This window comes from Budorcas taxicolor, chromosome 9 (genome assembly GCF_023091745.1).
Source record: "Budorcas taxicolor isolate Tak-1 chromosome 9, Takin1.1, whole genome shotgun sequence".
NCBI classification, from domain to species: Eukaryota; Metazoa; Chordata; class Mammalia; order Artiodactyla; family Bovidae; genus Budorcas; species Budorcas taxicolor.
Genome location: NC_068918.1, coordinates 6,115,220 through 6,403,577, shown reverse-complemented (window position 1 = coordinate 6,403,577; position 288,358 = coordinate 6,115,220). Strand labels below are relative to the sequence as shown.

Sequence of the window (288,358 nt, the reverse complement as noted above, 5' to 3'; positions counted from 1 at the left end):
TCATTTGGTCTTTTGATGGGCTTTGTCTCCAAATATCAGATAGCCCGCTCCCCTGTTTTCACTAGGAAGGTCTGTCCTGTGTGTGCCCTTCGCCAGTCTGTACTGGTGGTGCTTCGGTGAGCTGCATAGCTGTCACTCCATGCTCTCAGTGCACCCTCCTGCATTGGATCCGTGTGGCCTAATTTACTCTCTCGTTTACTGGAGCGATTTTCAGTTTTTCATGTAGGTGAATTTCCTCCTATTTCTAGCTAGTCTGAGCAATCTATTGTGTATGAGTGGACCCCCAAAACTTATTGAAAGCTCTTTGTGGGCTAGTGCTTGACAAGTGATGGCCTCCCTAGCATAGTGCAACTCAGAACTGCCGCTCATGATAAAATGCTTAGACAAGTAATAAATGGTTGGCAGGTCAGCAACTGTAGGTAGATTGAATTTTGAGAAGCGCTGCATTAGGGAACGACTGTCAGGGAGCCAGTCCTTGGCCTGGAGGCCTTTTCTGTGGGACTGTTCAGTTTTTCTAGGGATGAATTCTCGAGTCTTCTGCAAAAGGAAGGGTTGAAAGAGGATCTGTCTCTCACTGCTCAGAACTCTCTGCTTCTGCCTTGTCCTCCCCCTCAGTTGCTGTTTCCACTTCACATATTTCTGCTATACCTGTCCCTTTGTATATGCTGTCCACCTAGTTGTCTCCCATTACTTTTTCCAGATAAAAATTCTCTTGTCTTCTACCTGTGGGAGACCTGACGGAGGTGAGAGGTGGTATCTGGCCGAGAGGCAGAGGGGTGGAGATCTGGGGATTGGACCATTCTGTTGTGTACGGTTTTCAGCTACTCATTTTCAGGCCGGTCCCTTGACTCCACTCTGCTGTAGCTTCTCCTTTCAAGTCTGAGCTGCTCAGGGGTTTGGGAACCCATCAGCATGCTTCTCAGTGGCATCCGTCCCCTTGTAGTCCCTTTAGATAGTGACTCCCTCTGTCCTGCTCAGCCATATTCCATCTCCTTTCTGTTTTCCAGAAATCTGTTGAAATTGATTTCTGTTTCTCTTCTTTTTACTCTCCATCTTTTTAAGCTGTATTTTTTAACATGTTCTTTAGACTGTCATTACTTTTTGTTCTTGTACAGTTTTGTGAATTTTAACACATGTATAGATTTGTGTAAACCATCTTAGAATACAGAGCAATACCACAATCCCCAGTCTCCTTTCTCCTGTACAGCTTTATAGTCACCCTTTCCTCCACCCATGATCCCAGGCAACCACTGATCTTTTTTCCACCCCCATTGTTTTGTCTCCTGAAATGTCATAAATGTATTCATATGTAACCTTTTGAAGCTGGCTTATTTTATTCAGCATAATGCCTTTGAGATTCACCTAAGGTAATGTATCTAAAAATATCTCTTTCAGTTCCTTTTCTTTCATTTTACTGGAGTGATAAACTTTTGGGGCCTATCCACTATCTTAAACTAGAACCACCTTGAAGTACATTTTGGTGATTTTATTGTGTTTTTAAATTAATGTGAGCTTATCTGTATGTCACAGGCTTTTCTATGAAAGGGTGATGTGGAAGAAGACTGAACTCACCGTGCACCACTTTTACTGTGAAGACTGATACGCCGCTTTCTGCATTTCTTGTCCTTCGTTGACAAGAAACAGAAAAAAAATAGCTTTACAATTACATGTCAAATAACAGTTGAATCAGTGGTCTAAAATAATCTCTGGGGTGTGTTGTCTTCTCTTTTTCACAACAAAGCTTGTAAAAGGGAAATTATATTTTAATACTGTCTTCAGCTAGCCTTTCGCCCCACTGTTGCACTGTGGCCTCTTCACTATCAGTCTGCGTCTGAAAGATTCTGTAGAATAATACAGTTTTTAGAATCAGGCTGACCTGGCTCTTAAATATATAAACTGTATCTTCAGATAATTTAATCTCCTAAATCATTTACTTATCATTTCCTTGCCAGTAAAATGGGAGTTTTAATACCCACTTGACAGATTTTGATTTGAGGAATAAAGCAAGTGATAGATGATAAGCATTTAGCACAAAGTATAGAAAAATGGCACTCAGGGAACAACTTTTTGTCAAATCAGCTGAGCCCATCCCATCCTAGCCTGGGCTTTCTCTTACCATTACTCGATGTGGTGAATGGTATGAGCAACCATCTTAAGAGTTAAGCCAGAAATCTGCTCACCTCCCCAACTTCCCAGTCTGATAAATCACTACATTCTATTGATTTTTGAAGGTGCTTCCTCGTTGTTGACTCTCTCACCCATCTTCTAAGCTACACTCCTTTAGCTCCGTCTCTCTTGCTGCTGACATCAGGTTTTGTTTGGATTTCTTGGATTACTGTAATGTGGTAGTCCCTTAGTCGTGTCTGACTCTGTGACCCCTTGGACTGTAGCCTGCCAGGCTCCTCTGTCCATGAGGATTCTCCCGGCGAGACTACTGGACTGGGTAGCAATTCCCTTCAAGTGCCTGCTAGTGGACTCTTTGTCCTAGTAACTCATATCCAATCCAGCCTTTTCACTACTACCAGAATGATCTTGAAATAGAGTTCTGATTCTAAAGCATTTGCCATGTAAACCTTTAAATGGCTCAAACACCTTCAGAATAAAATCTAAAACTCATCATTAAAAACCTCCTGTCTTCCACTATTGCCTCACATTTCCATTTGTCCTACCAAACCAAACTACTTGCATGCCGTTCCCCAAGAGATCTGTTCATCTTTTCTTCACCTTGCATCTGCTGTGCCTTCTACCTGGATACTTTCTCTGTTGAGCCATATCTCCTTTCCAGCATTTCCTCCTGTGATAATGACTCACATTTACTGAATTGTATCATTTAATCTTCACAGCCACTTGATGATGGGTACTAGTATTTCCATTTTACAGATAAACAGGTATAAATAATGAAATTTGCCTTCATTTTACTATTCAGGGCTCCCCTCATAGCTCAATCGGTGAAGAATCTGCCTGCAATGCAGGAGATCCAAGTACGATTCCTGGGTTGGGAAGATCCCCTGAAGAAGGAAATGGCAACCCACTCCAGTATTCTTGCCTGGAGAATCCCATGGACAGAGGAGCCTGGCAGGCTACAGTCTATGCGGTTGCAGGAGTCAGACACGACTTAGCAACTGAAGAGAGAGAGATTACTATTAAATGACAGATCTAGGTTCTAACTTCCAGGTTCTTAACTTGTAATAATTTTTTTTCTCTTCACTCCCATCCAGGCCTCTGTTTTACAGTTCTTGTAGCAGATTATGCTTGGTGATTATTATACCTGTTACTAATCATGTTTTTGCCCCAAGTGTGGAATGACTTTTAATCTTTTCCCCATTTGTTTTAATTCTACCAGACTTTGCTAATATTCAGCCTTTTAAAAATGTTCCTAATGAACAAAACTTTACTTGAGTTTCCCGTAGCAACCCGGTATCAGTTACCAGAGAGTCATTCTGTCTGCATCATAATTTACTCTTAAGTGTATGTTATCTTTGTAATTAATAAAGGTCGGAGGTTTAAAGTTATCCTGTGAGCACATCACAAAGTGTTACCTCCATAATAACTTATAAGGGGTAGCAAGCAAATTGTTCAACAGGAGTGAACTTATATTGTGGTTTTATGAAAGTATTTTTCATACGTAGGATTTTAGATCCGAGGATAAAATCATTAGCCCAGTCCCTAACTTTGATGATGAAAAGACTGCAGCTTGCAGTTAGAGAAATTATTTAATAATAATACAGTAGTTGAGACAGCCAGATGTTTCCTGTATTTAACATATGCAGAGTACATCATGAGAAACGCTGGACTGGAAGAAACACAAGTTGGAATCAAGATTGCCGGGAGAAATATCAATAACCTCAGATATGCAGATGACACCACCCTTATGGCAGAAAGTGAAGAGGAACTAAAAAGCCTCTTGATGAAAGTGAAAGAGGAGAGTGAAAAAGTTGGCTTAAAGCTCAACATTCAGAAAACGAAGATATGGCATCTGGTCCCATCACTTCATGGGAAATAGATGGGGAAACAGTGGAAACAGTGTCAGACTTTATTTTTGGGGGCTCCAAATTCACTGCAGATGGTGACTGCAGCCATGAAATTAAAAGACGCTTACTCCTTGGAAGAAAAGTTATGACCAACCTAGATAGCATATTCAAAAGCAGAGACATTACTTTGCCAACTCAGGTCCGTCTAGTCCAGGCTATGGTTTTTCCTGTGGTCATGTGTGGACGTGAGAGTTGGACTGTGAAGAAGGCTGAGCGCCGAAGAATTGATGCATTTCAACTGTGGTGTTGGATAAGACTCTTGAGAGTCCCTTGGACCGCAAGGAGATCCAACTAGTCCATTCTGAAGGAGATCAGCCCTGGGATTTTTTAGAAGGAATGATGCTAAAGCTGAAACTCCAGTACTTCAGACACCTCATGCGAAGAGTTGACTCATTGTAAAAGACTCTGATGCTGGGAGAGATTGGGGGCAGGAGGAGAAGGGGACGACTGAGGATGAGATGGCTGGATGGCATCACCGACTCGATGGACGTGAGTCTGAGTGAACTCCGGGAGTTGGTGCTGGACAGGGAGGCCTGGTGTGCTGCGATTCATGGGGTCGCAGAGTCGGACACGACTGAACTACTGAACTGAACTGAACTGAATGTAATAAAATGTGAAATTATATCTTTTATCAAGCTAGTAGTTTTTAATACATTAAACTTCACATGAAGCCATTCTGCTACATTATTTTTGTAAAGCTTTAAGTGGTTTAAGGGTGATTCCAGAGTTAAAATACATCCCAATCACACAAAACTCTATTCTGGCTTTCCTCTGCTTTTTATGTAGAGGAGCTCTAGGCAGGATGAAAGTTTAAGTGTTGTCATTTTTTAAGAAAAAGGAAGATTGAGTTAACTGTGATTTGGTAGCTTTGCCTCAGTAACTGAAATTTTTTCACTTAGTACTTTCACATCTACATCCAGAAAGGTATCTTACAGCAAAAGTAAAATTAACCATTACCCACCTCAGATTTTCCACATATCTAAATAGCATACTGCCAGTTCTCTTATGAAATTCTAGAGTTCTCAGAAGGAAAGATTTTTAATGAAAGAGTCATTTCTAATAATTTTCTGATATTACAAAAGAACCCCAAATGGATGTTTTGGAAAAGAACCTATTTTGAAAATAAATATTCTGCTTCAGAGAATGAACTTAACAAATCAGGTAACAAATTTCAAGTGTGCCTGGGAAAATTAAAGTTTGATAGGCACCCAGGCAAATTTCAGCTGTGTTTTTCTGTCAGGAAAGTCAGTTTACAGAGCCAAGGGGATGATGAGTGAGGGACCCTGGGACTGAAAAATGATTGAAAGGAGTACAAGTATTAAGAAAGATTTTGTGAACTTTTATACTCAGTAAAATGAATTTGCTGTTTTGTACAGTGTACTATTCACTTAACCAGTATTTACTGAGCATTTTCTAACATGCCAATTCTAGGTGCTGGGGATACAACAGTGAAGAAAAAGATTTAAGCAGAGTCATTATCTAATTTAAGTCCTTAAAAGGATCATTGCTGTGTGGAAGATAGACTGAGTGGAAGAGTAGAAGCAGGGAAACCATTTAAAAAGGTTTTTTTTGTTTGTTTTTTCAGTAATGCAAGCAATAGATGCTGACTTGGCCTGGAGTGGTGGTAGCTGTGGAGATACAAGAAGTGGTCAGATTCATATATTTTGAAAGTGCAGCCAGTGGGATATGCTTATGGATTAGTTACAGGATATGACAGAAAAAAGCCCAAGTTTGGGGCTTGATGTAAAATTACAGAGAAAGCTTAGAAATAAGGAGTAGAAAGAATTCAGTTTTGTTAAGTTTGAGATGCCCATTTGACATCTAAGTAGGGATGTCTTGTGTGGAAGGGGAAAGTCAGATTGGAAAGCTGTCTGCACACAAATGGTGTTTCATGGCATTGGATGAAATCACAAGAGGGATGAATGCAGAAAAGTTGTAATCTGAAATTCAGAAATTGAGAGATGAGGATCAAAGAAAGGAAACTAATAGTGGCGGCTTCTGAAATAGAACCACTGAAGGAGGAGTGTGTGAAAGTCTCGTTGGGATCACCTTTCAAACTATACACGTTAATACTGTATTGCTACATGATTTATTTCCAAATTAAAAGCTGAACACATACTGTGAGGGAATGATCTACTGTGTTAAATGTAGCTGATGGAAAAGAGGAAACTTGATACTGATAGTTTAAACATTAGGAGTGGAAGGGAAAAAAGTATAAGGAAATCTGTTTTATGGTGGAGGAGAGAAATGTTATGGTAACAACTCATACAAGACTTGTTTAATTTGGCAATGTGTTTATATGCTCGGAATGATACATTAATAAGGAGAAATTGTAATGACATGAAATAAGGATCTACATCTACTTTAGAATCTATTTTATGTGCCTCTTAGGTTCTTTTTGGACAAAACTGTAAATCTATATCATTAATTCATCTGCTGGGTAGTAGGTTACCACCTTTAAGCAGTCCCAGGGGAATGGTAAGAAATTCACATAATCTCTGTTCTTAATTACTATCCAGTTGGCTAAATGGAGAAAACATAAGAGCATATACAACTTTAACAGTTACAAATTATAGACAATCTATTAAAAAATCGCTATGCCCCAGCTGTTGGCCCCTGGTAATTATGTTCAAGTATTTGATTACAGTGCATAATTCAGAGTGGAGAATAAACCAGGTCCTTTCAGTCCCAATCTAGGCAACAGATGAATTGGTTATTCATAGTTTATAAATATACAAATTAATAAATGATTGGGTATTACAATTGGTGAGGAAAAGAACTGGGAACAAGTAACTTGGGTCTAACCCTAAAGACTAGAAGGAATTTCAGTTATTTACACATTTCACCTAGCTGAACCCATATATCATCAGCTTTCTTTTTGAAATGACAATGGAATAATTATGTTTGTGAAAATGTGGACATATTTATTGCAGTATGGGGTAGCTGTTTTTACATTTATAGCCGCTTGGGGGTGGGCACTTGTCATGTGGGGTTATTTAAGCACGGCTGCCATCTGTACGATAATTGCTGTGCTTAGCAAGTCCAATCACGGAATGTGCCCTGCCAGCCTGAGGCAGCAAGCCCCAAGAGTCTAAATTTGCCCTCTCGTTTCTGGCCCCCCAGTTAAAAATTTCCCCTCTTTTCAGCGTTCTCCCGGACTCAGAGAAACAAGCGAACAGCTTCCACAATTTCGCGAACCTGTGCGAGAGTTTCATGAATGGGGACTTCTGCAGCATCCAAAGGTAGAGGAAGATAAAAGCTGGTATCCCGACGCAGCTGTGTACAGCACATACTCAGCTCAAGGAACAGTAACGGTCTCACGACAGTGGAGAAAAACAAAACTGTATCCGTGTAAGAGGAGTTAACCCTTTTTGTTTCGTATTTTATCCAGCCAAACCAGGTTGCTCAGAGTTTTACGCCTTCTTGTTCAAAATACACAAACTAATTTTCTTTCTTAGCCTGGCCTCACATTAATTTTATCTAAGCTATTTAACAAGAGGACGTAGCTCCTCACTGCTTGCCTCTCCGGTCTCAAAAGTCGTCTGTGTCTCCCCAGCCTCAGCTCCGGCGCCCTCCCGCCGCTCGGCGAAGAGGCCGAGGCGCGGAGACGGCCAGCCGCCCAGAGCGGCCACAGCGGGCCGGCCGCCCTCTCTTCTCTTTTGCTCTCTATGGTTAGGAGCGCCGGCCCCGCCTCCGCCCGGAACTATTTGGGTTCCAGGCGCTTGCGCAAGGCCAGAAGGTAGTTCCGGCTCCAGCGTGGGCGTTCTCGTTGCTGGTGGTCAGTTGCCGCGGTTGGTGGGCAGTAACTGAGCCAAGATGCTGCGGAATCTTCTGGTGAGGAGCTACTCTGCTAGCCCTGGGGATGTAGGGCGGGAGGGTTGGGAGCGGAGGCTGGAGAGTCACGACGGAAAACTCCTGGGAGAGAAGGGAGAGGGCGGCTTCGGAAGTCACCTTGGTTGGTGTCCTTTTCGCTTGACCTTCCTTCCCTTCCGTGCATCCCTCTCGCCCCAAGCTGTGCTGAATAGCTGTAGGGAGAGGAGAAGCCTGGGAGGAGGCCAGAAGGCTGTGCGTTACACACGCCTGGGGCTCTTAGTCGCCACCCCTGGTCCTGAGGGTCCAGGTGGGAAGTTTCTGATACCCGGAAGCCTCGGAAAGATACAACCTCTGATACTGAAAGGTTTGAGTTTCAGTGGTTGTGGGCTTTATGGGTGTCAGAAGGCAGTTTGAAAACAATTACTCAATTTTGGGTGGGGCTTTAGGAGCATTCATGGCCGAAGGGTCGTGTTGCTATCACCAGGCGGTTTTCCGCGGTGTCCTTTACTCCTCCACCGACTCTGAGCATGCGGAATAGTTTCCCCAAATTTTGAGAAAGAAAAGGAAAATGTAACCGTGGTCGTTTTCATCTTCTCAATATATTATTTATTTTAGAAAATGGAGTGCATATTTGTTGTTTTAGTCCAACTGGATATGTAACGCAAGTCTCTCTTGTAAAAGATTTATACCCTATTGATTTTTGAGGAAAAATGTAATGAGGGAAGCATTTTAATTAAATAGGAATCATGCCAGTTTATTTGATACCAACTAATAGGTTTTTAATAATCTGGTACAGTATTAAATAAAAAACTTTGATTCTAGTGTTATTTTGTAACCATTGTTTATAATATCTATGTATCAGTATGTTTTCCTCATATATTGTTACTGGTTCAGTTCAGGTAAAGGTCATGAGTTTTTTCGCTCCAAATCTACATGAATTACCTCTTGAATGTATTTGGTAATTCAGAATGCAATGTAAAATGGAATGGACAGGAAACAAAGGAAAACCTGAGTGCTTGTCTATAGCTTTGTTATTGACGAATCAGATATGTTTTGACTGTCAGTTTGACTTTTCTGTAGTGCTAAAGATTAGAAATGGTTAAGGGTTTCTTTAAGCCCTAAGTCTAACATGGATTTTTAAATTTCAGGCTCTCCGTCAGATTGCTAAGAGGACCATAAGTACTGCTTCACGCAGGCAGTTTGAAAATAAGGTTCCAGAGAAACAAAAGCTGTTTCAGGTATTGAAGTATTTTATAGGTGTTGCTTGTAAAATTAGATTACTGAAAGTTGGAGGTAGGAGGTAAATCTGCTTGTTAGCAATCCTGCTGTGTTAGCAAAAGAATAATAAGAAACTGCCTATTGATAGCTAACTGGGAATTTGCTATGACCAGGAGGCCTTTGAGACAGCAGATGAAATGAGGGGGGAAGGGTAAAGGTCAAGACACTTTCTTTTGGAGGGGTCACCTTGGGTTGGTACTCTTTGGGGTAGTTGCACAGTAGTGGACAAATAGAGGGAGCTCAGAAACGGAACAAATATATGCATAGAAACTTGATACACGTTAAAGGTGTATTTCGTATTAGTGGGAAAAGGATACAGTAAATTGATATTGGAAAAATTGGCTGGCTTTTATGAAGAAAGTAAAGTTACATCCCTTCTATATTTTATATATTAAAAGATTAATTTTAGATGTAAATACTTCTCCCTCAAAAAAAAACTAAAAGATAATATAGGAGAATTTTTTCCAGTTTTACTGAGGTATGTTTGACAAGTAAAAATTGTATGTGTTTAGGTTGTACCTGATTTTTACTTAAGGTGTACATTGTTTACATTTAATATATCTGTGAATGATTATCACACTCAGGTTTAATCTTAGGAGCCATCCTCAGAAAGTCTTTACAAAGCCTAGAAGCTGTAAAGGAGAAAAATTGCACAGTTTGGTGACATGAAAATTTCAAATGTTCTGTGGTTACAAGAGCTCAGTGACAAATTGAGAGAAAAGTTTTAAAATTAACGAAAAGTCAATATCCTTATTATACAGAGAGCTATAAATCAGTAAGAAATGCAAATTAAAATGACAAGTTGCTACTTTTTCCCCTGATTGATTGTCACAATTTTAGAAGATTTAAAATAGGTTATGATAGCCAGGTATGGGATATATGTGTATTCCTATACAGTACATTGATACATGCCAGGTGGTAGTATTGGTACAGAAATTTTACAGGGTGTTTGAAAGTATCATTAGAAACAAATTACATACGCTATGATCCAGGACTCCCATTTTAAAAATCTTTGCTACATAGGGAATTTGCTGACAGTCCAGAGTTAAAACTGCACTTCTAATGCAGAAGGCATGGGTTGGATCCCTGGTTGGGAAACTTAAGATCCCACGTGCTGTGAGGTGTGACCAAAAAAGTAAAAATTACACACACACGCAAAAAGGATCTTTGCTACAGAATAGTAGCATAAATATATAAAAGTAGGAAATAGGCTGTTATTCATTATGGGATTTTAATATTTAAAAAATCCCAACCTAAACACACATTAATAAAAGATTGGATAATTATGACACTTTTTACCCAGTGGAATGCTATATAGCCATTAAAAGGAACAAAGTAGGTTTAAATGGACTAACAGTGGTTTTTAAGATAAGTATTGAGTGAAAAATAGTGTGATAGATCATTATATAGCACAATCTCATTATGTAAGTATGTGCATAATTTAGACGCTTTGACAATATAAGCTTTAAAAAATTAAGGATATGTATTTTGCTGTCAATAGTGGATTTCTCATGAGGAAAGACTTAATGGCACATAGCAGTTTACCTTTTATAAGTAGTTAGGTTATTGATTTTTTGTTTTATTGTGATCTCTGGTTTTTCATAAAGAAAATTTTAAATGGTTAAAAAAAATTCTGTCGTATGCTACAAAAAATAAAACATATTTAGTAGATGTATAGAATATCTACTATATGCCAGGTGCTGGACGGGGGCACTAAAGATATAATTTAGGGTTATAAACCAAAATACTCTCCCCATTTTTTAAGGGAAGGAAGATCCCTATAACCAAATCTAAAGTTTGATGATTACTACATTTTTAAAATTGATGAAGTCAATATATTTCCATAGCTTTACTGTTTATATTTTCCTTGGAAAGAGCATCTTTTTTAGATCTGAAATTAACTTTAAAAGATAAAGAATGTTGATTTTTTGGAGTTTTTATTTTAACAGTAGTTGCAGTAGAGAAAGAATCAGGAAAATTACAGTCCTTTTTAATTTTGGTATTTAAAATATTTCAGTTCCAGGTGTCTAAGAAGCCACTACTTTCATATGAATGGATTAATCTTTTTTATTTAGTTGGAAGCAAATGACACATGTATTAATTATTATTTATCCTAGGAGGATAATGGAATTCCAGTGCATCTGAAGGGTGGGATAGCTGATGCCCTCCTGTATAGAGCCACCATGATTCTTACAGTTGGTGGTAAGTTGGTGGAATGTTGCTCTGTAGCAAAGTCATAGTAGGGATAGCTAACAACGTCATTGCTCTCACTATGCCAGTGTTTTAACACAGGCAGTTTGTCCCCAGAACCTGAGGTCTTAATTGCTTCACATACAATGACTCAAGAAGATGATTGATACACATTGTATAAGAACAGTTTAGCGTCTTTAAAAAAATAAGCCAATGAAGTTTGATGATTATCTTGTGATAGAGGTGGCTTTTGGAACGTGCCTGTGGTGGCTGTGCAGGCCTTTGGAGGAGTCAAAGATAGCTGCTGCTCCCCGTTTCCTGTAACAGGGGTTCTTACATATTTTGACTGGGATGCATAATAGAAACACAGTTTAGATGTAAACCATGTACATACGTATTTATGATGGAAATGAAACCTTGTGCAAGACAGTACTTTTTTCACTACATGTAAAGCACTTTAATATTTTTTCTGTGAATTGGGTGGGTCCATTATTCAGTACTAGCAATCACAAATTGGTATTTGTGATTGGAGTATCACAAATTGGTATTTGTGATTGGAGTATCACAAATTGGAGTTCTAGGAGCAGAGTTAGGAATTTGAATGATTCCTCCCTAGGGGAGAAGGGAACATAATATTAGTATTACTGCGTGCTCGTTCTGTTGATAGGAAAGCTGCATACGTGGGTTTCTGTCACCCTTGTATTAAGTCTGTAATGTGTCCTCCTTTTAAAGATGAAGTTGCGTTAATTTTGTTGCTGTTCAGTCGCTAAGTCATGTCTGACTCCTTGCAACTGCAAGCACCCCAGGCTCCCCTCATGGTGGAAGCAAGAAGACCGAAGCAGTTTGCCATTTCCTCCTCTAGTGGACTACGTTTTGTTAGAACTGCAGCACCCCAGGCTCCCCTCATGGTGGAAGCAAGAAGACCGAAGCAGTTTGCCATTTCCTCCTCTAGTGGACTACGTTTTGTTAGAACTCTTCATTATGACCCATCCATCTTGGGTCATGTGCATGGCTTGGCTCATAGATTCATTCAATTAATGCAAGCCCCTTCGCTGAGACCAGGCTGAGGTCCATGAAGGGGTTGTGTTAATTACCCAAGATGATATCACTTCTTTGTGGAATAGCTGATATTTGAACTCTAATCACAAAGTCCACTTGCTTGTGCCAAGGTGCCTTCTTTGACTTGAGTTGAATGTAGTGAAGGGCCGTTTATGGACAACAACCAGAGAGTGACATTTGGGCTTTATTAAGGTAAAGTCCTAAATTAGAAATTCTTACTTATAGATTTGATTACTTAAAAATTATATGTCACTCTTCCTTGGTTTTATATTGATGATACACTTCAGGGAAGGCTTTGGATATTTGACCTTCTTTGGCTTTTGAATCATTCTTAGCATTTCTCAGGCAATCTTAGGTTATATATTCTTAATCTTATTTTAAATTTTTACATGCCATTAAGTTAGCAAATACATTATTTTACTGTGTCTAACACTTCCTATACAAGTTAACTAATATTGAAATGATATTAAATGTGTTTGTATATATTTTAAATTTTGCCAGCATCTATCAAAATACTTTTGTATGTTCTCATAAAAGTAGTCATAATACCAAGATTTCCTTTACCTTACCTTTCCAACTTTTTAGCTGGAATATTGAGTTTATACATTCAAACCTCAAGGTTTCTTAAGTTCTTATTTTGTCTCTTCTCATTTTTCAGGAACGGCATATGCCATGTATGAACTGGCTGTGGCTTCATTTCCCAAGAAGCAGGATTGACTTCAGTTTATCCTGCCAGCAATGAGTTGGTTCAATTCCATTCAGCTCTCTGTGGACCAGTAATCTGATACATAACTGAGTTCTTTGGGGATCAATATTTATTGACTTGTATTAGCTGCCACCAATAAAGCAGTCTTTACCATGCCTTTTTTTATTTTATCACTTTAGGATACATTATACCAGTAATATCAGCCTTATAAACCTTGGTAAGGAGCAAAAAATGTTTCTTTTGTCATTAGGTCATTAGGTTATATAAAGTACTGTTGTGGTATTATTTTAGTGACTTTATTTTTAGCAGCTTCAGATTACAACAGGGAATGGTCTTCAGCTCTAAAAGAGCTTGACGCATGGAGAGTCTTAGAGTCTTTCCCTCTTCCTCCTCCGTGCTGTACTGTATCCTGGGATGTGCTAGTACCTGAGGTTAGTAGAAGCAGGTTATTTTTGGCTCATGGGGTTCAAGTTTTTTTTTTTCCTCTCAGCTGTGTGTTTATGGTTAAGAATATTAGATGTATTCTGCAGTGTAAAATAGGCTTTAGTAGAGTAGCTGTAAAGTAATCCAGCGTTTGTTCTTCTTTTCACACTCAGTGTGGGCTATCTGTCATGTTAGTTTAATCCATAATGTGAAGTGTGCCTTTCCTTAAAATGCTTCATCTGTCACAGTTAATCTTCTGGGGGAATAGAAGGAGTCAGACTTGGTCATCTCCTCTGCAAGGCGTGCACTTGTGACTCCCAGGAAGGTGAGTCTAGGTGTGTCAGACCTCGGGTTAATCTATGAGCAATGGTTTTCTAAACTTCAGTTTCTGGATAAAGTTGAGAAAGGCAGTATATTTAGAAAAATAGAGTCAAGTCTGAAATAGCCAAACCAAGTCTTCGCCTTTTAACCATTGAGGCTTATTACACAAATCCGTCTCAACAGGTACCTGATAAAAGGCGTTTCAGCCTTGAGTCTCGGAAGTCCGATCTTGGGAGCCGTATACCTAACCTGCGACTGAGTGCAGGAGTCTGCCCAGCCTCTTACAGAATCTCATTACTAACAGCAGACAACACTGCTTTTGAAAGGAGTGTAATGAGTATCATTAGACATTTCTAAATTTGGAGGAAGGTCTGAAGTTGGCATGGAATCTGGTCCAATTCTATGATTCAGAGCGAAAAAGCAGCCACTGATAATATTTTGAAACTAGTTACATTTATCAGCATTGTGGTGGTGGTTTAGTCACTAAGTCGTGTCCGACTCTTGGAATCCCTTAGGCTGTGTAGCCTGCCAGGCTCCTCTGTCCATGGGATTCTCCAGGCAAGAATACTGGAGTCAGTTGCCATTTCCTTCCCCAGAGGATCTTCCCAACCCAGGAGTCGAACCTGGGTATCCTGCATTGCAGGCAGATTCTTTACTGACTGAGCTCTGAGGGAAGCCCCTCATAGCAATCAGCATTGTATAAAGGAAAATTTCATCCATGTGATTTGAAATGCTTTTATAACATGATGTGAAAGATACTTTTGTACAGCAAAAAAAGAAGTCCAGCTTGGTATCCTCGATAGCCTTTCTCTCTTGGAGCTGTGAGGTACTTATCTATTTCTAATGAAACCTAGTGAGGAAACATACATGATTGGATAAAGTAGAAGTTGGTTAAATGCTTAAGATACTTAAAAATATTTTTAAGTGCTGTAATTAAGTTTTTGCCCTTCACTCTAAAATTCTGCACAGTCAGCAGGGGTGGAAATGCTGCTGCTGCTAAGTCACTTCAGTCGTGTCTGACTCTGTGTGACCCCATAGGCGGCAGCCCACCAGGCTCCCCCGTCCCTGGGATTCTCCAGGCAAGAACACTGGAGTGGGTTGCCATTTCCTTCTCCACCATGAAGGTGAAAAGTGAAAGTGAAGTCACTCAGTCGTATCTGATTTCTAGCGACCCCATGGACTGCAACCTACCAGGCTCCTCCGTCCATGGGATTTTCCAGGCAAGAGTACTGGAGTGGGGTGCCATTGCCTTCTCTGAGGGGTGGCAATGGGAAGATGACAAAGGGCAAGATCTCAGAAGAGGGTTTGCTGGGTAGAAGCCTGTGAACTTACCTGCTGCACTTAGCATTTAGTAAGGGAGAGATGACTGTTACTGATAAATTTCAAAGACCGACCAAGTGTCCATAGAACAGAGCTCATAAGAAGTATCAAAAATGTGCCCTTCAAAAACATTTGTCATTCCAATCTCCTTTGTAGCTTTACCACATATTATCCGTTTGAGAATAGTGAAGTGAAAGTCGCTCAATCATGTCTGACTCTGCGACCCCATGGACTGTTGTCCATGGAATTCTCCAGGGCAGAATACTGGCAGAATTTCCCTTCTCAAGGGGACCTTCCCAACCTAGGGATTGTGCACAGGTCTCCCGCATGGTAGGTGGATTCTTTACCAGCTGAGCCACCAGGAAAGCCCTCATTATAGTATCTGCTGCTATACTGTTTGAGAATAGTATCTGCTATTAAACAAGAAGTTCTATGATGATATTATCCCATTAATATAAACGCCAGGGGAGATATGTTTAAGTGAAATTATGTTAGTACTGTGCTCAGGATTGCATTTGCAGTCTAGCTGTTCTAGATGAAATTACATTGAAAAGCTAAAGCTCAGGGCATGCAGTTTACCCAAAGATACAAACAGCAAGACTTCAAGGCTAGGTTTATCTTGAATTGTTGAAGTTCATGGCCTTTCCAGTATATGTCATCATATCGGATGTTTAATTTTATTGGCTGGGACAGCTTCAGTGCACTGCTGGAAGCATTGTAGATAAATATGAGTGCCCTGCAGACTTCATCCCCTGGCCTGTCAGACTTGAGAAAGGGTGATCAGTACAGTCTCCATTTCCATTTTTCAATTTCACATTGATCTCTCTGTATAGCTTGCAGTCTACCTGCCTGTTTAACACTTGTCTCTTCCTCTTTGTACGTGAGATCTGAAGTCCGCATTCGTCACCAGCCACGTGCTCCTCTGCTTGGTGCGTGTATGCTCATTCCTGACTGAGTATCTGGGAAAGTGCCCCAGGTTCTGCCGGAAACTTTGACATTCTTCCCTTTACTCCCAGGATTTCCTGTATCCATCTTTGTCAAGAATTCCATGCCTTTGAATTCAAATTCGAATTAATAATTGTTGATAAGACTGGGAACAAGTGCAGCACTGTAGTCAGTCACAGATCATGAAGTCGGGAGGCCCAGCTTCAAGCTTTGTATTAGATGACCGTGGTAGCTAGCCTTGCTAAACTTGTATCCTCATCTGCATAAATGGAATAATGCCTACTGCACATGGCTATTCTAATGCATGCAACGCAAAAAAAAATGGTTTCTGACATGCCAAGTGTACAATAAACGCTAGGCACTTCTATTGTCCTCTGAGAGAAAGAACTGTATCTTTTCAACTCATCCCTGTCAACTGGGCACAGCGCAGGGTCCATGAGCTGGTCAGGGCTGGTAAGACAGGTCACGCTTTCATCCATGACTTGGATGTCTTCAGGCTCTGCTATCCTCAGTGCATGGCTTTCATTCTTGTAAGATAGCTGCTGCAACTCCTGCTATTGTGTTTGTTTTCGTGCAGGAAGAAGGGAGATTGATGAAAAGACCACATGCTAAACAAGCGAGCTCTATTTAAAGAGCCTCAGAAGCCCCACCAAAGACTTAAGCTTTTATCTCTTTGGCCAGATCTTCTGCCAAATGGTTGTGTCTGCATTCAAGGAGGCTAAGAAATGTATTAGCTGGGCCTATTGCCAAGCAAAATTGGAGTTCTGTTTAGTAACAGGAGACAGGGTATTGAGTTGGCAAGTAACTGTCTCTGCCCTAGTCAGTTTTTTCAAATTTATTTTAATTTGAGGATAATTGCTTTACAATGTTGCGTTGGGTTCTGACCTACGAGAGCAGGAATCACTGATATGTACACATATATCTCCTCCCTCTTGAACCTCTCTCCCACCCTCATCCCACCCCTCTAGGTTCATCACAGGGCATGGGCTTTACCCCAGCCAGTTTGTTTGTCAAAAGAATGAAGTCCACGCTGGAGGAGACAGGAAGGACCTGTGGGCATTTTGGTTCCTGGTTGTAGTTGCCTCCAGTGCCCACAGCTATGCCTGCTCGTAGGCTTGATTGCATTTCATCATCAAATAAGTTTCCCTTTGTGCTTAAGTTAGTTCAGGTGGGTTTCTCAAGCAAGAACCAACCAAAGCAGGATTTCCTGTTTTCCATCTCATACCATCTAGGACCACACCTCGACCTATACGCTTAAATAAGGCAGCCGCTACTGGTTTCTCATAGCAGACAGGAATGTTTCAAAGCAGCAAGAATGCAAATAGGGAGAACACGAGTGATAAAAACAAATTACAATGCTGCTATAGTCCATTTGATTCAGGGTTTACAGAACCCTTTCTGCCATTTGAGGGCTGCTCTTGTGGCTCAGTTGGTAAAGAATCTGCCTGCAATGTGGGAGACCTGGGTTCGATCCCTGGGTTGGGAAGATCCCCTGGAGAACGGAAAGGCTACCCACTCCAGTATTCTGGCTTGGAGAATTCCATGGACTATAGTCCATGGGGTCGCAAAGAGTCGGACACAACTGAGCGGCTTTCACTTTCTGTCGTTTAAGGTAGTTTTACACAAGTTCCCCAAAGCTGCTGACTGATTTCACAGACATCTAGCCTGGGTCTCCCACTGCTTGGGTCCTGTATGCACCCACGAGTAGGGCAGCACCTCATGAGCCACTACCCAGGACCTTGTTTCTACATATACCACAAGTTAACATATATTGGGTACCTACAGGGTGCCAGACTCTCTTGTGGGTGCCTGGGAATCATTGTTGAACAAAATAATGCAGATTCTTATCCTCACTGAGTTTCCATTAGAGTGAGGGGGTGGCAAGGAAGACAGTTAATAAAACATAAAGATAAACTGTACATTATGTTAGTGGGAGAGTCAATTCCTAGGTAGGTTGGTAAGTCCGGGGTCCCTGAGGAGGAGAGACAGGTCTAGGGCTCTCAAAGGTTATAGGGATCTGGAGTCCTCAAGGAGAAGAAAAGGACAAATGTTTTTTTGTTTAAGCCCAGAGCTGATGATTGCATGACAGAACAATTCATCTTGCTCAATGATATGTTTTTCTTAAATTCTGTACCAATGATTATATGACAACAATGTATCTTACTTGAGGACATATTTCTCCTTCTTGGGAATCTTCTGACAAATCCTGTCATCTTAAAATGTATATTAGAGAGTGGGTCTGGTAAAATCTTTTTATTTATTGTTGGTTCTAATCCCATTATCTTAAAATGTAAATTGTGGGAATGAGTCTGGTAAGACCTTTACAGCCTTGAGACATTCTTTTGATTTACTGTAATAACCAATTGAAAGAGTATATAGCTCCCTTCCCAAGACTAGCAAGGGGGCCACTCTCCGCCCCCTTCTGATGTCTGTGTCAGAAGCTTTCTCTGTCACTTTTCATACTTTAATAAAACTCTGCTACACAGAAGCTCTTGTGTGATCAAGCCTGGTCCCTGGTTCTGAAGCTAAATCTTTGGAAATCACGACTCTGATACTGTTCACCATAAGCTACGTTAGCAGGTAACGAATCCTATGGTGGTGCTGGGGGAACCAAATGGCATGGGGCTGGGGTTATTGGTTGTAGTAGTAAATGAGGTATGAGGGCAGGTGTCGGTGGGAAGCAGACTTAGTGCTTATTCACTCAGTGCAGTTCAGCTCAGTCACTCAGTCGTGTCCGACTCTTGGCAACCCCATGAATCGCAGCACACCAGGCCTCCCTGTCCATCACCAAGTCCCGGAGTTCACTCAGACTCACGTCCATCGGGTCCGTGATGCCATCCAGCCATCTCATCCTCAGTCGTCCCCTTCTCCTCCTGCCCCCAATCTCTCCCAGCATCAGAGTCTTTTCCAATGAGTCAACTCTTCTCGTGAGGTGGCCAAAGTACTGGAGCTTCAGCTTTAGCATCATTCCTTCTAAAAAAATCCCAGGGCTGATCTCCTTCAGAATGGACTGGTTGGATCTCCTTGCAGGCCAAGGGACTCTCAAGAGTCTTCTCCAACACCACAGTTCAAAAGCATCAATTCTTCGGCGCTCAGCCTTCTTCACAGTCCAACTCTCACATCCATACATGACCACAGGAAAAACCATAGCCTTGACTAGATGGACCTTAGTCGGCAAAGTAATGTCTCTGCTTTTGAATATGCTATCTAGGTTGGTCATAACTTTTCTTCCAAGGAGTAAGCATCTTTTAATTTCATGGCTGCAATCACCATCTGCAGTGATTTTGGAGCCCCCAAAAATAAAGTCTGACACTGTTTCCACTGTTTCCCCATCTATTTGCCATGAATTGATGTGACCAGATGCCATGATCTTCGTTTTCTGAATGCTGAGCTTTAGGCCAACTTTTTCACTCTCCTCTTTCACTTTCATCAAGAGGCTTTTTAGTTCCTCTTCACTTTCTGCCATAAGGGTGGTGTCATCTGCATATCTGAGGTTATTGATATTTCTTCCGGCAATCTTGATTCCAGCTTGTGTTTCTTCCAGTCCAGCGTTTCTCATGATGTACTCTGCATATAAGTTAAATAAGCAGGGTGACAATATACAGCCTTGACGTACTCCTTTTCCTATTTGGAACCAGTCTGTTGTTCCATGTCCAGTTCTAACTGTTGCTTCCTGACCTGCATACAGATTTCTCAAGAGGCAGGTCAGGTGGTCTGGTATCCCCACCTCTTTCAGAATTTTCCACAGTTTCTTGTGATCCACACAGTCAAAGGCTTTGGCATAGTCAATAAAGCAGAAATAGATGTTTTTCTGGAACTCTCTTGCTTTCTCCAAGATCCAGCGGATGTTGGCAATTTGATCTCTGGTTCCTCTGCCTCTTCTAAAACCAGCTTGAACATTAGGAATTTCATGGTTCATGTATTGCTGAAGGCTGGCTTGGAGAATTTTGAGCATTACTTTACTAGCGTGTGAGATGAGTGCAGTTGTGTGGTAGTTTGAGCATTCTTTGGCATTGCCTTTCTTTGGAATTGGAATGAAAACTGACCTTTTCCAGTCCTGTGGCCACTGCTGAGTTTACCAAATTTGTTGGCATCTTGAGTGCAGCACTTTCACAGAATCATCTTTCAGGATTTGAAATAGCTCAACTGGAATTCCATCACCTCCACTAGCTTTGTTCGTAGCAATGCTTTCCAAGGCCCACTTGACTTCACATTCCAGGATGTCTGGCTCTAGATGAGTGATCGCATCATCGTCATTATCTGGGTCATGAAGATCTTTTTTGTACAGTTCTTCTGTGTATTCTTGCCACCTCTTCTTAATATCTTCTGCTTCTGTTAGGTCCATACCGTTTCTGTCCTTTATCGAGCCCATCTTTGCATGAAATATTCCCTTGGTATCTCTAATTTTGTTGTTTTCCTCTATTTCTTTGCATTGATCGCTGAAGAAGCCTTTCTTATCTCTTCTTGCTATTCTTTGGAACTCTGCATTCAGATGCTTATATCTTTCCTTTTCTCCTTTGCTTTTCTCCTCTCTTCTTTTCACAGCTATTTGTAAGGCCTCCCCAGACAGCCATTTTGCTTTTTTGCATTTCTTTTCCATGGGGATGGTCTTGATCCCTGTCTCCTGTACAATGTCACAAACCTCATTCCATAGTTCATCAGCTTATTCGCTCAGTTGTGTCCAATTCTTTGTGACCCCATAGACTGTAGTCCAACAGGCTCCTCTGTCCATGGAATTCTCCAGAAGAGGAAAATTAAAAATGTTACATAACCTCCTGTTCCTTCTGCATCTAACTCAGCTTGCTCCTTGCAAAGTGTGGATCACGTAGGTCTCAGAAAGTGGGGACTCAATACTAGAGATTGGAGCTTATCTCACTCACCCTTGTCCTGCTCTCTGTAATTGCCCAGTCCCTGCAAACCCAGGAACATGCTTAATCACGCCTGTCTGTGTATAAAAACTCTGTAAACCATTTATTCGGGGCTCAGAGCTTGGAGTGATAACTCCTCTGGGCCCGCCGGTATAATAAACCTGAGTTTTCCAACTCTCTGAGTGTGGTGCTTGGTTTCTTGAGAACTGGTTTCTGCAACATTTCTGGTGGTCCCAGAGAGATTCCAACCATGCCGGCCCCTTGAGCCACTGGATTGGTGGCTCGACTTGGCAGGAGTGAAGGAACCCCGAGATGAACGAGCAGGCGCACCGCCTGACGGTATTACGGGTTCTCTTTTGGACCAGCGTTTGGACTCTCCAGATGGTTGAGCCCCAACTGCACTCATTGGAGGGATGGACCAACTCACCAGGAATGGCCACAGGAACAGGTAAGGCCCCAGGGCCAGTCCCCAGTCAGGTCCTACCCCAAGAAGTGGAGACTGATCACCTCCTTGGAGCTCCCAGGAAGGGAGCATCATATATGGAGAACTGGGGACTCAGGAGAAGGGAGGCATTGTGACTGATAACCTCCTTGGAGTTCCGGGAAGCGAGCAACAATTAAGGAAACCTGGGGACTTGGGAGAAGGGAGGCATTGTGATAGCCACTGAATGTGAGTGTGTGATTGCTGATTGAACAGAGTGAGAGAAATCTTTCTTCTTATAAACTGCAAAATCAATTATTTTTGCATATGCAATTAAAAACAACTAGAAGGCAATGGCACCCCACTCCCATACTCTTGCCTGGAAAATCCCATGGATGGAGGGGCCTGGAAGGCTGCAGTCCATGTGGTCACTGAGGGTCGGACACGACTGAGCTACTTCACTTTCGCTTTTCACTTTCATGCATTGGAGAAGGAAATGGCAACCCACTCCAGTGTTCTTGCCTGGAGAATCCCAGGGACGGTGGAGCCAGGTGGGCTGCCATCTACAGAGTCGCACAGAGTTGGACACTACTGGAGTGACTTAGCAGTAGCAGTAGCAGCTTGTTACAAGCCCTGCCTGGGGAAAAGCTGAAAGTCAACACTTTCCCTGTCCTTGAAATACACAGCCAACTTTGGCTGACCTCAGCCTTGGGTAAATTAGAACTTCAAGCAAAGAAAAAAAAAGGGGGAAGGGGGTTAAAGACATATTTTAAATCTCAAACAGAAAAATATAAGATCTGTGTGTCTTTATGTATGTCTCAGCATGTGTCTTTTGTTTTGTTTTCTGATAATATTGTTGAAGTTGTAAATGAGTTCTAATTTGATTGACCTAAAGAAAAGTAAGCACTTACACACCAAATAATTCTAAATACAAGAAAAATAAGCCTAAATAAATTTCAGATTCACGTGAACTTGGTAATATTCAATATTAAATATCTAGTATTAATATTTGTTTGCTAATCTAAAGGAAGTAGGATGTATGTTTTTAATTAAGAAGATATAAAAAATAAAAATTACATTTTATACAGGGAAAAGAAAGTAGGTCTGACTTACAGGTGGCTGTTACAGACAGTGATTAAAAAGTTTGTGGAAAGCAGACCCTGAAAAAAAATTTGTACATGGTTGAAAGTGAAGTTGCTCAGTCGTGTCTGACTCTGTGATCCCATGGACTGTAGTCTACCAGGCTTCTCTGTCCATGGGATTTTCCAGGCAAGATTACTGGAGTGGGTTGCCACTAAGTTTAAAATAAATTTGATTAAGTTTACCTAACTGAGTTTAAAGTAAGCTGGTACAAAACTTGAATTTGGTCTTTCTCTTTATTAAGAGGACATACTTTCTTCAGATGTTGAACTGCTTTTAATAATAGATTTAAGTTTCTTTACCTCTTAATTGACCAGTTAAATTATATTTACCTTTGAAATCTTTTGTTACCTTGGACTAAGTAAATAACTATTATTTCACGGTGACTTATATGATCCTACCTGACTGTTATAAACCCTTTTGATATTTATCGACAAAACTTCCTAAATAACTTGACTTCTAGCTAACTTTGGGATGCTTCAGAGGGCCCCTGAGACATCCCAAAGAGCTATTAAGCTACCTGGGTTCATTGGACATGTTAAATTACATAGGAAGTACTGTTAAAGTGGTGGGGGGAAAAATCTTTTCAGCTTATACTGTATGGCTGATGTTACTAATATAGATATCCCAAAATTATGTGAAATTCATATAGATCTGCTGCTGCTGCTAAGTCGCTTCAGTCCTGTCCAACTCTGTGCGACCCCACAGACTGCAGCCCACCAGGCTCCCCCGTCCCTGGGATTCTCCAGGCAAGAACACTGGAGTGGGCTGCCATTTCCTTCTCCAATGCATGAAGGTGAAAATTGAAAGTGAAGTAGCTCAGTGTGTCCGACTCTTAGTGACCCCATGGATTGAAGCCTACCATGCTCCTCTGTCCATGGGATTTTCAAGGCAAGAGTACTGGAGTGGGGTGCCATTGCCTTCTCCACATAGATCTGATATGCCCTGATAAAATATGGTCAATTATAATTCCAATTATTATATTAAAGTGTTATGACCAGGTTTATTTGTCAATTGCAATAGAATCAGATTTTAAACATGCCTTCTATGGTTCTACTTTCATGCCTTTAGAAAAATGCTGCTAGTTTTTCAAGATTTATGGAAAAAACTTTCTAAGATTAAGCAGATAAACAAATTTTATTATTAATAGTAAGCTGGTACCAGACTGGAATTTGATCTTCTCTCTGTCTAGAGAACAAAGATTTCTTAAAATGCAGCTTTCAATAAAAGATTATGAATTTCCTTTCCTTTAAGTGATTTATATTTGTTTTAAAAAATCTTTTTGTTATTTTGGTAAAGTAAATAAACATTATTTAAGATTATGGTACATGTAGACAAAGCTCATTCTGCTTCCCCCCCCCCCCAAAAAAAGAACAACCCTCACAGTTAGACTTTTGCTATCCTGCTGTCCTTGAAACATGGCTATAGTCTGCTCTTAAATTAGGAAATTAAAAATAAGTAAACAACAGCTGAAAATCAAAGAGCCAGGGTGATGAGAAATCCAAGTTGGCTGCTTGGCTTTTCCTGGCTCCCTGACAGACATTTTTTATTTGATGGGTTAAAGCCTTACCTGGCTACTGTGTTAATGCCCTCACAATGAGTTCTCCAGAAAGAAAAAAAAAATTATGTTTCACTGAATATTAATACTAGTTTTGTTAATTAAGGTCTATGCTTGCTAAGACTCACTTCCAAGATAGTTCCTTGTTATGTTATATTGCTAAAAGTTTTAATTAAGTTATTAGAAAGGACACTAAGATTGTTTCTAAAGCTTATCTCAGTAACCAATCTTTGGATAAAAGTCAGATGCTCCATGATGTACAACCAGGAGATTAACAGTTGGCTATAATCATTTAACTGAGTCAGATGACCTGGGGTATACCCGGCTGTACCCAATGAAAGTTCTTGACTTAAATTCTTGCTTGTGACCTTACTAATAACTGCTAGCTGTATTATTTTCTGTGTAGCTTGTTTCAGAAGATTATTTCTTACGTTACCAAATGTGTGACTGAACCTGTGATAAAATGCTGATACGTAGTTCCATATGAGATCAATAATTGTAATAATGTAACTCTAGATATGGGAAGAAGCAAGAAAGGAAATATTTTCCTGGACCAAGAGGTTAGTAAGGTAGATATGGTCCAGAGACTTTTGCTACTTACAAGGCCTGGTCTAGTGGCAACACATTGAGTAGCTGTCAACGGAATCTTTGTTAGACTGGGAATGAGCCTTCCCAGCACCGTGGGACACAATGACCATGAATGCCCCCAAAACATGGTCAAAAATGTGGTTATGAAGGGGCCCTGCTGACTGAAAGTTGGCCCTTGTCAGCTGCCTCTACAAAGATTAAATCATGACCACTACAAGATGCTGACCTTCAACGCCCCCTTGAAAGGAGTTCAGGGTGGAGACAAAAAATAAGGTACCCTGTGCTCTGGGAAAACCCAGAAAAACAGGCCTTCAGATAGTCAGATGTTTTCTGGTAAAGATTTTTATGAGTCCAAATTCGTGCGTCTTCTCATACCTAGAGAAACACTAATGTCATGAACCAGTGTCTGGACATGGTTCTCCTGGCTAGCCCCTCAGCAGCTTTCCTACATCCATTAATCTTTGGGCCAAATATCTTTAACTTTCTTGTTGAGTTTGTTTCTCCAAGTAGTAGTATGAGAAGAATATTCCCCCAGCCAACACCCGGACAATGCTAGAACAAGCTGCCTTATCATTCTGTGTGCTCTCATCTCCCTCCGTAAATGCACCCCAAGGTCCTCAGGGTATTCTTCCTTTGAGATCTTACATGGGAGACCAACCCCAGTGATTAAAAAAGCTCAAGGGAGACCACCAACAACTAGCTGACCTGGAGATGTCCCAACACCTCCAGGCCCTGGGAAAGTCTTCTGCCATTTTGCCCAAGAAAACTTAGAAAGGACATCCATTTCTTTGGGCAACTGGACTCACCTCTGTCAGCTGGGAGATGAGGTATGAGTTAAAGATTAGAACAAAAAAAAAACCCACTTCAGCCAGTTTGGACAGGCCCTCACATGGTTGTCCTGGCAACCACTACTGCTGTTAAAGTTATAGGCATCATCCCTCAGATCCACCACACCAGAGTCAAGAAGGCAGCTACTTCCTGTGATGGGACACCTGGGAATCAGTTGGTGAAATCTGGAAAGCAGTTCGGGACCCTCAAAACCTCCTTAAGGTCTGGTTCTTAAGACAACAGCCCTCACCCATGAAGGACACTGAGCCCTGCTCTAGTCACACCGGAAGCTGACTAGTCCATGCACGGCAGAAGCTTGAGGATTCAGCTATCAAAATATCGATGGATTTTCATTGTCAACCCTGGTCTCTATCCCTAAGTGGTATTATTGCTGTGCTTTTCATTACAGGACCAACTAGACTCCCTGGCTGAGGTGGTTTTACAGACTAGGAGAGGGCTAGACCTACTGACAGCTGAAAAGAGAAGACTCTGCCTCTTCTTGAATGAAGAATGCTGTAAGCCAATCAGGAATAGTCAGGGACATGGCCCAACAGTTAAGGGAACAAATCATAAAAAGGAGAGAGAAGCTAGCTAATTCCTGGGGTAACTAGAATAGGAAAAGGAGTACGTCAAGGCTATATATTGTCACCCTGCTTATTTAACTTATATGCAGAGTACATCATGAGAAACGCTGGACTGGAAGAAACACAAGCTGGAATCAAGATTGCCGGAAGAAATATCAATAACCTCAGATATGCAGATGACACCACCCTTATGGCAGAAAGTGAAGAGGAGCTAAAAAGCCTCTTGATGAAAGTGAAAGAGGAGAGTGAAAAAGTTGGCTTAAAGCTCAACATTCAGAAAATGAAGATCATGGCATCTGGTCCCATCACTTCATGGCAAATAGATGGGGAAACAGTGGAAACAGTGTCAGACTTTATTTTTGGGGGCTCCAAATTCACTGCAGATGGTGATTGCAGCCATGAAATTAAAAGACGCTTACTCCTTGGAAGAAAAGCTATGATCAACCTAGATAGCATATTCAAAAGCAGAGACATTACTTTGCTGACTAAGGTCCGTCTAGTCAAGGCTATGGTTTTTCCAGTGGTCATGTATGGATGTGAGAGTTGGACTGTGAAGAAGGCTGAGCGCTGAAGAATTGATGCTTTTGAACTGTGGTGTTGGATAAGACTCTTGAGAGTCACTTGGACTGCAAGGATATCCAACCAGTCCATTCTGAAGATCAGCCCTGGGATTTCTTTGCAAGGAATGATGCTAAAGCTGAAGCTCCAGTACTTTGGCCACCTCATGCAAAGAGTTCACTCATTGGAAAAGACTCTGATGCTGGGAGGGATTGGGGGCAGGAGGAGAAGGGGACGACTGAGGATGAGATGGCTGGATGGCATCACTGACTTGATGGATGTGAGTCTGAGTGAACTCTGGGAGTTGGTGATGGACAGGGAGGCCTGGTGTGCTGTGATTCATGGGGTCGCAAAGAGTCGGACACGACTGAGCAACTGAACTGAACTGGAACAGTATCTGCAGCTGGGCATCGTGGCTTCTCCCTTTAACCGGTCCTCTCTTCATGCTCTTTGTGGTGTTCTTGTTTGGCCCTTATATTCTCAGTGCTACTACCCAGTTCATGATCTCTGGAATTGAATCCATAAAGTTACAAAGCTCAATATAGCCCCCTAATTGATGGGGAGCTCTGAATGTCCTACCAAAACATGAGATGATGCTTTCTATGATGAGTGATAGAAGCATCAAGAGGGGGGTAATGAAAAGGAAAAGTTAAAATTTTACATTACCTCCTGCTCCTTCTGCCTCTGTAACTCAGCTTGCTCCTTGCAAAGTCTGGACCACACAGGCCTCAGAAAGTGGGGACTCACAATACTAGGAAGTGGAGTTTATCTCACTCACCCTTGTCCTGTGCTCTTTGCAATTGCCCAGTCCCTGCAAAACCGCAAACCACCTTAATCATGCCTGTCTGTATATAAAAACACTGTAACCCCTTTGTGCGGCGCTCAGAGCTTGGACTGTTAACTTCTCTGGTCCCGCTGATGTAATAAACCTGAGTTCTCCAACTCTCCTAGAGCGGTGCTTGATTTCTCGAGTACTGGTTTCTGCAACACAGGCAAGAATACTGGAGCAAGTTGGCATTTCCTTCTCCAGCATGTCCTCCCAACCCAGGGATCGAACCCATGTCTCCTGCATTGGCAGGCAGCTTTCTTTACCGTCTGAACCACCAGGAAAGCCCTTTCAATGGAAGAGTTATATTTAAATAAAACAGGAGAGTTGGAGGCAACTTAAGCAGGTATGTGGGGAAAGGGCCTCATAGGAAGAGGGAACAGCTTAGATCCCATGCCCTAAGGTGCCTGGCAAGTTCAAGAGCAGGGGCGGTTATCACTGATGGAGGGAGGACAAGCAAGAGAGGCAGGAAGGGATCACGCCCAGTAGGGCCTTGATGGACGTGGCCTTTCACTCCGAGTGGTGTGGGGAGCCGTTGCAGAGTCTCTCAGAGAAGAGAGGCCGCCATGCTTTAACGAGGATGGAAAAGACCAGAGGGGCCCCCGGGTAGAGGCAGATGGACTCAGGAAGCCTATGCTGCCGTCCAGGTGAGGAAATGCGAGGGTAACAGGCGGGAAGGCCAGGGGTCTCCAAATGGAGGAAATAGGCTGCAAGCGTCAGACAATCTTTTCTCTCTCTCTTAAGCGGCAGGAGGAAACAAACTACTAGTGTTATATTTTTTTTTCCCCTTCTCTATACAAATTTAAAAACAGGTTTCTTTTAAAATTTTGTGTTGCCATGAAGACACCTGGTTCCAGCAGAACTTAACTTTTCTCAAACCTTGAGGTAACTAACCAATGCGTTTTTCTTATGGAAATGTTTGTCTTAAGCTATGTAAATGAACTATGTATGTACCCTAGACTCTGTCTTCAAGTTGGTTCTGCCTAAGACTCAGGCGGCTGCGACTGGCCAGCGCACTAAGCGCAGGCGGCTGCGACTGGATGGCACACTAAGCGCGGCCAAGAGGAGCTACCCTACGTCCGAGGTCAGGGACAGAAGCCGAGGGTACCAGGCTGCGATGGCGCAGGAATGGCCGAGAGGAGCTACCCCTTGTCCGAGGTCAGGGGCGGTGGCTGCCAGGAGCTACCCTGCGTCCGAGGTCAGGGTTGACGTCCGAGAGGAGCTACCCTGCATCCAAGGCCAGGGGTGGCGGCTGAGAGGAGCCACCCAGCGCCCAAGGCCAGGGGTGGTGGCCGGGAGGATCAACCCCACCTCCAAGGAGCGGTGGTGGCCTGGGCACAGGAGGGCCTAGAGGAGCCATCCCATGTTGAAGGTCAGGAAGGGCAGCAGTGAGGAGACATCCCTCATCCAAGGTAAGGAGTAGCGTCTGCACTTTGCTGGAGCAGCCGTGAAGAGATACCCCACACCCAAGGTAAGAGAAACCCAAGTAAGATGGTAGGTGTTGCAAGAGGGCATCAGAGGGGAGACACACTGAAACCATACTCACAGAAAACTAGTCAATCTAATCACACTAGGACCACAGCCTTGTCTAACTCAATGAAACTAAGCCATGCCTGTGGGGGTAACCCAGGACGGGCGGGTCATGGTGGAGAGGTCTGACAGAATGTGGTCCACTGGAGAAGGGAATGGCAAACCACTTCAATATTCTTGCCTTGAGAACACCATGAATAGTATGAAAAGGCAAAATGATAGGATACTGAAAGAGGAACTCCCCAGGTCATTAGGTGCCCAATATGCTACTGGAGATCAGTGGAGAAATAACTCTAGAAAGAATGAAGGGATGGAGCCAAAGCAAAAACAATACTCAGCTGTGGATGTGACTGGTGATAGAAGTAAGGTCCAATGCTGTAAAGAGCAATATTGCATAGGAACCTGGAATGTCAGGTCCATGAATCAAGGCAAATTGGAAGTGGTCAAACAAGAGATGGCAAGAGTGAACGTCGACATTCTAGGAATCAGTGAACTAAAATGGACTGGAATGGGTGAATTTAACTCAGATGACCATTATATCTACTACTGCGGGCAGGAATCCCTCAGAAGAAATGGAGTAGCCATCATGTTCAGCAAAAGAGTCCGAAATGCAGTACTTGGATGCAACCTCAAAAACAATAGAATGATCTCTGTTCGTCTCTGTTGGGACCTGACCTGAGCCATGACAGGCTCGACGGGCCACACTAGGCCTAGGCCTCAGGTTCTTGTAAGCATGAGTCATAATTCTAGGAAGCCCCACCAAGGTCCCCGATGACACCAAGGTCCCCCCCGATGACGCCAAGGTTAAGTCAATCACCACGATGACCCAAGGTTGAGTCAATCACCACACGCCAACTACACTATTGCTGAGACAAAAGACCGCCTGTATATAAGCAGCTGTGATTCAGAGCTCGGGGCTCTCATCGAGACTCCACTGAGCTGGATGAGACTTGAGCCCTAGCTCGAGCTACCAATAAGCCCTTTTATGCTTTTGCTTTGCTGTGGACGTCTTATTCTCTCAGTTTTGGGGACTCGGACACTGGGCATAACAGTCTCCAAGGCAAACCATTTAATATCACAGTTATCCAAGTCTATGCCCCAACCAGTAACGCTGAAGAAGCTGAAATTGAATGGTTCTATGAAGACCTACAAGACCTTTTAGAACTAACACCCCCAAAAGATGTCCTCTTCATTATAGGGGACTGGAATGCAAAAGTAGGAAGTCAAGAAACACCTGGAGTAACAGGCAAATTTGGCCTTGGAATGCGGAATGAAGCAGGGCAGAGACTAACAGTTTTGCCAAGAAAATGCACTGGTCATAGCAAACACCCTCTTCCAACAACACAAGAGAAGACTCTACATATGGACATCACCAGATGGTCAATACCAAAATCAGACTGATTATATCCTCTGCAGCCAAAGATGGAGAAGCTCTATACAGTCAACAAAAACAAGACCAGGAGCTGCCTGTGGCTCAGATCATGAACTCCTTATTACCAAATTCAGACTCAAATTGAAGAAAGTAGGGAAAACCACAAGACCATTCAGGTATGACCTAAATCAAATCCCTTATGATTGTACAGTGGAAGTGAGAAATAGATTTAAGGTTCTAGATCTGATAGATAGAGTGCCTAATGAACTATGGAATGAGGTTCATGACATTGTACAGGAGACAGGGATCATGACCATCCCCATGGAAAAGAAATGCAAAAAAGCAAAATGGCTGTCTCAGGAGGCCTTACAAATAGCTGTGAAAAGAAGAGAAGCAAAACGCAAAGGAGAAAAGGAAAGATATAAGCATCTGAATGCAGAGTTCCAAAGAATGGCAAGAAGAGATAAGAAAGCCTTCTTCAGCGATCAATGCAAAGAAATAGAGGAAAACAATAGAATGGGAAAGACTAGAGATCTCTTCAAGAAAATTAGAGATACCAAGGGAACATTTCATGCAAAGATGGGCTCGATAAAGGACAGAAATGGTATGGACCTAACAGAAGCAGAAGATATTAAGAAGAGGTGGCAAGAATACACAGAAGAACTGTACAGAAAAGATCTTCATGACCCGGATAATCACGATTGTGTGATCACTCATCTAGAGCCAGACATCCTGGGGTGTGAAGTCAAGTGGGCCTTGGAAAGCATCGCTACGAATAAAGCTAGTGGAGGTGATGGAATTCCAGTTGAGCTGTTTCAAATCCTGAAAGACGATGCTGTAAAAGTGCTGCACTCAATATGCTAGCAAATTTGGAAAACTCAGCAGTGGCCACAGGACTGGAAAAGGTCAGTTTTCATTCCAATCCCAAAGAAAGGCAATGCCAAAGAATGCTCAAACTACTGCACAATTGCACTCATCTCACACACTAGTAAAGTAATGCTCAAAATTCTCCAAGCCAGACTTCAGCAATACGTGAACCGTGAACTCCCTGATGTTCAAGCTGGTTTTAGAAAAGGCAGAGGAACCAGAGATCAAATTGCCAACATCTGCTGGATCATGGAAAAAGCAAGAGAGTTCCAGAAAAACATCTATTTCTGCTTTATTGACTATGCCAAAGCCTTTGACTGTGTGGATCACAGTAAACTGGAAAATTCTGAAAGAGTTGGGAATACCAAACCACCTGACCTGCCTTTTGAGAAATCTGTATGCAGGTCAGGAAGCAACAGTTAGAACTGGACATGGAACAACAGACTGGTTCCAAATAGGAAAAGGAGTACATCAAGGCTGTATATTGTCACCCTGCTTATTTAACTTATATGCAGAGTACATCACAAGAAATGCTGGACTGGAAGAAACACAAGCTGGAGTCAAGATTGCTGGGAGAAATATCAATATCCTCAGATAGGCAGATGACACCACCCTTATGGCAGAAAGTGAAGAGGAACTAAAAAGCCTCTTGATGAAAGTGAAAGAGGAGAGTGAAAAAGTTGGCCTAAAGCTCAGCATTCAGAAAACGAAGATCATGGCATTTGGTCCCATCACTTCATGGGAAATAGATGGGGAAACAGTGGAAACAGTGTCAGACTTTATTTTTGGGGGCTCCAAAATCACTGCAGATGGTGATTGCAGCCATGAAATTAAAAGACCCTTACTCCCTGGAAGAAAAGTTATGACCAACCTATATAGCATATTCAAAAGCAGAGACATTACTTTGCAGACTAAGGTCCATCTAGTCAAGGCTATATTTCTTCCAGTAGTCATGTATGGATGTGAGAGTTGGACTGTGAAAAAGGCTGAGTGCCGAAGAATTGATGCTTTTGAACTGTGGTGTTGGAGAAGAGTCTTGAGAGTCCCTTGGCCTGCAAAGAGATCCAACCAGTCCATTCTGAAGGAGATCAGCCCTGGGATTTCTTTGGAAGGAATGATGCTAAAGCTGAAGCTCCAGGACTTTGGCCACCTCATGTGAAGAGTTGACTCATTGGAAAAGACTCTGATGCTGGGAGGGATTGGGGGCAGGAGGAGAAAGGGACAACAGGGGATGAGATGGCTGGATGGCATCACTGACTCGATGGACGTGAGTCTGAGTGAACTCCTGGAGATGGTGATGGACAGGGAGGCCTGGCATGCTGCGATTCATGGGGTTGCAAAGAGTCGGACACGACTGAGCGACTGAACTGAACTGAAGACTCAGAAGGACTTTACAGACTGGTATGTTTTACTCAACAAACCGGTTTGTATGTTTTACTCATGCAAATGTTCTCTTAAGCTATGTTAATGAGACTGTATTTGCTTAGAAACCTGCCTTTCTTCAAGAGTAATGCCCATCATTTTATGACCCAGGACAACTCACCTTGTGTCAAAGTTATCTCAAAATGCATGTTGTAGGTGAGGGGCTTGGTGCCACTCTGCGTTATGAGACATCTCCTTTCTATAATCAACAGCTTGCTAGTAGCTATATCACATCCGGCTGAAGACTAACAAGGGGGGCAATCTTTCTGCCCCCTTCTGATGTCTATGTCAGAAGCTTTCTCTATCTCTTTTATACTTTAATAAAACTTTATTACACAAAAGCTCTGAGCAATCAAGCGTCGTCACTGGCCCCAGGTTGGATTCCTGTCCTCCAGAGGCCAAGAATCCTGGCATCTTTCACGGCTCAGCAACCTTTCAGAATGATGGAGACCGGGAGATGATCATCATGGAGGCAATGGAAAGTGGTCAGATCATGCACAGAGGACGAGCTTTACTCCATCAGCCAATTAAACCTTGCCCTTCTCCATCCACCCTTGCAGACATCCATCCAACCATGACTTATGAAAGTCTGCTTTGTGTGAGGCACTGTTCTGTCTCTGAGAATATAACTGAACTAGACAAGCAAGCTCCTCTATGGAACTTGCATTCTAGACAGCAGACATAGACAGTGAGTAAATTCATGAGCATGGATAATGGTCTACAGTTGGAACTGCTATAAAGGAATCAACAGTGTGATCTCTTAGGAACAGTGCCAGAGTGGAAGCTAGAAAAGGCCTCAGAGGAAGTGGCATTTGAAACAAGACCAAAAAAGAAGGAGCCTGCTGTGCTAAAACTTGGTAGAAAAGCATTGAGGGGAAAGGGGGATTGTTTTGCATGATTGAACTGCAGATAGAAGACCAGTGTTGTTGGAACACAGGGAGGTAGAGAAAGACAACAGCAGTGGTTATCTCTTCCCCTGTGACCAATATAGCATTTGGCCATGTTCCTACACTCAGGATCCAGACTGCTTTTTTATTTGCTTTCATAATATTACACAATACAATCTGAGGACCATAGCATTGATTTAACCAAATGTCTAAACAGGGCCTCCCAAGTGGCTCAGTGGTAAAGAAACCACCTGCAGTGCAGGAGAAACAGGTTCAATCCCTGAGTCAGGTAGATCCCCTGGAGAAACTGGCAATCCACTCCAGTATTCTTACCTGGAGAATCCTACGGACAGAGGAGCTGGTGGGCTACAGTCCATAGTGTCAGAAAGAGTCAGACAGGACTGAAGCGACTTAGTATGCATGCTAAACAGAAACTATTCTATTCCAGATAGTTGTTGTTGTTGTTATTATTAGCAAGAACTAGAAGCTGAGAAAATACAGTTAAGGGGAAATCAAACAGAGCAATTATGTTTGAACCTGATTTCAAATCAAGATCTTATTCTGAACCCCATTTTTTTAAATCCACTATGTACCAAGTTACTTCCTAATGAGCAAAGAAGAAAGAAAAACACTTAGGACAACTTTACTGGTTGGTTCTCTCATAGATTTTTTTTCCTGTGTGGACACTGTTGGTTCACTGGTTATTTTGGTAAATTTGTATCTTAATAATTGTTGATTTTTAATTTTCTTTCTCTTTCCAGTTCCAGTCAAGCTGACCGTGTATCTGCTCTGATTGCCCATCTCTATGAAATGGAGTTTCAGTTTTACAGTTGGTACTTATCATTTTTTAAAAACAGCTTCTTTAAGTTGGAGATATTTTGAAGAACTTACCTCATTAATGAGAAAAATAAATCCAAACACAAGACACTTTCTATATTTTTATTCTAGTATAATATACTAGAGGGGAGAAATGATTGCATGTTTACAATTAAGTTGCTTGGAAACTAGAGAGCTGTCTATTTAAGTGGTTATTTCCAAGCATGCATAAAGTTTGCCTGAGGAAGAGGAACTCACAGTATTAAACTTTGCAGCCTTAGTGCTAGAATATAATAAATGTGTGTATGTATATATATGTATGGCTTTTATTTTTTATTTCTAGTTCTAGAATCACTGGTTTTCAATGATAAATGTGCCATTAATATAAGAAAAGATGGGCTGTTTCCTTAAATTCTAAGATTAGGTCAGAGCTTCATTGACCTCTTTGTAGGAGGCTGTAAACTTCCCTCTGGGGAGTTGCTAAAAATATTCTCTGGTATTATTCTGAAGATTAAAGGCTAATGTCCTTATTTGGCTTTGTTAATCTCTTTCCAGGCCTTTTAGCCCCAATTAATGTGCTAAATGTTTTATTCATGGCCATTACTATGGATATTTTCCCATGGTGCTTTTTCTTAAAAGAGTATCTTCTTTGGGAAATTAGAAAGTGATGAAACATTGTAACTGCTTTGGTCGCAAAAACATACCTTCACCCTTTGGTCATTTTTCCACCTTGATTCTATCTTAATGATCATTGTAATGATTATTTCTTTATATGAATTTTAATTTTTAATTGAGGCATAGTTGACTACAACGTTGTATTAGTTTCAGGTGTACAATGTTATAATTAAGTATTTTTATGTTGTTGTTCAGTCACTAAATCATGTTCAACTCTGCAACCTCAGGGACTGCAGCATGCCAGGCTCTACTATTTCCTGGAGTTTGCTCAAATTCATGTCCATTGAGTCAGTGATGCCATCCAATCATCTCATCCTCTGCCACTCCCTTCTCCTCCTGCCCTCTGTCTTTCCCAGCATCAGGGTCTTTTCAAATGAGTCAGCTCTTCACATCAGGTGGCCAGAGTATTGGAGTTTCAGATTTAGCAACAGTCCTTCCAATGAATATTCACAGTTGATTTCCTTTAGGAATGACTGGTTTGATCTCCTTGCAGTCCAAGGGACTCTCAAGAGTATTCTCTAGCACCACAATTCAAAAGCCTCAATTCTTCAGTACTCAGCCTTCTTTATGGTCCAACTCTTGCATCATTACATGACTACTGGAAAAAAACATGGTTTTGACTGTATGGACTTTTGTCAGCGAAGTGATGTCTCTGCTTTTTAATATGCTGTCTAGGGTTGTCATAGCTTTACTTACAAGGAACAAGCGTCTTTTCACGTCATGGCTGCAGTCACCATCTGCAGTGATTTTGGAGCCCAAGAAAATAAAGTCTGTCATTGCTTCCACTTTTTCCTGCCATGAAGTGATGGAACCAGAGGACCTTGATGGCTTACAGTGAACGTGTCATGTTGGATTCTTGATCTCCAAAGAAGATTTAGTTTTGGGACCAGGGACTAGGCTTGATCACTCAAGAGCTTTTGTGTAGCAGAGTTTTATTAAAGTGAAAAAGGGACAGAGAAAGCTTCTGACACAGACATCAGAAGAGGGATGGAGAGTACCTCCTCACTAGTTTAAGCAAGGGAGTTATATACCTTTTTAATTGACTATGACCAACCTAGATAGTATATTCAAAAGCAGAGACATTACTTTGCCGACTAAGGTCCATCTAGTCAAGGCTATGGTTTTTCCTGTGGTCATGTATGGATGTGAGAGTTGGACTGTGAAGAAGGCTGAGCGCCAAAGAAATGATGCTTTTGAACTGTGGTGTTGGAGAAGACTCTTGAGAGTCCCTTGGCCTGCAAGGAGATCCAACCAGTCCATTCTGAAGGAGATCAGCCCTGGGATTTCTTTGGAAGGAATGATGCTAAAGCTGAAACTCCAGTACTTTGGCCATCTGATGCAAAGAGTTGACTCATTGGAAAAGACTCTGATGCTGGGAGGGATTGGGGGCAGGAGGAGAAGGGGACAACAGAGGATGAGATGGCTGGATGGCATCACTGACTCGATGGACGTGAGTCTGAGTGAACTCTGGGAGATGGTGATGGACAGGGAGGCCTGGTGTGCTGCGATTCATGGGGTCGCAAAGAGTCGGACATGAGTGAGTGACTGAACTGAACTGAACTGAACTGAACTGCAATAAATCAAAAGAATTTCTCAAGGTTGTAAAGATCTTACTAGACCTACTCCCATAATTTACATTTTAAAATGACAGAATAAGAACTAACAATAGAAAGATCTTACCAGACCCACTCCCATAATATACATTCTAAGATAGCAGTATTAGTCAGAAGGTTTTGAAGAAGGAGAAACATGTCCTCAAACAGGATACATTGTTATATAATCCTTACTACAGAGTTTGAACTCAGTTGTTCATTGTTCTGGGCTTAAAGGAAAAAAAAAAACATGTTATGTGACTAAGACTAAGGAATGTAGAGGGAAAAAATGCACTTGTCCTTTTTTCCTCCTTGAGAATTCCAGACCCCTGTTTCCTCCTTGAGAGTCCCAGACCCCTTTCTCCTCCTCCTTGGGGACCCTGGACTACTTATCAACCTGCCTAGGAATTGACTCTCTCACCATGATCTAAGTTTTTTGAATGTTGAGTTGTAAGCCAGTTTTTTTCACTCTCTTCTTCATCCCTCATCAAGACGCTCTTTAGTTCCTCTTCACTTCCTGCCGTTAGAGTGGTATCATCTGCATATCTGAGACTGTTGATATTTCTCCCAGCAATCCTGTTCCAGCTTGTGATTCATCCAGCTGGGCATTTCATGTGATGTACTCTACACATAAGTTAAACAAATGGGTGACAATAAACAGCCTTGATGTACTCCTTTCACAATTTGGAACCACTCCATTGTTTAATGTCCAGTTTTGGATGTTGCCTCTTGACCGGCATACAGGTCTCTCAGGAGGCAGGTAAGGTGGTCTGGTATCCCTGTCTTTTTGAGAATGTTCCACAGTTTTTAGTGATCCAAACAGTCAAAAGCTTTAGTGTAGTCAATGAAGCAGAAATAGATGTTTTTCTGGAACTCCATTGCTTTCTCCATGTTCCAACAGATGCTGACAATTTGGTCTCTTTGAAACCAAGCTTGTACACTGGGAAGTTCTCAGTTCACATACACTGTATAGATGTGAAAGTTGGACTGTGAAGAAAGCTGAGAGCCGAAGAATTGATGCTTTTGAACTGTGGTGTTGGAGAAGACTCTTGAGAGTCCCTTGGACTGCAAGGAGATCCAACCAGTCCATTCTGAAGGAGATCAGTCCTGGTTGTTCATTGGAAGAACTGATGCTAAAGCTGAAACTCCAATACTTTGGCCACCTCATGCAAAGAGTTGACTCATTGGAAAAGACTCTGATGCTGGGAGGGATTGGATAATATTGGATAATATTCAAGAAAACTGGAGATATCAAGGGAACATTTCATGCAAGGGTAGGCATGATAAAGGACAGAAGCAATAAGGACCTAACAGAAGCAGAAGAGATTTAGAAGTGTGGCAAGAATAAACAGAAGAACTATACCAGAAAGTTCTTAATGACCAGGATAACCACAATGGTGTGGTCACTCACCTAGACATCCTGGACATCCTGGAGTATAAAGTCAAGTGGGCCTTTGATCACAGCTAGTGAAGGTGATGGAATTCCAGCTAAGCCGTTTAAAATCCTAAAAGATGCTGCTACTAGAGTGCTGCACTCAATACGTCAGCAAATTTGGAAAACTCACTAGTGGCCACAAGACTGGAAAAGTCAGTTTTCATTCCAATCCCCAAAACTGGCAGTGCCAAAGAATGTTCAAACTGCTGTACAATTGCTCTCCTTTCACATGCTAGCAACATTATGCCCCAAATCCTTCAAACTAAGTTTTCAGTTCAGTTCAGTTCAGTTCAGTCACTCAGTCATGTCAAACTCTTTGCGACCCCATGAATTGCAGCATGCCAGGCCTCCTTGTCCATCACCGACTCCCAGAGATCATTCAGACTCACATCCATCGAGTCGGTGATGCCATCCAGCCATCTCATCCTCTGTCGTCCCCCTCTCGTCCTTCCCCCAATCCCTCCCAGCATCAGAGTCTTTTCCAATGAGTCAACTCTTTGCATCAGATGGCCAAAGTACTGGAGTTTCAGCTTTAGAATCATTTCTTCCAAAGAATACCCAGGACTGATCTCCTTCAGAATGGACTGGTTGGATCTCCTTGCAGGCCAAGGGACTCTCAAGACTCTTCACCAACAACAAAGTTCAAAAGCATCAATTCTTCAGCGCTCAGCTTTCTTCACAGTCCAACACTCACATCCATACATGACTACTGGAAAAAGCATAACCTTGACTAGACGGACCTTAGTCGGCAAAGTAATGTCTCTGCTTTTGAATATGCTGTCTAGGTTGGTCATAGAGTAAGGAGAAATCGTCTTCCAAGGAGTAAGCGTCTTTTAATTTCATGGCTGCAATCACCATCTGCAGTGATTTTGGAGCCCCCCAAAATAAAGTCTGACCCTGTTTCCACTGTTTCCCCATCTATTTCCCACGAAGTGATGGGACCAGATGCCATGATCTTCGTTTTCTGAATGTTGAGCTTTAGGCCAACTTTTTCACTCTCCTCTTTCACTTTCGTCAAGAGGCTCTTTAGACTTCTTCACTTTCTGCCATAAGGGTGGTGTCATCTGCATATGTGAGGTTATTGATATTTCTCCCGGCAATCTTGATTCCAGCTTGTGCTTCTTCCAGCCCAGCATTTCTCATGATGTACACTGCATATAAGTTAAATAAGCAGGGTGACAATACACAGCCTTGACGTACTCATTTTCCTATTTGGAACCAGTCTGTTGTTCCATGTCCAGTTCTTTTTTTTTTTTTTTTTCCATGTCCAGTTCTAACTGTTGCTTCCTGACCTGCATACAGATTTCTCAAGAGCCAGGTCAGGTGGTCTGGTATTCCCATCTCGTTCAGAATTTTCCACAGTTTCTTGTGATCCACACAGTCAAAGGCTTTGGCATAGTCAATAAAGCAGAAATAGATGTTTTTCTGGAACTCTCTTGCTTTTTCCGTGATCCAGCGGATGTCAGCAATTTGATCTCTGGTTCCTGTGCCTTTTCTAAAACCAGAAAGTTCACGGTTCATGTATTGCTGAAGTCTGGCTTGGAGAATTTTGAGCATTACTTTACTAGCATGTGAGATGAGTGCAATTGTGTGGTAGTTTGAGCATTCTTTGGCATTGCCTTTCTTTGGGATTGGAATGAAAACGGACCTTTTCCAGTCCTGTGGCCACTGCTGAGTTTCCCAAATTTGCTGGCATATTGAGTGCAGCACTTTTACAGCATCATCTTTCAGGATTTGAAACAGCTCAACTGGAATTCCATCACCTCCACTAGCTTTGTTCGTAGTGATGCTTTCCAAGGCCCACTTGACTTCACATTCCAGGATGTCTGGCTCTAGATGAGTGATCACACCATCGCGATCGTCTGGGTTGTGAAGATCTTTTTTGTACAGTTCTTCTGTGTATTCTTGCCACCTCTTCTTAACATCTTCTGCTTCTGTTAGGTCCATACCATTTCTGTCCTTTGTTGTGCCCATCTTTGCATGAAATGTTCCCATGGTATCTCTAATTTTCTTGAAGAGATCTCTAGTCTTTCCCATTCTGTTGTTTTCCTCTATTTCTTTGTATTAATTACTGAAGAAGGCTTTCTTATCTCTTCTTGCTATTCTTTGGAATTCTGCATTCAGATGCTTATATCTTTCCTTTTCTCCTTTGCTTTTTGCTTCTCTTCTTTTCACAGCTATTTGTAAGGCCTCCTCAGACAGCCAGTTTGCTTTTTTGCATTTCTTTTCCATGGGGATGGTCTTGATCCCTGTCTCCTGTACAATGTCACAAATTTCCATCCATAGCTCATCAGGCACTCTGTCTATCAGATCTAGGCCCTTAAATCTGTTTCTCACTTCCACTGTATAATCATAAGGGATTTGATTCAGGTCATACCTGAATGGTCTAGTGGTTTTCCCTTCTTTCTTCAATTTGAGTCTGAATTTGGCAATAAGGAGTTCATGATCTGAGCCACAGTCAGTCCCTGGTCTTGTTTTTGCTGACTGTATAGAGCTTCTCCATCTTTGACTGCAAAGAATATAATCAATCTGATTTTGGTGTTGACCATCTGGTGATGTCCATGTGTAGAGTCTTCTCTTGTGTTGTTGGAAGAGGGTGTTTTCTATAACCAGTGTGTTCTCTTGACAAAACTCTATTAGCCTTTGCCCTGGTTCATTCCATATTCCAAGGCCAAATTTGCCCGTTACTCCAGGTGTTTCTTGACTTCCTACTTTGCATTCCAGTCCCCTATAATGAAAAGGACATCTTTTTTGGGTGTTAGTTAAAAGGTCTTGTAGGTCTTCATAGAACCATTCAACTTCAGCTTCTTCAGCATTACTGGTTGGGACATAGGCTTGGATTACTGTGCTATTGAATGGTTTGCCTTGGAAACGAACAGAGATCATTCTGTTGTTTTTGAGATTGCATCCAAGTACTGCATTTCAGACTCTTTTGTTGACCATGATGGCTACTCCATTTCTTCTGAGGGATTCCTGCCTGCAGTAGTAGATGTAATTCACCCATTACAGTTCATTTTAGTTCACTGATTCCTAGAATGCTGACGTTCACTTTTGCCATCTCTTGTTTGACCACTTGCAATGAACAAAGCTAGTGGAGGTGATGGAATTCCAGTTGAGCTGTTAGAAATCCTGAAAGATGATGCTGTGAAAGTGCTGCACCCAATATGCCAGCAAATTTGGAAAACTCAGCAGTGGCCACAGGACTGGAAAAGGTCAGTTTTCATTCCAATCCCAAAGAAAGGCAATGCCAAAGAATGCTCAGACTACCACACAATTGCACTCATCTCACATGCTAGTAAAGTAATGCTCAAAATTCTCCAAGCCAGGCTTCAGCAATACATGAACCGTGAACTTCCTGATGTTCAGGCTGGTTTTAGAAAAGGCAGAGGAACCAGAGATCAAATTGCCAACTTCTGCTGGATCATGGAAAAAGCAAGAGAGTTCCAGAAAAACATCTATTTCTGCTTTAGTGACTATGCCAAAGCCTGTGGATCACAAGAAACTGTGGAAAATTCTGAACGAGATGGGAATACCAGACCACCTGACCTGGCTCTTGAGAAACCTATATGCAGGTCAGGAAGCAACAGTTAGAACTGGACATGGAACAACAGACTGGTTCCAAATAGGAAAAGGAGTACGTCAAGGCTGTATATTGTCACCCTGTTTATTTAACTTCTATGCAGAGCACATCATGAGAAATGCTGGACTAGAAGAAACACAAGCTGGAGTCAAGATTGCCGGGAGAAATATCAATAACCTCAGATATGCAGATGACACCACCCTTATGGCAGAAAGTGAAGAGGAACTAAAAAGCCTCTTGATGAAAGTGAAAGTGGAGAACGAAAAAGTTGGCTTAAAGCTCAGCATTCAGAAAACGAAGATCATGGCATTTGGTCCCATCACTTCATGGGAAATAGATGGGGAAATAGTAGAAAAAGTGTCAGACTTTATTTTTTTGGGCTCCAGAATCACTGCAGATGGTGACTGCAGCCATGAAATTAAAAGACGCTTACTCCTTGGAAGAAAAGTTATGACCAACCTAGATAGAATATTCAAGAGCAGAGACATTACTTTGCCGACTATGGTCCATCTAGTCAAGGCTATGGTTTTTCCTGTGGTCATGTATGGATGTGAGAGTTGGACTGTGAAGAAGGCTGAGCGCTGAAGAATTGATGCTTTTGAACTGTGGTGTTGGAGAAGACTCTTGAGAGTCCCTTGGCCTGCAAGGAGATCCAACCAGTCCATTCTGAAGGAGATCAGCCCTGGGTTTTCTTTGGAAGGAATGATGCTAAAGCTGAAACTCCTCATGCAAAGAGTTGACTCAATGGAAAAGACTTTGATGCTGGGAGGGATTGGGGGCAGGAGGAGAAGGGGATGACAGAGGATGAGATGGCTGGATGGCATCACGGACTCGATGGACGTGAGTCTGAGTGAACTTTGGGAGTTGGTGCTGGACAGGGAGGCCTGGTGTGCTGCGATTCATGGGGTCGCAAAGAGTCGGACACGACTGAGCGACTGAACTGATCTGAATTTGCCTTGATTCATGGACTTAACATTCCAGGTTCCTATGCAATATTGCTCTTTATAGCATTGAACATTGCTTCTATCACAAGTCCCATCCACAACTGTGTATTGTTTTTGCTTTGGCTCCATCCCTTCATTCTTTCTAGAGTTATTTCTCCACTGATCTCCAGTAGCATATTGGGCACCTACCAACCTGAGGAGTTCCTCTTTTGGTATCCTATCATTTTGCCTTTTCATACTGTTCATGGTGTTCTCAAGGCAAGAATATTGAAGTGGTTTGCCATTCCCTTCTCCAGTAGACCACATTCTGTCAGACCTCTCCACCATGACCCACCTGTCTTGGGTGGCCCCACAGGGCATGGCTTAGTTTCATTGAGTTAGACAAGGCTGTGGTCCTAGTGTGATTAGATTGACTAGTTTTCTGTGATTATGGTTTCAGTGTGTCTCCCCTCTGATGCCCTCTTGCAACGCCTATCATCTTACTTGGGTTTCTCTTACCTTGGGCGTGGGGTATCTCTTCACGGCTGCTCCAGCAAAGCGCAGCTGCTGTTCCTTACCTTGACGAGGGGTATCTCCTCACTGTCACCCCTCCTGAACTTGAACGTGGAGTAGCTCCTCTTGGGCCTCCTGCGCCCGCGCAGCCACCGCTCCTTGGACATGGGATTGCTCCTCTCGGTGGCTGCCCCTGGCCTCAGGCCTGGGGTAGCTCCTGTCAGCTGCTCCTGCGCCATTGCAGCCTGGCACTCTCGATTGCCATCCCAGACATCGGACGTAGGGTAGCTCCTCTTGGCCACCACCCCTGACCTCGGACATGGGGTATTTCCTCTCAGCCTCCTCCCCTGACCTTGGACGTGGGGAAGCTCCTCTTGGCCACACTTCTGTGAGGTCCGTCGCAGCCGGCATTTAAGGAGGCCTTTTCCTCTCTTGCTATTCTGTGGAACTCTGCATTCAGTTAGGTATATCTTTCCCTTTCTCCCTTGCCTTTCACTTTTCTTCTTTTCATACCTGTTTGTAATTCCTCCTCAGACAATCACTTTGCCTTCTTGCATTTCTTTTTCTTGGGAATGGTTTTGTTCACTGCCTTTTGTACAGTGTTACAAACTTCCATCCGTAGTTCTTCAGGCACTCTGTCTACCAGATCTAATCCCTTGAATCTCTTTATCACTTTCACTGTATAATCATAAGGGATTTGATTGGGTCATACCTGAATGGCTTAGTGGTTTTCCATACTTTCTTCAACTTAAGCCTGAATTTTGCAATGAGGAGCTCATGATCAGAGCCACTGTCTGCTTCAGGTCTTGTTTTTACTGACTGTACAGAGCTTCTCTGTCTTTGGCTGCAAAGACATAATAAATCTGATTTTGGTATTGACCATCTGGTAATGTCCATATGTAGAGTCATGTCTTGGGTTTTGGGGAAAGGGTGTTTGCTATGACCAGCATGTTCCCTTGAGAAAACTCTGTTAGCCTTTACCCTGCTTCATTTTGTACTCCAAGGTCAAATTTGCCCATTATTACATTTTTATATATTATACTTTTAATACAAGGTTATTCTAAAATATCAGCTACATTCCATGTGCTATATCTTATATCCTTGAAACTTACTTATTTTATACCTAATTGCTTGTACCTTTTAATCCTCTTCACCTATTTTTCTCCTCCAGTAGCCACTATTTTGTTCTCCTGTGTCTCTGAGTCTGTTTCCATACTATTTGTTTTATTTTGTAGATTCTATTAATGTTGTGTGTGGTTCAGTTGCTACGTCATGTCCAACTCTTTGCAACCCCATGGACTATATATAGCCCACCAGGCTCCTCTGTCCGTGAAGTTTTCCAAGCAAGAATACTGGAGTGGGTTGCCATTTCCTTCTCCAGATTCTGTTAATATACATAACTAAAAACATACAATATTTGTCTTTCCCTGTCTGATATATTTCACTAAGCATAATACCCTCTAGTTCTATCCATATTGTTGCAAGTGGCAAAGCTTTATTCTTTCTTAAATGGCTGAGTAATATTCCATTGTGTGTATATATATATTCCATTGTATCTATATAGTTATATAACATTGTAGCTATACATAATATTTATACATATATAACTATATAGATACAATGGAATATATATATACACACAATGGAATATTACTCAGCCATTTAAGAAAGAATAAAGCTTTGCCACTTGCAACAATATGGATTACTTTGCCGACTGAGGTCCGTCTAGTAAAGGCTATGACTTTTCCAGTGGTCATGTATAGATGTGAGAGTTGGACTGTGAAGTAGGCTGAGCGCCAAAGAATTGATGCTTTTGAACTGTGGCGTTGGAGAAGACTCTTGAGAGTCCCTTGTACTGCAGGGAGATCCAACCAGTCCATTCTGAAGGAGATCAGCCCTGGGATTTCTTTGGAAGGAATGATGCTAAAGCTGAAACTCGTCACGCGAAGAGTTGACTCATTGGAAAAGACTTTGATGCTGGGAGGGATTGACGGCAGGAGGAGAAGGGGACGACAGAGGATGAGATGGCTGGATGGCATCACTGACTCGATGGGTGTGAGTCTGAGTGAACTCCAGGAGTTGGTGATGGACAGGGAGGCCTGGCGTGCTGCGATTCATGGGGTCGCAAAGAGTTGGACACGACTGAGTGACTGAACTGAACTGAACTGAACTGAGAGGGTATTATGCTTAGTGAGATATATCAGACAGGGAAAGACAAATATTGTATGTTTTTAGTTATGTATATTAACAAAATCTGGAGAAGGAAATAGCAACCTACTCCAGTATTCTTGCTTGGAAAACTTCATGGACAGAGGAGCCTGGTGGGCTATATATAGTCCATGGGGTTGCAAAGAGTTGGACATGACTTAGCAACTGAACCACACATATATAGTTATAATATATATAATATATATGTGTATATTATATAATATATATACAAATAGCACATCTTTATCCATTTGTTCAATGGTGGATGCAGTTGTTTCCATATTTTAGTTAATGTAAATAATGCTGCTATGAACATAGGGGTACGTGTATCTTTTCCAATTTGTGTTTTCATTTTCTTTGGATAAATACCCAGGAGTGAAATTGCTGGATTGTATGACAGTTTTATTTTTAATTTTTCTTTGCTGTGTTGGCTGGGGCAACTCACATTTCCACCAAGAGTGCATGGAAAATCTCTTTTCTCCACAACCTCATCAACAATTCCTAGTTCTTGTCTTTGTGACGACTGCTATTCTGACAGGTGTGAGATGATATTGTGACTTTGACTTGTGTTTCCCTGATGAGTAGTGATGTTGAGCATCGTTTCACATGCCTGTTGGCCAACGCGTATGTCTTCTTTGGAAAAAATGCCTATTCAGGTCCTCTGTTCATTTTAAAAATTGAATTGCTTTTTTTGATATTGAGTTGTATGAGTTTAGTTTTTAATACATATTTTGAATATTGACCCACTTACCAGACATAATGTTTGCAAATATCTTCTCTCATCACCCTTTTTGTTTTGTTCATGGCTATTTTTTCCCCCTGTTCAAAAGTTTTTAAGTTTGATTAAGTCCCATTTGTTTATTTTTGCTTTTGATTCCCTTCCTGAGGAGACAGACGTGAAAAAATATTGCCAAGACTGATGTCAAACAGTGTATAGTTTATGCTTTTTTTCTAGGGATTTTCTTCTAGCAGATCTTACATTCAAGTTTTTAATTAGTTTTGAGGTTGTTTTTGTACATGGTATAGGAAAGTGGTCAAGTTTAATTCTTTTGCATGTAGGTGTCTAATTTTCCCAACACCATTTATTGAATAGACCATCTTTTCCCCATTGCGTATTCTTGCTTCCTTTATCACATATTAATTGACCATAAAGGGGAGTTTGGGGGAGAATGGATAAATGTATATGTATGGCTGAGTCTCTTCATTGTTCACCTGAAACTATCACAATATTGCTAATTGGCTAGACCCCAATAGAAAATAACAAGTTTGAAGTTAAAGAAATAAATTAATTGACCATATAATCATGGGTTTATTTCTAGGCTCTCTGTTCCACTGATCTATGTGTATGTTTTTGTCCCAGTAACATACAGTTTTATTAGTATAGTTTTGTAATTGTGTTTGAAGCCAGAAAACATGATACCTCCAGCTTTGTTCTTCTTTTATAGGAATATTTTGACTATTCAGGGTCTTATGTATTTCCATACAAATTTTAGAATTATTTCTTATATAATGCCATTGGTATTTTGATAGTGATTACGTTTACTTTGTACATTGCTTTGGGTAGTATGGACAATGTAACAGTATTAATTATTACAGCCCGTGAGCATGGTATTTATCTCCTTTTCTTTGTGCCATCTTCAACTCCTTTCTCGGAAGCCCAAGATCAGGGTGCTGGCCTATTTGCTTCCTCGTGAGAGCTTTGTTCCCGGCTGGCAGATGGCCACCTTGCTGCGTTCTCCTGTGGCCCTTCCACGTGGTGTGGGGAGAGAGAGAGCTCTGGGGTCTCTTCCTCTCATATTGGATTAAGGCCCAGATCTTATGACCCCACTTAACCTTAATTACTGCCATAAAGACCCTGTCTCCATGGACAGTCACCTTGAGGGTTTGGGCTTCAAAGTTTGACAGGACACACCTCAAAGAAAATAAATATTATCTCTGGACTTGTGCTCATAAATTTCTAGAAGGTGCTCTGACTGGTCCAGGATCCCTCAGTAGAAAGGTACCATAATTGGTCCCCTTTGTTTTAGGACTTGCTCCTTGCTAACCAATAGCTTCCTCTATTTAGGGAGCTACATCTCTGAACAATTTCTCACAGATTAAACTTATGATACATATAAAGATAGTAGGTTTAATACTGTTTAATACTGGTGTGTTTGATCAAGTGCAGGTAAGCACTTTAATCAAGGAGGTAAGCATCTTGAAGACATGGTTCTTTTTTTCAAGAGTAACACATGATGGATAATATCTTAATAGATGAGAAAAACTATGTGTTAATTCTAGAAATTCAGAATAAATCTTCTGCTCAAAATTTAGTGCAGGTGAAAGAGAAATTCTGAAAAGTACAGGATCGGAAATTTGTCACATTTTGACATTCAAAGATCCATTGAAACATTTTAAATTTTCTGATGGGGTTCTTCCAAGGCAGGAGGAGGTATGATTGGAGAAATGCAGAAGATTTAGGCAATAGCATTTAAGATGGACCAGTGTCCATATTCAGAGAAGGCAATGGCACCCCACTCCAGTAGTCTTGCCTGGAAAATCCCATGGACAGAGGAGCCTGGTAGGCTGCAGTCCATATGGTCTCTAGGAGTCGGACACAACTGAGCGACTTCACTTTTACTTTTCACTTTCATGCATTGGAGAAGGCAATGGCACCCCACTCCAGTACTCTTGCCTGGAGAATCCCAGGGACGGGGGAGCCTGGTGGGCTACAGTCCGTAGGGTCGCTAGGAGTCGGACACAACTGAGCGACTTCACTTTTACTTTTCACTTTCATGCGTTGGAGAAGGCAATGGCAACCCACTCCAGTACTCTTGCCTGGAGAATCCCAGGGACGGGGGAGCCTGGTGGGCTGCCATCTCTGGGGTTGCACAGAGTCGGACACGACTGAGGCGACTTAGCAGCAGCAGCGGCGGCAGTGTCCATACTAAGAGACAGCATGACTAGTGAGGAGCATGTTATGATAGACTAAGTGAGGTTTAAAATGCTGAGGGGAGTGGACTGTCATCTTGGGTGAGAGAAACAGAGGAGTGAAAGGTGTCAGCAAGGATGTTAACACCAACAAATTCTTTAGGGTTCTTTTAAAATTTTTTATTAGTTTTTAATTGGAGGATAATTGCTTTACAATATTGTGTTGGTTTCTGCCATACGTCAACATGAATCAGCCATAGGTATACATAATGTCCCCTCCCGCTTGAACCTCCCTCCCACCTTCCAGCCCTGCCACAGAGCATTGGGTTTGAGCTCCCTGCATCGTAGAGAAAATTCCTACCAGCTATCTATCTTGTGTATGATAAGTATATGCCAGTGCTACTCTCTCAGTTAACCCACCCTCTCCTTCCCTCACTATTTTCTGTGTCTACATCTCCACTGCTGCCCTGCAAATAGGTTAATTAAGTACCATCGTTCCAGATTCCATGTATAGTATTAAACAAATATATGGGACATTTGTTTTTCTGACTGACTTCATTCTGTATAATAGGCTCTAATTTCATCCACCTCATTAGAACTGACTTAAATGTGTTCCTTTTTTATGGCTGAGTAATATTTCATTGTATATATGTACCACAATTTCTTTATCCATTCATCTGTTGATGGATATCTAGGTTGCTCCTTCCAAGGAGCAAGTGTCTTCTAATTTCATGGCTGCAGTCACCATCTGCAGTGATTTTGGAGCCCAGAAAAATAAAATCAGCCACTCTTTCCACTGTTTCCCCATCTATTTCCCATGAAGTGATGGGACCAGATGCTATGATCTTCGTTTTCTGAATGTTGAGCTTTAAGCCAACTTGTTCACTCTCCTCTTTCACTTTCATCAAGAGGCTCTTTAGTTCTTCTTCACTTTCTGCCATAAGGGTGGTGTCATCTGCATATGTGAGGTTATTGATATTTCTCCTAGCAACATGAAACGAGCCCTCCGCCTTCAGAGGGGAGAACAGAGAGGCCTAGAATGGCCTGCTGGGTGGTGCTCCTTCCACACTGGGCTGCTCACCTCCTCTTTCTGTGCTATTATCCATTGGAGGGACGGACAAACCTGACAGCCGGGTGCTCTTGGGCTTCACTGACATAGGAGACCCTCTCCCACTGCTAGCTGACTCTCTGTGCGCTGTCTTCTCCTTCGGAGACCACAGCGGGTGAGAGGAGACAAGGCCTCCATGCTCCCATGTCCCAGGGCTGCAATGAACATGGGGGCACAACTGTCTTTTTCAATTATGATTTCCTTGGGGTATATGCCCAGTCATGGGATTGTTAGATCATATGGTAGTTTCACTCTTAGTTTTCTAAGGAATCTCCATACTGAAAAATGACTTAAATCTTACAAATTATGTGTTTTGTGAGAAGCAGAATGACTGCCATGAAGAGAGAAGAATTGAAAGAAGAATGGGTAAATGTGTAAAGAGGGTCAGTGCATCATTCTTAGATTTCCACCTTTATTAATCAGAGGGGGAAAGGAAGTTGCCAGAGGAGGTGCTCTAGGACTGGAAGTTATACATTAAAGATGCAGCATTTTCCTTCAGGAAGAGGACCTGCCCTCCAAGGCCCTTGAATGCAAGAATCAGGGAAGGTAGAGCAGGGAGGCACTGCTTGCAGACAGGAGGGCTGATGCTGTGTTATTTACACTGAAGGTCACACCAGCTTGGGAGCCAGTGGAGGTCACATTTATCAGTTCAGTTCAGTTCAGTTCAGTCATTCAGTTGTGTCCGACTCTTTGCGACCTCACGAACCACAGCATGCCAGGCCTCCCTGTCCATCACCAACTCTTGGAGTTTACCCAAACTCAAGTCCATTGAGTCAGTGATGCCATCCAACCATCTCATCCTCTGGCATCCCCTTCTCCTCCTGCTCTCAATCTTTCCCAGCATCAGAGTCTTTTCAAATGAGTCGGCTCTTTGCATCAGTGGCCAAAGTACTGGAGTTTCAGCTTCAACATTGGTCCTTCCAATGAACACCCAGGACTGATTTCCTTCAGAATGGACAGGTTGGATCTCCTTGCAGTCCAAGGGACTCTCAAGAGTCTTCTCCAACACCACAGTTCAAAGCATCAGTTCTTCAGTGCTCAGCTTTCTTCACAGTCCAACTCTCACATCCATACATGACCACTGGAAAAACCATAGTCTTGACTAGATGGACCTTTGTTGGTAAAGTAATGTCTCTGCTTTTGAATATGCTATCTAGGTTGGTCATAATTTTCCTTCCGAGGAGCAAGCGTCTTTTAATTTCATGGCTGCAGACACCATCTGCAGTGATTTTGGAGCTGCCCCACTTTGGACACGACAGGAGTTTTGGCTGTTGATACAGGCGTCAGGATGTCAGTGTTCTCTCGACCCTGTTTCCCTCAGATTGAGACCCCAGGCATGATGAATAGAGCGCTTTCCCGTTCCCTAGCTGGCTCCTCGGGGGCTGCTCTCCACGGCTGCCTGGGAGCAGGAAGGGGCCCTTCCCTGAAGCCTGCGGGAGGTCTGCTTTTCCTGTTTAGATCATTTTTGGGGAGTGTCGCCTTTTCCCAGTGCAGCTTGTGAAAAGCTTAGGACCAAAAGGACAGGATATTTTTATGGCAGGACACGATTTTCCCTGGTGGCTCACATGGTAAAGAATCCGCCTGCAATACAGGAGACCCGGGTTAGAGCTCTGGGTCGGGGAGGTCCCCTGGAGGAGGACATGGCCACCCACTGTAGTCTTCTTGCCTGGAGAATCCCATGGACAGAGGAGCCTGGCGGGTAGCAAAGAGTAGCAGAGTCCGACAAGACTAAGCACGCACGGTTTTCCTGGAAAGGAAAAGCAAGAGAAATAAAGGCTTCACTTAAAAAGCCTCAACTGGAAACAAATGCTCACAAATCAATCCAGATTCAATAGTGATTTGCTGACACGGTGTTTCCATGTCCCTTTCTGGACCCCGGCGGGGAGTTGGGCGGCTCTGCAAGGGGGACAGAGCACCACTAGGGGGCAGTGTTGTATAGAGAAACAAAAAGTTCACATTCCTCCTATTACTACAGAATTAAAAAGCAGCTCAGTAAACCTGATTTTAAAATAGTAGAAGTCATCTCTGAACGCCCCGCCACCCCAACGCCGCGCGCCAGGACTGAGCTCTTCTGCTCATCTGTGCTTGGGTCGGGAGGCTGGCGGATGGCACCCTTGCCCTGGGCACCGGGGCGCAGAGAAAGCGTTTCCTTTCGCAGTGTTACCTGCCACTCCGGGCAGACATGGGCAGGAAGCATAAGTAGAAAAGTTGGTAGAGCTATGAAGAAATAATGAATAAAATACGACCGTGTTAATGGTGGGTCGTTTTCTCCAGTGGTGAGATTTGGGAGGGTTTTGTGTTTTTTTTTTACCTCTTTTTCGGCATTGTCTCTCTCTCTTTTTTTTTTTTACAGTGATTACTTGTCACTTTGAGTTAAAAATTGCTGTTACCATTAAAGAAAAAAAAAGGTCATGAATAGGAACGTGGACATGCTTTTCCCAGACCGTGTGGAGCAGGCGAACGGGTTGCCGGTGATGCTGAAGGGTGAGGACCAGAAGGAGGGCGGGTGCAGGCCGCCTCCACCAGCGGCGGTGAGTGAGGCTTTCACGGACGCACGAAGATGGACATCCTTCAGGCCAGAGTCAGGGAGAGGGGAGCACATGGACAGAGGCGTGTCCCAGCCCACGGAGCTCCTCCGTAGCTCCCAGTTGTGCTTGACTTGAGAGTCTGTCCTTGTGGACGCTAGGAAAGACTTCATTTCTGTTGGACACGCATCTGAAGAGCAGACTCCATCATGACTACAGGTCTTATCTGTCGCTAATATCGACACGTCATCTTGACTGTCTCTTTATCAGGCCCCTCACTGGAAGCTTGATAAACGTTAGGCATTACTGTCTGCTGACAGCGTTACTCAGCAGCGATGTTACATCATGCCGGAAGGCTGACTCCAACCAGCTCTTACTGAAACCAGCAGAGAGCCAAGCACTTCTCAGCCCTGGTGGGCCTGGCAGCTGCTAGGGTAACTACTGCTGGGCCTTCCAGACTGCCATCCACACGGAGAATGCTGTTGTCCGAGCCCCGGCCTGCCCAGGAAAGGAAGGGTGAGCCCAGATTTCTCCTTTTGTTTTGTCCTGATGATGAGGCCTTAACATCTGAGGGAGAACACTCTATTCTCCAGCTCATTTTTGAATGACAGGTCCTATCTTCTTAGGCCAACTTCAACATGCCTTTCTTCTTATTTTTAAGAATTTTAAAAATTGAGGGACAGGAATGACATTCAGGTATTTAAAAAACATTTCTATTTTGAAAACTTTCAGATACAGAGAGAAGCAGAAAAAAAAAGTGTAATCAATACTGATATACGCACCATCTGTATCTGAGAACTGTTTATCTTGCTGCATATACTTTATGTAGATACCTTTCCACTAAACCATTTAAATTTGTAAACTATATGAAATTCCACACTAAAATGCTTCACCATATTATCCTGCATAATATAGTAGCTAATTCATTCCTAATGAATGAAATAGTTTCCTAATATACCAGCCATGGGTTTTTTTTTGTTTTTTGTTTTTTTGCCTCAACTGACCCTCACAGGTTTTTTCATATTGCTTTTTTTCCTAGTCAGGATCTTACCAAAGATCTCATACTATGTCTATTTGTTACATCCCAAAGTTCTTATAAGCTAGGACACTGGTCTGTGTACCCTTTTTATTTTTGTCAACTTGTGAAGCCCCTGGATCAGCTCTCATAAATTATCCCTGTCACCTGCGTACTTGAACTTCACTGTGACTACAGTGCGTGGGGTCAGAGTGGGGAGCACCTTCTGAAGATGGCGTTAGGAATCTTCATGAGGCATTTATAGTTTTCCTTCATTTTCAGTTTTAATATCAAAGTAAATTTTACACTGTCACAAAAAAGTAATACATGTGACATATTTCACAGCTTAATTCCCTATAATATCTCTTTCCATTTCTGTCATGTTTCTGAGATTTTCACCAACTTTTTCTTTTGAGATTGACCGCCAACTGTCCTTTACAGGTGCTTCTTATTTGCAGTTTGACATCTACCAGGCAGAATGATTGAAAATCAGAAAGTCAGGGGATTCCAAGTCTCAGCTGCTGAAACAGTCTGTGCCATGGTGATGGCACGTCAGGATTCTACATTACGTTTTAAAGTTGGTCTGTTAAAGTTATTTTGTGTAATACTGTTTTTATAAGTAGGAATGGTTTTTGCAATGCTTCTAATTTCAAGATACTATACATAGCTTTTTTTTTTTATATACCAGTTAACTAGATTGCAAGGTCAAAAATCAGTGACAAGCTGTCCAAGGTTGGTGAATAAAATCAGTCTCACAACTCTCCTTGAACAGTTTCTCACAAGCTAACAAATGTGCCTATGCATGCTAAGTTGCTTCAGCTGTGGCTAATTCTCTGTTACCCTGTGGACCGTAGTCTGCCAGGCTCCTCTGTCTGTGGGGATTCTCCAAGGCCAGAATACTGGAATGGGTTGCTATGCCTTCCTCCAGGGGCTCTCCCTCACCCAGGGACTGAACCCACGTCTCTCATGTCTCCTGCATGGCAGGTAGGTTCTTTACCCCTAGTGCCACCTGGGAAGCCGACTTTCACAAATGCAGTTTCCGAAAACAGATGTTTATAACATCATGGTTGCAAGTATCAGTCCTAAAAACTAGTAAGACAAAATTTTGAGGATTACAGGATAAGTCTTTCCTCATCTTAGTCACAGCTAGACAGAAATTCAATTTTGTGATGATAAAGAACAAAAGTATAAGACTTTATACAGCTCATGGTAACTGGTATGTATATATGCACAATTCTATGTTATCCAAACAGAGCTGTTTGTAAGCCTTGTGCTTTGCATTCTCAAAAGTGTGCATAAAAATAGCTTCCTAAAATTTCCTTCAACATTTCTTGCTAAAACAAAGCAAAACAAACAAATGCCCAAAGTAACTTTAATATAAATGAAGACAGAATCGACACTACTTGGGTCTTAAATAATTTAGTTCCACACAGTGACTCTCTGTCATCGTTGAATTCCTTCTATTGCCTCCTACCACTATGTGCAAAGTATATCAGCTTCTCTTTCTTCCTGAATGGTTGAACTGCCCAGGGAGTTTAATTTTTTAAAGTTTATTTATTTATTTTAATCGGAGGATAATTACTTTACAATATCATGATGGTTTTTGCCATACATCAGCATGAATTGGCCATAGGTATACACGTGTCCCCCACATCCTGAAGCCCACTCCTACCAACCCAACCGGTCCCTGCAGGTTGTCACGGAGGACTGGCTTGGGCGCCCTGCATCAACCATTTGATTTTTCTCTGTGACGTTGTTCTGAGGAATACTCATTACTTCAGTCTTTCACTCCAACCTCAGATTCCAGGAAATCTTGATTAATACTGACCGAGAGGTGTTCAGAGGAGGAAGATGAGATCTCAGATGCTTATCCTGTCTGCTAGGTGGGCAAAGCAACACGAAACCAGCCCTCCTCCTTCAGAGGGGAGGACAGAGAGGCCTAGAACGGCCCGCTGGCGGCGCTTCTTCCGCCCTGGGCTGCTCACCTCCTCTTTCTCTACTCTTATCCATCGGAGGGACAGACAAACCTGACAGCCAGGTGCTCTTGGGCTTCACTGACATAGGAGACCCTCTCCCACTGCTAGCTGACTCTCTTTGCGTTGTCTTCTCCTTCGGAGACCACAGTGGGTGAGAGGAAATAAGGTCTCCACGTTTCCTAGTTTGAAACTCTGGGGGTGAGTGGCTTTGTCTTAGTGGCATTGATTTTGGCTTTGTCAGAATAACTAGGAGCTGACTAGACATGCTGGTCCCTTTTCAAAAGGTCTGCAATCTCTCACTTGAAATAGTCCATCCTGTGAGAGTGGGTATGTGGCACTCGAGTGGGAACTCCCCACAGGCAGCTGAGGCTGCCGACGTGACTGCGAAAAGGAGGCTGTGTGGAATCAGGCCAGTTAAGGTGGCTTAGTGGGGTAGGTGGCAGAAGGGCCAGCCTTTTAGGTGGTCTTTAGTTATGTCTGGGCTTCCCAGGTGGCGCTAGTGATAAAGAACCTGCCTGCCAGTGCATGAGACATCAGATGCTGCTGCTAAGTCGCTTCAGTCATGTCCGACTCTGTGCGACCCCATAGATGGAAGCCCACCAGGCTCCCCTGTCCCTGGGATTCTGCAGGCAAGAACACTGGAGTGGGTTGCCATTTCCTGCTCCAATGCATGAAAGTGAAAAGTGACAGTGAAGTTGCTCAGTCGTGTCCAACTCTTAGCGACCCCTTGGACTGCAGTCTACCAGGCTCCTCCAGCCATGGGATTTTCCAGGCAAGAACACTGGAGTGGGGTGCCATTTCCTGCTCCAATGCATGAAAGTGAAAAGTGACAGTGAAGTTGCTCAGTCGTGTCCAACTCTTAGCGACCCCTTGGACTGCAGTCTACCAGGCTCCTCCAGCCATGGGATTTTCCAGGCAAGAGTACTGGAGTGGGTTGCCATTGAGACATCAGATACATGGATTCAATCCCTGGGTTGGGAAGGTTCCCTGGAGGAGGGCGTGGCAACCAACTCCAATGTTCTTGCCTGGAGAATCCCATGGACAGAGGAGGCTGGCAGGCTACATTGCATAGGGTTTCAAAGTTGGACTCAACAGGAGCAACTTAGCACACTCCCTCTTCGTTACCCCACCAGAGCTGTGACAGTCTTCCTGTCACCGGGTGGAACCTCTGATCCCTTCCCTTGACCGGGAGCAGTCCTGCGGCTGCCTTGGGGAATACACAGCTGAAGTGATGCCGTGCAAGGGCTCAGGCTAGGGTGGGAAAGGCCGTGCCACTTGTGACAGCTTCTCTTGGGACACTCTCTTGTGGAGCCGCAGCTGCCCAGTTAACTGTCCACCTGAGGTCAGCATGTGTGTGTGTGCACGTGGTGGGGGGTGGTTCCCAGAGAGGACAAGAGAGACGTGTCCAGGGAGCCCCAGCCCAGGTACAGAGGTGGGTGCAGAAGTTCAGGATGACCCCAGACGGGCCACTGCCCAGCTGCAGTCACAGAGGGACTCCAGTCAGTGAGCAAAGGAAATGATTACTATTGTTTCAAGACTTTGAGACGTGATTTGGCCTTTTTACATGGCCATGTAAAAAGTGTTTACACTGTTGAACACATTGAAAGAATGATGCCCCCAATCTCTAGTTCCCTCATGAAAATTCTGGTGAAATGGGCAGTGACTCGCCTCCTGCTGAAGTGGATGGTGCCCTTGCGAGGAAATGTATTTAAAAGTGCTCCAGTCTAGCACGTGTCCATCTCTGCTGTGTATCTGTGTCCAAAAAAGTGGATGAATTCTGTCGCCCCTTACCAGGACAGGCCTCGGGGAGGCTGGGACTGAAATGGGGCAAAGCAACTTTCCCTCCATCTTTCTGAGTTCTTGGCTGAGACTCCATAAGAAAAGACAGATTAACAGAGAAAAACAAGCAGAAGTTTATTAGCACATAACCCTCACGTGTGGCTGGGAGACCTGTGGGGGAAAACGAGTGACTCCTTGTGGTTGTTTAGAATTAAGATTAAACACTATCTTACTGGGCTTCCCTAGTAGCTCGGATGGTAAAGAATCTGCCTGCAATGTAGTAGACCCAAGTTCAGTTCCTGGGTCAGGAAGAGTCCCTCGAGAAGGGAATGCGAACCCACTCCAGTACTCTTGCCTGCAGAATTCCATGGACAGAGGAGCCTGGCAGGCTACAGTCCATAGAGTCACAAAGAGTCAGACATGACTGAGTGACTAACACTTTGTTAAACGCCATCTTACTGGGGAAGGAGGAGGGATGCAGACCTCTTAGAAGAGGGCTAGTGGTTTTCAGGGGAGACGTGAGGGCCTTAGAAGAGTAAGTGGGCGGTGTGATGCTTGGTGACCGAGTTTGTCTGGAGGTGGTAGATCTTCCAGTCCTTTATCTGTGATAAGCGTCAGTCTTCCCGGGCTGAGGAAACTCCCAGAGTGGATTTCTGGCATTGGAGTTCCTTCTGGAGAATCTCTCTTTAGACACATTAGGAGAGTTCAGAGAAAGCCTCTCCCTGCATTTGTGGCTTTTCAAGCACCTCCAGTTCAAAGCAGTCACCATACAGGAGCAGCGTATGTTGGGCTGACAGGTCTTGAGTTCCCAGCGTCATGTTTTGGGGTGACAGACTCTGCCCTTTCAGCACTATGAGGTGGAAGAGGTTGACTTCTGGGCACAGCTTTGCTCCTTGATACAAAGGTGCAGGAGGGCAAGGGTCTCCCTCCAACCCCCCGGGTGCGCTTGTGTGGTGAGGTAATGCCTGGAGCCGCCCCCCGGCAACCACGAGACAACAGGACCCAACTCCTGCCCGGCGGAGGGCACAGGCGGGAAACCACTGGGCCTGTCTTCATTGTGCTGCTGAATTCACCAACCTGGAACTGCAGGCCGCTGAGCTTCTTGTTAGATAATCAGTGTCCTTAATGCTTAAACCTCTGTTTGCAAGAGTTCCTCTTATTTGGAGCCAAAACCATAATTGATGCAGTTGACATTTGTGGCTTCTGAGGAATGAGTAATTTAAAAATTGTTTTCTAAATTTAAAATCCTTTAGCGTATCTCCCAAGAGGTTGCCTGCTTCCAAAAGTCACAAAAGAAAGCTGAAAGGGGAACTAGCACTTAATAAAAGCAGGGCCTATTTTGCTGATCTTTTTCTCCCCTCCCTCAGGACACTGACTCTGCTTTCGCGAGTAGAAGCAAATAAGTCATAAATCTGTTTTTGTTCCTTCAGTTTCTGCAAATTTCCTTGTGTAGAAAATAATTTGAAATCCAAAAGTGAAGTATGGCATGCTAGGTCAGATTGTTACTTTTAGAGTTTTGTAGTGGAAAGCTGTCAGGGGTTGAAATAAATTCCATCCCTGTAGGTTTCAGCATTCTAGGATGGCCAGCTGTTGTAGGCTGACCGGTGTCTCCCCTAATTCATATGTTACCACCCTAACACCTGGCATTGCAGAACGTGACTCTATTTTGGAAACAGAGCCTTCAAGAGGTAATTAAGTTCGAGCGGGATGGTTAGGGTGGGCCCTGATCCAAAACGGCTGGTGTCCTAATAAGAAGAGGCGATTGGGGCCCAGACTCACGAAAAACCACCATGTGGACACACAGAGAGAAAGCAGCCTCTGCAAGCCAGGGAGAGAGGGCTCAGAAGAAACCTAACATGTCGACACTTTGATCGTGGGCTTCCTGCCTCTAGAACCATGAGGAAATAGCTTTCCATTGTTTCAATTGTCTAGGCTGTGGTATTTCGTTATGAAAGCCCCAGCAAATGAATACAACTGATACATGACATGTGATGCATGTTAATTTGAGTTACAGTTTTTTCATCCCTTCATTTCATCACTCATAAATTAAGCGGTGAAAACACTGCAGTTTAAGAGATATTTCTAAGTAGGTTAAAGCACTGTGGTATCCCTACTGCCACTTTTGTTGAAGGGCATACATTTTAAAAAGTTAACAGACCATCAGGTTCATCCCATCTGCCCTGCATTTCAAATAGATGTTTACACATTATGGTTTGAAAGTGGCCTTAAATTATTAGGCTGCTAAGTTTGTCCATAGGTCTCAATCTAACCTCAGAAATAATAAGAGACTTGGGAAAGCAGAAAGTGTGGTGAGAGAGGGATTTTTCAAGGAAGATTTTCATGGAGCCACTTCTCTTATAGTGAGATCTTTGTGAAGGAGAAGAGACAGAATGGAATCTGAATCATTGATTTTAGACTGTGCATTTGAGACAAAGATGTTTGAAATATTGCTAACACTTTCACTTTATTAGTGAATAAAGAAGCCTTCAGTTCAGTTCAGTTCAGTCGCTCAGTCGTGTCCGACTCTTTGCGACCCCATGAATCGCAGCACACCAGGCCTCCCTGTTCATCACCATCTCCCGGAGTTCACTCAGACTCATGTCCATGGAGTCTGTGATGCCATCCAGCCATCTCATCCTCCACCTTCTCCTCCTGCCCCCAATCCCTACCAGCATCAGAGTCTTTTCCAATGAGTCAACTCTTCGCATGAGGTGGCCAAAGTGCTGGAGCTTCAGCTTTAGCATCATTCCTTCCAAAGAAATCCCAGGGCTGATCTCCTTCAGAATGGACTGGTTAGATCTCCTTGCAGTCCAAGGGACTCTCAAGAGTCTTCTCCAACACCACAGTTCAAAAGCATCAATTCTTTGGCGCTCAGCTTTCCTCACAGTCCAACTCTCACATCCATACATGACCACAGGGAAAACCATAGCCTTGACTAGACGGACCTTAGTCGGCAAAGTAATGTCTCTGCTGTTCCCGAAAGATAAATTAGTTTCTTAAAGAAGATGATCTAAGATCTGTTGGACTGACTCCTTTTTAAGGCCATTTGGAGGCAAATTTGTTTCCTTCTTATAATAATTCATGTGATTAGTCTTTGGCCCAATTATAAATTCAGTCCTCAAAACAGTTTGTCTATAAAGAAATTGCGACGACGATGTTTTCTATTTAATTTCCTAAAGAAGGAAAGATAATGGAAATGTTCTTGCTGGTTTTTGTTATTACATTGCGATTAATGGAAACATGCAGTTATTCCTCCCTTCCAACCTCCCTCCTCCCAGGTTCCCAGTCATGTTGATGCTGTGGAAATTACCCAGGATGCTTTCTAATAAAATAAAAATAATAGAGCAGCAATCTTATCTAGGTTTTCTCAGGTCTATCTTGCAAAGTTAGCATCAGGAAAAATCTACCAAAACAGAACACTTGGGAGAACAACAAAATGGCACTCCTTGAGCTGTGGTTCCCAGAAGGAGATATACAGAAGTCTGAACATTTTGTAGTATTTTCTTGCCCAGTTTTCAGTGACATTCTAGCACTGACTCTGCCAAGCACTGTCCTTAGTGCTTTGTAATCTGTGAAGCTCCAGGTAATGCTAGGTGAAAAAGCAAATAGCGCCAATCAATCAGGAGAAAATTTTGACAATTAAATTCTAGAGTCCATGTTTTAAAATGCATTATCTCTGTGAGCCCAGTATTCTGAGGGATAAGGGGAATCTCCTTTTTGATTCAGGGACCACTGGTTATCCTGTAATACCCTTCCTTTTCATTTCTAGCAGCTGGCTCACGACTTCTTGGAATAAAGACTATATTTCTCATCATCCCTTCCCACTAGGCATGGCCATGTGACTACATCCTGACCAGTGGAATAGATCTGGGAGTATTTGGGGGTAACAAGCAGTAACCTGCTTTATGAGACTATGTATATGCTTTACTTACGTCATTCAGTTCAGTTCAATTGCTCAGTCATGTCTGACTCTTTGTGACCCCATGGACTGCAGCACACCAGGCCTCCCTGTCCATCACCAGCTCCCAGAGCTTGCTCAAACTCATGTCCATCGGGTCGGTGATACCATCCAACCATCTCACCCTCTGGCATCCCCTTCTCCTCCCACCTTCAATCTTTCCCAGCATCAGGGTCTTTTCCAAAGAGTCAGTTCTTCGCATCAGGTGGCCAAAGTATTGGAGTTTCAGCTTCAACATCAGTCCTTCCAATGAATATTCAGGACTGATTTCCTTTCGGATGGACTGGTTGGATCTCCTTGCAGCAGTCCAAGGGACTCTCAAGAGTCTTCTCCAGCACCACAATTCAAAAGCATCAGTTGTTTGGTGCTCAGGTTTCTTTATGGTCCAACTCTCACATCCATACCTGACTACTGGAAAAACCATAGCTTTGACGAGACAGACCTTTGTTGGCCAAGTAATGTCTCTGCTTTTTACCTTATGTCATTAGATTCTACTGTTTTTGTTGCCTCTTAACACACAGTGCTAAACGAGTCCTTTGTGTCCCACAGCGATGCAGCATGGCAGTCAACTAGGTTTTTGTGCACTTAACTTTTCATTTAAATGAAAACAATAGGAAGATGAAAGTCAAAGTCAAGCTGTTAAATCCACAAATTGGAGTAAACAGGACAGAAAGTGGTAAAGTAGTAGATATTAGAAATGGAACAATTAATCTTTGTGCTGATCCTTGAGTCAGTGAGGAACTGACAGGTCATGATGCTAAAGCTAAGGACCCTTATTCTTACTGTGGTACAGCCCTGTTTATTTATGAACTTGGTTTTCTGGATGCTCAAGATCATCTACCACTTCCTCGGAAAGAACAAGTCACATTTCAATATATCTCACTGCCATGGAATTTTTTTTCTGGCATGTTGTCTGAATTATCTCCTATTCATTCATTACATTATTCATTTTGGCAGTTTTCAAAAGTGGAGCTGATCCATGAAAACTTTCTGTCTCTCTCTATTTTTGTATTTTTACTTCCTTAGCTAAGGATGTCCTCTTCTGTCATCTGGCTGACTAATTCCTGCACTGTCTTGGTGCCATCATTTCCAGAAATCTGATTTAGACACCCTACTGTGTCCTTCTGGCTTACCTGGTGGTTCAGAGGTAAGGAATCCGCCTGCAATGCAGGAGACTTGGGTTCCATCCCTGGATCAGGGAGATCTCCTGGAGAAGGAAATGGCACCCCACTCCAGTATTCTTGCCTGGAAAATCCCATGGACAGAGGAGCCTGGCAGGTTAGAGTCCGTGGGGTCTCTAAGAGGCAGACAAGACTCAGAGGCTAAACAGTGCTGTCTGTGTGCTCCAGCCTGCTCTGTGAGCCTCCACCAAGGCACTTCTTGCTCAGTGCCATGCTCTCCTCCACTGGACTATAAACTCCCTAAAGTCATCGACTAGGCCTTCTTGTATTCCTAGATCCCAGCAAGCACATAACTTAGAGCAAATATGCACTATATTCTTTTTTTAAACATATTTTTCTCAGATCTGAAATTCAAAAAAAATCTCAACCACCACATCCTGACTAGGATATATGACATTTCTGTCACTCCCCCAAAGTTCTGTTTGTTTCTTTGTAGTCAATCCCCCACCCCTACCTGCCTGGAAATCTCTGTTCTGAGTTCTGTCTCTATAGTTTTACTAGTACTATGCTGTCATACAAATGAAATCATATGTAGCTTGTATTCCTTTGTGTCTGACATTTTACATTGGGTCTAATGAATTTGAGATCCATCCATGTTGCCAACAGTAGTTTATTCGTTTTTGTATCTAAGTCATATCTCTTCTATGCATGGTCTAACTGTCTTTATCCACCAGATGATACTACAGTTGTTTTCAGTTTTTATTGCTGTGGATAATGCACCTATTGACATTCACACACCGGTCTTTATGTAGACATATATTTCCATTTCTTTTGGGTAAGTACATAGGATAAGGACTTCTGGGTCATATGGTAACCGTGTGTTTAACTTTCTAGTAATAAATGCTGACTTTTCCCGAGGCACTTGCACCAATTTACATGTCTACCAGCAGTATATGCAGTGTTCATTTCTCTAGCACTTTGGAAATAAATCTTGTAAGTGTACTTGTACTAGATTTTTGGTTTTAGAGTTGTAAGATTTTACTGAGTTTTGAAAAAAAAATTGTCAAAGTGGATGGATAGATGTGCTGAGGTCTAAATTTTTTGGTTGCCAGGGGAGAAAGATATTGAAGAAAACCAATCCCTCCCCCAATAATTCCTCCACTGTTTTGGTTAGCAATACTTGAAATTCCTTCTTTGCAGTGTCATTTTTCCTCCTCAATTTTTCATTAGAATTCAGCCTTCAGGAAGCTGATCTGACAGGATCACCCCATCAGGGTTTATCAGGATCACTTTCCAAAGGCTTAGCAAGAGTTGAGTGATGAGAGCCATTCCCAGAATGGAGAGTCTGAGTCTGGACAAGAGACCAAAGTGGGGAGTGGGATGACGGCACAAGGGAGACAGAGCATACCACCAAGAGCCAGGCTGCAAGGAGGCCGGGCTGGAAGCCTGTTTCCCTCTCTCGCAGCTGTGGTAGATTCGGAGTCAAGAACTGGTTGTGCCACTTTCTAGTCAGGTGGCTTTCAGCAAATCATGTCATCTCGCTGGTAGCTCGGTTGGTAAAGAATCCGCCTGCAATGCAGGAGACCCCGGTTTGACTCCTGGGTCAGGAAGATCCACTGGAGAAGGGATAGGCTACCCACTCCAGTATCCTTGGGCTTCTCTTGTGGTTCAGCTGGTAGAGAATCTGCCTGCAATGTGGGAGACCTGGGTTTGATCCCTGAGTTGAGAAGACCCCTTGGAGAAGGCAAAGGCTACGCACTCCAGTATTCTGGCCTGGAGAATCCCATGGACTATACAGTCCATGGGGTCGCAAAGAGTTGGACAGGACTGAGTGACTTTCACTTATTTAAACATTAGATTTATTATTATTATTTTTCCATGTGCATGGCATGACTGTTGTTGTGGGCACTGCACTGAGATGTAAGGGTAAGTGTGGTGTCTACTTCATGGGTGTCTTTTATTTGGTCAGTTTTTAACCTGCTTGCCCTCCTTTAATTCTCTTCTGTTGAATCTTCTTTTGACTTTTACCCCTTGCCTACCATATCCATGGTGTTTCATTTCAGATTCATTGACTCTCTTTTCCTGCCCCCACTGAAACATCCTACACATTTAGGAAGCAACCAGCGGCCCTTGCATAAATTTCCTTTGACTTGAGCCCATCTCAGACCCAGAGAACAAAACTGTGAGGTTTGAGATATGACTGGAGTGCGCCCTTCAGTTTCACGGTCCATGATCAAAGAATACTCCAGTTACGCTTCAGTCAACCTGCGGTGGGATTCAGATTGATCTGAAATGCTAGAAGGCAGCGTCTTAATTTCTGAGGGGATACAGGTATCCTTCTGTTGCTTCTAAGGCAAACACAAGCTTTTTTAATTTTTTAAACAAAAGACGCTAAGTCATAGTCATTTATAAAATGCCTACATTTTCCTGGAAGTTTTCCTATATTCCCTTTCTATTTATAACTGCATTCGTTTTGCCTTTTTGTGTGTTCCAGAATAATGTTTATAAAAGCAATGTCGTGTAATCCTTTCAATGCCCTCTATGATAGGAAAGATGAAATGAAGTTTTAATGGAGTAAACGACTCGCTGGGGAAAACACGTGTCTGTGCAGTGATGTCACCAGTGATGGCTCCACGGCCTCATTGTTCTCTGGGGACCTGCTGTTTCCATAGACCGTCTAGTTCACAGGATGCTTTTGCTCCCAAGTAAAGCCAGTTCTCCAAATTATGCTAAGTGTGCGGGCCAAAACTTAGTAGGAGTTAAGGAATTTCTGAAGACAATAGTGCAAAGGAGATTCCTCTGTGCTTGGCAGCTAGTTCTCCAGACTGAGTGGAACAAGTCCGAATTTTGAATATAGTCTTGTTAAATTTGATATCAGTAACCAGGACTATTTGATGCCTTGGATAGGGCTTGGCCTAGCTTACTTATTGGCTACCAAGTGGCCAGTGCTGATGACCACAGATGGCAGATATTTACCACTGGATTGCTGTCTATCAGTGGTCAGCCCCCCATCCCATTATCTATTTTCTCTTTCTTCCATAATAATAGAACCTCAGAGGCGTGAAGTTGCTCAGTTGTGTATGACTATCTGCGATCCCACTGACTATAGTCTACCAGGCTCCTCCCTCCATGGCATTTTCTAGGCAAGAGTACTGGAGTGGGTTGCCATTTCCTTCTCCAGGGTATCTTCCTGACCTGAGGATTGAACCCAGGTCTCTCGCATTGCAGGCAGACACTTTACCCTCTGAGCCACCAGGGAAGCCCCTCAGAGTTTTATTCCTTTTTTTTTTTTGCCAAGCCAGGTGGCATGTGGGATCTTAGTTTCCCCACCAGGGATCAAACCCAAGCCATCTGCGGTGGAGTCTTAACCACTGGACCTTCAAACGTTTCCCAGTAGAACCTCAGAGTTTTAAATGGGTACCTGGATGACCAGAATAAACTACACCATCAAGCCTTGCTTGCAGCTCAATGTGACCGAGGGACTAAGTTCTGGCCAATGAGATATAATCACAATCACCAAAGAGCAGCGCATGGGAAGCTTCCTCAGAAGACTGCACAGACCACCTTGTGACTCCTTCTCCCACTTTTTATTGCCCTTTGTCTTTACCTCCTGGCTAAAATGTGTATTTCATGTCTTGTATGTATATTTTTTGACACAGAGGACTCAGCTGTGGTGTCATAAGATGAGAGGAACCCAGGTATCTGAAACTTCATAGAGCCAAATCCACATCTCAGCCGTGGACTGCCGACCTCTTACTTTCATGAGTGTTTTAATCCCTGTTATTTCTGTTCTCTATTGCCAGCAGCAACCCCGCCCTCCCCCCCATGCAATAGAGGGCCAGCTGTAAAGAGACTCACAGACATAGAAAACAAGTCATTGGTTACAAAGGGTGAAGGGGTTGGGGAAGGGACAAATTAGGAGGTTGCAAGTAACAGTTTCATAAAATAAGGACCTACTGTAGAGCATTGGGAACTATACGCAATATTTTGTAATACCTTATAAAGAAGGAGAGTCTAAATAATACATATATGTCAGTTATACAAAATATGTATGTATTATATATACATCAGTCCAGTTCAGTCACTCAGTCGTGTCCGACTCTTTGCGACCCCATGAATCACAGCACCCCAGGCCTCCCTGTCCATCACCAACTCCTGGAGTTCACCCAAACTCATGTGCATCGAGTCGGTGATGCCATCCAGCCATCTCATCCTCTGTCGTCCCCTTCTCCTCCTGCCCTCAATCCCTCCCAGCATCAGGGTCTTTTCCAATGAGTCAACTCTTCCCATGAAGTGGCCAAAGTACTAGAGTTTCAGCCTCAGCATCAGTCCTTCCAATGAACACCCAGGACTGGTCTCCTTTCTAAAACCAGCTTGAAGTTCATGGTTCACGTATTGCTGAAGTCTGGCTTGGAGAATTTTGAGCATTACTTTACTAGCATGTGAGATGAGTGCAATTGTGTGGTAGTTTGAGCATTCTTTTGCATTGCTTTTCTTTGGGATTGGAATGAAAACGGACCTTTTCCAGTCCTGTGGCCACTGCTGAGTTTTCCAAATTTGCTGGCATATTGAGTGCAGCACTTTCACAGCATCATCTTTCAGGATTTGAAATAGTTCAACTGGAATTCCATCAGCTCCACTAGCTTTGTTCGTAGTGATGCTGTCTAAGGCCCACTTGACTTCACATTCCAGGATGTCTGTCTCTAGGTTAGTGATCACACCATAGTTATTATCTGGGTTGTGAAGATCTTTTTGTACAGTTCTGTGTATTCTTGCCACCTCCTCTTAATATCTTCTGCTTCTGTTAGGTCCATACCATTTCTGTCCTTTATCGAGCCCATCTTTGCATGAAATGTTCCCTTGGTATCTCTAATTTTCTTGAGGAGATCTCTAGTCTTTCCCATTCTGTTGTTTTCCTCCATTCCTTTGCATTGATCGCTGAGGAAGGCTTTCTTATCTCTCCTTGCTATTCTTTGGATCTTTGCATTCAAATGGGAATATCTTTCCTTTTCTCCTTTGCTTTTCGCTTCTCTTCTTTTCACAGCTATTTGTAAGGCCTCCTCAGACAACCATTTTGCTTTTTTGCATTTCTTTTCCATGGGGATGGTCTTGATCCCTGTCTCCTGTACAGTGTCACAAACTTCCGTCCATAGTTCATCAGGCACTCTATCTATCAGATCTAGTCCCTTAAATCTATTTCTCACTTCCACTGCATAATCATAAGGGATTTGATCTAGGGCATACCTGGGTGGTCTAGTGGTTTTCCCTACATTCTTCAATTTAAGTCTGAATTTGGCAATAAGGAGACCAGTATATATAACAACATACGGGGCTTCCCTGATGGCTCAGATGGTAAAGAATCCACCTACAATGCAAGAGATCCAGGTTCCATTCCTGGGTCAGAAAGATCCCCAGGAGAAAGGAATGGCTACCCACTCTGGTATTCTTGCCTGGAGAATTCCATGGACAGAGGAGCCAGGCAGGCTACAGTCCATGGAGTCGCAGAGAGTTGGGTACATGGACGGAGGAGCCTGGAAGGCTGCAGTCCAAGGGGTCGCACAGAGTCAGACATGACTGAGCGACTTCACTTTGACTTTCCACTTTCATGCATTGGAGAAGGAAATGGCAACCCACTCCAGTGTTCTTGCCTGGAGAATCCCAGGGATGGGGGAGCCTGGTGGGCTGCCGTCTATGGGGTCACACAGAGTCAGACACGACTGAAGCGACTTAGCAGCAGCAGAGTGACTCACACACACATAACAACATGTGTATATATATATATATAACTGAATTGCTGTGCTGTGCACTTGAAACTAACATGATATTATAAATCAACCACACATCAATTAAAAAAAATTTTTTTAAGTGGGTGTGGCAATGTTCTCAAGGATTCCCAGAAGAGGATCCTCGCGGGAAGAAAGCGGACGTTGGCTGTCACGGGGCACGAGTCACCGCGCTGGGCCTATCTGTTCACCTGCACTCAGAACACACACGGACTGCTCAGGCGCTGAGCAGCATGTCTGCAGCAAGGAGGGAGCTACCTCCCCTGTCGCTCTGGGAGCAGACTCACGGCCCCAGGCGTCTGATCTCCTTCAGCTGGACCGCTGAGCACTGGGTGGGCCAGGCACATCTCATTGCAGATGTCACTGCCTATTTGTGGCAAGTTTTGTTTTGCTTTAACTTTAAAAGATTGCAGATGCAGATATGTTGTGATAGGCGGTGGGCAGCTTTCCACTGCTCTAGTCCAGCCTGTTCTTGAGACAGTGAGGTGATGAGTCCCAACATGTTTTGCAAAATTAATGACATGCCCAAGAATAGGGTACCCAGAGGAATGGAAAGAAGACCAACCAGGCAGCTGACACCTGGATTCCAGTCCTGTCACCACTGATCCTCTGGGATGAGCATAACCTTGAGCCAGCTGCTTAGCCTCTCTGGTTCCCAGGTTTTGCACGTGTGAAATGAGGGAGTGGGTTGCAGGATTTCTAAGATCCCTTTGCTCGCATCACTCTGTGATAATCCCACCGTCATCTGGGTCCACTGTACAGTTTCATGTGTGTGTGTGTGTGTTAGTCAGTCAGTTGTGTGTGACTCTTTGTGACCCCACGGACTGTAGCTGGCCAGGCTCCTCTGTCCATGGAATTCTCCAGGCGAGAATACTGGAGTGGGTTGCCATTCCCTTCTCTATACAGTTTCATGGGTTTCTCTGCTGCTGCTGCGCTGCTAAGTCACTTCAGTTGTGTCCGACTCTGTGCCACCCCAGAGACGGCAGCCCACTAGGCTCCCCCGCCCCTGGGATTCTCCAGGCAAGACCACTGGAGTGGGCTGCCATTTCCTTTTCCAATGCATCAAAGGAAAAGTGAAAGTGAAGTTGCTCAGTCATGTCCGACTCTGTGCGACCCCGTGGACTGCAGGCTACCAGGCTCCTCCGTCCATGGGATTTTCCAGGCGAGAGTGCTGGAGTGGGTTGCCATCGCCTTCTCCAAACTATTCAGTTAATCTGTTGAGTACATTATTTATCTTTTAAAACTGACGTATAGTGAATTTACAATGTTGTGTTAATTACCGATGGACAGCAAAGTGACTGAGTTGTACAGCTACATACAAAAACTTCTTTTTCATACTCCCTTCCATCATGGTTTAGCACAGGAAATGGCATATAGTTCTCTATGCTCTACAGTAGGACCGTGTTGCTTCTGCGCTCCATGCACACCCGCTCACCGCTGCTGCTGCTCCCAAGCTTCCCATCCATCCCTCTGCCGCCCCTCCCCCTTGGCAACCGCAAGTCTATTCTCTAGGCCCCATATTGTTTCTCTTTCCCAGCTAGTTTCATTTGTGTCGTATTTTAGACCATCCAGTATGAAAACAGGAACAAAAAAAACTGTTACCAATAGTTTCATCGGAAGAAATAAAACGCAGATTCTCACCTTTGGACGTTTACTTTAGCATCGGCATCAGCAAGAACAAGAGATAAATAACATCTTGAATATCCTTCAGCAAATGATGTTGGACGATGTTTTTGTCTGATTTAGCCTTTGGAGCCACTGACAGATTCTCTGCAGCTGTGACGTGGAGAGGGGGCTTGTGGAGACTTGTGAAGCTGGTAGGCTGGGTCTGATTCGATGCCCCACTTTCCATCTCTGGCCCCTCAATGTTTCCTCCATTTGCTGGTTTCATCATGACACTTTTTCTAACTGCTACTTTCAACACTGAACCCAAATTTAAACATCCCCATGGGCCTTGGTGGCTCAGACGGTAAAGAATATGCCTGCAATGCAGGAGACCCAGGTTCGATCCCTGGGGCAGGAAGATCTCCTAGAGAAGGGAAAGACTACCCACTCCAGCATTCTTGCCTGGAGAATCCCACGGACAGAGGAGCCTACCCTCTGTCAAACATGGCTGAGCAGCGAGTACTTCCACTTCCTTGCGAGTGGCTCGTCCTCCTTACCTGCCAGTTCTATATGATGACTCTCTCTCTTCTGCTGCCCTTTGAGCCCCCAGTATTTCCTTAGCACGAAGGGGCTTGGCTTAGACAGGCGTGTGTAAACTCTCCTTGACCATCGGAATTACCCAGGTAGTTTCAAAAACATGCAGATGCCCAGACCCTAGTCTGGATCAGTTAACTGGCGTAAGGGTGGTGCTCAGACATCAGTACAGAGATGGACAGAACTTGGTCGGTCTCTAAGAGTGGTTATTTCGTGCAGGTAGACTTGAGACCTATTGGCTTAGACCCCCCGGGGCCACCTCCAGCCACGTGGTGGCCATGCAGTATGGCAGCAGTGGAAGGAGTATGGCTGAGCCAACCCCTGAGTCCACGCCGTGACCACCCTGTGAAAGCCCATGATCCGTGTGCCAAGATCCTCACCTCAGCTTCCAACACTGAAACAGTATTGGACCCTGCTCGGAAATGCAAAACCAGACACGGCAACTTCATTTTCATAGCTCGTAAGCAAAATAGTAAGAGTCCAAGACTTCATTTCAGAAACATGTTAATGAAAACACATGCATGCAATCCGAAATCCTCAGTGTTTTAATTACATCCCTGTTTCGGACACAAGTCTTCAGCGTTCTAACACCGGAATCTTTTATTTTGGGTGCAATTTGTGGTTTTGCTCCAAAGCTGCTACCAGAAAAGAAAACCCCAGAATTGCAAAAAAAAACAAGCCACTCAATAAATAAAACTATAGTTTCTTTTTTAAAGGCAAAGCTAGGCCATATGTGAGTTTGAAGTGATTATCTTCTCGATTTAAACAAGAAGTGAAAACTTCACTTTCGGCTTGATGAGTCCAATACTCAGGCAGCAGATAGACAGGGGGAGGATGGAGAAATTGTTCCAGCATTTTCCAGATGCTTTCGTGTCACAAGCAGTGTTCTGCGTTTACCCGCCCATGAACAAGCTTGCAGGAGGCCAAGGCCCAACAATGCCGTTCTTTTCCTTTTGAATGACTGCCTGTCTCAGAGTGCAAATGTGACTCCTAGTTTTTCACAGTTTGCAAAATCCCGAAAAAAGAGAGAAGGATACACCTCTATCTTAAAAAAAAAAAAAGGATTCATGTTTGTATCTGAGATACTGTGCTGTGCTGTGTAGAGTTGCTCAGTCATGCCCCACTCTTTATGACCCAATGGACTGTAGCCCACCAGGCTCCTCTGTCCATGGGGATTCTCCAGGCAAGAATACTGAAGTGGGTTGCCATGTCCCCCTCCAGGGGATCTTCCCAACACAGGGATCAAACCCAGGTCTCCCACATTACAGGCTGATTCTTTACCATCTGAACCACCAGGGAAGCTCAAAAATACTGGAATGGGTAGCCTATCCTTTCTCTAGGGGAACTTCCTGACCCAGGAATTGAACCAGGGTCTCCTGCATTTCAGGCAGATTCTTTACCAGCTGAGCTACCAGAGAAATCCTTTTAATCTTATTAATACAACAAAAAGTTACCTGCTGCTGCTGCTAAGTCACTTCAGTCGTGTCCGACTCTGTGCGACCCCATAGACGGCAGCCCACCAGGCTCCCCCGTCCCTGGGATTCTCCAGGCAAGACCACTGGAGTGGGTTGCCATTTCCTTCTCCAATACATGAAAGGGAAAAGTGAAAGTGAAGTCGCTCAGTCGTGTCTGACTCTTAGCGACCCCATGGACTGCAGCCCACCAGGCTCCTCCGTCCATGGGATTTTCCAGGCAAGAGGACTGGGGTGGGGTGCCATTGCCTTCTCTGAGAAAGTTACCAATAAACTTTATTAGGAAAAAACCTACAAGGATTTTGATTATATAGAAGGCACGTCTAAGCCATGTGTCCTGTCCTCCTGAAGCTAGCTTGTCTGCCTCACTTCCCTAGTTTTCCCAGGTATCACCGCTTTTCCAGTCATCTGATTGTGCCTGGAGGAACTGCCTTTCCCGTCCTTACTTCCTCCAGCCAGCCGTCTTCCTCTTTGCCCACCACTGCTGTGAGCACCGTGATGGAGGCCCTCTGCTTCTCCTACCTGGCCTCCAACGTGGACCCTCCTCCCCCAACTGGTCTCCTGGCTTGAGGCTGTCTTCCCAGCTAGTTACCATAAGCTCCATTGCCAGATTAAGCTTTTTTTATAATACATTTTTTCTTTAACAAGCATTGATTTTCATATAATAGAAAAGACCATAATCTTAGATGTCAGAGAACTGAATTTAGATCCTGGGGTTCCAAAATTGACTAGCAAATCACTCGACTCTTCTGGGCCTCAATTTCTCATCTGCAACATAGAGAGAAAACTTGGATTTCGGGAACTAATATGTACAAAATGTTTTGTGCATTGTCTGGAATACACTCTGTAAACAATTACATTTAAAGGATTAAATGCAGAATCACAGCTACTTCCAAGTTCCACTGCTATTCCAAATTGCGTTCACACACTTTGTGCTAAAACAACTCAGCTTTATTTATTGCCCAAGTCGTTTTCTGACCTTGCCTCATTTTTCAGCTTCTCATTTTGAATCTGGTGCTAGGAGGGCTCAGTTCTAGTCCTTTAAAGTCTCCTCCTCCAGAAATTCTTCAGAGACTGTCTTGACACAGTGCTTTCTCCCTTCCATGAACTCCCAATAGTTCTTACTGCTGAGACATTTCTCCGTGGGTCTCTCCTGTGTCTTGCGTGTCTTTTGAGCAGAGGCACCAGGAGGGGGACTGCTTTTGTTCCAGATGAGGAACACCCTTCTAGGGTGTTTGTACACTAGCAGCTTTGGAAGAGCAAAGGGCAAGTTTGTTTACTGTCCAGTATAACAAATATAATGTCTCTTTTCAAGGCAAAAGTCAAACAGGCTTACTGTCCTTGTAAAAGTCTTGGGTTCCCCATGCTCAGATTTGGGTTCTGCAATGCAGTTACTGTGAATGTGAGGTCGCTGGCTCTCTTTGCATCACCCAGTGGGAACCGGAGCTTAGGGAACCTTGTGAAGCACGCTATTCTGGCTACTGCTGTTGCTGTGAGTAATATATTCCTTTGTCTGGTTCCTTGGGTTTTCTGCCAGCATGCATGAAACTGCAGCTGGGTAACTTGTTAGCCTGCAAGTAAGATAAAACTCCAGACCCTTCACATTTCTTGACAACTATTGTCATTGTTATTGTTACTTTTAGTATTAGAAAAAGTATCCTAAATACTTTTTCATAACAATCCACTCTTTCCTCCCCATTTTTCTTGTCTTTGGTTTGTGGAAAGATTGATTTATAGAGAAACTGGTTTGCGCAAAAAAATTTCTTTTCTTGTGGAATATTCTGAATCATGGATTGAGCTGATTGTTTCCTGTGATGTCAATTATCTTGTTTCTCTGTACTATGTATTTCTACCCAAAATATTTTCCATATTGGTCTTTTAGCTTCCAATTACAGAATCTCCAGACCTCTCTTGAAGCATTTGACTCTTGGTTATATTTGTTTCTAGTCTCTGTTACTACATTAAATTTTTTGTTTTATTTATGGACAAGACTTGTTTTGATTTGTCTTAAGGAAAAAATTCTCCCACCCTTCCTAGGGAACATCATGGCTAGAGCAACAGCAATTGCTGAGTGAAAGTTCACAGTAAAATGATTGAAGGATGCGTCTGATCAGACAGGGCTTCCAGAGCGACACAGTGGTAAAGAACCTGCCTGCCAGTGCAGGAGACGCAGGGGACTCAGGTTCGATCCTTGGGTTGGAACGATCCTATGGAGGAGGAAAGGGCAACCCAGTCCAGTATTCTTGCCTAAAATGGACAGAGGGGCCTGGTGGTCTCCAGTCCATGCGGTTGCAGAGTTGCACGGGTCTCAGGGCCTGAGCACACGCTCACTGATCAGACAATAGCCGCCTTTCCCCCTCTCTCCACCAGAGGGCGCATTCCACAGCAGGAGCATCCCAAATCTGAGCTCTTGGCTTTGAATACCTGGTGTCTGCGCACCATACATTTAGCTAAGTGAATTAGTAGGTGTATAAAATGTATTATCAAGTGGAGCCTTCGTCTGGCTACACTTCTTACTACACAGGAGCTCCAACTGAACCTGAAGTTTCTCAGTCGTGTCTGACTCTGTGACCTCCTGGACCGTAGCCTACCAGGCTCCTCTGACCATGGGATTTTCCAGCTAAGAGTACTGGAGTGGGTTGCCATTTCCTTCTCCAGGGGATCTTCCTGACCTAGGGATCCCACATTGCAGGCAGACGACTTTACTGTCTGGGCCACCAGGGAAGCGAGACCAATGAAACCTCTCTTTCGACTGTGATTTTGTTAGGGGTAGCACACTGATTGAAATTGCCCACTCTGGCCAGGCACCATAGTAACCATCTGCATGAGCTGTTTTAGGACAGGAGGTCTTGGTAAGGAACATGGAACTAATAAGCCACCACCAACCGGGAGAGTTCAGGAAAGGTCAAAAAAGTGACACCCCATGTCCAGCTGCTTCCCAGAATCCTCCTCCCTGGCATCCATCTTGGCTGAACAAGGCATGCACCACCAACCAAGAAGGACCGAGTCAGAATGATTGGCTAAAGACAACCCGGAAACTAATCCTGTCACCATAAAACCTGAGACTGCGAGCCACGTGGTGGAGCAGATCTCATGGGTTCCTTTACCCTGCTGCTCTCCACCCGGGTGCCCCTTCCCAGTAAAATCTCTTGCTTTGTCAGCACATGTGTCTCCTCTGACAATTCATTTCCGAGTGTTCTAGAGCCCACTTTCGGGCGCTGGAAGGGGTCCCCCTTCCTGCAACAATCTCATTATCACTGCATGTCACTCTACTGTGCAGTGAGTTTGAAGGCCAAGACCAAATCTTGAGCATTGGGTTCCTATGATTTTTCACACTTTTCCACTAATCTGAAAGTATATGTCAAGCACACAGTCCTCACTGCTGACACACAGTTCAGTGACCTGGCTAGAAGTTCTGGACCTTCTGTTACTTGGACAGTTGCAAGCTAAATAGATTCCCGTCCCTTGAGGTCTAAAGATGACTCAAACAGTGTTGAGTCCTATGGAAATGAAAAAGGAAGTGGGAGAATGTTGCTTTCTGAACGCTTAAGAAAATGTATTGTCTTCCGTCTTTTACACTTTGTTTAAGGAGTTTAGAGCTAACCAAATAATCCACTTCCCGCAGCACTTGACTTTTATTAAAGCTAAAGGGTTCATCCCAAACAGACACTGTATTTGGATACACTGTGTTTTTGGTTTCACAGCTTTCCATGCAACGCAACTTTTTGAGGTCATGTGGCATTGACCTTGTGACACTGAATATAATGAATAAGATGAGTTACTGTTTTCTGCTCCAGAGTTGCTCATCCTCTGACGGAGGTGGCGGGGCAGGGTGGGGGTGGGGGTTCTGTAATGAAAGTGAGAAGGAACACCAAGCCTGTGGGCTCCCCTGAAATAGTCCTTTGTGAGGAAGCAAAGCCTTTCAGGATGGCACGAAGACATGGCTTCCCTCTTCCTTCCTTCAGGAATGCCTTTGGTCTCTGATCCTTCAGCTTTCCTTCTGCCTGGTATGGGTCTGCCCGCTGCTTCATGCTATTGTTTTTCCTTTTGCATAATGTGCACCACATAAGGGAGAGGGATCTGGGTAAGACCCCCAGGCCATTGGGTCTGAGGCCATTACCTGTGGGATCCTTACCCAGATCCAGCGATTGGTGTATCCCTGTAAGTCACTGCAAATTTCCATTGTTATGGCCCCACTGAACACGTATGGTTAGTATAGGTGAACTGTCGGTGTGAAGCCCAGCTTTGTGTTAAAGCCTCAGTCCTGAGAGGAAGCGCTGCCTTTAGGGCTGCTTTAGCAGGCCTTTGTTAGACAGTGAACCTCTCCAGTTACCGGTGCCTCCTGCCTTTGTCTTCCAAAGCACCTGCCTGGGGAAGGACAACGGCTTAATGAAGTGAAAGTTCTCTATGAGATCAACTATTCAGTAACTCACTCAACTTGTGCCCACAGCTTTAGGCACACGGAGACTCAGTTGATATACTGCTGCTTTGCAATTTTAATGTTAAAACATTTTGGAGGCAAAATCTCTTGGGAGGTCCACACAAGGATGTTTCAAGTGCCCCAGGTATTGCCTGATAGAGTTTTGAGGGGGAAGCCTCTGTGTAGTTATCTTGTATCCACTACTGTGAGCTTGCCTCTATAGACACATGCAAGGTGCTGCTTGGTGTGATTCAACTTGCCTGCTGCTGCTGCTAAGTCACTTCAGTCTTGTCCGACTCTGCGACCCCATAGACGGCAGCCCACCAGGCTCGCCCGTCCCTGGGATTCTCCAGGCAAGAACGCTGGAGTGGGTTGCCATTTCCTTCTCCAATGCATGAAAGTGAAAAGTGAAAGTGAAGTCACTCAGTGGCGACCCCATGGACTGCAGCCCACCAGGCTCCTCTGTCCATGGGATTTTCCAGGCAAGAGTACTGGAGTGGGGTGCCATTGCCTTCTCTGCAACTTGCCTAGAGAACCCCAATCTAAGGGAGAGGATTCAGATACCTTTTTTTTAGAATCCATGCAGGTGCCTCCTCTCTTTACACCCTTGGTGATTGTGGTGGCTTATTCACTAAGTCCTATCCAACTTTTGTGACCCCATGGACTGCAGCCTGCCAGGCTCCTCCGTCTATGGGATTTTCCAGGCAAGAATAGTGGAGTGAGTTGCCATTTTCTTCTCCAGGGGTCTTCCTACCCAGAGATAGAACCCGTGTCTCCTTCATTGCAGGCGGATTCGTTACAGACTGATCCACCAGGGAAGCTCTTTCCCAAAGGAATTGCAAGGGCTTTCTTCACCAAGACCCTTAAAAGCTCACTCTGGGGACAGCTTGCACACAGCTTAAGAGCTGGAGCATCCGTGCTGGCTGAGCCCAGGTCTCTCCTTCCCACAAAGGAAGTCATCAAGAACTTGCCAGGGAGACAACTCTAGCCTACGGCCGGGAATGCCTGCTGTGCTGACCTCAAGCAAATCACCGAGGAGGCAGCTTTTGTCCTTTTATAAATTAAGAATGGAGCTGTACTCTGCTCTTCTTCCTGAAATTAGCACCTCCTCTTTTGCCTTCCTCTGACCTGAACCTCTCAGCAGCTTGGGAGGCAAGAATTTCTAAAGACGATTACTTACTTCATGGGCGCACAGAAAATTTATGTCACCTCCACAGACGTTCCTCCGTCCTGTCGCTTCGCTTCTCAGTCAATCCTGGGAGTCTGATCCATGGATGACACATTTTCCCAAAACTCGCCGATACCCGTCAACTTGCAGCCTGTATGTGTCTACGTTCTGGAATTTAGACGTCAGGGACCGCGCTGACCGCTAGACGGCGCTGTCGGACAAGAAATCTGAAGCTCGGGACCCGCCAGGAACCCAGGAGTCGAAGGGAGAAGAGGTGGGAGCAGTGGATGGGAAGAGTCAGGTGAGGAAGATTCCGGGATGCAGCCCGAGGAATAAAACCCAGGGGAAAAAAGAAAAAAAAAAAAAAAGCAAGCACGATAAATCCAACCGGCGCTGCCTCAGTTGATAAATATCATTCAGTTCAGTTCAGTTCAGTTCAGTCGCTCAGTTGCGTCCGGCTCTTTGCGACCCCATGAATCGCATGCCAGGCCTCCCTGTCCATCACCAACTCCCGGAGTTTACTCAAACTCATGTCCATCGAGTCGGTGATGCCATCCAGGCATCTCATCCATAAATACCATTAATTTATTGCAAAAACTAACAGGTTCCTACTTAATACCTACTAAGGCGGGTATTAAGAACTGGACGCACTACTGAAGGGGAAGATGGTTTACAAGTTTTTTGTTTTTTTTTTTTAACATTTGTCGGCTCACCATACTGGGAGCCCAGCAAAAGGGCACCCTGGGGCCAAACAGTGCAGACCGCCCTCGGGGATCAACCCTCCCCTTTCTGCCCAAGAGCGCCTTTGGATACATTTGAATTGCACTCGTGTCCCCAGGAGTTCGTGTGCTTGGATTAGTTTATGGATGCGCGTTTGTGCACTTCCCGACCCGGGTGTCCCCAACCTTCTCCTCAACGGGAGAGAGGACTTTTGCAGCCGGTGGTTTACATTACCTATACTTCTTTGCAGCAACTGTTCTCGAGTGTATTAAACCTAAATTTGGGAACGAGACTGCTTTGAGCCAGCGAGGACTGCCTTGAGGGTCCCCAGCCGCCGACAGGAGCGTGGTCTTGGGCGGACGCCCCTTCCACAGACTCTGCCGCCTCCAGCCTCCAGAAGGGGAAGCCCGCCTCTGCGCTCCGCTCCCCGGCTCGATCCCCGGGCTGCTAGATGCATTTGCAGCTCTGAGTCAAATCAACAGCGGAGAACTCTTTTGCTTAATCCCCAAATATCAACACCTAGGTTAAGTAGCTTCCTAGGTAACCTCGCCATCACAACTTTAAGAACGTACGCAATGAAAAAGAGCGCGCTCGCGTGCACACACACACACACACACACACACACACACACACACACACACACACTCCACCCGGGCGAAATGAAAACTCCAGCCAGCCTGGGCTGACTTGCAAGGCAGCAGTTTTCCTTTTCTAGACAGAGGTGTGGACTTCCCAGGGGCATCCCCGGCGGTTCCAGGCCACCGGCAGCACCGCTGGGTGCCCGGAGCCGTGGGAGCCGGGGTTTGTCTGCTTCCCCGCTCTGTCCCCAAGGCTGCCACCCGCCTAGGAGCGGAGTGAGACAGAGTGAGGGTAAGGGCTGCTTCCCTGGCGATCATCGCGCACTGGGGTGTTCACGTTGGGTTATTCACGCCTGGGGCGCTGGAGGTTTGTGCCAGACACTTGGGCTGTGAGAGTTTGAAGGGGAAAAGGCCTGCGCACTGTGCATGTGTGGGCTCTTTGTGTGAGCTCCCAGCTGGACTTCCAGTGGGCTGTGTGTGTTCGGGGAATGTGCAGAGGTGGCGATTCCCGTTTTCCTCCATCCCCGCGGCCCCCTCCCGTCTCCCCTCGCCCCAGTCTTTTCTCTGGCTTCCTCTAGAGCACCCTGTGCGTGGGGCGGAGTGCCGGGGACCGCTCGCCCTGAGAGTTCTTGCCATTCTGAAGGCAAGTTCGGAGGCTATCGAGCCCGGTTGGGGCAGGGGGGGGGGAAGACAAATTTACAGATGTCAGATCAAACAGGGAGAAGAGGTTATATTGGCCACTCAGCCTCCTCCTCTACTGCGGGCGGTGAATTCAGGGACAGCGCTGCGGCGTTCCCCTCCGCGCTCTCGTCTGCATCCCCGGTAGCTTAAATGAGGCAGACTAACCCCTCGGCTCCAAGAGGCCAAAAGGCGCAGGGCTTGCGCTGAGCACACTGACGTGTGTAACTCGAACGTTTCCCGAAGCGCTTTTCGGATGCCACAGTGTAAGAGTGTCTCACCTCCTCCCGTGCGTCTAATACGGTTTGGCAGCCCTCAGTGCCAGGCGCCCCGCTCGGGGCCAAGAGGTGGCGCAGGGCGGGGAGGGGGCGGCCAAACCTGGAGAAGGCGCTGGCAGAACACGAGCCCCCATGTGGCCGCCAGCTCCCAGCCGTAGGGGTTGGGGGGGAAACTCACTTCCCTCCGTCTCCTTGACCCCGCGGGGTTTGAAAGGCAGAGCTTTTTTTCCGAAGCCTCGACTCGGAATCAAGTTTTGTTCTGGCTCAAGTGAGACATTTCGACGGTGGATGGAACTTGTTCCCGAGCCGGCTTCCAGTTCGGAGGATCCCTAGGTTTCATAGCATTCCTTCGCCCTCTCTTTTGGCTCAAATGAAGCCTCCCAGTTCCGTCCCGGAGCACCGGAGTGGGGAGAGAGAGACAGGACTGGGAAAGCCATCCCACCGCTGAGCCCGGCGCAGGCGGCCATCCGGGTTTCCAATCGCCCGAGATTGAAAAAGACAGAAGGCGCGCCGCGTGCACAGACAGTTAGTTAATGGAAACGCTGTAAATCGGTTTTAAGTGCACCCCAGGACGGATGGGGAGAAAGGTGCGGGTGGCGATGATGGGGGATGGGGCTAACAGTGGGGTGGGGTCCGTCACATTCTTGCAGTTCTATACAGGAGAGTCGCTACTTCCCTCCCCCCTCCTTCTTAATTTAGAAAAACAAATTTATTAAAGAAAATCGCCGGGAGAGGGAAACCCGAGCTCCCCAGCCCGCCCCAAGCGGAGGAGTGAGCGGATTCCCTTGGCAGTGAACCCGGCCGCGGCTGTCGTTCCCCCCGCCCCTCCCCGCTTCCTCTGCTTCGCCCCTGCCCCCTCCCCTTCTCCCCTCCCCGCCGGGGCACTGCTACTACGGCGATCGCCACCTCACGCCGAAGGAATGCTCGAAGTATGCACACGTTCCCAAAAGTAGACCTCCTTCACCGCCGGAGGAGCATACATCACCCCGTGGCAGCCGTCCACCTTCTCAGGCGTTTCGTAACCGAGTAAACTGAGAGCTGGGGACAGCCCTCTATTAAGGAGCCCGCGGCGCGGAGCCTCTTCCCACTCGACCGAGGCGAGCCGACCCAGACGCGTCCGCGCGCCGGCAGCTGCGGTCCCGCGCCGTCGCCGCCTGTCCGGCCGCGCTCGCCGCTCCGCCCGGGCTCCACCGCCTCCGGCTGCCCGGTGGCCCTGCGGCCGCTCCACCTCTCCGCGGCCGCCAGGTGCGCCCGGAGCGCAGCGCCGACCGCCCGGGCGTGCGCGGGGGGTCACACCGAGCGCCGGCCTCCGCGACGCCGGGAAGCCTCCGTCGCCGCCGCTACCTCGGTCACCACCGCCTCAGGTCGGTCTGGCTGCTAGCCTCCCCGCCTCGCCTCGTCCCTTCCAAAGGTATCTGGGGAAACTCGCCTCGAGCCCCTTCCTCGCTCGGCTCTGAGCCATTCAGGAGCCCGAGCGGGGGCCGTTGGAACGTGCGCCTGGGCTGCTCGGAGATTTTTTTTTTGGGGTTCATGTGTAACATGAAGGGGGAAAGAAATGCAGTTTTTTTCTCAAGAGAGGATGCCGGGCGGGTGTGCGTGCGTAAAGCACCCCTTCACTCTTTCAGCTGCGGGAGGCATTTCGTCTATAGATGCTTGGTTGAAATTGACGAGGGGTGCGCGGGGTCCTGGAGCCGCCGGCCTCGCGGCTGCCGGCGCGCAGGGGAGGTGACGCCCGGGGCGGAATTCTTTAGAGGGCCCGCGACCCTTCGTCGAGGCTGCGCTGGTGCGTTTGGCATCTGGAGACAGATTCCCAGGCTGGTGTTCTAGCTCCTTCCTCCGCGTTTCAAAGCATCCCGCCGTTGGGGGTGGGTGGGGGTTAGTTCAGCTCTCGGGGACTTGGCTTTGGCCCGACGTTACCCAGCTTCTCCCCCAGGCTAGACGGGGTGGCCCTCCTCAGGGTCGTGGAACCTTTGCGCGAGTTTCCATCCTCTATCCTAGACAGTGTAGGAGTCGCAGAGGGTTTTAAGGAGCGGGGAGTGTAGCCAGGGAGCAGAAGAGGTGCACCGCGTCAGGCACCCTTAGGGGCCGCAGGTGGTCCTTGCGGGGCTTGCCGGGGACCCCTTTCCCTTTCCCTCAACCCGGATTCTGTGGCCTTCTAAAGCGTGCTGGCGCGCCGGGGAGGGATGGGGCAAGAAAGGAAATGAGCGCTAAACTTGGTGGTCCTTGGGTAACTAATGTCGAGGATTCAGTGGGTTAGGTCGGCGGTAGGTGACGCGCAGGCAATCTGGAGGGACCCCTCGGGGTGGGGGTGGGGGTGCAATTGCCTTTTTAAACTTGGCAATAATTGGGCTCTTCCAGCGGAGTGGGGGGAAGGGACTAGTTGGCCCAAGGAGATGAATCCAAGTTTCCAGCCCCCCGCCCCCGCCCGCCCGACTCGTTTTCATTCATGAGTATGTGAAATGGCCCCGCTGCCACGTAGGGGCGGCCGATTTCAGACTTTATGTGTCTGAGAATGCTCAATGAAGTGTTGCTAAACATTCAGATAAATGTTTGGGCTAAACGGAGAGAGAACTTTTCTTTCTTCTTTTTTTTTAAACATGGGTGTAATGCCTGGCTGGCTGGCTGAACTGACTTCATGTTCAGATACCGCGACGAGATAGGACCCATTGTGCCGCTGAGTTAAGACAGCCGATAAGTGGCGCTCAAGATCCGCAATAGCCCTGCCACAACTCTTACAGCGAGTTCAGCGGTTTAAAAAAAAAAAATCTGCACACAGTTTTTCGGTGGGTCGATTGTCAGCCTTTAACTTTTCGCGAGCACGACTGCCAACTGAGTTGGAAATTATTATAGCGAAGTTAAAGCCAGATGATGGGAACAATGGACCGGTCTCACCTCTTGCCTTTTACTGATGTAGAAGAGGGTTAGACATGTCAAACAGTTAAGTAGGAAGAAAGAAATTGCTAGAGTCCTTGAATCTCCAGAGCAGCGGGAAAATTTTAATCTTGGCTTATAAAAAGGAGCTCCGGGCAATCTGGCAAGCCTGTTCATCAGACATTTAAAGTGCAATTTACGCTCGGGCCCAGGAAAGCTGCCCTGATACATCATGCCAATAATTTGGAAAGACACGGTTGGAGCTTGTCAGTTTCTTTTCTCAAAGAGGGCTCAACCTTTGGCTTCTTTTTGGGTTCCCAAGCATGGCTTCGTTTTTCAAGAGGCCTGGTCTGTTGCCTTACAATAATTTATGTATCTCAGAATCAACTCTCTTTTTATGTTTGCTTCTGGCAGTCTCCCACTTTTGAATTCATCGCTGGTAGCTGTTGTGCCTGAGTTGGACCTTAGAATAGTTCAGATTTCTTTCTACCAACATGGAATAGGCACCTACTTACTATGTGTTACTTGCCACAAAAGGTGAATAAGTTTCCTTGTCTTGAAGGAATTAATAGCCTGTTACAGAATCAGGACAAATCAGAGTAGGATATATTCTCCTCTGGAGCATGTAAACCTGTAATCTTCTGGAATAAATGAACAGTTAAGTGAGAAGAGTAATTATTACTGAGAATTTTATTTAAAAAAATCTTGGGAAAACAGACAAGAGTGCTTTGTCCCTTCGATTGCCTTTCCCTTTCATTATGTATTTCAGAGTTGTTTTTTCCTCATCTTGAGTGAAAGATTTATCAGATGTGAAGACAACACAGCTAGCAGGAGGGTCAAGTTTCTCTTGGGCTGTACATGTTTCTGTATAATCCATTTCAGACCTTCAAGGGCTGCATATTTGTAGGCAGAACAAAATGAAGGAAAAAAGAGAGTAAAAGAGGTTTATTATACTTTTCCAAATTACCCTGAGACCACTAAAGTACAGTTACCTAAAGAGTTCCGCAGCTAGGAAAAAAAAAACAAAAACCTGGCCAAATAAAAACCCCAGCTGGAAGAGACATTTAGTTGACTTAGGGATAAGATGATCTCTGAATCAGCCATCACCCAGGCAGGATGAAGTCATGTGGGGCCTGGTAAGGCCCTTCACCGGGGATGCTAAGCAGGTCCGGCCTCCAGGCAAACAGGACCCTCTTTAAACTTCCACTCGCTCTTAGTGCCCTGATTGAACCGCTGCAGACGAACTTGACTTCTTCCACTGCTCCACAATAGGGCCTATTCTTTGCCCGGCTGGGCCCTGTGGTTATTAAGGCAGAGCGGGTCGGGTCCTGGCCCGGGTCCAGGCTCCAGTTCTAACCTGGTTCCAGGCCCGCCCGGACCCGGTTCTGATGCGGTCACTGTTTCCTCCGGCAGATCCCTTCATGTGGCTGTGAGCCCCGAGGCGGAGCATGCGGACCAGGCTTCCCCCAGCGCTCGCCGCCCTGGGCGCGGCCCTACTCCTGTCTTCCATCGAGGCAGAAGGTAAAAGGCTTTTCCCTCCTTCTCCCCGTGACAAGGTAGAAGTCTAGAAAGGAAAGAAAAAAAGCAAACCTTTCTTGCCACTGTTGCTCCATCTGTTTCCCCTGCACTTGGTGTGTTTTCTCCCGGGGTTTCTCTGCTTCGGAGAAACGCCGCCTTCTCTGAGGTTCGTCCACCTCCCAGCTCTCAGGTCCAGCTCTTTCCCGTCTTCCGCTTCCTCTGTTCCGTACAGTGCTGTGTGCTCTCCTTGCGCTTGTCTCTGCGGTGTGCTGTCCACACCGCCACCGCCGCGGCCGCCTTCGGAGCGAGGACCAGCCGTCCGGGAGGGGGCGACGGCTGCCCCCGGCTCTACGGACCGGACGCCCCGAGGGTGGTACCCAGGAGCCCCGGAGCGCCCGGCGCGCTCGCTCGTGCGCGTGGCTGGGAGAGCCCCTGGCTCGGGGCCGCGGCCTCGGTGACAGCACCAAATAAAAGACTCCAACAGCGCCGGCTCTGCGTCTCTGTGTGTTTTGTGGGGAGTCCGGTCGGCGAGGCGGGCGGTGCGGGCACGTGAGCAGGCAGATCGCCCCGGGAGTGGGTGGTCGGTAGCGATCCGGGACCCGGGGTGTGTTGGCAGTGGCCGGGTTGGTGGGGGTGGGGTGGCTGCTGTCCCTGTTTGGTTCGCTGCGCCCGGGGACGCCTGGCCCAAGCCCAGCCCCAGCCCCTCGCGCACAGGTTGGGTCTGGGCCAAGGTTCTCAACCCAGGGAGCTGGTGGGAGCCTGGCAAACCCGGCATCACCTCCCCCAACCCTCCTTCTCCCACCATCATCCCTGGGCGCTCAGTCTTCTGAGCCTCAGAGATGGGCTCAGGGCCCAAGGGTCTGGAAAAGCTCTATAGGCTCCACCCCTTAGAAAATGAGGGACTTTTGCTAGGTTTTCAACCTTATTTCATTCTTACTGTTGTGTGCATTTGATGCCTTCGTTTGTCAGGATTGGTGGAACAAGCCCTTTCTGGATATTAACCCAGGAGAGGCTCCTGGGTTTCCTCAGTTATCATGGGAGATCTGACACACTAGATTTATTGTTCTGCAAGGTAAATGGGGTACTACCATACAAGACAACTTAAAAATATGCTCTCTCTCTCTCTCTCTCTCTTTTTTTTTTCCCCAGTAAAGAAATGCTCCTGATGGAGTTGAGGGAGAAAAGCAATATTTCTGGGTGGGGCAGTGTGGAAGTTGGGGGTGGGGTTCAGAGGGTGAGGCTTATTTAGAGGTTGTGGTGAAGTAGAAGGGTTTCAAGACAACACTGAGATTTTCCAAAAACTTTCTGTTGTGTTCGATTCTCTGGTTCAAGACCGCAAGTACAAAAAAGTAAGATTAGGAAAAGCAGAGTCTTCAAAATGTACAGCATGTTCGTAAAAGTAAGGGAAACTTGCTGGCTCTGCTTATCTGATGAATACTTCATGAATGTAGAGGCTTTTCAGAGTGGCTTCTGTGAAGTAATATTCAGATGAGAGTGCTTTTAATGTCCCTTTCTATGTCGTTATTAGGAAGGAATTTCACTGGAGGAACTTGTGGAAGCCCCACTCAAGATATTTTTAGATAATTCACTAAAGTGGCCTATTTATTGCTCATTAAGAAAATAGTTATTTGAAAATCAGAAAGAGTTGTGAATTCTTAGGACAAGAATTGGATTGGAAATGATGTAAGTGGAAAAAAATCAGTTCTCAATTGGATAATAGATAGTTAGCAAAGTGCAGTTGAAAAGAACATTTTGCTATCTACATTACTGATTATTTCCGTATTTCTCATAATTTATCTTTTAAGTTTGTATTTATTTCCACATGGTATAGCTCTTTCTTTTGCTTTCTTAAGCTGTTTCTCTTCTTGTCTCTCACCCGCTTAGGTCAGCATTTAATAATGATATTTTAATAAGATTTTTTATTTGAAGGGGACCTCATTCTCCGGTTTGGCACTATCAAATAGAAATATATTGTGAGCCACAAATGCAAGCCACACATGCAACTTAAAATATTCTGATTGTGACATTAAAAAGGGAAAAAAAACCAGGAGAAATTAGTCTTTGCAACATATTTCACTTAACCTAATATATCCACTGTGTTGCCATTTTAACATGTAATCAAATAAAAATTATTAGTGAGATATTTTGCATTTTTTGTATTTAGTCTTTGAAACTGGGTGTGTATTTTACACTTGCAGTGCATTTCATCCAGACTGGCCACATTTCAAGTGCTTGATAGCCACATGCGGCTTGTGGCTCCAGTGTGGGACAGGACTGGTCCAATGTTAATTACCAACTAAGTGGCCCCAGGAGGCTGGGAAGGGCTAACAAAATTTGTAGCCAAGGCGTTTCTGGGGACAATGGGCTGCAAACAGAAGTTCTCTGAATCATTTTTGTTGATACATTTCAAAACTTCAACTGGCAGCCCTGCTTCTTGAGATGTCATTTTGACCTTAATTCTAAAGTAGCCATTGTAACTTTTCTTTCCCTTTTCCAACTTGTACTCTTGTCTTCATACTATTTTCCAGTCAATTTCTACTTAATTTTTTTTTATGTGTGGAAAATTCCATACCTTTAATTAAAAGATTTTGGCATTCACTTTTTGCATTTATCCTTTTTTTAAAAATACAGGGAGTACCACCTTTGTCATGTTATTTTATTCTACTTACTTATACAAGAAACTTTATTTTTCATAATTAGTATTTTCTCCCATAGAAAGAAGAGTGAAATGATTTTTTCTTTTATTTATTTATTTATTTTTGATTTTTTTCTTTTAATACTTTTTAGCTGCAGCATAGACTTTATTAACCTTATAACTTGGCCAGCTCTCTGTAAGATCTAAAATGTGTGAGTTATTTTTGGTTCCTGTATCATACTGTACATTAATTGCCATTTAGGAAATTTAACACTTAACATTTAAAGGTCAATGGCCAGTGTTCCCTGAGAATTAGACACCTTTCTAATTAATCTAAATTTGAGGTGATTGTATGTTTTATGAAAAACAGTTATAATTTTAGTAACTCTGATTTGTAGTTCATAATATATAATGAAATATTGGGTATTTTTAATTCATAACTGAGTAGAGGCTATAAGCTGTAATTATCTTGTGTCTAGGTTAAGAGGCAAGTTAATGCATATTTCTATAATCCTGTGTCTAACTTGCAGCAGAAATTTCAAACTAGATGGGAATGTATAGTTATCTATTCTAGTTTTTCTCATTCTCCAAATGAGAAAATGAGGACCAGAGAGGCTGAACGGCTCAGTTAATGAACGTGATGCCTAGGGGCAAGGCACAGGCAAGACCCAGGTCTAGTCCAGGGCCGTGCTAGCCTGCGCCCATTGCGCTGGTTTCTTGCTTGGCAGTGGGTCAACCCAGTCAGTGTAATGAAAGAATGCATTTTGTAATCTGCACAGAATAATTTATTACTTGTCTGAAACATGAACTTTTCAACTGCTTATTTTTGGTATCTTATAAACACAAATGAAATAAATATCTGTATCATGGCAAAGGTCATTTAATTTATACTAGCTTTGGACAGAAAATAAAAATTAGTGCCTACTGAATATAGTCAAACTACACTTTGCTTGCTTCTCAAAGTTTCTACCATTAAAGTAGTACCCTTCTCAGTATTGCTATCACAAACATTAGACTAAAGGTCTTACTGGTTCATCAAGATGATATTTTAGCAGTTTGTTCTTGGTTTTCCTTATCTTTAATACACTTCATACACTTACCAAATCTTATTAAACTAATCTCCTCCCACCTGGCCATCCATCCTTGTACTGTTGTTAAACTCTTGGACATATCTTCCTTTTGAGTGCGATAATGAATAACCATGTTTTGTAAAAACTATATATCAAGATAGACACTTTGGTTTTAAAAGTGCTTAAACAAGTTGTAAAGTTAATATACCAAACTTCATCTGTATCTGAATTGGAGATGTCTGAAGAGCACATATTTATTGTTGATGAGGCATGAAATAAAGGTTCTTCATAGAGTGAGTAAAATACTTATGTATATTTTAATAGCCAAATTCATATCAATATTGGTTTCTAAAGTTAATCTTTCATGCAAATATTTCGTATCTAATAAGCCAGTATGGTAGAAAACTGTATGCTCTGGAGTCAGACTATGGGGGTCAAAGTTTGGCTGCTTATTTGCTGCTGTGTTAACCCTTCTGAATTTCACTGATTCATCTGTGAATCAGATAATAAGGCCACTCTGCTGGGTGGTCATGAGAGGAGAGAGAGACAATATATAAAGTGACCAACTCTGCCTGTCATAGAAAAGACACTCAGCAAAAGCTAGCTATTATTATCATTGCTAAAGAGTCCCAAATCCTGCCAATTTATGTGAAAAGATATATCAGAATGTAGCTTTGATAGCATAGCCTTTTGATAACAAAGAGCATTATTCATAAATATGAACTTAAACTGTTAGTGTTATGAATATTTAAAACTTTAGTTTCTTCACTATCAGTACTTAGTTTTATGAATATATTAATATACCTGATTTCTACCTTATTCATTTATAATTACACTTCTATTTATCTTCATTCCCATTCATATTCTACACAACTATGACTGTTTGCAATCACAATCCCTATGTAGGTAGTTTTATTAGAACTCTTCTGGCATCTGCATTCACTGTTTATAATGATGCAAAGGCAGTTGTGAATTACTTTTATATAAAATAGAAGACTTTTGAAGTTAATGAAAATATATTTTGCATTGATTCAAGTCAACAGGGGTCCATGCTCACACCTGCTTTATTATGTTTTTTTCATGAAAAAACAAACAAACAAAGTACATAGAATGGCAAGCCTAAAAGATTTTGCAAGTGGTAAAGCCAGCAAGAAGGAAAGTGCAAAGGGCTGTCTGTTGTACACATGCTGGTCAACCGTCCTTTATTACTTCTGATCCCCAAGTACCACATCTGAGTTTCTATGAACACCTTAAAATCCAATTGTTAAAGACTTTTCCCAACAGTCAATTTTTCAGTTTTTCTGGAATCCTGGTCATTTGGAAATCAACAAGTTGGGCTGCTGCTGCCCTTCAGCAGTTTTAACCTAGTGTCTGCTGCTTCAGGTCAATTTCCTTGCAAGGTTGGTGGTACTGTTTTTCCATGTACTGATTTTTCAAAAGCATGCTCAGGCCAGTTGCGTCTGCCTTTGCATTAAATTTGTCCTGAGCCATTGCTACTGAAATAATATTTTATAATGATATTCTTAATACCTGTTGTCCTATTAACATCTGTTGCATGCTTGTTATACTAAGTGATGGCTACCGGGAAACCTCGCAATACGGTTACAGACAGCAGAATGCTGAATAATTAAACTGCATGTAGATTAATAGTCTAATCTCACTGCCTGTGTATGGATAGTAGGAAAATAACATTCATTCCATGGCTAGTGTATACAGTAGAAATAAAAAGTCATCTCCTACAGCTGGAAACAGCAGTTCCTTAAAGCAAATGTTTGCTTAATTTGTATAATTTCCATTAAAATGTGCTATTAATATTACATAAATCCCTAACCCCAGTTAAATTCTATGACTCATGTCTCCAAGCTACTACTACAGTTCAATTGACCTTTAGGAAAACCTGAAAGGAGATTGTAATCTCTCAAAACAGAAAATTCTGACTCACAAGGAATACGTTCACTCTTAAAACGCAGAAGAATATGGCAGAAAGTCATTTTATTGTGTTGACCTGCTTCGAGAGTCATCATTTTGATGCATCGACCATGCACTGACAGTGAGTCAGTACAATGCTGCATGATGAGGCATGAACCCTGCAGGGAGAATATCATTATAAAATACTTCTGGACCGTCTTTGTGTAATGACTACTGTACATGGAGGCTTTCATTCGTTGTGGGAAACTAAAAACCAGCCAACATTTCATTGACACGTGCATGATGCTGAACAGTTTTGTATGTAAACTATTGCTTTCTGTACTTTTCAATTATTCCTGTCATTGACTTCTCCAAGATTTATGCGGTCATGTCTTCAGATTGCTTTACTAGTTTCTTTAAGTTCTGTAAATAAATGTCCATAAATATACATTGATGTTGTCTTTTCATAATTAACCATTGTTTTTGTAAAAGGACCATACTGGCATTTTAACTTAAAATGCCACTTCTAGTATGGAATATACCTGCTGCAAAGGAAAATAAGTGTTGGTTTACACCTTGCAAACATACAGAAAATTGGTGTAAACAGGCAGAATATTAATTTTATAAACACCTGTATATCATTCTTATATATTTATAAATGATTGACATTCCTTATGACTATTTTTGAGTATTGGTCCATTTGAATACAAATATACATTTAAATGTATATTTCCTTGTGAAACGCAACAGTGCTAAATTTCCCAACAGTGTTTCTTCCTTTTTATTAAAATACATTTCTCGTCTCTGCCACAGACTGAGAATTATCAAACAAAAATTAATAACAAGGCAATGATGCAGAGAATGAACCAAAATATCATTGATTCTTTCCATATTATGAAAAAAAGTATTTTGTCAGTGTTCTAACTTAACTTCTGTGGTTGTAAGCAGGTTGTGATTTGGCATGCTTATTCAAAATCCACTCAGCATGTATTGAAATTTCCTTAATTGTTATGTGAATTGTTTGCATATGTGGTTATTATATGTGATTTCATTGTACCTGTATGTACTTGTATCCAAATTTGTTTCTATTATGCTTGATTTTGCTGGCCATTCTTGGATGACCTAGCAACTCAAGAATCCAAAGCGTTTTGTGCTGTCTTCTGTAATATGTATACTCTCTGATGTTTTGTCATACCGTGTCAGCTTTTAATTTTATTCTTGTCCAACAAGATATCTTTTATATTTGTTGGAAACAAATTTATGCAAAGACAATTTTAGTAAGCTTTGCTCAACAAAATTCTTTATTAATTAAATTGACCATTTTGTGACATTGGAAAGTGTAACATACCAACTCTCTCTTTTTGCAGTTGAACCTCCTTCAGACTTGAATTTTAAAATTATAGATGAAAATACTGTTCATATGTCATGGGCAATACCACCTGATCCAATTGTGGGTTTCAAAATAACAGTGGACCCTACAACGGGTAAGTTTTGGGATGTTGGGGTTTTCGGACAGACATCCAAGATGATATAATCTGATCCTTCCCCCACCTTCTGCTTCATTATTAGGAAACCAAGATTTAGAAAACCAGAGGGGTTTACCTAATGTCACAAGATATTTGGTGGACTCAGGTCTCCAGATTTCCAGCTCAGAACCCACTATTATATTTTTATAGTGTTAGCTTTATTAACTTGGTTTGCTGTGTAAAGCTGTTAGACTTTATCCCCTGTTCGGAATATTGCTGGTAATCTTTGATTTTATAAAATAGAGCGATCACTGCTTGACATTCTTCTTGAATCACTTAATCTGTCCAACACTTCAGTGACAAGTGATGAAGTGAGGTGTTTCACTTTGCCCAGTGTCCTGCGTACTTCAGTGCTCAGGACACAGTCTTCTGGGATCGTGGTGAGCTGCCATGATGGAAGACAAGGATTTACTGGGTAAATTCTGTATCCTAAGGCTGAGAGTCAGTATCCTTGATGTTGTTTGAGTAGGGAGAACCAATCTCTCTTGACTAACTTTTATTTCTAACATGGAATGGGAATAAAACCATTTTTATGAGCACTGGCCAAGTGGTAGGGAGGGGTCTTGATCGGCTGATGGAAGAGATAGATAATGTCAACATAACTTATCACCAGAGCTGTGTTTGCATACTTATGGCCTTTAAAAATGCCAATGATTTTAAATGCTGATTTATCAGGGGATTGAGAAACTGTTATCTGTTTTCAATATGATCCAAGAGCTTAAAAAGGGGTCAGGCATTTACTTTTTCTTCCTTGAATCTTCTCTTTCCAAATATATTTACAGTTAACTGTTTCATTGATTCCAAAGCCAAAAAGCAGTTGAGAAAGAGTTCATCTGGTTTCCAGATGTTGGAAATGACTGGGTGTAGAAACGAACACTGGGACCATCCATACCCGCAGAGCCCTGGGGTCTTACTTTCCCATGGTGGGCCCTGGTTGGTTCTGCAATGCTCCACATATTAACCTGGAACATTTCTCAGGGTTCTGTCATGCTTGTTGCTTTTCTTGATTATGTTTTGATGAAAATTAATATGGTTAAGAATTTAAAAGTCATTTAGTCTCTAACAACTACTGTTTCCTGTTGAACTGAGCATTAACATAATCTAAAAGGAAATACATAATTGTCAGCATGTAAGGAAATGCTCAGTACACTGTACTTTGAAATATTTGATAGTTAAGTCAGATCAGAGGACCATGGTTACCCTTTAGAGTATGCCTCACCCCTCACTGGAATATGGAGGATACACCTCTCCTATAAAAGTGAATGCTGTTTCCCAGTAGACATTCATTTTAGCCAATGGGGTTTGTTGTCTTTGAGTTGATTTTTAGCCCTTCATTTTCTTTTGGTACTCTCTGATACATAATTTAAAATTGAATTATTTTCTGCTTTATATCTCACTTATAAAAATTTTGTTATCTACCATTAGTATTCAAACACAATGAAAGATTGTTGTTGATATTCTGATATATCTTTAATCTAGAGGCATACTTGAGTCCTCAAACAAATATGGAATATGATTGTAACAGGTAAAGGCAAAGCCAGTTCATTTATTGAATTTCTAGAATTCAAAGTGTTAGTTTTGGAGGACAGTAAAAACAATAATGCTTGGGTATTCTGAGAAAAATGTGTATTTTGAATTTTCAGGTTTTGAGTATATCTGGGAATTACATTATATTGTATTATGTTATATGTGAAAAAAGTTTTGTTGCATTGATATTTTCCTTTCTATATTTCCAGATGGGCCCACTAAAGAATTTACCCTTTCAGCTAGTACCACTGAAACTTTATTAACAGAGCTTATACCTGAAATAGAGTATGTGGTGACAATCACTTCATATGATGAAGTAGAAGAAAGTGTACCAGTTATAGGCCAATTAACAAGTAAGCGCACATATAAAGTACTTTTATACCTTATATTTTGCAGAAGGTTTCTCCAACTTTCAAATTTAATTTGTTGTTATGCAGAGTTAATTTACATCAGCACTAAATATTCTTGCTCTGATCCTAGTTATTAGTAGATGTGAATAATTTACTCACATTTATAAGCTTGGACTCTGCAAGCAGCAGGAATGTTATGAATGAAAACTATTAAAAAGCATTAGACTTTGCCAAGCTACAGAGTTAATATCTTTTTTTGAAATATATCTAAAGCCTCACTGAAAATAATTCATTTGCAAGGGAATGCTTTTTGGGCTGTATTCTCTGACAAGCTGGGAATACACCATACGCTTGAAAGACAATGGTGAAAGACAATATACTTAGTTTCTTCTTCGGAAGTATTTGTATGGGTTCATTTCCCCTTGTAATAATCAAGTTTTGACTCAGTTCAAACAGGTGGCCCGACAAAGCCAGGGGAGAAGAAACCCAGAAAAACAGAGATACAAAGTAAGCATTTTCCTTAATATTTGTATGTGGTTTTGCAGAAGTAAGTTATACACGTAATATATAAAGGAGATGTTCCAATTGGATCCATAGTTTGATCTCACTCCTATATTAATTTCTATAAGTTTTATCCACAAATATAGGCAGTATAATAGTAATGTATGCCTAAGTGCTTATAACACCTCCGTTCTTACTTTCTAACCATTCTAGGTACTCAATATTCTTTTTACTGGGGGTGTATTAAATTTGTGTGTGTTCAGGTTTCCCTACAGTATTCTGGCAGTAGGTGAAAAACAAAGCTCATCACTGGACTTAAATTGTAGAAACAGATGGTAGCTTAGGGACACGTGGGAGATAGAAGGTTGGACCACAAGGGAGATGCCCTCGTGGTGTCTTTAGCAGTTCCATTTCCATGATAATCGCTGTATATATTCTGGTCATCTCTAGGGTGTTTACGTGGGCTTACTTGGTGTGACTGTAAACATTTCCAGAGTCTCTTTGGATGTCTCTGATGAATTGATGCATTTGTAATCAAATGAAAGCAATTTTATGGTCTGGTTTTGTGGTTTCTAGGCCCTTTTTGTCCTACACTGCTCTGACTTACTGGGATGAAGCCTTAAGTGGTTGGACTTCTAATTTTGCCACCTTATAAGTGGGATTTATGACTCAGGATAACAATAAAAATATTGTGAACACAAAGTTCCCTTTATCTGGAATTTTCCCCTCCAAATCACTGTTTATAATTCTTTCTAATGTCTAATAATCTGAAGTGAAGTTTATAGCATGCAGTTACAATGCAAATATTTTCCCTGAATCATCAATATTTATTCTAAAGCAAAGTATTATTCCAAACATTGACTTTCAGTAGACTTATGTTGGTCCATTAAACAGTATGCAAAAATTATTTAGGCAGGCAACTTGTATTGGCTTGCAAATTTTTCCAGGACCCTTTCCTTCTTTTCTGAGCCAAATACTTCTCTTATTATCCACCAACTGACTGCAGGGACAAAAATACCTTCAGAAAATTTACTCCGTTTTGCCTTACGAATACAGATTTTCATAAAAACCAACCTGTTTCCTACTCACCAACTGACCACAGAAAGAAGAAAAAATATGTTTGATTACAAACACCAGATGTTGTATTTTGGGGGATTTAAAGATACCACATGTGTTTTTACTTTTGAATTAAAATAGTTTCCCTGCCTTTTCTTTAGTGAAAGTAGATTTAGTTGTGAAATTTAAATACATTGATGATTAGGACAAGATATTATGAGTATTTTGCATTGTATTTATGATAGTTGTTACTTCTGTTAAGATTTCATTAACCCTCTGGACTAACCAGCTGCCAACTTTAGACCATTACATTGTAAAGTGCAGGAGAATGTTAAAAGATTTGCTTTTTCCTTCAGCTCTATTGCATTTGCTTAAATGGCACAGCAGTTGTTCTGTAATTTTAAAAAATATTTATTTGACTGCACCAGATCTTAGTTGCGGCATGTGCGATCTAGTCCTGATCAGAGATGGAAGCCAGGCCCCTGCACTGGTAATGCCGAGTCTTAGCCACTGGAGCACCTGGGAAGTTCCTGTTTTGTATTTATTGATCTAAAAGTACCAAGAATGAAAACACTTTGCTTATATTTCTTTTGTATGTCTCCTGGATAGTTTATATAATTTTTACTCGGAAAAACGAGTGAGGATATAGTTACAAAAATAGACAAGTCAATGGCACAAATGCTTGGGTCATAGGCTCTTGGAGAATCAGTCATATATCTTTTCATCTTGTCTTGCACAATGTCTTCTATGACAATTTAAAGACATAGCTGCAGAAATGCATCTTCATGAAGGTGCTGAAAATACTTCTGTGTGTGTGTGTTAAGTTGCATCAGTAGTGTCTGACTCTCTGCGACCCAAGGGACTGTAGCCTGCCAGACCAGCCAAGAATACTGAAGTGGGTTGCCATGCCCTCCTCCAGGGGATCTTCCCAACCCAGGGCTTGAACCCATGTCTCTTATTCTCCTGCCTTGGCAGGCGGGTTCTTTACTACTAGCGCCATCTGGGAACCTGCCCGAAAATGTGTGCCAATAAAATGTTGTGTTCTTTTGTGCATGTCACTTGTGGGGGAAGAATGATAAGAAATGTTCTAAAGAACAAAATGATTTTAGGAGCCAACATTTTTGCAATGTTAGTTTGTATTCCTTAATGCTAGATAGATTTAATAGCGTGTCATTTAAAAATTGTATCACATATATTTCAGAATGTTCTGTCAGTGCCTGGACCGATTTAGTTTTCCTTGTGGATGGCTCATGGAGTGTGGGAAGAAACAATTTCAAGTACATCTTAGACTTCATTGCTGCTCTCGTGTCTGCTTTTGACATTGGGGAAGAGAAGACAAGGGTTGGAGTTGTTCAGTACAGCTCTGACACAAGGACGGAATTTAACTTAAATCAGTACTACCAACAGGAAGAGCTGCTTGCTGCAATTAAAAAAATCCCATACAAAGGTGGCAACACAATGACAGGTATTTATTATTATTATTATTTTTATTTTTTTACAAATTTTGGTATTGTTTAAGATAAATGAAGTGTCTGTTTGGGAAAGGAATGATGGGTTGTACAAATGATCATATGTTAAATAATTTTGAAAGTAATCTTGTAGTTTTTGATTTTAGTAAAATTGTATAGTGCGGAGTGACTGGACGTATCTCTTTTTCATTTCAGGGGAAGCCATTGATTACTTAATTAAAAATACCTTCACGGAATCTGCTGGGGCAAGAGTTGGCTTTCCCAAAGTGGCGATTATTATTACAGATGGCAAGTCCCAGGACGAAGTGGAAATTCCAGCAAGAGAGCTTCGAAATATTGGGGTTGAAGTTTTCTCTTTGGGTAGGTCACATTTGGTGAAGTGTTTTCCTTTGAGAACCACTTTACTACTTCATGCTCAGAAGATGAAGGCTTGATTCCTCAAAAAGGATCCTTCCTCAAGGAAGGAAAGCAAGGTTTGCTGCACCTTATAGAGTAGTGTTACTCCAAATCATTTTGGAGTAAAATTTTGCTTGTCTATTTCTTTCATGTAGCTCCTCCCTTTTTTAAAAAACTTTTTTATTGGTGTAGTTTCAGGTGAATAGTAAAGGGATTCAGCCATACATGTACATGTATCCATTCTCCCCCAAATTTCCCTTCCATCCAGTCTGCCATATAACTGAGCAGAGTTCCATGGACCATACAGGAGGTCCCCATGTCCCCCCTTTTTAAAAAAGGCATTAGAGCTGCATATGTATTAAGTAAGGCGATATTCACATTCCTTGTCAACCCTCTGCTTTTCAAAGAATTCTGAGCCACTGGTTCTCATAAAGGTCCTCCTTGTATTATCATTAAGTGTTTTATATGTGTTTCCTCTATTATGTAACACTTGAAGAATTCAGAGAGCTCCAGCTCATTCAGGACTCTGGAAGAAAAAAGCATTATCTACACAGATGGCAGCAGGGACGAATGATGGCGTGGTTGGCATGAGAGCCTACTCTGTCTTACCAACCACTCATTTGCCTCTGTGGCCACATTATGTGAAATGAGAAAACGTCATTCAACCGTTTTTGTCCTTTCAACAGTTGCACATTCGTTAGGAAACAAAGCAATTCAGTTTATGACTGAATAAGGATTTGAAAATGTCTTCACTTGGGAAAGACTAAGAAAGCAAAGAACTTCCTTGATGTGACCCATTTCCCTTTCCAAAGATCCTGTGTGTATGTGTTAGTGGCCCAGTCGGGTCCTACTCTTTGTGACTCAGTGGGCTGTAGCCCACCAGGCTCCTCTGACCATGGGATTCTGTGAGCAAGAATACTGCAGTGGGTTGTCATTCCCTTCTCCAGGGGACCTTCCCAACCCAGGATCGAGCCTGAGTCTCCTGCATTGCAGGTGGATTCTTTAATGTTTGAGCCACTTTTGAAGGGAAGCCCCTTCAAATATCCTACTCCCATTTTTAAAAACTTTATTTTTTATTGGGGTATTGCTGATTAACAATGTTGTGATAGTTTCAGGTGAATAGTAAAGGGATTCAACCATATACTTACGTGTATCCATTCTCCCCCAAACTCCCCTTCCATCCAGGCTGCCATATAACACTGAGCAGAGTTCCATGGACCATACAGGAGGTCCCCATTGGTTATCCATGTCCCTTCTTTTTTAAAGGCATTAAAGCTGCAGATGCAAAAGAACTCAAACAAATTGCCTCCACACCTTCACTCAATCATGTGTTCAACGTGGCCAACTTCGATGCAATTGTGGATATTCAGAATGAGATCATCTCCCAGGTGTGCTCAGGCGTGGATGAACAGCTCGGTGAACTGGTCAGTGGAGAAGAAGGTGAGTGAATTGTTGGGCGTTCCCATGTGTTCACCTTTTCCATTATTTGAGAACATTTATGGTTTTACAAACAGGGGGACATTTAGCTTAGTACTCTGCAACTTAAACTCATCACAGCGCTGTTTCTATTCAGTGGCAAAGAGTTTTCTGTCACCATAAACTGTGCAGCGTTTTCAAAGCTCTTAAGACTATTTCAAAGAGCAGTCAGTTTGATCCTCCCACTTTTGCAAAATGTTCCCATTTATCAGTAATTGCTTTTAAATACATGGGAGAGAGAAAAAAAACATTTCATAAACATCCTTTGAGGCGTTAAAAAAAATCACTGTTTCCCGATTGTTCTCCTCTCAGTCTGAGAATTGACAACTGCTTAAAGATAAGTTCTAAATAACTCCATCTTCAATCATGTAGAATCTTTCATCTCCAAACCCCAAGCATTTTGGCAGTGTTCATGGGCTGTAATCCAGTTTCAGAGCTCCTTCTTATTACCTCACGGGCTCTGAATCTCTTTCTTTGTTTTATTGCCTAGTGTCTGATTTTTTGCTCGGCACTGTTACAAAATGCACCCCCGTCTGACTTTCCCCTGGTCATCTTCTCTTACTCAGCCTTTTAAAATATTTGAGTTTTCACCCTCACTAGGGTGCATGTTCGAGGTTAGGCCAACTTTGGTTCTGCCCCTGTTTGCACTCTCCCTGGCAGGGGATACGGGCTTCATCCCACGTGTCCACAGTCTTAACTTTGGGGTCTCCTCTCTGTTGCTGGCGATTGCCTGCGACTTCTGTCCCCTAGGCTGCCAGTTGGTGCGTCCATTCCTGTCCTCCCATTATTTCTCATTTCTTTAGGCATTGCTTTTATGGACTATGTCTGATAGCCTTTCAGAGAAGACAGTGAGTAACCTTGTGCATGTTCTATCATCCAGTGTCTCAGGCTGACTTACAGAAACGTAGAACCATATCTTCTGGGAAATAGATCCCATCGACAGATCTAAAACTTCGAAGATTTGGTCTGAAATAGCTTGAGATGCTTTGTTATTAGCTAAGTACATGACTATGTTCTACATCGACTAAGGACAGAACATTTTTAGATGATCAGTATTTGCTTATCAATCTGCATGTTCCACACCGTGGTTTCACCTCTGTTTGGTGGCATTCTGAACATAGCTGAGCTTTTTCTTCTAAACCTTTGATGAAGTAGAAATACAATTATTTAAAATTAAAGAACCTGTCATTTAAGAACGGCCGACTTCTTATCTTTCTTGGCATACTATAAAGTATCTTTAAAATATTATATTATTATGTTTAAAGTTTTATGAAAAGGGAAAAAATTATTTCTAAAGTACTGAGTAAGCCATTGATTTAGCAAATATTTATCAAGTCCTCCTTTGGCACCTGAATAAAGGCCATGACATGTAGGCATGCTTAGTCGTTTCAGTTGTGTCCGACTCTTTGTGACCCCATGGACTGTAGCCCTCCAGGCTCCTCATGTCATGGGATTCTCCAGGCAAGAATACTGGAGTGGGTTGTCCTGCCCTCCTCCAGGGTAAGGGCCCATGAATGTAATACCAAAACCAAAATGGAAAATCTTGGTCCCAGAAATGAATTAGGCATCTGATGTCCTATTATTAATTTTTTCAAGGATTTCTTTGCTCTAAACTTCTCATCTCCTGGATTAAAATTCAGGTACTGAATCTCTGGTTTGGTGGGTACAAGTGGAAGTGGGTGTCTGTGACTGGAAACTTTTTCTGATACATGCACGTGACGTGTGTGTGCTAAGTTGCTACAGTCGTGTCTGACTCTTTGCAACCCTATGGACTGTAGCCCGCCAGGCTGCTCTATCCATGGGATTCTCCAGGCAAGAATACTGGAGGGGGTTGCGATGCCCTCCTCCAGGGGATCTTCCCAACCCAGGGATTGAACCTGCGTCTCTTAAGATCCTGCATTGGCAGGTGGGTTCTTTTACTACTCGTGCCACCTGGGAAGCCCTTTTCCTGATACGATCATGATTAATTTGAATAAGGAAAACTGAGGTGTAACAGTAAAGACCTCATTAATGGGGTTGCATCTCACTGTTTTTAATCACCCTTCTGCTTGTTGTTTCATAGTTGTTGAACCTCCTTCAAATTTGATTGCCACGGAAGTCTCGTCGAAATACGTTAAGCTAAGCTGGAGTCCATCTCCTAGCACAGTGACTGGCTATAAAGTTCTCCTTATACCCATGACCACGGGAAGCCGACAGCATGCTCTGAGTGTGGGGCCTCAGACGACCACACTCAGCGTCCGTGACCTCTCAGCAGACACAGAATACCAGATCAGTGTTTCTGCCATGAAGGGATTGACATCCAGTGAACCTGTTTCAATAATGGAGAAGACTCAACCAATGAAAGTTCAAGTGGGTGAGTTAATAGGGTTTGAAATATGTGGAGGCCCATTTGGTAGTAGACCTTTCTGGTTCAGACTTACTTTTAAACAAAACAGTTGTGATAAGTTTCCTTTAGAGAAGCCTGCTTACTAAGAAAACCAGATGTCTTTGGCTCTCTATGTGCATGGGTTCCATATCCACAGATTCAGCCACCTGTGTTGTCTGACATGGGTCGAACCCGCAGATGCAGAAATCTGTGAATCTGGAGGGCCAACCTCCTTGTGCTGTTTTATAGAGTGGGCTTGAGCATCCACAGAGTTTGGAATGGAAAAGAAGGTTCTGGAACCACTCCCACCCTTAGGATGCAGAGAAACTGCTGTATTTATATTTTTATGATTAATTCATATTTGTTTATAAATTTGTTTATTTCCTATGATTAACTGATGCTTGAACTTTAATGGGCTTTCTTTCTTTTTTACAGAATGCTCACGTGGTGTGGATATAAAAGCTGATATTGTGTTTTTGGTTGATGGTTCCTATAGCATTGGGATTGCAAACTTTGTTAAAGTTAGGGCCTTTTTGGAAGTTCTGGTAAAAAGTTTTGAGATTTCGCCAAATAGGGTACAGATAAGTCTTGTCCAGTACAGCCGGGATCCTCATACTGAATTCACATTGAAAAAATTCACCAAAGTAGAAGATATAATTGAAGCAATAAACACTTTCCCTTACCGAGGAGGGTCTACCAACACTGGGAAAGCAATGACTTATGTCAGAGAGAAAATATTTGTGCCGAGCAAGGGTTCAAGAAGCAATGTCCCAAAGGTCATGATTCTTATCACAGATGGAAAATCTTCAGATGCTTTCAGAGACCCGGCTATAAAACTGAGGAATTCAGATGTTGAAATCTTTGCCGTTGGTGTGAAGGATGCTGTTCGCTCAGAGCTGGAAGCCATTGCCTCTCCTCCTGCCGAGACCCATGTGTTCACAGTGGAAGATTTTGATGCTTTTCAGAGGATATCTTTTGAACTCACACAGTCTATCTGCCTTAGAATTGAGCAAGAATTGGCAGCCATAAAGAAAAAAGGTTAGTAGGCTCTGTAAAGTAAAAGTTATCCCTTCATGAACAAAGCATTTTTGGTTCTAAAATAGAGGATAATCTGCTTTGTCAATTCTATCTGTAGGAAAAGTAACTTTCCTGTATTATTGAAAACTACGGAGTTTAGCTCATTTACCTCTGATACATGGCTTTCTCCTGCTATGGGTCAGATGTTCATTGGTGAAAAAGCTGTTTATCTTAAGAGTCATGCAGGACTGGGAACCAGCTTTGTCACTCCCATTTGTCATGTCCAATTAAATAACTGTGAATTGAGTGTCTGGAGGGCTGAGCTAGTTCCTTTGAATCAAAGGTAACTGGAGTATAGTCCTGGATCTTTGAATTCTTTTTCCTGAACCATTTTTGGGCATCATTCCTCACAAATGAATTCCCTATTCTCTTCTCTTCATTTGCTCAAATTCTGTTTTTCAACATTTGATTAAAAGTCCCATCTCTTACATCAAGCTTCATAACTGTTCTCCTGCTCTAATGCTGATCACTTGTAGTCATTTGGCATTCAAATAGACTACATTTTTGTTCATAACCTTGCACTCTCTTTTCACTCCAGTTTCGTTGTATGTCCCCCAAGGATAGGGAGTTTGCCTTAAACATTGTGTCTTCCTATGATTTGGTTTAATAAATATTCTTTTGTTCAGTTCAGTTCAGTTCAGTTAAGTTAAGTTGCTCAGTCGTGTTCGACTCTTTGCGACCCCATGAATCGCAGCACGCCAGGCCTCCCTGTCCATCACCATCTCCTGGAGTTCACTCAGACTCACGTCCATCAAGTCAGTGATGCCATCCAGCCATCTCATCCTCTGTCATCCCCTTCTCCTCCTGCCCCTAATCCCTCCCAGCATCAGAGTCTTTTCCAATGAGTCAACTCTTCGCATGAGGTGGCCAAAGTACTGGAGTTTCAGCTTTAGCATCATTCCTTCCAAAGAAATCCCAGGGCTGATCTCCTTTAGAATGGACTGGTTGGATCTCCTTGTAGTCCAAGGGATTCCCAAGAGTCTTCTCCAACACCACAGTTCAAAAGCATCAATTCTTCGGCACTCAGCCTTCTTCACAGTCCAACTCTCACATCCATACATGACCACTGGGAAAACCATAGCCTTGACTAGACGGACCTTTGTTGGCAAAGTAACATCTCTGCTTTTGAATATACTATCTACATTGGTCATAACCTTTCTTCCAAGGAGTAAGCGTCTTTTAATTTCATGGCTGCAGGCACCATCTGCAGTGATTTTGGAGCCCCCCAAAATAAAGTCTGACACTGTTTCCACTGTTTCCCCATCTATTTCCCATGAAGTGATGGGACCAGATGCCATGATCTTTGTTTCCTGAATGTTGAGTTTTAAGCCAACTTTTTCACTCTCCTCTTTCACTTTCATCAAGAGGCTTTTTAGTTCCTCTTCACTTTCTGCCATAAGGGTGGTGTCATCTGCATATCTGAGGTTATTGATATTTCTCCCGGCAATCTTGATTCCAGCTTGTGTTTCTTCCAGCCCAGCATTTCTCATGATGCACTCTGCATAGAAGTTAAATAAGCAGGGTGACAATATACAGCCTTGACGTACTCCTTTTCCTATTTGGAACCAGTCTGTTGTTCCATGTCCAGTTCTAACTGTTGCTTCCTGACCTGCATATAGGTTTCTCAAGAGGCAGGTCAGGTGGTCTGGTATTCCCATCTCTTTCAGAATTTTCCACAGTTGATTGTGATCCACACAGTCAAAGGCTTTGGCATAGTCAATAAAGCAGAAAGAGATGTTTTTCTGGAACTCTCTTGCTTTTTCGATGTTCCAGTGGATGTTGGCAATTTGATCTCTGGTTCCTCTGCCTTTTCTAAAACCAGCTTGAACATCTGGAAGTTCACAGTTCATGTTCTTTTGTTAGGAAAACATTTTAAATTACTACTTTGAAATATCTACTTATGGTATGACAGAAATATCCGTCAAACCATTTGCTCGATGGTTCATTTTAGATCTGATACTGTTTAAATATTCAGAGTTGTAGGTATGACCATTCTGTTACTGCTTTGCCTTATGAAGCTGAAAACTCTAATTCAGTTTTTTTTAACTAGTTACTTTTACTTACACAACATAGCTTAGTGTTATGAATGATCAAGACAAATGCTCAAGACTGTGACCATTTGCAGGGCTGTGAGTGAGCGGCTTTCTCTCACTGGTCTCGCGTGGACTGCTCACTCAGTGCATTGGCCTCAGCGACCGCTCTCCCAATAGAACGGAAGCCATTTCAGAGAACGTGTAGCCGTTGGGTCCGTGTGTGCTTTGTAGATTTAAAAAAGATTTTAACTGTGTTCTTCTTTTTCTCTTAACAGCTTATGTGCCTCCAAAGGATATTAATTTCTCTGAGGTGACTTCCAACAGTTTCAAAACCAGCTGGTCCCCTGCTGGAGAAAACGTTTTTTCTTACCACATCACCTACAAAGAAGCTGCTGGGGATGATGAGGTGACGTTGGTGGAGCCAGCCTCGAGCAGCAGTGTGGTCCTCAGCAACCTGAAACCAGAGACCCTGTACCTGGTCAATGTGACTGCAGAGTACGAGGATGGCTTCAGCATCCCCTTAGCTGGAGAGGAGACCACCGCAGAAGGTGTGAGGAGGGTTCCCCACCGTTTCCCCCAAACTAGTGGTTTATCATAGAACAGAGTCACCATGGGAAATGACCATCTGCTTTATAGTTCAGCACTGTGAACCCCCTTGTAAGATTCAGTTCCTTTAAAACACAGCTACTCATAAATCTTTTTCAAAAGGGAAAAAACTTTTGAGTGAAAGATCCTATGTTTATTTTGATGAATTTGAGGTTGAGACATAGAGAACCATTAAACTATGAATTATGAAATTAACTATGAACCTAAGAACTATGGAATTAGCTCTTGAAATACTGCTTATCTAGCATTTTCTGTCCCATGTTTCAAATACTTCTGAGCTACCAAACCTCTGATGACAGATATATATTACCAGTTTTTTATCTTTTTAAAATTGTGGTAAGATATACCTGTAAGTAACATATAGCAACCATTTTACCTCTTTTAAAGTGTGCATTTCAGAGGCAATTAGTACATTCATATTGTTGTGCTAACATCACCACATTCGTCTCCAGAACGTTTTTATCTTGAAAACCTGGAATTCTACCTGTTAAACAACAACTTATCATTCCCACTGCTACTCATAAACAACTCCCTCTTTCTCCCCCGCAGCAGCCATTCTACTCTCTGTCTCTATGAATTTGATGACCCTAGGTTCCCATGTGACTAGAATCATACAGTATCTGTCATTTTGTGACTGGCTTCTTTCGCTTGGTTTAGTGTCCTCAGGGTTCATCTGTGCTCGAAGCGTGTGTCAGAATGTCCTTTCTTCTATGATTGAATGATATTCCAGTGTATGCATAGACCAACTTTTCTTTATCCATTCACCCATCAGTAAGCACTTGGATTGCTTCCATCCTTTAGCTTCTGCAGATAAACTGCTAAAAACCTAGCTGTACAAAGTTTACCAGATGTTTCAAGTGATACTTGTTTAGATGTGTCCACTTTACTGGAAGGAGTGGAATACTTTCTGATACATTTTTCTTCATCTGATACTGACAGTATTCTGAAGAACCTTGTTAGAAGACTAGCACCAGATATTTACTCTTTAAGATAAATACAGTGAATATGATAAGAGGTATCAGTTGTTCTCCATTTTTATTGGGCATAGACAAGGCTGAAACAGCAGCATGAGGAATTTAAGATAGTTACAAACAAAGACGTGTTTGCTGACAGGGAAGGCATGTGCAGGCCTACTTGCTGATAAACGCTAGAGAATCTTTGAGTTTTTCGAATATGATTGATTTTTCTTTTGTGCATGGTTTAGGTATATTCCTTTCTGAAGGTTAGTAGATACACTAAATGGCCTAAGTTGTCTTATGATTTTTGTGATGGTATACCCTAGCAGGCCACACTTAGCTATTTCTGACTTTCTGCTGATTTCTCTCTAATGTCAAATTGCGATTTGATGAGCCTGGCCCTTTTTCTTCAGCACTTTGAGATGGAGATGGAACTTTGTCTCAAAAAGAAATTGAAATCTAAAGGGTTTTTGAGTACAGTCAACTATGTGTGTATACACTCTAATTTTTCCTCAGTCGGCTACTACAATAGAATTTGGTAATGCCTTTCCAGTTCTGTTGTTTGTAGTGAAATCTGAGATTTGAACTTTTTTCTGTATAAGGAAGTGTCTGACTTAATATCTTTATTAAACTAGCAGTTATTAAGCTTCTGCTATGTCAGGTACTATGATAATTGTTTCCAAGGATTATCTCATTTCACCACCTCAATAACCCTACAAATAGTCACGTTTTTGCTGTTGGCTAAGCTGAGACTCAAAATCACATCTTAATTAAATTTCAGAGCCAGTATTCAGATCCATCAGTTTTGTTTGCTTGGACTAATGTAGCCTTTCTCCTTGCCATATTAAATGAATCATGGATATAGGTCTGCCAAATTGCAAATTAATTTGCAATTTGCTTTGTTTTCTTGAGATATGCAATTCCTTTTCCTCGCTGGAGTGGTCTATTGATATGTTGGACATTTAGATAAACTTCTCACTGCGTGAGAGGTCCATGCAGATATAGTGCACTGTGGTTTTACCCTAGTGGATTTAGTTTTTCTTTCCTGACCATGTTGTCCATATGAACAATTCGCTTCTTAGACAAAAAAGGTCATTAAACCACAAAACGAAGTGATGTTCTCATTTGGACTTAATGAAAATTTCATTTAAGACATAATGAAAATTTCATTTCATTTAAATTACATTGCAATTTAACTTCAAGATTTAGATTCAGCTAGTATGGTGCTGCAGCAGTATTCATTAAATACCTACAAATGTCTTTGGTTTAATACATGTGTGGTCTAATTATTCTCAAGTCAAATGATTGTGCAGATAAAAAAGTTAATGGTGTGACTGGTTGGATAAGACAGTTTGTTCAAGTGGGTAAATATGGTAGACCTCAGTGTTAGTATTACTTTCCTGCTTTTTTGAGAAAATCTTTAAGAGTGAAAGTCTTGTTACTTGTACTTGAAGAAACAGATTGTCTTTATTTTTGATTTTATGTCAATATTAATTTGCAATTTTATAGAGTATTTATGAATTTAAAGGTTTACTGATATATGCCTCTATCTGATTAAACAGTTGATAGTACTCAGTTTCTTTCTGGGTATTGTAGTGTGTTTGCCATTTCAGAATGTAGTTAATATCTGGCCAAATATGTTCAGGAACCAGGCTGTTTGTCAAAAAATGCTCATGGATTTGCTTAGAGAAATGCTGTAATTTAGTGATCAAAAACTGGCTTTTTATTCTTCACATATAATACATCAACTTATTATTTTTTAAATTTTAGTGAAAGGAGCACCTCGAAACCTAAAGGTGACGGATGAGACTACGGATAGCTTTAAAATTACCTGGACTCAAGCTCCGGGGAGAGTCTTAAGGTACCGAATTATTTATAGACCTGTTGCTGGTGGAGAAAGCAAAGAAGTTACCACTCCAGCCAATCAGAGGAGGAGAACGCTGGAGAGCCTGACTCCAGACACAAAATATGAAGTATCTGTAATTCCTGAATATTTCTCAGGACCTGGGTCTCCGTTGACTGGAAATGCAGCCACTGAAGAAGGTAGAAGAAATATGCTCACTATCTGGTAACAACTGAAATCTTAGACTGGGAGAAGCTTTGCACAACTATTCAGACACTAGAAGCCATGAAATGCTTTGTCTCAATTACTGGAGTATCTAAGAAGTTAGTCCTGTTAGATTTCGTTTACTCAAATATTTGACTTACTTGTGACCCCATTTTTTGGGCTTTCCTGGTAGCTCTGATGGTAAAGAATCCGCCTGCAACATGGGAGACCTGGATTCGATCCCTGGGTTGGAAAGATCCCCTGGAGGAGGGTATGGCAACCCACTCCAGTGTTCTTGCCTGGAGAATCCCATGGACAGAGGAGCCTGGCAGGCTACAGTCCATGGGGTTGCAAAGAGGCAGACATCACTGAGCAGCTAAGCACAGCACAGACCTCATTCATTGGTATCAGCAGAAACTTGAGTTGTATGATATGGTCTAAATATTCTTTTAGAATAATATTATTAAATATTCTAATATAAATTGAAGAATGACTAGGGATTAAAAATCATATTATGCACCATTGAGATAGATTACCTGTTATTTCTTCAGGAAGATTTAAAAATACTCACCTGTTTTTATTTAAATGGAATGATTAGGCTTTCTGGACAGATTCTGATATTAGTTGCAAGTTATTAATATTTAATGTATCATTTCATGAATACAAATTAAGGCATTCATATTTTTCATTTTATTCCTTGTCTTTGAAGGTTTAAAAACATAATAATAATTCCATGTCAGCAATAATGAGCAGTTATTAAGTACTTGGAGTAGGAAATGGCAACCCACTCCAGTATTCTTGCCTGGGAAATCAGAGGAGCCTGCTGGACTATAGGCCATAGTTCACAAGGGTGGGACTCAACTGAGAGACTAAACCAGCACCACCATTAAGCACCTATTCGCATCAGCGTCTATGCAAAGAGCTTTTCATGTATTAGCTCACTTAATCCCTGCAAAAGACCTAGAATATAGTGTTGCAAAAATGTTGGGGCTAAGGAAACTGAGTGTTGCTAATAAGCAGTGAATGTGAGTTTGTTGCCCTCCTGCAGACACTGATTGCTTCATGACTCCCATCCTGGTGCAGCCTAGCTAATTAGTCTCTCCTGCAAAGACCCTCTCCACCTGCGCTTTTCTTTTCTTCCACTGGAGAAGTCACTACCCTTATTCTTTCCAGTTGGGGATCTAAGGTTCTTTGTACTGGGCACCAAAAAAAAAACAACAAAAAAAAGACCCAGTGATGCTTCATCCTTTTGTTTTTTTGAGTTAAAGCTGGGGGATGTGTGCCTGGTGAGGAGAGTGATAGAGTTGGGAGCCTTGAGACCCTTCAGAGACCACATGGCCCCGTTACCAGGAAAGGCGTGAAAAGCCAGACATCACAGTTGCAAAGCGATGGGCGGCCCCTGAGTGGAACCGAGGCTCATTTTCTCTCATATATATTTTTCTAGAGACAGCACTATTTATCATTTTTATCAATTAAGATAATTCATGGGCATCACATTTAGATGTTTTTAGCTTTCCTCCAATAAAGTCTTTTTATTGACTGTTTCTTAGAGGAATTAAAAATCTTCATTGTGTTACTAATCAGCATATATACATTTTATAGTGCTTTGTTCCAGTTTTAGAGAAAATGTAGGTTTTTTACATGAAAGATTCTAACATGGAAGACTTTAACCTGTGTGACTACTGTACAGAAGAGAAACTGGATGGGTTTTGTTTTGTTTCTACTAACACATAGGGCCCGATTTAGAGACGCTTAAACTCTGTTGACTAGTCAGCAGTTACAATAGTCATAATCTCACCCGGGATGTAAATTTGGTTACATATCTATCTGATAGATAGATAGATAGATAGATAGATAGATAGATAGATATGGGTTTCCCAGGTGGCACTACTGTAAGGAACCTGCGTGGCAGTGCAGGAGGTGTGAGAGACACGGGTTTGATCTCTGGGTGGGGAAGGTCTCCTGGAGGAGAGCATGGCAATTGATTATATATATATATAAAGCAGAGAAATGTTTTTAAGTCATTTTATTAAATAATGAGTTTTGATGTTGTTGTTTCTTTAATGAAGTTAGAGGGAACCCAAGGGATTTACGAGTTTCTGACCCTACGACATCAACTATGAAACTGTCTTGGACGGGGGCACCAGGAAAGGTGAAACAGTATCTCATCACATACACACCGGTGGCAGGAGGTGACACTCAAGAGGTCACTGTGAAGGGAGACACAGCAAGTACCGTCCTGAGAGGATTAAACGAAGGGACGCAATATGCCTTATCTGTGACTGCCTTGTACGCCTCTGGAGCTGGAGATGCCCTTTTTGGAGAAGGGACAACACTTGAAGGTAATTACTGTCATATTTTATAGAAATCTCTGAGCTTGCTTGTGATTGCGCTTAGGAAGCTTAAAATGTTTTCAGAGAATGAAATCTGAGTGTGTGCCATCGTCTCTCTTAAAAGGAATTTATATTAAAAAATAAGTAGTCATAAAACTGCTTCTTATTCAGAGATGTAGGCTACCAAAAAAATGAAATTTGATTGGGAAGCAGTGTACTGGGGAGCTGAGTGCGTAGTAAGGCTGTAGGAATGTGTCTATTGTGCCATGGGTTGGTTAAATGGAGAATAGGAGTGGACAGCTGGAAACATTCATGGAGCAAGAGGGTTTGGTGTGCCTGAGATCATGCGGTTGGTCTGTCACCCAGGAGCAGAAAAGAGCCCTTTTCTGACTAATAGCCTCTTCTCCTGTACCGTGCCTATCAGTATCAGTATCAGTTCAGTCGCTCAGTCATGTCTGACTCTGTGCTACGCCATGGACGGCAGCCCACCAGGCTCCCCCGTCCCTGGGATTCTCCGGGCAAGAGCACTGGAGTGGGCTGCCCTTTCCTTCTCCAATGCATGAAAGTGAAAAGTGAAAGGGAAGCCGCTCCGTCGTGTCCTACTTTCAGCGACCCCACGGACTGCAGCCCACCAGGCTCCTCCGTCCATGGGATTTTCCAGGCAAGAGTACTGGAGGGCGGTAGCCTCCCTGTCCATCACCAATTCCTGGAGTTTACTCAAACTCATGTCCATTGAGTTGGTGATGCCATCCAACCATCTCATTCTCTGTTGTCCCTTTCTCCTCCCACCGTCAATCTTTCCCAGAATCAGGGTCTTTTCCAATGAGTCAGTTCTTCATATCAGGTGGCCAGAGTATTGGAGTTTCAGCTTCAGCATCAGTCCTTCCAATGAATATTCAGGACTGATTTCCTTTAGGATGGACTGATTGGATCTCCTTGCAGTCCAAGGGACCCTCAAGAGTCTTCTCCGACTATACCTACAAGCATTTATAAAAGCTTGAGAAATAAGAGAGTCCAAGTTACTGTTTGTTTTCTGAATGACTTCTAACATTCAGTTCTGTGTTAGAAGTTCAAAGTTAATGCAGTACTTAGTGAGAACCATCAACAAGACTGGATCCGTTTCCTTGGTTCTCTTGAGTTCATTGTCAGAGGGCTTCATATTTCTTAGGCTCTTTTAAACTGTAATGGAAGCTTAGATTTAACTCCACAGCTGGAAAGTAAGTCATGCAAGAGAGAGAAAGCACAAATTTAATGTAACTACAATGAGAATGGATTGTAGTGTTGAAAAGCAGTATCAGTGCATGTTTAAAATGATGATGCATTTCCGTAACTGGGGCCTAAATGGGAGGTCGGGTTTCCTTTTGTTATCACCACCTTTTCTATGCCTTATTTAAAATAATTGTAGGAAGAAAATAAATCTAAAGTATCTTTTGTCGTGTGAGATCACAGTGATATTTGGGAAACATCCATATCAGATTTAGTGGGTCCAAGAGCTTGGAGGATGATAGATGTTGTAATTCACAAGGATGAGATCTTTAAGAGGCAGTTTTGATTAAAACTTTGACTTAGGTAAGAAATAAAAGCTAATTGACAAAAACAATCAAAGTTCTAATCAAAGTTCTGTCTCCAATAGTGATTAAGGGTTTAATCCAATACTCTGTGAAATTTATTATTAGAAGAGGGTTTAAATGAAAGTTTAAATCCCAGTGTGCAAAGTACTGATTATTCAAAGAGTCCTGGTTTGGCTACCATGTGACTTTGAAATAACCTTTTAACCCCTCTGAACCTCAGTTTATCCATCTATAAAGAAGGGATGACAATTTTCCCCCCTTCCTCCCAGACTTACTGTGGAGATCAAATGGTAGAGTGTTAAGTGAAATGCTTTGGGGTCTGGAAAATATTCCACATATATGAAATTCATCAAGGGGAAACAACATTCAGTTTAGCACTGATATCTAAAGATACAGCTTTTGTAAGTATATCAAAGATGTTGACTGGTTACTCTAAAATTTTGAAAATAATAAGAGATGGAAATGGAAATTGCCTTAATTAGGAGGACACAGTCCAAACAATGGAAGCATGTGATCTTTATACCTGGAGCAACATTCAGAATTCCTGAGAAATTTGTCCTTTTTTTTTTGACCTTTAAGTTCTCTTTCTCATGTGCTTTCTATAGGCTTTCAACATAGGTTGCTCCTCTAGGGTTTTTAAAGGATTGGCTTTGAAGCTTTTGTTTTTTTATAGAATAGTTGTAGATTGTTTATATTTGCAAACATTTCTCCCTTATAAGGGATATCTTGGAAATAATAGTTTTACTTGTGCTTATACTTTTTAAACTTCTTATATTCTTTTGCATTTCTTACTTTATAAATACACTTACATTTTGTCGAAACGTTGCCTCTAAAGATTAATGCATTTTAACTAAGAATAATATATTATCAATTTTTAGAAAATAAAATGCACATTTTAACATCACAGCAAACATTCTATTGGGTAATGACTTTTCTAGGCCAAGTGTGTAGCTAAATTCTTTATAATTTTATGGGTTTGCACAGGAGGTATAGAAAATCTACAAATTTGAATGTGTGTGTTAGTGTGCACACCCATATATCTGGTCAGAAATAATCTCCAAGGGAGATGCACAGATAGTAAAATGAATAAAAAAATTACTATTTCCCCTTTCCTAAGATGGAGGAAAGCTAGATGATTTGCAACTTCACTTTAAAAATATAGTTAATTCATAACTAGATTGTAATAGTAGATTTTTTTCCCATTGACACCAAATCTTTTCACTTTAGTGAAGGATTAGAGAATATGCTGCCAGCCTGATTTTGTTAACATGTTTATCTCATTGCATGATGTGTGGTAAACTTATCAAGTATGTGAAAGCATAGTTGTGACTAAATTAAAATAATAGATATTTTTTGCTCATGGTTATTCCATTTCATTTTATTATATTAACTCAGCCAAATCCACATACCATATACAGGAATAGGATATGATGGTAAATGCAGAGAATGGAAAGCCCAGAAACACAGCCAGCCAACTGCTCTTGAGGGTTGCTGTTTTTCTAATTTGTTTTTCTCTTGGGAGAGGAGGTGGTTAGAGCAGACCTTGAAGGGATGTTTCTTCCATCCAGAGGCATGGCTCAGCCAGCCAGGGCATTCTGTGGCTTGAAAATTTTTTAGATGGACTGAAGTGCATTCTATTCAATTAAAAAAGAATTAAAAAAATATTTAGCATGGGCTATAACCATCCCTAACTTGAATCTGTTTCCTAGTGCTTTCTTGAAATGCAGCCAATGATCAGAAAATTCCCCTGTCCCTGGAAGAGAGATTTATTAGCATTGGCGTTGGGGAGGTTCATGGTTGGCCCTAGTACTGTATGAAATAGAATCACAAAGGCCGAGTTTATTACTATTTCAGATCCAAACTTCAGAGGAATCTGAGCACAAGCTATTAGGTTTGATTTACATTGTTTTTTTCTCCTGTTGTTGTTAAAGTAGATTTAATGTAATTACTAAAACACTGCTGTGCATGTAAATGAACTTCAAATCTTGAATTCTTAGTTGTCACTGCTACTGTTTACAGAGGGAAACCTGCTCTTTTAAACTAAGAAATGAATAATTCCCACTTTAATTCAGAGATTTACTGCAAATGAATGCAAATTTCAGCGTTGGAATAATACAGTTCTTTTATTTTTGAATGTGTTGTTGGCTGTGGAAAAGATGATTTTTCAGAATTTCTATTGTTTCAGTTGCCGTAGCAACCCTCTGGTGTCCTAAACATGAAAGGCTTCCTATACATCAAACCAAGCTAACTCAGCTGACATTTGGTTACCACGAGGTTTTTAGCACATCACAGGAATTCTTCTGCAAGATGTTGAGTAACATGGGGTGCCTCCAAGATGGAATAAATAAGGCCTCTGTGTTTTCCTAGATTTACTGCTGTCTCATAATTCGAAAAATCATTCATTCTGTGTATAACAATTCTGATGTTTCCAGGGAACTTTAGTCCAATCACCGAACAGTAATATCTTTCCCACAAATTGATGGCTTATCAGAGAAAAATCTAAACTATATTGGAGAGGTGACAATTATGGCAGAAATCTCATCCAGGCTTTGAGGTTGAAGGGCAATTTGCTTTTTAAGAACTATGTGTTACTTAAAGTAAGTTAACTGATCAATAGTGAACTTTGTCCTTTGGAAAAGTCATTGCTTGTAAATCAAGTGTGTTTCCACATGAACATTATCCAGAGCAGGTCTTCCTTATTCTGCTGTGGAAAGTTGGATGACTTTGAGTTGAGCTCTATCGGAAAAGACAAATTGATTTAGAAGGGGGTTACACTACATTTTCAATTTAATTTCTATTTTTGAAAGTGGTATGTGAAACTCAATGAAAGCCGGCTGGAACAATCTATAAGATGAAAATAGAGTTTCATTTCATAATGATTAATTTTTCAGTTATCACTGGCTAATTTGTGTTATAATTATATTTGAATTGGATGATGGTCTGCTTTTCAGAAAGCAAATGGAAAAGGGCTAAGGAAATGTAGGAAAGTTACTTAAATGAGGCCTCAGTTCTTTGGCCTCGTGTGTGGAAAAAGTAGAATCAACCCCGTGTGGATCTTCAGATCATGAGAAATGCACCTGTCTAATTACTTGCCTCAGCAGCAGCACAGGGATGCCTGCACGCAGGCCCCAGCAATGCTGCCTTTTGATATATGTGACTGTGCTTTGAAATCCGATCAGAAATACTGAGTATCAAAATTTCAAAAACTGATGAATTTTGTTTGTTTAAATTTATGACAGAAAAGCTTTGTTATTTCTTATACTTACCCTAGTACTCTACTGGAGAGAGCAGAGTAGAAGGGAAAACTATTGAGAGGGATTCAGAGGAATAGAGATGAAGGCTTACCATCGTTACAGAAGATGATGGTATGACTTGTTTGAAATGATTGCCAGCAATTCCATTCCCAGAGGTAAAAGTAACATGCAGAGTACAGGCATGTGGTTCAAAATGGCAGAAAACAAGTACAGTGAGATTATATGTATTGAAAACCACATCACTTGTGTGAAAAACGTGAACAAGCCCAAACATCATGAAACATGCATTTGTGAGTCTCGCAGGCAGACAGAGAGGAGGAGCCCAAGATGGGGGAGCCTTTGCTAGAGCAGAAGTGGGTCCATATTTAGGGACAGGTGGACTTCCCTGGTGGCTCAGACGGTAAAGCGTCTGTCTACAATGTGAGAGACCTGGGTTCGATCCCTGGGTTGGGAAGATTCCCTGGAGAAGGAAATCGCAACCCACTCCCGTACTCTTGCCTTGAAAATCCCATGGACGGAGGAGCTTGGTGCAGGCTACTATCCATGGGGTCACAAAGAGTCGGGCACGACTGCGCGACTTCACTTTCACTTTCTGAGACAAGATGGCAAGAAGTCTGCTGGAATTGGTTTCCGCGCATGTCGCTGTTTCTATGGCTTTCTCTTTTGAAGAACAGTAACCTTTGTGGTCTTTCCTGAGCTCAAACAGTATAGAATCCTCCTGCATGCAGGAGACCCAGGTCTGATCCCTGGGTCTGGAAGATCTTCTGGAGATGGGAATGGCAACCCACTCCCGTATTCTGGCCTGGAGTATCCATGGACAGAGGAGCCTGGTGGGCTACAGTCCATGGGGTCACAGAGAGTCAGACACACTGAGTGACTAATACTAACCTTTGCTGGATAGAGGCTCTATATTTCTTCTAGAGCTGGATAGAGGCTCTATATTTCTTCTAGAGCTGGATAGAGGCTCTATATTTCTTCTAGAGCTGGATAGAGGCTCTATATTTCTTCTAGAGCTGGATAGAGGCTCTATATTTCTTCTAGAGCTGGATAGAGGCTCTATATTTCTTCTAGAGCTGGATAGAGGCTCTATATTTCTTCTAGAGCTGGATAGAGGCTCTATATTTCTTCTAGAGCTGGATAGAGGCTCTATATTTCTTCTAGAGCTGGATAGAGGCTCTATATTTCTTCTAGAGCTGGATAGAGGCTCTATATTTCTTCTAGAGCTGGATAGAGGCTCTATATTTCTTCTAGAGCTGGATAGAGGCTCTATATTTCTTCTAGAGCTGGATAGAGGCTCTATATTTCTTCTAGAGCTGGATAGAGGCTCTATATTTCTTTTATACTGGTCTTATATTTCTTTCTTGTTCCTCTCTCTTTCCTCTTCCTTCCCAGGTATATTAGAAATAGACTTTCTCCCAAAACCAGTCCAAGCCAAATAATTTCTTTCAGTAGCTACTGATGTCTGAACTTCTGTAGTTTGAGAAAACCTGCAATTCAATATATTAAACTAAAGCAAATGGCTGGCTGGGTAACACTAGAGTGGAATCTCATTCACAGGAAAATGTGATCAATGCTTGAAGAAGCATTGAAAAGCCATTTCCTTTAGACACAGGATGGAGGGGAAGAGAGAATGGGGAGCATCCCACTCATGCAATGGGATGGAAAGGATGTGATGAGAACTTCTTGGTTCTCTGTGGGTCGGCCTTGGGCTTACACCGCTACTACTGAAAGGGTGACTTGTGTGTGGCCATAGACCTGTGTGATATAGAGAAACCATCACACCATGCTACCCAGTGTCCCCATTTCCTCCAGTTTTGACCAGTTTTGCTTTCACCCCTCGGGGTTTTACTTCACCACACCTGTCTTTCATTTCTGAATGAAAGCAAGGGTGAGGGTTCCCTCCCACACTGACCAAACACAGCTTCCAAATAAATAAATGTCCCCTAAGTGAGAAAAGAGGCCAGAATCGTGGAGGAATCCGTATCACAGAGGAGGCTGAAACGATTTTTAGAAAGCATCAGGGCTCAGGCGCGTCTTCAGACTCCAGTTTAATTGATCTGGGATGGGTGGGTTTTTAGTCCTCCAGATGATTCCTGTATCTGACCAGGTCCAGTCCCGGTTTTACTCCTGAGGGTCCCAGGGCTCCAGGAGGTAGCGGCATGCTCATCCTGTTGCACACCTAGTCCCCAGGCCAGCGTGGCCCCTTGGCAGACTGCCAGTTACATCACAGGGTGCAATTCAACTGCTTTTTTTGGTGACTTAACATTTGGCCAAGCCAAGATTCTATTTTTAAAAACTTCAAGGGTTATAAGTCTGATAAAATATACTTATCACGAGAACATCATAGTCTCAAGATTCTTGGATGTAATGCAACAGCTTGAAAACCCAACCCTCCTACTTTTTGGAGAAAAAAGGTGTTTCAATGTGTTTGACAACAGTGTACACTTAATATTTCAGTTCGGTTCAGTTCAGTCACTCAGTCATGTCCACTCTTTGCGACCCCATGGACTGCAGCATGCCAGGCTTCCCTGTCCATCACCAACTCCCAGAGCTTACTGAAACTCATGTCCATCGAGTCGGTGATGCCATCCAACCATCTCAACTTCTGTCGTCCCGCTTTCCTCCTGCCTTCAATCTTTCCCAGCATCAGGGTCTTTTCAGATGAGTCAGTTCTTTGCATCAGGTGGCCAAAGTATTGGAGTTTCAGCTTCAATACCAGTCCTTCCAATCAACACCCAGGACTGATCTCCTTTAGGATGGACTGGTTGGATCTCCTTATATTTAGGATTATTCTTATCAAACTGACTGATATATAAGAAACCCACTGAAGCAGTTTATATTTTCAATCTTGGCTTCTGGTCTGAGGTGTCTCTTTTCTTTCTTTGGATTTCACATTTCTTTGTCACAAACATGGAATGTGGCAGTGCCAGTACCTACAAGTAATGCCTTTCTGTGCCAGGCAGAATTTATCATTTTTTTGAGGACCTTTTTCTTCTGTAATTGAGAATATAATTAATGTTCACTTAAATTAGTACTGTCATGCCATTAATGGGAACTCAGGAATATTTTTTAGTTAGTATTGTATTTGGATCTTAAGAAGTGTTTTTACAGATTCTTTCCAGGATATTGACCAGTCTTACAGAAGTCTTCATTACAATTTTATTAATATTTTGTTCTAGCTTTCCAGGTCTTGAGGGTGTTAATGTAGTTGATTAAAATCCATGGGAATACATATCTAATGAGCTCTTTTTGTTTGTAGATCAGAAATATCTTTGTGAATGTATTTTTGCTTCAACCACAAATTTCATTCCTATTATTTTCTCACAGTGAAACCATTAGCCTGTGTTTGTGAGACTGATGTCTGTTGCCATGGAAATAAACAATGTCACAAATTCAGAACTATAGAAAGGAGGCAGAAAAATAGGCTGAGGAGCACAATCTTTGGGAAAACTAGAAACTGAAATTATTATTTGTAAATCTCTCTGGCATTAATTTGGAAGATTACCCCTATGTTGTAGCTAACTTTGTCTTATACTTTTGGGGAATGTTCTTAATGTAGCTTTTAAGCTTATTTAAATTCTGAATCCCTTTCAAGTACTGTCAAGTATTATTTCACAAAAGCTGTTGCTAACTGCAGCCTGGGAAATTTAAGAGAAGTATGTATGAAAAAAGGATGTAGTATATATTAAGCAAATGAAACATGCTGCATATTTAAAACTTAGAGATGAGTAGTTGGAATATCAATCATCAAAACAAAATAAAAATCAAAAAAACAACAGGCAAGTCAAACCCAACCAACTCAGCCCAACCCAACCAACTCAGCCCAACCTAACCAAAGAAACAGTTTGTTTAATTCCTGTAAGTAGAAAAGATATAAAGATGTGTGACCTTAGTAGAAATACAATTAAAGAAGACTTTCAATTGAAGATGAGCCTCAGGAACTGAGGGAAAGAAGTCAGTATGTTCTTGAAAATAAATATTCTTGGTTGCGGTGAAATATGTAACTAATTTCCCTCCAGAGATGAGATGTCCTGTCAGCAGTTAAACTTATTTATAATAGAGTTAAAAATTTCCATTTGGTCTTGGGGTCTGGTAGTATGCCCAGCTTCCATTTTATTTTTTCCTCTATAATCTGACATATATGATAGGGTTTTGTCCACCAAGATTTCTTTGTCATTTATTGTCATTCTTTATGTACTTGAAATTTAAATAATTATGAGTATTTTTAAGATACTAATTTTTACTCTGATTCAAGTAGAATAGCAGCCTTCAGCATTCTTGTAGCAGCACTGTATATCATTTTCTTGAATACACAATAATTACTGGTAAAATGTATGCTGGAGAGGCAGATAGTTTTATATTTATGTCATATTGTGGCATAAACCCTAGTAAAGGTAGCCAGTATAAAATGACTTGTATATTTATCTTACATTTAAATTATGGAAAGTTAGGGTTTTATTGGTAGACATCTGTGCCTCCTATTAAGTCGGGGTTTCCATATTTTTTCCACTTGAGTTGTGTTTTTATTTTGAATGAGAGAGCCAAAATTTAGTAGCAGACATTTTTGATCAGTTAGAGCAAGTGGTGTGTTTTATTTTGATGACTAATCATTTTTAGGTTTTCCAGAAGAATTGTTGGGTTTTATTTTCCTTAGGGTTAAGCTATAATTGAAATTTTACATTTCTGGATTTTTAGCTTTTTGAACAAATAGACTGTGAAAAAAAGACTGTTGAAATTAAGATTTGCAAGTGATATAAGATTGTTGAAGTAATTGGAAGTGGTACATTGTAACTGAGCTTATTTGAAGAAGATAAGAGAGGAAAAGATGATGGTGAGGAAATAGAGATCTTTGTGAACAATGGATGAAGGGAACTGAGTAAAATTGGGGGATTTAGATGCTTTTTTTTTTTTCCTCTTTGAAATTTTCTTTAGGCATTTACTTCTTTGTATTTGAATGTCATTCTTGTCCTGAAGGACATTTCAATCTGACTGGACATATGGGGGCAAGGGTGATAGGCAGGAATCAGGCATAATTATTCAGTTTAATCCCATCTTCTATTCCCCTGACAGAATAGGACAGACAGCTCAGAAAGAAGAAATGGGTAAGTCAGACAAACTGAGTCCAACAAGTCAGGGTGTCTCCCAGGATGAAGGAGTATTTACATATCTAATGGACATTAAAAAATTATCCCCCTTTCATTTCTTTTCTAGAGCGCGGTTCCCCTGGAGATTTGGTTACTAAAGATATCACGGACACATCGATTGGGGCTTATTGGACGTCGGCTCCAGGAATGGTTCGCGGTTACAGGGTCTCTTGGCGATCACTTTATGATGATATAGAGGCTGGAGAAAAGAGTCTTCCTGCAGATGTAATTCATACTGTGATAGAAAACCTGCAGCCAGAGACCAAATACAGAGTCTCCGTATTTGCAACTTATGCTAGTGGAGAAGGGGAGCCCTTGAGTGGAGAAGCCATCACTGAATGTAGGTAACATTCTGAGGGGGGTTGGCCGTGTGTTGGTGCTACTTAATAGCTATCAGCTCATGATAACCTCTTGCATTTTTTTTCTTTATGCAACAGATGAGGACTAAAAACTTATGACCTTTAATGAATGTGCTTTAAAATCAAGTTCATTGTGTATCTAAACTTGTATCAAATTTTGAAATATCGAATCCCTGCCAACTACCTACACAGTTTACCCTTGAAAATGTGGGGGTTAATCTGAGTATAATTTATAGGCAACCATTCTTATCTGAGGTTCCTCTGCATCCCAGGATAAAACCAACCTCAGATCATGTAGTCCTGCAGCATTTGATAGTGAAAAAAAAAAAATCCATGTATAAGTGGACCTTCAAAGTTCAAACCTTCGTTGTTCAAGGATGAACTGTGTTTCTGTCTTTCTGTCTGTCTCGCTTCTTCTTTTCTGGTGGAAAGATCAACTAGATAAGAGACTCAACTAGTTAAGAGGCTCAACTAGTAAAGAGACAGGAAGCTATGGAAACAGAATTCAGGAGCATTTATAACTACATGGCCTTGGGCAAGTTCTTGAAACTTCTTTGAGCTTCAGTTTCCTAATATGAAGAATGCAGCGTCAGATTGTGTTGAGCATTAAATAAAATAACAATGGGCAAAGCACCAAGCATAGCGCCTAGCCACTCAGAGAAGACTGATGTATAATGCAGCTGTTGAGACAATGTATGTTGTACAACCAGGACTAATCCTAAATTATTTTTACTATGTTTGGGGAGGCTAATTCAAGTCTACTCAGTTTTCTGATGGCTAAAATTTACCTTAATCTCATTAATATTCTTTCCTGTGAAAAATTTTGAATGACTTCTCATCATTTATTATCAGGTGGCTAGGGAGAAATGTGTCTGTATTTCACAATTGTCTTTCCTAAAAAGCAATTTATTAAAAATGGGCATTTCTAAGAATTTATAGGAAAGTTTATTCTTTTTGTTTGGGAGGATTTAGGAAAAGGGGAAAGAGTGGGGGTATTCTTGCACTTCTTTTTTTAGAAAGAAGTGGAGGAATTGGGTAAAATTTAGGCCACATATTGGGTGATTTTTCTGTCAAAAGAAGAGAGAGGAAAATGCCAAGGGCAATTTCAGTGAAGTCCTGTATCCTGATTTTAAGTTGTCCTTAAATTAAAATCTTTTGGTCTGAGTTCTCATTTGGATATGTCTGAGCTTAAGTTTGTGTCAAAATTAACAGATTCAAAAAAATCAAACTCCTTATAGGAGATTAAAATACATGAAAAGGCATATTTCTCAGATTTTGACATGATTGGTTTCCATGATAGTGAATGAAATCTTGTGTCTGAATATATTGACTGACATAGTTTAAGAACTTGGCAGAAATTCATCTCTATTTCCGGCAGTTATTCATTTGTTGTAAAGAGAAGTCATGTTGTAAATTTAGGCTATGTCATTTACATATGACACATCTAGCTAAATTTATTTGTAGGCGTAAAGATACAATTCACATGGCTGAGAAATTATCAAAAAATACATATTTAGAGGGAAACTTTTTCAAAAATTCTCCTCCATCCTTTCTCCTTCTGAAAAGATTGAATCCTCAGATATTTATTTGGGATTTAAAATCTCCACAAGGGACATGTTTTAGCTCAAAGCAAGTATGTTAGTGGAAATTCTAAATAAAATTTCTAAAAGCTGAGCATCTAAGACATTTTCAGTGTTTCTTGGCTAATTGATTGATTTAAAGCTTAGTAAATGGAAAGGCCGCTTTTGAACCATGAACAGAGTAGGTAGGAATGAAAGGCACATTTTCCAGAGGGTATAAGTCACCTGCTCAAACTGCTCAGCAAATTAGATGAAAGACAAGAACCCTTCTTTGTTCTGCTACCATTTTTTTAAATTTTTATTTGGAGGACAATTGCTTTACAATGTTGTGTTGGTTTCTGCCTTACAGCAACACGAATCAGCCACAAGTGTATATACATTGCCTCCCTCTGGAGCCTCCCTCCCCACCCCCCATCTGCTACCATTTTTAGCTGTATTTTAGTTTGCTCTCTTTGTGGAAAGTAAGGTAGTTTAGAAAATACTTTGAGAAATCTGAGCCACATGTAGTGTCTTTGGCTGGTGGACAAGTCCAAAATGGTGTGTATAACTGGGCCATGCTCTTAGAGTATCTTATAAACTTCCAAGGGGGACATTTTGGAAATACTTTCTGCTTTCACCTGACATTCAGAGACATGGTATGCAGACCGTTGATACAATGACAACCACGAATTGTGGCTAAAAAGCCAGCAGGTGGGAAACTCTACTGGCCCTCCAATTATGGCAGCTAATTTAGCCGAGGTACAGTGAGTTTTGGAGAGCATCCTGTGAAAGGCACTAAAACTTGAAAAGAACTTAGAATGGCAGTGTTACAGCATTTTATAGCATGTGGCAGACCAATGAATGGAGTGACAAATCTTGCCTTTTACGTATGGGAAGCCAACAAGGAAGGATTTCTTTTCCCTCCTTAAAATCCAGAGTTTCCCATTAAAGCTAGGATGAGATATGTCATACCTTATTTAACTTCAATTCCTTTATTTTAAAGAGTTAATTATAAAGCAGGAAAACAGTTGAAATCCTTGAAGCATTTCAAAGTATGAAGTACAGTATTGGAAAGTTATTAACATATTTAAATTTGGGAATATTTTCAAGTTTGTGATCCCACTTTTTGGGGACATAGGCTTCGTTTTAGACCAATACTCATAATATTTAAATGTCCATTTTTCTCAATCCTAAGTGGTATGAAATGGGTTTGAGAATTTTGTATAAGGAAGAAATGTCTTGTTCTATTGAACAAGAGTTGAAGAGATGGAAACAAGAGGTCACTAAACATATTTAGCAGAACTTTTTCTAGAAAAGTGTTAGACACACATGGATTTACTAAACACTTGTGATAGATTGTTCTGTGTACTATTCTTTCTCATATTCTTTCAAAAATCCTATGTAAGGTCTTTACATTTTTTTCTTTTTGGAAAATATGTATTTTTTTGTTTTAATAGTTCACTTACCTAGAGAATAGTAATGGAGAACTGGAGATTAACTACATACATTTTAATATTCCAGAAAGTAATGGAATTGGCTGAGATTTCTCTTACTTTCTTAGCCTAAAATTTAAAAAAATGCAACCAATATACTCTTAGTTGAAATTATATTTGCATCTTTCAGAGACATAATTCATAACCATATATTGATTTTCTTTACCTGTTTTGTCATTCTTACCTTTGTCCTTTATACATAATCTATCTTTTGCTTATATGGCTGCTGTCAAGATTTTCTTTTTATGCTGATTTTAAGTAATTTGGTAATAATATGCCTGGGCGTAGTTTTTTCGTGTTTCTTGTGCTTAGAACTATTGAGATTGCTGGACCTGTGGGTTTATAATTTTACAAAGTTTGAAAATATTTAGGCCATTATTTCTAAAATATTTTATCTATTACTCTTTGCTTTCTTCAGGCATTCTGGTTCCACATGTGTTAGCCTGGTTGCAGTTGTCACATGGCTCACTTCTGTGCTTTTCAGGTTTTCAGTCTTGTTTCTTTTATTATGTTTCAATTTGGGTAGTTTTTTTCTCATGTCATCTAGTTCGCTAGTATTTTTTTTTTTTTTTTTTTTTGCAGTTTCTGATTTGATGTTAATATCACCCTGTGTGTTTCTCATGTCAGGCACTGTACTTTTCACTTCTGGAGGTTTGGTTTGAGTCTTTCTTGTATATTCTATGTGTTTACCTAACATGCTTAATATTTCTTGTACCATCATTAACATATGGAATATGGTACATATAATAGTAATAATAGCTGTTTTGATGTCCCCTTTGAATAGTTCTGTCATATGTGTTATTTCCAGTTCTGTTTCTGCTTGCAGAACTTGATTTCTGGTGAGAGCTCTCTTCCTGGTTTGCAGATGGCCGTGTTCTTCCTATGTCCTCACATAGCCTTTCCTCAGTCTGTGCATGTTAAGGGTAGGGAGGGGAGAGAGAGAGAGAGAGAGGAAATGAGCTCTCTGGTGTCTCCTTGTCCTCTTATAAGGATTCCAGTTCCATCAGATTAGGGCCTTACCTGTAGAATCCCATTTAATCCTAATTACCTCCCTGCATGCTAAGTCACCTCCGTTGTGTCCAACTCTTTGCGACTGTAGCACTCCAGGCTCCTCTGTCCATGGGATTCTCCAGGCAAGAAATAATTGAGTGGGTTGCCATTTCCTCCTCCAATTACTTCCTAAAGGTCCCAATACTATCACATTGGAGATTAAGGCATTAACATATGAATATAGGGAGGCACAATCATTCAGTCCATGATACAGGTTATTATTTTTTTCTTTATTTGCATTTCTGGTAATCTTTATCAGAAGCCAGACTATGAACTTTACCGTTTTGGATGTCAGGTATTTTTATGTTCTTACAAATATCCTTTAAAGGTTTGTTCTGGGATGTAGTAAACTCACCTGGAAACAGTTTAATATTTTTGAAGCTTTCACTAACATTGTGTTAAAGCTAGACCAGAGAAACCTTTAGTTCAGGGCTTTTTTTACTCCACTGCCGAGGCAGTCACTCCTTCTTAGTACTCTATATGATGTTCAGAGAATTTTGAGATTTTCTACTCTGAAGAGGGGGAATATTTCTGCCCCCACATGAACTCTAGGAACTTTTTTCTCTCTATTCCTTCTAGGTGGTTCTTTCTCTGGTTCTGAGTAGTTTCCTTATTCATATACACTGAGTAGTACTGGGTTGAAGACCCAAGTAGGACCTTTTGCAGATTTTTGGAGCTTTTTCTCCATCAAACTATCTCTGGGACTTTCTCTGCAAGTTCTAAGTGCCTTGGACTCCCCGAACTGACAAAAGTACCTCCTCAATTAAGGGAGACCACCAGGCTCCATCTGGGTTCCCCCTTCCTGTACTGGTGCTGGAAACTCTCTCCAAGCAGTAAGTCAGGGCAATGATCAAGCTCCTTCTCATTTGTTTCTCTCAGGAATCATGGTCCTATGCTGCCTGATGTCCAGTGTCTGAAAAATGTTGCTACGTCTGTGTGTGTGTATTTTTTAAAGCTTTCCCAGGTTTTTTTTTTTTTTTTAAGTTTTTTCAGGTGGTCCTTGCCTGTTTGAACATGAAAATTTCTTTTAGAATCAAAAAATATTGTCTGCAGTGTTTCCTTCAGCTTTGTCCCTCTTTTTAGAAGATGCTTATGATTTTTGAATGCTGAGATTACTGAACTGAGTGAAATGATCCTGATTATAAGCTCTAATTATATATAAAAAAAGGACTGTATTGGCTATTTGTGGATGTTAGGTGACTAGTTTCTGATATAGTTATTAATAAGACATAATTTAATAAAGTTTGTTGTATATTAGTTAAACCCTTCTTACATACAGTTTTTTCTAAAACCACCGAGTGTATACTGGTTTATCTCCAGAGCCCGAGATATTTTTATGTGTCAGAGTTTCCTGTTCTGTTGTGTTGATCGTCTTATGTGTTTATGGCAATCGCAAAGGATGGTGTTAACTCTAGTCACTCTAGCTAGCGCTGTACTATTTTTCTGAAAGGACTCAAGGAATATTTCTGATCCTGTATTTATGATTTTTCATATTCTGCACACTGTAATTTCTACAGGAATTCTTTACAGATGGAAATATAATAAAAATTCAAAAAACTCATCTCCGGAAATGGATGTTTTCTTTACTAAAGTCTCTGGAATGCAAATAGGAAATCCTTGCAATATGAACTTCCATTTTTTTAGTTACAAGCCAGATAAAGAGAAAACATGTCACTATAACTTCACTGAGATTAGGTTCACACGCCATCCTGAATTTAAGCGAGATCGCAATGCGAAGTAAAGGAAGGGTGTACGTATTTAAGAAACCACACCTAGTGTCTTTCATACAAATGCGGTGGTGGACATAAGCATTTTCTTTCAGTGTGATATACACTGTAATCTTTTCATCTCACAGTGTCTGAAGACTCGAAAACCTTGAAAGTGGATGAAGAAACAGAAAACACAATGAGAGTTACCTGGAAACCAGCACCTGGGAAAGTTGTCAACTACCGTGTCGTGTATCGCCCCCGCGGGGGTGGGAGGCAGATGGTTGCCAAAGTGTCACCCACAGTCACCTCAACAGTGTTAAAGCGACTTCAGCCCCAGACCACGTATGACATCACAGTTCTCCCAGTTTACAAGACAGGAGAAGGAAAGCTTAGGCAAGGATCAGGAACAACAGGTATGAAATCATAATAATTCTGGGGGGAAAGTGTAATATTTTAATGGGGGATTTTAATATATCTGCTTCATTTGTGAATATCAAAAATGAACTCTGTAATAAATTATGTTATAATAAATAGTTGGATAAGATGCCTAATTAGCATATATGATTTTTACCAATCTAGTTCCTTGTAAAATGATTCTACATATTAATGTTACTCTGATCTGAATTATGAGTGCTATTTACACTCACACTTGGCTCACACTCTAATATTCTTTTATTGGGCATTATAGTTTGTGCTTTCTGACTTAATATAAAGTAAATATTTATTTTGAAGTGTTTTGCTTGTGATGATTGCCATGTGTGCCGCTTAGCTATTTAGAATTCAACTTATTATTGTAGGGGTTAATAAAAAAAACTCCAGAGCCTAGGCTTTTGGATAATATTTTAGTATTTATTATTATCTCTACAGCGTCTCGATTTAAATCACCCAGAAACCTCAAAACATCTGATCCAACCATGTCAAGCTTCCGGGTGACTTGGGAGCCCGCACCTGGTGAGGTCAAGGGTTACAAGGTCACGTTTCACCCCACAGGAGATGACAGAAGACTGGGGGAGTTAGTGGTTGGACCGTATGACAACACAGTTGTTCTAGAGGAACTTAGGTAGGAGTGAACTCTATTTCATTTTTGTTAACAGATTGCATAACCGATGTAAATTGGTAGGCCTTCCACACACGATCACTTAATGTGTCTGTTGCCGGCAGAGTATTTAAAATCAGCCCAAGTTGCTTTCTCACTCTTGTTGAGGCTGAAGTTGAGGTTTGGGTTCAGACATTCAAATTTAGGCTTGAACAAGTGTACTATTTTAATGATGTTAGTTACTAGGAGATCAGGTGCTGCTCCTGCTGCTAAGTTGCTTCAGTCGTGTCCGACTCTGTGCGCCCCCGTAGACGGCAGCCACCAGGCTCCCCCGTCCCTGGGATTCTCCAGGCAAGAATGGTGTTTTTCTCCATACCACCCCGCTTTTAAAAAATTGACATCCACGTCGCACTATTTCACCAAGAGCAGCTTGTCCCCAACCAGCCCCGTGGAAATGTGGGTGTTCCTGTGCTTCAGGAAAGGCCTAGGGGCTGACTCAGAGATGCCTGTGTACATCCCCTCCCAGGAGCGAGGGATGGAGTGGGCCTTTATGCTTGGGGTCAACTGTGAGGCTTGGGGAAGTGGGGGCTGATGGAAGGTCTTGCTGTAGGCTCTGTAGTGGAAAAGAAGGAGGTTTGACTTTGAACAGCAGCCTACATCCTTTATAGTGAAAAAAAACAGTGCTCTGCATTCATTACCGGGTGGAAAGTTGACTTGTTTTGACTATTCATTCAATGACACTGAAATCTGTTTGAATGCACAATAGTTACTTTTATCAGAACAGGGAGGATAAAATTGAATGAGCCTACTATGTGCCAGGGGGCTTCCCTGATGGCTCAAACAGTAAAGTATACACCTGCAATGCAGAAGACCCAGATTCGATCCCTGGGTGGGGAAGATCTTCTGGAGAAGGGGATGGCTACCCACTTGAGTACTCTTGCCTGGAGAGCCCCATGCACAGAGGAGCCTGGTGGGCTGCTGTCCATGGGGTCACAAAGAGTTGGACATGACTGAGCAACTTTCACACGCTATGTGCTGGGCACTGTGCCAGGGCTTTATGTTTCCTTGCAAGTACAGCATTTTAAATTGTTTTCTTAAAGCCCATTACTTAGCAGTAGTAAAAGTGAGAGCTTGATGCTTTCCTGACTTGCTCAGTAGGAAGGTGGGAATTCTACATTTGATGGAAAGGCAAGGTGGAAACTGGTGCCCTGAACCCCCAGTGTTCTCTAGAACGCTAGTTTCTCTAATACCTCACAGTGTGAGCTTAAACTGGAATGTGATGGAAATTATTTTTCTTCTCTTGCAATATTATGTGTTATAACTTCCTCTGAGTGAAAGTTTGTAAATCAAGATGAATATTTATAACAAAGCAAAACAAAAATGCTGCCACTTGAGCCTATTATACATACAGACTGTATATTTTAACTTTTCAGGGCAGGTACCACCTATAAAGTAAATGTTTTTGGAATGTTTGATGGAGGAGAAAGTTCACCACTTGTTGGACAAGAAATGACAACTCTTTCTGACACAACTGTAATGCCAATTTTATCCTCTGGTAAGAAATGGAATTGCATTCTCCTAAGAAGAGTCAGTACCATGCAACTTTTTCAAATGTAAATTGTTAGATTAATTATACCATGAAAATCAACCATTAAATTTTACATTAAAATTTATTTCAGTAATATATACTTAAAAAATTCTATAGATATCCAGCTAAGCACACTTTGCCAATATTTTTTTTAAGGCTTTCTTGTCAGCATTACATTAGTTACATAGTACTGTATTATTTAAAGCTGAGTTTTTCAATGGGTAGATGATGTACGTTTCTCTTTGTAAAGATTCAAATGCAGTTTTATTTTGCTAAAGTAATTGTAGAAAGGATTTATTTGGGCTGAGCAAGTGGTATTTGATTATTGATACGTTAATAGGTAGGCAGCTAAGACTTGGGAAGCAAAATGGTAACACAAACCCCTTAGACTTTCTGCTGCTGCCACAACTACAGCTTTGATGCACATGAAGCTAGATTTGAACATTCTTAGCAGTGAAGGTGGTGGGTAGAGTTTACTTCTAAATATTTATTTTCATCATTTGCTTATAAAGAGTAGGTCTTGGCAGAGCAGGAGGAGACTTGTAAAGGCGTAGGTACTTGGATAGTGTTGGGGAATCCTCACTCAGACGGACCATCCAGTATACCAGTGATGCTTTTGTAGTATAATGAGCATCACTGAGTTTTTCTCAGTTTTTTTTAAAATAATATAAAGATCAGATGCTAACATGGCAAGCAGTTGAAAAATTCATAGCTGGTGACATAAGCTCTTGGAAAAGAAAGCATTTGAAAATATGGATGTGGATAAAATAAAGTCTCAGCTCTTGCTGTTTTACATTGATGTTCTATTTTTTCTCTTATGATGATATTAACTGACTTATATTTTTATTTTGTAGCTTGTGCACTGAGGATTTGGGATAATTCTCTCTTTCCAAAGCACCCTAGCTTTGTATCAGTGTTTGTGCTTGTGGTCTCTGTAGCTCTCAATTTGTATACTTCTTTGCGTCTTTTTTTCTAGATTGTCTTCCTTCTCTCTTGATTTTTTAAATGTGCAGATTTCACCATTTCCATTTACCTGATTCTTATATGTAGTAGATGATTAAGTTATTTAAAACTAAATAATAGCCATCAAAGTTTTAAACAATTTATCTTTTACTTCAGAAGGGTCGAGAGTTCTGTGCCTAATCCTTAATAATATATGTATTACTGCGAGTTTTCATTAATTCAAAAGATATTTTTGGCTCACTGAACCTTTTTCTAGCTTGCACATTTTAAAGTTCATCTCATACTTGTCTGCTAATGACCACTGAAAATTGAGAAAAATGCGGTTTTATTAAAATTATTATTTCCTTATAGTCAGAAGGCTGTACATTCCCTCTTATATATTTCAGTGTTTGGGTTCGTGAGCCTATTCAAATTTATAATGACAGTTTAAGTCTTCATGTTCTATGATTGTGTCAAAGATGAAGGAGAGATTTTCCACTGAAATGATTATTAGAGGGATGGATAGTTCCTGTGATTCTTATTTGAAGCTCTGAGTCATATGGACATGTTTTCAAAGTCTTGAACTCCCAATCACCTCGCTGAGCCACAGAACTGAGATTGTTAGGTGACCCTGGCCCCTGGGGGTGGCAGAAGTGTGCTGGGAGGTAACCTGACAAAGAATGTGCCCCTGACTTTGTGCTGTCTCGTGATTGCCGTGTCAGGGATGGAGTGTCTCACCCGGGCTGAAGCAGACATCGTGCTCCTGGTGGATGGATCGTGGAGCATTGGCCGGGCAAACTTTAGAACTGTCAGGAGCTTCATTTCTCGTATCGTGGAAGTCTTTGAGATTGGCCCCAAAAGAGTACAGATTGGTAGGTCTCACAACATTGACGGCATTTAGATGTCTTCATCAGGTTCGCTTACATATGCTAATGCCAGTGGTGTCCTTTCAGCCCTCGCTCAGTATAGTGGGGACCCCAGAACAGAGTGGCAGTTAAATGCTCACAAAGACAAGAGGAGCTTGCTGCAGGCCGTGGCGAACCTGCCTTACAAGGGAGGCAACACCCTCACAGGTGAGCCAAATGGTCCAGGGCGCTGTCAGCTCTCGCTTTTGTCCGAGCTCATGGCTGAATAATGATGTGACTGATTCTCTTTTAACAATCCCACTAGGGATGGCCTTGAATTTCATTCGCCAGCAGAGCTTCAAGACCCAGGCTGGCATGAGACCTCGAGCTCGAAAAATCGGAGTTCTTATCACTGATGGGAAATCCCAGGATGATGTTGAGGCACCTTCCAAAAAACTCAAGGATGAAGGCGTGGAACTGTTTGCCGTTGGTAAGTACGGATGAAATAGCCACGCCTCCACGAGTGACAAATATTTTTGCCAAGGATAATTTTGTAGTTAAAAATATTTTCTGAAGCATGAAAAATACAGAGACACACTTTCCCTATCACATGATTGATTAAAATAATGTGCCAGGAAGTTCATCTATTTTCTTCTTTTCTCCTTACAATGGGACGAAACTACATGGCTTCTTGGAAGAGACAATAAATCAAGAGGACAACTGTACTATTAATAGGATTCAGGAAAATTCCTATTTGGTTTTCCACAGCATCATTTTTGTTTTTGAATCCACTATTTTATTATTATTATTATTATTTTTTTTTACTTGATACTTTACAGAAAAAAACACTAAACAAACTCTTTTTGGTGGGGAATTGGTGCTAGAAGCATTGAGAAGAAGCCAAACAAAATAACCTTCAGTTTGTATTATTTTTTGTTTCTATTTATGTAATCATTTTATTATTGGGGAAAATCTTATATACATTCTAGTTAACACAGAATGTATAAGGGTACCCTATGAAATATTTGCTTCGTTTCATGAATTTTTTTCTGAGACATGCTTTTAATTTGTGTATATCCATTTTCCCCAAGGTATTAAAAATGCTGATGAAGTTGAATTAAAGATGATTGCAACAGATCCTGATGATATCCACGCATACAACGTGGCAGATTTTGAGTCACTTTCTAGGATCGTGGATGACCTCACCAACAACTTGTGTAACAGTGTCAAAGGTCCAGGTAAGGTTAGCCCAGGTTCTCATCCTCAGAACTGTTGGTATTTTGGTCCAGGTAATTCTTTGTAGAATGGAGGGAGTGGATTACTTTGTGCATTGTGAGATGTTTAGCAGCATCCCTGAACACTGCCCACCAGATACCAGTGGTATCCCCTGAGTTATGACAACTAAAAATACCTTCAGAATGTGCTGAATGTCTGCTGGGGAGAACACTGCCCCCAGTTGAGAATCATTGATTTAGTCCTTGGATTTTCTCTGATGGCATCAAACTGTAAATGACTGCTAGTTTATTTGAGGATACATTTAGTTTAAATGTGCCTGTACCAAACACATGCTTCCTAGGTGTCTCAGTGGTAAAGAATCCTCCTGCCAATAAAGGAGATGCAGTTTTGATCCCTGGGGCGGGAAGATCCCCTGGAGAAGGAAGTGGCAACCCACACTAGTATTCTTGCTGGGATAATCCCTTGAACAGAGGAGCCTGGCAGGCTATGGTCCATGTGGTCGCAAAGACTTGGACATGACTGAGCGACTGCACACGTGTGCACCGCACACACAGACACATACACAAGTAAGATTAGGGAATAAAGAGGTGCTTTCTCTCCTGGTGTGTGTCTATTCTCTGGGAAAGCACCTTCACTCCATATCACTACGAAGTTACTGTTAAATGCCCCAACCAGAGATGATCACATTTGATACTTTGCACGTGTAACCTCTAAATATAAAGACAAATTACAGTGTTAGAGTGTGGAGTTTTAGAAAGGGTATCATCCCTCTTTACCACTGAAGAAATAGATTTAGAGAGATGCAGTTACTTACTCAAAGTCAGATGGGTAAAGATGTTTTGAGAGGTCCTTGAAAAAAGGTAGCTATCGATAAGGAATTAAGATTTAGAAATAAAATTATAGAAGTGAATTTGTAGTGACAAGTGGTATAAAATGATTACTACCTGTGTAAATTGTAGGACAGACCATGGTAAATACTAAATTGAAGGTATTTTGAAAATTAATGATAAAATGATGGTTCTTATTGTATGAGAAAAATTTTTTAAGTAAATATAGATTCTGGTAAAGACTGTCTTTCATTAATTTACTCTGGTTTTGGAAAGTTGGAATGAGTTTAACAAAGTGGTAGAAATGGTTCACGTGCTTTGGATACTAAGGATACATTTATTTGAATGTTCCTTCTTGAATTTCTCTCTTCAAAATTTTGCAGATTTTCTTTTTGGATTTTGAACAATAGACTGACCTTTTCCCAGGAGAAATAGACCAGCCAGGAAGCCAGAATCTGTAGGCGTCTGGCTTTGGATTAGCTGAGAGAGTTGTAGTTTTGTTTAGTTGGAGAGAACTTTGAGTGGGGATGAAAACATCTTTTATCTGTTTTACTTTCTTTTTTTTCACATCAGCTGTGTAATAGTTGCATTCATTTAGTTTCCGAGACAGTAAAATTGCTTGATAATTTTGTAGGCTTGATTATGACCCAAGTGCAATAAAGGTTAGGATACTAAGAATGGAAATGCTTTTTCCCAGCTTTGGCTGACAAAGAAAGTGGGAAGAGTTCATATGAGAAGGATTTGCCATGCTCATGGAGTCTGCATTAGCTCTTCTGTAATTATTATTTGGGATGTCTCTCTAATGGTCATATTGAGCCCAGTATTTCTATTTTCATTTATATTGATTCCAAATATTTTTCTATATTAGTCATTTCACCTACACTTATGAACAGAAAAAAAAAAACCCAAATACAAGCAGTAGGATATTCCTAAATTTTAGAAGACTTGGTTGTTTCTCTCTTAGTAGATCCTGAAAGGGAACTAAAGATGAATAAGAAATCACTTCTGTCCTCACAGAGCATAACTTATAGTTAAGAAGATAAGACATGAATGTAAAGAATCAGCATGATAATGAAGGCAGTGAACTTGGGTGGTACCAATAGTGATAGGGGCAATAGAGTTGTCAGGACCCATGTGGTCATTTACTGATACATGTAGAAGGTGGGAGAGCAGAGAGAGTACCCAAGGACGAGTCCAGAGGTTTTGAATCTAAGTGACCAATAAACTGTGATGCTGTCAGGATGAGGGGAGCAGCTTTTAAAGAATGACAAGAGCTCAGATTTGAATTTCCTGAGGGTGAAGAATCTCAGGCCACCCATTCAGAGAGGACTTAAGGGCACTGGGCTGACTTACTGGAGAAGACTCTTGAGAGTCCCTTGGACTGCAAGGAGATCAAACCAGTCCATCCTAAAGATCAGGCTTGAATATTCATTGGAAGGACTGATGCTGAAGCTGAAGCTCCCATACTTCGGCCACCTGATGCAAAGAGCTGGCTCATTAGAAAAGACCTCTGATGCTGGGAAAGATTGAGGGAAGGAAGAGAAAGGGGCAGCCGAGGATGAGGTGGTTCGACAGCATCACCAACTTAATGGACATGAATTTGAGTGAACTCCAGGAGATAGTGGAGGACAGAGGAGCCTGGCATGCTATAGTCCATGGGGTTACAAAGAGTCAGATATGATTTAGCAACTGAACAAGAACAACAACTGTAACTTCTTAGTATATGAAAGAATGTGTATAAAAGCTTGAAATACGGAGAGGAACACCATTGCAACATAATTTAAATATCATCATCTTGCTATGATAATGAAAAAGTCTTATGTACTTCATATCCACGTGCAGGTGACTTGGAAGCACCTTCCAACCTAGTTCTTTCTGAGCGGACCCATCGGTCTATGAGAGTGAGCTGGACACCTCCTTCTGACAGCGTGGACAGGTACAAGGTGGAATACTACCCAGTGTCAGGAGGGAAACGGCAAGAAGTGAGTAGACAGTCCTTACAACCCACTGCTTCCTGTCCTGAGATTGGGTCCTCCTCCTTAGGGCTCCGGGAGGAATGCCAGGGGGAAGAAGGGGGCAGAACTGGGTCTGTGGTGGTGTTCTCCATTTCTTGCAGGGCAAGCACTTCCATTTGGGCTTAGTTAGAGGGAAGAGCCTTTAGTTTCTTATGTTTTCCAAGAATTGCACATTATCAATACAGTTTTTAATTAGGGATTAAGAGGGTGTTTGCTTTGTTCATGAGTTTATACCAGAATCATCAAGTAGAAAGAAAACATTGAAGACGTTCTAGTTTTATGCACTCATCTCACAAATAAGGAAACAACAGCTGGGAGCATAAACTGTATGGATTATCCAAGATCTCACTGTAATCTGATAGTTTTCAAAAACAAAAGACAATGGCCTCATTAAAGAATATTTCCTAAGCTCATTGAAGTTAACTACTTCACAATTAACGGTAGAAAAGAGGGAACTGATTCTAACAGAAATTGTTATTATTTGTAAATTTTCCTCCCTAGTTTTATGTGAGCCGATTGGAAAGGAGCACGGTCCTGAAAGATCTGAAGCCTGAAACTGAATATGTTGTCAACGTGTATTCTGTAGTGGAAGATGAATACAGTGAGCCTCTGAAGGGCACAGAAAAAACATGTAAGTCAGATTAAAAAAAAAAGTTCATTGTTTAATTTATTAAGGTAAAGAGGTGACAGGCCATGTGGGATTTTTTTTTCATTTTTATTTAAAAAATTATTGAAATCTTGTTGATTTACAGAGTTGTGTTAGTTTCAAAGGTGCAGCAAAGTGATTCAGTTATATGTGTACATGCTTTCTTTCAGATTTTTTAGATTCTTATAGATTATTAAAAGATACTGAGTGTAGTTCTCTGTGCTATACAGTAGGGTCTTGTTGATTGTCTATTTCACATATAGTTGTTCAGTCGCTAAGTCGTGTCTGACTCTTTGTGACCCCATGAACTGCAGCACACCAGGCTTCCCTGTCCATCACCATCTCCCGGAGTTTGCCCAAACTCAAGTCCATTGAATCGGTGATGCCATCCAACCATCTCATCCTCTGTTGCCCTCTTCTCCTCCTGTCCTCCATCTTTTTCAATATCAGGTTTTTTTTTTTTTTTTTTAATATAGTAGTGTGTATATTTTAACTCCAGCCTCCTCATTTATCTCTCCCCACCTCTGCCACTATCCCCCTTGGTAACTGTAAGTTTGTTTTCTATGTCTGTGAGTCTATCTGTGTTTTGTAAATAAGTTCGTTTGTACCGTGTGTGAGCTCTGTAAGCCTTCTGAATCATCCCTTTATTTGATATCTCTTCAACACACATTTACTGAATGTGTACTTTGTGCAGGTTCTCAATAAATACTGTGATTTTCTGCTTTTACTGGCTGCTCCTGCCATCTTGAGACCCACTGGGTATTCATGGCCAGGGTTTACCTTAGAGGGAAGGGTACCTTTCACGACTGTCCTCCTCTTAAGGGAAGGTACCATGTGGGGAGTGGGACTCGGAGTATCCGGAGGAGCAGCTGTGCAGGAATCATCTGGTTCAGTTCTGCATGAGGCCAGGTCTTCCAGCTGGCAGCGAGAGCTCCTCTTTTATTGACTTTTGGACTCTGGCCTTTACCATAGAAGCTCTGATGGCTTTGGCTTTGAGTAGAGCTTTGAGGAAAGATATTCCTCACTCCTATTCCTGGTGGGGTTTCTGAGGCCATATGAAAATACTCTTTCCTTCTCCCATCTTCTTGGCTGACCTCCAGGAAGAAGGGAGGCCTCTTACAAGAAAGAGGAAGGAATGGGCGTAACTCCAAGGCGAAAACTGACTCCACTGACTCCTCAGTCCCTTAGGTCTTCATCTCTCATATTTCCCTTCATATTAGACCATTAGGTGGGAAATAATATATTTCATAATGGGCAGGATTCATCTGACAATTCCTTAAAACTTTAAAGTCCATCTTTGGACAAAAAACTAGAAAGCTGTGTGGATATTAGTGAAGAGGAGACTGTAAGCCCCTTACTGTGCCTCATGGGCTCATCTCTTTGAAGAATCCCCCGAGTTCCACTTACTAATAGACATCACTCTCAGTTATTTTTTTAAAGTAAAAGTGAAATGAAATACTAGGTTGGCTTTTTATGTATGAAATTCTATGATTGAAGAATGAAAATGGTCAACTTACAGACCTTCCAGAAAAAGGGACTGGAACCTCAGGAAGTTAGTCTCTGTTTTGGCTTTCGTATAGACACTAGCATGCCATTTTACACTTAAATGTTTTTTCTCTATGAAATAGTTATCACATGCAGCCCTAGTAGGTGTTGGCGGTTAACAGTGAGATTGGGTTTTTGAGGGGAGAGAGAGGGATTATATTAAATCTCACTGATTACTCATGGCAGCCCATTTTCTATTTACCGTATACTGATATCAGTAACTGTGTTGCACTTTACCACTGAGCCACTGGAAGCAGTTAACAAATGAGGAGAATGTGTCTGCGTTTTCATTTCAACAGTGCCAGTGCCTGTGGTCAGCCTGAACATTTACGATATTGGCTCAACCACCATGCACGTGCAGTGGCAGCCAGTGGGGGGCGCTACCGGCTACACCGTGACCTACGAACCAACCAATGCCACAGTTCCGACCAAGCCCAAGGAGGTGGGAGCCCTTTGTTTCTTTATCGTGGGTCTTCTTGAGCCTTCACTGTTGTCGAGTCCCCGTTAAGGGGCTCATTAGCTCATGTATAGCTTTACACACAAAACAAAAACAGATTAGATTTGTGGCCTGTGACACATCTTAAAAAAAAAAATCAGTATGAAAAGGGAAATGCCGTTCAGAGAAATGAGAAATAAAAGTTGTGTTCAAATCTAGTGGTCACAGCTTGGTGTGATTGGCTGTCCCTCATTAGCAGAAATGTTTCATTTGAATGTGTTGTTTCGCCCTGGCTCGTCCATCTGCAGATGCGCGTGGAGCCGACAGTGACTGACGTGCAGCTGAGTGACCTCTTCCCCAACACCGAGTACGCGGTGACAGTCCAGGCTGTCCTGCACGACCTCACCAGCGAACCCGTCACAGCAAGGGAAGTCACCTGTAAGATGTCGTTAGGTTTCCTTCTTCCCTCATTGCTGTGAACGTGGCTTGTTTGTTCAGCTTTTTCTTTTGCCCAATGATGCTAAGACTGATTTTGATTGTGCGTGCATAAGTTGTAGGGTTATTCCTTACGGCCAAGGTTGTTTCTAGACTTACAGCAGCATCTTAAATCGGTTGTTAAGATTTGCATTTATTTTCCCATATTTAACATATCAGATTTTCAGATGGTATCTTACAACCAGTGGTGTCTTACAGTTGCTCTTGGTGAGGTGTCAGTCAGGGAACAGAACATAAAATAAGGGTGCGTCTTACAGTCCATACTGTTGTTGACCATGAATATGGTGTCTACCGTTAGTGAGAAGGGGATGTTGGAGAAAAATACTAGATGTTCCAAGTTCTTGTTGAAGGAGAAACTATGTCACATCTGAATCAGTCTGTTTATGTTAAGTAAATTAACTCAATCCCCAAACATATTGATCAACTGTGATGTTCCAGTCAAATTATGATTTATTATAGCTGAACAGCAGTAAGAGTTTATTTAAATAGAATGGGAGAAAGTTAAATATAAATGAGAAAGAGTTGTTATTAAAATTTAAATTTATCCTATTTTTAAAAAGCCTTTTTAAGAATCCAGCTATATTTTGTAGAATCAAAGTGCTTTTATCATCATAACCAGTTTGTTTAGTTATTTTGCCGCACACCTTTAAGTTTTCTCCAAGCGACTTCTTGAAAGCTTGTGTGGAAGCTGTAGAGCTTTGCGGTTGAGAGTAAATTCTGGCCCTGATTTATCCAGTGCCTCTGCCCAGTCCTCGAGACCTGAAACTCAGAGACGTGACTCACAGCACCATGAACGTCTTATGGGAACCCGCACCTGGAAAAGTGCGCAAATACATTGTTCGCTACAAAACCCCAGAAGAGGAAGCCAAAGAGGTAGGTTGAGGTTGGAAGCGGTTTAGAAATATTTGTTTTCCTAGTAGTTTAGCAGAAGAATCTAAACAGGTATAGCATGTTTTGAATACTTGTCACTTTATGAGCATAGTGTTGAAAACTTGTCATATATTAACAAAGCACTATTTGAATATTGATAACATATTGGACTGTTTTGCATTTAGTTTAGAAATGTTTTGCTGTGTGATATTAATCCTAAAACATCATCCCTTAGTAGATAAAGGGTTACAGAATCTAGATGGTATTTCGCTCTCCACCTGATGCCTAATATGATGCTCTGCATTCTATGAATGACTAACAAAATGTCATAATGATGTTCCTAAAAATGAAAGGTAGCAAGGGGATTCAGGAAAGAAGAGGGGGAGTTTGTTAAGGAATAGGGAGGTAGGACAGTCGAACGGGACAGAGAGAAAGCATGAATATAGTGTCAGAAGGGTGTCTCTTTGGCTTTGAACGTTTCTGAATTGATGTTGGGATGAAAAGCTATTTCCGTGACAACCTGCTTCAGAGTGGGAGCAAATTGAGGGGCTTCACCAGCAAATGGGTTTAAAATGTATGTTCCCCTGAAGGGACACTAATGTAAGAACCTCAGAGGCAGTTTTGGAAGCTAGAAATAGTTTCTGTAAGCACCCAGTTGCAGACTGTGCTGGTCTTCTGAACTGCATGCAAGCTAATTTAGACCTGTGCACATATTCTTTTCATTCTGGGTTTCAATTTTCAGAAGCAGTACAATGACCAGTGGGTCTTACAAGCTAAGGAGAATTTTTCTGAAAGCCATGAGGCAGTGACTCACAGGGAAATGGGGAGAAAGCGATTAGGTTGTTTGAATTCCTAGGCTGTCATCATTTACCAAACAAAAGGCTCTAGCACATGCATCGTTTCCACTTTGGAAACTATAAATGGTCTTCGGTTCCTAGACTCAGGCAAATTGGAAAACTTTGCTGGTTTTTTTTTGTACTGCAGTTCTTACGCTCTCGTGCTGAGTGACACAGCCAACAACAGAGAGATGTCAAAACTAACTTTGTAACAATAGTCCCACCGCTCTATTGCAGGTAGAGGTGGATAGGTCACGGGCCAGCACGCCGCTTAAAGACCTCTTCTCTCAAACCCTGTACACAGTCAGCGTGTCTGCTGTATACGAAGAGGGGGAGTCGCCCCCAGTGACTGCGCAAGAAACCACCCGTGAGTTGCGCTCGTGCTTTAATGATGATTGGGAAATAGCACTGCATGCGTGTGTCACTGACTAACTGGTTATTTCATCTCTTAAAATTAAAATAATTTTTCTAATGGAAATATAGTTGATTCTTCATGTTGTGTTAGTTTCAGGTGTACAGCAAAGTGATTCAGTTTTATATGTACCCCTGTAATATATACTATAGATATATGTATATTCCTTTCTGGAATCTTCTCCTTTATAGGTATTACAAAATGTTGAGGATAGTTCTCTGTGCATTTCTTAATGTTATTTTTGCCAGAATTTAATACTATTTGGGATCAGGTGGTTTCTCACTTAGTCACTTCCCATCTTCTATCCTTAGGTTTATATTCCTTTTGTGATAATTTCTCTCCTGTTATTCTACCAGCCACTGTCACTAACTCATCTTCCATATACTTAACTGGTGTGTGGTGTGTGTGTGTGTGTGGTGTGTGTGGTATGTGTGTGTGTGTGTGTGTGTGTGTGTAGGGGGGTGGAGAGAAAGCATACTTCCACAGTATTTAACTCAATTATTATTCCCCGTCGGTCTTTTTCTGTCTGTACCACTTCCCTCTGGCTCCCTCCTAATGAAGTCCGAGACATGTATTTTGCTCAACTTTGAACCTCCAGTTTCTAGCTCAGTGCTTAGCACATCATTTTCTGGATAAATGGTGTTTAAGAAATTGAAGTCTAGAGCCAGCAGAGTTCCCAAGAAATATAATATATTGGGAGCCACGTAGGTAATTCAAGATTTTCTAGTAGCCACATTAGAAAAGGTAAGGAGAAAAATGAAATTAACTTTAATAATGTGTTGCATTCAACCCAGTGTATCCAAAATATTGGCATTTCAAAATTTACCAGTATAATAATTATTAGTGAGATATTTCACATTTTTTGATAATAATTTTTTTTTTAATCTGATGTGTCTTAATTTGGGGCTTCCCTAGTGGTTCAGTGGTAAAGAATCTGCCTGCAATGCTGGAGATGCAGGAGACGTGGGTTTGATCCCTGGGTCAGGAAAATCCCCTGGAGGAGGAACTGGCAACCCACTCCAATATTCGTGCCTGGAGAATCCCTTGGATAGAGAAGTCGGGTGGGCTACAGTCCATAGAACTGCAAAGAGAAGGATACGACTGAGCAGCCAAGCATACACGCACACACGTGTCTTAATTTACGCTTTCAGTGCATCTCAACTCAGATGCCGCATTTCAAGTACTCAGTAGCTACATGTGACTGTTGGCTCCCATGGTGGACAGCACAGGTCTAGAGAATTCAAACAACTTGCCCAGCCTCGCCCAGAAAGCTAGTGGTGGGATAAGTGCTTGGTCCAAACTTTTCCAGCATCTCTATCACCAGAGGATCAGAAACTTCTACAGTGCCCCGCTGTCTGTACATGATCAACGCATCTTGTCAAATATCACAGCCTCCTTAGCAACTTCAGTTGCCTTCTTGGAATCAATTCTTACCTGGAAAGGGTAGTGGCTGGAGATAAACATTTGCCCATAGGTGCACACTGGCATAAATATAACAGGAGTAGTAAAGGCAAGGACAGGTCAGGAAGAAAGACCAGTGAAAGCAGCTCATTTAACATACTAAACTAATACTTGTTTTCATCTTTAAGATTTCCTAGGAACCTTTAGACACATCCAAAGTGCATCCTTCATGGTTGGTTTGGTCTGCAGTCATGCTTGTCAAAGTGGGAACAGTCTTTTTATCTCAATGGGCCTTTTCATTGTCATTATTAGAAACAAGTTTTTTGATAGCTCTGGCTTTTGTGTAGTTGGCTTTGGTTACCAGGAGATAGAGGAATAATTGACAACAAAAGCTCAGAACGGGTGGCAGACGTTCCTACTTGCTTGTACTGCAAGCTCGCTGGGGTGCCTGGTCAGTAGAAGAATCCTTAGTTGGGATTTCAGCCATCGTCAGCACTGCAGGGCTATTCCTGTCTCTGAACAGAGTTGATACAGTCAGCTTCACGTTGCGTGTCAGGTTACTAATCTGTAGGAAAAGCTTATCTGTAGGTTACTTAGATCGTAAATAACGATCTTCATGAACCATGAAGGTTCATGCTCTCTCTGATACTACAGGCTAAAGTTTGCTTTCTGTGTTGCTGCGGAAAAGAGTCAAGGGTTTTCCTTAGATTCTCAAAAACTGTGAAGGGCAAAACGATGAAGAACCACTGTGGTAGAATAGTATGACTAAATGGTACCTTTAAAAAAAAACCAACATTTTAATAGACCTAAGTAATCTGTTATATCCATAAAATACCTGCAGTTCTCAGGGCTCTCTCCCATATTTACTTTCAAATAAACTGAATTTGTAAGATACTTGGTTCTAATGTTGTCAGCCAGTTTCCTCATGTCCGTTCAAGGCAGTTTTATTATATTGAGTTTGTAGATCACATCCAAAAATGTAGTCCTGCCTTCTCTCATGACAGACACTGTGCCAGCCCCAACAAACCTACAGATTACTGAAGTAACACCAGAGAGTTTCAGAGGGACTTGGGACCATGGAGCTTCTGATGTGTCTCTCTATAGAATCACCTGGGCACCTTCAGGAAGTGCAGATAAGATGGAGGTAGTGTTAATTTTTTTTTTTTTTTTAATATGTGACCTTTGTTGCCTGAAAAGCATCGTTTCCTACTAGTGACATTTGAGCTCATGGCATGCCTCAAAGCAGGAAGAACATCTGGCTAAATGATGTCAACCAACTGCCGTGGAGCGTGTGATGCACACGGTGACTTAATCTTGTGTCGGCTTGTTTTTATTTTTTTTCCTCTTTCCTCAAGACCATCCTAAATGGAGATGAGAATACGCTGGTGTTTGAAAACCTGAACCCCAACACTCTCTATGAAGTTTCTGTTACCGCCATTTATCCTGATGAGTCAGAAAGCGATGACCTGATTGGCAGTGAGCGTACACGTAGGTGTTTAACCTTCAGTAGGACATTTTTTTAAAAAAAATTAACAGAATAGAGCTTTGGCTGTATTAGTAATATTTTGCCACCTTCTTTTTTTTTTTTTAGTGCGTTTGATACCCTTAACAACACAAGGTAAGAACTTAATTTGCTGATTGTATGAGTGACCAAAGAATGAACAAATGAATGAATGAAAAGTACCACAAAATCCATTGCAAATAGGCCTTCTGCTTTTACAATGAATTGTAAGGTGTTGATTGGGACCTCTTTTAAACAGGTCTCTCTGGAAGAATTTTGCTCCTTGCTACTATCTGTTAAGGAATCCTTTGAGACTCAATGACCATCATTTGTTATGGGGTCAGATTTAGGTCTGAGTCTAGAGGTACACAACTCGGCTCATTTCCTTGGAGACAATGCATATTTGTGGGGGAAGCATTCTTCAGTTTGTTTACTCTGTTTCTCAACAATCTTTTCTCAGCTCCAAAGAGTGGCCCACGAAACCTTCAGGTGTACAATGCAACATCCAACAGCTTGACTGTTAAGTGGGATCCTGCTAGTGGTCGTGTGCAGAAATACAGAATCACCTACCAGCCTTCAACAGGGGAAGGCAATGAACAAACGGTAATCTGTTTGGAAAAAAGATACCTGGTTGCATTCTTTTTCTCCTCAAGCTCTCACTCCCGGTGTTTAGTTAGTCAGACTTACTGTTTTGAGAGTTATGAAATTTACTGTATTAGTTGGAATTATTTGGCTTCATCACTAATGGAGCCTCATAGCATCAGGCTTGTGCCTCAGTGTATTCATGTTTTCTTAAAAACTGTTAGGGCTGGGTTATCCATGAGGATATCTAGATTTTTGAGTTTATTTGTATTTTCATTTCTTACATCTCTGACTTGATCAAGTGTCGAGAGAGTTTGCTAATCTTCCATTATTCTGATTTTTCTGTTTTTTGCATGTCATGATGTATGTCTTAGTTGTGATGTTTCTTGATCTGGGTGCCTGTTCAGCCTAACTTATAATACTATTTATCACATTTGCATTGGTCTGAATTGAGGTTCCTGAGGAAGACAGTAGGACTGTAAACTTGGCCTTCATCTTCTTTATCTTCGCAGCCTTCCCTTATTTAACAGAGCCCTTGTCCATTCACTTTGCTTACTTTGAACCTTCTCCAATTTTGTTTTATAAAAGGTGTGGCCCAAACTGCACACATTACCCTGGGTCAGGAAGCAGTGTGATTTTTATTTTGATAGAGTGATGCTTTCTGATTTATTTCAAATACTTCTTTTGGTGAGGTCTGGCATTTTGTTGACTTTTGTGGGACTGTACTCTTTCCTCACAAAGCCTTAGAGAGAGACGAGTTATTAACTTTTAATCATTCGACTCTGAGCTCCAGCAAATGGTCCATACCTGTTCCCAGTTTAGAGGTGTTAGGAGAGGTAGATGCTGGCAGTGGTTAAAGGTCTCTGAACCCACACAGTAAGTGGATTGTGCTGAACGTGTGCTGCTTGTGAGCTGCTCTGTTGAGGTTTCCGTAGAACCTGACTTAGGGAGTGTGATACATTTGGATTAAAAATGTCTTCGAGTTCATGATAATAAACTAAATACCAAGTGTCATCAAGTGGCTTTTATATAAAATAAGACATTTAATGGACTGATATTTTAATGGCAGAAACAGAACTTTCATTTGAGCTGGGCCAGATTTAGATAAAACTTGTCCTTAGCATTTCTGTTCTTGGTGATACTGACCATCGAACTGCTGCCTTGAGTCTCTTTTCCTATCCCTCAGCTGTTTGTTGCAAGCAGGAGTGTCCTCAGCTTATCGTCTGTAAAGTATTAGCTGACAGTCCCTTAGAGTCTGTTAGTCTTAGCGGTATTTGCCTTTTAATGCTGGCTCATAAAATAATCAAAGTAATGATTTACTGATGCTAGCATTATTTTGGAGAATTGGATGTAAGAAGTAGGCACACTCTTCTGTTTCCTCATGGGGCTAATTCTACTAAGTGGGTGCTTTCAGATTTGTTAAGTATCAAATACGTTGATAGTTTGCTCTCATAATCTCAGATACTGAATTTGTTAAAATTAGCCACTGTGGGCTTCCCTCGTGGCTCAGACAGTAAAGAATCCTCCTGCAGTGCAGGAGACCTGGGTTTGATCTGCAGGTTGGGAAGATCCCCTGGAGGAGGGCATGGGAACCCACTCCAGCATTCTTGCCTGGAGAATCCCCATGGACAGAGGAACCTGGCGGGCTATACAGTCCATCGGGTTGCAAAAGTCGGACACGACTGAGCGACTGAGCAGCAGCAGTGGTTGAGTTAGCCCATGTGGAGGAGGAGTGCAGCGATTCACTGAAGTTTTCTCTGAAACTCACACCACTTGAGTGGATGGGTGCTAAGTGGGGAACATCTGGACCGGCCCTGGCATATGCACTCATGGTGGGCAGCATGCCATTTTCATGTGATTTTAATTAGTCTGGCATAAGTATCTGAATTCGGTAGACTGTTAACAAATCATACAAATTTCCTTTCAACAAGATAACGAGATGGCCTTAAGCAATGACTCTGTAATCAGAGGACGCTGAGAAAGCTTCATACCGCAAGGCTGGAATCCTGGAGTGTGGCCTGGCAGAGGGTCCCGTCACGTAGTTTACACAGCTCATGCTGTTAGAGGGGTAGTTTTTGAGGGGGAAAACCAAAAGCTTTAGATCTTTTGCTGAATCATTTTAATGTGTTTCTAAAGCAAATAAGAAACATCTGTAAAAAAGGTTAAGAATAATACTGAATGGTGTGGCACCTCCACTATTGTGCAGCTCTTTGCTATCTTAAAGTTCCTTTGCAGCTTGCTTATGATTAATGCCTTTTTTGGGGAAGAGATCTGTGAAACATGTTTTGGATGAAATTTCACAGTGCTGGCAGCTAGCATGTTGAAATATCTTCTTAAGGTCACCAGGTTTAAGGCTTAAAATCCTTTTTATGATTGAAGGTGCATCTTTCACATTTAAAATTATACCTAAGATATATTTCCAACTTTCACTGTGGGACATGTTTCCAGATCTTGGCAAAGGTCTCTCTATAACTACCCTGTAGAAAGAGCTTTCTCTAGCAGGTTAGTGAGATGGAGAGACAAGGCTGACACTTACCCTTGTTTCGCTCAAGACCACGATAGGAGGACGGCAGAACAGTGTGCTGCTGCAGAAGCTGAAGCCTGACACTCCTTACACCATCACCGTGTCCTCCCTGTATCCGGACGGCGAAGGTGGTCGCATGACAGGAAGAGGCAAGACCAGTAAGTGAACTCAGAATCCTGTGGCTTTAAAAACAAAAAACTAACTCATTTATTTACTTTGGCTTTTCTGGGCCTTTGACGCTGTGTGGGCTTTTCCCTAGTTGCTGTGAGCAGGGGCTGCTCTCTATTGCTGTGCTCAGGCTCCTCACTGAGGTGGCTGCTCTCGTTGCGAAGCACCAGGCTCTGGGGCTCATGAGCTTCAGTAGTTGCCGCTTCTGGGGTCTAGAGCACAGGCTCAACAGTTGCGATGTGTGTTTTGAATTGCTCCCTGGCATGTAGGATCTTCCTAGAGCAGCGCTTGAACCCGTGTCTCCCCCATTGGCAGGCAGATTGTATGCCACTGGGCCACCAGAGAAACCCAGTTCTGTGGCTTTTTAAATAACCTTGGTGGAAATAGAGTCATATCTTTCTCTGGAAACCCTGGGGTGACATAGAGCTTTGCTGATCTCTTAAAATGCACGTTGATAATGATCTCAATTGTTTTTAGTATCCTTGGAATTCTCTGTCTCTGTTCACGGAAAAAAGACATTTATAATTTTTCTCTCAGTCCAGTCGCTCAGTCGTGTCCGACTCTCTGCGACCCCATGGACTGCAGCACGCCAGGCCTCCCTGTCCATCACCAGCTCCGGGAGTTTACTCAAACTCATGTCCATTGGGTTGGTATTATTCTCTGCCGCTGCTGCTGCTGCTGCTGCTGCTGCTAAGTCGCTTCAGTCGTGTCCGACTCTGTGCGAGCCCATAGACGGCAGCCCACGAGGCTCCCCCATCCCTGGGATTACGCTCTAGGATAAAGCAAATAAAAACTGCCTTGGAGCCAAAATATGTCTGGAGAGATGAGACAGACATTCATTAGATGATCACAGACATTCTTTCATTTATTCCCTACTTCGACAAATATTTATGAGGTGCCTACTACAGGGGACCTGCCGTGTTCTAGGGTTCCTGGGAGACATCAGTGAACCTGTGTTTTATGTGTGCTATGATGTGCTTTCTGTGCATTTCAGAACCTTTGAATACCGTGAGGAACCTCAGAGTGTACGACCCTTCCACCAGCAGTTTGAACGTTCGCTGGGACCATGCCGAGGGCAATCCTCGCCAGTACAAGCTCTTCTATGCACCCACGGCAGGGGGCGCGGAGGAACTGGTAATTATTTCCTGTAGGGAAGAATGTGTGTTTGTTTCAACTGCAGCCAAATGATTGCAAAGTAGGGCTAAAGAGTTAAAAATTTACCTTGGAGCCTAAGAAGTACATATTCATTTAGTAGAACTTGACCAAGGATAGTAGGTTGCTGCCTCGGTGCCTGGGTGATTGGGGAGATTTGGGGACAGAGGATTGGAGCTGAGGGAAGTGATAATTCCAAGGAGTTCTAGGAGAAAGTCTAGGATGAGCGTAAGAAGTCTTCGCAAATAGTTAAAACAGTTCATCTGGGGGCACATCATTCCGTCCCAGTATTACAGAACTTGCTTCTTGATTTGGTCTTGACTTATTATTTTGAGTATTGTATCATTCGAAGCATTATTTCTTTTGCAAGTTTTTCAAATCAGTACTTTACATTTTATTAAAATCTTTAGGTACCAATCCCTGGGAATACCAATTATGCCATTCTTAGGAATCTACAGCCGGAGACCCAATACACCGTTACAGTGGTGCCTGTTTATTCTGAAGGTGACGGAGGACGCACATCAGATACTGGAAGGACACGTAAGTAAGAAGGCAGAAAATGTAGCTCTTTCATGATACACTTTGCTTTTCAATGTAAAGGCCATATAGGCACATTGAAGAATATTTGGAAAATTCATGATAGCATAAAAATATAAAAGTTACTCATCGTTTACCATCCAAATTCCACCAACTGTTATTATTTTAGTGTATGAAACAGAAAAGTTATAATAGCATTCTTCTTCTGAAATGGTAATTTTAGAATTTATACATGTATATATAATCGTCCGTATTCTGTTTCACTGGCAAAAATTCATGAACTTTGCTTTGTGCTTTATAAATTTATGTGGAGCAGTATTTTATAACTGGCTTTCACAGTGTCAATTTTTGAAATCTGTTTGTCACATTACTTAATTGCACATTTCTCTGGTATGCTGATGAAGTGCCTTTTGGCGTTGAAAATCTGAGTGCTTTCATTTGCCATTAACATCTTGAGAAACCAGTTTATAGTGGTTTTACAATTCTTTGTAGTATTGCTTAAAGGCTTTGGGGCATACCTATAAATATTTCTTTGGCTTTAAAAATACACTTGCTGATGGCTGAAAGGGAGCAAGTTCGGATGACTTCTTTTGGAGAAAGATTAGTGGTCTGGAAAGATGATAATATTGGCTAAACTAGAGTTTGGGGTTAATACATGGATTTAATTTGAATGTTTTTCTAAGTCCTGGTTGAAGCAGTTAACTGAGAACTGAGTGTATCTTTTCTCCTTCCTTTTGCCTTTTATTTTAATCACAGAAGACATTCAGTATCGATTTGCTGAATGAGAAGGAATGAATGGGTGAAGATAGCTATTTGGAATTAGACGGCTTCATCCACGTTGCCAGGTTACCCTTAGAAGGCAGAGCTGTAAAATCATCTCTCTCTCCAGCACCTGTGTTGGGAAACTGACGCTTCTTTTCAGTTTCTTGTTCCTTGTCTGTCCTTTTATGGCCATGAGGCTCAGTGGCTTGATCGTGTCCTGTTCTTTGTGACCCCATGGACTGTAGCCCACCAGGCTCCTCTGCGCATGGAGTTTTCCAGGCAAGAATACCGGAGTGTTTTGCCATTCCTTCGCCAGGGGATCTTTTTCCCAACCCAGGGATGGAACCCACGTGATTCTTTGCCACTGAGCTACCTGGGAAGCCCGTTTTATGGCCAACCCAGTACTATTGCTTTTACTTGCTTGTTTTTATTGGCAACAACTTTGCTTCCATATAGACCGAAGACATAGTTGGCTAACTTGGACTACACTTGGATTTGAAACTTTTTAATCTGCTTTTGTGTGTGGATAGTTAGATGTTTAAGGAGGACAATATTTTATCCTATTGGAGAGTGGAAGTTCTGGAGAAGTGATAACAAAAACTCAACATAGATAAACAAACATAAGAAATATGTGTTGGCTTTTCTTTCCTCAGTGGTGAGAGGGCTGGCAAGAAACGTCCAAGTGTACAATCCGACACCAAACAGCCTGGACGTTCGTTGGGACTCGGCACCTGGCCCAGTTCAGCAGTATCGCATTGTGTATTCACCTCAGGATGGTACAAGACCCTCCGAATCTGTAAGTTATGCTGTTGCCTTGGAAGTTGGCAAAAGAATGTTGCAGATTTCACTGCATCTCCAGCTGTAGTAGCTGCTGGCCTCGGATGATAAATCAGTTGGTGTGGCACTGGGTCTTCTGGAAACTTCCTTTCTTGATAAGCTTAGTCTCATGTTTGTGCCCTGGTTGGTTGCCTGTGAGAATGCAAACCATAGACAAGCCTGCATGTAATGCTTAAATGATGGCTTTTCATGAATTAAAGTATTACCTATAGGGTTAGTTGGCAAAAATTAATTTTATTTTAAAAATGAAAATTAGCTATATAAGTTAAAAGCCCCAGTAGTTAATGCAAATCATTGCTAGGCCTTGTTAATATGGGCTTTTGTTATAACATACGCATGTCTTTGTTAAGAAAATACTTTGTTAAATTTGCCTCCATTGGCTCTTAACAGATTGCCCAATCTATCTTCAATTCATAGCACTGTGCTATTTTTTTTAAAGTAGATTAGTAGAGATCAGAAATTACTAATTTGACCTCGAATATGGGCTTCCCAGGTGGTGCAGTTGGTAAAGAATCCACCTGCCAATGCAGGAGACACAGAGACAAGGGTTTGATCCCCGGGTCAGGAAAATCCTCTGGAGTGGGAAAGAGAAACCCACTCCAGTATTCTTTCCTGGAAAATTCCACGGGAAGAGGCTCTAGGTGGGCTGCAGTCCATGGGGTAGCCAAGAGTTGGACATAACTGAGCACGCATGCATTATCAGAATACCTATGGGAAAGTAAACTTATAAACTAGTTTAATTTACAAGTCTTTACAAAATAAACAATGATGATGAACAAAGATTAAACAAATGAGCAATGGCTGTGTTCTGTAAGAATGGCTGTGTGTGTGGAGTATATTCAGACAACTTCGTCCTTACCCATTGCATGGAGTTGCTATTTTAATAGAAAACCTCTGCCCCGCCAGCGTGTGTGTGTGTGTGTGTGTGTGTGTGGTGGTGGTGGGGGGGAGGGTGGGGTGCGGGAAGGGCGGTCCCTTCTCTTTTGTGTAGGTAACATTCAGGACACTTTTGGATAACTGTCTTGAGCCCTGGCTGTTGTATTTGAGAATCTTTTACAATAAACATAAATAGGAGATAATTGAAGTTAGTAAGGGTTCACTATGAACCCTAAGGGCTCCTAACTTTTTTTGGAGAGGAGATTTCTGAGGCTAAATTGCATTGAATGCTATGGCTTGGGCATATCTCACGAGGTAGCACAGAAGTTGGCTTCTGCTGTGTTGGGCTCTGCTTTTATTGTAAACGTTATTATGCTGACTAATGAAGGACTTGGTAAGCATTTGGGTTGTCATCAGACAGAATCTGGCATGTCCTCCCCTCCAGATTGTGGTGCCAGGAAATACCCACACGGTGCACTTGGAGCGGCTGATTCCGGACACTCCCTATTCTGTGAACATCGTCGCGCTCTACTCGGATGCTGAAGGGAATCCCAGCCCTGCCCAGGGCCGCACATGTGAGGAGCAAATCCGTTCTCCACCGGGTTCTCTTGTGACTCGGGGTGGGAGGCCCGGGGCGGGCGCGGGTGGGGAGTGAGGGGTGCTGGGGGCTGCCTAAGTGAAGCCTGGATCGCTCTGAATATAGCATTTTCTATTCTGGTTTCACATGAGAACCATAGATGTGTACTTCATCACAAGGGAGTAAGCAACCTAGAGAGTGGTGAGGTACCTGCCCTGGGGACGTTTCTTTCACACCCCACACCCCACGTTCACTGTGATCACAGACTGGAAACTAATTGTTGCATTTATTTTTTTAGTACCACGAAGCGGACCAAGAAATCTCAGAGTCTTTGGGGAGACCACCAACAGCCTCTCGGTAGCCTGGGATCATGCTGACGGGCCGGTTCAACAATACAGGATCATTTACTCTCCCACTGTTGGTGACCCGATTGATGAATATGTGAGTCTGATTCTCATTCACCTGAGCATTTTATTTTGTAGTCTCTTACCTGTTGAAGGCTGAACATCAGCTTTCCTCTTTAGGAAGTCCTGTGATCACAGTTGCACTCTTGTCTCTCGTGAGACGGTCACATTTTGTGTGACTTTCTCTGATGTGACATGGAGCAGCTGTCTGTGCCTAGCATGGCCTCCCCCACCACAGGCTATCAGTGTCTTTGGGCTCATTTCTTTTCTAAAGACAGGTTGAAAGATTGTCTTATCTAATATAAATGCATATATTTTTATTCTATCATGAATTTTCCAAATATTCAGGTAATGTGACTCTTTAAATCTTAACCTTGCTTTAAATATAATTTCTCCACAATATCTCCCTTCAATTGTTGTTGTTTAGTTGCTAAGTCATGTGTGACTCTTTGCGACCACATGGACTGTAGCCCACGAGGCTCCTCTGTCCTTGGGATTCTCCAGGCAAGAATACTGGAGCGGGTTGCCATTTCCTTCTCCAGAGGATCTTCCTGATCAAGGGATCTAATGCATCTCCTACATTGGCAGGCAGGTTCTTTCTCCCTGAGCCAGCAGGCTAATCAAGCAGTCTTTTCTCTGCACTGAACATTTTTGGGTACACTTTGGTTTTGAGTATAAATACTCTCATACTAGTCTTAAACTTTTTGACTGTCGTATTTTGTCACTCTAGAACTTGATTCAAGTTTCTTCAAGCTTCTTCTTGGTTCTCTGTATGTATATCCATCTATTACAGAGGGACGAACTCACTACTTTCCTTAAAGTTTAATGGTTAATTGATGTGGTAGGTTAATAGAATATAACACAGAATGTTGATTGTAAGGCAGTGAAGTCTGTGCTTTGTAGCCATTTTGTCACATGTATCTTCTTTGACTCAATGGACATGAGTCTGAGCAAACTCCGGGAGATAGTGAAGGACAGGGAAGCCTGGCATGCTGCAGTCCATGGGGTAGCAAAGAGTTGGACATGGCTTAGTGACTGAAAAACAGGAATTGTCTTTGATAGTTCTTCCTTCATGATCCCCATGTTGTAACATTTGTTATCTACTTGAACTTGAAATATTAAACTCGAATTCAAGCCCCTATTTTTATTAATCAGAAAGTCACATAACTGTCTTTAAGTTTCTGCTCAAGATGAGATAAGCAGTATTACCACACTTAGTTTGCTAAAGCAGAGAGGCTCATGCTTTAGTGTTTATTCAGCTTTGCCACTGACAAGCATGCAATTTCCTGTCTTTTTCTGAAGACATTAAAAATGCAATTTCCCCCCACTTCACCATTTGGATTTAGGGGACACCATGCTGTTTTAAGTGATCCCTGTTGTTTGTAGAAGCAGAGCATAGGGTTGGAAGAGAGACTGAGAGCTCTGTCTGGTTCGTTTCCTCTTCATGGGGGCAGTTGAATGCATCTTCCATTTCCTCTTTTTCCCCTAGTTAATATCAGCCAAGCTGACCCTCTTGAGGACAGAAGCTGAGGCTGCTTTTGCTTCCTGGGGCGCTCCCATGGAGGGCGTCACACCTGGCCTGTGGTGGGCACCGGGTGCGTGTGTGTGGAAGGAGCACCATAAAACCGACACAGAGAGATGAGTGAGAAAGCAGAGGGGCACAGCGATGCTTGGTCACATGTGTGCGAGATGCTGCCTTTCATTCTCAAGGCTTCCTTCCTTCCGGGAGGCTGAGCCGCAGGACAGGGACGTGGCTGATGTAGTATTTGAGCTGAGAGGTACCTGACTCTAAAACCATTCCCCTTGCTGTTTGGTGGCAGGGAAGACAGTTTGCCCCACCGTGAACACTATACAACAAGAAGGAACCAGGAAGAAAACATTGCTGTTTATGGGAATACATATTGATCTGAAAATCCTCTAGCTGGTAATAACTTCATAATTTAACTTCCCCTGCAGACCACTGTCCCAGGCAGAAGAAACAACGTAATTCTCCAGCCCCTGCAGCCTGATACCCCATATAAAATTACTGTTATTCCTGTTTATGAAGATGGAGACGGTGCCCATTTGACTGGAAATGGAAGAACTGGTAAATGCCTTCTGCCTTTCATGATCTTTAAGCTTGGTACTCTCTGAGTAGCTGCATCTCAGACACTATATTAATACTGCCTCAACATTTGTATCATATAGTGCATTTTGTCAAAATGATATGACAACAGAATGTGCTTTTAGCTTTTTAAAGGTCCACTAGAAAAAGGAAAATGAGACCCAAGCCTGCGTACTTTTCTTTGCCTGAGACAGCTTTATCCTTTGCAAAGCCACTGCCTAGTCACTGAAAAATATTTCAGTTTGTGTGTTATCAGTTATGCTGTGGCTGTTAATCAGTTAAGTGTCAGCAAAAAAATACCGTGTCACCATTGAATTTGTCATAAAAAGCAAGATGATTAGTAGTCGTCTTCTGCCTTTTCAAAGTTAGGTTTTTTAAAAAATATTTTTTTCTATTGTTCAGTTCAGTTCAGTTGCTTAGTTATGTCCGACTATTGCGACCCCATGGACTACAGCATGTCAGGCTTCCCTGTCCATCACCAACTAACTCCCAGAGTTTACTCAAACTTATGTCCATTGAGTCAGTGATGACATCCAGCCATCTCATACTCTGTCGTCCCCTTCTCCTCCCGCCCTCAATCTTTCCCAGCATCAGGGTCTTTTCCAATGAGTCAGTCCTTCACATCTGGTGACCAAATTATTGGAGTTTCAGCTTCAGTATCCGTCCTTCCAATGAATATTCAGGACTGATCTCCTTCAGAATGGACTGGTTGGATCTCCTTGCAGTCCAAGGGACTCTCAAGAGTCTTCTTCAACACCAGAGTTCAAAAACATCATTTCTTCAGCACTCAGCTTTCTTTATGGTCCTAAGTCATTTACGAAGAATTACCAGGGTTCAGTTGTCTTTTCTAGCCCACACGGGTGCCAGTTTCTTATGATTTAGATAACAAGTTCTCCAGTTCGGTAGCTGGAATGACCTGAGGATCCTTAGAAAGGCTTATGCCTTGGTACCAAGCACAGAGACACTGACGTAGTCGGTCTAGATGTGGCCTGGACCTGCTGAAGTTCTAGTGTGTAGCCAAAGCTGAAAGTCTCTGGCTGAGCTTGGAGGCAGGCTGGCCATCAGTCTGCTGGGTTCTGTTAACTGGGTGACATTGCTAAGACTTTTTTTCCACTTCATTCAGCAAAAATCCCCTTAAGTAACATGATTTCAGGGTCCTTGCTACGCTTAATTGCCCAGACTCTTTCTCTGCTTAAACAATCTTGACAACATTACAGGATTTGGGAGAGGAAACATTTGAAAGCTCCCGAGAGAAAAGCAGGACCAGTGTTTCAGCTCAGTCTCTAGAGGCCAAGAATTTGTATTTCTTGACACTTGTCGTCTACAGAACTGAGTCAACAGAGACTCCATTTAGCAACTCAAGATAATTTTAATTGAGCAGTTTCCCCAATTTTCACTCCCTCCCTGAGGTTTCAGAATATATTTAGATACTTTTCTGGAGGAAATGCCATATTTCAGAATTTTGTGCTTAATCACAGAACATGAAAAGTCTCTCCTAGATCTTGAGTTTTCTAGGAAGGGCCAAAGCCACTTCTGGTTTCTGTTATTAAAACAGTTTTTAAAGTTGAAGTCCTTATGTGTGTAATGCTATGCATAATAACTCAGTGGCTGACTATCATGCTATTTCACAGCATTGCTCTTACTGGGAATGGAGTTAGCCTGAGCTCTGGAAGCCTGAGGATTTTCTCTAGGTCTTGCTGGTAGAGGTTATAACGGTGTTGGGAAAGAACCTTGTTTTAGTCAGTAGCTAGCTGTGTAATCTTGGACGAACCATAGTTTATTTTTGTGATAAGATGGTTGGGCTGCTGCTGCTGCTGCTAAGTCACTTCAGTCGTGTCCAACTCTGTGCGACCCCATAGATGGCAGCCCACCAGGCTCCACCATCCCTGGGATTCTCCAGGCAAGAACACTGGAGTGGGTTGCCATTTCCTTCTCCAATGCATGAAAGTGAAAAGTGAAAGTGAAGTCGCTCAGTTGTTTCTGACTCTTTGTGACCCCATGGACTGCAGCCTACCAGGCTCCTCTGTCCATGGGATTTTCTAGGCAAGAGTACTGGAGTGGGTTGCCATTGCCTTCTCCAGATGGTTGGGCTAGATAGTCTCAAAATTGGTTTTTTTTTTGCTCTAACAATCTTTGATCTATAACATTCAAAAACTGGTATGAGATATATTTTAGTCTCTATGATTCTGCATCATATAACATACTGGTTCTGGAAATTACCACTTCCTGAGTCTGTTTGATTTGCTATCTGAATTTGAAAAATTTCCAAGCTTTCTGTTGAACATTTCAGTGCTTATTAATTGTTTTTTGAATCAGAACATTATGAGATATTATTAATATGCTCTCATGGGGCTGCATTGCCAATATTCATAGCCAATACTCATTAAGTTCTATGCTTAATGTTTGTTAGTCCTTGTTTGTCAATAAAAGGTCAGTAATATGTGCCAATATTTGTTTTCAGTGGGATTACTTCCTCCTCAGAACATACACATCTCTGATGAATGGTATACCAGATTCAGGGTGTCCTGGGATCCTTCACCCTCTCCTGTTCTTGGATATAAAATTGTGTATAAGCCAGTGGGTAAGGAAATACCTTTGCTATCTTAGGAATGCATTAGAGGGTTATTTGTGTATGAGGGTGTTTTTAATTGCATCCTCCATGATTAGATTCTCCCGATAGTTCAGTTATCACATCAAGTTCTCTCCTACCAAAGGTAACATTTCTGGAAATAGTATTTAAGCCAGTGGTTTAAAGTATCATTGTTACTATGGGTTTAGATGTTACTCCCATTAATTTGCATGACTAAGATATCTGATCTGGTTCATAAAATTCCACAAATTGAAACTGTGTTCAGACAACCTATATGTTATTATGCTTGTGACATAATGGGTGCTTAATTAATATAAACTGTATTTCTGTATTTTTCCCATTCTGTCAAGGTATTATTCCATTTGGGGCATGTGCATTTTAGTTTATTCACAACAGGCTTGCTTTTCAACTTCCCACTGACACTTTCAACTAAATGGATGTCCTCTCTGTTAAATTATTTTCCATCTTTGTTTCCATGTTCTATCTATATGTTTAGCAAAATGGAAGAAATATACTCTTTGTGCTAAATTTGCTGAGGTATCTTCCATGTACCCAGGAAGGGTGTGAACCAGAAAAAGGAAAAGGAGAGAAGGCAAGTGTCAGGATATGTGAGCTGTGCAAGAAACAAAGAGAGAACTTCAAAGTGGAGGAATGGGATGCAAGACAGATGCTTTAAAATCATCTCTACAACAGAAAAATGTTAATTGAGTACCTAATGTATACAGAGTACTATGCTGGCAAAATGAGACTTTAGAGAAGAAGCTTGACAGTCTAGAGTAGTTGGCTGTGTGATGAGTTATTTTTTAAAGGAACATTAATTGCACACATGCTGCATTCATTAGCACACATGCTAGGTATTGTGCAACACTTTGAGAATAACAAGAAAAGGATTGTGTCTGCCTACAGTTTTGTATTCACCATATAAAGTAGCATGTATTACAGGGAGCAAGTGCATAAGGGCTATGAAATCAATAGTGTTCATACTATCGTTTAAGTCATTTGATTTTAAGAAAAAATTGAGACTAGGGATAACATATTTCTCTGTATTTTTGTGATTGTAATAAAAGGTTCCAATGAGCCCATGGAAGTCTTTGTTGGAGAAGTGACGTCATACACATTACACAATCTCAACCCCAGCACCACCTATGACGTGAATGTCTATGCTCAGTATGATTCTGGACTCAGTGTTCCTCTGACCGACCAAGGCACTACATGTGAGTCACGTAGCTTTCTGTGGTTGTAAGAAAAAGTGTAGTATAAATGATCAGGCCAGTCTGTTTTAATGTTCTTTCTTAGCATATGCATGTTTCCTCAGCATTGAGTAGGTAACCCTTTTGTGTCCAGCTAAACAAATACTTAGGCCATATAATCAAAATTACAAAAAGTGTGTGTTGAGATATGTTTATTTCATATAAAATACATTTAAAAATTTGAAAGATAAAAATTTTGGAATTGTTATTTCATCCATGAATAATATGTAAGATCATAGAGTTGAGAACTATGTGGTTTTTCCTGACATTTGATGTTAAACACGGACTTCCCAGTTGGTTCAGTGGTAAAGAATTCACCTGGCAAGGCAGGAGATGGAAGAGACGCAGTTCAGTCCCTGGGTTGGGAAGATCCCCTGGAGTAGGAAAAGGCAACGCATTCCAGTATCGTTGCTTGGAAAATTCCATGGACAGAGGAGCCTGGTGGACTATAGCCCATGTGGTCTCAAAGTCACGACTGAGTGACTGAGTAAACACATGCACAGTTGAAAGTTTTCATGTAAATGTCATGGTTACTGATTCAGCCCACAGATAGATTTTGTTATCATCAAATGCTTCAGTGACTATTAAAGAACTTAGCAGATAGAATTTCAGAAAAAGTTCTCGTTATTTTTCATGAGATCTTGGACATTCATTGTGTTGAGAGGGGCTACAGACAGACCTCGTTTTATTGCACTTGGCTTTATTTCACTTTGCAGATGCTGCATTTTCTATAAATTGAAGTTTTGTGGCAACCTGGCATGGAACAAGTCTACTGGTGCCATTTTTCCATCAGCATTTGCTCACTTCATGTCTCTGTGTCACATTTGGTAGTTCTTGAAATATTTCAACCTTTCTCATTATTATTATGTTTGTTATGGTGATCTGAGATCAGTGATCTTTGGTGTTACTATTGCAAAAAGATTACAATTAGCTGAAGGCTCAGATGATGGTTAACATTTTTAGCAATCAAGTATTTTTAATGAAGGTATGAACATTACTTTTTTTATACAAAAAGCTGCTGCTGCTGTTGCTGAGTTGCTTCAGTTGTGTCTGACTCTGCACAACCCCATAGACGGCAGCCCACCAGGCTCCCCTGTCCCTGGGATTCTCCAGGCAAGAACACTGGAGTGCGTTGCCATTTCCTTCTCCAATACATGAAAGTGAAAAGTGAAAGTGAAGTCGCTCAGTCTTGTCCAACTCAGTGACCCCATAGACTGCAGCCTACCAGCCTCCTCTGTCCATGAGATTTTCCAGGCAAGAGTACTGGAGTGGGTGGCCATTGCCTTCTCCATACAAAAAGCTACTTCACACAATATACTATGGTATAGTGTAAACATAACTTTTGTATGCTCTGGAAAGTCAAAATATTCATGTCACTTGATTATTGAACCAATATTTGCTTTATTCTGGTGGTCTGGAACTGATGTGGAATTTGCTTCTCTTGAAAATCAGTGATAAAAAGGGAGATCCATTTTGACTGTACCATATTCTCATGTTTGTTTCATGTATATTTTTTAATAAGGAAACAGTGTGAACAATGTGAGACTTTAGGCATTACATTTTTCAGCCACAATGAAAGTTTAAAAAATGTGCTAGGATTAAAAGTTTGCTTTTTGTCTTTGTTTAGGAAGTAAGTCTATTTCTTCCTGCCTTTTTTTTTTTTTTTTTTTTTTTTAGTGTATTTGAATGTGACGGATCTGAAAACTTACCAAGTCGGGTGGGATACATTCTGTGTCAGATGGTTGGCTCACCGAGCAGCCACTTCCTACAGACTAAAACTAAGCCCCGCAGATGGTACGTGTGCAAAAAAAATACCTGGAGCACATAGTAGTCACATTTTAAACTTTAGTAAAGATGTTATTTTGCTTATTAAAAAAAAATGATGCATCAACATGCCTTTAAATATAACTATTGACAATGCTGGCATTGTCCTAACCAGGAACCAGAGGACAGGAAATCACAGTGCGTGGATCAGAAACCAGTCACTGCTTCACTGACCTGTCACCAGAAACTGATTATGGAGTCACTGTCTTTGTGCAGACACCAAACCTTGAGGGACCAGGTGTCTCAGTCAAAGAACGTACTAGTAAGTGCTTGAGTAATCTGGGGAGTCTCCGTAAGGCTTCAGAATAGGATGCTCTGGGTGTGGGAGGCTGAAGTAACTCCTGCGTGACCACTTCTCCTTGCGAACAGCAATAGTGAGGTGATGGCAGGTCCTTGAGGTGGGGTCTGTGGTCGGCTCAATACCTTTATCTGCAGCAATCCTGTGTTGCCCCTGTTAGGCTTGGTGTAATGAGGAAAAAGACCTCAAAGAGGGAGCTGGCTCTAGCAGACTGTGAGAGGGTGAATATGTGTTGCATTAGTGACCTTTGCCCATTCTCCCTCTGATTCTGGGCTTCAGTTCCTGCTGCAGTCAATACTGAGTGTCTGCCAATGGTACCAAATTTGGATGAAATAGAATTCCCAGCATCAGTGCCAGGGAGACTTAATTTGTTGTCGAGGGCTTAAATGGCTCTTAAGATTTATTTTCTGTGATATGAAATATGCACTTGTTGTGGTTTTCTAATTATTGTTTTAAATTCTAGCCTTAAAACCAACAGAAGCCCCGACAGAGCCACCCACACCCCCTCCTCCTCCTACAATTCCACCAGCCCGGGAAGGTAAGTGATACTATCAGTCGATGCATTCAGCTGGTGGGGACTGAGCTCCTTCTTACTTATGTACCTCATTTACAGCTGACATAGGACATTTCTGATTTATTATTCCTGCCGAAGCGTTTTTAGATCACAGGCAGAGATTACCAGTCATTTGCTCTTCCCCTGCTCCAGACACATTTTAGTGTGACTAAAATCAATCACAAACCACTGCAGCTCTTCAGTGGAACTCTTGTTTCCTCAGTTTGCAGATGAATGTCTAGTGATGCCTTATATAATCCATAGTCACATGGTGGGCATTCTTTCTTCTGCCTGTTGGCATCAAAAAGCACTGGGAACTTTGGGGCTAAATCTGCAATATAACTCCTGTGGCCTTTGACTTTGGAATTCCTGGCTTCTCACTTGAGAGGCCCTGGATTACACAAAGCTGAAAAACTTCCATTCACCAAAGCTGGAGACATAATTGTCACTTGCAGAGAACTGGTAAAAAGACATATACTGAGCTATTCCTACTGGTCTCTGTAATTTGGGGCAATGCTCAGCATTTCATCAAATTAAGTTTTAGGTGACAGAGGATGAGATGGTTGGATGAGTCACGGACATGAGTTTGAACAAGTTCCAGTAGGTACTGAGGGACAGGAAAGCTGGCGTGCTGCAGTCCGTGGGGTTGCAGAGTCGGACACGACTAAGCAACTGAATAACAAATTAACTACTGGTTTATTCTTTTCCTGCGTTCTGTTTCCAGCATTTAACTGAAAGCATTTCAGACTTTAAAGTTTTTTTTTTTTTTTAATCTTGGAAGACTTAGAAGGCTATGATTTTATCTTAGCCTTTTTGATGTGATTTTATCTTATGATTTTATCAAGTCTATTAAAGAAGTAAAATTAAAAGTGTAATATTATAGGATAAAATAGTAATGAGTGTCTTTAAATTAAACTTTTGAAAAGAATTCAGTAAATAATTTTGGCTTTAAGACATGCATGCTAAGGTCTTAATAGACGTTACATTTTATTTTAGAGCAGTTAAATTTTAGAGCAGTTTTAGGTTCACATCAAATTTGAACTGAAAGTACATGTAGGTCCCAGACATGCCCTGCCTCCTCCCATCCAAACCTCCCCCAACTCTCAACATCCCCCTGCTGCCAGAGTGGGATGTTAGTTACATCCTGTGAACCTATATTGGCACATCATTATCATCCAAAGTCCATATTTACTTTAGGATTCATTCTTGGTGTTAAATATTCTGCACATTAAGTTTTTGTCACTAAAATGCTGTTAAATTCTTATTTTCAGAATTTTTTAAGCCTTCAAGTCTGAAGATTTAAAGATGTTTATTTTATTCCTCCCCTTTCCTCCTTCCATACAATTCTAGTGGCTTAATTTAAAATTTAAAAGACACCTTATCTACATGCATGATTATGTATAGAATCTCCAAACCCACTGATGACTCAAGTTCTGTGAATAATTGTTTTTACTTTGATTTCCTCCACATTTATTGTTTGAAGCTTCTTGAAGAATTCTATATGGAGGGAGCATGTGTTTGCAGAGTGAATGCGAGCAGATGGAGTAATTCCAGAGCAGAGATTGAGAGCACCTCTCAAACTTTGCTGTGCACTCGAATTATCTGGCACTTTGTTACTGCCGATTCTGATTCAAGAAGTCTGGGGTGGGGCCCAGGACTCCATTCCTATCAAGCTCCCACATGATGCTGTTGCTGCTGGAACCACAGAAGAGTAGAGCGTGTTAGACTACATTTCTCAGTTTTGTAACTTCACTTGAATGAAAGAATTTATGAGACTTTGGGCTTCTTTTGTGTTTTCTCCCCCAGTGTGCAAAGGGGCCAAAGCAGATATTGTATTCCTGACCGATGCTTCCTGGAGTATTGGGGATGATAATTTTAACAAAGTTGTAAAATTCATTTTCAATACTGTGGGAGGCTTTGATGAAATCAGTCCTGCTGGAATTCAGGTGGGTGTCATTTCAAAGGTTATTCATCTGTAATGTCTTGCCATTTCCTCCAGACTTCTTAAGTACAAAGACTTTTCAGTAAGAACTCCATTTTTACTTTATTTTCTATTTTCTTTACACGTATACTTTTGGGAAGGGCTTGGGTGTAACTGATAAAATGAATAGGGGACGGGATAAAGATGGCGGAGGAATAGGACGGGAAGAGCACTTTCTCCCTCACAAATTCCTCAAAAGAACATTTCACCTCCGAGCAAACTCCACAAAACAACTTCTGTAGGCTGGCAGAGGTTATCAGGCATCCAGAAAAGCAGACCATTGTCTTCAAAAACAGGTAGGAAAAAATATAAAAGACGAAAAAGGAGACAAAGGAGGTGGGGAGGGAGCTCCGTCCCGGGAAGGGAAGCCCGTCCCGGGAAGGGAATTTTAAGAAGAGAGGTTTCCAAACACCAGGAAACACTCTCCCTGCCGAGTCGGTGGCGAATCTTGGAAACACAGAGGGCAACATAACAGGAAGGAAAAATAAAGAAATAATTAAGACCAAGAGATTACAAGCCCAACAGTAACTCCCCCAGCGGAAAAGCAGCACAGACGCCTGCATCCGCCACTGGGAAGTGGGGGCAGGGCAGGGACGCGCGGGAGGCGCGGGCGGCAGTGCTTTGTACGAATCCGGCAGGAACGCCCCACGCGCAACCAGAACGATCTAACTGGGGCTAGCAAACCAGACTGTGGGATAGCTACCGCACGAAAAGCTCGAACATAAGACACCGCCAGGACCGAGCACAGAACAAAGGACGGAACGGAAAAAGCCGGCTGCAGACCATCCCCCGCCGGGGACAGGCAGCCAGAGCCATAAGGACTGGAAAGGGGCAATTGCAGACCCGGAGAGACTTTACTTACCTAACTGCAAGCAGGCCTCTTTGCTAAGACTTCTGGGGGTGCTGGACACTCACAATCTGCCTCACGGGGGACGCCAGCGGTCCACCCAGAAAGCTGAGCAGCAGCGGCAGAAAAGGTGACACGCCGCGGCGATCGCGCTCGCCAAACTCCTGAGCTACTCGGACCTGGGAAGGGCACAAAACGCAGTCCCAGCCGAATCTGTGCCTCTGAGGGCGGCCTGAGCGGCTTGGACCGGGGAAGTGCACGCAGCCTAGGGCCGGCCCCAGACGGTTCCCGGCGGAGCATCGTAGAGCCGGAGCGGTTTGTACGCCGCAAAAAGGGACAAGTCAGGCGGGGCTGAGACACTGTGCACACGACAGTGCTATTTGTTTGCAGCATCCCCCCTCCCCACAGCGCGACTGAACTAGTGAGCCTAAAAAACCAGCAAACAGAAGAAGTTAAACAGAGGGAACCACCTTGGAAGTGATCCCACACGGCCCAAAACATCAGAGAACGGCCAGATATATTTTTAATAATTTTAAAATCATTCCTTTTTTTTTTTTCCTTTTTTTCTTCTTTTTTTTTTCTAACTATTTTTTTAATTGTTAAGTCTTCTATTTATCCTCTAATTTTTATTTCTATAACCTACTATTACTATTTAAAAAAAAAAAAAAGACTTTTTTTTTTTTTTTTTAAGGCAAACAACATATATAGCCTTTGGATGGTTGTTGGTGGTTTTTTCTTTTTTTTTTTGGTTTGTTTTGTTTTGTTGTTTGTTTGTTTTTTAAATAATTCCTGTGTGTTTTTTTTCTTTCTTCCTTTTTCCTTCTGCTTCTTTTCTTTAATATTGTATTTTCTAAAATCCAACCTCTACTCTAGATTTTTAATCTTTGCTCTTAGGTTTCTGTTGTCAATTTTGTACATTTAAAAACCCAAACTTCACTACCCATGTCTACCTGAGAGCGAGATTACTGGCTCGACCACTCTCTCCTCCTTTGGACTCTCCTTTTTCTCCACCAGGTGGCCTCTGTCTCTTTTCTCCCCCATCTCTTCTCTATCCAACTCTGTGAATCTCAGTGTGTTCCAGACGGTGGAGAACACCTAAGGAACTGGTTACTGGCAGGATTTGTCTCTCTCCTTCTCATTCCTCTCTCTTATCCTCCTGGTCACCTCTGTCTACTTCCTCCCTCTCCTCTTCCCCGTATAACTCCATAAATACCTCTGAGCGGTCCAGACTATAGAGCACACATAAGGAAGTGACTACTGGCTAGCTTGCTCTCTCCTCTTTTGATCTCACCACATCTAATTCCAGTTACCTCTAACTACCCCCTCCATCTTCTCTTCTCCTTGTAACTCAGTGAACCTCTCTGAGTGTCCCTCAATGTGGAGAAACTTTTCATCTTTAACCTAGATGTTTTATCATCGGTGCTGTATAGATGGAGAAGTCTAGAAGCTACTGTAAAAATAAAACTGAAAACCAGAAGCAGGAGGCTTAAATCCAAAGCCTGAAAACATTAGAGAACTCTTGAATTCAGGGAACATTAAGCAATAGGAGCTCATCAAATGCCTTCATACCTACACTGAAACCAAGCTCCACCCAAGGGCCAACAAGTTCCAAAACAAGACATACCACTCAAATTCTCCAGCAACACAGGAACACTCCCCTGAGCTTCAATATACAGGCAGCTCAAAATTATTCCAAAACCCTTGATGTCTCATAACCCATTACTGGTCACTCCACTGCACTCCAGAGAGAAGAAACCCAGCTCCACCCACCAGAACTCCAACACAAGCCTCCCTAACCAGGAAACCTTGACAAGCCACTGATAGAACCCCACCCACAGTGAGGAAGCTCCATAATAAAGAAAACTCCACAAACTACCAGAATATAAAAAGGCCACCCCAAACCCAGCAATATAACCAAGATGAAGAGACAGAGGAATACTCAGCAGGTAAAGGAACAGGAGAGTTGCCCACCAAACCAAACAAAAGAGGAAGAAGTAGGGAATCTACCTGAGAAGGAATTCCGAATATTGATAGTGAAAATGATCCAAAATCTTGAAATCAAAATAGAATCACAGATAAATAGTCTAGAGACAAGGATTGAGAAGATGCAAGAAAGGTTTAACAAGGACCTAGAAGAAATAAAAAAGAGTCAAAATATAATGAATAACGCAATAAATGAGATCAGAAACACTCTGGAGGCAACAAATAGTAGAATAACGGAGGCAGAAGATAGGATTAGTGAAATAGAAGATAGAATGGTAGAAATAAATGAATCAGAGAGGAAACAAGAAAAACGAATTAAAAGAAACGAGGACAATCTCAGAGACCTCCAGGACAATATGAAACGCTCCAACATTCGAATTATAGGAGTCCCAGAAGAAGAAGACAGAAAGAAAGATCATGAGAAAATCCTTGAGGAGATAATAGTTGAAAACTTCCCTAAAATGGGGAAGGAAATAATCACCCAAGTCCAAGAAACACAGAGAGTTCCAAATAGGATAAACCCAAGGCGAAACACCCCAAGACACATATTAATCAAATTAACAAAGATCAAACACAAAGAACAAATATTAAAAGCAGCAAGGGAAAAACAACAAATAACACACAAGGGGATTCCCATAAGGATAACAGCTGATCTTTCAATAGAAACTCTTCAGGCCAGGAGGGAATGGCAAGACATACTTAAAGTGATGAAAGACAATAACCTACATCCCAGATTACTGTACCCAGCAAGGATCTCATTCAAATACGAAGGAGAAATCAAAAGCTTTACAGAGAAGCAAAAGCTGAGAGAATTCAGCACCACCAAACCAGCTCTCCAACAAATTCTAAAGGATATTCTCTAGACAGGAAACAGGAAAAGGGTGTATAAACCCGAACCCAAAACAATAAAGTAAATGATAACGGGATCATACTTATCAATAATTACCTTAAACGTAAATGGGTTGAACGCCCCAACCAAAAGGCAAAGACTGGCCGAATGGATACAAAAACAAGACCCCTCTATATGCTGCTTACAAGAGACCCACTTCAAAACAAGGGACACATACAGACTGAAAGTGAAGGGCTGGAAAAAGATATACCACGCAAATAGAGACCAAAAGAAAGCAGGAGTGGCAATACTCATATCCGATAAAATAGACTTTAAAACAAAGGCTGTGAAAAGAGACAAAGAAGGCCACTACATAATGATCAAAGGATCAATCCAAGAAGAAGATATAACAATTATAAATATATATGCACCCAACATAGGAGCACCGCAATATGTAAGACAAATGCTAACAAGTATGAAAGGGGAAATCAACAATAACACAATAATAGTGGGAGACTTTAATACCCCACTCACACCTATGGACAGATCAACTAAACAGAAAATTAACAAAGAAATGCAAACTTTAAATGATACATTAGATCAATTAGACCTAATTGATATCTATAGGACATTTCACCCCAAAACAATGAATTTCACCTTTTTCTCAAGTGCTCATGGAACCTTCTCCAGGATAGATCACATCCTGGGCCATAAATCTAAACTTGATAAATTCAAAAAAATCGAAATCATTCCAAGCATCTTTTCTGACCATAATGCATTAAGATTAGATCTCAATTACAGGAGAAAAACTACTAAAAATTCCAACATATGGAGGTTGAACAACACACTTCTGAATAACCAACAAATCACAGAAGAAATCAAAAAAGAAATCAAAATATGCATAGAAACTAATGAAAATGAAAACACAACAACCCAAAACCTGTGGGACACTATAAAAGCAGTGCTAAGAGGAAAGTTCATAGCAATACAGGCATACCTCAAGAAACAAGAAAAAAGTCAAATAAATAACCTAACTCTACAACTAAAGCAACTAGAAAAGGAAGAATTGGAGAACCCCAGAGTTAGTAGAAGGAAAGAAATCTTAAAAATTAGGGCAGAAATAAATGCAAAAGAAACAAAAGAGACCATAGCAAAAATCAACAAAGCCAAAAGCTGGTTCTTTGAAAGGATAAATAAAATTGACAAACCATTAGCCAGACTCATCAAGAAGCAAAGAGAGAAAAATCAAATCAATAAAATTAGAAATGAAAATGGAGAGATCACAACAGACAACACAGAAATACAAAGGATCATAAGAGACTACTATCAGCAGTTGTATGCCAATAAAATGGACAACGTGGAAGAAATGGACAAATTCTTAGAAAAGTACAATTTTCCAAAACTGAACCAGGAAGAAATAGAAAATCTTAACAGACCCATCACAAGCACGGAAATTGAAACTGTAATCAGAAATCTTCCAGGAAACAAAAGCCCAGGTCCAGACGGCTTCACAGCTGAATTCTACCAAAAATTTCGAGAAGAGCTAACACCTATCCTACTCAAACTCTTCCAGAAAATTGCAGAGGAAGGTAAACTTCCAAACTCATTCTATGAGGCCACCATCACTCTAATACCAAAACCTGACAAAGATGTCACAAAAAAAGAAAACTACAGGCCAATATCACTGATGAACATAGATGCAAAAATCCTCAACAAAATTCTAGCAATCAGAATCCAACAACACATTAAAAAGATCATACACCATGACCAAGTGGGCTTTATCCCAGGGATGCAAGGATTCTTCAATATCCGCAAATCAATCAATGTAATTCACCACATTAACAAATTGAAAAATAAAAACCATATGATTATCTCAATAGATGCAGAGAAGGCCTTTGACAAAATTCAACATCCATTTATGATAAAAACTCTCCAGAAAGCAGGAATAGAAGGAACATACCTCAACATAATAAAAGCTATATATGACAAACCCACAGCAAACATTATCCTCAATGGTGAAAAATTGAAAGCATTTCCCCTAAAGTCAGGAACAAGACAAGGGTGTCCACTTTCACCGCTACTATTCAACATAGTTCTGGAAGTTTTGGCCACAGCAATCAGAGCAGAAAAAGAAATAAAAGGAATCCAAATTGGAAAAGAAGAAGTAAAACTCTCACTGTTTGCAGATGACATGATCCTCTACATGGAAAACCCTAAAGACTCCACCAGAAAATTACTAGAGCTCATCAATGAATATAGTAAAGTTGCAGGATATAAAATCAACACACAGAAATCCCTTGCATTCCTATACACCAATAATGAGAAAGTAGAAAAAGCAATTAAGGAAACAATTCCATTCACCATTGCAACGAAAAGAATAAAATACTTAGGAATATATCTACCCAAAGAAACTAAAGACCTATATATAGAAAACTATAAAACACTGATGAAAGAAATCAAAGAGGACACTAATAGATGGAGAAATATACCATGCTCATGGATCGGAAGAATCAATATAGTGAAAATGAGTATACTACCCAAAGCAATTTACAAATTCAATGCAATCCCTATCAAGCTACCAGCCATATTTTTCACAGAACTAGAACAAACAATTTCAAGATTCGTATGGAAATACAAAAAACCTCGAATTGCCAAAGCAATCTTGAGAAAGAAGAATGGAACTGGAGGAATCAACTTGCCTGACTTCAGGCTCTACTACAAAGCCACAGTCATCAAAACAGTATGGTACTGGCACAAAGACAGACATATAGATCAATGGAACAAAATAGAAAGCCCAGAGATAAATCCACACACATATGGACACCTTATCTTTGACAAAGGAGGCAAGAATATACAATGGAGTAAAGACAATCTCTTTAACAAGTGGTGCTGGGAAAACTGGTCAACCACTTGTAAAAGAATGAAACTAGATCACTTTCTAACACCACACACAAAAATAAATTCAAAATGGATTAAAGATCTAAATGTAAGACCAGAAACTATAAAACTCCTAGAGGAGAACATAGGCAAAACACTCTCAGACATAAATCACAGCAGGATCCTCTATGATCCACCTCCCAGAATTCTGGAAATAAAAGCAAAAATAAACAAATGGGATCTAATTAAAATTAAAAGCTTCTGCACAACAAAGGAAAATATCAGCAAGGTGAAAAGACAGCCTTCTGAATGGGAGAAAATAATAGCAAATGAAGCAACTGACAAACAACTAATCTCAAAAATATACAAGCAACTTATGCAGCTCAATTCCAGAAAAATAAACGACCCAATCAAAAAATGGGCCAAAGAACTAAATAGACATTTCTCCAAAGAAGACATACGGATGGCTAACAAACACATGAAAAGATGCTCAACATCACTCATTATTAGAGAAATGCAAATCAAAACCACAATGAGGTACCACTTCACACCAGTCAGAATGGCTGCGATCCAAAAATCTGCAAGCAATAAATGCTGGAGAGGGTGTGGAGAAAAGGGAACCCTCCTACACTGTTGGTGGGAATGCAAACTAGTACAGCCACTATGGAGAACAGTGTGGAGATTCCTTAAAAAATTGCAAATAGAACTCCCTTATGACCCAGCAATCCCACTGCTGGGCATATACACCGAGGAAACCAGAATTGAAAGAGACACATGTACCCCAATGTTCATCGCAGCACTGATTATAATAGCCAGGACATGGAAACAACCTAGATGTCCCTCAGCAGATGAATGGATAAGAAAGCTGTGGTACATATACACAATGGAGTATTACTCAGCCGTTAAAAAGAATTCATTTGAATCAGTTCTGATGAGATGGACGAAACTGGAGCCGATTATACAGAGTGAAGTAAGCCAGAAAGAAAAACACCAATACAGTATACTAACACATATATATGGAATTTAGAAAGAGGGCAATGACGACCCTGTATGCAAGACAGGAAAAAAGACACAGCTGTCTATAACAGACTTTTGGACTCAGAGGGAGAGGGAGAGGGTGGGATGATATGGGAGAATGGCATTCTATCATGTATACTATCATGTAAGAATTGAATCGCTAGTCTATGTCTGACGCAGGATACAGCATGCTTGGGGCTGGTGCATGGGGATGACCCACAGAGATGTTATGGGGAGGGAGGTGGGAGGGGGGTTCATGTTTGGGAACACATGTAAGAATTAAAGATTTTAAAATTAGAAAAATAAAATAAAAATAAAAATAAAAATAAAAAAAAAAAAAAAAAAAAAAAAAAAAAAAAGAATAGAAAAAATAAGTATTCCTCTAGGTATTCTTTTGGCTAGATGATGTTCTTGTCGAAGAATTGAGGGAATTCTAACTCTAACTTGCTGCTTAAAACTTCTGACAAGGATCCATTTTCACAAAAAACCACTTTGTATTCTGGAAGTTAAATGCATTGTAACTGTCCTACCCTGTTAACTCAGAAGATCCAGGGATTATTAGTGACTGGTGGGGTGTAGAACCCTGTTGTCCCCTCTGCCATGACACTCAGGGCCAGTGGCTCTGTTAACTTATAATTCAGATTCTGCAACCTTGAAGACCTACTTCAATTCCACCCTTACTGGAGAAGTTTCCTGGATAGTTTTAGGCGTTCCAGACCCCTGAAGGGCTCTGTTTGTATTGTTCTTGTGGCCCATACCACTTTATATTGTCATTATTTGTGTGTTTCTCTTCTGTCTAAATCATTGACTCCTAAAGGCAAGAGACTGTATTGTTTTATTATTTTTTTGGAATTTTGTTCTTTCCTTCCACATTTCTCTTGATGAGTTTTCTTTTTTATTTTGGCTGTTTGTACCTCTTCATTGTGACATCTTAGAGATATTATGAAAATGAGAGCTTTCGACATAAACCACAAATAATTCTGCAAACAAATTATGTCTTCTTTTATGGAATATATTAAATTTCAAATCCCCAAATAATCCTGTGGATGTTATTCCAACCCAAGATGAGTAAAATGTCAGGCTAGTTATGTCCTTAATTTAATGTGTCAGCAACTAAGCCATTTTAAAAATCCTTTTAGAAATTAATATTTCTGATAAAATATTAGAATAAAAAAGCTACCATATTTTATTAGCTTCCATGTGCCAGCTACTTAGTATATATAATTCTTCTTCCTTAAAACGACTGTAGAGAGTAAGTATAATTATTTCCATTTTGCTGATAAAAAAACGAAGACCCAGAAATGTTGGGAATTTGCCCAATGTCATAAAGCTATTAATCGGCAGAGTTTTGATCCCATTGATCCTGTGTATAAAGCCTATAATCTTTCTACTAAATCACACTGCCACTGAGTTTGTGATGGGTGATGATTATTGTCACACATGTGCCATTTTTGTGTTATCATGAAGAATAGATGTAGTCAGCAGAAATGCGAAACAATTGCTTAGCCAACATTTGAGCTCAAGATGGTATGTTCTCATTTTTAATCCTGGAACCTCACTGCTCTCTAGCTTCACGCATCCCTTCTTACATCCTGGACAATAAATACGGTGCATGTACTTTATCAGATATCAATTACTGATACTTTCACGAAGATCAGAAATTCGAGAATTTAGTGAGACAATGGTAGTCAGTGTTATATTAGCTATAAAGTGTTTATAATATTTCATCAGGTCTAATACACTTTTCTTTTCCATTCTACAACTAGAGGAATCATTTGAAAATTGAAACATAAAAAGAGTGGACTTACCCTCACCACCAAACTACCTTCCTCTTCAGGTCTCATTTGTGCAATACAGTGACGAGGTCAAGTCTGAGTTTAAGCTGAACACATACAATGACAAGGCCTTGGCCCTGGGAGCCCTCCAGAACATTCGGTACAGAGGAGGAAACACAAGAACAGGTACGTTCATCAGCATGTACTTAGACTTTCGCTCTCCAAAGCCTTTGGAGTGACGGGCTGAGTATAACTCTAACATTCAAATTCTTATCCATTGGGTGTGACTAAGGGCATTTGGATAGTTTTCACTGATAAAACACGAACATTTTCCATGCCACATTCTACAGGCAAGGCTCTGACCTTTATCAAGGAGAAGGTGTTGACCTGGGAGAGCGGCATGAGGAAGAATGTCCCCAAGGTGCTGGTTGTGGTCACGGATGGTCGGTCGCAGGATGAGGTCAAGAAGGCGGCTTTGGTCATCCAGCAGTCAGGTAAACACAGGCATACATTTGATGCCCAGGGATTGCCCTCATTTATTTTACAGTTTCAAACATCCAGAAAGGCTTGCAAAAGACCAAAATTATGGATTCTACTTTATTGTTTCTCTTTGAGTCTATCCTCCTCCACACCCTTCTAATGTTAGTTTACATTTAATCATGGAACAGTTGGATAATTGCTCAGCAACGACATGGTGTATTCTTTGTTTAAGACATGCATGCCTCATGGTCTGTCCCCCGTAGTGGTTGGAACGCTACAGACAGCAGTGATGGGATGATCCTCACCAGGCTTCCTGCTGTAGCAGAAGTAAATCTTGATGCTGGTTCAACCCACTCTAAGGAGAGACATAGGTTTAGCATGACCTGGTAGACTCATGCCCCAAACAGATTGCTGGAAGGTTTACTGCAAAGGAGCGGAGAGGCATCTGGGGAGACGTCACTGGTGTAGATCGTGGCAGTCAAACATTCTGAAAGCCTGTAGCAAGGATGTTACACTGCCCTTCAAATTAGTTATGTCAGATGATTAGAGATGAAACTAGATCTTTATAGTACCTGCATTAACAACCTCACTCCTTCAGGCAGGGTCCAAGGTGGACATATTTTAGAAAGAATGCTATGCATGATTTACTGTGGTCTAAATTGTAAAGTACTTCATTATATGGAGTTTGTCATCTGCACATGTATGGGTCTTTGGCTAAAAGTCTGAGTCATGATTAGTACTAAGTCATACTGTCTTCTCACAATAGAGATCATTCTTTGCACTGATATTTTTATAAATTATTTCCATTGTGGTTAGGTACTTTGAACAGATTTCTTCATGTGTTGGGCTCCTCGCTGATTTAGCTTTGGGGTTATGAATGATTGCTCCTCAAGTTATCTTGTTTCTAGCTAATTATGTAACCAGTTCTTTATATAGCCTATTTTTTCTGCTGTGGAATTAAACTTTTGGAGTGAAAACTTTGTTTATTTGTGTTAGCCTAAATAAATGAAAGTTTATTGCCAGCGGGAGTTGTAGATTTCATTTTGAAAGTGGTCAAAGTGCTGACATTGAGTCTGAGTTTATTGAGTAAATTAGTTTCAGGAATTCAGTTTAAAATGGGCCTATTGGTTTCTGTGTCAAATCGGCTTAAAATGCTAATGTTGCCTAAGACGTCTGCAGAATTAATGGGTATTTTAGGATGTGTGGAAGAAAATGAGTGCCACATTAAGCCATTTTGTTATTAAAATGTTCACCTTTTAATTGTTAAGATTTTATTTTAGGAAATTCAATTAACTGAATTTTATAAGCCAAAAAATAGGAAAAAAATGTAAATTAAGGAAACTGTCAATTGAAAGAACTTGATGCATAAGCTGAGAAAGTTTGGCATCATTTCTGATGAGATCTTATTCTGAATTGTTTAGACAATAAAAGATGGACAAAAGTTTGTGTAATTCTATAAACATCGCTCTGCAGGGTTCAGTGTCTTTGTAGTTGGTGTGGCTGATGTCGACTACAATGAACTTGCCAACATAGCTAGCAAACCAAGCGAACGGCACGTGTTCATTGTGGATGACTTTGAATCTTTTGAGAAGATAGAGGACAACCTCATCACATTTGTGTGTGAAACTGCCACTTCAAGTAAGTCATGGTCCATATGGATCCATAGTCTCACTTGTTTTGAAAAATGACTATTGAGTAGACCATTCCTTATCCTAACCAAGATCAAGTCTGTGCATAAATAGATCCTGGGAAACTACTTGAGAACCTGATGAATCACTGTTCCTATTGAGATCATGCTAACTGTGAGCTTGTCAGAGGTCCATTTTTAGTCTTGAAGATGCAATATTCCTTGTATGGAAATAAAATGTTTGTATATATCCTTTTCCCACCATCTCAATGCCTGTGACATTTGAGAAAATGAATCTTCAACTTAGAAACGCATTTATAGAAGCATTTCTGTGAGGTGAAGGTTTTCCCTGTTAGTAATCAATTGGTATTTGTTCTGTCAACATCTGTGCTTCAAGAGAGCCAGGAAAAAACAGCCTTATGTGCGTGTGCCCCGTAGAAATGCATTCGGTTCTCATTTGTTTCTTTGGGTATATTCATGGTATACCGAGACCTCCAGTTTAACTTTTAAGATGCAGTGAAGGACAAAAGATTTAAATCCATTTGTCCTCCTCCCCATTCATGAACTCTGATTTTTGGAGTATTAGATTAAGGAAATGGTTGAGTGGCTCATCTAAACCCCTAATCCCAGGCAGAGCTGTGTTTTTAAGTGTTGTTTTTTTCCCTATGAAACATTATATTAGAATCTCAGAACTCTGGTTAGAGGCAGCGGAAGTAAACAAATGTTTGTAAAAATTAACTTATTTATTTATTATTTTATTTATTTATTATCATATTTATTATTTATATTTATATATTATTTTTATATTATTTATTATTTATTAGCTTATTGTAAAAATTAACGCTGAAGCTCAGAATGGAGCTGCACTACTGAAATGAGCAGCGAGCAGCGGCTGCTCCATCCATTCCAGGGAGTCTTGCATATAGCCTTCCCTGTTCCAGCTCTGGGCCCCAGACTGAGACCCCCTGCACACCTGCCCCTGGACGGTTCAGTGATGAGCACGAGCCTCCAGTGTTTGGCCAAGAAGAGAATTGGCTGGCAACAAATTCCTCCTGCCCTTCCTTGCACAAATTTAAAGTTCCCTGGGCGAAAAGTTCTTTAATCCATTGAAAAAAATATATAAATTTCCCCCTTTAATTCTGTCTTACCATTCTTAAGAACGTTGTAACATTCCAGGTGGACTGGAGACTGTCCAGAAAACATGGTTACACTGCTCAATAGTATAATTTCTCCTACAAGTTGAAAATCTACACAAAACTACTTAGAAAAAGTTCAATTGTTATGGTCTATAAATGAATGAACAGTTTTGTGACTTGCTGTACTTATGCAGGGGCTTTCTGCGCATGTGTAACTTTAGTATTCCTTGGTGAATTGTACTTAAACAACGCTGTACGTTGCAGGTTGCCCTCTCATTTATTTGGATGGCTACACCTCACCAGGTAAGCGTTCATACTCTTGGGCTAATTTATTTCAGGATTTAAGCAATAAGATAATTCAAATAACTTCATTTCAATATTTTCTGTTCTGATGTGAAGGTTTTAAGATGCTTGAAGCATACAATCTGACAGAAAAGAATTTTGCTTCCGTGCAAGGAGTCTCCCTGGAGTCAGGCTCTTTCCCCAGCTACTCATCTTACAGGCTTCAGAAGAATGCCTTTGTGAACCAGCCTACAGTGTGAGTCTGACAACAGGAGGGTCTCTTTCTTACCATGGGCCAGAGGATTCTGTGAGGTTGTTAGAATCTTTGCTGACTTCTTAGCACTCTGGTATTTTAGAATTGTTGGAAAAGTCTTATGGATAACCTGATTTGATTTCCTTAAGTACAGTTGGGTTGTGTGTGTGTGTGTGTGTGTGTGTGTGTGTGTGTGTGTGATGTGTATGTTTGGTTGCTCAGTTGTGTCCAACTCTTTGTGACCCCATGGACTGTAGCCCCCTAGGCTCCTCTGTCCTTGGCATTCTCCTGGCATGAATGCTGGAGTGGATTCTTCCTCCAGGGGATTTTCCTGACCCAAGGATTGAACCCGTGTCTCCTGCATTGCAGACAGATTCTTTACCACTGAGCCATCAGGGAAGCCCCACAGCTGAGTTAAGGGTCTCTTATCAGGTCGCATGGGAGACTAGTGCTCAAGCCTGCTACTCTGAGAATCTCATCCTATATCTGCCACGTGATGGATTACTAAGTCCTTTTGAATTTAAGGCTAGGACTGTAGGTATGCTTCTTCTAAGGGAGATTATTTAAGCAGGGAGGCACTTTCTCCTCTTGAACATTTCTCCGTGGGCCCAGAAGGGCAGCATGGAATCAGTGCAGAATGGGAACAGGCATTCTTCCTAGAGTTTCTGACTCCGGAAGATGAAAGACTGCAGCAGTCTGTCTCTGATCTGTGACCTGACAGGCGGCAGTTAGTTTTTATTGGCTGGTGCTCTGGGGACCTGTTGGGCAGCTCTAGATGTTGTTATTTAACTTGATGAAAGTTTGTACCTGGTTCTGATAACCAAAATATGTGTTTGGCACCTTCTGGAGGGGAAAGAACACCAAGAAATAAAGTTTTCAGACACTTAGGACAGGGTCAGATGATGATGCCTGAAATTTGAAATGCTCTGGGAAAGCTGACGGAAAATTCAGACTAAAACCAAGGCTAATTTCTTGTAAGGAAGCACAGTTGTATTGTTGTAGTGTGACCACACTGTGAGTTCCTAACTCTTTTATGGTTAACCACACTAGTTTGCAGTTTTAGGTTTTGCGGTGAACTGAAATACCCAGTGTTTAACTCTGTCACCTCAAGCTATGATTCCTACATTTTCACATAAGACAGCCCACTGTCCTCTTAAGATTCAGATCTTGTGGCTGAAAGAGGCATAAAATGCAATTAAATACTTCTTTATTTTTTCATAATCATTCATTAACTGAAAAAGGAGAAAAATGGGCTAAATGACTGATGACTTTATATGGAGACGATGTTATTTTTAATGTGGAATATTGAGAGGATTCCATGGACAGAGGAGCCTGGCGGCCTATAGTCCATGGGTTGGAAAAGAGTTAGATATGACTGAGCAACTCTCACTTCACTTCACTTCATCATGAAGATGGCTTTTGAACATGCAGAAGACATTGCGTCAGCTTGCCCAGAACATACGCTTTAAGAAGGAGGGCATGCAGAGATGTTATGGGGAGGGAGGTGGGAGGGGGGTTCATGTTTGGGAACACATGTAAGAATTAAAGATTTTAAAATTAAAAAAAAAAAAGAAAAAAAAAAAGAATATTGACATAAAAAAATAAATAAATAAATAAAACATAAAAAAAAAATAAAAAAAAAAAAAAGAAGGAGGGCATTACAGAGTGTGGAGCAGAGGTCCCTCCCTGTGCAGATGGGAGGAGAATCTAAAAAAGAGAGGCTCTATGTATTTGTATAACTGATTCACTTTGCTGTACAGCAGAAGCAATGCAACATTGCAAATCAAGTTTATGCCAATAAAAGCCCAAACAAACAAACATAGGACAGTGTTACATTCCAGAAGTGCCGGCACTGTGGCACACTGAGGCTCAAAACCCCAAGAGCCATTCTGTGCTCTTTGTCAAATCTGTGGAGCAGTTGCTTTTCTGTCCATGGGCCGATTATCAAGGCCCTTTTCCTATCTTTACGAAGAAAGTGTTTTTAAATGGTCTCAGGCGAAAATCCATTAATTCTGTTTCAGAGGTTCCCTTAGAGCAATGATTGACTCAAGTCTAGAAGGACACATGGGTCCACATTTTATGTTCGATAGCCTTAGAGCCAAGAAACTTGAATCATATCCGTTTATCAGCACTAAACATTTGCACATGTATGTGGCCGTCACATGTATTATTGGTTTTGTTTCTGGGAACGTGTGACCTTCTGGAGCTTATTTGATTTATTTGCTTTTAAGGGAGGACTTTGGAAGTATATAGGGAGGGAGAAATTGAAACCTTGAGCCATCTTACTTATGATCTCATATCCCTGATGTTGGAAATTGAATATATTTAGTGAGATTTATGCACTTTAAATTACATCCATAGATACAATGTTTATCACTCTAAAATCATGATATAGTTTTGTAATCATCTATGTATCTAGAAAAAATGATTTATTAACTGTAGGATGAAAGACCATTTGGCAGTTTCCCAGACTTTTTGACTTTATCAGATTATAAATCAACTATTACTGCTTACATAATGGGCCTTTAGTGTTTGCTATTTTGAGGTCTCATCCTTAAATTTTTCCCCTTTTAATAATGTATTATTAAAAAGACTAATATAATATAATTGGATTATTATAAATGGCTTCTAATACTAGTCATGAAAAGATTCTAGTCCAAAAATTTTAAATATCATCTATTTCTGATGAGAAATCCTTACTAATTAGTTAATTAATTAATTTTGCTTTATCCAACAGAGAACTACATCCCAATGGACTCCCTCCTTCATATACCATTATATTACTATTCAGACTCCTCCCAGAAACTCCCAGCGACCCTTTTGCAATTTGGCAGATCACAGACAGAGACTATAAACCACAAGTTGGGGTGATTGCAGATCGTAAGGATTTTTATCTTCTCTTAGGGCCCATGCATGCATATTTTTGATTATGTTTTTCCTTCTCTTTAAGAACCTTCTGGATGTATATATATATATATACATATACATATCTATTTCCTTGATTATGCTTTTATGTTTAAAGTTTTTAAAAAATATGTCAGTAAATACTTGAATTACATTTTATCTTAACTGAATTATTAATTTTTTAGAGATCTCTTCAACAAGAATTAATTAATACTTCAGTATAGAATCTCCATGCATTTGATTTAATAACAATTATGTGTTGATTACAGCTTCTAGCAAGACATTATCATTCTTTAACAAGGATACAAGAGGTGAGGTGCAGACTGTTACATTTGACACAGATGAAGTGAAGGCATTATTTTATGGAAGTTTTCATAAGGTAAAAACGTAAGATTATCTGGTTATTTATAAAAGAAGTATGTGGACTTAAAATTTAAACTAATTTATTAAAATGTATGTTAAACTGGTAGAAACATAGCTATGTCTTTTAAAAACAATATCTTTGATTTCAGAGGATTTGATTAATTTTCAAAGAAGAAAATTAAAAATGATATTTCTACTAATCTATTAATGAGATTAACTACTGTTGACATTTCAATATATATTCAACGCAAATGTCTTTTTAGAATATGAGTTGTATAGTATATACAATATTGTATGCCCATTTTTCTACCTTTTAAACCTTTATGTAATTTTGTTTCAAAAGCTTAATTTTTGTGGATTGTATTTAGTTGATATTATTTTTTCTCTTATAGAGCATAGTAACCTGCTTCTGCTTGCTCACTTATTGAAAAGTTACAAACATGTCAGTCCAAAAGTTATCACTGTCTACCAACATAATTAAGATAACGGTTTATGAGATTAACTTCTGCATGAACATATTTACAACTTCTCTGAAACATTTTATTAAAACTTCTAAGATAAATTCTTAGGGGACTATCTATTCTTGATGATCTTAATTTTTTAATTTTAAGATCCAAGGGTAATACAGACTTGCTGTCAGACAGTTAATTGACAGATAAGAGTACTGACATTGGCAGAATCGGAAGTGAACAGTCTTGGTTATGAGTGGACTTTTTAATGGAATTTTTGCATCAATTGGATCAAATGAACAGGAGGAAGACTATTTGCTGTGCAAGCTTTAAAACTTCCCCAGTATGAGGCTCAGAAAGTTAGTCCCCATATGTAGGAAACAAATATTTCCAATTCAATCTGATTTCTCAAGTGAAAATCGAAGAACTTCCCTATAAATAGGTAGATTGAGCTGAATTTCTTGCTGATTCTCTTCCTAAGAATCTTGGTTTCTTCCCAGAATGTTTTCTTATTTATGAATCAGACTCTTGGTGAAGACAGCAAGGGACTCGCCTCATGGGATTTGCAGAGGCCTCAGGGTGCACATTGCTGTCGCTTAGTCACTCAGTCGTGTCCAACTCTGTGGGGACCCCACGGACTGTAGCCTGCCAGGCTCTTCTGTCTGTGGAATTTTCCAGGCAAGAACACTGGAGTGGACTGCCATTTCCTTCTCCAGGGGAGCTTCCTGACACGGATTGAACCCGTGTCTCCTGCATTGGCAGGTGGATTCTTTACCACTGAGCTACCCGGGAAGCCCAATGAGCACATTAGTGATAAGCCCCCCTCCTCCCAAACAAAACAAAACAATACAAACAAACAAACCAATGGTGGAGAAACAGAGATCTCTGAGTATAAAGGCATATTTGCTCAACAAGTTACAGACTTTACTGGTAAAGTGCAGGAAAATAAATGCCTTATTGGGAAAGAAGATTCTAGTTTGACAAATTTTTACTAGCTTCAATTGCTTCTTGTCCAATAATAGATGCTGAATCTGGCGAAGTTCTTATGAACTTTTTTTGGATCATTGATTTGCCTATTAGACTTATATTTGAGTAACTTGCTAAAGAGGACTATTTTATTTTTCTTCCATACCCACTGAAGATATTGGAAACTCAACCTGCTATTAACCACTTGATAATCATTTAGGAAATATTATTATTTTTTTAAACTTTTTATTTTGTACTGGGGTATAGCTGATTAACAATGTTGTGATAATTTCAGGTGAACAGCAAACTGACTCAGCCATACGTATACATATATCCATTCTCCCCCAAACTATTCCCCCTGTCTAGGCTAGGAACTATTATTTTTTAATTTCCAACTTTCATTGAATGTTTCATTTTACTTGACAACAATAAGGCAGTATTTTTGAAGAGATCTATAGTGATAGTCATTAATTACTACATATCAAGAGAATTGTTTTTTGACCCTCCCGTCTTAATTTGCCTTTATAGAGAGGTATTTGTGTTCTTAGGTTTTATGTAATGCCTCGTCTCTCTTTTTCTCATAAACTCTTTTCTTTTCAAATTCTCTGCCTTCTTTTTTCATAGTGTCTTTCTATTTTTTTAGTTCCTCCTCCACTTTTTCATTATGCTTTCTTCCCCCTCCTTCCTTCCTCCACCCCATTCTGATAACCTACTCTCATTTACCGCATCCATTCAAGTACCAAGTTCAGTCTCTACTGGATACAGATCCAAGGACTTGGAACACCCTTCTTTCATTTCCCACGTAATTTGGGAACTGAAGTTCTTCACTCCTTGAGATAGGAACAAGTAGTTCTCTGAGAGAAGCAGCAAATTAGTGAAAATAACATGCAGGAGGCCCTTGGGAGAGAGGGGACAGACTAAAAGAGCTTATGTGGGGAAGGGCAACTGCTGCTTCTGCAGGATTCTCTTGAAAAATTCTATGTCTTCATCTTATTGTAACAGATGATGTAGATTCGAGTGAGAAAATTGTAATAAGACAAAAAGGTAGAATAGATGAAAAATAAGGGATGGCAGACCTTGGGAAGGATGATGAGTTGACAAGAGTGTTCCTGCTTTGTTCTACTGGTCTGTGACCAACACGCTTCCCGTTTGGGAAATAGTCCCTAATTACTTGGGACACTGGTGCCCAGATGAAGAGCCAATCTGAAATGTAATTATGCATGTGTTTAAAATGCAATAAAACACACTGAAGAGATCATAGCAAAATATATTTTTAGCATGTGTTTCTTTTTGGCTCACATTGAGTGACAAGTGTACTTGGAATAATTTTGTTTCAAAATTTCAAAGCTTTGATTTTGAAATGGTTTTTCTGGATACTACGATTTTTCAAATAGCTTTTGAATGTTAGCCTCTGAGATTGTTCATATAAGATCTGATAAATAAGTTTCAGTTCTTCAGTTCAGTTCAGTTCAGTCGCTCAGTCGTGTCCGACTTTTGGTGACCCCATGAATTGCAGCACGCCAGGACTCCCTGTCCATCACCAACTCTCGGAGTTCACTCAGACTCACGTCCATCGAGTCAGTGATGCCATCCAGCCATCTCATCCTCTGTTGACCTCTTCTCCTCCTGCCCCCAGTCCCTCCTAGCATCAGAGTCTTTTCCAATGAGTCAACTCTTCGCATGAGGTGGCCAAAGTACTGGAGTTTCAGCTTCAGCATCATTCCCTCCAAAGAAATCCCAGTTCTTACTAGATAAGAAATACCTTGGGAATGTCTGTATGGTATTCATCTTGAATTCAATATTAGATGATTGCCCTGGGGTATTTAAAAATTATTTTTAATAAGTCATATATCACTTTTAAATAAAAGCAATATGTACTTCATAGTACTTATAGATGCACCAAATTAATGTTTTGGTGGTGATTCTATGTGGAAAAAATATCTATTGTTAAAAAAAAAATCTCTGGAGACTGTCCTTATGCTTATTTACTCTAAAGCATTTAAGGGAATTTCTGTTCCTTTACTTGGAGCCAAACTTTTTAAAGTAATCATCATGGGCTTACTTGGGTATCTGGGCTGTGATAACTAGAAACTATGGGCATAACTATAAAGCCAAAGATTGCCTGCAGCCATTCTTTACATTATTGAAATATAGATGTTTTATTATTTATCTGTACTAATAGATTTCTTAAGATTCAGAATATCTTCAATATCCAACAACAATAAATCAACATAACTTTGCTTTCTTATGAGGAAATTGAATCTTGAATTTGATTTCCAGAGCTGGTCCTTTATAACAGATACGACCTAGCTCTTTCCTGTATTAGGTGTCTACATGGTGTATAAGATCTTTTTGGCAAGGACTGTTGTTGTTGTTCAGTTGCCCAGTCATGTCTGACTCTTTGCAACCCCATGGACTGCAGCGTGCCAGGCCTCCCTGTCCCTTTATCATCTCCTGAAGTTTCCCAAGATCATGTCCATCGCATTGATGATGCCATCCAGCCATCTCATCTGATGCCCTCTTCTCCTTCTGCCCTCAATCTTTCTCAGCATCAGAGACTTTTCCAATGAGTTGGCAGGGATTCTGGACTAAGAAATTAAAAACTGGATTTAGCAAAATCACTGGAAGACATTGGAGGCTCCTTTGTTCTGAGTATAACAATTTATTAATGATTTATTAACTTGTAATAGTTCACTTTCTATAATTTATTTTTTAATAGTTATTATAAAATATTGACTATGTTCCCCACTTTGTATAGTATATATTTGTAGCTTATTTTATACAAACTGCTATGTACCTCTTAATCCCCTACCGTTTTGCCCCCCTGCCCTGCCACAGGTAACCACAAGTTTGTTCTCTGTATCTGTCAGTCTTTTTTTTTTTTTGAAAAGCTCTCTATAGTTTAAAGAGTCTTCTCATCTACTATATTATCTCTGGCCATCTCAGGAAGAATACATAGTGGGGAAAATAAGAAATTATACTGATGTATAATAGCGGGAGGAAACTGAGACTCAGAGAGGTTAAGTAGTTCATTTAATTTGATGTTGTTAAATTAAATGGCATTGACACTGCAGCCTGGTTCTTGAATTTTTAGTCCAAGGTTCTTGATTTGGGATGAGAATAGCTTTCAGTTCAGTCGCTCAGTTGTGTCTGACTCTTTGTGACTCCATGGACTGCAGCATGCTAGGCCTCCCTGTCCATCACCAGCTCCCAGAGTTTATTTAAACTTATGTCCATTAGTGATGCCATCCAACCATCTCATCCTCTGTCATCCCCTTCTCCTTCCACCTTCAATCTTTCCCAGCATCAGGGTCTTTTCAAATGAGTCAGTTCTTCACATCAGGTAGCCAAAGTCTTGGGAGTTTTAGCTTCAGCATCAGTCCTTCCAATGAATATTCAGGACTGATTTCCTATAGGATGGACTGGTTGGATCTCCTTGCAGTCCAAGGGACTTGCAAGAGTCTTCTCCAACTTCACAGTTCAAAAGCATCAATTCTTCGGTGCTCAGCTCTCTTTATTGTTCAACTCTCATATCCATACATGGCTACTGGAAAAACCATAGCCATGACTAGACGGACCTTTGTTGGCAAAGTAATGCTTTTAAATAAGCTTTGCTAAAAAGCTTTGCTTTTTGATAAGCTGTCTAGGTTGGTCATAGCTATTCTTCCAAGGAGCATACATCTTTTAATTTCATAAATAGCTTTAAGTACACATTTTTTTAACATGTGATCTGATATATGTAGAAGTCAGCCATATGGTTCTGGGTAGAAATTTTGTAATGGAAACGAATGATCTTTTTAGGTTCATATCGTAGTGACCCCGAAAAGTGTTAAGATTTACATCGACTGCTATGAGATTGTAGAGAAGGATATCAAGGAAGCTGGAAATATCACCACTGATGGTTATGAAATTCTTGGAAAACTGCTTAAAGGGGAGAGGAAGTCAGCCACAGTAAGTAACACAGTTTTATTTTTCTTGGTACCTTGTACAAAGATAGAGATGACATTTTTCAAAGTAATTGGTACTTTTTCTTTTCCCTCGATGATGTTTTTAATTGTTTTGTATCTTGGTTAGATTGAAACACTGGGCTACACTGAGGTAATACGCTACTGACAAAACATGATAATGTGCTTTACTGCTAGAAGCAAATTAAGATGTCAGGGCACCAGAGAACATCATCTAGTTGACTTGAAACTGAATCAAACTGGAGAGCACAGCACAAATGGTTGCCAGGAGAATCAGTGAAATGTAAACGAATTCATTTTCTTGCTCTTCAAAAGTAGGGACTGTTGACACAGCTTTGTGCATTCAGGACATTTTGCATTTGTGGACTCTGGCAGTGACCGTCACAGAGCTATGCTCCCTCACAGAGGGGTCAGGCCAGCCGCCTCACAACTGTCATTGGCTTAAGTTGGAGGCGGGGGCTTGGCAACCCTTTTGCAATGCTGTTTAGTAATAAACTGTTAAAACCTGAGGTTTTCACTGCACCAGGCTAAGTTCATAATAAATGTTGATTAATAATAACATTGTTCTGAAAGCAAGACTACTATTTTTGGCTTCTATTGTTTTTTGAGATAATTTTACTTGTTTATTTCTGGCTGTGCTTGGTCCTCATTGCTATTAGGCTTTTCCCTTGTTGTGACAATTGGGGGCTACTTTCTGCTTGTGGCGTCTGGCTTCTCATCGCCGCGGCTCCTCTTGCGGTAGAGCACGGGCTCTGGGGCCTGTGCTGCTCTAGTTGCATCACGTGGGCTCAGAGACTGTGACTCCCAGGCTCTCGAGCACAGGCTCGATAGTTGCTGTTCGTGGGGTTAGTTGCTACATGGAATGTGGGATCTTCCCAGATCAGGGATTGAACCTGCGTCTCCTGCATTGGCAGATGGATTCTTTACTGCTGAGCCACCAGAGAAGCCCTTCTATTATGTTTTAAAATTGCTTTTACTGAGCTTAGCTTTCTTTCATGGACAGAATTTTCTTCTCTATTCAGAAATGAAAATTTTAACCCTCAATGTAAAACTTGAACTTGCAAACACTCTTAGCTTTCACCATGTAAAGTTGAAGTTAAGTTGCTCAGTCGTGTCCAACTCTTTGTGACCTCATGGACTGTAGCCTACCAGGCTCCTCCAGGTTGCAGACAGATGCTTTACCCTCAGAGCCATGAGGGAAGAACTAGTTAGTACAAATAATATAATTGCAATTAAAATCATTTATTGAATATTGGGTTTAATATTTAAATAGAATAAGTTTATAAAAGAAAGAATGACTATATCTAAGTGACCTTTTCTTTTTTGTCCAAAGAATTCTGTTTTTTAAGTGTAGAAAGATAGAAAATATATGTATATTGAAATAGTTAAGCTGAAGGTAAACATGAAATTATTAGCTAACCCCTAGGTAAGAATTTATAAGAAGCAGAGCATCAATTTAAGAATAAGTGAGGAATCTTTTAAAATGTTACTTTTTTTTTTAACAGAGGTAGACTCTTAAAAGTTGATTTAAATGTGTGTAGTCTTCAAATTAAAATTCTGAATTAAACGCACTCATCATTTTTAAGGATATAAAGAAATCAATGTTCTCTTAAAAAAAAAAACCTCAATGAGACACTTCATTTTAGCCAAGGAAATGAATCAGAAGTGGGATTATCACATATGCATTTTGCTTTACTGTCCCTTTCTCTGAGGCATAGGTTTTTTTGTTCTTAGGAGGTAAGGATCACATTGCTTTCATTGCCTGGACCCTCTAGAGAGTCTGCGTGAGAAGTTAGCAGAGGTTAAAATGTGGACATGTTAATATGAAATGTTTTTCACGCATCTCTAGCTCATGTTACTGTTGCTTGTTTACAGTTCCAAATCCAGAATTTTGATATTGTCTGCAGTCCGGTGTGGACCAGTAGAGACAGATGCTGTGATATTCCCTCCAGAGTAAGTGAAACCGAATGGAATTTGTCATGGTTTTATGAGTCTTCGAGGAATAAGAGATGTGGATGAGGATGGCCTGGGAGAGGAAGTAGCCCTCAGCAGCTGCATGTTCAGGGTGGAGCCAGGGACACACATGGTGTGCGTGCTCATTAACGACCGCAGCTCAGGCTGGGGACCCCCCCCCCCCCCCCCCAAAAGCCAAGAATGTAGCGGACTGCATCTGGAAATTCTCCCAAACAGCCAAAGTGGTTAGGCATAGTCAGAAAAGTCCTGCTTTAATCAGCATGTCTGACAAACCCATTTACTGCAGAGTCCTCCTATTGCTTGTAAATGCCAGCATTTTACAATAAATGCTTATTAAGTCCTTTACAGGATCAGCCATCACACCTCTCTGGATGTCTAAGTAGAAATGCTCTGCTCGAGTGATGGCCTTCCCCCATATTATCTGTGTAGGTGCTGATGGTTACAAAGTTGAATGCTGAAGATGGATTTGAAGTTCTAGGCCAACAGTGAGATGCACACACCCACAAAATAAGTGTGCATTATTTCCTCAACAAATACTTACTGAACACCTGTTATAAGCCAGGCACTATCCTGTGTGCTGGAGTTACAGCAGTGAAAAGGAATACTCTAGTGAAAGGCAGAGGAAGAGGAGGAGTTAATAAGGAGGTATATACCATGTTATCGAGTGAAAAGTCATAGAAAACAAACCAGGGTACAAGGACAGGTAGCCAGGTGAGCACCCTCAGCCCTCAGGGATAAGGTGAGATTTAAGCAGAGACCTGAGTGAAGTGAGGGGGCAAGCAATGTGGATAGTGGAGAAAGAGCATCCCAACCAGAGGTGACTGTAAGTGTAAAGGCCCTGAGGCCACAAGGTGCCCTGAACGTCGGAGAAGCAAGAAGTGGATGAGAGGGGCTGGGGCAGAGTGAAGGAGAGGGGAGGTGGTGGGCAGTGGAGGGGCAAGGTGGTGGGGTGCTGTTCTGCAGACCGTGTAAGGCCGGTAGGCTGTGGAAGGGATTTTAAATGTTATTCTGAATGAAATGGGCATCCATATCTGAAACACTCAGCATTTCTCTAATACCAGACTAGAGAGAATTGGATTAAATTACCAGCGGCCCTGATGATGGTTTTGTAAACATATCTTATGTGAGATTTCCTAAAGCAAAACTTTTAAAGACGTAAAGGGGCATAGCAAGATTGGGCATAAGACTTTGTAATCATAATTAAAAATTATTCCTTTAAGTTGGGAAATAGATTTCCTTGTGTGTATAAGATAAGTGGGTGTGGCAGATAAGAGGCTATGTTTACTTTCAATTCAGAGATAAATATTCTTTTCCAAATTTCAGAGAGATGAAGCAAAATGCCCAGCTCTTCCGAACGCTTGCACATGTACACAGGACAGCGTTGGACCTCCGGGACCCCCCGGCCCTGCAGTAAGGAGACTGAAATAGTCCTTCTAGTACTTCCAGTTAAATCTTTGGCATAATCATCCTTTGGTCAGCGTGTTGCGCATAAAATGCTTCTAGCCACTGGTGTGTTGTTGGACAGAACAAGATGAATTTCAGACCATTTTCACAGCACATCTTGAGATCTGAACTGGAGTAAATCCAGAATAAAATCTGAAAGCATTTGAACACATTTCTCTACTCACATGAGAATGAATGATATGGGCTAGCATTCAAGAGCTTTTCAAGACATGCATTTGGGTTTCTCTCTTTAATTACATGATTTTGAAAATTCCTTACATCTCCTGAAAGCTTCTTGTACCTATGTTATGGAGCAATGATTGAGAAGCTGACCTAAAAAGACTTTAGAGCCTAGGATATGTGTGTGTTATTAGCAAGCATATCATAGAATAACATATAGAGGATAATTATGTATGTGATGATATCATAAACTCTGGGTGAAAGTATTGGGGTTAGGAATAACCTGAGTGAGAAGACTGACCAGGTCTTTCCATGGGGGGAGGGAAGACCAATAAAATGCAATGCAAAACACTGAAGAGTACAGTGTTAGATCTTGTTGATCAATTACATGTGACCCAGGCTGGTTTTTCAGAATGAAAGTGGTACCACTAAGCTTTATTGACCTCTTTTACGAACATGGGTTAAGTAACATAGAAACAGCTTAAAGAGCCTCAGAATACCAGATTTTACTATACATGATTGTTAACAAATAATATAAATTGATTTTAGGTTAATTATAAACCAGCTCCTCATATATGGAATCAAAATATATCTGGAATTAACATCATTTATTTTCTTTAATTAATAGTGACTTACCTGATTTATATTTATAATCATAAAATTAGACCTTGGATGTGACTTCGATGTTTTTGAGAAGTAGGAATTTTTTTCCTAATTCTAAGATAATGTTGTTGGATATCAATATCATGTTTATTTCCTCTTTGTTCAGTGAACAGGTCTCTGAATTCTTGTTACTAAATTACATGTTCTGAGATTCTGAGAGAGTCTTCTTATTGCATATTATTTTCCCTGAAGAATATACTCATATAATTCCAAAATAGATTTTTTTCCCTTAGAAATGCTTAAATATTGTATTTAAAGTAATGCTTTTTTTTTTTTAGTAAACCTCAAATTTTCAAATCAACTTCAAAATTTGCTAACAATTAAGGGAAGATCAGCATATAAAAATGAAATCCTTAAGAAGGTTTTGAAATTCTCCTTTCCCACACATTTGTATGATAGAAAGTATTTACTTCCATATTTCATAAACAGCTGTAGAAGTATTGGTTGTCTGGAGTATGCGCTGCTTCTTAAAGCAATTTTTATGTATCAGCTTCTTCCTCATTTCCTATGTTTACCCTAAAATGTGCTCTTACCATGTATTTTAGGGAGGACCTGGTGCTAAAGGTCCGAGAGGTGAAAGAGGTGTCAGTGGGGCAGTTGTAAGTATATTTTAGAGTTCATTTACGTTTTCACTTATATGTTGAAGTCTCTTTATTCAAATTTCCGCTCACAGGGTAATGTGCCCTTGAACAAGCTGATTCAAGTTTAGTGAGCCTTAGGCAATATAATGATCTCTGTCTTGCCTCAGGATATCAGAACGGTAGATTAGATTAGTCAGATAAAGGAATGTGCAGGGAATGTCACTGAAGTGGGAATTGCCCATGGGAGACCTCTAGAAGCACCTAAGGGCTCTGCTCTCATATGGGGGAGCAGAGGGGGGGTCCTGGCCATCAGCTGGAAGACCCCCTTCAAGGAGCAGAGTCCCACTAGAGGGAGCTGGGGAGGGTTCCTCTCTCTCAGAGAAAGAGCCAAGCCCGCGACATCTGCCTTCGCTGGGGGTCACTGGCCTCTTCTACCGGTTCAAAACTGTCTCCGTAAGACAACTCCAGCATCTTGGGGGGATGTATTATGAAGGTGATGTATAGTTTTTGTCATACCATCATTAAGCTAACTCAGGAAAGTGAGGCTGGGGTGCTGACCCAGGTCTGTCTAACTCCAGGTTTGTCCTTTTCTACCTGGACACCCTGCAAAGAAGCTCCTGCATAGAGTGAACATATCTGTTCTTTCCTTGCCTGATGTAGACATATGTTAGTCCCAGAAATCAGTCCAAGTCTAAGAGGCATCAGGACCAGCTTAAAAGAAATCAAATCTAGTGAATCTCGAGGTTTGATCTCTGAGTGAATCTAGGACTATAGATATATGAATATATTTGATGTATTTTACTTTTTAAGAAACCTGTTCCCATGTGAAAATAGGTTGGGAAATTTAAGTGCTCTTGTGAATTTATTGTACTTTCCAGTTCTTTTAGTGAGTAGTCAAAGGAAGAAAGGGATGACATTAACAAATACTTTTATATTGGGTTGGCCAAAAGCTTCGTTTGGGTTTTCTGGTCAACCCAATAGATGGGGCGATTTCTAAAACGTTTGCAGATTCTGATTGGTATCTTAGAGCTGTGAAGACAGCCCTGGAAGGGTAGTCTATGACTCTGTGCTTGTTTCTCTGTTCTGTATGTAGGGCCCCCCCGGTCCTCGTGGAGATACAGGTCCTCCTGGGCCCCAGGGTCCTCCAGGCCCTCAGGGACCCAATGGCTTGTCTATTCCCGGTGAACAAGTAAGCACAAAGGCTTTCTGTATGAAATGAGGATGGTGGATTAATGCTGAATTTAACTGGAACATTTTCTACTCTATTTTGCCAAATTCAAGTGTTTTTTCAGAAAACTCAACAAGTTTAGTCATTGAGATGACTTCCTGTGACTGTAATTTCAGATATGTAAATAGCATATGTAATAATACGTAACTATGTAGGAAAAATGGTTGCTACTTCTTTGACCTTTAAAAATTATTTTAATAAGTAATGCAAATATCCTTTAATATCCTGAAAGCTTTGAAATGGCTTTGAGTCTGTGGCAGGCCCTAAGGTTCTGTCTGATATTTATGACTTATTTATCTAGGTCATTACTTCAATAAAAATTTGTTTTATTCCAAATGCCAATCTGAACTTAGGAGAAGTGTCTTACCCTTTAAGGCTGGTGTTTCATTTAACTACTTTTTTCTATACTTTAAGATAAAACAAATACAGCATATGAATAAGAATCCAGATAATTACATAGTTTTAAATTTAAGTCTAAACTCCCTTTAAAGAAAAGTCTTTTTTGGCATTTAGAGAAAAAATAATCTATATCAGATATAGCTAGAAATGAAACATTTGAAGGAACTGGATTTTTCTTTTCACTCAAAAGGGTTGAATGCAGGACTTCCCTGGGGGTCTAGTGGTTAAGACTGAGAGCTTCACTGCAGGGGGCACAGGTTCAATCTCTGGTCAGGGAACTAAGACCCTGTGTACCTCTCAGTGCAGCTGTGAAAAAGGAACAGGATTGAATGCATCTACTTTCAGCTTCATACATCCACAGGGGAGTTTGGAGAGTTTTATTTCTATTTATTTTCTTATTACTACTATTAAATTATCAGCTTTAATTCAGATTTGCCTATTAACAAGTGTCTTCTAGCATGTTATACAGAACAAAATTATGTTACATTTCATTGACTCTCCATTACAGTTAGCACCAAATTAAATATGTTAAATAATAAAAATAGTTTCCCCTTCAACTTGGGTTCTTTTAAAAAAGGCATATTATCCCATGATTATATAAAATGATCCCGTAACACGATAAATGGAAATTATAACAGCATTTGTAGTTTAAAAAGTGAGCGTCAGTCCCCAAAATAATTTATTCATCTCCCTTCACAAATATGCTTCATTGGATTTATGAAGTGATAGAGATTTCAGGAATGACTCACGTCTTCCCTTTTCACTTAATTTCTGTAAAATGCTGAGACCTGTTTTCCCACTGCTTGCTTCAGGGTCGCCAGGGAATGAAGGGCGATGCTGGAGAGCCAGGACTTCCAGGCCGGACTGTGAGTTGTTCTTCACCTTGCCTTTTCTTGACTTGTCAAGTGTTCTTTGCAAAGTTGCCCTTGTAGTGCCTCAGAAGGTGAACCAAGGTTAAGCCGCAGAGCAGAAGCCTGGCCATTTTCCATTCCGTCGCCTGGTCTGAGGCTTCAGACTGGGGCTGTGCAGTCAGGTCTGGGCTTGTTGACTGAGCTAGCGTCTCACTCTCAGGCTGGCTCTGCGCTCGGTACTGAGTTTCTGTTCCTTCTCAGAGTCCCCTGACTTTTCTTCCAGGGAAAGGACACAAATTCCTTTCCTCACACAAGAAGTTCATTACAGTGTTTTCTTGCTTGTTTCCTTTCGTGTAGGGAACTCCAGGATTGCCTGGCCCACCAGGACCAATGGGCCCTCCAGGAGACAGAGTAAGTTTTCTTGTGTGGCTTCTAACAACGTTGGACATGATTATTGCCTATTAATTAACCGCCCCCCATCCCAAAGTTCAGTTGGTGTGGCTGGAAATACAGAGTTCACATATCTCATAGGAGGCAGAAGAGCTAGTATCAGTGGACCAACTGACACCAGGGCAATCTCAAGGTCTATGAAACAAAATGGTGGGACTTTAAATGAGTCGTTAGAATTTTGGAAATTTTAAAAAATTCAGCATGCTCTGAAAACCAACAACTTTTGGTTCATTGGAAAGAGATTCAAGAATCCTAGAAAACTGCATTAAATCTGAAAATTAAAAATTTTTTATGAGGCATCTTTTATGTAACTCTAAAAATAGTCTTGATTCCCGTGGCACTTTGTATGTGGTCAGGGACATCTTTTCTATGCCTTTAGAACTCAGATACCATCTGCAGGCCTCTGTGATGGATAGCAACTGGAACTTAGTAGGAATTTTGCTTATTTATGGCAGATCTCAGGTCTGTTGTTGAGTAATGAGGAAATCAGTGCAGGAGACCCAGTTTTTTCTAGGACAAGTAGGTGAGAAGCACAGTGAGTTCTGTGCTCTGTTTAATGTTACAGAAACATTTGGTTTCATAGGAGACCACAGATGCTTTAATAGAAGGTTTTAGAGCTGCTCAGAACCAAGGCACTAATGACTTCAGCACCTTCTGGTTTAGACAGCAGTCTGAGTGTTGTCTGTATTCTGACTAATCAAGTCAAAACAGAAGACTAGCAGCAGGCTCTGAGAGGGCCAGGGCTATAATAGTTGTCACTTAACGCATTGATTTGTTAACCTTAACACCTCTAAGACACCATGGGGCAGAAGAATTGGGTCAATCAGATGGAGTAAAGTTATGCCCAGATAATACCAAATGTTGGATGATTTGCCAATGAAATTTATTTGTTCCAATGCCTACTCTTGAATTTATGAGAAAATGAGGTCAAAGAGAAAACTGTTCTCTGGGAACCTGGGACCCGCTGGTACTTATACATATTTTCTGACTCTTTTGAGACTGGCACTCTAGTTTTATTTGAATTCTTGTCTTATAATAAAGGACCACAATGATATTGCAAGGGTGACCAGTCGGTATATGCAATTAGTCAACAAAACCAAAAATATGAGTCAGGAAGTAATAACGGATATTGAATATAGTTCAATGTCCTATGATAAACCATGATAAGAAAGAATGTGAGAAAGAATATACATGTATAACTGAGTCACCATGCTGTATAACAGAAATTAAATACAACATTATAGATCAAATATACTCCAATTAAAAAAAAAAAACAGAAGGAATGATGGGCTGCCTCCCTTGCCACCGCTACTGCAGAGGCCATGTTGGGTTGGCACGTGCTTCAGCATGGGTTCCATGCAGACTTGCTGGGTGGTCAGTGCCCACCCCATCAACACTCTCCTTCTGAGCTGGTGGTCAGGCAGCCATCCCCACCATCACTGCTTCCCTGAAAAGTGAAGGGGTGGGAAGGACTGTTTTTCACTCTCACATTTTAATCTGTGAATCCAGCTTTGTGGTGAGGCAACCCAGGACCCTCATGTTGAGAGTGAGGAAAGTTTTCAGGAAATTATTTATCTTTTTTCCATCACAGCCTTGTACCTACAACTATTTCCTGTCACTAATGCTGAGAGTAGGAGTCACAGCTGATGGAACATAAACGGTTTTGGAAAGTTAGACTTTGGGTGCAGGCATCTCAGCCAAAAGAGAAAGAAAGAGAGACAGAGAGAGGAAGGAAGGAATGAAGAAAGAAAGGAAGGAAGGAAGAAACTTGAACCCTGTGGTGGGAGAGAAGAGAATAAAAGCTCAGGAGAGCACGCCCAAGACCATGGTGATGAAGGAAGATGTCCTACCAAGATGGAGTTGGTAGAAGCAAGAGGTTTGGGTTGCCTTCAGCACAGATCGATTTTCAAATGAGCCACAGTTTTGGGGATGTTAGAAAGTAGCAAGACAAGTACATGTTCAGGCAAGTCATACACGTGCATCTGTGAAAGCGACCACAGGTCCTTTTGGCCACCCTCCTATGGAGGGAAGCAGCAATAACTGCTGCAGCTTTGAAAATGGAAAGTAAAAAAAATAAAATTTGCAGCACAAAGTTCTGCAGATGGCTCAGTGGTAGCCCTTCTGAGGTCACCAGAATAGAATCCGCCTCATCCCAATTTAGGTATATGTTACTTCTAAGAGAAAATGGCTGGTTAGACCTAACTATCTGCTCATGAATGAGTGGATAAAGAAGGTGTGATATTTTTATATATGAATATATGTTTAATATATATAATAGAATATTATTCTGTCTTAAAAGAAGAGGGACATGCTATCATCTCCCAAAACGTGGATAAACCTTGAACCTGGAGGACATACCACCTGAAATAAGCAAAGCACAGAAAGAGAAATACTGCATGATCTCAGTTATGTATGAAATTTCAAAAAAGCTGAACTCCTGGAAGCAGGTGGCTGCCAGGGGCTGAAAAAGGGAGAAATGGGGAGATATTAGGCAAAGGATACAGAGTTTCAGTTATGCCAGATAAGTTCTGGAGATCTAATATACATTATGATGACTATAGTTAATACTATATTGTGTACTTGAAATTTGCTAATAGAGTGTATCTTAAATAGTCTCACCACATAAAAAATGATAGCTCTGTGAGGTGATAGATGTGTTACTTTGTGGTAATCAATACACAATGTCTACATGTATCAAAACATCACGTGTATACCATAAATATATATGATTTTGTCAATTATAGCTCAGTAGAGCAAGGAAAAAAGAGAAAATGGTTGATCAGGAAATTCTTAGGATGACTGAAGGAGGATTATTCATAGACATGATACTTACCTTAAAAAATGAAAGCAAAAGAGTGTTTTCTACAGTGGTTGGAGGACATTTAGATGACATTCAACTGTCCAAACTATACTCAGAGCATTTTTGCTTCTTAAGTGGCTCCCAGGAGTGGTGTTGATGTTACATCAGATGAACTTAGAGTCTGTTTTTTGTTAAGCAGGCCTAGATCTTCCAGAAAACAGTCTGAAATGTTTATCTCTATAAGTTTCTGAATTTTTTTGAAGGGACAGACTATTTCTAATGCAATTTTAAAGAAATAATTTAAACTTCCTCTTTTGTAAAATCAATGGCAGTGTGGATACTTAATGCACGCAGTGATCCAAATGTTCTTGACTTTTTGCTAGGATCCAAGAATATGCATAAAATTATCACTTATTCTCAAAGGAGGCAAAATTTTCCTTTGACAGAGGAATGCAGCAACCATAAAAAACTGCCTGACTCAGAAATCCTCGGCTGGATTTCAGAGGTCTGCACTTGGGATGAATACTAAGCGGGCAGCGAGTGACTCATTCCAGGCAGAGGTCGTCTGGCACTGTGCAAGCTGCACCGAGATGCCCACTACTCCTGGGTAGATCTCTCCTCTCAGCCCGATCTGGTATGGGTCTAGCCTGTATGTGAGATGAGGAGAGATGGACCACTAAACAATTAAGTGAGGATTGAGGATTTCCTTTCTTTTTGAGTGGTGGAGTTAAGGTGGTTTTGCCTCTTTCTTGGAGAGGAGGAGAGAAATCACCCAGGAGTGAAGCAACAGTGGTCCTGTTCTGGCTGTCTGGAAACAAGGAAGGGAGTTTTCTAACCAGGTGGTTGGCCTCTCCTGCATCTTCTCTGACGTCATCTGGTTTCTTCAGCAACATTCCCTTCATCCTATTTTGATCCTTCCCAGGCCAGTTTGTGGACATTGACTTTTCAGGAGAAAGGGCTAGTCTTCCTGTAGGTTTCTTTATACTCTTATAAAAGAAAAGTTAGTGTCTTCATAATAGGAAACTGCCTTCTTTGGAGAAGACAAGTTTGATTCTTAAAATGATTTTATTTGTAACCCTATAAATGACTGAGTTTAGAACTGAATTATTCAGTAAAAGGCATAACTTAAATGGAAAGCATTTTTTTTTTTTTTTGCATATTTGTCTTTGTATTGAAAAGTTACCTGCAGTTGGGTTAAATCCCTCACCTGTCACTTTTATCATCCTGTTTAGTTTCTTTCCATTTTGCTTGGTCATTATTTCACTAATCCACACTTAATTTCATTTTTACAATAGGGCTTTACTGGAAAAGATGGAGCAATGGGACCCAGGGGTCCTCCTGGACCACCGGTAAGAATGGAATGCGTGACACTCATCTCTCTGTCCTGACCCCCTACTCCCACTTGCTAGGAAAACACTCAGTAACCTGACCTTTGAGCCATGTTCCATTTGTGCTGTGGACCACACTGTTGAGGGACCTGCTTGTTTTTATTCTCCTAAATCAAAATCGGCTAGAGAAAACAGATGTGTTAAAATAGAGAGTCTTTCTGTTTAATCAAGTTATACTTGAAAAACAGAAAAATATCCCTAACTGGTTAGTGCCCTAGTTCCTTCCATGTGTAGTGTACATTAAGTGGTGGGGTTTATGATCCTGCTGGTCATTTCCTCTTCTAGAATTATAAGAGGCTGTAGCTTATGATATTTGAATTTTAAGGATATTAATTGCTGAACAGCTTTAAGTCATTCAGAGGATGTAATTCTTTACTGAATAGGTTTTCTAATTAAGATCTTTGGGAAAAATACTGAAGCCAGTGACTCTGAAAGAAGTATCTGTATACTTGCATCCAGGTGAGATTGCAATTACATTGTTGGAGGTAATGGATGCTCTTCATGGCTTCTGGCTGGATATGAATGATTTATGTTTAATATATATGTTCTCAAGTAGAGTTGAAAATGTATAGTAAACTTTCGCTTAAAGTATTACTACAGAGATTAAAATTTATATGATTGATGAATAGAAGATTGTTTTACAGAAATCTGATGATTCCATTTTAAGGAAATTTTAGCTTTAGAAGATAATGTATCGTCTAGCAATATTATCCCATAGACGGAGGAGTCTGGTAGGCTGCAGTCCATGAGGTCGCTAAGAGTTGGACATGACTGAGCAACTTCACTTTCACTTTCCACTTTCATGCACTGAAGAAGGAAATGGCAACCCACTCCAGTGTTCTTGCCTGGAGAATCCCAGGGACGGGGGAGCCTGGTGGGCTGCCGTCTATGGGGTCGCACAGAGTTGGACACAATTGAAGTGACTTAGCAGCAGCAGCAGCAGCAGCAGCAATATTATAAACATTTTACTAAAATATGTGTGAAAGTCGCTCAGTCGTGTATGACTCTTTGCCACCCCACAGACTAAACTATGGCTAAAGTTTCTTGAAGATGTGCTAAAAGGGAGAAATTCTTATGGTTTTGATGGGGTTGAGGGTGCTGATATGATAGAAGAGAAGTACGCTTTATTCGAATGCACCAAAGAAAAAGTGAGTTTCTAGGCTGAGCTACAACTTCCTGGAGATAAGGGGAGCTCCACCACATGGTGCTCAGATACCTTCTCAATTTCTTCCCCAAACAAAGTTTTCACTCCTGTCTTTTGATGTGTTTTCTATTTTGATAACAGCAATAAATGAAAAGAAATTGCTTTCTGTAAATTCATTTAGTAGCCAATTTACTAGGATCTCAGTCTGTGAATGGTGAAACTGATTAAAAACAGTATATGTATATATATTTTCAAATGGTCTCAAGTGTATTTTTCAACTATACACTCCATAAAGACTGAACAGGAACTTTTGGTATTTTTTTCCTCCATGTTATCTTAAATTTAATTTTAGTCTTCCTTAATATGCTGAAAGCTTTCAAAACCCGCCATGCTTTGTTAGTTTACTTTACATGGGACTCCTCTTTCATGGTAACCTTTTGTTTGCTCTGCCTGTGTGTTTCAGGGAAGTCCAGGCTCTCCAGGAGTCACAGGACCAAGTGGGAAACCAGGAAAGCCCGGAGATCACGGCCGACCAGTAAGTGGATGGCTTGCATGCCTAGTCATTCCACTGTGAGTGATGAAGAGACTGCAAAACTGTGGCATATTTATGTTATCTCTGCTGTAATACGTTTGAAGCATTTGTTGAAACTATGCTAAACCCATGGATTTAACTTGGTACTAGTTCTAAAATTTTCTCTCCAAGTTATAACATTCTGGGATGAAAATTGTGGTCATAGGGTTTCTTTAAAAGGAGAATGGGATTATGAGCCAAGACACATATTTCTGCACTGTATAAACACTCAGAGCTGGGTCAGCAGAATCATCCTTTTTATTTAGGAGCGGTATGCAGCTTAAGACAGAAAAACACATGATGGTCCACGGCGCCCCTGTGGATGCTCTGCAAGTTAACCCTTTGTGAGCGTTCTGTGGCTATGCCACCCGCTCTTTCCTCTTCTGTGGAGGATGCTAGAGCCTTAGCCCCAGAATGAAAAGGATTTATCTAATCCATTGTCTTACTTTTTTACACTGCACTGCTCCAACTCATATCCAGTTTAACTTTCTTTTTATCAGATGTTTTGGTTAAAATAATAATTGAGCTGGTATAATGCATATCTTCCACTTTCAAATTTGTAACTCCAAAACTGAATGCTTCCCAGGTGGCGCTAGTGGTAAAGAGTCTGCCTGTCAATGCAAGAGATAGGAGTTTGATCCCTGGGTCAGGAAGATCCCCTAGAGTAGGAAATGGTAATCCCCTCCAGTTTTCTTGCCTAGAAAATTCCGTGGACAGAGGAGCCTGGTGGGCTACAGTCCATGGGGTCACAAAGAGTCAGGCATGACAGAGCGACTGAGCACATATTTGTAATGACTTTTGGGCTCCATATTCTTCCTTACAAGCTCTTCCCTATTTATGTCTATGAAGAATAAATTTATTTTAAGCAGTTTTTTTCTGAGTAGAATTCTGAAATATAAAAATTTATTTCGAAGATCATGAAGTCCAATATTAGTAATAACACACCTATCAGAGCTGTTCTCTGAATGGAACTTTACTCTTAAGTATTGTCCAAGTTAAAAAAAAAAAGTATAAACCCAAGTTAAAATAAAAAAGTTTAATGTCAAACTAATTTAGGGTAGATCTTTATGTGACATGGCATGCTTTCTACATTTACATAAAATTAAACAAGCAGCGTAAAGATGAAAGGCCTCCTGATATGCCTCATACAGTGTGTATACTCTAGCACATGACCATATTACTCTCTTTTCGTTAATGAATCATCGCGGAAACTTCACACGAGTGGTTAAAAGTACACGGAACTTTTCAACCCATTCAGAATTCTGTTTCTTTTTATGATGACAAAAATAGAGTCTAACATAAGAATATCACTGATGTAATTGATGGCTGCAGCTAGAAACCTGAAAGAAATTTCTACTTGCTTTACTTGAAATGAGATCCCAAGATACTGGCAATAAAGATGAGTTCTAAATCATATATGCTAGACCAATCTCAGAGAGGCAGTAAATTAAAAACAAAACAAAACAACAAATGGGAACAGAGTAGCAGTTAATGCAAAAAAGAGTCCCTGAAATTTATAAAAGGCTCCAAGCTAAATAATGTTTCCATGAGAGTCCAGTACTTTTGGTAAAGGGAGAGTCAAGCTCCAGTTTTTCTTATAACTACAATTTGGTGACATTTATCTGGACGTTATCCACCCCATTTTCCTCCTTTCAGTTCAGTTCAGTTCAGTCTCTCAGTCGTGTCCGATTCTTTGCAGCCCCATGAATCACAGCATGCCAGGCCTCCCTGTCCATCACCAACTCCCGGAGTTCACTCAGACTCAGGTCCGTCGAGTCCGTGATGCCATCCAGCCATCTCATCCTCGGTCGTCCCATTCTCCTCCTGCCCCCAATCCCTCCCAGCATCAGTCTTTTCCAATGAGAACTCTTCGCATGAGGTGGCCAAAGTACTGGAGTTTCACCTTTAGCATCATTCCTTCCAAGGAAATCCCAGGGCTGATCTCCTTCAGAATGGACTGGTTGGATCTCCTTGCAGTCCAAGAGACTCTCAAGAGTCTTCTCCAACACTGCAGTTCAAAAGCATCAATTCTTCGGCGCTCAGCTTTCTTCACAGTCCAACTCTCACATCCATACATGACTACTGGAAAAACCATAGCCTTGACTAGATGGACCTTAGTCGGCAAAGTAATGTCTCTGCTTTTGAATATACTATCTAGGTTGGTCATAACTTTTCTTCCAAAGAGTAAGCGTCTTTTAATTTCATGGCTGTAATCACCATCTGCAGTGATTTTGGAGCCCCCCAAAATAAAGTCTGACACTGTTTCTACTGTTTCCCCATCTATTTCCCATGAAGTGATGGGACCGGATGCCATGATCTTCGTTTTCTGAATGTTGAGCTTTAGGCCTTTTTCACTCTCCACTTTCACTTTCATCAAGAGGCTAAAGTGGTAAATTGCCTCTCCTTTTCTTCTCTCTTCTATTTACGTTTAGTTTCTAAAACCAAAGCTAGCAGTTGCATGTATAAAGGTCTTAGCAGGGAACTTAGCTCAGTCACTGTTAGCTTGTCATTAGTGCTTGTATGCAGAGTTGTCTTCCTGTTAACATATAAAACCTGATGTTGTATAGTGGATGTTTCCAAGAACTGCTGATGGAATATTTTTATTCATTTACTCAACACCCTTTGGTTTGGTGCCTAACTGTGCTAGCTGGCATTCTAGGGTCTGGATAAAACCATAAACAGGGCGAAGTCCTTGCCCTCATGGAGAACCTAGTGGGAGATACAGACCAAAACCGTAAATACATAATATAGTTTCTGGTGGTGATGAATGATATGAAGAAAAGAGACACAGAGTAAGGTTTAGGGGCTCATTATGGTGGTGTGAACGGGCTATTTCAGATGCAGCTGTCAGCGAGCCTGTCCAAGCAGGTGCAGCGAGGCTGGAGCATCTGTGGGAACATTACTCCAGGTGTGGGGAAAGATGAACAAAGGCTGAGGGAGGGTGAGTGTGGCATGTGGATGGAACAGCAGAGAGATCCGAGCACCTGAAGCGAAGGAAGTGAGGAGAGGCGAGGTCAGGCAGCTGGGCAGAGGCCATCATGTGGTCTACCCAGACCACACTTATTCTAAGTGTGATAAGAAGCCCTTGGAGCCAAGAATGACTTGGGCCGATTTTCCTCTTAAAAGTAACACTCTGGCTTCTCTGTGGAGAACAGACTCGAAAGGGGCAAAAGTGGGAGAAAGGAAGACCAGTTGGATGGATGTTGAGGAGTTGAGGCAAAAGTCTTGGAGACGGTAAGATGCAGTTTGGGATGTTATCTGAACATTAGATTTGTCAGTGGTGTGGGTATTCCTTTCAGGGGGTAGCCTGGAGATATACAGAAAGACAAAAACTTCTTGCACTAGAAGGAAGACTTTTTCCAAGATGCTCTCGTGGCCAGTGAGAGGCCTGACAGGATGGGAAAGGGGGTAGCAGAGGATGAGGTGGTTGGATGGCGTCACTGACTCAATGGACGTGAATTTGAGCAGCCTCCGGGAGATACTGAGGGACAGGGAAGCCTGGTGTTTGCAGTCCACAGGGCCACAGAGACTTGGACACAACTTAGCAACTGAACAACAACAACAAATTCTGTAGCTGTGTTTGGATGTGGGACCACCATTTGGATTAAGTTCTTTAATAAGTGAGGCATATAGCCCTTTCATATTCAATGCACAAAATCACTGGAAGAAGTTAGAGACGCCGTTTAGTTAGGGGACTGATGGACGGTCTTACTATTACAAGGTCTTCTGGGTTCTTACTAGAACTGAACCAAGATTAACCTACAATAGCCAGTTGAGCTCCCCAGCCATACTGACATGATAAAAGGGTAGAACGGTAGCAAGGGCAATGTGACATGTATTTCAGTTCCAGATCTCTATTGTGAATGGGCATCATAAAATGAAGATTCAATACATAACTTCTAAACGTGATCATAAAATTCACATCTCAGCACTATTTTGGAGGACACGTGCTTCTGAGAGAGGGAGAGAGAGAGAGACAGGGAGACAGATTAGATTCCTTTTTACAGACAAACAAAATGCGAGTAACTTCAGTGTGAACATGATGTGTGATTTTGCTAATTTGTTAGAAAATAGACCTTGCTGTCTTTCATCATGTCCATTCATAAGTCATTTGAGACCGTGTTTGTCAGTTTGTAATATCTGAAATTCCTATATTTCAGGGTCCATCAGGATTGAAAGGAGAGAAAGGCGATAGAGTATGTATTTCTTAAAATTTGACTTACAAGTTTACTTTGTGTGTTAAACGTTGAACTCTGGAACTATGAGAATAATATGCTGACCGACTTGCTGCTTTACTTCACTAGGGAGACATTGCTTCCCAGAACATGATGCGAGCAGTCGCAAGACAAGTCTGTGAACAGCTGATAAGCGGTAAAATTTCTCTTCCTTTGAATATATGAGTGTTTAAGTTAATTGCAGGAAAATGCAGAGTATTTTCTAAGATACATACTTTCTAAGATAAATGTTTCTATTTCATTTTCACAACCTCTTTTTTTATACATTGTCAGTTTTGTATCCTGTTAGATAAAGCTGATGATATTTTAATGATTGTCGTCAAGATAAAACAGTAACCCAAGGTAAAATAATAGCCAGTTATCTTTATATTCAGTCTGATACAAAATCACATTTTAAAAGGGCCTTTCAGTTTCAGTATTAGTGTTTTTTATTGGGTTTCCATTGAAGCAGCAATCATTGCATCTTTTAAGTTATGACGTTTGAGTTTTGCTAACTCTTAAGGAAGGAGGACCATGGAGATTAATTTGATCCTGAAAAGTCCACGTTGATGGGGAACTTTTTATTGCCTCCTTTTGATTCATGGGCTCTTTCTCCTTATTCCATGAAATTTATTAAGTGATAAGGCCTAGTGCCTGCAAACTGAGTGTGACCTCCAACTCAAGGCCCCCCTTTTCAGAAGTTTTAGGCCAGCTGTCTCCCAGGGTGGTTCCAAGGAGCCCCTGCTTCAGAGTCACCGATGCTGCGTGTGAGAAATGAGTTCCTTGCTCACCCTAAATCTGGTGAATCACTCTTTGGAGATGAGACCCAGAAATTTGTAGTGTTTGAAGTATCTCACAGGTGACTCCAGCTTACACTAAAGCCTGATTATCACTGCTGTAGGCACACACACACAAATGCTGTCATTTATTAATTTTAAAAAAGGTTCTCTTTAGAGTGACATCATCGGGCAAAACCTTGGGGCTTCATATCAGAACCACGTTAAACTTTCACAAGTCTTTTATGTTTAGAGTAATGCTGATGGCTTACTAGACAGTATTTGGTGTTCTTATCAGGGATCATTTTGTCTGGGATGACTGCAGTGTTTTATTTTAGGGTTGGGATTCTAATTAAAATGTTTGCTGGAGGGGGCAGGAACAGAGATGAATGTCACTAAACACTAAGAGAAATCTGTTTCATGTCCTCATCCCCTCCTTTCTGGGTTTCTGACTAATAAGTCTTATTTTAATTTTTAGGTCAGATGAATAGATTCAATCAGATGCTGAACCAGATTCCAAACGATTACCACTCAAGTCGCAACCAGCCAGGCCCTCCAGGCCCCCCAGGCCCCCCCGGCAGTGCAGGAGCCAGAGGAGAACCAGGACCTGGGGGGCGGCCGGGCTTCCCAGGCACACCAGGGATGCAGGGGCCCCCGGGGGAACGAGGTAGGTATTCTCCGCTGCTGCCTAGGCATCAAGGAAGGAATCTGGAAGTGTAGAAGCTGGATCGAAAAGCACGTGGAAGGCTGAGCTTGGCAAACGACGCTGGTCTTGTTTGGACAGCCCCAGAAGAGCCATGCATCCCTGAACCTGTTTTTCTTTCTAGGCAGCTGCAGGCTATAGAGATGCTTATCTTAGAACACAGGAAGATTTTGTCAGGAGATCTTGGTCAAGACAATGCCATTTTCTGATTGTTGTTGTTAGCGAGCAAAATTGTTTCTTGGCAAAGGGAATCAGGCACTAAAACCTTATTAATTGTTTTGACTGGCAAGAGCCGGGCAGCAACTGAATGTAAGCAGCCTTAGGATTTTAAATCCAAATTCTTATGGTTCCTTTACTCAGGGTCTGGAACTGGTCTTATGTGTTTATTTGGCTTTAATTTCATGGTAGATAAGTGTAATTGAAGGAAAAGAAGAAAAACAAGATTATCTGATTCCAGGTGGTTCAGCATGCTGGGGACTGACTTTGTGAAAGTAGTGGTTAACATTTTGGGGAAAACCTAGATGCTTCTATAATTCTGATGGTTTAGATTCCATCCTCATAGGGTTACTGAAGCTAAGGTAACTTTGAGATGTCTTCAGTGGGTTCTAATTCTTTATTCAAGATTTCTGTTCTTAATTACTGTTTCTAAAATAATATATTCGACGTGTTTGTTTTCATCAAATTATTTTTCCCCTGACTTGTAGCCAGATTTGTTTCTTGGCCATGAATCTGGAATTACACAAATGTCTAGAAAGAATTTTGGCTTAAAAAGTGGACTTCTGTGAAAAATTGGGTTCTGCTTTTACTAAGGGAAATGAATTACTTGAATCAAGTATTATCGGTTCCGATGTAAACTACATTTTTCCCAGATAATTTTCCCTCTGTGTTTTACAATTTTGTCCTTGCTTAGGTTTGCCAGGAGAGAAAGGTGAAAGGGGTATTGGATCTCCAGGACCTCGAGGGCTGCCTGGCCCCCCAGGTAGGTTTTGCTGGTACATCAGACAAGAGAATATGTAAGTACTGAGAGAGCACACAGCCCTCCTCAGAGGCACAAACTCATCCTGTGAACTGCAGGCAGGCTGATCATCATGGTATATATTTGAGCAAGAAGTTCCTCTTGATCCTGCTCATTTTTATGTTTTGTTAAAAAAAAAGTTTCAGCACATTCTATTTAAGATTTACTCTTAACTTTAATATATGAGGGTCTGAGTTTTAGTGACAGAGGGATGCTGTTTTCTTTTTATGGGATTCCTATTTTTTTTTTTTCCCTACATGTTTTGTTTGGCTTCACAGCTGTTAAGGATGGTGTCATTTCCTGTTCCTTCCGCTGTTCTTCAAGATGCTAAATAGACTAAGAGACTATTGCTAATGGACTGAGGAAATATATCCTCATTAGAAATCCTGGTACATCCCAATATTTCATTCACAGGCTTTTTATTGATGTTGTTCTATGCATTTTGTTTACTAGATTGAGAATAAATTGTTCTTTTTCACTATAAGGTCCATGAGACCCTTGCAACCATGGTCAGCCCTGGAGGTTAAATCTTTACATTTGTGTTAACCATGAGTAAGTATCAGTAGCTTCAGAAATAACATTGGTTCATACTGGTGATTTCTAAGGAAATATTTTCGTACAATATGCAAGAGAATCAGCTGGTCTTGAAGTAGTGGAGGTGCCAAAGTATTGCTGACCGCCTTAGGAGATGCATTTAACAAGAGGGGCAATATTTATTTTAAACCCACAATAGGCCCACAAGGAGAATCGAGAACGGGTCCGCCAGGGTCCACAGGTTCCAGAGGTCCTCCAGGTCCCCCTGGTCGTCCTGGAAACTCAGGTATCCGAGGCCCTCCAGGTCCTCCTGGATACTGTGACTCATCCCAGTGTGCCAGCATCCCATACAACGGACAAGGTTATCCAGGTATGTTGTTGCCATTATAGGGACCCAAATTCAACTGAATTTAAAAAACCTGTATGGAAATAAAGTTCCCTAGGATTGAAGGAAAGTTGACTTGAGGATTTCTTGAAGATAGCAACTCTTTCAGTTGTGTGTTTTGATTATGTAGTAATAGTCTCTCTCAAAAGAATCAATGTTAATTTTAATGACATTATTTCACCGATAGGAGTTGAATAATTATTTTCTCCTTCTTTCATACTTTTGCATTTATCAAATCACAACATAACTTCTCTGTTTCTCCTGATAGTTCAAAGAATGTTATTGATTTTTTTTTTTGCCTAAAGGTTGGGAACAGGGATTTGTTGAGTACAACTGTAGAATGCTAAGAAGATAAATAAAATTTGTTTTGGGAATCTAATGTGTAGGCAGACTATTTGATAACATAGTGGAGGCAACTGAAAATATTTCACTATTTCACTTTGTCCATGGAATTAGTATTTTATAAACTCTGGGAACTAATTTTTCAAGAGTTGGTCATGAAATTCTAATATTTGACAATTTGACAATTACTGGAGGCAGAAGTCTCTTAAGCCTGAATTTGGGGAATATGGGGACAGAGGCAATATGCTGATCTAGAAATTAAAAAATTAATGCTGTGGGCAGTGGTCAGCAGTGCCCTTTTTCATCAGTGCACCCTCAAGCATCTTGCAAGTTTTACAAATGATACTGCTGTTTGATATGGTTGGCTCCTAGCAAGTAGTGCATGAGTAGTTGAATATCTAAATATCTATATATCTATATATTTATGTGCATCCTTACATATGACCAAAAATAATCATGACTCTTAAATTTCTTATGCAAACCATTCACAAAATTGCAATTTCATTCTTTATAAAAGAAATTTGAATTACCTCTGCCTTCTGGTATGTATGAGTAACTTGAAATATATGGATATATACATATATAATTTAACCATTACATACTTAAATGAATGTGTATAGATATTTTTTTTTTGCATAGTAATTCAACTTTTAAAAACTATCATCTTTGACCTGTTTCAGGTTCCGGCTAACAAATTTTCTAAGTCGCCAGTGCTGCTTACAGTTTGAATACATGAAAATCCTGTTTCTGAGATGTTTGCGCACGTGCTTATTAGAAAATGAGTCTGTATGGAAATCTCACCACAGATCTGGTTAACGAACCGGGTGGACATCATAAAGGAGGGTGGAGACTCTTTATACTAACTTGAATGAGACAAAAGCAGTGATGTTAGTTTATAAGCCTGATGCATTTCAGTAATAATGTAGAAAAATATTATTTAAAAAAAAGTTCAAACACAGCTCATGAGGCACCTCGGTTGTGAAAGAGGTGCATAATAAAACTACTAACCGCGGACATGATGCCATTTTGGGAAAAACAATTAACCTGGTTAAAGAGAAGTACCTTATGTAAATAATAAACTAATTATGGCTTGTAAATGATTTGTATGTGATACTGTCCACTAAAATCACTTAACAATTCTACAATCAGCTTCTGCCTGCCGCTTGCTCTCTGCCGGAATAACATCGAATTAGAATCTCCTCATCTCTTGCTTGTTAGCGATGTCTGATTACCTTATGTACATGTATTCTCATTTGGGTTTTTGTAATCGCCCTTTTCAAACCAAAATTTTAGAATCCCTTTTTTTCTTCCTGTTTCGCTGTCGTCACGGGTGGTCCTCACCCACCAGTTGTAACTCAGGCTGTGGGCCAGACAGCCACAGAAAACGTCATGTACTGTATATTACTTGGTGATAATTGATTTTCACCTCCAGAGTTCAGTTTTAAGGAGCTAATATAACTTCCCCATCACCTCCTCATCTTTCCCAGTGGTTCTCTGAACTGAGGAATTCGAAGTCATGAAGTTACTTGGGGATGCAAAAAAAATCCTACCTAGGTTGGTCGACAGTTTTCTTTGGCACAGTCGCTGACCCTCCCCAGGTGTTTGTGCAATGATTGTATTTACTGCTGGACCTCTGAAGGTTACAAACAAGTGCCATTTCAGATCACCCAGTTCTCTGCAAATGGAAGGAATCAGAACGTTGTAATTTCTCTGCTTTTCTAGTCATGAGATTAAGACTGTAGTCCCCTCGGGTGATGGTTTAGCTTTTGGTGTGTGTGTATTCCTTCCAAATCATGCCGTACGTAACTGTAATGTTGAATCGGACAGAGCCCTACGTGCCAGAGGGCGGGGCCTACTTGCCCGAGCGCGAGCCCTTCATCGTGCCGGTGGAGCCCGAGCGGACAGCGGACGAGTACGAGGACTACGGCGCCGACGAGCCCGCAGGCGAGCATCCTCCCCACGCGCGCTGGCGGCGCGCCCTGCCCCACCGCCCCCGGCAGTGACCCCGACCCCGCGCGCTTGCGCAGCGCGGCCGGGCTGCGGGGAGGTGTTCGGATTCCCATTTACAGGTCAGACGGAGCAGTGGACGTCTTACCTGCCACGTTTCTTCCGGCGTTGCTTCATCGGAGAGTACCCTTTCTGACTGTTAGCGAACCTTGTTCCTGCAGGAAGCCTAGCTCGCTGCCCGCGCAGTCTGTAGAAGTCTTTTGCCTTTGCCCTTGAAGTTGCTTGCAAGATCCTTTGTTCACAAAAGCTGCGGGGAGAGAACCTGCCCTGTGCCTTAATTAGGTAGCTCAGCAGGCAGCCTCAGTGAAACTCTTAAGCAGTTAAGTCCTGGAACCCAGAGCGACAGTGTATTTCGAGAGGGCAGTTTATCTTTTCCAATACTTACCTGCAATTCAGTTACACCCCCATCCAAGCAGTTTCCCTCGTAAAACCAAAAAAGAGGGAAAAGTCACTCCATTGCAACTGTTTATCTTCCTCTTCTACTCTCTGTCATACATTAGGGCATAGAATGCTCTTATACATCTCTTTTGAAAAACCACAAACCTTAAGCCATGTAGCTGAAGTTATTGTATCAACTGGATACAGTTCCATATTGCCTTAAACCTCCTTGTTTTAGACACGCTAACATTTATGCTAAATTGCAGATTATTCTGCAGAGATGGAATTGCATGTTTGTGTTGTATATTTAGTATGAACTTTTTTTTTCCAGAACATAATGTTAGTTATCGAAAGCAGTTGGAAAATGTTTGCAAGACTATGAACATAGAATTGCTGCTTTTATATTTTAACTGCAGATTGTGAATTTCACTGCCTTATATTATTTATTTCTGAAACAAAAGAGGCATTTTTCAATAAAACTACTGAAAATTTGACATGGTATGTTTTTTCTTTAATGTCCTTTGGGACTATTCAGGCCGTTGTTACAACAAACGAGTTCATATCCTTGGATACGGTTACAAAGCTTGTTACTATTAAATTATGGTAAATAATGTTAGATTTTTAATGATATGGTGAAGTCATAGAAAGTAGTGAGAGAGCCTTTAAAGGCCCAGCAGATTTCAAAGGCTTTATTAGGAATGTAGAGGATATGTGGGTTGGTGGAAAAACAACCAAGTATCCTAGGAGACCCCGAGCAACCAAACAAGCTTTAACAAGTCACATGATTCCACGTGCACTTACTCACTCTGCTATACCATACTTTACCCAATAGCATGTTTAACTACAGAAAGAGTAATTCCTTGGTGATACCTTCTTTTGTACATTTTATGAACACAATAACATCATTTTAAATACCAAAGAAAACAATGTTCATTTGAAAGAACCAATATCAATTGAAGAGAGAAGTATGGAAAGAAAATTTTCCACAGGGTAAAACATAAGGTTTAAGTACTTCCTGGAGACCAAGATCAAAAAGACTAGATGATAAATGATTGTATTGTTTGATTAGGAGTTTTAAGCAGGTCACCAAATTCATAGTATTCACCTGTAATTTCTGATACATACATTTTAAAGTTGAAGGAGACCCCTGAGACCATCCCAGTCCAAGTCCTTACTTTAAGCGGAAGAAGCAGACTCACTTGATCAGAATCAGATGGAACCCTGGTCTCCTACGTTGCAGGCAGTCCTCTGCATTGCAGGTGGGTTCTTTACTGACTGAACTATCAGGGGGGCCCTAAAACCTCAGATACCTCCTCATTAATCTGATTTTCCTCCACTGTCCCCATCAACCACCAGTTCCTGAGGCTAGAATTTTGAGTCATTGTAAACTCTTTTCTCCTTTCACTTTTCACATCCAATTCATCAAGTCTAACTGACTGAGCTCCTGCATACATATCTTAATCACCCCATTGTTACTACTGAATTTTAGATGCTTGGGGTCTCTTATCAGGAGTGTAATCGCAGTCTCTTAAATGGTCCTTTTTTTCCTGTAGCCTTTGTTGACTTAAAAAAATGTACAACAGGAGAATTGTGAAAAGCGAAAGTGAAATTCGCTCAGTCCGTGGAATTCTCCAGGCCAGAATACTGGAGTGGGTAGATGGATGACAGGCATGAATCCCACATGGCAGACGGATTCTTTACCTGCTGAGCCACAAGGGAAGCCCAAGAATACTGGAGTGGGTAGCCTACCCCTCCTTCAGGGGATCTTCCCAACCCAGGAATCGAACTGGGGTCTCCTGCATTGCAGGCGGATTATCAACTGAACTATCAGGCAAGGTGAATTAAGCTTTATCTGGGGCAAAATGAGCCCTACCTGAGAGCACCTCAGCTCTGAGAACCCACTCCAGAGTGGCAGGAGGAAAAAACTAGGTTATATGTGATTTTGGTGAAGGGCGGGGGGGGGGGGGGGTCTATGCAATCAAGTACATATTTTCCCCCAAGGATTCTGCTAGCTTGTGAAGCTTTCTTCTAGTCATGAGGAACAGTCATCATCAGGAAGGGTTTTAGTGCTTTTCTAGATATAAAGGGATATAATAATGGAGCTCAAATATCGGCTCCTGAAAATATCTGACTATCTGAGGACCTGTTCTGCCAGCCCACACCTCCTCCTGCCCCAGACACAGAATTGCCTCACTTCTGCTCTCCGCCCTGAACTCTCTCAGGGGGCGTTGAAGGTCAGTAGCTGCAGCAGCATTTGTGATTCAGTCATCCTAGAGTTAAAATGACAAGTGCCAATTTGTAGTTGACAGGTGCAAACCTGATGCGTCAAGAGCTCTGTATTCCATTGGTATGACCATTTAGCAACTGTTTTTGCATCTTTACCTTGGAGCCGTCAAAGAAGTACACAGGCCAGTGTGATTTATCTAGAATGCAAACCTGACCTTGTCACGTCCTCTGCTCAACCCTCTTCACGTGGTTTACCGATGTCTCTGCAAATCAGAGTGCCACCCTGGCACCCCCTGGATTGACCCTGCAGATACCCATGAGAGACTATATGCCTCCGAGGGTTGGTGGGTGGAGACGTGTCCTCCTCACTCCTCAGCACTGTTTCCAGGCCAACAGTCCTTCCTTCTGTAAAGTTCCTTTATCCTTTGGGGCTCATACCCAGCTTCCCATAACTGTCATGTATTTTCCTTGTGTTCAGTTCCTTTATCCTTTGGGGCTCATACCCAGCTTCCCATAACTGTCATGTATTTTCCTTGTGTTCAGTTCAGTTCAGTCACTCAGTCGTGTCCAATTCTTTGCTCATGACCTCATGAGCTGCAGCATGCCAGGCCTCCCTGTCCAACATCAGCTCCCAGAGCCCACCCAAACTCATGTCCATTGAGTGGGTGATGCCATCCAACCATCGCATCCTCTGTCATCCCCTTCTCCTCCTCTCAATCTTTCCCAGCATCAGGGTCTTTTCAAGGGAGTCAGCTCTTCCCATCAAGTGGCCAAAGTATTGGAGTTTTAGCTTCAACATCAGACCTTCCAATGAACACCCAGTACTGATCTCCTTTAGGATGGACTGGTTCGATCTCCTTGCAGTCCAAGGGACTCTCAAGAGTCTTCTCCAACACCACAGTTCAAAAGCATCAATTCTTTGGCACTCAGCTTTCTTTATAGTCCAACTCTCACATCCATATATGACTACTGGAAAAACCATAGCCTTGACTAGATGGACCTTTGTTGACAAAGTGATGTCTTTGCTTTTTAATATGCTATCTAGGTTGGTCATAACTTTCCTTCCAAGGAGTAAGCATCTTTTAATTTCATGGCTGCAGTCACCATCTGCAGTGATTTTGGAGCCCCCCAAAATAAAGTCTGACACCGTTTCCACTGTTTCCCCATCTACTTCCCATGAAGTGATGGGACCAGATGCCATGATCTTCGTTTTCTGAATGTTGAGCTTTAAGCCAGTTTTATCACTCTCCTCTTTCACTTTCATCAAGAGGCTTTTTAGTTCCTCTTCACTCTCTGCCATAAGGGTGGTGTCATCTGCATATCTGAGGTGATTGATATTTCTCCCGGTAATCTTGATTCCAGCTTGTGATTCCGCCCCCCCCCCCCCCCCAACAATCAGTAGGAGCTTTAGTAGAGGGCCATCAGTGTTTATATCCAACCCAGTGTCTACCATCTTCTGGGTGTCTTAAGCATGCATGTTTGATGACAAATATAACATCATCTCAGCTATTTGACCTTTTCATCTTCATGAGCATTTGCTTTTAATCCCAGCTACTCAATCTCTTGAAGTTCTTGGACTTGAATCCAACTGCCACTACTTTGAGGTCATTGAGTTCTACAGGCCAGTCTTCAGTTTCCAGCTCGCCTAGTCAAGTACCCCCACTGGAGCTCTTTTCAGCTTCCTCATGACAGTGCTGTGACGCTTCTATGATCGTCCATCCATCAGCACCTCCTCATCTTCACTCTCTTCTTTACACTTTGGATTTCATGTCTGTGTAACATACCCAGTTTAATGAACTGCCTGAACTCCAAGTTTACTTTCCTTTATTTTTCAGTTATGTTCCATTGGATATTATTTTCCTGTCCCTTCACATACCTTATACAAAACCTATTGCTTTTAGATTATTTCAAGCATGAATACTTGCTATCACGCATGAATAAGCATGAATACTCCAGTCGTGTCCAGTGTAATTTAATCCACTTAATAACATTAATCTTAAATCTAATTTAGTATTCCTTTTCCTTTCTAACTTGAAGTCAGAACTTAGGACCTGAACTGTAGAGACAGTATGTCCGTGCTTTCACTCAGCTTCTTCAGAGTTCAGCTAGGGGATGAGAACTAGAGAAAAAGGAGGTAAAGGTTGTCTCCACTTAATGTGTGCTACGAGCATCCTCTCTTGAATGTCAACGCTCACTGCATGATGGTGCCCACATGCTACTCCTCTTATTGGGGGCCTGTGTTTGCCCTTCAGAGGAGCCTTCTGGGTCTCTGTCCACTACCAGTTATCTCCAGAATGAGCACTCCCAACCCTCTGTCAGCCTTTTGTCTCTATGGAATATTTTATAGCTACTTGCTTCTCAGATCCTCTCCCCAAACCTAAAGTCTTATTAGGGGGGATTCTAGTAAGATGGCTCAAGTCTGGGTACCCATTTGACCACAGGAGACTCAGGCTTCCTTGTCAAGCCAAATGAAAAATAGAAGTCTGCTTCCACAAATACGACATCTTGTTTCCTTGCTGCCTCCCATGCCTTTCCCCCATCCAAGCACATAGGCATATAAGTTAGGTCTGCAAGTTCACTGTGTAATACATAACCACCGGTGGAATAACGTGCTCTTCTTGAAGACGCACCTCAGCCTCTATGAACTGTTTCCTTAGCGCTTTTCTCCTGTGGCTCACTGGGTGAAGGTTGGAAGCACTCTTTCTATAACAGAAAGTAAAAGCCCCAACTCTCTGCCCTACATCAATGTTCCCCTGCTTCCATGGATTCTTCTTGATTCTTTCTTTTGCCAGTGTAGACTGCTTGGGTGTGATGGACTCACAGTTTGGGTGGCAGAGCCAGTTCTATAAATTCTTGGAAGTCCCAATGGAATATGCTTTATGAGTCTCTCTAGACCATGGGTGGTACTTAATGGTTATTTTTATCTTTATGACCATTTGTCAACTTCTGAGTCAAAAGGAAAAGTCCCATTTAACAGCCCAATTATCCAGATGAGCCAAACTCCCTTGCTCTTTATTCTTCTGTCATACCTATATATTAAAACCTTAACTCCAGATTATCCTAACTGCTTGGGATCACCATGACTATACCCAGGGTACTTAGCAGAGTAGAGCAAAATCAGCCTTTGGGGCAGATGGTCAAGTCTGTATTCATTATGACCAACCTCAACTTGCCTGACAACAGAGTAATTTGACTAGCCATATTCTCGATTCTTATCAAAAATTTCCAAATTCCAACCCTGTACCTCATCCTGCTCACATGATTTCTTTTTACTTCTTATAGAAACAGCTATTTCATATTGAAATGAGAAGCCAAACTAGAACCTCACTTTTCTAACACTACGGTTACAAAATCACTTGCATCTGGACTGGCCCTTTTCTCCTGTTTCAATGAAAGGAACATCTCTATCTACTCTTTGAGCTCTGAATCCCTTTTTATTCCTTCCACAGATGTGAATTAAGCAACTAGTCAGTGGTAGGTACTGTTAGAAATGGTGCTGGGATTCTCTAGTGAATATAGGAAAGAATAGGCGAAGTCCTTACCCTCATGGGGCACACATTTTTTTTGAGTGAGATTTTGTATATGCTTTACTTATTAGTGTTACCTAATAAAGTAAAGTATAACAGTTAGAAGATGATAAGTGCTCTGGAGGAAGGTAGAGCAAGGCTAAAGGATAGATACTGCTGGGTGTAAGTTCTGGTTTCGGTAAGGTGGTAGAATATGCTTCTTTGAACAGGGACCTGAATGAAGGTGCCTGAAAGCATGAAACTGAAATGTGACTGATAATTGTATAATCTGGATGCTTTCATAATTATAGATTACCAGGCATATTCCTAGAGCTGTAGCACTTGACTTCTGCCTACCCACCTGGGGAATTAAAAAAAAATCTTCATGTCTGAATACTACCCTCATAAATTTTGGTTAATTGGACTAGGGTGAGGTCTGATGATAAGGATTTTTTAAAGTCCCCAGGTAATTAAGAAATATAGCTAATGAATCTAACAAGACCTAGAGATTCTGATCCTGCATGTTGGAGATGGAGGCTTAAGAACATGTATAATTTAAATATATTCTTCAGGTGAGTCATATGATGGGAATGGGAAAATTTTACACTCTCTTTGATTTTGGACATAATTTTTATTCCAAAACTATATTTCTAGCCCAGACTTTGCTTCTGATCCTCAAGGCATGTGTATCCAACTGCCTTGATATGTCTCTTATCGGACGTTTTACAAACATTTCAAATTTCTTATGCTTGAAGTGAAATCCCTCACTCTCTTTTTCACACCGTCTGCTTTCTGCAAGTTTCTTGGTTTGGCGAGTGGCTCCACCATCCTCTCAGCTGCTTAGCCTGCAACCAGGGACTGACATGATTTCTCTTTCTCTCACCTCCTACATCCCATCAATCACCAAATCCTTTGGCTTCTTTCTGTTTCCCAAGCATCTTTCAGCTGCTCACCTCCCTGTAACCCCACTGTCATTCTCTTCCTGTGGGCTCCGGGGTCCTGTCTGGATTCCCCTGAAGCCTTCCACCTGATCTCTTTCCATTCATTCCACTTTTCTCCCTTCAACCCACTTTTCTCACAGCTTAACAGCCGAAATGATTGTGAAGAATGCAAATCTGGTCATATCATGGCATTTCTTAAATTTTTGGTGGTATCGAGTTCGGATACCTTATCAAGACTTAGGTGCCAAGGATGTGGGCGCTTCGTACTTTTGCCATCATGATACCTCATTTATCTCAATTGATTTTCCCCAACTACACTGAACTTCCTGCCCTATCCCGTCTTAATCATGAGCTTTCATGGGCACTATTTCCTTTATCTGGAGCCTGCTCTCTTGATGTTGTCATGTCTTATTTATCCTTTAATTTGATGTTGAAATAATCACTTCTTTCCAGACACCTCTTTGTCACTTTCAAGATCCTTACAGTGTGCATTAATACCGTTTATGTTCCCTTTGATGTGTGTATATGTCAGTTGCTACCCCACGAACTGTAGCCCATCAGGCTCCTCTGTCCATGGAATTCTCCAGGCAAGAATACTGGAGTGGGTTGCTGTTCCCTTCTCCAGGGGATCTCCCTGACCCAGGGATCAAACCCGGGTCTCCTGCATTGAGGGCAGATTCTTTTATCGACTGAGCCACCTGGGAAGGCTATCACACCTGTAATTTCTTACCCAATTTGCCTCTCCCACTGGACAGTGGTGATGGCTCAGTGGCTAAGTCATACCCCATGGACTGTAGCCCACCAGGTTTCTCTGTGCAAGGGATTTCCCAGGCGAAAATACTGGAGTGGGTTGCCATTTCTTTCTTCAGAGGATCTTTCTGACCCTGGGGTTGAACCCGGGTTCTCTTGCATGGCAGGCAGGTTCTTTCTACTGAACCAGGGAAGCCCCTCCCACTGGATAGCAAGTTTATATAAGAGCAGGAACCATATTTATTTTGTTCACTCTATGTTTCCAGCAGCCATCAGAGTACTAGTATTTAGGTGGTGTTGAATGAATAGTATCAGGTGGAACAAACTCTCTTCCTTTATACACCAGATTTTATTTGAAACATCAAAGTACTATATGAAGATTGAATAATGCACCTGTAATTGAACTTCATGTCTACCTTGTTGCAGAGCCAGGACAGAGGGCACCACTGTCTTTTTGTTTGTATTTCCCTCTGTAAGAGCTACAAGTGACAGGAAGCCTTGATTACTCCTACTTTGAGCTATTATATGGTTGTGTTAGAACACCATTGTTGGAGAAGGTCACCGACAGATGTGACTGCCAGTTGACCCTCCACTGGATCTGGGGAACTAGGGGTTCCTCACTCCATCCTCCATCTGTGGAATATATCCTTCACCCACCATTCTCACACTAGGAGTTATTTTCAGGGATGCAACTTTGAGAGAGTGAGGTAGTGTTGAAACCATCTGGACTGAATATAAGTCTGTACCCAGTCAAGGCCTCTTATAAACTCTTATGATTCTGGTAGGTGGATGTGGAGACCTTCTGGTCTTGGGCCCACCCACGACAAACCTTGTAAGTAAGTTCCTTTACTTATTAAACCTGCTCCCCCAGTCTGGAGTGCTCCGCCTCCATTTTTTGTCTCCCCTTACCATCTGTGTACAGGGGCTAATGTCAACTTTCACCTGGGAAGCTCCTGAGCTTTCAAACCAACCCTCGTACCTGTGGATTCAAGGCAATGTGAGCAATGAGGGGAAGATAATTGGCTAGACTTTAGGAAACATTTCGTGTTCTCTTCTTCTTTAGGATCATACCTGGAAAATCAGATAAAGAGTTTGCTCCAAATTCTCATTGAATTATTAATGAAAAAAGCCTAAGGTGTTTAGGAAATGTGACAGAGAAGAAAGAATGCCTTATTTTCTTCCATTAAAATAAATTCTTTTGCCCAAGCCATGCCCTCAAGAGTCAGCACCTGACATGATGGTTAGATAATGGAGTTTATTATAAAAGTAATGTTTTGTTGAGAGAGGTCCTGGTAACAACTGTTGTCAATCACTGGAGCTTTGGATTGTAGTTCTGGTTACCTCAAATGGCATAAGCCAAGTGTGTCAAATGGGAAACACCTTCAATCAGAACATCTCCCAGGGTTTGACAATTCAAGGAACATGTGATATAGTCACCAGTTAAAGTTTCTGCTTTTTAGATCCCTCAAGGCAAATGCCACTGGAATACATTGCTTTGATCAATTCACTCAAGTACATCTATACTAACAGAAAATTTACACATTTTTCTTCTATATACACTGTTAACTTTAGATTTTCTTATCATATATATATATATATTTTCTTGCTCTCTCAATTTCTTAGTTTCTCAATTAGCAATACTAATTTCAGAACAAGGCAAAATGTAATTGAGGCAAAGACATATTAAGTTAGATGGAACTTCTAGTGAAGTTATGAAATATATTTCAGAGATATTTTAAAGACAGGAAATAAAACCACCATGTAAGCTACCTTGTGTCTGACATGGTGCTAAGTGCCTTTACTTAGCTGTTCTTACATGTATTATTGTCTGCATTGTACAGATTAGAAAAATTTTTAAATTAAACTGCTGTTGAAGGTCATGCATTTAAGAGAGACTTCCAGTCTGTGCCTTTCTCCTGCACTCTGCTGACATTACTGTTTATCTGTGGTAATTAAGTCATAATCTGGTGTATAACACCTGATGGTGTTAAGAGAGCTCTCAGATAAACCTGGGTTTGAACTCTGACGCACATGCTTTCTGACTGTCATATTAATAATTTTCTTAACTTCTCTGATTCCCAAGTTCTGAAAATTTGGTCCTCATACCTGTCTCTAGAGTTGTGGGAACATTCATGCCAATATTTGGCAACCCACTCCAGTATTGTTGCCAGGAGAATCCCATGGACAGAGGAGCTTGGTGGATTGCACTCCATGGGAATCACAAAAGAGTTGGACATGACTGGAGTGACTTAGCACATGACCATATTAAAAAATTAAGCCAGATACAAATCCATGAGGAGGTGTTAGAAACATCTCCAGGAGCTATTCCAGCTCATGCTATGGTTGTTCCCCTTCATTTTCCAGCTGAAGCTGTCTTACATTCTCCTCAGTTTTCATTCCATCACTGAAGTTCTAACATCTGTTTTTCCATTCACATTTTCACAGCTGATCATCCTTTTCCTCCCTCATATCAATAGAATCAGAAAAGACAATGACCAGCTGTCTAGCGCTGGTCTTTGGATAAATGCTCTCTTCCCATTCTAGCCACCCAGTAGCTCCAGTAAATCAGTCTTGACGTGTGATTGGATTTCTCAATACTTCTTAGGGATTATGGTGAAGACTTTGCATAAGGTTTTAGTAAGGATTTTATGCCACAGGAATTTAACATGCCTAGCCTTGACTTAACCAGAGGGAAGAATGTGGAGGAGGAAAATGGAAGGGATGTATAAAATAGGAACATTTTGGGAGCATGAGGAGCCTTTATCAGAATTTGCTAATGAAAATAGTTTCACAACTTGTGAAAGTATTAGAATTATGACCTTCTTATATAACATTGTGTTCTTAGGTTGTGGAGCCAAAGGTTGCGTTTTTAAGAACAAAATACCAAGAGAAAGCAGCCCATTTGGGGATTGGCAGTGCAGTAGTGGAAAAAGAAAGGCTCTGGAGCCAGGAAGACCTGGATTAAGTCTAGAGTTTGCTGCTTGCTAGCTGCTTTGGGAAAGTAATTCAACTTCTCTGAGTTTTGCTTTTCTAATCTATAAAATGGGTATAATACTTCTTTTGTAGTGTAGTATTAGAGGTAGAATTAATACATGTATAAACACTTGCTATATAGTAATTGATTTTTAATTTAGTGGAAATTTCTAAATAGAATTGAAAAATAGAATTTTTTTTCCTCTATATTTGATACAGAGTTATTTCCATGTGGATGTTCTGTCATTCATTATAATAAGTAGGATACCAGCAAACTGGTATGAGAGAGAATGTGCCAGGAAAAAAAAAAAATGTAGCTTTCCTTAAAAACAATCTACATCTAAATTATGGCTGCTCAGAAATTCCTCCTCAGCTCTTAAGTTAATTGGCTGTTTAGTAAGGTTATTTTTTTTGTCATGGCATATCTTTTAGCAGAGATCTATCTAGAATTTAGAGGTCTGTTAGTGAAGCTAATAACCAGCTTTAGAATTGATGTTAAGGATTAGATGATGTCATGTTAGTAAAGCATTTTGCTTGTTTAAGAAATGATACTTTTTGTTACTAGTGGAAATATCTTACAACACTGATCAATCACATAATGGCACCAAAATATTAATTACATGTATTAATACTATCCAAACTGGATGCAATCTAATTGTTTACTTTACCGTAAGCATTTTGAGAGCTCCCTCAAACTGAGCTAGCCAGTAAGTGAATTGTTGACTGAATTATTCCTTCGATTTCTAGCATATCCAATCTGCAAATATTCCAACCTTCAGATGAATAAAGTATATATCTAGAAAATCACTTCAACAAATTTAGAGGTGAATAATTTACAAACAAAACAAAGTCTCTTGACCATCTCCTAAACCACAGAAAACATTCTACACTTTCAGAATTGAATAATAAAAAAACACAACACATCAACTAGAAGTGAAAACACCCTTTGACACACTGTGGTATGTGGTTGGGTAAAGGGAGCAGGCACTCTGCTGTCCTGGGACACAAGAACTTCAAATGGATCTTGTTTGGGGTTTTGATTCTTGTGGGCAGGCAGCCATAACCACTGAGTACTTTCCATGTGAAATCTAAAGTCTGTTTCTGAAACTTGTGGGTAGGAAGAAACTTCCGAAAAATTCTGGCCCAGATTCTCATTAAAATTTTGATCAGTAGTGCACTGAAAATGAGCATTCATCTGCTGATTCTTCAGTGAAATCCTATTTAAAAGATTATTAAAATCGAGTGTGAAGAGTCATAGAAGATAAGGGAACAACTGAACAGGTTGGCAGTGATTATGGGGGATTTAAAAGGAGGGAACCTTCTTAGAGAAAGTTATGCCCGAGCTAAGTCAACAAAGAGACGAAGACTTCCCTTTTATTATTGTCAAAGATGGCACTATTCAAATCTCTTTGGTAAAATGTTGCCTCACTACTCCTACAACATACTTGGAAATAAACATGTAGAAAGATTATATTCTGTAGTAATAATCTATAATTACAATATATTTATGATTATAATAATAAATACAATATAAGCTGGAATCAAGATTGCCAGGAGGAATATCAACCTCAGATATGCAGAAGATGCCATTCTAATGGCAGAGAGAAGAACTAAAGAGTCTCTTGATGAGGGTGAAAGTGGAAAATAAAAAGCTGACTTAAAACAATATTCGAAAAACTAAGATCATGGCATCTAGTCCCATTGCTTCATGGCAAATAAAAGGGGGAAAAGGGTAAATAAGACAAACTTTATTTTCCTGGGTTCCAAAATCACTGCAGACGGTGACTGTAGCCATGAAAGTAAAAGACACTTGCTCCTTGGAAGAAAAGCTCTAACAAATCTAGATAGTGTATTAAAAAGTAAAGTCATCACTTTGCTGACAAAGGTCCGTATAATAAAACCTATAGTTTTTCTGGTGGTCATGTATGGATATGAGAGTTGGACCATAAAGAAGGCTGAGCACTGAAGATTTGATGCTTCAAACTGTTATGCTGGAGAAGACTCTTGAGAGTCCGTTGCACTGCAAGGAAATCAAACCAGTTAATCCTAAAGAAAATCAGTCCTGAATATTCACTGGAAGGACTGATGCTGAATCTGAAGCTCCAATACTTTGGCTACTTGATGTGAAGAGCTGACTCATTGGAAAAGTTCCTGATGCTGGGAGAGACTGAAGGCAGGAGAAGAGGGCAACAGACCAACTCAATGGACATGAGTTTGAGCAAACTTCATGAAATAGTGAAGGGCAGGAAACTCTGGCGTGCTGCAGTCCATGAGGTCACAAAGAGTTGGACATGACTTAGCAACTGAACAACAGAAACAAGATAGTTTTTATTGTGATAAAAAGTGATAGACTCTTGTTTTATTTCTTTTTTCTAATTGATAGTTAAAATTTAAGTTGATTCACTAACACTACTAATAATAAAAATTATTTTTAAAGTTTTTTTTATCATGTGTCACCATGGTGATAATCATATGATAAGCATTATGAAAAGTACTTAGATCAGTTCTTGGCACACAGTAAATGCTCAAAAGCATTTTTGGCAATTATTATTATCACAAATCTACTGTTATATACAATCTATTACAAAATGAATGTGAGGACAGAGTTTAAAGAGATTTAGTAATTTACTTAAGATCACAGAGTTAGTAAATTTACAAATGTGGGATTGGAATTAAGGAATCTCTAACTCAGAGTGCCCAAACTGAATTATTGTGATTCAGTTTATTAAATTATTCTCTAACAACCTGCAAGCTAAATTTATGTTAAGTAATAGTAAGGGGAACATGGGGTTTCCTTGGTGGCTCAGACAGTAAAGAATCAGCCTGTAATGTGGGAGACCTGGGTTCAGTCCCTGGGTTGGGAAGAGCCCCTGGAGGAGGGCATGGCAACCTACTCCAGTATACAATGTTCTTGCCTGGAGAATCGCCATGTACAGAGGAGCCTTGTGGATGACAGTCCATGGGATTGCAAAGAGTCAGACACAACTAGTGACTAAGCATAACAATGCAACAGGGATAATGTGAGTTAATCCATATTACTTTAGTCTAGACTATTGCTAGTAGTTTTCTTTTAAGCCCTGATAAATGTTGTACACTGTAATGAACAAAAATTTATTAATTAGTAATATTGAGATCTCTGGAGATAAAGCAGAAAAGTATTTACAGGGGCTACCAATGTGCCAGGAGTCTGATAATACTGGTAAAAGAATTTTCTAACTAGGTATAAGAAATAAATTTGTGTTGGTATAAGGAATCATATAGTGGGGGAAGAGAGATCAACATGGGGGGCAGTAAAGGCAAGTGGCAGCCTCTGGGAAACCTAAGAAGCAAACCTGATAGTCCTTAGATTATATTGGGGATTTACATGGATTTCACTTTCTACAATTAGATGTGCATAAAACAATTTGCCAATCAGCTACATTTACAAACTTCAGCAAACTAGAAACCTTCGATTTTGTTTTTATTTGTGTGCTCTCCCCTCTTTCTTCTAATTATTTTTGCTTTCCTCCATTCCTTTCTCTTTCAGCTCCTGTGATAGATTAGTGAAATATCAGGAAAGTCACTCAATCTGAAAGTAAAAGATTATTAGCAAATGTTTTATGAGAAACACAGTCCTCAATTTCCTGGAAACTGGGGGTACCCTAAGGTGGAACCATGGGTGCCAGATCCCTCTTGAAGAGATGGAAAGTTTCTCTGTACACTTTCATCTAGGTTGAGACTGGTCATTTCTGGGGACCTAAGAAGGTGCCTCTAATACCCTCCCCCAGACCTGCTCCCATCTGAAATTTCAGCATTAGGCTCTTCTCTCATAGCTTCTGTTGCAGTGGAGGGGCAGGGTCCCCAAGCACATGTAAAAACAGACCAGAGGAAAGATCCACTCTGTAAATGTGCTGTGAGGAGCTCTGTGGGTCTGCTCCCCAGTGAAGTCACCATAACTAGTGAAAATTACTGAAAAAGCAGCCATTTAAAGCTTTTGGAAATTGTCTTAAGAGCATCGAGCAAATGAAGAAACATTTATGAAAGAAAATCTACATTTGGGTGAGAATAGCAAGAATCTTTGGCACCTGAGCCATGAACTGCTCTGTCACTTCCTCCTCGCTTCTCCAAGCTGAACTTGATTGCATTTCGGGTGGGTGTGATGAACAGGGAGCTCTTTTCTCCCAGCTCTCAGTCAAGGACTATGGTATCTCCTGGGAGGGTCAGACAGTCAGAATTTTTCATCCCTTCCAGGGTATCACTCGGTGATAAAGGGATCAATCCAACAAGGCATTTGAAATAACTGTACATAGGAACACCTAAATACATAAAGCAAATATTAACAAACATAAATGGAGAAGTTGATAGTAATACAACAATTATAACAGACTTTAATACCCACTTCTATCAATGGACAGATTTTCCTGATAAAAGCAACAAAGAAATACTGATTTTAAGTGACAAATAGGACTAGATAGTTTTAACTGATATATAGAGAACATACCGCCCCAAAGCAGCCAAATACATATTCTTTTCACCTGCACATGAAACATTCTCCAGGAAATATCACATTAGGCCACAAAATGAGTCTTAATAAATTTAAGAAATCATATCAAACACTGTTTCCATCCACAACATATGATCATCTCAATAGATGCAAAAAAACCTTTTGACAAAATTCAGCACCAATTTATGATAAAAACTCTCCAGAGGGAACATACCTCAAACTAATTAAGACCACAAATGACAAACCCACAGCTTATATCATACTCAATGGTGAAAAACTGAAAGATTTCCCTCTAAGGTCAGAAACAAGACAAGGACACACTCTCACCGTTTTATTCAACATAGTATTGGAAGTCCTAGTCATAGCAGTTAGAAAATAAAGAGATGAAAACATCCAAACTGGAAAAGAAGACGTGAAACTGCCACTTTGCAGATATCATAATATTATATATAGATAACCCAAAAAACTCCTCCAAAAAGCTATTAGAATAAATGAATTCAGTAAGGTTGTAGGACACTTAGTTAATAACAGAATTTCATTGTATTCCTACACAATAATGATGAGCTATCGCAAAGAGAAATTAAGAAAGCAACTTCATTTACATTTACACAAAAAAGAATACATTTAACCATGGGGGTGAAGGACTGTATTTTGAAAACTATAAGACACTGATGAAAGAAACTGAAGATGGTACAAGTAAGGGGAGAGACATGCAGTGCCAATAGATTGTAATAATTAATATTGTTACAATGTCCATACTATCCAAAGCAATCTACAGATTTAATGTAATCGCTATCAAAACACCAATGGCATTATTCATAAAACAAAACAAATAATTTTATAATTTTGTATGGAAACACATAATACTTCAAATAGTCAAAATATTCTTAAGAAAGAAGAACAAAGTTGGATATATTATGCTCCCTAATTTCAAACTATGCCACAAAGCTTATAGTAATAAAAATTGTATGGTACTAGCACAAAAACCACGGAGAAGGCAATGGCAACCCACTCCAGTACTCTTGCCATGAACTGCTGCCACGACTGAAGTGACTTAGCAATAGCGCAAAAACAGACACATAAATCAGTGAACAGAATAGTCTTGAAATAAACTCATGCTTATATGGTCAATTAATTTTTGATAAAGGAGGCAAGAATATACAATGAGGAAAAGACAATCTCTTCAATAAATGTTGTTGGAAAAACCAGAGAACTATTTGCAAAAGAATGAATCTAGATCACTTTCTTACACTACTAAATGAAAATGAACTCAAAATTGATTAAAGACAAATGTAAGATCTGACACTAGAAAACTAGAAGAAAATATTAACCATACACTCTTTGACATCAGTCTCAGCAATTTTTTTTTTGGATTTGTCTCCTCAGGCAAGGACAACAAAAGCCAAAATAAACCAGCAAAACAATATTGAACTAAAAAGCTTTTGCATATCAGGTGAAATCATCAACAAAATTAAAGGGAAGTCTGCTGCTGCTGCTAAGTCACTTCAGTCGTGTCCAACTCTGTGCGACCCCATAGACGAGAGCCCACCAGGCTCCCCCGTCCCTGGGATTCGCCAGGCAAGAACACTGGAGCGGGTTGCCATTTCCTTCTCCAATGCATGAAAGTGAAAAGGGAAAGGGAAGTCGCTCAGTCTTGTCTGACTCTTTGTGGACCCCATGGACTGCAGCCTACGAGGCTCCTCCATCCATGGGATTTTCCAGGCAAGAGTACTGGAGTGGGGTGCTGTTGCCTTCACCAAGGGAAGCCCATTGACATATGTAGTTTTTATATACTTTGAATATTAATCCCTTGTCAGATATATCATTTGCAAATATTTTCTCCCATTCAGTACTGTACTTAGCAACTAAACAGCAACAATGATATACCTCAATATAAAAAACCTGATTAGAAATGGGCAGAGGACCACCAAAGATATTTTTCAAAGGAAAAAATTTGGATGGCCAACAGACACATGAAACAATGCTCATCATGAAACATCAGGGAAATGCAAATACAAACCACAATGAGATATCACCTCACACTTGTTGCTATGGTTATTATTAAAAAGGCAATGAATAATCAGTGTTGGCAAAGATGTGGAGAAAAAAAGAATTCTTGTACACTGTTGGTGGGGATGTAAATTTGCACAGCCACTATAGAAAACACAGACTTTCCTCAAAAAATTAAAAATAGAGCTATCATATAATCCAACAATTCCACTTCTGGATATTTGTCAGAAGAAATGAAAACACTCATTTGAAAAGATATACACACCTTTATGTTCACTGCAGCCTTATTTACAATAGTCAAGATATGGATACAACCTAAGTGTCCATAATTAGATGAATGGATAAAAAAGATGATATATATACAAAGGAATATAACTCAGTGATAAAAAAGAAGGAAATCTTACTATTTGCAACAACATGGATGGACCTAGTGAGTATTATGCTAAGTGAAATGAATCAGAGAAAGATAAATATTGTATAATTTAACTTATATGTGAATCTAAAAACCAAAACAAATGAGCAAAAACCAAAACTGAAGCAGAGTGATTGATTCAGAGAGCAAACTGGTGGTAGCCAAAGGAGAAGACGGTTGGCAGTTGGGTGAAGCAGGTGAAGGGAATTTAGAAATATGAACTTCCAGTTATGAAATAAATAAGTCATGGATTTTATGAACAGCCTAGGAAATATAGTCAATTATATTGTAATAACTCTTGTGTGGTGGCAGATGTTATTGGGCTTAACATGGTGATTAATTTGTAACGTATATAAATGTTGAGTCACTACCTCACACACTTGAAACTAATATAATGCTGTATTTAGTTATACTTGAAAAAAGATACACAATTCAAAACATTTAAAAATAGGAAAAAAGAGGTTTGCATTTGGGCCTGGTAATGGCACAGAGAGATCCCAGAAATCTAAGATGGGAAAGTAAAAATTGAGTCAGAGAGATCCAGGGCATCTGATGTCCAAGACTTTTTTCTTTTGGAGATCTTATCAGTTTCCACTGATGTTTGCCTTGCTCCTTTCTTGTTAGACTTTGATCACTGCTTATAATCAAATCCATTGTCTGTGTGTGTGTGGTGGTGGTGGTGGTGGTGGTGGAGAGTGTGGTGGACACCACTTTGGGATATTTGTGACCTATATTTAGAGTAAATGAATTTTTGAAGATTTTATTAGAAAAACTAGGAAGAACCGATGAAGACACCAGATGTTGTGTAAAGATATTTGGTGAATGAAATTTCAAAGGGCTAAGAAAAGGAAGAACCAGAAGCTTCTATTGTTAAGGCCGCAGCTCAACCTAGAGCTCTCCTTCAGGCATTACATTTTATATACATGAATTCTGCAGATAAAGACCCCAGACCATATGGGTCAGACAGGCCAAGAAAGTCTTTCTCCTGCTTTTATGTGGACTCCTGCAACCAGCAGCTGTACCAGATACACATGTGTGTAACAGACTTAGTCTAGTTCAAATCACAGAAAGCCAGAGGGAAACTCCTCCTGAAGAATGTGTTGGGAATACTTGCAGAAGAAAATTGGGCTATCAAAATGAATCTAGATATCTTTAGCTTGAATGCTCTCCACCTGTGTGACCCAAGGACTCTAGGTTAGTGATTCTCAATTGTTCGGGGGGTGGGGGGGGGACATTTTCTTGGGGATGGGTAAGGATCTCATCAGAATTTGAAGGGTGAGAATATGTATGTATTTCAAGATGCAAGTTCAATATACTTACTTAGTAACACAAATTGCAGAGAATGAAGCTCCAGAGTCCTTTAGGTTCGTGGAAATATACAGACAATAAAATGAGAAAGCACTGTTTAAGAGACAAAGGGTAGGAAATATTGATAAATCGTGTTGAAGACCTATAGGATATAAAGGGTTTGGTAAGAGAACATTTTTCTTTGATGAGATGCAAGGGTATTTTCTGTTGGAGCAGTGGACCGACAGTGTGTGAGCATGGCCAAGAGGAGCTACCCTGAATGAGAGGTAAGGAGCAGCAGCTGCGCTTTGCTGGAGCAACCACGAAGAGAGACCCCACATCCAAGGTAAGAGAAACCCAAGTAAGACGGTAAGCACTGAGAGAGGGGATCAGAGGGCAGACAGACTGAAACTACAATCACAGACAACTAGCCAATCTGATCACATGGACCACAGCCTTGTCTAACTCAATGAAACTAAGCCATGCTGTGTGGGGCCACCCAAGATGGCCAGGTCATAGTGGAGAGGCCTCACAGGATGTGGTCCACTGGAGAAGGGAATGGCAAACCACTTAGTATTCTTGCCTTGAGAACGCCATGAACAGTATGAAAATGCAAAAAAATAGGACACTGAAAGATGAACTCCCCAGGTTGGTAGGTGCCCAATGTGCTACTGGAGATCAATGGAGAAATAACTCCAGAAAAACTGAAGGGATGGAGCCAAAGCAAAAATGACACCCAGTTGTGAATGGGACTGGTGATAGAAGCAGGGTTCGATGCTGTAAAGAGCAATATTGCATAGAAATTTGGAATGTTAGGTCCATGAATCAAGGCAAATTGGAAGTGGTCAAACAGGAGATGGCAAGAGTGAACATCACATTCTAGGAATCAGTGAACTAAGATGGACTGGAATGGTTGAATTTAACTAAAATGACCATTATATCTACTACTGTGGGCAGGAATCCCTTAGAAGAAATGGAGTAGCCATCATAGTCAACAAAAGAGTCCGAAACACAGTACTTGGATGCAATCTCAAAAACAATCACGGTAATCCAAGTCTATGCTCTGACCAGTAATGCTGAAGAGGCTGAAGTTGAACAGTTCTGTGAAGACCTACAAGATCTTCTAGAAATAACACCTAAAAAAGATGTCCTTTTCGTTATAGGGGACTGGAATGCAAAAGTAGGAAGTCAAGAAACATCTGGAGTAACAGGCAAATTTGGCCTTGGAGTACAGCATGAAGCAGGGTAAAGGCTAATAGAGTTCTGCCAAGAGAACACACTGCTCATAGCCAACACCCTCTTCCAACAACACAAGAGAAGACTCTACACATGGACAACACCAGATGGTCAACACCAAAAGCAGATTGATTGTATTCTTTGCAGCCAAAGATGGAGAAGCTCTATACAGTCAGTAAAAACAGGACTGGGAGCTGACTGTGGCTTGGATCATGAACTCATTGCCAAATTCAGACTGAAATCGAAGAAAGTGGAGAAAACCACTAGACCATTGGGTATGACCTAAATCAAACCCTTATGACTATACAGTGGAAGTGAGAAATAGATTTAAGGGATTAGATCTGATAGAGTGCCTGATGACCTATGGATGGAGGTTCTTGACATTGTATAGGAGACAGGAATCAAGACCATTCCTAAGAAAAAGAAATGCGAAAAAGCAAAAGGCTGTCTAAGGAGGCCTTACAAATAGCTGTTCAAGGAAGGGAAGCAAAAAGCAAAGGAGAAAAGGAAAGATATACCAATTTGAATGCAGAGTTCCAAAGAATAGCAAGGAGAGATAAGAAAGCCTTCCTCAGTGATCAATGCAAAGAAATAGAGGAAAATAATAAAATGGGAAAGAGTAGCAATCTCTTCAAGAAAATTAGAGATACCAAGAAAACATTTCATGCAAAGATGGGCACAATAAAGGATAGAAATGGTAGGGACATAACAGAAGCAGAAGATATTAAGAAGAGGTGGCAAGAATACACAGAAGAACTGTACAAACAAGATCTTCATGACCCAGATAATCACGATAGTGTGATCACTCACCTGAGCCAGACATCCTAGAATGTGAAGTCAAATGGGCCTTAGGAAGCATCACTATGAACAAAGGTAGTGGAGGTGATGGAATACCAGTTGAGCTATTTCAAATCCTGAAAGATGATGCTGTGAAAGTGCTGCACTCAATATGCCAGCAAATTTGGAAAACTTAGCAGTGGCCAGAAGACTGCAGTTTTCATTCCAATTCCAAAGAAAGGCAATGCCAAAGAATGCTCAAGCTACAGCACAATTGTATTCATCTCATACATTAGTAAAGTAATGCTCAAAATTCTCCAAGACAGGCTTCAGCAATATGTGAACCATGAACTTCCAAATGTTCAAGCTGGTTTTAGAGACGACAGAGGAACCAGAGATCAGATTGCCAACATTTGCTGGATCATCGAAAAAGCAAGAGAGTTCCAGAAAAACATCTATTTCTGCTTTATTGACTGTGCCAACGCCTTTGACTGTGTGGATCACAATAAACTGTGGAAAATTCTGAAAGAGATGGGAATACCAGACTACCTGACCTGCCTCTTGAGAAACCTATATGCCGATCAGGAACAACAGAAAGGTTCCAAATAGGAAAAGGAGTATGTCAAGGCTGTATATTGCCATCTGCTTGTTTAACTTATATGCCGAGTACATCATCAGAAACGCTGGGCTGGAGGAAGCACAAGCTGGAATCAAGATTGCTGGGAGAAATATCAATAACCTCAGATATGCAGATGACACCACCCTTATGGCAGAAAGTGAAGAACTAAAAAGCCTCTTGATGAAAGTGAAAGAAGAGAGTGAAAAAGTTGGCTTAAAGTTCAACATTCAGAAAATGAAGATCATGGCATCCGGTCCCATCCCTTCATGGGAAATAGATGGGGAAACAGTGGAAACTGTGGCTGAGTTTATTTTTCTGGGCTCCAAAATCACTGCAGTTGGTGATTGAAGCCATGAAATTAAAAGATGCTTACTCTTTGGAATGAAAGTTATGATCAACCTAGATAGCATATTAGAAAGCAGAGACATCATTTTGCCAAAAAAGGTTCATCTAGTCAAGGCTATGGTTTTTCCAGTGGTCATGTATGGATGTAAGCATTGGACTATAAAGAAAACTGAGCACCAAAAAATTGATGTTTTTGAACTGCAATCTTGGAGAAGACTCTTGAGAGTCCCTTGGACTGCAAGGAGATCCAACTGGTTCATCCTATAGGAGATCAGTCCCGGGTTTTCATTGGAGGGACCAATGCTGAAGCTGAAACTCCAATACTTTTGCCACTTGATGCGAAGAGGTGAATCACTTGAAAAGACACTGATGCTGGTAAAGATTGAGGGCAGGAGGAGAAGGGGATGACAGAGGATGAGATGGTTGGATGGCATCACCAACTCGATGGACATAGTTTTGTGTGGACAGTGAGCCTGAATCCCAGGGACAGGGGAGCCTGGTGGGCTGCTGTCTATGGGGTTGCACAGAGTCGGACACGACTGAAGCAACTTAGCAGCAGCAGCAGCAGCAGCAGCAGCAGATGACTGGTTGGCCAGAAAACATGACTCTTAAAATTTTTAGAAGTATTTGAGGTTGTACGCTCATTTTATGTGTAAGACTACACAAGGATGAAATGTTAATTAATTGTTAATTAGACTCTTTGAAATGGGAGTCATTCATATCTCTAGTGGTATGAATTATACCTTGAAAAACAGAATCATCAATTCACAAATATGGCCTAAATAAAGTGTTTTGGCTTTTCGTTTTGTTCCTCACCCTGTAGTCCTAACCTCTAAATCTATCCTGCACTCCCAGCCTGTGGAAGCCAACTCCTTGGTAGGAAATCACGTGGGATCTTTTACTGACTTTCTTTGGTGTGGGACTCAGGCAACAGGAAGCACCAGTGGGAGCTCTGAGGGAGGACGAGAGTCTTTGATGTCTCATCTCGGGCAGTAGCCAAGTCCCACCACGCTCTGCCTCCTGCTGAGTGTCTTCCTCTCCTCAGCCCCAGCTCCTACTGAACTCTGACAAATACCATTGATGTTTCTTCCTGTGTGTCTCCAGCACTGGGAATCCTAATGCCTTCCAGTGAGCAATTTCCGATTGCCATTTTCTGAACACTTTACCATTCTAAATTTATTTTCTTTTGAACTTACTCACACCTATGTAAATCATCTCTTTAGTCACGCTTAATATCATTTGCACCCTTTGGAGCTGCTTCTTGTCTCCTGGGACTCTGACTGACGCGTGAGGGGATGAGACTTAAGAACACTGGATTGGAATCTGAAGTAGATTGGCCACTAACTGATTCCGTGATCCCTGTAGAAAATGCTTTAGCTTCTCTGAACATCTATTTCACCTGTGTAGAAAGGGCAGGACATTATTTCTTGACTCTAAACCATACATGGCATAAATGGTTGTAAGAGATAGTGGCAGGTTGGACTGAATGACAAGCCTTGTCATTTTTAGATAGTGGAAACAGATCTAGGTACAAAGATGCTGCGTTGGAAACTACTCAGGTGCGGTAGGGAAATGTTTATCTTTGTAAGGGAAAGAATGCTAAGCAAATTCTCTCTCAGGCCACACATAATCTCAGGCTGGATTTCCTCTAGATAAGGAAAACTGATGCAAGGGCACAGGAAGCTGGGCAGAAGTAGAATTATAAGGACTTCCTGTGAGACAAGGCAGCCATTTCCTTGGTTCAAAATGCTGTAGTTAAGGAGGGTTACGTCACTGCAGAGATGAGGGTGGGTTGCCATCATTGCCTAAGAGCACGTGCAGAGAGCTGCAGCTAACTATGTGAGCAACCCTTGGACTCTAGTTTTAGACCCTTTTAGGTGCCCTTCTGGGGCCGCTGTTTCATTCATTCAGTTTTTAGACCATGTCAGGTTATACTTGCCACTCTTAATGAGTTCTTTAAAAAAAAAAAAAACAAACACAACAATTCTCCATTCACAGGTCTCAGAGAGCACAAAAATGGAAGGTTTAAAAACAACTGTGCTTTATATATTTTTGAAGAACCACATACATTATAAATAAAACTAGTTATTCATTCAGCTTACAGAGTTCCTCTTTCCTGGAGCGGTCTAAGGTGCTATTAGAGCTATTTGAGAAGGTAAGCTACTGAGATGTCAAATTTGGGGATGAATAGGAGATTATGGAGAAAAAAGTAAGTAGGGAAAAATAAATGAAGAAGTTGATGGAGAGAAGAAATATATTTGTAAAGAGGGAAACTGAGAAAGAGTGGGGGACTGGGAGCTAAATTTTACTTAAATGAACAATGATGGCTACATTATGTTAGATTCCTGACTAAACAAAGAAGAAAGGAAAAACCATCTTAGTGATATTTTGAGCAATTTTCATTGAATATTTAATTTGAAAGTAAAATTTCCTAAAGCAATGCTGAAGATGATGACTCACAAAAAAATCTGTATACAATAGTGGATGAATGAATTTTTGAAAATCTTCAAGGATAGCTGTCTACCAAAATTTAATACATTTTGAAAAAAAAAGAACAAATGGAATAGTATCCCCACTTGATTTTGTTCATTGTTTTTTATTCATCATGAGAAAGGAAAGGTCAATTGATATGAGCATAGGCATTCTTACTAAAAGTGAGAGCAATCATTTAATTGATGTCTGTGCTGGGAATAACTTTTCTAGGTATAAAAATCCTTCAGCTTCCAAGGCCAAGGAACATGCGCTATTACACCAATGCTATATGGCTTTCTTTCTGAAGTTCTTCCAACTTTTATTAGTTCTGTTTGATTTTATTTGGGATATTTTTTATGCAGCCAGCATTATTTGCACATTAAGGTTCCAAGCAATCCTTATTCCAAGCAGCTTGAATCAATTCAGGTTTGGCATATCAGAGCAAGGCTTAAATGTCTCCTTCTATTAATATGTCATCTTTTGGCATGTATACTGTCATTATTCATGGTACTTAATTCTGTAGTCTTCTTCCTTTTCCTTGTTGCCTTATCCATAGCTCATGTTCCTCCTCTCCAAAAATACCAAGAAATTATCTTGGGAAAAGCAATAGATGGCCTAATTTTTTCACATAGAAGGCATCAAAATCTGGGATTGTAGAGATGAAAAATATATGAGAGAAATACCAAAGAAGAGACTGGCTCCCAATTCTCTAGATTCTGATGAATATCATTAAGATATCCCCTCTTGACATTTATCACATTATAAGAGACTCCAAGTGACCCTTTATCTTCATAAAACATTAGTGGGAAAAGATGAGGTGGTTGGATAGCATCACTGATTCAATGAATATGAAGCTGGGTGAAATCCAGGAGATGGTGAGGGAGGCCTGGCATGCTACAGTCCATAGGGATGCAGAAAGTTGGACATGACTTAGTGACAACAAAAAATGAAATTGTAGATTATAAGTGATTTCCGGTTATTCTGATACTTTAGCTTTTATAGACATGATACATCATTGTCATGAGAATTGATCTGAAATCAACTTCTTGAATCCCCAAGGGCCTCAATAGCTGAAATTATAGTTTCCTTTTAAATTATAGGCTTTAATTAAAATTTTTCAAATGACTTTTTGCTTAAAAATTTTTGTTGACACCTGTTGAGAATGAAAATCATTGTTATTTCAGCATTTCAGCTCTAAGTGAACAACAGTGACTGCAAATATAATGCATCAGTTTATTTCAGTTCAGTGGCTCAGTCGTGTCTGACTCTTTGCGACCCCATGAATCGCAGCACGCCAGGCCTCCCTGTCCATCACCATCTCCCGGAGTTCACTCAGACTCACGTCCATCAAGTCAGTGATGCCATCCAGCCATCTCATCCTCGGTCGTCCCCTTCTCGTCCTGCCCCCAATCTCTCCCAGCATCAGAGTCTTTTCCAATGAGTCAACTCTTCGCATGAGGTGGCCAAAGTACTGGAGCTTCAGCTTTAGCATCATTCCTTCCAAAGAAATCCCTGGGTTGATCTCCTTCAGAATGGACAGTTTAGGCTTCCCTAAAAAAAATCAAAAGTAAAACTTTAGACTGAAACATAGTCTCCTTTTATAGGTGGTAACAGGACTGGAAAAGGTCAGTTTTCATTCCAATCCCAAAGAAAGGCAATGCCAAAGAATGCTCAAACTACTGCACAATTGCACTCATCTCACATGCTAGTAAAGTAATGCTCAAAGTTCTCCAAGCCAGGCTTCAGCAGTACTTGAATCATGAATTTCCAGATGTTCAAGCTGGTTTTAGAAAAGGCAGAGGAACCAGAGATCAAATTGCCAACATCCGCTGGATCATCAAAAAAGCAAAAGAGTTCCAGAAAAACATCGATTTCTGCTTTCTTGACTATGCCAAAGCCTTTGACTGTGTGGATCACAAGAAACTGTGGAAAATTCTGAAAGAGATGGGAATACCAGACCACCTGACCTGCCTCTTGAGAACCTATATGCAGGGCAGGAAGCAACAGTTAGAACTGGACATGGAACAACAGACTGGTTCCAAATAGGAAAAGGAGTACATCAAGGCTGTATATTGTCACCCTGCTTATTTAACTTATATGCAGAGTACATCATGAGAAACGCTGGGCTGGAAGAAGCATAAGCTGGAATCAAGATTGCTGGGAGAAATATCAATAACCTCAGATATGCAGATGACACCACCCTTATGGCAGAAAGTGAGGAACTAAAAAGCCTCTTGATGAAAATGAAAGTGGAGAGTGAAAAAGTTGGCTTAAACTCAACATTCAGAAAACGTAGATCATGGCATCTGGTCCCATCACTTCATGGGAAATAGATGAGGAAACAGTAGAAACTGTGGCTGAGTTTATTTTTGTGGGCTCCAAAATCACTGCAAATGGTGATTGAAGCCATGAAATTAAAAGATGCTTACACCTTGGAAGGAAAGTTATGACCAACCTAGATAGCATGTTAAAAAGCAGAGACATTATTTGCCAACAACTGTTCATCTAGTCAAGGCTATGGTTTTTCCAGTGATATGTATGGATGTGAGAGGTGGACTGTGAAGAAAGCTGAGCCCCGAAGAATTGATGCTTTTGAACCGTGGTGTTGGAAAATACTCTTGAGAGTCCTTTGGACTGCAAGGAGATCCAAGCAGTCCATCCTAAAAGAGATCAGTCCTGAATATTCATTGGAAGCACTGATGTTGAAACTGAAACTCCAATACTTTGGCCACCTAATGTGATGAGCTGACTCATTTGAAAAGATCCTGATGTTGGGAAAGATTGAGGGCAGGAAGAGAAGGGGACAACAGAGGATGAGATGGTTGGATGGCATCACCGACTCAATGGACATGGGTTTGAGTGGACTCCGGGAGTTGGTTATGGACAGAGAGGCCTGGTGTTCTGCCGTTCATATGATCACAAAGAGTTGGACATGACTGAGTGACTAAACTGAACTGAACTGAAGATGTACCAGTGATGCATTACCTTTGGGGGTTTGCTGTTTTCTCAGACAAGAACGTTGCAACATAACTGAGCAATTTTTGTCTTCTAGAGGAAGGGCATTTTTGGCTAGTGAAGTCAGTTATAAAAAGGTGTGAAGGAACAGGGAAGGGGAAAGGGAGACCCAGCGGGCGCATAGATGTGGTGGGAGAGGGAAAAGGGAACCAGAGAATGGTGTTGCTGTCAAGCTGAGAAATGTAACTTTTATCTTGAGGATGAGTGTGGAGATGATGGAGAGACGGAGAGGGAGATATTGACTCAGAGTGTGATATGATCAGAAATGCCTGGATTTATTTAATCCAGGTTTCCCCTGGCACAGCCGAGTCTCAAAGTGACTCTGGAATTCTCCCCTCCAGTCACTGACTGAGAAACAGACAGGCAGCCATGAGCCAGAAGGGCACTGGGTTACTTAGAGCTCCCTTCTTGCCTGGGAAATGACTCCTTTGCTTAATTCAAAGGAAAACTGAACTTGCTTATAAAATTTCTGTTAGATGACCTGTCAACATATTTGTTTGAATAGAATCAGAAGATCAGAAGAGCAATAGCTCTTCCTCATAATGCATCTGTTTCGTGTCCTTTGCTGCACTGAAGACACGTTTGAATTTCCTAGCCAATTCTGACTGAATGGAAACTCAAATCCTACAAATACGGACAGAGGCATTATATTGTTATTAAGGAAGTTTTCTTAATTGATTCCTCTTTCTCATTTTTCATTAGGATTATGCAGATGTGGACTTAAAAGAACTCTCTCAAGCAGGCAGCTATGTTCACTGTTCAAATGGGTGATTATTCTTCTAAGCCAGTCTTACCCTCAAGGAAAGAGGAAGAAGAAAAAGAGGAGACAGAGAGATTCAGTTCCTGCCCCAGGCGCAGTGTGTTCTCACTGGAGAATGCATCAAGATTTCCAAACTGGAGGACTGTCCCCATGGCTGATATTTTTAGATTAGTACTGAAAAATCAGAGACGTTATCTGGAAAACAATCAAACAAAAGAGCTTCTCAATCTACATTGATAGAAACCCACATTATAGACAGGGTTATTACTAAAACGCATAGTAGGCAATTAAATATTTTTAAAATAAATGTTGAGCAAATATTCTCCTGGAAATTGAATGACTTATGGACATATGGTGCTCCAGTGTAAGATGGAACTATCTGGCCGTGTCTCTTTGTGGGAATTATGCAGCTTTGGTCAGGTTTTGTTTGGTTTTGCTTGCTTCTGTTTGCTTGGTATCAAAGATTTGAAATCCAAGTGTAATTTATCCGTTTTGAGACCTCTGACTCAACAGAGCATACTCACAATATGTTTTCACTGTTAATTTATTCAGTGGCACTGTGTTAGCCTGTTTTGGTAAACCAATGAAGTAAGATAACCCCTGGCCTTCAGGAATATTTAGTTCACAACAAAGGAGCATTTCTTAGAAAGTATGAAAGTGAGATCATTTGGAACACAGCTCTAACAGTAGTCCACTAGCTATCTGCTCCTTTATTTCAATAAATTTCCAGTGTTCTCAAACATGGCACAATTTAGGTGTTTCTTCCTGTCTGCCTCTAAATAATATATTCAGGTTTCTCCCTTAAAAAATCATGCCTTTGAACACTTTGTCTTGTTTGCAGCTTTCACAGAGAAACTTCTTGAAAAATGAGTCTCTGTTATTTCCATCTCCCCACCATCCACTGAAACCATCTTTCTATCAACTGTTGATTATGACCAGCACCCCATCCCTGACTCTGCTCAAGTAGCCCTTGTGATGTTGTTAATGATTGCTGGATACAAAGACTTTTTCCTGTTTATGTTTTTGTTTTTTTTAATGTTTGCTGAATAAAACACTTTGCCCCTCCCCCTGCCCCTTTCTTATGACTCTCTTTCCTGCCTCCTAAGATATTAGCACATTCTAGAAAACTGAATGGTTGCTCTCTCCCTTGCCTTCTCTGCCCCTTCCTTCCTTCATCTAGTTCTCAGTTTTCCTTCAGAGAATCAAATTTCCCATCATCCTCAGCTCACATGGTCCCAGAGAGGCTGGCCCAGCTTCTTGGGTCCAGGGCTGGGCACCTGGCCCTGGCCTCTACAATGGGCATATCCTATCCCGGTCCTCCCTGGAGGATGGCATGGCAACCCACTCCAGCATTCTTGCCTGGAAAATTCCATGGACAAAGGAGCCTGGCGAGTTAAAGTCTATGGGGCCACAAAGAGTCAGACACGACTGAGGGACCAAATCTGTCTCTACTTTTATTTAACCATAATTTAATTACACATTCAGATCATCTGAACTTCAATAATTTTAACAACTTTAACCTTAAAATTTCTGAAGTTGTTAAATCCTCAGGAATTTTAAGTTCAAACAACTCCAATGCACAAATGCCTCTATTTTGAATATCCATTTGTGTTTCTTAGCTGAATTAATTATTAGTATGAAAACTACCAAACAGTAAGTTTTATAGTTCAGTTCTTCCTTCTATCCTTATTAGTTGGCCTTGTAAACCTAAAGAAGAGCTTATTTATGAACTCATTGCTGAACTCATTATGAATTATTGATACCTAGCAATGAGTATTGATACCTAACAATGAACAGTATGAAAAGACAAAAAGATAGGACACTGAAAGATGAACTCCCCAAGTTGGTAGGTGCCCAATATGCTACTGGAGATCAATGGAGAAATAACTCCAGAAAGAATGAAGAGACGGAGCCAAAGCAAAAACAACAATCAGTTGTGGATATGACTGGTGGTGGAAGTAAAGTCTGATGCTGTAAAGAGCAATAGTGCATAGGAACCTGGAATATTAGGTCCATGAATCAAGGCAAATTGGAATTGGTCAAACAGGAGATGGCAAGAGTGAACATTGACATTTTAGGAATCAGCAAACTAAGATAGACTGCAATGGGTGAAATTAACTCCAATGACCATTATATCTACTACTTTGGGCAAGAATCCCTTCGAAGAAAAGGAGTAGCCATCATAGTCAACAAGAGTCCAAAATGCAGTACTTGGATGCAATCTCAAAATGACAGAACGATCTCTGTTTGTTTCCAAGGCAAACCATTCAATATCACAGAAATCCAAGTCTATGCCCCAACCAGTAATGCTGAAGAAGGTGAAGTTGAACAGTGCTATGAAGACCTACAAGACCTTCTAGAACTAAAACCCAAAAAAGATGTCCTTTTCATTATAGGGGACTGGAATGCAGAAGTAGGAAGTCAAGAATACCTGGAGTAATAGGCAAATTTGGCCTTGGAGTACAGAATGAAGCAGGGTAAAGGCTAATAGAGTTTTGCCAAGAGAATGCACTGGTCATAGCAAATACCCACTTTCAACAACACAAGAGAAGACTCTACACATGAACATCACCAGATGGTCAATACCTAAATCTGATTGATTACATTCTTTGCAGCCAAAGATGGAGAAGTTCTATACAGTCAGCAAAAACAAGACTGGGAGCTGACTGTGGCTCAGATCATGAACTCCTCATTGCAAAATTCAGACTTAAATTGAAGAAAGTAAGGAAAACCATTGGACAATTCAGGTATGACCTAAATTAAATCTCTTATGATTATACAGTGGAAGAGAGAAATAGATTCAAGGGATTAGATCTGATAGACAGAGTGCCTGAAGAACTATGGACATTGTACAGGAAGCAGTGATCAAGGCTATCCCCAAGAAAAAGAAATGCAAAAAGACAAAATGGTTGTCTGAGGAGGCCTTACAAATATTTGAGGAGGAAGAGACGTGAAAGGCAAAGAAGAAAAGGAAATATATATCCCTTCTGAATGCAGAGTTCCAAAGAATAGCAAGGAGAGATAAGAAAGCCTTCCTCAGTGATCAATGCAAAGAAATAGAGGAAAACAACAGAATGGGAAAGACTAGAGATCTCTTCAAGAAAATTAGAGATACCAAGGGAACATTTCATGCAAAGATGACTATGATAAAGGACAGAAATGGTCTGGACTTAACAGAAGCAGAAGATATTAGGAAGAGGTGGCAAGAATACATAGAAGAACTAAACAAAAAAGACCTTTATGACCCAGATAATCACAATGTTGTGATCACTCACCTAGAGCCAGACATCCTAGAATGTGAAGTCAAGTGGGCCTTAAGAAGCATCACTAGGAACAAAGTTAGTGGAGGTGATGGAATTCCAGATGAGCTATTTCAAATCCTAAAAGATGATGCTGTGAATGTGCAGTGCTCAATATACCAGCAAATTGGAAAACCCAGCAGTGGCCACAGGACTGGAAAAGGTCAGTTTTTATTCCAATTCCAAAGAAAGCAATGCTAAAGAATGTTAAAACTACCACACAATTGTACTCATCTCACATGCTAGTAAAGTAATGCTGAAAATTCTCCAAGCCAGGCTTCAATAGTACATGAACCGTGAACTTCCAAATGTTTAAGCTGGATTTAGAAAAGGCAGAGGAAATAGAGATCAAATTGCCAACCTCTGCTGGATCATTGAAACAGCAAGAGAGTTCCAGAAAAACATCTATTTCTGCTTTATTGACAATGCCAAAGCTTTACCTGTGTGGATCACAATAAACTGTGGAAAATTCTGAAAGAGATGGGAATACCAGACCACCTGACCTGCCTCTTGAGAAAGCTGTATGCAGGTCAGGAAGCAACAGTTAGAACTGGACATGGAACAACAGACTGGTTCCAAATAGGAAAAGGAGTGTGTCAAGTCTGTATATTGTCACCCTGCTTATTTAACTTATATGCAGAGTACATCATGAGAAACACTGGACTGGAGGAAACACAAGCTGGAATCAAGATTGTTAGGAGAAATATCAGTAACCTCATATATGCAGATAACACCTTGCTTATGGCAGAATGCAAAGAAGAACTAAAGATCCTCTTGATGAAAGTGAAAAAGGAAAGGGATAAAGTTGGCTTAAAACTCAACATTCAGAAAATGAAGATCATGGCATCCAGTCCCATCACTTCATGGCAAATAGATGGGGAAACAGTGGAAACAATGACAGACTGTATTTTTGGGGCTCCAAAATCACTGCAGATGGTGACTGCAACCAGGAAATTAAAAGACACTTGCTTCTTGGAAGAAAAGTCATGACCAACCTAGACAGCACATTAAAAAGCAGAGACATCATTTTGCCAACAAGGTCTATCTAGTCAAATCTATGGTTTTTCCAGTAGTAATGTATGGATGTGAGAGTTGGACTATAAAGAAATTGAACACTGAAGAAATGATGCTTTGAACTGTGGTATTGGAGAAGACTCTTGATAGTCCGTTGGACTGCAAGGAGATCCAACCAGTCCATCCTAAAGGAGATCAGCCATGAATATTCATTGGAAGGACTGATGCTGAAGCTGAAACCCCAATACTTTGGCCAGCTGATGGGAAGAACTGACTCATTGGGAAAGACCCTGATGCTGGGAAAGATTGAAGGGGGAGTAGAAGGAGACGACAGAGGATGAGATGTTTGGATGGCATCACAAACTCAATGGACATGAGTTTGAGTAAACCCTGTGAGTTGGTGATGGACAGGGAGGCCTTGTGTGCTGCAGTCCATGGGGTTGCAAAGTGTTGGACACGACTGAGTGACTGAACTGAACTGAACTGAACTGAGCACTGAGTACAAACCCATTGATACCTATTTTTCGCCAATAGATTGCAAACCATTATTATCATAACTTATTTTGATGCTCAAATTGTCCATAATTTGGCCAGTAGGAGGCTCTTTAAACTGGCACTTCTTACCTTCTCTGATGTTGGGAAAAATTGAGGGCAAGAGAAGAAGGGAATGACAAAAGATAAGATGGCTGAATGTCATCACCAGCTCAACGGACATGAGTTTGAGGAAACTCTGGGAGATGGTGAAGAACAGGGAAGCCTGGTATGCTGTAGTCCAAGGGGTCGCAAAGTTGGACAGGTCTCAGTGACTGAACCACAGCAAGAACCTTCTCATATATCCTCATGATGCTCTATGGATTGCTTTTTAAGGATTTTTAGTTCTGGTGCAAGATGATTATTCTCTGTATACTTGCATATTTTCTATGTTCCCTGTGTAGGCAATTGTTTTCTTACTGCCTTTGCTGCCTATCCCCCCGTGTAGGGGCACTCCTCACCCTACTTTGGCTCTGGGACCTATCCCATCCTTGTCACACCCTTTGTGGACTTGGTCAGTAGGTATTATATACTTTTACATATTGCTCAACTCAACTTTGCTGCCATTTCTTGAGTTTTGTGTCAGGAGTTGGTCATAGAGTACATATTGTTGACCTTTGGACCACATATTTTCCATTGCATGCAACTGTTCGACTCTGTCATAGCAAATGAATGGATGTGGCTGTGTTCCCATAAAGCTTTGTTTACAGCCAGCCAGCCCACAGATTGCAGTTTGCTGATCCCTGGTTTTTGTTCATGAGAATTCACCCTTTTGGGCCATGGTTTTCTTATAATGTCTCTATTTTGGTATCAGGGTGTTGGTGCTGGCTTCACAAAATGAGCTAAGAAGTGTTCCCTCCTCTTATTTTCTGGAAGAAATTTTGTCAAATTGTTATTATTTCTTCCTGAAATGTTTGGCAGAATTCACCATGAAACCATCTGGGCCTGGAATTCTCCATCTGTCCACTGTTTCACAAAGCGGGCCCTAGTGACCAAGAGTTCATCTTATAACAAGCAGGAAGAATGCTTGGGGAGACCCCAGGAGTGAATCCTTCTCTGACCAACATTTTTTAATAAGCCAAAGTAACTGAAAGAGAATTTTTAAATTTTTTGATACTGTGCAAACCTTTCTCTGAAATTCCTAGTTGGAAGTTTGATTCATTTTGCATAGGAAATAAGCTGTTTTATTTTTGTAAATTGAAAAAAAGTGTAGAAAAGGAGAGTTAAAATTTTACTATCTATTATCTAAATATTACAAACCTAACAAGCAGGCAATATAAAAGATATTCTGTCATACATTTCATTACAGAAATATTAATGCATATGATATTCTTAGGTTAACAATTGAACTTATTGTTGTTAAGTCGCTAAGTCGTGTCTGAGCCTTTGTAACCCCATGGACTGCAGCATGCCAGTCTTCCTGATCCTCCACTACCTCCCGGAGTTTGCTCAAGTTCATGTCCATTGAATTGGTGATGTTATCTAAATGTTAAAATCTTGCAGTGACATTTTATCTCATGGTAATGAATCCTGGATGTCAGCTGAAATTACTCTTGAAATATTCCAATGAGAAGGAAGGAAGTCCAAACCCTTCATACAATTCTGATAACTTTCCAATAGCATACACTGAAAACTGAACCTTCTTGGACACGTTGAATGATTAGCGGCCCAAGTGGATACCATCACAATTTGCTCACCTACAGGTAATCGGCAATGCACCTTTGACCTGCTGGAAACAATTAATGATTAAAATGTATGTATGTGGCCTGTAGTAATATTAGGAATATTCATCTTCCTTACTTTTTGTCCCTAGCCAGCTAATTTTCTATGTCAGGTGCTGTAATGAAAGCAGCTAGGGAAATGGGGGTTCGGGTTTACATCCACACTGCAGTTATGTATACTTATAGTATATTTTGCTCCTACCAACTGAGTAGGAGAAGCCAAGTCTAAAATTAATGATCTTTTTGTTCTTGCACTGAATGAACCCCTGTCCTCTGACCAAACTGCCAAAGTCATGTTTGTGCCATTCAGTTTGGGCGCTGAATGAGTTGTTTCTGCTCCATGGGCTATGCCGAAAGATACTGTGTGCTTTCTTAGTTCTAAACCGTCATCAGTCTGGCCTGCTACAGGCATTGAGTGGAAAGACAGATGCTGTGCTGGTCATCTTTCTTTTGTCCCTTCAGAGTCACTCTTTCTTATTCTCCGCCCTTCTGTATGGCAAGCAGGCTGACTTTTAGAGATTGCATTAATGATCTCTCTTGCTCTCTCATTATGGGCGGGATGAGCCCATGGGAGGCACCCCTTCTTGTGGGTTTTCAATTGGTTGATTGTGTGCCTTGGTTGAGGGTCCCAGACCCTTAAGATGGTCTTCTCCACCATCTTGGTAGACCTGCCTCTCCTTCCCTCTTCAGGCTCAGGAGTGGTAACTACCCCCCAAGCCCTTGTGGTTTTCCTATACCCTACCCACACCTCTGTCAACCATTTTTCTTAAAGTTCTCATATTTTCTTTATTGAGCATTCCATCTGTTTCTTGCTGGTATTTCAGCTGACACAGAGGATCACCACAACAAATCTCTTCAATCTTTTAATCTCTCTGATATCATGCCATAATAGTTCTTAGCTTGTCTTCCATAGATTGAAATCAATTCAACAGAAAATTCCTGCAATAAGAAAACTGGGAAGTCAACCTTGTGTTTCCAGTAGACATTAGTGTTCTATAACGTTTTGGAGTTCACTTTATCTCTGGCTCTATACACCTTAATGTCATGTTTGACTCTCTTTTTAAAAAACAAGTGGTGTGGTTTTTTTTTTTCTTTTAATTCAGTTCAGTTCAGTCACTCAGTCGTGTCGGACTCTTTGCGACCCCGTGAATCACAGCACGCCAGGCCTCCCTGTCCATCACCAACTCCTGGAGTTCACTCAGACTCACATCCATTGAGTCCGTGATGCCATCCAGCCATCTCATCCTTGGTCGTCCCCTTCTCCTCCTGCCCCTAATCCCTCCCAGCATCAAAGTCTTTTCCAATGAGTCAACTCTTCACATGAGGTGGCCAAAGTACTGGAGCTTCAGCTTTAGCATCATTCCTTCCAAAGAAATCCCAGGGTTGATCTCCTTCAGAATGGACTGGTTGGATCTCCTTGCAGTCTAAGGGCCTCTCAAGAGTCTTCTCCAAAATTATGTATTTATTATTTGTATGGCTGCATTGGGTTTTAGTTGCAGCACAGGGGATCTTCAATGCCAGGATCTTTTGCTGTGGCTCACAGGTTCTCTAGTTGTGGCGCATGGGCTCAGGAGTTGTGGTGCTCAGGCTTAGTTGCCTTGTGGCACGTGGGATCTTAGGGAGTGAACCAAACATTCCCTGTCTTGGAAGGCAGATTCTTAACCACTGGTCTGCCAGGGAAGTCCCGACCCTCACATACTAAATAGAATGAGCTCTCCTTAAAGGCTATTCCCCTCCAAACTAAAAGATGAGGAAGAATCATCCAAAGTTCTTTGTGTAGCAAAATATATGTTAGATCTAGTAAAGCTTCTGTAAGGATGATGCATGCTTTTAAAAACAGGGTGAATAGATAGCAGTTACAATGAGACATTTCTCTGCACTGTCCTTATCCAGTGGAAGTTCTTGTCCAACTCAGGCCTGCTGCAAATTGGTCTACTTGAAGCTGCTTGGTGCTGGCTATCTTTTCCATCCCATTGCTCTGGTACATGGGATAAAATATCTTACCACTGAGAATTGCCTCTAAATGTGTTTCTTGATGCAGGATTTAGATAATGAAGTCAAAGCTCATTGGCTGACAGCTCATTATCCTTGAACCATCCTAAGAATGAATGTTCCTTTGGAACACCTATGGTCCTGTCTATGCGGGGACCCCTGGCTGATCTGTTTCACCAGCCTTTAGAACACGCTGAGAGAAACATTTGCTACTTTCTAGGGGCTCTGCTATTCTATAGGAAAGCAAAGTGGGTTCCCTGATGGCCAAGCCAATTCTTGGCTGTATAGCTTTGCATAGATTACATACAGTCTCTAACCTTAGCGTCTTCATTTGTGAAACGGATTGTATAATAGTATCTACTTAATGGAATTGTGATAATGGAATAAAATAGTATATGAAGCATTTAGCGTGGTGTCTGACACAAAGTAAGCTTTAAAAAAGTGTTAGTAATTTTTTTATTATTACGAAAGGACTTAAAAGTTTGTAAATTGTTCCTATTCATTTTGTAATTGGAGTATAATTGGTTGTGTTAGTTTCTGCTGTACAACAAAGTGAATCAGCTATATGTATACACATATCCATTCCCTCTTGAGCCTTCCTCCCTGCCTCACCCCTCCCACCTCTCTAGGTCATCAGAGAGCACTGAGCTGAGCTCCCTACACAATAAAGCAACTTCCCATTTGCTATCTATTTTACACATGGCAGTATATATAAGGGCTCCCCAGGTAGCTCAGTGGTAAAGAATCTGCCTCCTAATCCTGGAGATGCAAGAGATTGGGTTCAATCCCTGGGTCAGGAAAATCCCCTGGAGAAGGAAATGGCAACTCACTTCAGTATTCTTGCCTGGAGACTCCTGTGGACAGAGGTGCCTGGTGGGCTATAGTCCACAGTATTGCAAAGAGCCAGTCATGACTGGACAACTGAGAATGAGCAGAAGTGTATATATATAAATGCTAGTCTCAGTTTGTCTTATCATCCCCTTCCCCTCGAGTCCATAAATCCATCCTCTATATCTGCGTGTCTATCCTTGCCCTGTACATACTTTTATCAGTACCATTTTTCTAACAATTTTGAAAATTGTTCCCATTCTTTATTTTTTTTAAAGTTAACTATTATTGGCTGCTCTGGGTCTTTGATGCTATGCACAGGCTTTCTTTTGTTGCAGTGTCAGTTCAGTTCAGTTGCTCAATTGTGTCCAACTGAAGGTTGGGACCCTCAGGGTTGCAACCCCATGGACTGCAGCATGCCAAGCCTTCCTGTCCATCACCAACTCCCGGAGTTTACTCAGACTCATGTCCATTGAGTTGGTGATGTCATCCAACCATCTCATCCTCTGTCATCTCCTTCTCCTCCCCCTTCAATCTTTCCCAGTATCAGGGTCTTTCCAATGAGTCAGTTCTTCCCATCAGGTGGCCAGAGTCTTGGAGTTTCAGCTTCAGCATCAGTTCTTCCAGTGAATGTTCGGGATTGAATTCTTTTAGGATTGACTGGTTGGATCTCCTTGCAGTCCAACGGACTCTCAGGAGTCTTTTCCAACACCACAGTTCAAAAGCATCAGTTCCTTCAGCGCTCAATTTCTTTATAGTCCAACTCTCACATCCATGCATGACTACTGGAAAAACCACAGCTTTGACTCGATGGACCTTTGTTAGCCAAGTAATGTCTCTGCTTTTTAATATGCTGTCTGGGTTGTTCATAACTTTTCTTCCAAGGAGCAAGTGTCTTTTAATTTCGTGGCTGCAGTCACCATCTGCAGTGATCTTGGAGCCCAAAAAAATAAAGTCTGACACTGTTTCCACTGTTTCCCCATTTGCCATGAAGTGATGGGACTGGATGCCATGATCTTAGTTTTCTGAATGCTGAGTGTTAAACCAACTTTTTCCCTCTCTTTTTTCACTTTCATCAAGAGGCTCTTTAGTTCTTTACTTTCTGCCATAGGGGTGGTGTCATCTGTGTATCTCATGGGCTTAGCTGCCTCGAAGCACGTGGGATCTCCCCAGACCAAGGATCAAACCCATACGCCTTGCTGTTGGCATGCATATTCTTAACCACCGAACCACCAGCGAAATCCGTTCCCATTCTTTAGTAAGTAAAACTTCATGAGTATTTGAGTATAAATACACTCATGTGTCAATGGATATGCTTTCAGATAATAATTCGATAAATAGCTGAGCTGGTTTGAGATTCCTTCCTACTAGGGCTAAGTTTTTAGAAGAAGAGAAAGCTCAGGTCACAGATTTATTTTTCACAGTTTTGAAATGTTAAAATATCAGAAGCTTGGCTTACATTTCCTTTCCTTTTCATTGACTACTCACAAGGAAAATTAGGCTGAAATTTCCTTTTCACTACTAATTTTTGGGCAGCCTCTGTTAGGTCATACTTGGGCACTGTCTTACTAAATAAAATACTTTGAATTAGCCTTATTCTTTGTCAGTTTATCCATGAATCACTTGTTTTGAGAGGCCAGATGATAGCAGAGGGGACATGAATAAGCCAAAGGAGCAGGTGAAATTTTGGATGAGAAATGTATCTGTGAACAATGTGACTATATTGCCTTATAATGTATAACAAATCTGACATTACCCTTCTCTTTCTGATTTACAAAATTTCTCCTGCTCTTTGAAGTTTTAAAAAAAATTTTATTTGGTTCAGTTCAGTTCAGTTCAGTCACTCAGTCATGTCCAACTCTTTGCGACCCCATGGGCTGCAGCACGCCGGGCCCCCCTGTCTATCACCAACTTTTGGAGTTTACCCAAACTCCTGTCCATTGAGTCAGTGATGCCATCCAATCATCTAATACTCTGTCATTCCCATCTTCCACTTTTAATTTTTCCCGGAATCAGGGTCTTTTCCAATGAGTCAGCTCTTCCCATCAAGTGGCCAAAGTATTGGAGCTTTAGCTTCAACATCAGCCCTTCCAATGAACACTCAGGACTGATCTCCTTTAGGATGGACTGGTTGGATCTTCTTGCAGTCCAAGGGACTATCAAGAGTCTTCTCCAACATCACAGTTCAAAAGCATCAGTTCTTTGGTGCTCAGCTTTCTTTATAGTCCAACTCTCATATCCATACATGACTACTGGAAAAACCATAGCCTTGACTAAATGTACCTTTGTTGGCAAAGCAATGTGTCTGCTTTTTAATATGCTATCTACGTTGGTCATAACTTTCCTTCTAAGAGTAAGCGTCTTTTAATTTCATGGCTGCAATCACCATCTGCAGTGATTTTGGAGCCCCAAATAATAAAGTCTGACACTGTTTCCACTGTTTCCCCATTTATTTCCCATGAAGTGATGGGACTGGATGCCGTGATCTTGGTTTTCTGAATGTTGAGCTTTACGCCAACTTTTTTACTCTCCACTTTCACTTTCATCAAGAGGCTCTTTAGTTCTTTTTCACTTTCTGCCATAAAGTTGGTGTCATCTGCATATCTGAGGTTATTGATATTTCTCCCAGCAATCTTGATTCTAGCTGGTGCTCCATCTAGCCCAGCGTTTCTCATGATGTACTCTGCATATAAGTTAAATAAGCAGGGTAACAATATACAGCCTTGACATACTCCTTTTCTTATTTGGAACCAGTCTGTTGTTCCATGTCCAGTTCTAACTGTTGCTTCTTGACCTGCAAACAGATTTCTCAAGAGGTAGGTCAGGAGGTCTGGTATTCCCATCTCTTTCAGAATTTTCCACATTTTATTGAGATCCACACAATTAAATGCTTTGGCATAGTCAATAAAGCAGAAATAGACGTTTTTCTGGAACTCTGTTGCTTTTTCGATGATCCAGCAGATGTTGGCAATTTGATCTCTGGTTCCTCTGCCTTATTAGAGTATAGTTAATCCACAATGCTGTGTTAGTTTTGGGTGTACAGCAAAATCAATCAGTTATATATATACATATATACATATAATCTCCACTCTTTTTTCAAATTCTTTTCCAATACAGGCCATTTGAGAGTATTGAGTAAAATTCCCTGTGCTATGCAGTAAGCTATTATTAGTCATGTATCTTATGTATTCCTACTCTTTGAATTTAATGTTAGTCATTTTGTATGTATGATTTCACGATTTTTTTCTGTTTATCTACAAATATTCTCAGACACAAAGATTTTATTTTTAGTTTCAATATGCTACTATATACATTATTTGGTAATTTTTTTTTAACTTGAAGAATATAAGATGAATAGCTTTTCTGATAAATATGTATCAGTAAGTCTATACTTTCCAATAGCTATGGGATAGTCTATAGATTTTGTGGTAGTTTATCCTCCTCTTTCTACACTGATATGGATGGATGTTAACATGTTTTACTATTACAAACAGTGCTGCAGAAAGCATTCATGAACATTCATCATTAGGTACTAATTATCTTATTTATATGAATAGAAGTTTAGATATGGAACTGATGAATCAAAGGTTACACACAACTGTAGTTTTAACAGATACACCAAATCATTTGCTGGAAATATATCAACTTATATTCTCATTGCCCATATATGAGAGCCTCTGCCAAGACCAGGCATTAGTGATTCCTAATATTTGCCCATCTGCTGAGTGAAAGATAGCCTGTTATTATTGTCATTTCTTTCTTTGCATTTTGACCAGGAGCTTGAACACATGTTTTATGCTGATTGCTCATTCAAATTTCTATTCTGCTTCTGTCACTTACCCTTTGGCCATTTTTTAAATACTTAGTTTGAGAGGCTCTTTGTCTACAGATGTTTAACAATGGTTAATTACAGGGGCTGAAAATGTCTTCCTCCTGTGAGAAAATGCAATGTTTATCAAAGACACATTTTACATTTTAATGAAGTCAAGTTTGGCAATCTTCTCTTCTGGGGAATTCTAGATTTCATCTTTCTGCTGAAGGTCTACAAATATCCTGTGTTACGTATATGTAAAATTAGACCCTGCAATATGTGACAACATGGATCAACCTTGAGAACTTTATGCTCCATTAAACAAGCCAGTCACAGAGGGACAAATCCTGCATGATTTAAAATAGGTATATGAGGCGTTTAACATAGCCAAACTCATAGAGTAGAATGCTGCAGGGGACTGGGAGGAGTGGGAAATGGAGTGTCCCTAAATAACATGTGTGAAATTTCCGTTATGGAAGATGGACCAGTTCTAGAAATCTGATGATGAATAAGAACTTGAGGCACCACAGTGTGCCTTTGGATAAGAGGACCAAGTTGTACACTTAAAAGTCTGTAAAGGTCTCATGCTTTTATTTTGTTCTCACCAAAGTAAAAGTTTGAAATAACACACACGTAATAAAAGCTTTAATGCATTTGAAATTCATTCATGTAAATGGCATGGGTTTTTTCTGGATAGATAATGGTTGTGCCAGTAACATTAAATAGTTCATTCATTAAAAACTGAAAATTTTTTCATATATTAAGATTTCTTTGGACTTTCTCACTCAATTCCATTTATCCACTTGTCTATTTTCATGTCAATTTGTTTTGGTGGTAGTGATTCTGTAGTCAATTTCAATATCTAGTGAGGCATGATTCTCTAATAAGTCTCTTTCCCCTCAACCCCCCTTTTTACTTTTAAACACTTCTTGGCAAATTTTCACTTATTTATTTGTTCATATATGTTTTAGTCATATGAAATACATGATTATTTTAATTAATTCAAAATAAAATCTCATTGAAATTATGCTTGGAATTTCCATAAATTGTATTTTATTTTGAGATAAAATTGTCATTTTAATCATGGTGAATTTTCCATTTATGAATATAGTATGTCCTTCCCTCTGATACTCATTCAGATTTTATTTTAAAACCTTCAAATAGTTCCTATGAAGTTATTGTAGTCTGTTATTATGTCCTGGATTTATACATAATATATAGAAAATTCATATTTTTAAAATTAATTATAGAGTTAGAAAGAAAGACTGATATGATTTTTCCAGGATGTTGTGGCTTGGAGACTGTTTGATGAGGGTGTTCCATATACTTAAGTAAGCTGTCAGCCTTTTCAAAGTAATAGACCAGAAATAGAATTTATTTATCTGGAAAAATGCTTGCATCTCTGGAATGCTAGTTTTGCCTAAGGATTACAGAATGCCAACTTTTGATGTGTGTTTGTTAGAACAAGACTGAATTTCTTCCACATCAACTTCCCTTCAATGGAGTTTTCCTATGTGGTTGAAATAATCTTGGGGGAAATATTTATTTAAAAACAGCATACATATTCTGTTTATTTACCCATTAATATTACTTTGGATACCAAGATTTTTCCTGTTGCTAAAAAATAGTCATCTTTTAAAAGTTTGGATTTAAAAATAAAAAGTTATGTAAATTACTTTATGTAAGTTTTATACGTCTTATCCTATTCATGTTCTTAGAGTCATAAGAAGGCACAGTGACTGCAATGTGCAGAGGTGACAGTTCTTACAACTAGGAAAGAAAATTCTCCTAGCAGAGTCATTATTGTGCATAGATTTGCTCTTTTCTTCCTGTAGTTGTCAGCTGCAGAGAATATTTGAACACTCATGTTTATGGAGCAGCATCTATGATGTTTCTTTTTATCTCAAATTATTAACCTTAACCTTAACTGTGCACATCCCAGTCCTTTACAAAGGGTAAAGGAGGGTGAGCCTTTGTTACTGTCAGTAGACAGAGATTTTCACCATAGATTTCATTGCCTGCTATAGTCATATTTTTTCAGGGTGTGTGTGGAACAAGCTGTACATGTAGAGTTTTATGGATTAATTTAAACAGCATGAGGGGCAGTGCTCAGACTTTCCTAGTTATAGGGCCTCATTTATTAAAAAGCAGCTATAACCATTGCTCTCATTGAAAACTCATATTCTGCTCTCCATGGTCATGAGTTTGTCAGTATCTTTATTAATGCCATTTAATGCCTTTTTAAAAAGTCTTGAATAATTGAGGATTATTACTTTGCCAACAAAGGTCTGTCTAGTCAAGGCTATGGTTTTTCCAGTGGTCATGTATGGATGTGAGAGTTGGACTGTGAAGAAGGCTAAGCGCCGAAGAATTGATGCTTTTGAACTGCGGTGTTGGAGAAGACTCTTGAGAGTCCCTTGGACTGCAAGGAGATCCAACCAGTCCATTCTGAAGGAGATCAACCCTGGGATTTCTTTGGAAGGAATGATGCTGAAGCTGAAGCTCCAGTACTTTGGCCACCTCATGCGAAGAGTTGACTCATTGGAAAAGACTCTGATGCTGGGAGGGATTGGGGGCAGGAGGAGAAGGGGACGACCGAGGATGAGATGGCTGGATGACATCACTGACTCAATGGACGTGAGTCTGAGTGAACTCCAGGAGTTGGTGATGGACAGGGAGGCCTGGTGTGCTGCGGTTCATGGGGTCGCAAAGAGTCGGACACAACTGAGCGACTGAAATGAAATGAACTGAATTGAAGTTGGTGGAGAATCTCTGTATTTAATTAAAATAGTTGTTTTATGAGGCTGAGAACTTAAGACTGCTGTCTGGAGTCCTTAAGGGATTCTTTATTGATTTGTGCAAGGCGAAAACCAGCTCAAGACATTTGTTTCTGTGTTCTTGGGGGCAAGAGTATTTGCTTTATCTTTTTAAAATTAATGACACCCATGAATTGGAACACCAACCCTCCTTTTCAGAGACAAGTACCTTGCTGAAAAGCATTTTTTGTATTTGTATTTTTTTGTCAAATAACACTTAAGAAGGTATTTGGGTCTGATTATAGTCAGGAAACTCAGAGATTTCAGAAGCTCAAGTTATTATCAATCTGAACAAGAGCCAGATTAAGAAGCATTAAGAAAAGTCACTAAAATACGTTAGAAACATGCTACCAGTTAACTCAAATTTCCACTGCTACTTACGTAATTGATGAAATATCAGTTGTCTTGATCCAGCAAATAGAGACAGTGCCTCTAAGTAGCAATCTAAACACTTTTCATCTATGCCTCTCCATCTCTGTTACAACTATGTGCAAACTTCATGGAACAATTCCAAGCCACTCTACCAAGAGACAAGAAACTTCCCCCTTCCAAAGTTGTTAGGCACAGTCAGTTGTCACTCTGAAACTGAATAAGATATGGCATGAGGCTGTTTTCCAAGATGAATGGTTTGTTTTATTATCTAAAGTTAAACCCTTTCAAATGTCTCCCAAGCTGCTGACTAGCTCAGAAGCACATGAAGTTAATGCATGTAATAAATTCCTTATTTTCAATGTGAGCACAGAACATACAATTTTTATTAGCAGGAAAACCCAATTATTTTTACCTGACTAAGCAAAGGTTCAAAGGGATTTATGTATTTGTGGTTTGAAGGAGTACTAGATGTTTACCTTCTCAGAGCATCCTCAAGTCTCCCAATATGAGGGCCAGCTAATCCGCTAGGTCCTAGTCTCTGACCTGCATATTGATCTTACTAAGCGGCAGTGAATTGAGCCTACTCAATCTTCCAACCTACAAATGTAAATCTGGGCAAGTTCAGAAACTAACCTTTCAAGCAGATTTGGTCTCTACATCTACAAGGGAAAAATGTGTCAAGTAAATGTTGAAGCACTGTAATTCAACATTGCTGTCATATCCATCTCCCCTTTGTAGCTTAATCCACTACCCACCGAGCCAGATGTGGCCACTGAACCAAAAGTGAACACTTGACTCCTTTGTGCTCCTAGAGGAACAAGCTGTGCCCAAGTATAGCTGATCTTCTCTGATCAGATTTCATTTTGTAAAACTTAGAAATGAAGGACACACAGGGAAGCCCATATCCTCGACAGTCGATGTCGAAGAGATTGGAGGGCATGACCTTGTACCATGTGCTTGACTAGAGTTTGAATAGGTAAAGGAAGAATACGTAGGGATTCATTAGAGGGGATCAGAAGGAGGGGCCACTAGCCTCACAAGCGGGCATGAAGGCTTTTAGGTCCTTACACTCAGGTTCCCGTGATGCTGGGAAATATCTATGACCTAAATTTGTGAGAGCCCCTCATTCTTTTAACTTGACTTAGTTTGAGCAACTGCTGCTTCTTGTAGCCAAAGGAGCCTTGACTGAAACAAAGATAAAGACATGCTAAAATGTGAAAGACTTGGAGGGTTGACCCATAAAAGCATCATGATTTACAAAGAACCCTGTCCTATACCTGGCTTCAAGTTCTGGCCCTCTCATTCACAGAATGGCCTCTAGAAAGAACTTTAACCTTCTGGTCACAGTTTGTTTATTTGAAAAATTGAAGACAGGAAAGAGAATCGCATTTCACCATCTGTGAATTCCCCTTGAGATTCTACATTCTTGGAATCTACGGCTTTTGTTTAATTTCAACTGGATACAATTTCTTGGTTTCTGCAAATTCTAGAGAGTAAAGAGAAGAAGGTAAAGGTCAGGGAAACGTGGTGGTCCAGGAGTACAGGCTTTTGGATTGAAGATGAAAGGACCCTCAGTCAGTTTTAAATGTGGCATCTGAAAGATGCTAGAGCCTCAAGAATTCCGATTTAAAGTTTAAATTCTCCCTGGAGGTGGACTGGTTTTCCCCTTTCTCCAGGAGTGATTATTCTGGATTTTTCAGATGGGACCAATCTAATCACAAGAATCAAACACAGAGACTCATTCTATGCTACGGTCAAAATAAGAGGGAAATATGATTATGGAAGAATAGCCAGAGAGATGTAATACTATAGGCATTGAAAATGGAGAAGGGGACCATGAGCCAAGACTTGGAGACATACTCTTATGGGCTGGAAAAAGCATGGAGACAGATTCTCCCCCAGAAACTCCAGAATGTTATGCAGCCCTGCTGACACTTTGTTTTTAGCTCAGTGAGGCCTGCCTTGGACTTCTAACCTACAGAACTATATGATAATAAATTTGGGGTTTATGCCACATAGCTTGTGGTAGTTTCTTACAGCAGCAATGGAGGCCAACGTGGTGAACGTGACTATGAGTGTGGCTGTGTTTCACCTTTTCTCTATAGTATAGAATCATATTCTTCACTCCTGATGATCAAAGTAATGTCAGCAAGCATTTGTGATTTGTGGTCTGGAGCTGTTTTCACTGAACCAGAATGCTCAAAAGGTCAGTGGAAAGCCGACCAGGCCTGAAGATGAGATATATGGGTTCAAGTTCAAACTCTGCACTTGGTGATTGTGTAACCTGGGATGAGTCACTTAAACCCTCCGGCTCCAGCGTCCTCAACTCTACCATGAAGGGTTTAGTCTAAGATAACCTCTAATTCCTTTCAGTGCTGCCCCTTGATGACTTTTCTCAGTGCCTAACTCACACTGAGTCAATGTTCATGGGCAGCTCTGTCTACACACTCACATCCACTAGGAGGTGGAGTTTTACAGAAGCTTCCGTGAGTAAGACTTCTATGTGTCATGCTTAATTTTCAAATGTAGTTTTCTTGTTTTGGTGAAGGATGGGTGTTTCTACGTACTTGTCAAAGGGAAATATTTTATCCTAACTTTTATGATTTTTCAACATTGAGTGAGATTTGAGCAGTTAGATTTAGATTGTGAGAGACAGTAGCTCAAATTCAGGACTAAAAACTTCCAATTTAATTTTGAGCACAATAGCAATTATCTATTTTACAGTTATTGGAGGGTAGAATTAATTGATTTCACAACTTCTTTTTATTATTCAAGACAAATTTTTAAATAATATACCTTTTCCTTATTTTACCCCCAAAAGTTTTGCCTTTCTAGTTTGCAAAGGAATTCTTTTTTTTTTTTTTAGAAAATTCTATACTATGTTTTTGACATGATATTTGCTTTTATCAACCTCAATATATTTATTTACATTCTTGACTCATGTGATTACTTTAAATTTTTTGTTCACAGATTTTAAAAAACCTATCAACAAAACCTAAACATTCCTTAAGTTCATTTTAGTTATTTTGCCAGTAATAATAATTAAATGGGTGCTTGTTTATTACATGTCGGATGGCTTTGGTCACAGAGGTAAAGAAAGTATCTGTTATAGTTTTGGAGTTATTCTGATGCCAGTTACAAAGACTTCATTTTGGAAATTCTCATTCCTTTTTGTTGTCAGGCAAACGACCGACTTGACTGCATTCCAGAAAAATCCTCACTTTAATTATTTTTTGATCTGAAAACCTGAAATTTGTATGAAATATACAAAATATATCTAACAGTAATGCTGAGATTTATTTAAACTGTTATATAATATTCAAGGATATGTTATTATAGAATGTCAGAGTTGGAAAGAACTCTAAATTATAGTTATTATCATCGTTATTATATGCATTGCTATTATAGACATTCATTTCATATCCTTTTAAGTAAAATGTTTACTAAACATACTTAAACAATTGGATTAGAAAATAAAACCCAAGTATAAAATAAGCTTAGAATAGACAATTCATTGTATACAGATAATAGAAACAATTATGGGTTTCCCTGATGGCTCTGATGGTAAAAAAATCTGTCTGCAGCGCAAGAGATCTGGGTTTGATCCCTGGGTCAGGAAGATCCCCTGGAGGAGGATATGGCAACCCACTCCAGTATTCCTGCCTGGAAAATCCTGTGGACATAGGAGCCTGGAGGAATATAGTCCATGGGGTCCAAAGAGTCAGATGTGACTGAGCGAGAAAATACTTTCACTTTGTATTTAATAATTTACAACCCACCTCCCTTTTTTAAATTTACACTTTGTATTGCTAGGCGTTCATGGTGATCTGAAGTCTAAAACAAACTAGTAACTTGATCTATAGATTGACACAGCAGTGGAAGGAGTGCTGATCGCTAATGTTAAGTCTTTCTAACCTTGTCTGAGTTCTTTCATTTTGCCAGTCTTTAGTTTTCTCATAGTCCAAATAAGCCCGTTGATAGCTGGCTTAGATATTCATCAGTAATACATTAATTAGAAATAAGTGCCTAGAATATAGCAAGCATTCAGTAAGTCCTTATTATTTGTACATATATTCCATTTGATTCCTAAAACATTATACTTGCATAGTGCCCTTTAAGAAAAATCTGAGGGCTGTTCATGGCATTCACTCTATTTTATGAGGCTTAAAGTTTTTTGTCCCATGATGTCCTGCATGTTAGAATCTACATTTGAGTAGTGTATTACCTCACCTGCACTGTAGGCACAAGGCCATTAATGATATAATCTACCTAAAAGTACTGAAGTAGCAGTGTTGTTCTTGAGAAATCTTAGTGCATCTTTGCTGTATATTGGTACCAAGTGCATATGAATTCAAATATATTTTGAAATATATTCAAAATGCGTTTGAATATTTATATTCAAATATAAAGATATATGAAGTGTTGCATTTGCCTTAGTCCTAAGTTTATTTTTTTTCCTCATTTATTTCCAATTTATACTACCTGGTTTATTTTCTATAACTTTGTGTAATGCCATCATTCCACTTCAGAACATGGTGGGATGCTAACACACAAATATACATGTATATGTGTGTATACACACATCAATATCATTATTACAGTTTTAAAAATTCTATACTATGAAAGAAGAAGTGAATGAACTCTGGAATTCTGTCTAATTTATACGTGGTGTACCTCTGATTGTTCTGATAAGCTGGATATAAGAGCTTTGTGTTGAAGAAGAATTTAATTTGGGCATCAGGCTGGAAAATTTCCCCTTTAGAACCACTGCATGCCTAAATTATGAAATAGAGACAATATTATTAAAGTTTGTTTATGCATGTCTATAACAGTGTTTGAAACATATTCCTTTAGATCAAACCAATTAGCATTTAATTGTGTGATGACAATTTCTAACTACATGAATGAAGAAATTGGACTCAATAGGCTTATCTGGGGTCTTTCCAGCTCTCCCAGGCAGAGTGTAATTCTAGAACTTGTTGCTCACTTGCATCTGGAGTACATTGCATGGGGATCTTTCTGAAAGCCTGGGTTTTATCAGGGCCACTGTTTTAGGAAATATGATGCCTAGGGAAGTGATTTACCAGTTTAATACAGGATGGGTTTATGGATTGGCCCCAGTGGTATTTGTCAGATATCTATTAGAACCAATGCTTCATTCTCAGTAGCTTTTATTTTCCTGACCATCTTTCCTGTATGCCCTCAGTTTATGACAGCAGATTGCTTGCGAAGGTCATTTACCTGGATCAGAATTATTGTCAGTGCATTAGTTGTTGCTGTTCAGTTGCGAAGTCGTATATAACTCTTTGCGACCCCATGGACTTCAGCTCATTAGACTTCCCTGTCCTTTGCTCACATTCATGTACATTGAGTCAATGATGCTGTCTAAAAATCTCATCCTCTGTTCCCCTTCTCTCTTTGCCCTCAATCTTTCCCAGCATCAGGGTCTTTTCCAATGAGTAGGCTCTTCTTATCAGGTGACCAAAGTATTGAAGCTTCAGCTTCAGCATCAGTCTTCCCAATGAATACTAAGGGTTGATTTCCTTTAGGATTGACTAGTTTGATCTCCATAGCATTAGTATTTATGGTATATTAGAATCTCAATTTTTAGAAATCAGAGCATAGAATAGACTCTACAATAGAATCACTAAGTAGAGTCCAGGGTTGAAAGCACAGGGACAAACATCTACCTTAAGTACTTTTGCATTTAAGTTATTGCCAGATCTCAAGCTTGGGTATCATATATATTTGAAACTAATGTTTTAATTGGCATTGGTTTGTAAAAGTGAGTTTAGTTATTGACTTTTCGATGGGTTAATTCACTGAAGAATACATAAGTTAAACCATATCAACCAATGTTTATATCTGATATGGAGAGGAAATATAAATAAAGTTCCTTTAAACTTAAATATTTATTTAAATATTTTTCCTTAGATGTAACTAATATGTTAAAAAATCTCTGATCAAATCAACAAAATATTAATATAAGAAAGAAAATAAACAGAAGGTATAAAGTAGATACAGCAGAAATATTTCCCATTATGTAGAGGAAGTTAATATATGTTAAGGTTGGTATTTCAGGTCAATGGAAAATGACTACTTAGTTACTAAATAATGCCGTTGCAAGACTGGCTACTCACATGAGAGCAAAGAAAATGAGCCATTATCATGCAGCACACACAGATATAAATTTCACATAGACTAGCAACTAAAACGGAGAAGGCAATGGCACCCCACTCCAGCACTCTTGCCTGGAAAATCCCATGGATGGAGGAGCCTGGTGGGCTGCAGTCCATGGGGTCGCTAAGAGTCGGACATGACTGAAGCGACTTAGCAGCAGCAGCAGCAGCAACTAAAAAAAGCAAAGTAAAATAAATATTTGCAAAAAATCTGGGAGACTACACGAGGCAAGGCAGACCTTTTCAACCAAATCTGGTTGAGAAAATATAGAATAAAATCAAATATGTTGATATTTGATTATACAAAAATCAAGACCTCTTTTAGAATTATACTGCTGTTTTTCATTTTCACTCTTGAATTCAATCCAGGATTGTTTGATTGAACTCCTTGAAAAACACACCACATCTGAAATTCAGCCCCCTATAGAAACTGGTGGCTAAATGCCCAAGAAAAATACTTCTATGACATATCAAAATGGACACAACTTTAATTAGTTTAGGTGGAAAAGAAAAGTAAATGAAGCCTAATTGCTTTACCTTCAAAGGGATGTTAAACTATGTCTCTGGCCAATTGCTACAATTGATGTTAATGTAAATGAAATATAGAGATTAATGAATCATGTGCAGTAAATAACTATGTTTATTTCTGCTAATCGTATGAGGAGACAGGCAGATATTGGAACTTCCTTGTGTCCCCCAGTCTGTGCCACTTAAAAAAAGAGGACTCATGTAAACATTGATGGTATTACCTTTGGATCTAAAAATATTTAAGCAGAGTTCCCCTATACTGTGGTTTAAAGGTATAGCTAGATTCATTATGTAATAAAAAATCTTGGGCAGATTTCATGGGCTATTCTGTATATGGGAAAAAATTAGTCTGTATGAAAGGCAGAAGAGATTCAAAGACCAATTTTGAGAATTTGCCATCCCTGATTCTTTCTGATTCTTTTGCATTTTTATCTAAACTCTCTTTTCTTCCTTAACAACTTCTTTTATCAGACAGCTTCCCACCTGGGACTACGTTTATCTTATCCAGTTGTGGCATCAATTTCTAGACACACACACATACTATATGAGTAAGTGTGCATACTGGAGAAGGAAATGGCAACCTACTCCAGTATTCTTGCCTGGAAAATTCCATGGACAGAGGAGCCTGGCGGGCTACAGTCCACGGGGTTGCAAAGAGCTGGATATGACTGAGCGACACAACAACAGCAACGACAAGTGTGCGTACAATGGCGAACATTCATACTTCTTTTAAAGTTCAAAAAACATATCTATAAAAGTAAAAGGACAAATGAGAAGTATTTTGTTTTGTCTTGTTTTCCTTAAACCTAAACCACTTAAACAGGAGACACCTGATGTGATGTCCTATAAGAGCACATTTTGTTTACTTCCACTCCAGTATTCTTGGACTTCCCTTGTGGCTCAGCTGGTAAAGAATCTGCCTGCAATGTGGGAATCTGGGTTTGATCCCTGGGTTGGGAAGATCCCCTGGAGAAGGGAAAGGCTACCCACTCCAGTATTCTGGCCTGGAGAATTCCAGGGACTCTATAGTCCCTGAGGTCACAAAGAGTCGAACACAACTGAGCGACTTTCACTTTCACTATAAGACAAATATATGGATCTGTAAGCACATTTTTGTGGCACAAATTCTCTAAAAACTACTGCTTTGTTTTCTTTCCTTTCCTCCTGTTTTCCTGCCGCCTATTATACTATTCCATTGACTATGCACTAATTAACTTGGAGCATGCATTAAAATGGCATATGCTGAATTTTTATGGATCTCTGAGAGCTTCATGAATAGTTTCATTCTACAAGTTGGAAAAATAGCCTAAAGACTGCAAATGCTCAGTCAATTTAATCAATTCCAAGAAATTCAGCAACCAGAGAGAAAAGCAGAATTCATAAGATATAATTTCTTTAAAATCTCTGATGGACTTTGACCTGATACAAAATTTTCAAATATTAAGTTCACCAATTTTCCCCTCCTCAAAACAATGAGCCTGACATCATTAGAAGCAGAGAACAGTGATGTTAGAAACATAAAACTCTTGACATACATTTGTGGAAACACTTCGAATCTGTTAATCATTAAGCTAAGAAGTAGTTAAGAACATGAACTTACCTTCACTGTCCTATTTTGTCTACTCTGGTTCTTCTCATGTCTAAGAGAATACTTGAGACTTTAGCCTTTTTTTCTTCTTAATATGGTTACAAAAAGTACTTACTACCCATAATGTCAGCCAACTCTACTTCCTAACTAGCTCTTTTGCCTTAAGTTTTAAAATATCAAAATATGTGTGTCAAGAGCCAATACAAATACTTGAAATTTTAGGAAAGAGATATTGGAAGTCCTTTGGGATGTATAAATGAACAGATGACTAAGCTTATTTGTAACTTCCAATTTGGTTGAATGCCCAGGCAAATTCAGCTTCTGTTTTGTATGAAGTGAAAATTTGGGAAGTGAAAATGCCTCTTATTGGGTCTATTTATGAAATTTCTTCATTTCTGTATGTTAGAAATAATAAGTAAGGGAAATATTTTCATAAAAATAGATAATGTAATAATAATAGTTTACACTTAGTGAAAGGTTACTAATTTGTAAAGCACTGCTCTGAAGGACTTTGAAGGCATCACTTCATTAATTTCTACAATGTTCCTGTAAGGATGTTAATTTGATCATCTTTATCTTATTGATGAGAAAATTAAAGAACAGAGAATCGAAACAACTTACTCATGGGCACTTAGAAAAGGTAGAGTTAGGATTCAAACACAGGCAATCTTGATCTAGGAGCTGTGCTTTTTACCACATACAGTGCTGTTTCCCACATAATTCAGACTCAAAAACACTTAGATTCAAACCTTGGCTAGATTACATGTTAACTGAGTAACCCTAGAAACCAGGCCTCGGTTTTGTCATCTGTAAAATAGACACAATAACACCTATTCTACTGGGTTGCTGTGAATATTAAATGAGAGAATCTACAAAAAGGAACAACAAAGTTCCCGGCACAAAGTTGATGGTAAATAAATGCCAGATGCTTCTATTTCCTCTAATGCACTGGCGTTAAAAAAATTAATGGAAAAATCCCCCTTTTCTCCTCAAATATGATCTTTATAAAATCTAGTTGAAAATACATAATAGCAGATAGTCTATTCATTTTTCCCATGTCCTTTAAGATGATTGCATTATGAGCACAGAAAATCGAATCTTTTTATCTCCTTTCCTTTCTTTTACCTGCTAACTGCTTAATAGTGATGTTTTTATGAAAGGATGAGGTGGGATTAGAGCTGAGGCAGAAACCGCAGAATTTGTGGCTCTTTTTGGAATTTTAATTATAAGTCCAAAAATGTTCCTTTGATTAAATTCTGGTATAAATTTTCTTGAAAAGATCTTTGTTTATTGACTCATAAATGAGAAATTATATAATACAGATTCCACATCTTGTAATCCCATCTCTAAGAAGAAAGTTCCATATGTGGGAATTCATGGTGAAATTGGCATGTGGAGAGGGATCTATTTCTTAGACAGACATCACTCAGATATGCTCCTCCAGCCAGAACTGGGTCTGTTTATTTAGAAGAAGGGTTCAGGCATCTCTGATATCTAAATCTAAGGGCCACGAGTAGAGAAAAGTACAATTCACTGAGCAAGCTGAAAGCCAACTCCTCCAGCTGTGGAGTGCCTCAGCGTCAGGGTCTCAAGAAGCCAAGGTTGTGGTGAATTTGGAGGCACAAACAAATCATCGAAGAATGTGCCCTTCTCCTTCCTCCGTTCTCTTTTAGAACCATCCAACTTGAATATCTTTAATGTATCCTACATTTATCTGGTATCGGATACGCGGAAAAAAGTCAGCACTGCGCTCTGTGGTGCGTAGGCTGTGGTTTGGCTGGACACGTGCATGGGTTCCCATCCCAGGCCACTTCTATCCACGTGAATAATGGTAACAAAACCCCCTTTCCATTTCCCACCCACACACATGTCTGCAGAAGAAAAGACTAAACAAGATGTTCTTTTTTTATCCTAAGTGAAAACAAATAGAAAAATGAGTGGGAGAGAAGGATCTGGTTAAATTTACTGTAAAAGCCTCCAGAAAGAGGCTCTATCAGAACAAGGAAGAAATCCTTTGTTCTAGTTTTTGAAATACCAGTACATTGTCCGTGAATATTTAACCTGTAATCTCCTCTCAAAATAAATGAAGTTCTTACTAACTTCTGTCTTCTGCTTCCTGTAATAGGTGCTGTCCCCAAAGAACTTGCAATTTGCTTTTCATATTGTTTTATTTGAAAATTTGTATTTGTCTGCAGGGTAGACATAGCAGAAGTGAGACAAGTGTTTGTATCTGCTCTCTTTCAAAATTCAGCTAAGCTAATGGCACAGGTAAAGCAGAATAAACAGAAGATGGATAAACGAAAAGGATGAAGAGGCAGAGCAAGGAGGGAACAGCAGATGAGAGATGACTACAAATTTTGGAAGCTAGATGTTAGAGGATTTGTAACTGATTTAAAAGAAAGATGCAGCTGAGAGTGTCTACAGAAGGGACTGCATAGGAAAGGAAGGTAATTTTTTCCTGCAGACCCCATCTCCATCCTGAGACGGAGGCACCAAGTGCTTCAAAAATCATGGGGCTAAAACTGGGGGAGTGAATTGGGATTTTGTGTAGGAAGCAAACTCCCAGGTCTTTGTCCCTTCCTGGAACACTGGCGAGTACTTCTCCACCGGTGCAGAGGCTTGGGGATTTATTTCTGTGGGAACGTTACACCAGATTAGTTCTTGATTTAGGGAGATAAGGAGCAGGAGTGAACCACTAGGCTGAAAAAGGGAATCAAGTAAAGTCTTTACATGGATGGTGAGTCACATGATCCTTAGCTCCCAGGATGCTGGTTCTCAGGCATCCACTTCCCAGGCAGGAGATGGGAGAATCCCTTTTTGGAGAAACTGAAAGGATCTGGGCATTCTGATATTTGGAGAAATCGCAGTGAGAAATCCATCTTGTTGCCTAGTCACTCTAGTGAAAACCATTAACTGACAGCTCTTTTCCTCCTTGCGCCTGATACTCCCTGCTCTTCACCTCTGCCTGCACGGAGAACATCCAATCATTCTCGTTTGTAGCCTCACCTTAAACATGAACTGATATTCAAGGATCACCAGGAACTATTCAGTAAAAACCTCCTTCATTAAACAGAGGTTATGATAAGTAAACAGAAAAAAAAAAAAAAGAAATAAATACAATGAAGGGTAAAGAAACAGACTTTAACTTAACATGATAGTTAATATTCTCAGAGAGAGAAAGTTCACTGCATCCCTAGTACTAGAATTGGATGCTGGAAAGAGTAATACCGAGAACCAGATAAGTCATGGGTATCAAAAATACAATACCTCAAATTAAAATTAAGCAGAAGACAAGGTTTGAGAAATGTCCAATAAAGCAGAATAACACACAGAGATATAAACAAAGGAAAAGAAAAATTGAAACTCAATCTTTTGGTGAAAAGATTGTTTTGTGAAATCTTTAAAGGGCAACATTCACTCAAGAGAAATTATAAATTGAGAACAGGAAAATTGGAACAATCTCAAATAACCAATACAAGGACATAAATCTCCAGATTAAGGGGCCTATCAAATCTACAGAGTAGTAAAAAAAAAAAAAGACCCACATCAAGATTTATTAAAAAATAGAAGATTCTGGAAAAATCTAGGTTGATGACATGTCTTATTTTTAATCTAGGCCCAGGAATGCTATAGATTGCTCAAAGAAACAGCTGGAGAAAAATGCAGAAATGCTTTAAAAAATTATGAGGGAAAATATATCCTTCCTAGAAATTATAGTACTAGGTTATTCAAGGTCTTGAAAAATCATCTGTCCTACATGATTTTAAAGGCAGAGGAACCAGAAATCAAATTGCCAACATCCGCTGGATCATGGAAAAAGCAAGAGAATTCCAGAAAAACATCTATTTCTGCTTTATTGACTATGCCAAAGCCTTTGACTGTGTGGATCACAAGAAACTGTGGAAAATTCTGAGAGAGATGGGAATACCAGACCACCTAACCTGCCTCTTGAGAAATCTGTATGCAGGCCAGGAAGCAACAGTTAGAACTGGACATGGAACAACAGACTGGTTCCAATAGGAAAAGGAGTACATCAAGGCTGTATATTGTCACCCTGCTTATTTAACTTCTATGCAGAGTACATCATGAGAAATGCTGGACTGGAAGAAGCACAGGCTGGAATCAAGATTGCCGAAAGAAATATCAATAACCTCAGATATGCTGATGACACCACCCTTATGGCAGAAAGTAAAGAGGAGCTAAAAAGCCTCTTGATGAAAGTGAAAGAGGAGAGTGAAAAAGTTGGCTTAAGCCAACATTCAGAAAACGAAGATCATGGCATCCGGTCCCATCACTCCATGGGAAATAGATGGGGAAACAGTGGAAACAGTGTCAGACTTTATTATTTTGGGCTCCAAAATCACTGCAGATGGTGATTGCAGCCATGAAATTAAAAGACGCTTACTCCTTGGAAGAAAAGTTATGAGCAACCTAGATAGCACATTCAAAAGCAGAGACATTACTTTGCCGACTAAGGTCCGTCTAGTCAGGGCTATGGTTTTTCCAGTGGTCATGTATGGATGTGAGAGTTGGACTGTGGAGAGCTGAGCGCTGAAGAATTGATGCTTTTGAACTGTGGTGTTGGAGTAGACTCTTGAGAGTCCCTTGGACTGCAAGGAGATCCAGCCAGTCCATTCTAAAGGAGATCAGCCCTGGGATTTCTCTGGAAGGAATGATGCTAAAGCTGAAACTCCAGTACTTTGGCCACCTCATGTGAAGAGCTGACTCATTGGAGAAGACTTTGATGCTGGGAGGGACTAGGGGCAGGAGGAGAAGTGGACGACAGAGGATGAGATGGCTGGATGGCATCACGGACTCAATGGACGTGAGTCTGAGTGAACTCCGGGAGTTGGTGATGGACAGGGAGGCCTGGCGTGCTGCGATTCATGGGATCGTGAAGAGTCGGACACAACTGAGCGACTGAACTGAACTGAACTGAACGTGAGTTTTCACTGACGCATATAAGAAATAGGTATGGAATGCAGAAAATTAAGAGATAAGGAATTTTCAGGATGATGGCCAGAGGAAGTCTAGCAGCAAAGGTTATTCCAGTCAATGATTCTTTGCATAAATTCTTAGCTTAAAATAGTTTATTATTTTTGATGATATTTGTGAGTAGTGATCGTGGTATAAAAATGTAGCACCTTGACTTACCATAACAGTGTTTAAAATTGGTAAATCCAGAAATAGCAGTAGAAGCAAAAGATCTAGCGGTACAGAGTTGACTACCATAACATTTGCTAAAAGTGTGAAATAAGTTGCTTCTGGGGAATGCACCTGGTTTCAGTAAGGATGAAGTAAGATTTCTGTTAGGCAGCTTTTCGGTGCTATTCAAATTTTATATAATAGCTTGCATGAAATAAAACTAAATATTAAAAAGTAGTGTCTTTTTGTTATATATATCAGGATAGGTTCAGTTACGCTGCAGTAACAGACAACCTCAAATTGTAATAGTTCAGTGCAAGAAGAGTTATGCATATGCCCCTCGTGCAAATGAAGTCAGTAGACGTCCCTGATTTCTTACTTCTGTGGTCACTCGGGAACCAAGGAATAGAGGCTCTGCACTGACGGAACCTTCACAACTATTGCAGTAGTGGGATGGAAACTCAAGGTTTCTAATTATCAGTTAAGTGCTCTGGCTCAAAATGCCACACCTTACTTCTGCTCTCAATTGATTGGCCAGAATTAGTCACACGGACTTTCACAGCCTAGAAAAACCAGGAAGTTCAGAGCTTCATGCGTACAGAAGGGAGGAGAACCCAGCATCAGTGAGCAGAATAAGCGACCATCACATACGTTTTTCCATTTTGCTTTTGTTTTTTTTTTTTTTTTTCCTGTTTTCCCTGTCTCTCTTCTTTCAATTTTCTACCTTTCTGACCAAGTAACCAGTGTTAACCCAGTGAATGTCTTTCTACTTTTTATGCTTTAAATATTATAAAAATGCAGCCTTTTTTTTTTAACATAGCTCTGTAGCTTGCTTTTCTTTCTTAGCAATGCACTGTATTTTCTAAGTTCAAAATACTTTGACCGAACTAACTATACATACTTTAGCATGAATGTACTACAATTCATTTCATTTACTCAAGAATTCATTTAAAAATAAGTACGATTTAAAAAAATAATTCATTTAACCAGTTCCTGCCGAGACATTGAGGGTATTTATGGTCTTTATCACAGAAACCAGAGCAACAGTGAGTGAACACTCTTATACATACATCTTTTTATATAAGAACATTATTCCTTTAAAACAGTGATTCCCAGAAGTGTGATTGTTGGGTCAAAGGATAACTGTTAAGCTTTAATAGTTATCACAAGTTACTTTCCTTTAAGACCATCAGTTCAGTTCAATTCAGTCGCTCAGTCGTGTCTAACTCTTTGCGACCCCATGAATCGCAGCACGCCAGGCCTCCCTGTCCATCACCATCTCCCAGAGTTTACTCAGACTCATGTCCATCGAGTGGGTGATGCCATCCAGCCATCTCATCCTCTGTTGTCCCCTTCTCCTCCTGCCTCCAGTCCCTCCCAGCATCAGAGTCTTTTCCAATGAGTCAACTCTGCATCAGGTGGCCAAAGTACTGGGGTTTCAGCTTCAGCATCATTCCCTCCAAAGAAATCCCAGGGCTGATCTCCTTCAGAATGGAATGGTTGGATCTCCTTGCAGTCCAAGGGTCTCTCAAGAGTCTTCTCCAACACCACAGTTCAAAAGCATCAATTCTTTGGTGCTCAACCTTCTTCACAGTCCAACTCTCACATCCATACATGACCACAGGAAAAACCATAGCCCTGACTAGACGGACCTTTGTTGGCAAAGTAATATCTCTGCTTTTGAATATGCTATCTAGGTTGGTCATAACTTTTCTTCCAAGGAGTAAGCGTCTTTTAATTTCATGTCTGCAATCACCATCTGCATTGATTTTGGAGCCCCAAAAAAGATCATAATAATTTATGTTTTAATCAGTAAAAATCAGATTTTCCAGTTAACCAGCATTTTCATGAACACTTTATAATTTTTCTTTCTTTTTTTCTAAAATAATAGGTTACAATTTAATTAAGGTGATATGAAATGCTCTTGAAATGATTGGTGATAAAGAAAATGTAATCAAGAGAAAACTCAAGAAAATGCAAGTGTTAAGGCAGGGAGGGAGATTTTCAAAGGGAAGACAGCTCTTGAACTATAAAAAAATTCCAGAGGAGAACGATAGCACAAACAATCTTCCAGAGGCAGGGATGCTTCTGCCAAGTTTACTAACAGCAAGATATCCTTGCCAAAAGTGAAAACCACTCAGTGGACAGTGGGGGAGCAACAGTGCTGGACTGGTTGGGTGGAGGAGAGTTGTCCCATGTATTATGACACGGGAGAGACATTTAGACCTGGAAGGGAGTGAAAAGTCAGCTAGTGTAGATTCGCCCACAAAAAACGTGACATGATAGAAAGAAGTGCTCAAAAAGGCATTTTGGCAAAAGACTACAGGTAATGTGGAAAAGAGCTAGGATGCTGACTTAATAACATTAGCATAAAGAGGATTTTAAAAGTCCAAATCTATCTTTCTTTGCATTTAGTAAACATGATTTTTCTAAAAGAAAGTATACAGTGACAGAGTTAAACTGTACTTTTTGTTTGTTTTAAAATCCTTGAAATTCAACCAGAATGGCAAAAAACAAAGGAATAGAAAAGTGAGTGAAACAGAGGCTACAAGAGGAAGTAAAGGAATGAATAGATTAATTCAGGACATGGGGTGTAAGAAGAAAGCAACTTTAAAAAGTAAAAGGGAACAAATAATTTGGCTAGGACATCCTTTAGGTAAACACAGCTGTCAGAGAATGGGAACTCAGAGTAAAGCTTCTTTCTAGGATGAATAATATAATGTAAAACTGCTATATGAGGGAAAACCTAAAGTAGGTTAAAGTTTTAATATATTTTTGGTTTAGGAATACAATGTTAACTGTAATTCCTTCTTAATTTGGATTGTTTAGATAGAGTTTTAATTGTACATCTGTTGTGAGGAAAACAGAAATGTTATTTTCAGAATATAGAGAGAGATAACAAAAATTAATACCTGATTATCCTATAAGCTTGTAAGAGAAAGTAGAAATGCAAATGATGCAAATAATTTGTAAATATCTATATTACATGTGCAGACACCCACCCCCCCCCCCCCCCCACACACACACATACACACACACACACACACACACAAATACTTCTCATGTCAGTGAAGTCAGTCATAGGCTTGTTGGGGGAGTGTGTGCTTTCCTTAGTTCTGTCTCGTCACAACAAAAATTTGAAGCGATGGACCAGCTCTCAGATAGACCGGTGTTACAGCTCCATGTTACAGCTCAGTTTTATTTAGAAAATAAAGGAAAATACATCTTCCAGGCGTGAGGGCACGATGACCCAAAAGACACGAAGAGAAGAGAGAGAGAGAACCCCCTACCCCCGGCCCTTTGACTCCTCTTTTTATAAGTTTTTCCTCCTACCCCTGGGCCTGCCCTATGTAAATTGGGCTAGCCGGAAATGCTGTTCTACCTGAGGTCCTCACTCTGGTCCTCCGACCTTCCTTTGTTTTAATTTTGCGGGCTTTTCCCTTCCTTGTCTTTTAGCCACCTCTACTCTGGACTCCTTTTTCCTATTCAAACTACCTAACAGGCTGATAAAAGTTAAGCAAATTAAAAATAACAACAACAACCAAAAAACAAGTTTTGGCTTTTAAAAAACTGAATTGCAACCACTGACTTTCTGGAAGGTCTTTAAGTTTTCTGCATCTCTTTCTGGAACAGTGCAGAGGGCAATTTGGCCCTCAATTTTTTAATTCCTAAAGGCCACTGAATTTTCAATTAAAATAGAATAATAAACAATTATTTTCAATAGGTAGTTTTGAAGGGATTTATTTGCCCACTTCATTGCAACTTTTTTGCTGAAGAAAATATAGTGTTCATGATGACTATTTCTGGTGTTCTTTCTCCAGACTAGTTTTGGGGAAGTTTACAAAATATTTAAAGAAGAATTAGTGTTTATTCTTCTAAAACTATTCCAAAAAATTGAAGAGGAAAGAATGCTTTCAATCTCATTTTATAAGGCCAGCATCATCCTGATAGCAAATGCGGACAAAGAAACAACAACAACAATAAAATTACAGGCCAATATCATCAATTAACATAGGTGCAAGAGTCCTATACAAAATACTAGCAAATGGAATTAAACAATAGATGAAAAGGAACATGCACCACGATCAAGTGAGATTTATCCCAGGGAAGCAAAGATGGTTCTGTATCTGCAAATCAACCAACGTGACACACCACATTAACAAACTGAAAAATAAAAATAATCTCATTAGACTTGGAAAATGTCTTTGACAAAATTCAACATCTGTTTATGATAAAATTGCTCAACAAAGTGTGTATAAAGAAAACATATTTTAACATCAGGAAAGCCCTATATAACAAACCAACATCCCACATCATACTGAAAGTACTGCTAGTTTTATTTTTAATGTGGGTGCCACTTTTTCATTTGCTTTTTTTGTAGATCTGGATATTTATCATATAGCTTCATCACATTAATTGTGCATATAAACTTGAAAGGAAATCCAAGAGACTCCTCCTGATAATACATCATCCTATAAATTTAAAAAAAATCAAATTAATTTTAAGTGAGGCTGTCAATGTAAATTTATTTCACACTGTCTGAAATAAATATGAAAGTTATTGCTCAATTATAGTTTTTTTGATCTGCAATTCACAAAAGATTTAAACATATCAACCAGAAAGGAAGTATTTACTAAAGAAGTGCAGTTATGGAAACATGGTACATGGATTTAGCCAAAAATATCATTTGTATTCAAAGTCTAAAAGTTTAAGGGTAGGAGAATCTGACTTACCCAGGCGCTAACTCTCAACCTGTCAGAGTTACTGTCTTCTATTTAATCAAACATTCCTGTATTTAATATAAGCAAGATTTCTAGCACTTCTGGTGGGAAATATGTGGTTGCTAATGTAAACTTATGCCCACTGTTGAGAATGGAGCCAGGCAGGATAAAAGAATTAAAGAGTGAATTCCTTCAATTCAGCCTAATAGCTGGTAAATCTGAGACTTCATTACCACATGTATTTATACTGCCTTTTCACAAAATGGTAGCTGAAAGCCTTTAGGTAAAAATGGAAATACTTATTGCAAACCCATATGGAGATTGTTAAATGTAACCTACTTACTTTCACATGAAAATTTCTCCTTGTTCTGCCTTCTTGGAAATATATACGATTATGCATAGTCTCTGGCCCTCTTATGACCATTTCTCCTCTTCTTAAACAAATGTCTTATTGTAGTATCTTAAAATGCCTCACAATTGAAAAAATAGGTTTAAATGAAAGTTCAGCCAGCATACATTTGCTAGCTATAAGCACAATTTCAAAATAGAAAAACAAAACATCTTATATGCACTAGGTAAGTACAAAAAATTTTAAAGGCAATTTTTTTCCTGTATTGAATCTAAAGGAAAAAAATTGCTTCACAAGTACATTGCTAAAATGACACTTTCAGAAATCAACTTTATTTTTGTCTGTGTTTTTCTTTTACCTCTGTATTATTTCATGTTATTGCTATCAAATTATTTTCTAAACCTCTCTAGGCTCTTGGAGAATCACTGCTTGAGTAATCTGCTTGGTTCTTGGCTGTCACTGGGTCCTCTGTGAGATCTGAGAGCTTTCTTCACAAGAAGTTTTAAAAATGGATTGTTTCCTTAGTAGATACGTGAATATTCACATTTTCTATTTCTTTCTGTATATTGTAGTAGTTTTTTTGCTTTTCCTTTGTTCTTGTTTATTTTTCTTTATTACAGTTCATCCATTTAATTAATTTGTGCTGTCATTTTTTCATTTCTTTTTGTTTTCTAATTTCTTTGGGTTCTCAGTCTTTTTTTTCTTTTTTTTAACTTTTTGAGTTGAGTGAAAGACAATTTGATTTTATGCCTTTCTACATTTTCTAAAATATGCATTTGAAGCTAGAATTTTTCCTCTAAGCAAGTCTTTAGCCACATCTCACAAGTTTTCATATGATATATTTTCATTTAGTTCCAAGTGTTTTGTAATTTCTACCATGATTTCTTCCATAACCAAAGTGCTGCTAAGTCGCTTCAGTCGTGTCTGACTCTGTGTGACCCCATAGACGGCAGCCCACCAGGCTCCCCCATCCCTGGGATTCTCCAGGCAAGAACACTGGAGTGGGTTGCCATTTCTTTCTCCAATGCATGAAAGTGAAAAGTGAAAGTGAAGTCGCTCAGTTGTGTCTGACGCTTGGCGACCCCATGGACTACAGCCTACCAGGCTCCTCTGTCCACAGGATTTTCCAGGCAAGAGTACTGGAGTGGGGTGCCATTGACTGTTTATTAAATCAATTCATTTAAAATTTTATATTTTTTAAAATTAGCTTTTAGTTATATTATAGTTGTTCAGTTCAGTTCAGTCGGATCAGTCGCTCAGTTGTGTCCAACTCTTTGCGACCCCATGAATCACAGCATGCCAGGCCTTCCTGTCCATCACCAACCCCTGGAGTTTACCCAAACTCACATCCATCGAGTCAGTGATGCCATCCAGCCATCTCATCCTTTGTCGTCCCCTTCTCCTCCTGCCCCCAGTCCCTCCCAGCATCAGGGTCTTTTCCAATGAGTCAACTCTTCCCATGAAGTGGCCAAAGTACTGGAGTTTCAGTGGAGGAGAAGGGGACGACAGAGGATGAGATGGTTGGATGGTATCACTGACTTGATGGACGTGTTTGAGTGAACTCTGGGAGTTGGTGATGGACAGGGAGGCCTGGCATGCTGCGATTCATGGGGTTGCAAAGAGTCGGACACAACTGAGCGACTGAACCGAACTGAACTGATACTGTATTGATGTTTTTCTTTCTGGCTTACTTCACTCTGTATAATAGGCTCCAGTTTCATCCACCTCATCAGAACTGATTCAAATGTATTCTTTTTAATGGCTGAGTAATATTCCATTGTGTATATGTACCACAGCTTTCTTATCTATTCATCTGCCAATGGGCATCTAGGTTGCTTCCATGTCCTGGCTATTATTAACAGTGCTGCAATGAACATTGGAGTATATCCATTTTGTCTTTTCATCTCTAACAAATTAATCATAGTTATTTTAAAGTCTATATGTAATAATCTAATATATAATTCATATTAGCTATATTTCTGTATTTTATTTTCTTTTGATCCATATTCAGGTAATCTTGGTAATTTTTACTTAATACTAGGATTTTTTGTGTGTATGTCAAAACATTATAAAGCCCTAGAGATTATTATCTCATTCCTGAGAGGATTAATTGGTTCTACCAGATAGAGTAATACAAGATCATCTTTGTACAAAGGTGCAACCAATTCACGTTGGGTTTCAGTCTTTGTAAAGCCTCTCTATTTACCCTGTGGTTTTACTCTTGGGATGTTGTCCTTCACATCAGAAATTCTGTTGAGTTTACCAGGAAGGAATTGGCATACTCTACTAGAGAAAAAAGAGGTGCAGAATGTCAGGTGCTGCTATCATCATCTCTGGAATTTTTGATTTAAGTATCTCCTGCCTCGGTAGCCTTGAGCTCCAGTTCTTGTCTCAGCACTGGGTTAATGTGGGAAACTGTGTTACTCTTTTCAGTTTTCTTGGTCATTTCACTTATCAGAAAATATTTTATGGGGGAAAACAACCAGGTTAGAATTTTGGAGTCACCTCAGTATGCTGCAAATTTCTGTACAATCTTGACCCTTCAGATAGTGGTTGCCCTGTTATCTTCATGATGCTTCCAAACACACTCTAAAAAACTATTTATTTATTTATGGATATGCTGGGTTTGTGTTGCTGCACTTGTGCTTTCTCTAGTTGCAGTGAACAGGGGGGCTACTCTTCATTGCGGTGCACAGGCTTCTCATTGTGGTGGCTTGTGTTGCAGAGCAGGGGCTCCAGGTACACGGGCTCCAGTAGCTGCAGCCTGCAGCCTCCGTAGTTGTGGCGTGCAGGCTCTAGGGTGCATGGGCTTCAGTAGTTGTGATACAGGAGCTCGTTAGTTGTGACTCATGGGCTCTGGAGCACGGGCTCAGTCATTGTGCACGGTCTTTAGTTGTCCACAGCATGTGGAATCTTCCTGGATTTGGGATCAAAACTCATGTCTCCTGCATGGGCAGGCGGACTCTTATCCACTGTATCACCAGGGAAGCACATACATTTTTGAATTTATGCAGCTTCTCTAGTTATTTTTAGTGAAGTGGTGAGTCTTCTGCAAACTAGATTAACATAGACAGAAGTTTTCCTTGAAATCAATTTAAGCTAAATATTCTCTTGTCCATCCCTCTTTCACCCCATCAACCCTAGCTGACACTGCCATAGGCTTTTCCTTCCCCTTTCCTCTTTGGCTAACCACCATCAAAAAGATGGAGGGAGGTGGATAAAGTGTACATGTAAATTCTTATTTGATTGCTAGTACAGTAAGATGACTTTATTCTCTCTGGGTCTAGCAGACATTTAAAATCACTTGTTTCTCCAGTGGGTATTTTGGTAGTTCTTTCTGAAGTTCCATTCTAAATGTTTATCTGCCCTCCTTGTATCATAGTCAGTACATCTTCCTCTATCTGAGCACTCTACTGTCATCCTGTGGTCTCTTGGAAGGTCTCTTTCTAATTAGATTTCATTGCTTTTCTAGGTATTTATGTTTGGAAGGACTTTAGATCACCTCTCTCTCCCTTGTATCCCTATCTTGTTCATAAGAGATAGTCAGAATACTTGCCTCTGATGTTAGTGAAAGTGCAACTGTTGTTCGGTCACTAAGTTGTGTCTGACTCTTTGCAACCCCATGGACTACAACACGCTGCTATCTCCCAGAGTTTGCTCAAATTCATCTCCACTGAGTCAGTGATGCTATATAACTATCTCATCTGTTACCCACTTCTCCTTTCGCCTTCCATCTTTCCCAGCATCAGGGTCTTTACCAAAGAGTTATCTCTTCACACCAGATGTCCAAAGTATTGGAGCTTCAGCATCAGTTCTTCCAATGAATATTCAGGGTTGATTTCCTTTAGGATTGACTGGTTTCATCTCCTTGCAGTCCAAGGGACTCTCAAGAGACTTCTCCAACACTACAGTTCAAAAGCACTAGTTTTTAAATATACTCTGATCTGTCTGTGTTGTAAATATATTCTGATCTGTCTGTTTTGTCAGCTACCTTGTGCTGATAGTCACAGACATTTGACTTTAGATTCCTTAAGTGTTTTAATGTATCATTTCATATGATAAGAAAGACATACCAATCCTTCTGTGTGGACTTTTTGAAGTTCTTCTATCCTTGGAGAAAACACATGCCCTTGCTAACTCATGGTACATTAGCAGGCTTCTTAAAAAAAAAAATTCTCTTAAACTCTATCTCTTAACCTTTTAAACATTTGCATTAGTTTCCTAGGGCTGCTGTAACAATGTATAACAAAGTGGGAGCTTAAAACAATAGAAATTTATTGTCTCACAGTTCTAGATGCTAGAAATCTGAAATCAGGGTGTTGGTAGGGTCATGCTCCCTCTGAAACCTGTAGGGAAGTCCTTCCTTGCCTCTGCTTGATTTCTGGTGGTTTGCTGGCAATCTTTTGCATTTCTTGGCTCATAAATGCATCACTTTGATCTTCTGTCTCCACAGGGCATTCTTCCTGTAGATCTGTCTTGCTTCACTAGCTATCTTCTTATGAGAGCACCAGTCACTTTCTGTTAGTGGGCCCCCTAAGCCAGTATGGCTTCAACTTAACTAATTATATCTGCAATACTCATTCCCAAATAAGGTCTTATTCAGAGATAGTGTGGTTAGAATTTCAACACATCTTTTTTAGCGGGCCACAGTTCAACTCAGAACCTAGATATATTTGATTTATCTAACTGATTTTCAAACTACTGTGAATTCCTCCAAGTTAGTTTCATAACTCATTTTGATATATGATATCTATTGACCTTGGTGCTTTAGCTGACACTTCCAATGTAGTACCCTGTTAGAACGGAACTGAGTTGTGTTGTGTACTTAGTTGTAAAAATACTACTGGTGAACAGTGAACATTATTGGTGAACATGAACTTAGGCAGTATATGAAAACTGAAGAACCGCAAAAAACTCAGGAGACACCTAAGTGAATTTTTTAAAAGTAACTTTATACTTGAAATTTAATCATGTAACTTTTTAAATGAAGTCTGGATAATTTCAAATATGATATTGATCACATAGAAAAAATTTAAATATTTCAATGAGAAGTTGATAAAAGATATAAAAATACATTTGACCAAACATTTAAAAGAAAGTATTTAGAAAAAATTCTGAATTTACAAAATGAATTTCTGTGACCAGTGAGAAAATCAAGATGTCAGTGTTTACTTGGCAAAAGTTGAAAAGGGAATTTAAAAATTAGTTATTAGTGGACTTCCCTGGTGGTACAGTGGATAAGAATTTGCTTGCCAATGCAGGGGAAAGGGGTTCAATCCCTAGTCCAGGAAGATTCCACACGCCATGGAACATCAAAGCCTGTGTGCCACAGCTTTCGAGCCCTCATCCCAGAGCCACACACTGCAACCACTGAGCCCACGTGCTGCAACTACTGAAGCCTGTGTGCCTAAAGCCTGTGCTCTGCAATCAGAGTAGCCACCGCAGTCAGAATCCCCCTCACTGCAACAAAGAGTAGCCCCTCGTCTCCGCAGCAAAAGAAAGCTTGCAACAAAGATCCACAGCAACCAAAAAAAAAAAAAGTCAAGATGTAACACAGTTGGAAGGAAGAATTATTGGTTATGCTGCCATTTGCAGAGGAAGATTTTGAAATAATGAAAGCTTCAAATATTGAAGATAATTCAAAAATTTAAATAGTGCTATAAAGCTTGCAATGAAAAAAAGTAGATCCCTATGGGATTATTTTTTTTCATCCCACTACACTTAGAAGAGACAGCTACTTTTAATTTTTAGCTATCAATTCTTCTTTAAGAAATTATCTTCATAATTCTAAATAATGTAGAATGCTTCCTCTTGATTAAGCATTTTTAATGCATTGTCTCTTGACTTCCTATTTTGGTACATAAAGATTTTAACTCTATTGCTTCTCACTTTTTCCATTTTTTTTTTGTATATTTGTACTGTACATTTTTATTAAATTCTTTCATTATTATGATATTAAATATTATTCACTGCTCAGTCAACTAATGTTGTTCTCTTTCCTTTACTGCTTTTTACTTTTCCTGGAGTTAGTAATTTTCCCTCTCTCACTCTTTTTAAAAAATTTGCTGTTTTTTTGAACCTAAGACTGAGTTGACACATATATTCCAATTGCTCTGTAGATTACCTCCCTCTACAATTTCCTATATGGTCAAGTTGGCCATGTAATCTGTAATTTCCATTCGTCCTTCCTGGGACTTCCCTTTAGGTGCTGTCTCTATCCTTGATTCAATCTAGATTTGCTCTGCAAGAGCTTGCCTTTCCTTTTCAGGCTCTAGCAGAAGTTCGAAGAATTCTCCACGTTTTCTTTCTGCATTGATTCTCATTTCCTGTTTCATATCTTGTCTTTCTTTTTTCTCTCCTATTTTGGTGAGGCACATTGTCCAGTAATTCCCAAGAAGGGTACACAGGACATAAAGACCATGAATGTCTGATGTTGTCTCCATTCCATTCTTACACTTTGTTTATAGCTTAGTAAGACATAAACTTCTAAGTAGAAAATAATTTTCTTAAGAAGTTTGAAGATGTTATTCCATTATTTTGTTTCCATTATTGCTGTTAAGAAGTCCAGTGACATGCTTTTCTAAATTCTTTGCTTCTTTTTTTTTTTTTCCTATGATCTTCTTTTTTACCCTAGAAAGCCATGGTGAGGTTTTTATGTCCATTGTTCTGAAAGTTTTCAATTGAGAACATTGTGCTTTCCAGTTCTAAAAATATTTCTTGTGCTATTTTTTTACATCTGTTCTGAAAATCTTGATAGATTTGACACAGCAACTCTCTAGTATTATTGTCTTTTCATCTTTATCTCAGTGTTTTACTTTTAGGAAGATTTCTTTATTTCATCTTCCCACTGGTGCTGATAATTTTTACTTTTGCTATACTTTAAGTTTCCTTTATAGTTTCTAAATGTTCCTTAAAATAATACCCTGTTCCTACTCCATGCATAGAAAATATGCTCTTACCCCTGAAGTTACATTATATAGATTTTTTTTCTTTTCTTTCTGCTGTTTTATTTTCTTCTACTTGTAGTCTTACTTTCTACTGATTCAGATCAGTTCAGTTTAGTCTCTCAGTCGTGTCCAACTCTTTGTGATCCCATGGATTGCAGCACACCAAGCTTCCCTGTCCATCACCAACTCCTGGAGTTAACTCAAACTCATGTCCATTGAGTCGGTGATGCCATCCATCCTCTGCTGTCCTGATTACCATACATGATTTATCTTCTGCATGTAGGAAATTTTACTCAAATATCTGTTGGTAATAAAAACCAAATATCTGTTGGTTCAAGTGTGACTATTCATTCACACTTGAAAGTGAGAACTTGAAGGATCAGTTATAAATCCTTTCTATGTAGTTTATTTCATTGGCAGAGAGAATTCATTTTATGAAAATGGGCAGTCAGACAGATTTGGGGTTATAAACCTACTTATCAGACATTTTTCTAGTGATTACATTTCTCCAGAGAAGTGTAGATTCTCCCATCTGGTGGAAGTCCAGAGATGATATAAGATTGGAAAGTGGCATTCTGGATCTACATAGGTGAAGGCTCCTGACTGAGAGTTTTGTCTCACTCTTCAGTGTACACATTTTCACGGAGTACACTCTACAGCGTGTCTTTCCTGGTGGTGCAATGGGAGAGAATCTATCTGCTAATGCAGGAGGTATGGGTTCCGTCCCTGGGGTAAAGGCAGATCTCCTGGAGAAGAAAATGGCAACACACGGTGACACTCTTGCCTGGGAAATCCCATGGACAGAGGAGCCTGGCAGGCTATAGTTCATGTGGTCCCGAAGGGTCAGACACAACCGAGTGACTGAAGAACAGCAGCACTAGCTGTTAGCCTACCGCCTCCCCCTAGTCCTCCCCTGTTCCTACTGCCCAGCCCGTAATGTCTCAGTTTTCATATTCGATTCATCTAGAAAATATATTTCTTTCTCCTATAGTGAAGGGAAGTAGTCATTGACAGATGGGGGTTAGGGTGGAGGGATCTAACTGCTCCATGCTGCAGCTGCTGCTAAGTCACTTCAGTCGTGTCTGACTCTGTGTGACCCCATAGAGGGCAGCCCACCAGGCTCCCTCGTTCCTGGGATTCTCCAGGCAAGTGCTCCATAGATAGGGTTCAAATCTCCACTTAATGGTTTGTGGCCTTATTTCACTCTTTCCTTCTGCCATCATGGATGTTTCAGATAACTAGATTCCTGTAGTCTATTTCTAGTGGGTATCTCCCACTCCAGTCCTCTGGTTTAGAACTTCCTTTCCTCTGCTGACTTGTTTACCAGTCTTACTTCTTTTGCGATCTTTGTGTGTTGTGGTTCTTTCTTTGTTCATACATGGGAGTTTAAAAATGGGAGTTTGTTTTTCTTTTTGTTTTGGGAAGGTCTTCAAAAACTCTTAAATCTGAAAGGCCAGGTGACTATCTGAAGGACAACATTCATTTGCATGATGCGATTCATGATTCATGAGTCAGACAGCAGCCTCTCGTTCAGTCATGGCTGACTATTTGCAACCCCAGGCTCCTCTGTCCATGGAAGTTTACAGGCAAGAATACTGGAGTGGGTTGCCATTTTTTGCTCCAGGGCATCTTCCTGATCCAGGGATCTAACCTGGCTCTCCTGCATTGCAGGCATATTCTTTACTGTCTGAGCCACAGTGCAAATACAGGGTTAATTTTACAAATCATATAAGAAAGTAAGAGCTAGTCAACTCTCTAGTTGTTAGAATGAAACAGGGAGCTTTAGGAAGATTTCTTTATTTCATCTTCCCACTGGTGCTGATAATTTTTACTTTTGCTATATTTTAAGTTTCCTTTATAGTTTCTAAGGAATGAAACAGGGAGCCTTTCATTCTTGGGCTTGTTACTTTGCCATTGAATGTTCGGGCGCCACTTGCCGGGGTCCAGCCCCGGTGGATCCAGGGTGATTCGAAGGTGGGGACAGAGTCGGCGTCTTTGGAAAAATACATATTTAATCACAGATATAGAGAGATTAGAGATGGATAGTGTAGTAGGAAGAGTAGTGGAGAAAAAGAGGCTGAATAACTTGGATTACGTGGAATAGCATCCATGTTCCAGATGGGAATTCAGCCAGAAAAACGGGAGCAAGAAAGAAGCGACATGGGGGAATCAGTCTTTCTGGAAACTGATCCGATTTCTTTATTTTTGGGTTTGCTGATATACCTTTTGTTACACATAGGGATGAATACAGATTCATGTGGGAGTCAGCAGTCCTGACCTTTATCAAAATCAGGTGCTTCACATAAATGTATAAAAAAGGTACATCATCTTCTGGCCATGAGTGAGACCTGCTGACATTTTATGATCCTTTCTTTCTGATAACCAAAAAACTTATTTCTTCCAAGGGTGTTTTTTCTTAAACCAGACACCACCCTCCAAATAAAGTTACATTCCTATAGGGTGAGGGTGCAGTGAGTTACAATCAAGAAAGGAATTTATTTAACCCAAGGTTAACATGATTAGTCTTAAAGGTTAATACTTATTTCTCCTATATGCTTAAAGGTTAATACTTATTTCTCCTATATGTTAGTTATATTCATTATAAGGGTAGGGAACATGGAGATTTAGCAGCAAACATCAGCCCAACAAATGAAAATCCTTTCACCAATGCTCCCCTTAAGATCTATTTAGTCTTAAGATATGATAAAGTTACATTTTTACATAGCAAGGACACAGTGATTTATAACAAAGTACAGTGATCTATTACAAAAGAGAAAATCCATTAACTCAAAAAGTCTAGTATTGCTAACATCAAAAACTACTATATATTTCCTTTGCTATATTCCAAATACATTGATTAATACATTCCCAGGTGCCTAAGGATATGGAGGCCTGGCGGCAATCATTGACTCAACAAGAAGAAAAAGCCCTGTGCTAATTAAGACTCTCAAAATACTCCAAAACTCTCTGTGATGTTTATGGTTAAGAGGTAGTAAACAATCATGTGGCAGGAGTATGGATAATCCTGTCACACAAGCTAGTCTGTCAGCAGAGAGGTTTGACCTGAGACATCCTTGTCCCACCCAGAGCAGGGAATTAGCAGCAATTATTGACACAACAAGTGAAAACCCTTCACCAATATAATTCCTAACCAACCCATTTTACTAATAATTTCTAACTCCCCCAAAGAATTTGCCTTTAGTAAGTCTAAAACATCTCGTGCCTCTCAGATTGGGAGGCTGTAAACAATCACATGTGGCCGGACGAACCTATACAGGTGGGCTAGATAACCTTCAGAGGAGTTTGTAAGTTGAAACACTCTTGTCACGCCCAAGAATTTTTATTGCCTTGGAGCTGCACATTTACTCCTTCTCCAAGAGAAATGGTTATGGGGGAGAGCCCCCCGTAAAGTCAGAGGTGTAGGTGAGAGCATAAAACAGACTCTGGTTTTGGGGTTAGATGCTCGGGAACAGGGGGTTTCCTGAGGCTTGATCACGCCTTTGCGTATGCCAAGCCTCCTTCCTCATGACCTTTGCCATGGGCGGAGTTCCTCACGCTGGCCCCCGGCAGTCTTTCACTAACACTTTTGATTGTTTATTAAGGACTCAGACTTTTACTCAGAGTTACCCTGTTATTTGTCGCTGTTTGTTTCTTTGTTCTGGAGTAAATTTTTCGAAAGAGTTGGCCATTCACACAATTAAAATACTGATAGTAATTCCATTTATTAAACTAAGTGGACTCTGAATTAGAACAGTCTTTTTCCTTCCAGAATTTTCTGAGGATACACATCAATCCAATGCCCTCTCTCATCATAGTTTTCCTCAAACAGTATTTTTAACCTTGTGTGCCAAATCAGTTACAAAGTTTGAAACTCTATATATGCATTAAAAAATTATTTCACTATGACATCTGTTGACTTGGATATGATTCTTCCTGGCAGGATATGAGATCTCTTTGCTCAGAAAATACTCTAGCTCTTTTAACCTCCCATTTGAACCTCCCAATGATGCTATAAACTTCTCAATAGACACTTTATACATGTTTGGCAGCTGTGATTTGAAAAAGTAGAGTGGATAGCAATAAAGCAGGAATTCTGAGTAACAGAGTTCTTGGGTGATACTAAAAGTAATGAATGTAAAGAACATTTTATATGAGACAATGATTTGGGAGTAAATCATCTTTTTGAGATGTTAGAAACAGTCTTTCCTTCATAGACCAGCCAGTGAATGCCCATCTAAGATAAACCACACTTGTGAACATCCAGATCACTACTGAATGAATGAAAGTGTTTCTATGAATCTAAACCAGGTAGACCTACTTGGTACTAAATCAACTCCTTGGAATAATTTTTGTTGAAAGGATTTCCAGTTGATCGTACAGATCTTCCTCTTCTCTCACCTCTTCTATTTTTTTTTTGCAAAGGCAATTGACTTTATTCTCTCTTTGGAAATCACACAGGCATCATTCCAGTTCAACTTTTATTTTCACTAATCAGGCTAATATGATAGCTTCTGAAATAATCTTCACACTTTTAAAGTCTTTTCTTTAAAACACTACTGCCAAACTTTGCTTCATCAAGTGTTAACAATGAACATATAATCTTATAAAAAAAAAAAGAAGAAAGAAAAAACCACCTCCAAACCCTTTGTAGGCTACTCATTTTCTACCCAAATTAAAATGCCATTTAAGGACATGCACATAGCTTTCCTTTCCACTTGTCCTCTGCTATTTCCCCAAATATAGTCTGTATTCCATTAAGCAAAATTGCATGCTCTTCTCTTGCAAACTCACATGTCTGCAGCATTCAAACAGGGAAGGATTTTTAGTGAAGCAGGTCTATTCATTTTATTTTTAATATTTTACTTATTTTTAATTGAGGATACTTGCTTTACAATATTGTGTTAGTTTCTGCCATAGTTGTTGTTCAGTCACTCAATCATGTCTGACTCTTTGCGACCCCATGGACTGCAGCACACCAGGTTTCCCTGTCCTTCACTGTCTCCTGGAGCTTCTCAAACTCATGTCCATTGAGTCAGTGATGCCATCCAGCCATCTCATCCTCTGTCATCCCTTTCTCCTCCTGCCTTCAGTCTTTCCCATCATCAGGGCCTTTTCTAATGAGTCAGCTCTTTGCATCAGGTTTCTGCCATACATCATTATGAATCAGACACAGATATACATTAAGTCCCCTTCCTCTGGAACCTCCCTCCCATCGCCCACACCTTCCCATCCCTCTAGGTTGGCACAGAGTCCTGGTTTGTGTTCCCTGAGTCATACAGCAAATTCTCTCTCTTTTTACAAATGGTAGTGTATATGTTTCCAGGCTACTCTCTCCATCAGTCCCACTCTCTCCCACCCTGTCCCCTGTATCCATAAGTCTGTTCTCTGTGTCTGCATCTCCACTACTGCCCTGCAAATAGGTTCATCAGTACCATCTTTCTAGATCCATACATGCTGCTGCTGCTAAGTCGCTTCAGTCATGTCCGACTCTGTGCGATCCCATAGATGGCAGCCCACCAGGCTCCCCCATCCTGGGGATTCTCCAGGCAAGAACACTGGAGTGGGCTGCCATTTCCTCTCCAAGATCCATTTATAGGTGTTAATAAATGATAGTTGTTTTTCTCTTTTTGACTTACTTCACTGTGTATAATAGGCTCTAGGTTCATCCATCTCTTTAACACTGACCTAAATGCATTTCTTTCTATGGCTGAGTAATATTCCATTTTATATATGTGCCACAGTTATTTTATCCATTCATCTGTTGATGGATGTCTAGGTTGCTTCCATGTTCTAGCTTTTGTAAATAGTGCTGCAATGAGCATTGGGATACCTGTGCCTTTTTCAATTCCAGTTTTCTCAGGGTATATGCCCAGTAGTGGGATTGTTGGGATTGCAGTTTTATTCCAAGTTTTCTAAGAAATCTCCATACCATTCTCCAGAGTGACTGTATCAATGTACATTCCCACCAACAGTGTAAGAGTGTTCCCTTTTCTCCACACCCTCTCCAGCATTTATTGTTTGTAGATTTTTTGATGATGGCCATTCTGACTGGTATACATTTTATTTAAATAGCATTGTTGAGCTATAATTGATATACACTATAGATACTTAAGGTATAGAGTAACTCCTCTATACCTCCTCCTCCCCAAGCAAGCACTGATCTGCTTTCTGTCCGTATAGATTAGTTAGCTTTTTCTAGAGTTGTACACATAGAATCATTCAATGTATAGTATCATTCAGTATCCAGTATCTACTCTTTTTTGGTCTGGATTTTTAAAATTCAGAATATTTTGAAATTTTACCTTCTTGGGTGTTGGATATTTTTGCACATCTATAAATATTCTTGAACTTTGTTCTGGAATGAAGTTAAAACACTTGGAGGCACTTGGATTCTCTTATGTTTTGCTTTTAAAATTTGTTAGATAGGACCAGTGTAGAGCTAATTATTCCCCACCACTGAGGCAAGACCCTTCTGAGTACGCTACCCAAATTTCCATGAATTGTGTGGTTGTTCTATCTGCCTGGTAAAACCAGGCATTGTTTATGTTTTGTGTGAGCACTGGTCTTGTTTTCCTCTAATCCTTAGACAGCTCTTCCTTTGGGCTAGGGTAATTTCTATATATGCACATGCTGATCAGTAGTCTACTAAACACTATAGGGGGATGCCTTCCCTCTGAAGCTCCTTGGAGTTCTTTTTTCCTTGGAGTTCTTTTTCTCTAAGCTCTCACATTGTCAGCAGTCTGTCCTGCAAACTGTAACCACTGGGCTACCAGACTTCCAGTTCTTTCTCCTCAACTCAGATAATGCACAGATCTCCATCTGGGTTCCCTGCTCACCTAGAAACTCTCCCAAGGAAGTCAGGTTAGCAGCTGGCTCACCTTGGTTATTTCCGGCCTCTTCTGGATTGCTGTTCTTTGCCATCTGATAGAGTGTCTTGTCAAGAAGCAACAGTCTGAACCGGACATAGAACAACAAACTGCTTCAAAATTGGGAAAGGGAATACATAAGGCTGTATATTGTCACCCTGCTTGTTTAACTCATATGCAAAGTACATCATGCAAAATGCCAGGCTGGATGAAGCTCAAGCTGGAATCAAGATTGCTGGGAGAAATATCAATAACCTCAGATAGCAGATGACACCACCCTTATGGCAGAAAGCTAAGAGGAACTAAAGAGCCTCTTGATGAAGGTGAAAGAGAGTGCAAAAGTTGGCTTAAAACTCAACATTCAGAAAACTAAGATGATGGTATCCGGTCCTATCACTTCATGGCAAAGAGTTGGGGAAACAATGGAAACAGAGACAGACTTTTTTTTTGGCGCTCCAAAATCACTGTAGATGGTGGCTGCAGCCGTGAAATTAAGACACTTGCTCCTTAGAAGAAAGCTATGACAAACCTAGACAGCGTATTAAAAAGCAGAGACATCACTTTATGGACAAAGGTCCGTCTAGTCAAAGATATGGTTTTTCCAGTAGTTATGTATGGGTGTGAGAGTTGGACCATAAAAAAGCCTGAGCACCAGAGAATTGATGCTTTCAAACTACATTCTTGGAGAAGACTCTTGATAGTCCCTTAGACAGCTAAGAGATTAAACCAGTCAATCCTAAAGGAAATCAACCCTGAATGTTCATTGGGAGGACTGATGCTGAAACTGAAGTTCCAATACTTTGGCCACCTGATGAGAAGAGCCGACTCATTGGAAAAGACCCTGATGCCAGGAAAGATTGAGCACAGGAGGAGAAGCGGGCAACAGAAGATGAGATGGTTGGGTGGCATCACTGACTCAATGGACATGAGTTTGCACAAACTCTGGAAGATAGTGAAAGACAGGGGAGCCTGGTGTGCTACAGTCCATGGGGTCACAAAGGGTTGGACACACCTGAGAGACTGAACAACAACCAAAGAATGTCTTGAAAATTATTGTTCTCTATATTTTGTTTGGGTATTTCATTAGCTTTAGGCAGGAGAGTAAACCAATCCCTTTTACATTTTCTAAATATCTCAGCCAGATGTGACCTCTTTAGTTCTGGAAGCCTCAAAAAGCCTTGCATCTCTTAATAGCACTGCATGCTGTTTTTCATTGGAAGTATGCCTGTACTTGTTTTACTCCTCCTCTTTAGCTTTCAAATGCTTCTGTGTTGCTTCTCTTTTCCTACCAGTTGTTGTCATCTATGAAACTGAAAAGTGAAAGTGAAGTCACTCAGTCATGTCCAACTCTTTGTGACCCCATGGACTGTAGCCTACCAGGCTCCTCTGTCCATGGGATTTTCCAGGCAATAGTACTGGAGTGGATTGCCATTTCCTTCTCCAGGGGATCTCCCCAACCCAGGGACTGAACCCGGGTCTCCCGCATTGTAGACAGATGCTTTACCATCTGAGCCACCAGGGAATGTACCCAATAAATAGATGTTAAAATCGAGGAAGGTAAAAGATAAGAGGGCTTAGTCTGTTACTTCAGAAAATGATTTCTTCTGTTTAAGCTCAATAAATCCAAGTATATGCTTAAATTATCAGCACCAGAATTTCTCTTTGTACAATGATGAAATAACAAAAGTTTTTATATTTATTATGTATAAAATAATTTTCCGCATATTAAATGATCTACAATGCTAAGTTCTGGGTATTTTCTAGAACTGTCATAGTTGTTAGAAATTGTTCAGTCACTAAGTCATGTCTGACTCTTTGCAATCTCATGGACTGCAGCATGCCAGGCTTGCATGTCCTTCACTGTCTCCCAGTGTTTGCTCAAGTTCATTCCCATGTTAGAAATTAACCTGCTTTAAAAATTTATTACAGATATTAGTCAGACTTGCACTGAACAGCTATGTGGCTGATAAGTATCCTGACAGTTTCTTTTGCTGCTGTGCAGCAAGGAAGGTGACAGAGTTATGTCTTGTGGTTGAAAAACAAGGTTACAAGGCTTAGTTTGTTGATATCCTTCATGTTGTAATTTTTGGGGAAGGGATTGATTGTCCTTACCAAATTCTGTATATGATTTAAAAAATATTATTAAATGTATGAATCTCTGGCTTATTCCCCAGGATGTCTGTTGGAGAGACTGGGGATGATAGAAAAAACAAAATCTGGATGAAGACCCATTTTCAAGTCCTGACTCTATCACTTAGTCACAAAGAGATTTTGGAAAATTAAATTAGAATATATGATTTTTATTCCTTTATTTAAAAAATAAAGCTGATATTGTATTCTTCAAAACATTCCTTTGATGGTCTAATGAAAAAGTGTTCTGTAATTTGTAAGGCATTAAACAAAACCTAATTCCAGCTGTTTTCTCAAGGCTTCTGTATCTTGTCTAGAGCTTGAGTCCTAAAATCTCCAAAGCTGGCTGTGTTTGTCAGGGTCCATATGAGTCAGTCCCCCGGGAAATGGGGAAAATGGTTTTGAAACTTGTTTCTATGATTCTAGCAGCTGTCAAGCTTCTGACTTCAGAGGAAATATTTGTATTTCAGTAATTCATTTATTAAAAAATTTTTATTTCACAGCTCTCATGGTGCAGGCCCTGTTCTGGCACTGAAGATCAATCAGCCACTCAAACAGCAATTCCTGCCTTCACTGGGCTCACCTTTTGGAGGAGAGGGAGCAACAAAATCAACTTACATAAATCAGTAAATCAGATATTTTTGGAGGTGTGGCAATTGCTATAAGAAAAGATAAGCACACTGAGTATGAGGGGGAATCAAGAGTGTAGGGTCAGTGTGGGTGCTGAAACTTTGAATAAGGCCTCATAGAGATGGTGACAGCTATATAAAAGCATGGAGAGGACGTATCGGGGGAGCACGGCAGGCATAGAGAATAGCTAATGAAAACAGCTGAGGTGGGAGCATCCAGAGTGAGGGGAGAGGTTAGGCAGTGAGGAAGGAAGGCTACTGGCTTGTAGCCTGGGTGAGGCCTGGCTCTCACCCTGAGTGAGGAGGAAGCAAGGGAGAGTGCTGAGCGGAAGAGGGCCATGACCTGATATTTTAAAAGAAGTTCTGGCATTCACCACTGTATAAACAGATTTAAAAACTTATTAAATTGAAACCATTTTAAAATTCCAATTTACAATATAGCAGTCCAGTTAAGTAACATTGAATGATTCATTCTCAGAGTTTTTCAAACTGAAGGTTTTTAATCTCTGTGTTTAGCCATACATCAGTGATGTCTAACAAGAAACCCTTGTGATCGATGTTATAATTCTAGCCAGCTTTCAGACATGAAGGCAGGCCTGAGATTGGTCTGGAGAACCAGAACATGCTCAGAGCAACACTGCCCCCACCATCACCTGTCTGGTAGGTTTATCAGCCTCTGATGCTGCCCACACACTGTCTGCTGTGAGATGGAGCCCCAGCCAGAAAATGTCAGGTGAATGCAGCCAAGAGTTTGGCTCTCACCTGATGCTGGAAATGGATTTTGTTTTTCCCTCAACGTACCCTCTTGCAAGAGTGTGAACTTGTTTTCTACAGCCAAAACAAGCAGACTGGATGATGATGATATATATTATACCCAACCACAAAAGGAAGTGAGATTATCTGGGGCAGAACAAATACATTTGGCATTTGTACCTCGTACCTGCCTGTACAGCACACCTGATTACTGCAAAGATAGTTCTTGAACCAGGCGCCTCTCTTTCTCTCTCTCTCTCCTTTTCTTTTCCCTTCTGACTATAAATTTGGGTGTAGACAAAATAATTCCTAATGGAAGACCTGAATAGAGGGTCTTCATGAGGAGAGATTACAGGGGCCAGCAGTAACCCTGGGGTGTGAGCAAGCACCTATCTGTTGCAGACAGAACACAAATTCTGCAGAGTGTACAATAACTTGGCATGAATATCAGCCACATTCATGTACAGTGAGTGTTAGTAATACCCACTGACATCCTGTAGCCTGCTAAAGAGGATGTACAGAAATACAGAACCCTATTTCACAGTTTTAATCAGAAAGATTTCTTGTCCCTGCATTGGAGTGCAATCAAGATTAATCAATTTTACATTAAATGTTTAAGGAAAATCACACTTTAGATAATTTTGAAAGAAAAATACCTTGAGCAGGGGCTGATTCTGATCCCTGAAGAAGGTGAAGAGGAGTTTACTGGGCATTTTACCCTCAAGCAGGCATTTGAAGAAGACAGAAAGATCTAACAATCTTGGACCATTCAAGGGCCACTTGCAAGTTTGATTACAAAAGGTTAACACAGGAGCAACATGTGTGGATTTGCAAAGACCATTGGAAATCTTATATTTGTAAAATTGTGAAGCAAATAACATATGATTGCAAATAACCATCATGCTGGCATTTTTAAATTTACAACTTTTGGTTGAAACATAACATACAGAAATAAAAGTGTATAACTTTTTAGAGCATAGCTGGAAGAATTTTCACATGGTACATATGTCCGTATAATCACTTCCTGTATCAAGGTGTCATCCATTGCACCGCTCCTTTTGTCCTCCTCCAATGAGTGAACCACTATGCTCATATGTAGCAACATTCATTAGTCTTATTTGTTTTAGAGGTTTATTAAACGGAGACACACATAAATACTCTTTTATGTTTTAAAAATTCATCAATGTTATTGTTTGTAATGGTTGCTCATTTTTCTCATTGCTGAATGGTATTCCATCAAATGGATATGTCACAATTTATTTCTCTTTTCTTCCGTTGATGGACAGGAGATTTTCCCCCAGTACTTGCCTGTTTTTAATACTGCTACTCTTTACATTTTCATACATTATTTTTGGTGCACATAAACATGCATTTCCGAGAGGGTTAGACTTACTAGTTCACAGAATATTCATATGTTCAACTTTAGCAAATATGACCACAAAGTAAATACCTATTTACACACCCCATTGTTTTTTTTAATTGCTATTGCATTTCTATGTTTCTATATAGGATAATTTTCCTTTTACCCAGAGAACTTCATTTATATTTTTTCCCTTTGGCCTTCTAGCAATAGTGCCTTCACTTTTTGTTTGTCTGGAAATATCATTATTTTACCTTCATTTAAAAAGGTATCTTTGCTGAGTATTTAAATTTGGATAGTTTTTTTTTTTCTTTTGGCATTTTAAAGTTATGATTGTATTTTTTATGGTTTATATCCCTTCTGAGGGGAGGGGAGATGTCAGTCTTAATGTTGCTTCTTTAAATATAATGTATTTTTTATATTGCTTATTATAAATTTTTTTTCTTACTTTCCTTGTCTTTAGTTTTCGTTTGTTTTACGCTGAAAAAGCTGTGCCTAGGTATAGTTTTCTTTGTATATATCTTTCTTGATTTCTTGTGCTTCTTAAATCTATGGCTTATACTTGCTATTAGTTTTGAAAAATCCTAACTCATTATTTCTTCATGAAATAAATACTTGGACTTTTCTTTATATAACACCATGTTCTCTGAATATAGGTTTATTTGTTCCATTCCAATTTGAATGCCTTTATTTTTTTTCTTGCTAATTGCCCTG

General features: G+C 40.8%; 2 protein-coding genes across 2 annotated transcripts; both read left to right on the top strand.

Annotated features, from left to right (window-relative positions):
* The first annotated feature begins 7,739 nt into the window (after positions 1–7,739).
* Positions 7,740–13,440, top strand: LOC128053423 (cytochrome c oxidase subunit 7A2, mitochondrial). The gene is made up of 4 exons (XM_052645941.1): positions 7,740–7,865; positions 8,993–9,082; positions 11,240–11,324; positions 13,030–13,440. Exons 1-4 carry the CDS (start codon positions 7,848–7,850, stop codon positions 13,086–13,088), a joined length of 252 nt encoding a protein of 83 aa, XP_052501901.1. The 5' UTR covers positions 7,740–7,847; the 3' UTR covers positions 13,089–13,440.
* Positions 13,441–80,267: 66,827 nt separating this feature from the next.
* On the top strand, positions 80,268–206,740 carry COL12A1 (collagen type XII alpha 1 chain). Its single transcript, XM_052646016.1, has 66 exons — positions 80,268–80,329; positions 83,250–83,357; positions 90,335–90,451; positions 92,230–92,373; positions 92,818–92,877; positions 95,129–95,392; positions 95,592–95,756; positions 97,059–97,232; positions 99,331–99,621; positions 100,069–100,671; positions 103,019–103,291; positions 106,076–106,348; positions 108,422–108,694; positions 118,722–118,994; positions 124,971–125,237; positions 125,692–125,884; positions 127,294–127,415; positions 129,113–129,262; positions 129,344–129,463; positions 129,561–129,725; positions 130,327–130,473; positions 133,141–133,280; positions 133,815–133,944; positions 135,804–135,946; positions 136,249–136,378; positions 137,172–137,308; positions 138,379–138,508; positions 140,959–141,098; positions 141,310–141,442; positions 141,546–141,572; positions 141,916–142,058; positions 144,590–144,719; positions 145,724–145,863; positions 146,292–146,421; positions 147,834–147,976; positions 149,339–149,468; positions 149,769–149,911; positions 151,831–151,960; positions 154,440–154,559; positions 155,636–155,782; positions 157,496–157,612; positions 157,758–157,904; positions 158,404–158,478; positions 160,300–160,439; positions 169,865–169,988; positions 170,153–170,296; positions 171,756–171,920; positions 173,310–173,348; positions 173,445–173,583; positions 176,318–176,460; positions 176,754–176,863; positions 182,064–182,213; positions 184,103–184,180; positions 185,525–185,611; positions 187,033–187,086; positions 188,162–188,257; positions 189,508–189,561; positions 189,904–189,957; positions 194,092–194,145; positions 195,792–195,863; positions 200,060–200,095; positions 200,204–200,270; positions 201,368–201,556; positions 202,503–202,571; positions 203,341–203,511; positions 205,696–206,740. The coding sequence occupies exons 2-66, from the start codon at positions 83,285–83,287 to the stop codon at positions 205,869–205,871; spliced, it is 9,363 nt and encodes a 3,120-aa protein (XP_052501976.1). The 5' UTR covers positions 80,268–80,329; positions 83,250–83,284; the 3' UTR covers positions 205,872–206,740.
* Positions 206,741–288,358: the final 81,618 nt, after the last annotated feature.

What these genes read in the sequence shown, in the direction of transcription:
- LOC128053423 (XM_052645941.1), top strand. An exon ending in AGAAACAAAAGCTGTTTCAG is followed by an intron (nt 9,083 to 11,239) that starts GTATTGAAGTAT and finishes TATTTATCCTAG; the next exon opens with GAGGATAATGGAATTCCAGT. An exon ending in CATGATTCTTACAGTTGGTG is followed by an intron (nt 11,325 to 13,029) that starts GTAAGTTGGTGG and finishes CTCATTTTTCAG; the next exon opens with GAACGGCATATGCCATGTAT.
- COL12A1 (XM_052646016.1), top strand. Translation starts at nt 83,285, where the DNA reads ATGCGGACCAGGCTTCCCCCAGCGCTCGCCGCCCTGGGCGCGGCCCTA. An exon ending in CGTGGAACTGTTTGCCGTTG is followed by an intron (nt 129,726 to 130,326) that starts GTAAGTACGGAT and finishes ATTTTCCCCAAG; the next exon opens with GTATTAAAAATGCTGATGAA. An exon ending in AATTGTGTATAAGCCAGTGG is followed by an intron (nt 154,560 to 155,635) that starts GTAAGGAAATAC and finishes TTGTAATAAAAG; the next exon opens with GTTCCAATGAGCCCATGGAA.